General features: G+C 37.7%; 4 long non-coding RNA genes across 5 annotated transcripts; all 4 read right to left on the bottom strand.

The window, feature by feature from the left end:
• Nucleotides 1-55515: 55515 nt before the first annotated feature.
• LOC116787054 lies at nt 55516-77744 on the bottom strand. The gene is made up of 5 exons (XR_004357146.1): nt 77687-77744; nt 76166-76349; nt 59096-59193; nt 55920-56075; nt 55516-55833 (listed from the first exon to the last, which is right to left on the bottom strand). It is a non-coding gene; the product is annotated as an uncharacterized LOC116787054 (long non-coding RNA).
• Nucleotides 77745-104310: 26566 nt separating this feature from the next.
• LOC116787586 lies at nt 104311-130796 on the bottom strand. Its single transcript, XR_004357339.1, has 4 exons — nt 130467-130796; nt 129411-129546; nt 106006-106149; nt 104311-104330 (listed from the first exon to the last, which is right to left on the bottom strand). It is a non-coding gene; the product is annotated as an uncharacterized LOC116787586 (long non-coding RNA).
• Nucleotides 130797-143744: 12948 nt separating this feature from the next.
• Nucleotides 143745-148015, bottom strand: LOC116787754. Its single transcript, XR_004357439.1, has 3 exons — nt 147849-148015; nt 146017-146118; nt 143745-144104 (listed from the first exon to the last, which is right to left on the bottom strand). It is a non-coding gene; the product is annotated as an uncharacterized LOC116787754 (long non-coding RNA).
• A 2606-nt stretch (nt 148016-150621) lies between these two features.
• On the bottom strand, nt 150622-287562 carry LOC116787753. 2 transcript variants are annotated; one of them, XR_004357437.1, is made up of 7 exons: nt 287472-287562; nt 208022-208082; nt 161251-161333; nt 154653-156640; nt 154253-154538; nt 152256-152334; nt 150622-150655 (listed from the first exon to the last, which is right to left on the bottom strand). It is a non-coding gene; the product is annotated as an uncharacterized LOC116787753 (long non-coding RNA). The 2 variants fall into 2 exon arrangements; XR_004357438.1 differs by having other exon boundaries at nt 154443-154538.
• Nucleotides 287563-288358: the final 796 nt, after the last annotated feature.

Genomic DNA, 288358 nt, shown 5'->3' with positions numbered 1-288358 from the left:
TTTCAAAATAGCCTTCACTGATTTTAGCTTTGATTTCTGCTACTCTAAAAGCAGTGTGAGACATGAATGTTTTCCAGACTAGTCATGCAGCCTCCAAGGTCTCTTATTTTCCTTTTGTGAGAAAAAATGTTAGCAACATCTTAGCACAGTCCTAAGTGTGATGACTTTCAGATCAGTAAGCACAGTACTGAACCAGCAGAGTCTCCAGGCTGTGGCCTGCAAAACAGGAGTGGTGCAGACACTAGCTATAGTGCAGCTGCTTGGTAGAAATGCCTAACTCCTCCATAGGAGGTTATAAAATCTTTCGAAAATAAGGGTTCCTAGGATTCTGTGGTGAATTGTAGCGAATGGCAATGGACTGTGAGCCAATAGTATCCCCCAGGGCATTCATCTCTGTGGTATTTAAAACAGTTGCACTTCTGACAGGCTTGGACCGATCATCTTTGCAGCATGGCATCAACATAACAATTGCACCTTCTTTACCATTCACAGCTGACCTGTGTTTCAGCCTTAGCACTAGGCTCAGGCTGGAAACAGCATCCTCAGCAGATATCACCCATCCCTTGTGCCAGTGTAAGGGACTGGCCTTACTGCCATAAATAGTTAATGCATTTTCCCAGCAATGTGAGGGAACCTGACAGTCATTTGGGGATAAAAGGGTAAAGTCCTGGAACGTGTGTGGTCTAAATACTCCAGGGCAAAAAATGGACATGAACACAGATGCACCCACAGAAAATGCTGTTATCAGCACGAGTTTTCTGCTTTTAGTTCCCACAAGGTACTAAACTGTAATAAACTGTACTGGCAGAAGGTACTGTAGTGTTGGTCTAATGGTATCTCTGCTCAGAGTTACACTTTGGGAGACAAAAACTTATACTCCTCTCAGATAGAGTTAAAGCAATTAAAAAAACTGCAGCCAAGTGGAAGCCTAGAAAAACATAAGCTATACACACGCAAAAAACCTGATGATGTTTTGCTTTTGTGGACCTCAGACCAGCTGGGAGTGCACAAGGGAGGATGACTGGTGCCAACACCCTGAAACAGAGTCACAGCTCTCCTGGCCACCTCCCAACCTAATCACACACACACATTCCAGCATTATCAGCACAGCTGCTTCTGCACCACACAGCAAACCAACCCGGGGGTTAATTGGCTGAAAAATTAACCCAGAAAGTAAAGAGAGAGAGAGAAAGCTGGGGGGTCTTCTGTCTCAGCTCACAGAGCTGTCACAGGCGAGTGTTTGAGCTGGTGCTTCTGGACAGGAGGATGCTCCCTTAGTGGGGCATTATCCTGTTTTGTTAGCAATGGCTTTGCACCATGATGTCACAAGCTGTTACACTGCCTTGTCCCCATCACCACTTTGATGCATCATACAGATGCATTGCTAGTCTCTCCAGTCAGACATGGACCTACTTCCATTTCCACACTAAGCGCCCCACCCTCATCAAAACAGAACATATATTTCAAGCTCTTTAGCACCATAGAAACAGGTTTTCATCACCACATCCTATTTCACTGCTGTCTACCTGTTTTAGAAATAGGAAAACACTTGTATATCCCTTTTTACACATATTTCCTTTAGTTGACTGGGTACAGCCTCAGGTATCTGGATGTGTATCGTAACACTCTTGAAACATCTGTCAGCAAAACTCATATAATTTCAGGCAGTATCTGTTCTTCTTCTACCTTTGCAGTCTAACCACAGTTTCACTTATCAAAATCACTTCTGCTACAGAAACACAAGACACCAGTAATATCCTTGATTTCTCCTGCTTTCTTCTTGTGTGCTACATAGGTAAATGAAAGATGGACTTTATTATCTTGTTGAGGTACATCATTTTCAGTGCACTTCTCCCTCATAACAGGGTTTGGCTGAAAAGCTCTCCTTGCAGATTGCAGACATCACCTTCAAATTGCTAACTATGGGAACATGGATATCAGAATTGACCTGGATAGGATTTAGAAACCATTCAAACAGTGACAAGCTGCAATGACAAAACCATAAGGCTTCCAGAGCAAGTGATGTGGAAATGCAGAAAAACAGGCTGGTCTTAGCTGCACTGGGAGTTCTTTCAGAAACTCTGTTAAGAACAACCAATGAATCTGAATCTCAGTCTCAGTCACCACATCCATCAAGCCAGTGTTGCATCCTCCTGCTCTGGACGACAGCCGTATCTCAAATATTTGCTAACAATTCAGACAGAATCACCTTGGAATTCCTTTATACATCACACTGTTGTTCTAGTTTTGATATAATTTACCTGATTGGTAATTAAAACAATAAACCTCTGAAATTCAATGAAATATGAGATAATACTTGATAAATAGGGGCAAAATCCCACTTGAACAGCTCCCTGCCTTCTGGGTGGAAGTCTCCAAATTCTGCAGTTAAGTTCTGGAGAGAAAAATTAAAAAGGTGATAGGATTATATGTCCTGTCTCCCCTTAGCAGACAGTAAATTGTTGTCTATACAAGACAAGTGGTACTGGTTATGTGGCCAGCTCTCATGCTTGGGACTTTTGCAGATTTTTGTCTGTAAGTTAAAAGATTAAAGTCTTAAATAAACCAAAGAACAGCAGATGACCCCAGTGTATTAGCTAATATTAATGGAAGGATAACATAAGTCTTTCTACCCCTTGAGTACCAGAAATTTCATAGTTTAAAGTACAATTTTCTCATACCTTTCATTAACTTTAGTGATAACTGCAGAGTCTTAAAACTTCCTGTTTTAGAGACTTGAGTTAGAAGCTTTCTGTAGTACTGAAAATATCACATCATATTAGCAGATTTGCAGATGACACCAAGTTGGGGGGGCATGTTGATCTGCTGGAAGTTAGGAGGGCTCTTCAGAGGGACCTGGACAAGCTGGAGAGGTGGTCTGATTCCAACGGGATGAGGTTCAACAAGGCCAAGTGCTGGGTCCTGCACTTTGGCCACAACAACCCCCTGCAGTGCTACAGGCTGGGCACAGAGGGGCTGGAGAGCAGCCAGGCAAAAAAGGGACCTGGGAGTTTGGATTGACAAGAAGCTGAGCATGAGCCAGCAGTGTGCCCAGGTCGCCAAGAAGGCCAATGGCATCTTGGCCTGTATGAGGAACAGTGTGGCCAGCAGGACTAGGGAAGTGATTCTTCCCCTGTACTCAGTGCTGGTGAGGTACTCCAGTACCTGGAGTACTGTGTCCAGTTCAGGAAGGACATTGAGGTGCTGGAGCAGGTCCAGAGAAGAGCAACAAGGCTGGTGAAAGGACTCGAGCACGAGTCCTGTGAGGAGAGGCTGAAGGAGCTGGGGTTGTTTAGCCTGGAGAAGAGGAGGCTCAGGGGAGACCTCATCACTCTCTACAACTCCCTGAAAGGAGGTTGGAGCCAGGTGGGGGTCAGTCTCTTCTCCCAGGCAACCAACAGTAGGACAAGAAGGCATGATCTTAAGCTTTGCCAGGGGAGGTTTAGTTTGGATATTAGGAAGAAATTTTTTACAGAGAGAGTAATCAGACATTGGAATGTGCTGCCCAGGGAGTTGGTGGATTCTCCATCCCTGGAGGCTCTTAAGATGAAACTGAATGTGACACTTAGTGCCATGGTCTAGTAACAGTGGCAGTGTTGGATCAAGGGTTGGACTTGATCTCGGAGGTCTTTTCCAACCCGGTTGATTCTATGATTCTAAATGTGAAAAGTACAGGCAAAATGTTGTATGACTCAGAAGGCAACATGTTCAGATGTTACTTACCAAACACAGATGATGTCTATTTGCAACATAGTCCACTAACGTCTTCAGTCCTTGGGCACCAGCTGTGCCAGAAAGGAACTCCTCTGTTTGCTGAGGAATCTCTCAGTCTAGATACTAAATTCTTGCTGGGTTCAGAAAAGCACTCTTATTGGGAGTATTTCAGGATTATAAAAGCACCAGACACTGTAGACACTCAATGAGTTTTGTAGTGACCACAAGTGAAGTTGGGAGCCATGGGGACAAATTAGGTGCTCCCATTTTTCTTTTCCCTGAAGTTATGAGACAAGGAGTAAGACTTTCCCCTTTGTGGAATGAGTAAGTACCTGTTCTGAAAATCTTGGTGAAGACCTTTGTTAACCTTGCTTCTCCTTGCCATAAACTTTGGCCCACTGAGAAGGATGAGCAATATTACAAAAAAAAATTAATTCAGAATCATTCCTTTTGCCTCCCACTGTAGCTTGAAAGACTAGTCATATTGCAGGCTTTTCTATTGAATCTTAAGGCATTTAAAGAAAGATGCAGGTGTCACTCTTTAAAAGGGATATTGGACTGTGAAGAGCACACAATTATAATGTACATACACAGATGTTTACCCAAGTGTTTGTATTTGATATTTGTGCAGGATATGACCTGGCTGGTTCCTGTCTAGTCCTGAGTAAAAGCTATTGAATGAATATCCAATACAACAAAAATAACAAAACAACAAAGTCAAACCAAACCAAACCAAACTAAACTAAACTAAATCAAATCAAACTGAACTAAATGAAAGCAACAAAAAAGTGCTCTACAATTTAAGTAGGCACTGAAAATATTGGGTAAAACCTGATAATGGAGCTTTTTCTTTCATACACTGTTTTCTCTTACTGTGGTGAAGAAATACTACATGTAAGCATTCAACACAGACTCATTTTTTCAATTAAGTAAGAACTAGCATGTCAGCTTGGCATGTTCAGTGAATGGTTCAGCAAGGGGAAAGGAAATCTAGAAATATGGAATCTTCTAATTCTTAATAGGACAACTGTTTGACAGGACTTGAACCCATAAACTGGGTATAGTTATAGTCTCCTATTCCTTCCAGCACAGCCTTCTGCTAAGGGCTTGGGCTGTAACTGGCTTTAGAGCAGACACTGGAGAGGTGCTTGAAGCATCCCACCAAGGCAGTACCACACAGCCAGGATTAGCATGCTATCAGCAATGATATAACTTTGGGACACATTACCCTTAAATGAAAACGGGTGCTCCTCCTACTGTTGGCAACAGAGGACCTGAACAATCACAATTTTAATTTGAATACAAAGAGACAAATTTCCAATCTGTCTTTTCTGACCCCGAGACCCTTCCTATTCCAGGTTCACTTTCATGCATCTGCCATAGGTCAGATGAATACAGAAGTCTCTACCTTTCTGTAACCTAACTGCTCACACAATTTAATTTGTGGATTTGTACTGGCAGAATAAGAGGTCAGCTCCTGGAAACCCAGCCTTAATGTGTCCTGTTGACAGCTTCTCAGATATTGCCTATCTGCTACCCATATCACAGTGCCTGTATTCTCTCCTCGTAACAGTAACAAACCTCCCTTCATTCTCCAACCTGTCATCTTTTCACCCTGTGAATTTCCAATAACATCCTCGAAAAACAGCAGAGGCTGAATGAAAGAGCTGAGAAAATACTGCAACCAGTGCTATGCTCCTGCATAATCTTCTAAACCATGGCATATATTAATACAAATCTATATTAAGACTAAAGCCCTGGAACAAAACAGCACAGTTTTCCCTTGTCTATTTGTTTGGGTTTCTCTTTTTCACTCCATGTATGTTAATATAAAAGACTGTAAGCAGCGGTACACGTCCGGTGCATTACTCTCAGCTAATGCATGCCTATGAGGCATTCCAGCTGCTCCTTCAACATGAGCCGTTTTGTAATGCATGTGAACCTTGTTTGAGCTGGCATGATATAGTATCTGGGAGAGCAATTTAATGCAATCTCTCATCTATTTCACTGATTGCAACCATTTAGTGCAATCTTAAAGAAAGGTGATTAGAACTCTCTGGTTCTTAATGCTTAATTTATTTACATTCATGTCAGCTAGAGAGCCGTTTCATTCATCTCCTAAATGATAGCATAAAATCATTGAAAAATGATGTGCAATAAACATTATTATTATACTGCTGTCCTCACTAGCAGATAACAACTGCTGTCATTTGTAACACTGATTGACCTATATGGCACAGGTCCTTAAATTCTAGCCATAAGAAAACACGTAACATGCATAACCATTCTGTATTGATGCCTGGCCCAATAACAGGTTTTTAGCTAAAATAAAATTCAAGCACAATTGGCATTTCTGTACAAGTAGGTTGAAGCACAGCCACTCTTTGAAAGAAAAAGACACGACATGTAAATGTCATATTAGCTGAAAAGAAAGGGTGAATTTTTGGAACCATGACTGCATCCTAATTGGCACTTCTGGTGTTGTTGCCTGGTGCAGAGGCATTCGTATTAGGCTGAACAAATGCCACATTTGCATTTCCGGTAAGTGATAACATTTTTCTCATTTCTCATGCATCTCTTGTTTAAAAAAGCATACCTGAGAAGTTATCTAAATTAGCCTGCCAAGACAACTGACTATCTCAATCTCATTGGCAAAATTGTGAATTTTTTATAATAATAGCCTTGATTGAAGGTAAAGAACCCTGCCAACAACATTTGGGTATTTAAAATAAGAGCAACATCAAAAGTTAAAATGGCTGCAAAGGATATCTTCTAACAAAGCAGCAAACAACAGTCTGTGCCAACAAACAGTAAGTATTTAACTAAGTTTCCAGTAAATGAATGCATTCATGAGTATTAAATGTTTTTTAAATAACCTAATACAGATTTTTCTGATTGTAATGTTATAAAATTCTCTTTCTTCTATTTGGCAAAAACCAATATTTCTCTTATTATTACTTCTTTCAAAGGTAATGTACTATTATGAAAGAAGGTATACATTTTTCTTGATGGAATCAAGGTACTGAATAATTGAAAGATACTCTCCATTCCAGCTGTGCAATGTGGCTTCTAAGTTTCCAGTAAAAGAAAATTGGAAGTAAAAAATAAGTTACTCCTATATAACGCATGGATACATGTAATAAACAAACAAACAAATAAATTAAGTATCACGCTTTAATTACACTCTCCCCCAAACACAACACTGAGGACCTATCAAGTTCCTCTAACAAGGAACCTGGCATCAAAATGCAGCTCTCATGCAGGAAGAGACTACAGCAAGTGGGCGTTTTCCTCTCACACAAACTAAAAAATTTGTTACTTTCCTTTTCAAATTTACAACATTGAAAGAGACAGACATACAGATGGATGGATTGATGGATGGACTGTTTCTCTCCACATTATACCACATTGCCACCTGAATGCCAGCCAAATTCCAGCCTTCACACGTGAGCAAACCTGGATGGTCAGTGAGGTTGCCCAGGCATTGCTGGGCAACTGATATTACTTGGGAAAACTGATATTACTTGGGATATTGCTTGCCAACTGATACTACTTGGGAAAACTGAACCTAAATCTGACTTTAGGCTTCGCTTTCACAGCTGAAAGCAAAGGAAGAACCCATTTTATTTGATGGAGGCTGAAAATACTGCACACAAAATTAGTCAAGTGTCCAGAATCTGTACTTTAAGTCCTTTATCAGAGAACAAGCTAATGCTAGTATAATATGGATACTTGGGAATTCATAAAGAACTAACTAAATGAGGGTTAGTAAGTAGTTCCCACCACTATTTTTAACTGTTGCTATCTTTAATTATTTTATCTTTATGTTTGATGATATTACTTCTGTATATACCTACACACATACACACATTTTTATGGCAGAAGGGGGTAAGGGAAGAGTTCAGAGAAAAATCTGATGAGCTTGCAGATCAAGAAGGTGGTGACATGGGAGCACAACCATAGGGATCTCTCAGCACCAGTTTTAGATCTGTGGAGTGATGGCTTTTTGGGGGTATAGACCCTGTGAGAGCCTAAATGGCCACTCCCATGCAGGAAGGGGAATGAACTTATGAAGTTCTACTCTCTGCTCTTCCGTAATCAAAATCCTATACTCCTGCTATAAGTGCCATTTCCATGACACAACTCTTGAACCATCAGCATCTGCAAATGGAAACACAGCTACTTATACAACTGTAAGAAAACAACTCAAAACTACAACAACTTACTCCAGGCAACGGAGTTTCAGTCCAGATTCAATGTTGCATAAACGGTATTGACTTTTCCTTATAACTTTTGCGGTTTCTCTTACCAAATTTGATGGCTTCCTCTTGAAATGATGGGTCTTCTCTCCTCTAGGAAGCCCTTCTTGGAGTTACTAGAGTCAGAGATTTGGAAAAAAGGTAGTTCAGGGCATGGTGCAGCCACTTCTCTTTGCACAGAGCTGAAAAAGAACAAAACAAGAAGTGTTCCTCTGATGTCCTCCTAGCATACCTAACTGATCTATGCTAGCCTGAGGTGTCTGAGGGTATCAGCTCTGGGGGTATCATAGAGTTTTAGGTCTCTCAGTGTGTTGTTTTGGACCTGGCTCCCCACCAAGTCCCTGAATCCCAACGAAAGCTCCCTCCTCCCCCTGCCCCTTCTTTGGCAAAAGAGAGAGAGGAAAAAAACTATATGTAAAAAAAAAAAAAAAAAGAAAGAAATAGCAGAACATATATCACAGTATATATAGTGACAATACTATGTACATATAAAAAAAGAACCCCGAACACCCCCTCCTTCCCCAAAGGAAAGGAGGGGAAAAAGGAAAAAAAAACCCTCAAATATACACCGCTAATAGAGAGCTAACAAACAAAAAGAACCTTAATACTTCCCTTGAGAAAACAGGACCATGCCACGCTACCGGACCGCCTCCTGGATCGGCAGGAACAACAGGCCCTGCAGATCCTCAACTCCCAGATGAGAGAGACCAGCACAGGGACCCTGCCGTTCTCAAGTCCACCAGAAGAGAATAGGGGAGAACATCCCCTCTCTTTCCTATTTCTACTCTTACTTATGTAAAAAATAGGAGGGAATACCGAGAGAGAGGCACTTCCTTCGTTTCGATCTGGTCACCAAGGAAGGCCTAAAAACCAAGGCATTACACTCAGGATTCTTTAAAACCAGTAAAACTTGCTCAAAGTGCCCAGGCCTACAATGACTTGCTTTGTTAAGAACAGTAGAACCACTCCGTCACTGCACAAGGAGCATTTTCTTTCTATTGAAAGTAAAGGTTCACCTGTTTAAAGTGAATTTTGAACTGTCATTGTCTTGGCATGAGATTTAGAGTCCTTTTCACACTTTCTTCCATTTTGCCAGCAGAAAGGAGAGAGAACAGCTACTCCAGCTGTGCTGTCTCTCCAGCATGGTGTACACATGGTCACCAAGAACAGCTTTCAACAGCTGGATAGCAGGCCTAACCTGGAGAAATGAAATCAGGAGTAGATAATGTTTGGTATGTAAAAAAATCAATTTCCCTGGTTTCCAATGACCATTGCTGCCTTCATCCAGCTAGACTAAAACAGCCTGATGGCTCCAGCTGTGCTTATTCCTACATCACACTTGAACAGTGCAATAGAGTGGATTCAAAAGCACTGGGACCAGCACTGTGCAGATCAGCAAGACTTTCCATTAATGCTGTGTGATTGCTACTACCCTGAGTAGTAACTACCCTGATTGCTACAATTGTGAAGGGGGCTTACTGATAAAAGTAGGTTTTGGTGCCAGGTTAATAGGTTCAAAGTATGTACCAGAGGTGGAGGAGCAGTGGAGGCAGCCATTAGGCAACCAAGTTGCTCTGAAGTGGTAAACTCCAAACCAGGTAACATGCAAGCGTACCAGCCAAGCGGGGAGCCCCTCTGCCTCCATTCTCCCACAAATGGCATTCATCCCTTTAGCTGCTATTCCACCCTTCCTGACTATTTAGGCTATGGGCACATGAACGTACTGACTTTTGCAAGCTATCTTGATTTTAAAAAGCTGTAAATGACAACACACCTCTTAAAAGAATTGCAGGCTTACATGGAGAGCAGCAAAACCACCAGCGGATGAGTCAGGGCAAATCATGTCACACTTCCAATCACTTACTTACACAGTGTAATTTGCTTCAGGTTTATGACTTCAGTGTCAGCTCCTTGCTCAGGGGTATCCAGTCTTACAAAGTCTGAGCTAGTCACACAGCAAGATTTAATGCCGATAACTCTACCTCCAAAATCCTTGTTATGTGTGTGCTGTGGATAGCAAAGGATGGAGCAGAGAAAAGGCAGCAGCTACTCTCTTAAGCTCCTTTTGAAGCTTCTAGTATTTCATGGCTATCCGAGTGCCAATTAGGACTCTGATTTAAAGTTTCAGCAGTCCCCAAGGACAATAGCAGTCACAGCAGAAAAGTAAATACTTGAGTTTTCCTTTGCCTTACACTGATCAAGAGAACACTGACACCAATACATTTTCCTATTTCTCTGTGACTATTGCTAGCAACCAAAAATAACTTCTAGAGAGAATTAGGCAGAATGGTGAATTGGGCCCAGTGCATATCATTCTTAGGAAACGAATGAACTTATTATATTGTGCCAACCAGAACAAAGGTGCAAGAGTCAACCTACATGGATAATTCCTTTTATCCTGTACAATAATTCCTCTTACACTGTACACATAAGCGGAGTAGTCCCTCTTCTTACTGAATTGGCACATTTATTCTCCATGTGTTTTTATAAATTTTTGAAAAAATAGTCAAATTATGAGCCTGGAAATGTACATGGTTCTGTTTTGTACAAAGCGTTGTGACCTTTTTCTGCTCTCCAATAACTAAAAAGTGTCTTGCTTTTAAAAGTTCAAATTTGTCATGTTGTTAATCCCGGATGATGACAAGCGCATATCATATATTTGAAAGATAATGGTTGGAAAATAAGAATGATATTAACATTCAAACTGATTAACCTTTGCAGGGATGTCATATTATACTGGCAGAAGATAGGCTGGATATCAACAATACTATTTAAGGTGTCTGATTGAAGCTCTCTGATTCATCACCCCTACAGACATCCATTTCCTCCCTCTGGTTCAGGGGTAAAGTTGACCTCCTCATGGCACCTCCTGCCTCCTCCACTGTTTCTTTAACATGCTTTAAGACATGACACACCTTCAAGACACCACTGTCCAAGCAATGGTGCCAAGGATGGAAGGTCAGGGTAGTAGAAAACTTTTGACAATCTGTCTAGGTACTTAACAGTTTTCACTCCTGGTCGGCATTCACTGGAGCATCCTGCAGGTACGGTCCCACCTCAGGTGTCAGGGCTCAGTCCAGTGACCTTCCTAATGCACCTTTGCTGTGGTGTCAGCCACCACGGAGCACAACTGGCACGTGATACGACTGGTGACTGCTTCCCATGGAAGATCCAAATTCAGCTTTTTGAATAGTCATTTTGTGTTTTAGCGTAAAGTTAGAAAGCTCAGCTTCGAGGCAATTGTGTCAGTCTCACTTCTCTAGTAAGCGAAGGAAGGACTAACCTGCTTGAAGCTATTCCCCAGACAGGCACAGAGTCCAGCTGAAAGGAGCAAAGCTTTCCTTATGCAGAACTAGAGGGTCAAAATTATTAAAATTGCTAGTGAAGATATTTTTAAAGCCTCTAATATTTCCAAAATTCATCACGAAAAATAATAACAGTATTGTCATATCTGCCATTCAGTTTGGGTATCAGAATTAGGGTTGTTATGGGGTTTTATTTTTATTTTTTTTTAAGAAAAAGCTCTTTATTTGCTTCTTTTAGAGACAATTCTGTCTCCTTTCTTTTTAAATCAGTGACCAAGAGTGTAAAATGAAGAATGAGAAACTTCAGGTGCTTGAGAAAGGCAATGAAAGCAGCTACACACAGTAGCTTTTCCTCATTTCCTATTCTGAGTCCATGTGTAAGATGGGGCTCACATAGCAGCATGCAACAGCATGAAACAAAGGAGCAAATGGCAACAATGAACACACCTTGGAAAGAGAAATAGGGAATGGGAGCTGCCCTGCAAAAAAAGTGAAAACTGTACCAATTTTATTGGTTTTGTATGTCCTGAGAAGGGGACACTCCAGTGTAGTTAGGTAGGCAATGATAGGATACATCATTTCAAATTCAAAACCAATCAACTTCACGTAGTCTTCACATAAAAAGACAATCTCTACTTACTTAAATCAGACAATCTCTACTTACTTAAATCCAAAAATGTTTTGCATCTAGGCTTCTGCTACTTACATTAACCTCGAAAAGTAGAAAAATTATACCATTCTTTTCATCACCTAGAAAATAGCATTCAAGGCAGTAAAGCCCTGGCTAATGCCTATACCAAAAAAAAAAAAAAAAAAAAAAAAAAAAAGGAAGTAATATGCAGGAGAAACCTGGCTAAACTTAAAGGGTATTTTGCTTCTTATCCAACCTAAAAGGCAATTGCTTTCTCAGGCCATAAATTGTGAGAATGGGAGCAACTGGAATCCGAAAGTGCTTTTACAATTGCTACTTACTGTTTGTGGAGCTGGTACATTTTCAAAGGTATCACCATTACATGTCAAACTCTGACTAAAAAGATGAAACGTAAGAGTTTTATTTATAAGTAGTACTAAAAATCTCTAGCTACTTTTTATTGCACACTAAAGCTAGATTAGAATTTAGAAGTTCTATTGCTAAAGCTAAAGCCAGGTAGAAATATTAAAAGAATGTTAACCAAGCCATATATAAGGCACTAAAAGTGAGTAGAGTTCAGATCATGTTTCTATTGAAATGAATAAACACTTTGCCCCTGACTTCTAGAGATATAGTTGAATGTGGGAACTATGTAGGCAGCAACTCATCCAGTACAGGTCATCTTTCTTTTGTATAGGTTCACTGCCAATCTCCACCCCATCATTCTTTAATTTCAGCCCTCTAATGGGTTCCAACAACTAATCAAAAAGGTTAGAGGATGAAGAGTACTTTATTTCCTCACTGTGCTAAAACCAGGGTGAGAAACAGAAAGCCTAAGAAACACCATTACCAATCCACAGCATTATCAGAAGACCACAGAATCATAGAATATGCTGAGTTGGAAGGGACCCATCAGGATCATCAAGTTCAACTCCTGGCCCTGCGCAGGACATCACAAGAGTCACACCATGCACCTGACAACATTGTCCAAACACTTCTTGAACTCAGACAGGCTTGGTGCTGTGACTACTTCCCTGAGGAGCCTGTTTCAGTGCTCAACCACCCTCTGGGTGAAAAACTTTTTCCCGATATCTTATCCGAGCCTCCCCTAACTCAGCTTCATGCCATTTCCTTGAGTCCTGTCACTGGTCACTGGAGAGTGAAGAGATCGGTATTCTCCTCTCTTATTCTACTTTTGGGGTAGCAGGCAACAAAAATCAGGTCCTGAACTATAACTAGCACTACACTCCAGCTGCTAAACATACTACCTTGGTTTCCTTTGATAATTCTTCGGGTACTTCCATATTGTCAACTCTTCTCAAATTGTAACAGTGGTAACTGTCTCCTGTGGTATTAGTATACCAGTGTATTTGCAACTCTTTAATAATTTAGACACCATCTGACAGAAAGACCATCTTCTGTGAAGGTCATCAATGCTGCTTTCATTTAATGAAGTTGCAGTAGATTTACCCTTGGGCTACTCTTTGTTTTCTTGTACCTTCCTCTGTCCTTAATTCTCACTCTATTTTTCACCCCTCCTCACTTCCCAGTGATCACATGTAATGTCCCCTTATAAATATAAGAATACCCATAGATTCCAGTGCAGTGCCCTTTCATCTGATAGCAACTTAAAGGGGCTAAGGGCTGATAGGCATTTAAACAAACTGCACAATGCTGCACCTAGACATCCTGTGACCTGGTGGTCTCTGGTCCCTAAAGAAAGGGAGAATAAGAAAAAAAATAACATATTTACATCAATGCCTCCAAATCCCCTTCAGTCTTTCATTGGGCAGTGAAAATAAAACGGCTGCTGTTCCAAAGCAAGTGGTGGAAGTTACCACACTCTTCATATTCATCAATATCATCATGAACTGAAACTTTCTTATTGCAGTTATTTCTCTTCCTCCTCTTCCTGTTCTTCTTCCTCCTTCCTATTCTCCTTCCTTTTCTTTCCTACGTTTTGAACATTCTCTGAGCCAGGGTATCATATCTCTTCTCCCTTCCTCTACCAAGATTGCAAAGCCCCATCCAAACCTAGCTGAAACATAATCAGGCCACACCGAGGCCGCCATTTATGTGCTGCTGAAATAACTACGAGCCATTTAGTAATGAAAGTATCTTTCTACACTGTGTGTTGTATAATAAACAGCTCTAAACAGTATAAAACTGCAGCCCATAATGTACTCCTCACATCTCACACTGGTAACATTCAGTGAGCAAACAGGTCTAATTGGGTCTATCTCTTCCACCTGATTGCAACTTTGTCACTGAACACCCATCCAGTATTGCTGTGAACTGCAGGACTTCAGTAGCTTGGCACTAGCGGCAAGGTTGGGCAGAAACTACTTGCTGCTCCCTTCCTGCTCCCTTTGTGCCCAGCATCAGCATACAAACAGCTGGCAATGCATACAGATAGTTGTCAATGCATACAAATAGCTGGTTTCTAGTATAAAATCATCCACTGTTCTTCTGAAAGTATAATTGAAAGTAAAAGTACTGTGAGTGAATTCCTGCCTTCTATGCATTATATACGAATGCAGGATATTGTTACTATTCCCCTGCACATGGTTTGTTACAGGGAAAATGTAGTAAGAAAGGGGTGTGTAAGTCCTCCCTTTCATATCTATAAGGCAACAGATTTTACTGCAGCTTTCTGACCCAGTGAAAGAGGCAGTCACAGCACGTTCCCTGCCATGAAGAACAAGCCTAATGCTCGCCAGAATGACAGTATCTGTGCAATTCCCAAGGCACAAGAATTTATCATCCTCCTTTGTCACTACTGAGCTGGAAGAAGACAGTTCTTGTTTTCAGTGGATGGGAAACAAAACCTCGTTTCTTAGACCTGTGTTAACACAGCATATTAAAATCTCTCCGAAGTCGGCAGAGCTTCTGTGGTTGTATATCAGCAAGGTTGTAAAATATTTTTAACTTCTCTGACAAACTTCTTTCTGGAATGAAAGTTACGTAGAAGTTATTTTATAATCTGTAGTGACTTCCTGGATATTTTTTATTTATGTAGTTATATATATATGAAACTACAGATATTTCTATGTAGCAACAAATACAGCTCACAAATTTCTAACTAATGAGACTGTGTTACTGTATGTATACTCTGAATTGCCTGGTGGTACTACCACAGAGCTGTACGTTTTATCATGCAAGTTGAAAACTAAATTGTTTTGTTCCATTGTTAACTGCAATACACAGAAGAAACTCTGTAAACTCCCAATTACAGCTGCCAAACTTTTGCACATTCCCGAGTCAATTCAACAAAAAAAAATGGATTTTGGAAACCATTGTAATCTGAAGCAACTGGAAAATATGTGAAACTGATGCAAAGATGGGGGAAGAAAGAAAAATGCACCAGGATACATATAACAAAAACACATCTTCCTTGAAGTTTACTGCTTATGTGCCTACTGAGGAAAAGGGATGCAGCAGCTGAGACGAATGATACAATGTAAATCTGCAATCAGTTATGCTTGCTATGCCATGTAACACCAAGGTTTCAAAACTCCATTAATGGCCCCCGCACATCAGTTTTGATGCTAGCTGTTCAAAAGCAATGGAATCACTAGTGTCCCAAATGTCAAAACACAGTCAAAATTACAAATGACAATTGCAAGGCTGTCTTAAGAAATTAAAATAAAAGGCTAAGGAGCTTAGCAAAGTAGCCAGACCATATAGCCAAAAAGCCTTTTTCCCAGTCAAAAGAGAAAGAGACTCTAGTCTCTGTATCAGTGAAAGAGAAGGCATCACCTTTTGCAACAGCTACCCAAAACCAATATAAAATGAGACCAGTATAGAGAATTTAAGTGCAGTATCTGCAGTTATCATATTTTCCTACATTCCATTATGGAGGGCGAGTTCTTTTTTCAGATGGCTGAATATATGAAGGAAACATTTAAAAGAAAGTATGGACGTATCCTCTCCAAGCACTCTAAAGCCACACAAAAATGCATGACTTTCAGGAGTCATAAACTCATCTTAAACATCTGAGTTGAAGACTTATTCTTGGAGAAGTAGATGGTAGATTTGATTTCAACAGAGTATGGATTTCACTTTGTCAGATTTTCTAAAAAAGCTTCAAGTTGATTTTATTTGCAGGTAAGGTTTCTAAGCCTGCAAGGTGCATTCAAATTACGTTTCATTTTTTCCTGTAGAAGAGTTAAAAAAAAATTACTTAGATTTTGGAAGAACTGAGATTTTAAATTAAAAATTAAAGAGACACAGATCTAGAACTTCAAAATATGCCCTATTTGAGACACAAAATGAGGCAACACCTGTGCAGTTCAGGGTGTTAAAGTCCACCTAGCTACTCAACTTTAGCAGGAAAGAAGGGACCAGCATTTCCAACTCTGCTGAAACTTAGGCTGGGTTTTGTTTGTTTTTTCTTTGTTGTTGTTGTGTTGTTTTTTTTGTTTTTGTTTTAACAATGGGTTCTAAAATAAGCTGGTAAAGTAAAAAGCTTTAGTTTAATTTTAAGAAAACTAATTTTGGGGTATGGTATAGGAGTCTTGCTCCATACATGCTACGCACTAGGGTCTGGAGTCTTAAAAATAATCAGCAACACAATCTAGTACCCATCTTATTGAGACAGGATTTTCCATGGGGATGGATTCTCTTCTACCCAGGCAGGTAATTTTTTGCCAGCAACTATTCCGATTAAAAGTTGTGCAATGCTAAAAATAACAACACAACCTATTACATTTAAAAATGATCAGTAACATTTCGTATAGAGTTGTCAAATTTAGAGAACAGAGGAGGGCAACAGGCTCTAATATTTTTGTTAGGAATATAAATTCTATTCAGAAATACACAAGTTTAAGTCATTACAACCTACCAAAATGGAGGTTTTGTAAGCTATTAAGAACCAACCAAACAGCTTGTCTTCAAAAAATGCTGGAAAGACAATGCAAACATTAACAAAAACAAAACAAAACACAAAACAAAGCAACAAACAAACAAACAAAAACTACCCACCCAAACAAAAAAACAAACCAAAAAAAAAAAAAAAAAGAAGAAGGGAAATATTTTAATCAGTCCACCCAAAACAGTATTTGACTTAGCAATTTAGAATGGCTTACAGGACTACATGAGGGTAAACAAGTCTGCTAAAACATGCTCACATTGGCTGTGAGATGTGCTAGTAACTTGTAACCATGCTGAATTGCTTCTCTTATCTGTTTCTCAATTTCTGCTTTCTATCTCTCAATAAATCTATTAAATTGTGCTTGCTTAGTGAAGGGCAAACGAAAGAGGAGATGGAACTGGCTAGGATTGAGAAGCAAGGAAATGAAAAAGGCAAGAAATAGAAGTTAGGTTATTTTATTTTAAACCTTCTGTACCCTATGAGACTTAACACCATGCAACTGAAAACAAAAAGGGTTTGGAAAAGCTCAGAACAAATACTGTAAACAAAGGAAAAAAATCAGCTTCAGATAAAATATTTTTCTAAGCATCATGCCCACATTATATTGTATTAACATAAGCAGAGGCAGGGGTTGATTTTTAAATTACCTGTTAGACTCCTGTCTAATCAGCTGTATAACTAGCTTAAAAACTTGGAAGTTTTTCTTTGTTTTGAAGGGTTACAGAGCTAGACACCAGTTCTTCATACTGTTGTATAAGCCTTTATGTCACGACCTCTGAAAGAGTTCTTCTGAATACACTTCAGTCACAGGCACGGAAACCAAACACAGAAAGAAGGGGGTTTTTTCAGCGTTATTGTTAATTGTGTTAGTGGCTGCCCTGTAAAGGAATTTGTGAAGGCTTTTCTTTAAGAAAAACAAAAAAACCACAAAGCAAAACAAAAAACAAAGGAAAAGAAAAAAAACAAACACAAAAACCAAACCAACCAAAAAACTAATAAAAAAATCCATGCCACTTGATCATGTTCACCACCACACTTTTTAGATGACTACTCCATATGATCTTTTGTCTGTCTCCACTCCTCCCCATCTGTTCAGATGGACTAGTGCCCACCTGCAAATTGGACAGTCCCTGTTGCAGAGATGGCAGATGCAGAATGAATACTTGAACAACAGGAAAAAAAAAGTAGCTTACAGACACTTCTGCCTGCCAGCGAGACACAGCTGCATTGCAGAAAGCACATTAAAAGAAAAAAACAACCTACACAAAACCCCCAAGAAACTACTGTGGCTAACTTTGAAAAGATGTAGCTGAATTTCATTTGCAAAGTAGGCAATTGCCCCCTCGGTAATGAGTGTGAGTGCATTTACAGGCCAGCAGGTACCAGCAGCAGAAAGAGTTAAGATTTGCTAGATGAATTAATCAAAGAAAACTTGTAAGCAAGTCAGCTAAGAGGCTGCATTATTTTCAGTGTGCATCTAAATGTCTGAGGAAGTCCTGGCCAACAATGCTTTAGCCTGCTAATGTTCCTCATGCTTCTGCTCATATGTAGTGAGTGATAGGCTGTAAACATCACTAGATCTGAGAAGTAACATTTTTTACTTCACTAGAGCCCAAAGAAATGTCACTTGCCTGAAGATTTACTTCTTTAAATATTGAGATTGATGTTTTATTCAAATCTAACATATTTGTTTGTCAATAACTGCAAAATAGTATATTCTATTGTACAATAGGAAAATGAGGGAAAAAAACAGGGACATGAGAGAAAATTCAGGCACTGAAAAGTGCAACCAACTAATCACCAGACACAGTGATGCTTACCCCTAACACCATCCAAGAGTCTGCACCTTTAAAAAAATACCTGTTTTCATATTTCTTCCAGTCTCTGTGAAAACGGACTCTGGGAAATACGAAAAGCTGCCAGTCAGATATATATCCAAGGTCAAGTCTTGTTAGAAGTTCGGGAAAGATGTCTAAAAGAAGAAAGCAACTTTTGCTGATGGCTGAAGAGGTGGCAATGACCTATGGAACTGCTACTCTGCCAGAATGGGAGGTGAACCTGGAGGCACTATTTGACTGTTTTATGATCACAGTGTAACTTTGTGTAAATACCTGAGATAGATACTGCTTAAATTCTAGGCTAGGTGGTGAAACTTGTAGGCTCAATCTTACAAGGCCACAGTACCAATGAATTTCTGTGGCCTGTTGAAAAGCCCAGCAGCTGTCATTGCTGGGGCTCTACAGCTCAACTCTATGCCCTTTTGCCTTAAACTGCTATGAACAACTGGATATAGAATACAGTTGTAATGGAGAAGAGTTACTAAATGTTAAATTTCTACCAGTATAAGTCATTTGGTATTCATAATTTACTTTGCATAACAATAGGAGCCAGATATGCTCCTGCTGTGATAAGCAACAGGCTCTTTTTGCCCTAGAGACTATAAAATCAAAACAGACAAAAGAGGAAAAAAAAAGGATAATGTACGGAGAGATGTCCTGGATTACACAAAACCTCTGATATCCACTTTTCTTTTTTCCAAATATGCCTTTTTGGCTTTTTGGTGTTTTGCCTTCTTTAGAGAGACTGAACTGCTAGTGATTTATGACTCAAATAAAAGACCACACTCAGACTTCACTCAGTACTGAGTTTTCTTCCCTCACCATGCAGGACATTCCTTAACCATCTGGGGCTTCCACCCCCACCCCCACCTCCTCCACGGATTGGGACTACAACCATCACTTCAACCAATGTACATCAAAACTGCAACTACCAAGACTCATTGCTGGAGCCAAGTGACTTGCGGGTCCTTCCAGTCACCTTGGGGGGCCACAGCCCTGCTCTGACTGACCATACCTGCACCGCGCCTCACTCCAGCAAGTGTCTGCCGGTAGCAAATCCCGGCTATCCGCTGTTTCCTACCAACACTGACTCTCCAACCATTCCTGCCAGGTTTTCTGGGTGTGGGAGAGGTGAACCACATGGAGGAGTGGCCATCTTGTCTCCATCCTGTGGCCACAAGTGTTTTCTCTGGGTGGGGAAGGCCAGCTGCCAACCCAATTTGGTCCAGTGGGCAAGGCTTGGGCAAGGCTCCTCATCAGTTGGTTTAACTCAGTTTTATCAGTTACTTTGTTATTACCATTCTTCTTGGAAACAAGTAATTTTTTTCACATTACCTCTGAGTGCATTTGGTCTCTCTCTCTTTATTGGAGAAACCAGGGGGATGAATCCGAGGGAGGAGAATTCTGTCTGAGGTCTCCACCTCTCCAAATTATCTCAAACCAAGACAAGAGATTAAGTCCAAGTTCACATAGATCAGCCAAAGAAGCTGAAGCTGAACCCAAAGATCTGGAGTAACACTGGAACTGCTATTATTTTAATGTTCCTGAAGCAAACAGCCCTAAGGTTAGCACGGCAAAAGAAAGGTGCATTATGGATCTAACTTCCATCTGAGGTTAAACCAAATCAACCAGCAGAGGGGGGTCTGACTCATCTGCATTGTAGAAGGCAGTTCATCATCCATCAAAACTCTACAGTGAAGGCTGATAAAGTGTTAACAGACACCTTTGGTGACTTCCTTTACTTGATCTTTTAAGCTGACTCTACTATGAATGCTACCAAGACAATGTGAAAGTAGATGGATGTCACAGCAATATTAACCTGGAGTGATGTTAACTTTTATTAACCTAAAAGGTTTGGGGGCATTGAGGAAAAAACAGCTGTGTCCTGCAAAATCTTTTTTTCCTGCCAAAGCTCTGTCTCGGTTGGCTGTTTGCCACCATGATTGTCACCTAAATCATTGTTTCTGTTTTTGTCACTGAATGTCTAAGCACTTAATATCCGGTGGAGATAAGGACACTACTTACTGATGACAAAGAAAAGACAGGAAGGAGTGGCGCTGCTTATCTGCTTTTTATTGTTGGAGATTAGCAGGTTATCTGTATCTCTAACCCACTATAGCAATTTGATTTTGAAATTGGTTTCATTGATGCCCTTTCACCTCATTTTTCAGAAGATATTGGAGTCCCATTCTCCATTGATTCTCTTCCTCTGACCCTGGGGAGATTGAAGAGATATTTAGGTTCAGATGTAATGTTCACTAAAAAGTCAAGAAATCTCCACACACACACACTTTCTGTGTTTTGCTCAGTCTTCTGGCTCATTTATCATCTTCTCAACAAGCTACATACCTAAATGTGATAGTGATCTTTAGTATATTTACCAAACTATCTAAAGGCTGATTATTAAATTATGTGCAACAATCACCTGCTACTGAAATTCAGTCACAAATGCAAATAGAACTCGCAGACAACAAATTCAACATGTTCCCTCTCCCATGTTGCGAGCAATTGTATGTAATTTTTTTCTTGTATTGACTGAATTTTCAGTACATAGATACATCCAACTTTGAGCACTATCTTCTAGATCTGAATACACTAGTGATTTTCTGTGTTGCCTTCCACATTTGATCATGCAGAGCAGAGGGTATTTACCTGAAAAAACTGTATTTAGAACACGAAGATACTGAAGTGTATACTGTGTACTCGTTCTGTAAGGGACAAGGACTGAGCATATCCCTGCAGTAGTCTAAATAGCTGTGCCTAAACAAGAAATCTTAGAGTTGACCCAGTCTTGGTAAGCCAATCACGATTTTGGCCTAAAAAATCTGGGATGTCTATAGTATAAATGAAAATAAAATCCTGCCTTTTATTTAAAGCACAGTTTCTGATCGTGTCCCTGGCTTTGGATAGGACTTTCAACAGTTTTCTGTGCTTCTGAAAGAGGAACGGCTTGTAGAAAATAAGTCACTTTTTTGCATACCACAGAAGGGCATTAATTCTGGTGAGCTCTGTGTCCTTGTATTGAAGCGCTTGCCTACTTCTTTTTTTCCAGAAACACATCTGTAAATGAATCTCTTTGTTAGTGTACCAGAAACATCTCTGAAACGTTTCTACCTTATTTCATATTCCTCACTTATCCATACAAATCATGGCTTCACCTGTCACTGTATTTCTACCATTGAAATAAATGTTTGATTCAAGGGTGATAGGAAAAGGTTCTTCACCTAGAGAGGGCTGGGCACTGAAGCAGGCTCCCTGGGGAAATGGTCACAGGATCAATCCTGCCAGAGTTCAAGAAGCATTTGCATAATGCTTTCAGGCACATGGTGTGATTCTCTGGCTGTCCTGTGCAGGGTCAGGAGCTGGACTTAAGTGATCTTTGTAGGTCCCTTCCAACTCAGGATATTACATGATTCTATGATCTTAACTTAACTGGTGTCTTCTGAAACCTACCTTTAGAGAGACTGCTATAAGTTTACAACCAATGCTATAATAATGTTATTTTATATCACATAATTATGAATCACCTTAAAACAAAAGAAAAAAACCCTCCCATTCTTCTTCAGCCCAGACAGGCATTAATGACACAAAACACATAGCAGTTTACTTCACTGACATTTTCTTTTCCTTGGTAGCAGATTATATTTAATCTACAACACTCACATAAATAAATAAAAAATAGTAGACTAGGGAAGATTCTGATTTGTGCAAATTTAAAAGCCACTGCTTTTATCACCAGGTCAATCAGAGCCAAGGTTTTTCAACTCAAATTGCCTGATTTGAGTTCCTCTTTTTAATGAGACTTTTACCAAATTCTGCATATATAGAGAAAGTTAATTTACTTCTTGAGAGATCAGTCATGTTATCATCTCAATCTAATTAGAGCAAATTGTCTTTAAAACAATATTGATTTTAGACTAAAGCTTTGCATTGTATTACCAGTAGGCAGTGTTTCCCTTATTTAACCTTGGTGACAGATAATGTCAAATTCAACAAAAAAACTATTAAAGAGCATAGTCAAAGTGATTTTGATTCTAAAAAGAGAAAATTAATTAAAGTGTGTTAATTGTTCTATCAAATAAATATATATATTCTAAGAGGGAAAGCTGAATACTTTTTTTTTCATTCATAATATTTCAGAATCATTAGAAAATGTTCTGATGCGTAGATAAAATTTATTTAGTCTTTACTGTACCTTCAGATCATAGTTTGACTCTCGTGCTCTATTATGTCTTAAGCTCTGCCAGGGGAAGAAATTTTTTACAGAGAGAGTAATCAGACATTGGAATGTGCTGCCCAGGGAGGTGGTGGCTTCACCGGTCCCTGGAGTTTTTAAGATGAGACTGGATGTGGCACTTAGTGCCATGGCAGTGTAAGATCAAGGGTTGGACTTCTCCAACCCAGTTGATTCTATGATTCTGTTTCCCTGTTAAGTCTCATAATTGTTCTCAAAGGTAGGTGAAAACTAGTATTTACTCATCTGGCGCTATGTCCAGTTAAGAATCTATTTTCTTTTTCCTAAAGGGTACTTTTTCTGAAAGAAATAGCTTTTCTGAAGGAGACAGGCTAACCAGCTTATCTTAGAGAAATGGAACCCTTCAGTCAGGCAGAGTACATGAAATTTGGAAAATTAAATTTGGCATATTTATGAACAGAAGCTCAAGTGCCTCTTCTGCAGTAGTTTGAGGCAATGAGTGAAGCTGCTTCAGTGCAACAGCAGAAGGGCCATGGGGCTAATTTCACTTCGTCTTCAAAACTACAGCAGACAAGTGCCAACTGAAAACTGAAGACTGGCACTGAGAGCAGTTATTACCCATGTCAGCCAAAAATTGCAGGTAGTCAGCATAGACTTGTCCACATTGTAAATAAGCCTTGATTTGAAGCAATAGAGGGGAAAAAAAAGAAAACTCTACTGGTCCACTTGCAGATTCAGTAGCCAACAGCCTAAGCTGTGAATGCATTTTAAAAGATGATGACATTATGACCAAGTGGTATGTCATCTTCACTAGCCCCAAGACAAGCATGAGGAAGCACAAAAAACCCCACACAAGTTTCCAAGAAATATAGCCCTGGATATAGGGCTAGGAGCAAGAAGGAGTAACATTTGTCTGATTCCAATAAAGGTTTAAGTGTTACTACAGAAATTAAGACAGAGAGAAGCTGTTTCAGAAGTATGTTTGCAAGATGCCCATCTTGAGGCTGTTTTTATACACTCAAAACATGACTACACCTTCAGCTACACTCATCATACTAGACTATAACAGCTGCACTCTTGCAGGTAATAGGTAAATTCTAGTTATTTTGGTAATGTTGGTTTTCAGTTTATCATCATAATAATCCATGTTTCTTGCCACAGCCTGTATGAATGATGGTGAACATTGACAATTTTACATTTACTATCATTTTAGATGTTGTTTTCTTGGCAATATAGAAACTTACCATAATAAAAGCAACTAATATGTATTGGATGTTTTTATTCAGTACAGTTAGTGGGCATCTGGCTCCCCAGAGAGGATCTGGAAAGCTATACCTGCCTCCAATGAACAAGTGTATATTACCTCTTCTTGCTGAGACTTTACATTTTTCATGTATATAAAAAAAAATTTATGAAGAGAATGTTTTTATATTTTTCCATGCCTGGGTCACCTCTAGGAGTTACATGAAAACAGCTCATGGGACCAGACCACATGCTACCACAGCGCAAATAAGTGCATGACCACAGCCATGCTGCTGTCATCAGTGCTCAGGACTAAGGACAGAGAATTTCACAGTTAGCACAGCAGTGCTGCACCTGGGGGCAGGGACAAGAATGCTCATCTTCACAGACCTTCCCGTAAAACAGTGGCTGATTATTGTTAGTCCTCATTTTCAGTGGTTGCATCTTCTCCTCCATGCACATGGAAGGGTTCTCACTGAGATAAGACAATTCTGAAGGCCCGTTTATCCTCTGACGTTTGCTTTCTCATCCACTAACAAAAAAAAAAAAAAAAGAAAAAAATCCAGAGATGTATTTCTCTAATGAAATTCTTGTCAGAAAACAACATTTGATTTTGGCCCTGCTATTTAATTAAGATGGTTTATTATTAATTTATATTTAAAGGGAAAAAAATCCCTGTAAGTCAACATGATTCATGTTATTAAAATCATATTATGCAAAAAATGGAAAGGAACGAAGATCCTCTAAAGGCAGAAACCCTTGCCGGACCTCTATTTATGTGTTTATCATCAACAGCACTTACACTCTGAATGACTGGCTGAACCCCCAAGTTCCTAGTCTTGCAATACTAAGTAAAAACTAAGATTTAAAATCTAGCCCTTCAATGCTAAGTCTATCATAGGCTGTAACTTCTCCCATGCCCAGCATATTTTGCAGAATTTACATAACTTGTTGCAGTCATTGATTATCAGCAACAGGCCTAATTAATTCCTATGAGTTTTCGCTAAATGGTAGCTGAGTCACCATGCAAAAATCCAGAAAAACACAGTAAATGGACTGGATCCTCAGTGAGCTCTATTTCTGTTTATCATTTCCAAATCATAACGAGGCAGGCTTAAGCAGGCAATCCTTTCTTGAGGAAAGGATTGCAGGAGGAAAACACCATCTGCAACATGTTCAAACCAACTACTCTCCTGTGCCAAGAGTAACCACTGGGACCACAGACCGCAGCCCCTAAGTCACCTCATTCTTCCACTTCTCACTGTGTAGGCTGGGTAAGTAGGCATCACTGCAACAGAGATGAATCTGTGACAGGACTGCTGGTGGCTCATGCCTGTTGCTTATTCTGGTGAAGCTAAAGGCACTTAGCTCTGGACCGGTTGCCCACCCCCACAAACAGAAGAGCTTCTGGCCCACTGGACTGCTGTGCTTTCAGCATTTCAGGTGAGAAACCACACATTGGTCCTAAAAAAAAATGCATGTATGTGGGAAATTAACTGGCCATTGAACTTGGATTGGGATATCCATGGAAAGTGACATAAAGAAACATAAATTCCAAAAAATATAAAACACATCAGCTTACAAGCCACTAATACTTGACATTTTTTAAAGGACCTTCAAAAGACTTCAGGGCAAATGAGTGAAAAGTCACCAGTGTCTCACTAAACAATAATGGGTGAGGAAGTAACATAGATTTCTAGATGCTATTTTATTATAGCATTTAAAGTTTGAATATACTGTTACATTTAGCTAGAAAAGTAATCTTGTAGAGCCAAGAATCTTCCCTGTTGATGGACAGCAGATCAGACATAATAGGATTACATTATGTTAATTCTTTCAAGAGTTCCCCTATCTACTCATTCCTCAGTCCATTTTCTCTATCGGAAATAATTGCAAATGTTCTAGTGCCAAAACAGTTACTTTTAAATTATCAAAAGATACGAAAATTTTGTGCTGAAGCTCATTTCTTTCAAAGATACTTTAAAGTTCTATGGAGTCATTCCTTCAGTTTTTCACTTCTTTACTTCCTGCCAAAATCTTCCAAAACGTTTTGCAACAAAATATAAGAATCTTTCAGATTTTAATATGGAAGTTTACTTTCATACACGTCTAGATTTCTAAGAAGAACATTGACCGATTAAACATGAAAAAAATAAGAAACCTTAATTTCAGTTTTAGCATCAATCTTTTCCATTTCAGTAGCTGCTGCTGTTCTTTCTACCTTAAATATACTCCTGAGTGAACTTCTAGACCAGTGGTTGCTGGATATTGTTTTCAAAATGACTGAAGTACATGAAATCTCATTGACTTTCAGTTTTCCTCAACATGGCATGCCCTCTGAACAGTAAGTGACAGATGTGTCTATTGTCCACAGTAGGACTTAAAAGGCATCAGTGCTTTTTTGACAGGATTCATTTTCCCACCTAAAATGTTCTGTCAGACAGAAGTTGGCAGAATTGCTATAAAAATTCCTTCTTCTTGGATCACAACCATTAAAACAGAGCTTTTAGAAAGGTGTCTGGAGGGCTTCCGGACCTGGTATGCTATCCCACATCCAAGAAAACTGATGCATATTGCTTGCTGATGGATTCAGGAAGAATCCAAAGTTTTGAACTCCTTTCTGTGAAAAAGAGAACTAACCTATTGTTGTTTGTACTTATTTTGAACATATAAGTCTACTTTGGATTTTTTGCATGATATTATTTGAATTTATTCTGAAATAATGACTGATTCTGGAATAATGTACATTCCCATGCCTATTGCCTACATAGCAAAGGGTTTGGCCTTTTTCACCAGCCAAGAGCAAAAGAAACATGAGAAGGGATTTTGTAAATTTTCTTGGGCTAAACAACCATTGGCATCATTGTATAGGCACAGCAACGAGAGGCCACAGGAAGCAGCCAGGTGTGGTAGCTCCCCAAAATGGCCTAGGCAGAAGGTTGCAGCATGGCTGCTCTTCTTTCCAGTGCTGACAGCAGAGCAAAGTGTGCCCCACCAAAACTTCTGGTGTTCCCTGGTACAAGCAGTAACTTGGTTGTCATCAGTACCTTTATGTCCATATTGAGATGTCCTATAAAGGCAGAAACCTGCTCAGGAAATCTCTGGCCAGTTTAATGCTCCTTAGCACACAGTAATCAATATAAAAGAGTGAAGTTAATGAATTTAGGTTTAAAAGGTAAATTTGTGCAACCATGTCATTTTTCATTGCAAGTACCCTCTATTGTAACCATCAAATCTTGTGCACTAGCCTCTCTATGTAAAAGAGCCTGATCTCCAAGGAAAACGTTCCATCCTGTGCAAAGATTTTAACAGCTGAGGCACAAAAGAACCTAATGGTACCTGGCAACTGCTCTCTCTATAAATGTCTTCTTTGAAGTTGGATCTGCTAGTAAAGCTCCCTTTTAAGTTTGATGAGCAAATGCTGATTGCACCATGGAGACAGTTTCTACAAGTAACCACAAAGTAGTGAGAAAGTAGACAAAAGTCCGTAATATTCAGGGAACGCCTCCCCTGCTAATCAGAGAAAGCTGAAAGATCAAATACTTGCTCAGTGGGCAGCTGTTACCGGGTTTGCTTTTTAGTTCAGTTCAATAAATTGACTACCTCATTACTAAAGCAGATTATTGTTAATGGTCTTCTTGGTCAGCAGCACCTCTTGGTAACATTTTAATTAAAATGAATATGTGTCTCATTTACTTTTTAGGGTCTAATATGTTACACTTCAGAACACTGACAGTGTCAGATGTCATTTTCCTCAATTAATCGGGATATAATTATTCTCAAATGGCTGGAAAGAGTACAGCTTTTTCCTTTATGCCACATTTACCACTTCCATAATCAGTCCACCAGCAGTGCCCAGTACAAAAGTCATGCCTTCCTTCTGAAAGAAGACACTAAGTTGAATTTGGAGATTTGAATTTGCAGATCAGACTGCTGTTGCTGACACTCACTCTCATCTCAGCATCAGTACCTTGTGCGCTGGCTATGCCAGGTAGGTAGCTGTTGCTGGCTCCAGATGGTGGAGGGGCAACACCTGGCACCAAAGAACACATCCCAGCTCCTGGCTCCCCTGGAGGAGACTCACAGCCCCAGCTCAGACAGAGATATTTCTGGCCAAGGTTGTGCCAGCAGGTTGGGAATAGCATCACCACACTGCGCAGGATCAACACGTATTTGTGAGAAAGAAAAGAAATAAAAATACTAATGCAAAGCAAATCCAGCCAGGCTAACTAAACTTTTCTATCCTGAGAGAGGTCTAACAGGAGCTCTGTCTGCCGAGCTGGAGGTTCTGTTGGGGCTGTCACTCTGAGGAGTAGTACACAGACCTGAATATATTTAACTCACGCTACTGCATTTAGGAACAGGAGTGATACCCTTCTTCTACACTTAGAAAACCAAAGTACAGAGATTAGTTCAAAGACACACAAAAAGATTCTGTGGGCAAAAGCAGCAAAAGGACATAGGACTCCCATGTTTCAGGCTACCACATGAATCACCGCATCAAGTTTCCCCCAGCATCAATGATAAGTAGCCAGAATCACAGGTTTAGACCTTGTACCATGTATCCTTCTAGTTAATATACACTTAATTCCAATCAATAATAACATGTCCCCTTTGGCCCTATCTTCAGAATGGGGATTATTTTTTTCCCTTTTGTACCAGGTACACCATGCAAAGGAATAATAATTAAAAAAACATGGAAATCATCCTGCTACTTTAGTCTTGGCATCCCTATCATTATAAATGTTTTCCTACACTGTTACCATTACATGAGTTCTGTAATGAACTATTTGTTCATCAGGGAGCTAACTTGTAAGCTGTAAAGATCAGAGATTTATTTCAAAGGGAGGGAAAACATTATAGCATTTCATCTTATGCACATTTGTCATGGTTTAACTCCAGACAGCAACGAAGCACCACACAGCTATTCACTCACTCCTCACCCCCGCCATGGGTTAGGGAAGAGAATCAGTTTAATAACAGTAATAGGTAAAGGAAAAGCTGCGCATGCAGACAAAGTAAAACAAGGAATTCATACACCACTTCCCATGGACAGGTAAGTGTTTAGCTATCTCCAGGAAAGCAGGGCTCATCACATGCAAGGATTACTTGGGAAGACAAATGTCATTAATCCAAATATCCCCTGTCTTCCTTCTTCTTCCCCCAGATTTATATACTGAACATGATGCCATATGGCATGAAATATCCCTTCCGTCAATGGGGTCAGCTGTCCTGGCTTTTTCCTCCCCAGCGTCTTGTGCACCACCAGCCTCTTCACTAGCAGGCTGGTGTGAGAAGCAGAAAAGGCCTTGAAACTGTGAGCACTGCTTAGCAGTAATCACAGAATCACAGAATATGTGTGGTTGGAAAAGACTTTTAAGGCCATCAAGTCCACCCAGATGATGCAATGCAACACCAGGAGGCAGTGCACCATAGACTTTTGGCCATATACCAAAGTTATAACTACAATCAGTAACTATCTCCCAACACTTCACATTCAGCTAAGATTTTGACCACATAGTCAAATCTTTAAAGTCAGCTGCATTTGCCTGTCCAGATCTTCCAATTGCTTTGGAGCAGATACATCTTGAATGTGGCTAGGTAAAACCGCTATCCAACAGTGAAAACATCTATTAACACTGTTATCAGCACAAATACAAAACATATTCCCATATTAGCTACTATGAAGAAAATTAATTCTATCCCAGCCACAACCAGTATAACATTTAGGTGAATTTATAACTCATAGAATAGAATCATAGAATCATTAAAACTGGAAAATATCTCTAAGATCATCAAGTCCAACTGTTAATCCAGCACAGCTATGTTTACCCCTAAACCATTTCCCTGAGTGTCACATGCACATTTTTTTTTAACACTTCCAGAGGTGGTGTGTTGGAATCTAGGGATTTCAACACCCCCCTGGGCAGCCTGTTCCAATGCCTGAGAAGCCCTTTAATTGAAGGAATTTCCCCTAATATCCAACCTAAACCTCCCCTGGTGCAACTTGAGGCCATTTCCTCTTGTTTTGTCATTTGTTACTTGGGAGAAGAGACCGACCCCACCTGGCTACAACCTCCTTTCAGGTGGTTGTAGAGAGTGCACCTCCTTTTCTCCAGACTAAACACTCCAACTCTCTCAGGTGCTCCTCATAAGACTTGTGCTCCAGACCCTTTCCTTGCCCTTCTCTGGGCAGTCCAGCACATCTTGTATTTCTTGTAGTGAGGGACTCAAAACTGAACGCAGGATTCTAGGTAGGGCTGCACCAGTGCCAAGCACATGGCGACAATCACTTCCCTAGTCCTACTGGCCACACTATTCCTGATACAGGCCAGGATGCCATTGGCCTTCTTGGCCACCTGGGTACATGGCTGGCTCATGTTCAGCTGGCTGTCAACCAGCACTTCATGAAAGATGTTACTGACAGGTAACATCACAAAAGGAGCTTACTGACAGGTACTGATGCACTGAAGGGATGTAGAAGAATTTAGACATTTTAGGTATTTCTAGAAAGAGCTGTAGACTCCATTTTGCAACACACCTAATCCAGCAGTCAGAGAAGTTAGTCTGTTTTCAGTGCCCATAAACTCTCCTATGTCGCAACCTCTATTTGTGCAGGTGATTTTTAATTTCTTTTTTTTTTTTTCTATGGTGGACACCTGTGCACTTGGAAACATCTAAGCCACAAAACAGCTGTCAGACAGTATCAACTTTTGGTTACTCTGAACCAAAGCTGGATTCAAACCAACAATGACTGAGAGGTGAGAGATTTGGTATCATCTTATCAATTTTCTGAGCCATCTGGTTCAAAATGTGCAACTTAACAGTGAAACATTACCAGGAAGAGTCTGGCAGCATTTATGAAGTTTAAGATTAGAATGATCCTCTGAAAGACAAATTAAATTATTTCAACTTCTTCATATACGTTTAAAACACATCTACCATTCACAGTGAAGCAAAGAGCTGTATATCAATAAATCTAGTGTAACATAAAAGGATGTTCATATAGAAGTGAAATCTCCCAAATATTTGATCTGATGTCAAAGTAACACATGTTAATCAAGATAAAGATATCAACACAAGGTCAAGAATTTAGTATGAAAAACTGTACAAATCTTCATCAGAGTACTTAATACACAAGGTAGAAAACAGCTTCTTGTGTATTGCACTAGCTGTGTGCAGTGCCACGAACTGCAGTGTCCCACAAACTTCAGTTTAGACAGAGCAATTCCTGGGTTATTCCTTTCAACCTTCCCTCCTTTTCCTTTACTCCTTCTTATGCCTATTTTCCAGATGGGGACATGAAGCCCAGGCACCCACCAAGACCTGTTGAAAATTACAAAAAAGTCTCTAGCAGAGGACTAAGATGACAGACTTCCTGCAGCTCCAGGTTTGCATCCTTGCTGAATGACTGTGTGACTTCTTATACTCCTTCTCTAATGTACACATTATTTTTATGATACAGACCTCCTAACGAGTTTGGAAGCATGCATGTCAGCCTGGGTGGACAGTCCTTGCAGTCATTAGGATGCTTTATTAAAGTTAATACACATCTAGAAAGGGAGGTCTATGATCCCTACTACTGAATTAGTACTTCAATACTATTTAGGATTTTATTTGAACTTTTAGTAAAATATTCATTCCTATCCTGGTCCTAATATAAAATTCTTTATTATGTACTGGTACTGATTTTCAGACTCCTACAGTTTTAAAGTAGGCCAAATGTTAAGTTTAAATATTTTGAAAATGTCTTTCTAGAAGATAATAATCAGTCAAATGCAAAATCGAACTCGAAAGGTAATGTCTGTATGGATCAGTGCAAGTTTGAAGACTATCATGTCTAATTAACTTGGTTGAGATAGTAGTTTTTTTCCCACCTCAAATTAAAGTTCGTTGTTAAAAGTCATAGTCTACAATAACCAGCTCTCTACCTGACATGTGGGGAAGTGCTGCTTGCAGAAGTGTCTAAAACCAGATATAAGACATCAGGCTGTGCAGTTCCTTGCGGCTAAGAAATATGTCAAATGCTGCTATCTGTTGTATCACATCCCTGACATTGGCTTTTAAAGAAGGATTCAGCCTGAAAACCCCTTTGAAGTGGAACAGAAACTTTGAAGGTAGCATCAGAACAAATCACGTTACACTCTTCACATCTATCTGTGCACTTGGCAGATCCCACACACCAATAATTTAAATTAAGGCATTTTTCATTCTCAGGCATTGTGATAATTCCAAGGCATTTCCTCCATCATATTTGTAACCTATTCATTATACCATTTTACTGCATAATGAAGACAAATGACAACAGTTTAGCAACAGATTTGGGTAATGACAAGATGTACAGTAACACAGAGTAATGTGACCAGGTCTGCAAGTTCTAATTGAATATTTTTCTGATCCTGCTTCCATTAATCTTTCCTCCTGTTTCACTTTTCTAGACATTTCACGTCTCCTGCCCCCTTTCTCTTTTCTCCTCAAACCGCTTTCTGAAAGCATTTCCAAGAAATAGATTCTGCCTCCATTGTAGGTCCAGGCTTTTTCCTTATCAATATACACAGCCCACTTGCTGATGAACCATTGAGCTTCTGACGGAGGAAGCAGCGTGCATCCTAGGCACAGTACTTAATTGGTATGCTGGCCCATGCAAAGCTATCTGATTGCATTCGGTAACTGGCAGGGACAGAAAGCATTTCCAAGGGAAATAACATCTAGCTGTGAATGTGCAATAGATGTGTAAGAGCTGAACAGTAAACACCAGCCTTAATTTTAATATTTCACATTATGCAAAACTTAAAAAAGATGAGTACTCCGATATTCAAGCAGACCCCTGCAGGATAGGAATGTTATCATAAGAATAATATAGACACCAATGTAAAATATCCAGCTGCTGTGAGAGTTTAAGGGGCATCAAACGATTTTGAATCACCATTTTCTTTCCACAAATGGAAGTATTTACCTATTAACAGTAGCAAAACTATATTATTTTGCTGGGCAATACGACCGCAAGCAACATTGCCTTTCAGTTTAAGCTTTGATATGTTAGCGCTTAATGTCCCAAATAGCCCTTAAAAGCTCCAAGGTGAAAATGTAAAACCATAATCCAGTCCTAAATGGTCATTTAAAAAATGATCATCCCAAAGCTCAGGAGTGCCTTTATCTGTTTATGAGGCATTCCAGTTAAAATAGTTACACTAAGAATGCAGGGAGGATGATACCTATTTAATTTTACGGTTTTTCCTCTCTCTCCAATGAAAAAAGGTGGCTGGAACTGCAGCAAAAGCCAAATCCTGTTTGCCTTGTTCAACAACTAGTCACAGTGACTACAGTGGGGCTGTGGAAGGGATTTGGCCTGACCTCTTACTATGTCAATTATCTTTCTTTACAAGCCAGTTTCTGTTTTTGTCCTACACTCTAGCTAAACTGTTACTTACATGCTTCCAGATGAAAGGTGTGACAGACGACAGCAAAGATGTGAAAGCAGCAAAAAGAAACATCAGTTCAGATCAGTGGGTTCATATCAAAAACAAAACTTTGAGAAAACAAACCATCTTGCTGATACAATTTATAGGGAACTGGTTAAGGAATATTTACACAGATCTACTTACAGAGAACTGTTGAGACAATACCTATATTGTTCATCCCTAGACTTACATCTGCTTTCCCAGAAATGAGAAGGCAGGAAAGAATTAGTGATACTCAGAGAAAATTTGTGTGCAACATATACATCATAAAGAAGTAGAAATGTTGTCAAGTTACTTTTTTCCTTTCTCTCTTTCTTTCTTTCTTTCTTTTTTTCAAAGTACTGTGTGACATAAAGAGAATTAAGTGCCTATCTCACTGGGCAGTCATTTAAGCCAGGGTGATAAGTAAATACAACTTGCCAGCACAGTACAGCTCTGTGTTTGAATCCTGTCCAAAGAGCAACCTGATGAGCTTATGCTGATCGATTTTCACACCTTAAAGATAAATCTCAGCAATCTTGGTCAATTCCTGGGTCAGACACACCCAGAAGCATCTTGGGAGCCTGCTGCTGAGAGATGGTGATTGCCCTGGTTTTGCTGGTACTGCTGCTGCTATTGAGAAGGACCTTGGCTACTTCAGACACGTGTCCCCACTTTCTTAGCCTGCTTCCAGCTCTACTTGCCAATTTTTTTCAGAGTTGCTCCTGAAAACAAAGAAAATCAGTTCTCCGATGCTGTCCCTTCAGGGAGAGGAAGAGGAACTGGCATTTCCTGGCTAACTTTCCAGGATCCTCTTGAACTCTCTGCACTTGAGGGATAGGGAGAGAGCTGTTCTGTAAACCTTTTTATTCTGCAGGTGGCAGAGCAGAAGAAACCTCAGCAACTTGGGCAGACTAGCTCCTTGCAGAACACCAGTCCTGTGAGAGGGAGGGATCTTGACATCATCACTCTCTGGGATATGCTTCAGGAAGGAAGAAGAAAAATTTTTCTGCAAAAGCCCAGACATTCATCCTGAGAGACTGAAAAGCATGGAATGATTCTCCATCCTTTTTTGCAAGACTGGAAAAAGCACAAGGAGGTCTTGGGAAACTAGCAGACATAGTGAACAGCAAAATTTGCTCTGCTTAAAATCAGAAATTTTAAAAAATGCCTCCTCCCTTCCACTTGCCCAAAATGAAATAAATTCTAGACAGGAAAATACCTCCTTTATTATTTCCAGTGCATAAATATAATATTTTAAACACTTGCCATTACTCATTGTTCCAGAAAAGATGTGCATTGTGTATTTAGTTGAGACCAAGTCACAGTCATCCTCAGACATTGCAGATCTCTTCCTTCTTGTGGAATAATAACACAGAAAGGCACAAACTTTAAATAATATTTTAGCATTGGAGATAAGAGCAACAAATCCCCACAGTGGCATAAATCTATATTTTCCCATATTTAGTCATTTTTTGTTCAATTAATGGACACCAGGACAAAAGATGTGATCAGGACAAAACAGTTCTGCACGCTTTCTGCCCTATTCTGGATGTAAGTATCTCCTACACCACAGCAATTGGAGATGTCAAGTCTAGCTGTCAAGGCCAAAAAGAACAGAGATAAATGGTCACCCTGCCACACAGCTGTGCTTACTGCAAACTAAGCACAAACACCATATTTAGAGCTCTAACATTTGAATAGGTTGCAATACACCTCCATATGAAAGTTTTCATAATTAAAAGATAAAGAAGGTGACAGAATTTCTTAGCCTCGTTGTGTAACACTTTTTTAAAACACAGAATTTGAGTGAGATTGGATTTGCCTCAGCATGACATGCTGCACAGTGAATTGTCTGATTCTTCCCCAGTACATTTTGCCAATTTGATCACCAGCAGTAAATTGGGTGAACTTTTGGATTTCAATGCATGAGACTCCTCATGCGTCAGGATGAGATAATTCTGTGACTTGGATGATTACTTCTGAAGGCAAAAGGCCAAAGTTTTCTCCTTGAACTTTACATATGAATTGATCAACTCAGTGCCTTTTACATAGTTTTAGGTACCTCCCAGCTTTGCCTAGCCACATCAAGGGAATACAGTAGTAAAAAGCCATTTTCTTTCTACTAGCAGAACATATTAGCATTTGAGAGGGAAAATTCTATTAAAGACCTTATAAAAGTATTCAGAAAATCCATTAATCCCAGATATTTTGTTCATGGTTCCTTGCAGAGCTATCAGAGTGTCTAGGCTATTGACCTATAATCCATTAATAGGATTTTTTAGAGTTCTGTTATGGTTACTCTTCAGGAGACAAGTGAACAGATGGATAGGATGGTCATCCCTTGCTATAACCTTTGCCTAACAAAGCTGATTAGTTGAGTCTTTTTAGTTGATAAGACATCAAGTGCAGCTTTGTCTACAGATAATTAACTAAGATACAAGGCAGAGGAGTCAGAGGAGGTGAATAGCAAAGTGAACTCCCCATGCTAAATCCAAGAGACTGGGGACTACAAGCAGAGGTGAGGTAAATGATGCTGTAAAGTATATGTCAGTAACCACCACTATGTTAACCCAAGCATTTGTGAGCAGAGGCAAGATAGAACCTAGCAAATGAGCAAGTAGCAAGCAGACACTACGTGCACTAGCTGGGGCTCTGACACGGTATCATATATGCAGACCAGCACCTCATTCACCATGTATTACACTTACCTATCCAAAACCTTGAAGCCACCTGAAGAAAGTCCACCTGCATTAGGTGTCACTGAACACATGGCATAGAGCAACACACCTGCCCTGACAGCACAGGGACATTTCCAGGGCAAGAAGAGAGGCAGAGTGAACACTGTTATAGCTGCAAATGCCCTGCAAACCCATGCAGACATGGTTCCCTCCCTTTCTGTTCATTTTTATTTCACTCTCTGGAGCATTTCTGTGGGCCCACGCCAGACCAGAGGCTTGCAGCTCTGTGCCTTGCCTCATTAGACGTGAGCAGTAGGGGTTGCAGCCATCTACCGCACTTAAGACATTCAAAAGCACCCAGACACATAATTGACTCTTCAGCTCCTTTCAACCCCAAAGCAAGCTAGCTACAGTCAACAATGACGAATAAAGAAAGAATTCAGGCCTGGTAAATAACCTGAAGTAGAGCAGCTGCAATGGGAAGGGAGGCAGCCAAGTGAATGAAGCCTCCCATGTTCCTTGCTTAGCCTTGCTTTTCTCTTTTTGACCTACGACTAAATACAGCCTTTTACCACTGCTCTTCATGGTTTGCAGCTGCACTGCTCTGAGGCTGCCAGTAGTCTTTTAACATTCCTCTGGCCAGTAGTAGGGAATTTGCAGTACCAAGGCAGGTAGATCATGGTACTGCCCCTTTTTCCTGCTCCTCCAAAGACACATCTGCCTTCCTTGGCATCCTTCCCAGCTTACCTCTGAGGCCACTCCAGCACACACCACTGACTTCTTGCTCCTAAAGCAGGTGTCCTGATAAAGTATGTTAAGAGTCAGCCTCAACCATCGATTTACAGCAAGGGGGTTGACATACCAGTAGGTTAGCTGGTTCACTGCTTCACCTGGCAGTGGGGAGCAGAAGGAACACGCAATCTGTGCATTGTCAGAAAATGGCAGACAAACTGTTTTTCACATCTTCACTTTAGAACTAACACTTTCAAGTCTTGTGCCTTATGAGCAGCTATGCAGAGGTTTTCATTCTGTTTTTGAATGGAGAAAAAAAAATTAAAATTTGCTGCGCCAAACCCTAGGGGTTTTTTTAAAGAACATGGACTGAAATATTATCAGCACTGAAATACAAGGTTGTGCAAAAGCTTTGGGCTGCAAATCACAGAGATTTTCCCACTTAAACACCAAATTCTGATTTATAAACTGTTGATTCAGCTGTGAAATAGTACCACAGCTACCCAAACATCTGCTTTGGCATTGCAGAATTTTGTATCAGGCAACTCCCAGAAATATCTGAGTATTGCTAAGACAGTCCAGCTATAACTCCATCTCACGCTCATGCCTCATCAGAGGGCACAAATACGCAGCCCTCTTCTCACATGCTAATCGCCCAGCTGAAGGCTCCTCACTTGAAGCTGGCTCACAGAACACAGTGAATTATGGTTCAGTTTCTGCCCCAAGATCTATTTAATGTATTTTATTCTCTTCCTATCTAAGGTAAACTACATAAGGAGCCCGCAATAGAGACCAGAAACCAAATAGATGCTTTGGGCCCCTGGTCAAGCAAAACATCATCCCTCCCACAAGGAGCTATGATTTTTACCTCTTTTTAGAGCGCTTTCTTAGAAGCTGTAAGATTTAGCTTTCGTGCCATGCAGGCCAAGAAGAAACTGAACTCAGGTCTACCTTGTCCTAGATGGTGCTTTGAACACCTAAGAAATGCATAAAAAGGTGATAGTGACACTGGTATATGCACAGTGTTTTACAGTTAGGTATAGACAGAAATAGAATCCCTTCTTAGCCACATTTTGAAATTCTATATACCTACATATGAACTTATATGTAGAATTGTATACAGACCAAATTTCATGAGAGAGAATTTCAAGGAACGTGCACAGTTAAGCAATTTTGACCAGTCATTTATGAATGTTTAATGCCTTTTCTGTCCAGCAAGGGTGTATTTGCTCTCCTTACTCAAATGAGCAGTGCCACCAGAGAGGCTATTCATATGAGCACAACAGCATGATTTAGTTCTGTCTGATTTCTAAACCTTATAGTAATCATGATACGAGCTTGAAAATCAGAGCTGATTTGGATATTTATTAGCATAGTTATGCCTGCAAACCCTCCTAGACCAAACACAATTTTAGTAATAATTTTCAAATAATTAGCACACTGTTTTGATAACATCTTATCTCACCTATTAGACAGGCTGTCCTTAAACTGAAGCCATTAGCAAACACTCCATTATTGTATTGTTTTGCATATACATTTAGTGTATTGGATTACTTTGTAAAGTAAATAGCCTCTGCATATGAAACAAATCAACATGTATCTATAAAACATAATTATAAGGCTCCTTAATTTTGCATTGTATAATAAGTATTTCCAACTTTTATGTGGAGTATCTTCTAAATAATAGAATTTATGGTACATGATTAATTATAGCAATCATGGCCATCTATCTGTGCTAAAATATGACAGTTTAATCTTCTAAATCACATCAGGAATGAAACAATTCTGAATCCGAGACATCCCTTCATGGGTTCTAAGTACAGCTCATAAATTACAGTGGCTTTTAAATCTCATCTATATTTATGCAGCAGAGAGGCAAACCAGTACTTTGTTCAACTCTGCAGCCTTCTTCAAGAAAAATTCCTGTTCAATAAAATATTTTGGAGGTGTTTTCATAATAACAATGTCATATAGTTAACTTCCTCTGTAAGAACAACTTCAAATTCAGAATTTGCTAGGGTAGGTAATTTTTACCATTGGGGATTTTTTACTGAAGACCAACACAGTGCTTTCATCACACTCATATCCTGTCTTTCCTGGAAGGATCAGTCCCTGCATCATGGCTGTGAAATCCCACTACTTCAATTTTTTCCCCACTTCAAACTAAAAAATCTCTAAACATGTTAGTATCTCTCTTCACCTCTTTCACAACCTAATAAATTCAGAAAATATGAAGATTTTTTTTTTGTGAAAGCACAGAAGCCTGGCTGGAAGGGCCTCAATACCTGACTCTGGGGTTATTCTGTTCATAAGTTACTGGGTACTTTACAAAGAGAAATACCAAAATTAAACAATATTGTCACCAGTAAGCTGGGGAAGAGAATGATTCGCATATATGTGGGAAGGGCTTTACTTCCTTCTCCCCAGGCTCTGACACAAAACATGTGGACCAGTCTTGTTTCACAGCACTATCTAAGGGCAGCAGACAGAGCAAGAGGTCACCTTTCCTTTGATTTCCATTTGAAACTTCATTCAAAAACACCTTAGTCTTTTTTCTTTGTGTTCAGTGTGTCAGTACCAGGCAGGTTTGTAATGCACCCCCAAACAATTGCCACAGGTCTTGAGGCATGATGCCATGCCACTGTGCACCTGAGATGGATGCTAATGCAGTTTAAGCCACCTGAGTACTATCCTAAAGAAGGACTGGATTTGGAGCCTGAAGCAACCTGAACAGCCAAAAGGTGTGATGTGTGCTAAAGTTTTGCCTCAGTTTGCTCCTCTGTCCAGCACAGTCCCTCCTCCAGGCTTCCTCCTCCTGACAGGTATTGAGAAAGATCCCTTAGGTGGCAGCTTTTCTGCATGGCACAGGTGAAATCTTTACTGAGAAATCCCGGGAAGATAAACCTCAGGTGTTTAGTTCCTGCCTTTTTAGCAGCATAAAAAGCCAATATAAGAAGCAAGGGTCTCTTGCCTCATAAATGGAAAACCTACTTTCCTTTTGTTAACATTTTCCTAGGACTTGACTGCAATGGTCACCAAAACAGCCACACTACCCCATGGTGGTGGGACCAAGCAGGGGGAAAAGTCATAGTAAAAAACCCAGCAACTGAAGTTCCAAAAAAAAATAGCAGAAAGAGCAAAAGTTATGGACAAGTTCTAATAAAATTTGCAGAAGGTGTTAAACCAAGTGCGCCACTGGCTTTTTTCTCTATCCCTACTATAAATATATAAGACCCATGGGAAAAATAATATTCACCACACAAATATTTGGCTATAAAAGTGACCAAGAAACATGTTGTCGTAGCAGAAATCTTATCAGGATGATGCAAAGGAACTGCTCTGTAAGAACTTGTTTTGTAGCTCTTGGAGCCCTGAGAGCGCTACTGTGCCTCATGCAATGTAGACAAGGAGTGACTCTGCAGCTGCCTATCAGGAGAACATCCTCCTATTACATTGATTCATTTTCAGAATATTTTAATGCACATGTCACACTCAGTAAGACACTGGGCTGAAAGTTGTGGTTGGATGTCAATTTTCACAATATGAAATAAAATTTCCTTTCAACTTTCCAAGCTGAAATGGTGTTTAGATGTCATACATCTATTTCCAGTTTTCTTCTCCAAGGTCAGAAGAATTAATAGCTTTATGGGTAAATTGGCCAACAAGCAACTCCTCTCCTGAGTTTTCAGTAAAAAATTCTTCCATTTATTAGACTGCCTGAAGGCAATTTGCCAAACACAAGAGAAAAAGGTGATATTTTTTGTGTGTGTTCAAAAATGTTTTTAAAAGAAATCTAATTTTGCATCCTGAGAGGCTTTCAAGGAGAATAACATATTCGAAAACAACACTTGCTTTAGAGTTTTCATTTGGCTGTGTACTTTTACTGCTTTCAGCAATCTCCTTCAAGTTATTCCTGATTTGAAAGAAAACTCAGGGGAAGAGGAGACTGTAAAAAATGGGAGAGACAAAGTGAGGCCTTGAGGTGAAAAATAGCCGCAAGAAGCTTTTCTTTTCTTTTCTTTTTTTTTTTTTTTAAATCCAACTACATTACTATTGCCTAAGAGTTTCATGAGAAAATAGCATAGTTCAGTAATGCAATACACTGTAATGTTCGGTGCCCAAACACATAATCCAGTATGCTACACCTATGGATATCCTCCTAGAAGGTGTTGGCTATTTTGCATTCCAAGTTACTCCTCAGACTTTTTTTCTCTGTACTTCTATACATCAGCTTTCAATTAGTTTCACCTTTCATGTTGTTATCTGCTTTGACATAAGTTCATGGCAATCCTTATTCCTCACTTATTCTTTATTTCAATGCTCAGTATACATTCCCCATGCCGAGGGAATCCTCATGAACTCCCCACAGCAGCAGGGGAAAAACAGCAAGTGAATCACAGGGAAACATAGTCTAGGAGTAGTTTGTCCTCTGGGCAACCTCTGCTGCTCACTCTCTATTGGTAGCTCCAAGCATATTCCTGCGAGCAAAGCCTTGTACTGAAACACATTAAAAATTATATTTTACTTCTTTCTTCAGTCAGTTTTAGGCATATCCTTTCACAAACCAACTGAAAGTTGATGGATTTGATTCAAGAATTTGCACTGTGCCAATTAATACCACATTTCTACCCTCTTTTAGCAGCTGTAGCCAATAGATTTGGGGAATATCTGCAAGCAAGATCTGGAAAACTGCCACAATTCCCATCCCTTTGGATATGTCCTGCTTTGCCATACCTGTTCCCACTTGGCATCAGTTTGAGTGATCAATATTTTTATTGCACGTTATAATGTCTGAAATTTTATGCTTGGCTAGAGAGGCTCCCTTTACATATTGTCCTAAAGACAAAATATCAGCTATTAAAGTTTTTTCCTAACTTAATGAGATATACATCTCTTTAGTGTATTATATGCAGTAATATCATGATAAATATCCACATTTATATGGATATTCTATATGGATAAACCATATGCCTGGTTTAATCCTGAATGAACCATCACATACAAATTTACTAAGGTTTTCTAATAACATAAGTACTACATTCATTCTCATTTTAGTACATTTTGACTGAATGGTGACCTACATATTTACTAAATAAATGTCACGTTATATATTCCTCATGCTGCTACTTCATGGAACTTCATTTTTCTTGCTGTACTTTTGAAATATCTTCTAACGCCACTTTCTCTTCTGCTTTATCTGGAATCCCTCATCTTTGCTACACAATGCTAAATATTGTTTAGAATTGTGTAAAGAGCAAAACATACAATTGGACTTCTTAGAAGTTACAAAATATACATCATATTTAAGAACTGCATATTTTATCCAGAGGAGCTGGAATTTCTACCAAAGTGAAACCTGGGATCAGACAATCCCATATTATGATAATTTGACAAGGAAAAAAGCACATTTTCTCAAGTGGCTTGAATGTTTCTGAACATCAGTGTCTTTTGGATAGCTATATGATAGGTCTAAACATAGTGAACGAAAAGAAGAATTTATGTGTAAAAGGAAGAGGATGCCTCCTCTACTCATATGCATCTATGTTCCTATCAATTTTAATGTCATGTGGGGATTCTGAGTAATAAACTATTTAAACAACAACTTGCTACCTATAACTGAAAAGAGATCAGTGGGATTTGCAGATATGACAGGACTGAGGTGGCAATCTTACCAGCTGAATTTCTTTTGTGCATGACTACGGTTTCAATATCTGTTACTGATAAATCATTGCAGTTTTCCCTCCATCTGCCTCCATTCAAACTTACACAGTTCACGTGTGTGGAATGTGACATGGCGGGACATACTACTGTTGACAAATAACTCCTTGGGAGAATTGTCTGAATCACAGGTTGCACAGATGATGAATAGCAACCATGACTGTTTTGGTATTATTCAGTTTCACATTTATATGGAATAGAACCACAACTGAGAGTCTTAATTCACACAGGCTTCAAGACTTATTCCTGCCCAGTAGCAACTTGGCAGCAAGTCCCCAGCAAGGTCTCTGACATGTCTATCACAACAATGCCCATGAAGCCACGGTCCCAGCCACACAGCAAAGATGTGGGAGTTCTGAGATCCTGGGGTGACATGGGGCTCCCAGCTGCCCAGTATGAAGCTTGTATTCCAACCACCACATGAAAACAAGGACGGTAACAGCTCCAGCACACTCAAATTGCCCAGAGATGACAAACCTTTTGACTGTGCCATCTCTTACAAGCCATCACGAATGAGTCAGGTTTTCAGGAAGTTCTGCCTTGAACTAATCAGAGATTTGTCAAAAACACAAAACAAAAAGAAGCAAACAAAACAAAACCAAAAGCAAAAAAACCCCACTCAAATCCAACAAAAGAAGCAACAAAACCCAACCAACCAACCAACCAAAAAAAAATCCAAAAGAAACCAAAAAGTAAAAAAACTACCAAACCTCTTCATTCAAAAAAATGGATGTTTTTGTCAGACAGCAAGAGTTCTAATGTCACAGGGGATGATGTTCTCACACCTGAGGATCAGATGCACGATATTACTCTCAGTGAACAAGTGCTTGCAAGGCTCTCGTGTTCTGCATTTGCAAAAGACATAGCTGAGATATGAAGATTAGCAACTTACACGGAAAAATAGGATAAAATGATGGGGTGTGTTTTCGTATCAGGACTACTATGTCTTGACAAGTGCTCTAGAAAGACACTTGTCTACCTTGATTACAGGTAGAGTATCACTGTCAAGAGAACACAAGTGGCCTTAACACTACAAGGAAAAAAAGAAAAAACAAACCAACCAAACAAAAAAACAATCACCTTGAAGATTAGGTTTTGCTTTATTGGTTTTTTTAATCTTTAAATGCCAATATTGTATTTTGGCTTGAGGTTTGTATCTTTCTGTTGGTGCTGTTCCAAAAAGCAGTGTCCCTGGAGAATATGATCACTAGAATAACTTTTCACCAGTCCCTTGAGTCTGTAATTAGCATGTAAAGCTGCACTTAAACAGAGTAAAGTATCATTCTACACAGAATAAATCGTTTCAAATTACTGAATTATTTGCCTTTACAATTACCCAGATAATTATCTAAACTTTATTAATAAAAGGTTTCATTAACTACCACTTACTCTGGATAGAACTAACCCGTTGAGTTTTCACTCTGAAATATATCCACAATGCAAAATACAACACAAACATTACAGCCATTTTAAAATAAAACCTAAATTATATGCCGAGTGGAGTTCTTTTTGAGACTGTATTTTTGTTACATAGGGTGCTTTTCTACACTGAGCTAATTAGAGACAGATACTGCAATATAAAGCATAAGAAAGGAATTGAAATTTTACCAAACCCTAATCAGCCAGGGTGAACCCTAAAGGCTTAAGATACAGGGTTGCAATTGAAGAAAATTGATCTGTGGCACATTCAAGCAAAATTTCATATCAGCATGCCTATATTGGTTTCAAATCAGAGCCTTTCTTCAGCAACTTTACAGCCTATTATAAGCTACTTGCATGGTGGTAAACGGTTTTATCCTAATACAGGGATAAAAGGGCAAGATGGAAACTAAAACTTGACAACAAGGTGGCATTACCCAAAGGACTAGGACCAGTGCTTAAACAAGGGCTTTCTAAATAGCACAGCAGATCACACACATGCCACTGCTCTGAGGGAAATGAAACCTGATGGTATTGCTCTTTCTAGAGCTGAGGAGTATCACATGCAGATATGTGACCCAAAGGGGATGAATTTATCTCTGGAGCCATGGCTTAAATAGTCTTACACCAAACACAACTGCTGTATGATCTCATTATAGGTAAGATGTCAAACCGTTGGGAATTTGGTTTCTTTCATTTTAAATCAAGTCAGTAATGACTTTGTTACTGCTAGAACAGGCTGCACATGCAGGATTCATGCACGCATTTGATATTCTGCTGTGGCCCTGGGTTCAGCCCCGTAATCCAGCCGCCACACATCACCTGAACTACTGCCAGCCCTCAGCAAATGCACATTGAAATGACTGAGGTGCACAGTCATATTTCCTCCCATTTGCAGCAGACTAAAAGCAAGTTCATGGACATTTATAATGCTATAAACATCCATTCTGCAGCTATCTCAGCCATAATTCAAGCGCATGTTTAAAACCTTAACCACTAAACCACATGAAGAGACATGCCATTTTTTATGCATAGACTCCCTTGCCATTTATAAGTTGCACAATCACATTCCCCCCCCCCCCCCCAAATCTCACTTCTGATTGCATGGCTTGCCAGGAATTAGGAACAGTGGACTTGTGAGCCTACCAATTCCTAAACTTCACATATTAATGGTTTACTTCTGATATGTCCCAACCTCAGCTGCACAACTGGTAAATGTACTCTAGATATACTAAACCCTTTGACTTCTAAAAACCCTATGCCAGATCTGATACTGATGGTGTTCACACTTTCTTATCCAGGTGGTGAGTTATCATGGTGCTCTAGGCTTTGCCTAAAACTTGAACTCACATAAGATATCTGAGGTGGGATATCTAGAGTGGGAACTTCTCAGCCTTTCCAACTGAAGTTGTTCCACTTCAGATGAAACACCTACCTGTCTTTGTAGCCATGAAGAAGGCTAAAAACTGAGTAGCCATTTCCACTGGGTTTATTATGCAGACTGGGACATACTATTAATGTGTAACAGAAGACTTTGTCAAAAATGCATGTAAAATTGCATCTCCCTTCTTTTGAGATTAGAAAGTTTCTATGTTCCTAAACACAGAACTGGGCATCTTCTCGTTCTTCACTGATTTTGTGATGTTGTTTCCTGAGTTCTTAAACCACAAATTCTATCATATGAACATAGATACTACTGATGAACTAATGTACTAACATAGTTCATTAACAGTGGTGGAAAGATTATATTCAGTTATTCAGTGCATATAGCCTCACCTCAAACTACCACAGTAATGCTGAAACTGTTTTTTCTAAGTGGATTGGGGTTCTAGAGTTTTGGTTTGCTGCTTTTTGTTTGGTTGGTTGTGGTTTTTTTGTTTGTTTGTTTGTTTTTTGTAATCTGCTTGAAGAAACTTCAGGCATAGAAAATTTTACTATCATCAAAGTATTGATAATTGAAAGCAACATATTGTAACATAAAGCACTGCACAACTTTGACTTCAAGAATCACTACTTCAGATTAATAAAATTATAATCATATATAAACACAGTGTTTTTCACCCTTAGATTTAAAACTACCTTATAGTAGAGAATTATCAGAAACACTGGTTTTATCTCAGCTAGAAAAATTGTCAAAGTCGGGACAGATGGCTACCATACAAATTCCAATTCAAGCTATAGCCTCTGAAAAAGATAGTTAATTACTGTGATCCTGATTTTACTCTCAGGAAGGGAAGCATGGAAGGTAAGAACATAATCTCTGAACCAGTCATAATGACTGGAAGCAAATGTGGATTCTTAGACATGCAAGCAGAACTTCGTATCTTGCAGACATATCTGTAAGTGCCTGGGGACCGAACGGGACACTGGCATTTGTTCTTCTTATTAAATGGGAAAAGGAAAAAAAGTCACACCTTCACTGAGATGTTTTTTGATACAGCGAACTGTGCGGTTATGTTAATAGTTGCTCATTAATGACATTAACTACATGACTACTAGGCACTGCATTTCTCACTGGTGTCAAGGTGATGATGATAAACGACCTCCGATCTACCTGGTTATCTTTGAACTGTCCCCCAGAGTTGCTGCAAGACATTATCTACTTCCACCCAGGGCAGCAGAAAACTGAGCATTGTCACAATCTGAACACAGACACTCACCACTTTGCCCAGCTTCCCGCACTCCAGAAAATGCCAGTGGTGGAAGAGCCTCTCTGATAGCTGACTAGTCATGCTGAATTCTTCAGTCCCACGTTGTGCAGTATATAAAATTGTTTTTCAGATTACATATCTCCATAGGTTATATTGTCATTATAAGGAACTGTATTTAACAGTAGGAATTCAAATGGAAATGGACACTCCTAGCAAAAACATGAACTGGAACAAAAATTACCCAGGAAAGAAAGCACCTTAAACCTTTCATTTCAAAGAATCTGCACTAGCCTGAAGAGAGCAAATAACGAGGCAAATGAAAGGATCATTGTTATGCCGTGATTTCAAAGCTCTGCCAAAATGTCAATAATCCATTTAATCAATCAGAAAATTAAAGAATGTGGGTAGATTCCCAAGGTAGTTTGACGTTTTAGTTCTGCCAGTAATTCAGCTACTGCATAGTTTTTGTCACAATAGCAATTACTTAATAAGTCATTTTTGTCTAACCATGTTGATATAAAAATACAATTTAGTTTTCAAATTATTTGCAGCTGTGTTCTTACTTGGATCAAGCATGCAATACCTCAGATGGTTACATTTGTTGCTTCAAGCACTGCTTTAATTCAATTTTTATCACAACATATCCTTCAAAAGTTCTTATTATCTCAACACAGTAAGAAATTGATTTCTTAAAATGGGTGTACATAAGATCATGTTAGAAAAGGGAGACACTATCTGTTGTTTCACCATGCAAGACTCACTACATGCCTCTGACACCACTAGAAAAACTCCTATAATTTCAAATACAGATTCTTTATGATATTTACATTTCAGACTTGGTTATTTATTTCAGGACAAAGTTTAACATCTTGGGAATATTGATTATCACAAATTAAAGTCTGGAAATGTAAATCAGGCTACAGTGAACATTTTTTATTACAGACTATTTATTTTTCTATTTCTCTCAAATTCGACAGACTGGTCACAAATGTAGATTTTTGCTTCTAACAAACCTAATAAATTTATGGATCCATTTTGTTAATATGAAATTAAATACAAATTTCAATAAGAACTTAGAGACAATAAGTTAGTTTAGAAAAATTGAGCATATTGATATGTCTGCCAAAATAATACTGCTCAAAAAAAATGAAGTTCACCTCAAATTTAATAAGTCTTAATTTTAAATCAAACTACTTTAGATTTGGGTTTATTATCTACATATTTGCATATTCCAATTTTTTTTCTGAACTCTACCTTCTGTCAGTGGCAAGAGAAACATCCTATGTCTACCTGTAACAGTATGGACAGTATCTGTTTTTCTTTCTTATCTTTTAAAATTTTAAATGCTGACATGAAAGAATCATAAACTCTGTCAAATATATACCTACACTTCAGTTTATAAAGAAAAAAAGCATTCAACACAGCAAACAAAGCCTGACCTGCGCTCATGACAGCAGGTGGTGAGTGTCTTTGTGATCCTGGAGCCTATTAGCATGATCTCCTTCAGTGGCTGGATGAATAAGGACCTTCCTTTCAGAGGCCACAGTGAGTTTCACAAAAGCTTCTCTGCAGAAGAGGGTTGGAATGAATCCAGAGCCAAGCAGCTTTCGCTAACCCACTGATCCTTTCTTTGGCTCCCCATCTCCACTGCCTATCTACCTTCTCTCTGTCCCCCTACAGCTGGTTTCCTGGTCTGGTCTTATTGCCTGTGGAGAAAGACTGCAACGAAGACAGTAAAAATATCCTACAGAAATGTATTGAAATGGGCCATAAGTGAAGAGCTCCTCAGCATGACCAGACTTGCACTCACAGAAAATTCTGCAAGAACTTTGGCCAAAGTTTAAGCACCAAATTTGTATCACCTCTGAGCATTGTTAGTCTCCAGATTTTATCAGGTCAGGGCATCTCCTCCCACCTCCCCTTCCAATGTTCTTCAGATGCACAAGTGCTTCCAGGGCTGAAGCACCAAGGAGACACCCTCCACGTTGTATTTTCTTGTGGGGGGTAGGAATAATTAACCTAAGCACAAGGAAGCATAAGTGATATAACAATAAAAGCCTATTTGTCCCAAATAGGTTTATGGGTTAGCTTATTTTTCTATAATGATTCTTGGAATTTCCCTACTTGCGAGGTTCTAAAAGTAACCAAGTTAATTCATTCGAAATGACATTTCGGGTTCACCAAATCTATTGAAAACTTATGTCCAGCCAAAATGTTTGATTTCAAAGTTGAAAAAAATAACCCTCTCAAAACATTCAGCTGCCCAAGCAGATAATTAGGACAAGGACTCTGAGTTCTACTCAGAAAAATGAGTAATGACATAATGATAGGCAAATTTGTAAGGATACGTAATATCCTTAAGTAATCAGATTGAGCTGGAAAAAAAATGGGCACAATTCTGGTCCTATGTGTCTTTTTCCTCAGAAAGAAAATGCTAGTTTTATTTTAGCAATAACTGTTGAAGAGTAGAAAACCATAAGCAAACTCATATAATGTTTGCCAGATAGCCAAGTTCTGGGTCATAGTTTGTAATTAAAAAGCTTGTATGAAAGAGGAATGAAAAGTAACAAATTGTGTATAATATTTTTTAAGAAATTAAGAAAAACAAAGACAATTAGAAAAGACAATAATGTAAAGGGTAGTAAAGCAGCAGGTTGACAAGGCACTTTTCAAGCTAATCCTAGGAATTCAAATAACACAGAAAATTTGATCAGAAAAACTTATTTTCTCTCTCTCTCTCTGTAAATCTTTCCACCCCCTGACCCCACAAAATGAAATAGCACCTCAACTCTTTGTCTCATAATGTCATACCCCATTTTTGCAAAGCCCAACATGGGGTTGTGGATGAACAGTGAACTGATGCTGGCATCAGCAAGACAATAATAGTGCTAGGAGAATAGGTAAGTGGTAGTCTCCAGAAATAGCCCTTCCAATTTTATATTAATACAGCAATTCCAATCCTCTCTTCTCCCTCCAGTGGCACAGCCCTCCTAACAATTAACAAAGCCTTTCTTACATCCAGACCAAATTGCTGTAATTTATTCTCCATGATGCTACCCTTGACGACTGCTTTAAAGCACTAGCTCCAGTAGAAAATGGTAAGTGCCCTTGTTTTTATATTCCAGGCCATGGAAAACACATCACACTTGCTTTCAGAGACTTGCCCCTTTTGCAGGTGACACTCAAGCTGTTTGCATTGTCCTAGAAAGACTTAGGAAATCCTGCTTGAATCTCAGGTTGCCAAGACGCTGAAAGCTGGTATGTACACTACCTCAGACAGTATTTTGAAGGTATAAGTAGAATATTGTCTTGGCTCTTTACTAAGGCCATTAATAAATTAAGAACACATGCAATATGAAACATTACAATATATTAAAAAAGTGGTAACTTTAACATTTCATCTCTGTGACAAGATCTTGCTTCTTTTCTGACAAGTGACTACATTTTAAACATACACTACATTTTAAACAAACACTTCTTACTCAATTTGACACTGACAAGAAAATACTCTTTTTGCCATCACGGCAAGGTGTCACTTAAAACTTGATTGTCAAGTTCTTACAACTCATAATTCAAAAAGGTATATCTGAAGTCATGGTGCAGGATTTATAAGAGAGCTTTTTCTTGCTCAGAAAAAAAAAAAGGGAATAAACATATCAGCCCCACCCTGGAGGTAGAGGGAAAAGAAAATAATTAGGAAAGAAATAATAACATTTTTTCAGGAAAGAATAGACTGAGGGAGGTATCTGCAACATCTATGGACGAACTACTATGAGAAAAAAAAAAAACCAAACACAGCAACACTATCTGCTCCACTAAAAAAAGAAACACACACTCTCATCCTGTATTTCACTAGGTAAATGGATAAATAAAGTTGGCAAGCCAAAAGCTCCTACTGGTATGCTGACAGGCCTTGTTATGGCATACATGAACTGGTTCTGCTCTCACTCCAAGGAAAACATTTACTCTCAGTGGACACAAGGACGTGAAGCTGTATTTGCATGACACAGAGTCAAATCTAATATTTTTAGCACCTCACCATAGAAACATAGTCACAGTAAGCCCATGTCAGGCATGGACTCCATATAATTTACTGGAGGTGGGAATAAACTTTCTTTACTGGCCAAATCACCTTCATATCATAGAATGCAAGTATATAATTCTTGGAGTGAATGTGTCACATCAGTTTGTAATACTAGATGCCCCCCACAAAAAATGCAGGTATGACAGTGGCACCAGTGACAAAACCTGCTTTTTGAAATTAAATCTGAGTCCCCTTCCTAAATCTTTAGCTAAGGTGTAAGCAATCATTTGCACAGTGAAGTTATGCTGTTCTAGCAAAGGAAAGTGCCCCAGCCTATTTATACCAGGTTACCTGAGGGTTTTAAAACAGCATTATATAATCAGAAAATTTACATTGAATTTTCATAGTAGATTCTACTAAAACACACAGTATTCCTTGACCACTGCAGCAACAGAACTACTATAGGACAACAAGCTGGATTCTCCTCAACTGTTTAAAAAAATAATACATTATTTAGTAAGTTCCAGTTACATCTATGTAAATTTATTGAATATAACAGCATTGCAAAGGAAGCAATCTAGATTAATAGGTGCTACTGCTTAAACTGAGAACTTAATTTTTGGTCAGTAGGGCCCTTCCAAACATACAGGAAAAGAGCTCCACTTTCCTATAAGATCCACATTCAAGCATTTGGCTTGGCATTTAAAAGAAGTACTTCAACTTTGAGAACATTTCAGTCTTGAAGTAATTTGGAGACAAAATACAGTACAGAAAATATGTTCTACAGGTGGGACTGTAGACTAATTTTAAAAGTATAGCCTGCAGTAAAGATGAATTGTATATAATTTATCAACAAAATAGTTTAACTGCATTCAACATTAAACTGGGAGAAAACGGAGAGAAGTACAGGAGCCCATGTAAAAGAGTACAGGAGCTCACGTAAATCTATTTAAAAGACTTCATTTCAGGTCTCTGTAAACTAACCACCAAAGCAGATTTGAAAACATGACAATAGAAACTATCTTAGCCAAATAAAAAGTTGAAAAATAAGCCCAGTCATTCTCTCGGCTGTACACCCTGGACACTCTTGAAAACAATTTTTCTAATATGTAAGAAGGAAAATACTTTTTCTTTTAATGGGAGTCTGAAGGTAACGTTTTCTACGTTTTTATAAGCTTTTTCACATGGCAACACTGCAGCAAACATATGTCTACCATCTTTTTCAGCCCAAGTAAGACTGAAATAATTGCCACACAACATCTGTGAATTTAATCATGGTTAAATTCTCTGTGTGTTATTTGATCTAAAGAAGAAATTTAAATCTATAATAAAATGGGAAATACATATCCTGCCTACTTATCTCTGGGGCTTTTGACCAGAAGATGTCCTTAGTTACATTAATGAGAAAATATCTTTAGCAGAGAGAAAAATTCACACCTGAGAGGAATAAAAAAGGAGTCAAAGTAGCAAAAAATCCATAATGTTTATTAACATAGCTTCAGAGAAATAATACAACAGGAAAATTGTAAATAGTTGCATCAGAATAAATAACATTCTCCAAAATATTCACAAAGGAATTGGTATTCAAAAGACAAGAAGACAAAGCAGTAAGGCAGTAGCACTGTAAAGAAATTGTCAGAAATTGTTTTCTGACCCCCAACATTGTCAGCCTTTATCTCAGCTCCAGAGAGGCAAAGAACATGCATTTTCAGGACATGCAAGCAGAGAATGGAGAAAAGTACAGGAGCCCATGTAAAAGAGTACAGGGATTAAATCCCTGAATCATCTCTCAGATTGCTCTCAACATGAAAATAAAGAAGCTGGACCAGCTGCTAACAGGGTAGAACTTGCTTAGTCTCCAAGCATTTAGAAATTCATTGACTCTTCTTCGTATTCATTTTGGCATGTGTTTATTAGCTATATTAAATTCTTAGCTTAGGGTTTCATATACAGTGTTATCTTTGGCAGAAAATGAAAGATGTATGAACAATTCAAACACTGAACATTGATGTAAAATTGGATCGGCTTGTTACAAACTGATTTCCTCTCATCAAACTACGTGGGTGAAGGATGAAGAAACAAAATGCAAAAACATGGTCAAAGTGGTGACATACTAAATCGTCTTCCAATCATTCTCAATAACTCTACAACTACAGCATGCTATCCTGATGGCCCCATCTGAGTTGATGATTTTTCACAATGTATTTCATGGCTTCCATCCCTACATGAGACTTTATTACTATCACATAGGAATAAAAAGCCATAAAACACTAGAGTGAATTTATCTTGATCAGATGCAATACTTATTTTCTTCACATGATTTCACCACCATTCCAAAACTACCAATGATTTCATGCTACATTACTGAGCATTTTAAACTACATTTCAATGACAAGAAAGACACCAAAATGGTTACACTACAAATTAAAAGAACTTTAGCCTTTAAACACATTCCTACCTACGAGAATCAAGAAACGATCACAAGACACAACCATTTAATTCACTGATAAAAGACAGGACACCACAGAAAAATATCACTTCCACATACATCTTTCAAGACATAAGGAAAGACAAGAGACACGAAAGAAACTGGCATTGATAAATGCTATGAAAGCACCACTACCAGCATCTTTTGAAACTATTTTCCATAGTAGCTTCCTGGTATGCATTATAAAAAAATCAGACACCATCACTAAGACATCTTTAAGACATCTGAGCTTAACTGCAGAAACAAAGCGAGATTCCATGCTTATGGCACTGAAACAGCCACTACCACAGAGCTGCTATCTCATATGACCTATTCATCCCTAGGACTTTTACCTTCTTGGCTGTGATAAATTTACTATAACTCCAAAGTCCATATTTCTCCAGATGAAAGACCAAATGAGACAAATTATAATATACCCTTATTTTCTAAGCCAGAGCACAATACCAAGGTCCTGGTCTGAACACAGTTATTTATTAATGTAATTACTATTCATCTTCTTATTACTACTAATTGGCCAAGTAGAAACACAAGTCTCTAGGGTCATTGAAAAGTCAATACAATAATTTAACTGCCATTCAAAAATAATTTTGCTTGTACACTTGCAAGCAAACTAGGCTGCATCAGAAATGTTTCGTTAGGCTAAGAGTCTATGCTTTACCAAAAATATTTAACATTTTCCCAGCCATATAACCCCATTGACATGGGACCAATATTAATTCTGATCTAATGTTGACACTAGAACTAAAAATTAACTCAGATTTGATTTATATACTATATCCTTTCTTCCCTACCAAATCCTATGTCTTGCATAATATAATGTTGATAGCATAGAAAAGAGTGAGAAATCATTAAATGAAAGGAAGTGCATAAATAAATTCAATTATCATGCATAAAACATGCAAATGACTTAAAGACTGCATATGAAACTCTGGTTTACATTAATTAATCTCAGGTTGCACTTTTGAGGGAGAAAGAGACACTAATAAGATCCAGATTAATGCACTCCCAAACCATCCAATTTGGTTTTAGGTGCGGGTTAAAATAGATGTATTAAAATAAACACAGCTGCTCACCTCCCCCAGCCCTGTTTCATTTGTGGAAGAAGGTGAAAACTAAAAAGTATATTGCAGGTTTAAGAATCTGGGCTTTTCCTGTGCTCCTCAAGACTAATGCTTACCCACCATCACTCTTTTTTTTTTTTAGGGAGATAACTTCGTGCTGGAAACTATTCCAAAAACCAACTTAGTGACTTGACATGGAGAACAGGATGGGAAGTGTTTGGGCTTGCCTAATTCTGCCCTCTTCTTCTTTCTTCCCTACCCTGAATGATGCTGAAGATGGACCATTTTAAACTGTGTGCAGTCACACTTCTAAAAGGGGCTCAGTCCAAGACTGGTACATTGTTTCCATGCAGCTCCATTAGGTGGGAAACAGGATTCACAAGCAGACTTAAGCAGTCCAGCAGAAACACAATACATAAGAGGGGCAAATGTCCTTGACCTGCCACTGCTCTGGGTTTCACTGCCCAGGGATTCCGCCACAGCCTTTGCCAAATTATCCAGATATAAAAGTAGCAGGCCCGCAGCCTCCCCTTCCCTTTCCCACTGGAGCTGGGTGATGCTCCCTGCCACTGGTACCCAGGAACAAGCCACCAAGGACAAGATCAAGGAACAAGCCACCAAGGACAAGATCAGTACCCACAACAGTGAACAAAGGGGAAGTGGCATTCCTAGGGGTGATCCTACCCCAGGAGAAAGGTAAGCGCATGGAAGAAAAATGCCTAGAAACAAAAAAGAAGGGAAAGTCCCATTCCCATCCACTGGGAGAGGAAGGTTAAATAAATCAAACAAAAAGGTCACCAAACTAATTTCGTACTGAAACCAATGAATTTGGATGAGAGGCCCAAAGGGAAAAGGTTAGGATGTTATCAGTGACATAATTTCTTTTTCCTTTTGTTATAATGATCGGGTATTAAACCCCTCCAACACAATGGGACACACTTTCTGAAGGGTGGGGGTAGTATTCAAAATCTTACATTTATCTGGTTATTTTTACGTGTTATCCTCCTGAACTACAGACATTAAACCATGAAAGCACGAAAACACATACAGGTAGACTCAAACATATATTGACACATATGATTTCAGACACAGACTGACTTCTACTGACAGCCTGACTCAGAGAGCTTTTTATTAGAATTGATTTCTGTAGGTCTGCAGGTGCTAAATTCATTGCAATAAATAACAACAATAAGACTGAAATCTGTCAACATCTTGACAAATATTCAGAGAGCTATTTAGTTAGGAAATACGCTTATGATACTCATTGCTCCTAAAAGAGAAAATGATCATACAGTAACTAAACCCTAAGTAAGAGCTAAAGATATTCACCTCATGAAGTTATTTCTCAACTAGCCCCTTGGCACTTGCTGGAATTATTCGCAGCACGAGCTCTACTTTTTCATTTTCTGCTGACTCCATGTGGGTAGTTTCTCTCTTGCGATTAAAAGTGAGCTGCTCAATTCCTTCAAAGCATTTCCTTAGGTGTGGTTGGATGGGGAGTGATCCTTTGTCTCAAAAAGGATTCCTGAAAGATCATTGCTGCATCGAGAGGAAAAAAAACCCTGAAAAATGATAAAAAATGAACTTTAGAGGTGTTTATATAAACATATTTTACACCAACACCATACAGACAAAATGGACTGTTTACCTTGGAAAGAATAGTCTTTTTTTCACAAGATAATCATTCAAGGCCTTCCTGAATGTCATCCAAAAGCGATTCTGCTTCAACTTATCCAGCATCTGGGGCTGTGAGATAACCCTTGTGGCATCGGTCTCCTTCACTGACTCCTTCGTTATTAGCCTCCTGGTGGGTGAGATAGAATACAGTGAATGTAATAACCATGCTTCACACAACAGGCTCACTCTCTCTTTTAAATTGAAAATCCCCTTATTACAAAACAAGGGGTGTTCTTTTTCTTCTACCTTTAAGTAGGACTGCCACATTCATTGCTTTTTACAAAAACGCAGCTGCTTTTTAAGCTACAGATAAATAGAATCTGCTAGGCGGTAATTCTGCTCAGTCTGAATGCATTATTTTCTAAGTCACTTTGGTGAGGGACTTTTTATTATGAACTGGAATGAACAAGGAAAGTCCTTTTCTCCACTAATTATGACTACACTTTGTTCTATACTATTAACTTACAATGCCAGAATGGTCAGCTCTTTTTTTTTTTTCTTCAACCAGTTCAAAAAATTAGCATGATTTCTGGGAAATTAGAGAGCTAATTATTAAGACTTTATAGACTAATGATGAAAATATAAATAACACAGAACAATGGTGTATCAATAACATTCACATAATCCCTTTGATATGTACAATGCAATCTACCATTTTAACCCCACTGATGCATGGGTGGGAGTTACTTTGACTCAATCTACAGAATTTTCTTCTCATAAAGATTTGTTAAACTAGATATTTTCAAAGAACTGAGGAAAAAGAGCAGAGTTGAAACACCATTTTTCATAATCCTATATATGGCACCCATTTTGTTTTCCTGTTATTGGACTCCCAGATTATGAAAACCAGGAATGATGGAAATGAAGGCAAAGTTATAAAGATATCAAAGAAATAAATCAGGACTTCTGTTGTTTCCCACCATAAGACATAATGTAGTGTTTGATTTGAAAAATACTTGTGTTCTCTTTTTTTTTTTTCCAATTAGCTACTTTAAAGAATGGATTAATTTGCAAAGAATGTGATATTCTAGATATTACCAAAAACTAGAATATACTTCTGAGATGTCAGAGCCTTCAGTGATCCATAATGCTTGGCTCTGACAATGTAAAACATACTTGACTACTTTCCAAGTGAACAACAACACATTTAGTTCAGCTGTTGTCCACAGCTCATAACTACTGGTAGACAAACACTCCACTAAATGGAAGGCAAGCATTTAGATATCGCTACATAGTTCCTTTTATGTAACATATACTGGGCTGAATGGAATTCCAATAAATGAAAAAATAAATAAATAAGAAAAATCTTTTGTCCTTAAAATTCATTTTCAATACTTATTTCTACCATCAGTATGGCAGAAAGACCTGCCAGCAGAACTGCTTCTGCCCAGCTTATGAATTAGAAAGAATCCTGGAGATAAGAACTTGCTCAGTGGAAAAAAAACCCTCACACTGCCATCATCCTAATATCCTACTTGCATTCAAAATAACCCCATTCCTATGTATTTCTGCCTGAAATATTATAGGGGATATTTATTGTACATTTTTCAAGCACCTACTGTAAGAAGATATATACATACAGCCAACAACAGTGTCATTGCTTTTGAGATGCTAAAACTTGCTACTTCCACGAGGCGTTTCTCAGTCCTCCAATGCCCTTGGCAAACCGTGAACACTTTTGGGTTGCTTGTCTCCATATCTAGAGACCAACCTTAATCGTGGAGAATCAGGAAAAGCCTAATCCATGTAGACTGAAGAACAGTTGGTTCTACAAAGAAATAACTCTACATGTATCTGTGGAGCATTCAGGACAGGAGAGTAAATGAATGCATCCACATGAACATTAATTTAACTTTATTTTAGTACCATGCTCAGTGTTCGTGTACACTCAAGTATGGCCTTTCATATTATCTCTGAAACAAAGATCTCACATACTGCCAATTTAGGTATGTTACTTTTTGTATTAAAATAATAAAGGAATTTTGAAATGCTTATTACTGCTTGATTAAAAATTTATCTGAATCTGTCCATTTAGCAATATTTCTTTTCATGATATGATAGTAAGGACACTAAAGAAATAACTGTGAATGCAAGAAGGCTTACTGGTTTTCCTAAATTAATTTCAAAGATATCCTTAATAATGTTGTTGAGAATGCCATTCTTCCAGGCACACAACAGGCCTTCAGATTACTGAGTATCCCGCTATCAACATCACTAGTATCAATGGTGCACAATACCTTTTAATTAAAAATGAACTTTTTTAATTTTGGCTGAATCAATTAAAGACAATGTAATAGCCAGATTCCACCCTGTGCTCATCCTCTGCTGAGCACTCACTGACAGCTTTTCACAGAAGCCAAGGTTATGGTGCAAAATTATTGAGTGACTTGACAAACATTACAGCCTTAGTAGAGGCCCATTTACATACAGGACAAGATCTGTAATCTCCCAGTTTTGTACTTTATCTATCTGACCATGTTTCCCTACACTTCAGAAGGGAGAATCAAAACAAAAATTAATTCAGAAAAAAAAAATCAGCTTCACATCTTCACCAACCATTTTGCAGCTACTCCTTTCCCTTATAACTATATGTAGGTTGGGTGCATATGTCTTCCAGTGTATTTCTTCCATGATTAAAAGCAAGCGTTTTACAGGTGCTTTTAGATATGCATGTACTTTGAATATTCCACAGGTCATTCAATAGCACATCAGATATAACTAAACACGGACTTCATATTTCAGGGAAGTGTCAGTAGCAAAGCCCAGTTTTTATGACTTTCAAAATAATCTGAGAAATATTTTGCTTAAAGTGTTCTTTACCTGGTACTTATGTAGTACAATGAGAAACAAGACATATAGAAATGCCTGTTTATAACTTCAATGATTCACTAACTTACTGGGAGGCTGTGTCTCTATTGTTTCTGAGCTCACGTCATAAAAACTAAGTAGAAATCAATTTAAGAAAATGAAGTTTAAACTTTACTTTCCCCCTCGGTATTCTAAAGTGGCAGTCAAGTTGGGAAAAGTTTCAAATAATGAAAGTCACTGAAGCCTAAATCACGCACAATAGTGAAAGCTGAGATGTGAGATGGAGATGAAATCTAAAAGCTAATTAAATTCAACAAGAGTCTCTCAAAGGCAACATACCAGCTTACCCTCCCATGCTAACATTTCGTTTTGAAGGGTGCAGTAAATGGAGGGCCTTTCATGGCTGCAGATTTCACAATATGATCCACCAGCTAAACCTGAGAGAGGAGAGAAAAAAAAGATTAGATGCATGGATTACTGTACTGAATAGGTGCCAAGGCCAAGATAAAAAGAAAAGATAAGTTAGGGCTTCTGAGGAGCTGAATTTGAAGCCAACCAGCAAAACGGATTGAACTTTATTACCTCTAGTCACTGAGAAATTCCCTAGACAGTTGGATGTAATTTGAAAAGGTCAGAAAAAAATTTCCTTCACAGTATTATTGCTTCATGGTTTAAGGGTGTACCTTTGTGAGATGCCAGCTCTAATCATTTTTATTGACTTGCTCTAGAGGGACAGACAGATGCACAGGGAGTCAAGACGGACGGATAAGACATATCCTACCTTTGTTTCCACTTCTAAAACATATCACAATATTAAGTATGTTTTAATGTTAATCATTTCAGTTTATCCTTTGCCATCTCTGAGAAGAATGTGCCTTGTTTCTCTAAGACAGCCACAAAAGGGGGAAGGGAGAGGAAGTCTGTGCATAATATTGGAAACTTGCTACAATTTTTCATATTTGATCAGAGCATTCATTGAATTCCACATGAATCTGAAATATATAACTGAAATTCAGTAAGGGTAATGGGATTTTCTAGACATTTTTAGATATGTTCTGTTGATTTTTTTTCACCCAAAGGGGAGCAGATCTCACTGAACAGGTTATAGGAATGACCTTCAGCATACTGACAGTACAAGCTTTACTATCAATGTGGCTGTCTTGGGGGAGAGAAACCCAACATACAAAAGGAAAAACCAATTAAAAAAACAAAAAAAAAACCAAATCCACCCACATTAAAAGCATTTGATTCTTTGACTTAGCATTCACAGATACTTGCAATCAAATATGAATATTTGCTAACATTACACTTACAGTCAATTTTTTTGTCATGCAACTAAAATCAAAAGAGATTTAACATCACAAAAGCAGAACTATCTACCCCAAACTCTGGAAAAGTTTAATTAACATTAGATTTTCTTCTGCTCAGAAGACATTTGTCTTCTATTCATAATATAAGCATATGTATTCCCTGTATTCTGACTGAATGCACTGCAGAGGCAATTTTAATGGCCATTAAAGCACAGCTCTGTGAGCTTCTCTACTGTGTTATGTTTATGGAGCCTGCCTGCAAGCTGACTAAACCTTTTCCACTTGGATAAGAAAGCCATTTCCATCTGGTTATGTTCCCTCCCCTCAAGCCCCATACATCAGAGAGTAACATGAAATTGCAGCAAAAGAGTTGCATATATATTCATTCCTCCAGAACTTTACACCTCTGAAAGGAAATCAGAAAGGCTTAGCTGCAGTGAGGAACAAAAAGCACTGGGAATTGTTCCACTAATGGAAGCTGATACTTTCCATTGAAATGGACTGCTCCAGACAGAAAAGATGAATGGACAATTTAAGATAACACTTCTTCAACAATTTAAGAAGCTCTTGAAAGAAAACATGTGCACCTGTACATATAGAAAGGAGGCTGGGGAGAGGTAATCACTTACTAGATTTACAACAATTGATTTAGACTCTACTACTCTTATTTTTTTTAATCAGACTCCCACTGTTAACTTCAGGATGATGCTGAAACTGAAACAGGAATTTAGTTTTGTAAGATCACAGATGTGTAACTACAGAGGTACCCTCCAGTTTCTGTCGTAACATGACAACATTATGATTTCTACTTTTTTTTTTTCCAACAGGAGGAGTGACAGAGAAATTAAGTTCTATCGTCCTCCTGATCTAAGCTCAAAGATGAATCCCCCCCCACTTATTCGTCATGGAAAAAGGGAATGTTTAAGACACAAATATTTAACACCAGAGACTCAATTTTCAAAAATATTCCTCCATCAACGTATTGTGATGCTATTTGCAATACAGTAACGCGATGCCACACCATTCCATCTTTGCAAGACCCTCACTCCTTTTGTTTCTGTTCTTTTTTTTTCCCCTGTCTCCTCAAGAGCAGCACATGTTAACAGACAAGTAATTTAAACCCTGATTCATCATCCCAGATGTAGAAAGTATAAATCTTTTAAGATGTTCCATATGACATCCTTCTCACTCTATTTCAGCCAAAAAACATGTGGGAGAAGTTGATCCTGTCCAACCCCCACACAGAGGTGACAACACTCTCTCCCTTTTTGTAACACTCTTTATGATATTGTTTGCTTCCCATCTGATTACTTATCATGCTGAAGGTAAAATTGCACAAAATTCAAATTATTGCTAACTTGCACTGTAACAATAAGGTTAGTTAACCAATGAAACAGATTGCTCAGAAAGGCAAGAAGTTTTCAGTTTCTTCTAATCAGGATTTAATTTTAAACAATATTCTCACAGTTCAATCACAAGCTGTTTGGTTAGGTGCAGAAATCCACTTCTGTTCTTTCCAACCTTTAAATCTATAGGGTTGTGACCCAAGTGGAATGACAGTTGGTGTAACAGGATTTCACCCCAGAAAACAGTAGGATTTCTTTATTTTTGTCTTTCTGTGTTTGACCAGGAGAATGCAACTTTTATATATAATAAATTTGAAAATAAAGACCTCGAAATTCTTTGTTGTAACAATGACAGAAATTGTAGCCGCCTTTGTCTTGTGAACACTGGATTACTGAAAGTCATTCAGCATATGACTTTAGCCAACTAAAAAAGCATGAATCCACAGTAATTTCTTTTTCTGTTGGAAGTGCATACCCTGGAGAGCTACAAGACAGGTATTCCATGTATGTCTTTCATTAGCTGACTTGAATGTATCATCCCCTTCATTTCTGATAAAAGCCCCTCCTCCCCACACATCTGACAGCAAAGTGAAATGCCATTTGTCTGTCTTGACCAAAAAAATGTTCCCTTACAACCTGAGGGAGGGTAGGATTCTCATACTTGTTTACCATGTCTAGATGTTGCCCATCTACACTTCAATTTTGTTCTGATCAACAGATATGCCTAACTGTATCACTCTTCCTAAGAGGAAAAAATCCCAATCAACCAAAAAAAAACCCAGAAAACCCAGAACAACAAAAAGCTGACTACAGAGCATGTCCCAGACACAATCCTAGTTTTAAATGAGCTCCAGTGTCACTTCAGCCTGCAGCAGGTCATGTTGTTCTCATACTTAGCTCACACAAAACAATTAGATTACTATTTTACAGACAAAGAAGAAAGGTTTGAGAGATGGATATGAGTATCATTACTAAGATTAACTCCAATATGCAAAGTTAGGTGGCAGCTACCAGTTTTACTGCTTCCAAGTACTCCAACAGGTCTTCTCCTTCATGAATGGAAAAGGTTGGTGAGCTTGTTTGTTTGTTTGGGTTCTTTTGGTTTTGCCTTTTTTTGTTCTTCATTCTTTGGAATATGTCCAAATATGGATGGTATTAAAGGTCTTTTCCAAACTAAGTGATTCTAGGATTCTCTGTCAGTTAAACATTTAGTAACTATTTTCTTGGTCTTAAAACCACTCTGTGATGTGTGTAATTTGAATTTTTTGTTATGCAGAAGAATTACAGCACTCTCAAAAAAGGCTGCAGTACACCTATTAGATGTAATGTTTATGTCTTGAATACCCACTCATTCTTAAAATAAATTGGACCTTCTTAAAGACAAAAAGAAAATAAAAGGGACTTGTGGATTTATGATGCATAATAGTCCATCTTGACAAATTCTTTCATCTGAACGCTGATTCAGCTCCCAGCTCTAATATCATTAAACTTAACTTCCAACAAATTAGGTTCGGGAACAATGCAATGCAATTAAAATACTGTATGTACTGCAACAGAAAGAGATAACAATTTATGTATGTTTAGTGGGAAGAAAGAAAGAGAAAATCCTTCCTTATTATTAAGGTCTTAATTAAAGGATCTCGAAAAAATATACATAGGTACAGAAGAAATTTATAACCAATTTTTTTCTCTCATCATTTCAATAAGAAATTCAATGTTGGTTGATCACAGGGAGAATGCAAACCTGAACATTTGCATAATCAACAGTTGCTATCACTTGAATTCTTCTGTCTTTCTAAGATGAAAAGTGAATATATCTTTCCAGTCAGTGCTTGTTCTAAAAGAATTCTCTAAAATGCAGTCCTTAATGATTTGGGCATTACACTTTGACCTTTAAGCCTTTTACTTATTTTTCAAGACTAAAATTTCAATCAAAAGTCAAAAAGCATCTCTAATCAGTGTATTATTGAATCCTCTCCAAGCTGTAGTCAGTATAAATAATTATTTAACAAAACTGAATCTTGATTTTTGTACATTTGTTTTTTGTTATTAGAACTGATTTTGGGACCTAGAACATATGGGAGAGTAAACTGCTTGGCTGTCCTACAAAAATATAATGAAGATGCAGCCAAGGTTCTCCACATGCTGTTCATCATCAAGTGGAGTTGATATAATGCAATACAAACACCACAGGTTTCTTTTTCAAATTTTATATTTGTAAAAGATTAGCGTCTTTTTTTAGGCCTCAGACTTCACTCAGAGTGAAGTTCACTCTCTGCAGATTCTACTCCAAAAATTTAACTCTAAAATCATTTAAAACTAGTAGTTCTGGTAAGAAAAATTTTTAAGGCCAGGCTTTCTTTAACATCTACCATTAGTTTAGGGGGTTGATAATTTATTTAACACAGTTTAGGAGGACTGCTTTTGGCTTTCTGTGCTGATGGAGCACTGACCCCTCTCCAGCCACATGAAAGCTAGACAGCAGTAATATGCACTTTCTTTTTGCTGAATTCCCTTTTTTGTCAAGTGAAACCAACCTTTCATTTCATTATATGTATATATATATATATATATATATACACACACACACACACATATATAAACATGTATACATGTATATCTGCCCAAGAGTCTTCCATTGAGTTAAAAACTATGGTGTTTTGATGATTTTGTAGCTGTCCATGAGAGCCTTGCAACATTTCAATATTTGTTCACTTATAGTATATTTGGCTTTGACAAACAAGCACAACAGTTAAAATGATACTGTTCATATTTATGCCTCCCCTCTATGTCATGCTATTTATGTGAATGTATTCTTTTTGCTTTCTTTGTATCAAAGTAGTACCTGGAGCCCCAGCTCATTGTAGCCCAGACTACAATCCACCACATTCTTCACTTTCCTCCCTCAGAGGTGTTATAGTCAATCCAGATGAAACAGAAGATGGAAATGAAAGAGAAACAGTGACTTGCCTAAAAACTTCCTCTTATCCCTCCTCTACACATGCATAGACATATAGTTTTTTTAAAGATATTAAAGACAGCTTACAGAGAAATAAATTGTAAAAGTAAAGAAATCGAAGTTCATACTATAATGAGAAAATGGGGAAAGAGTTCAGATTGTCACTAAGATTTTGTGTAACATTTAGAGCATGCTCACATTGTTGAAGGCAGACTCAAGTTGTGCAGGTACAAATCGAAAATGACAATCAAAGCAAAAGCATTTTAAAGTTATATGATCTAACTGGGGAAAAAAAAAAGAAAATAAAAAGGCTAGGTAATGATAATACCAAGATTTGATTTTACACATCTGAGAGCTCATGTGCTTGGAAGGAAATATTTGGTTCCACTGCGAATTTGTTTGAGTCTTCTTCCTTCTTTCCAAAAACACAATTTCTATTCTCATACCCAGAGAGAAAATTAACATAAAAATAGTCTCTGATTTAAGCACGGTCTGATACTACTCTGGAGACTAATAAGCATACAGATAATCTGCATCTAAGAGAAAGCGAACTTTTTTTTAGGCTATTTGCAAAAGGACACTGGTAGTTGTTGGAATATGCTCCAAATGCCCCAACAATGGTCAACCAAAGCGGAATTGTCAAGAAAAAGAAGAAAGAGATTGTGAGAGTTTTGATAAATTTCCTGTGTGATATTTGCAGCCATTTTGATGGGCTATGTTTTTGTACACGCATAGACATGAGTATGCCAAATATAGATAGAAACACACTTGCTATACTATGCAAGCCACAACATTCAGAGAGGCCTTTTCACTAGTTTAAATGCACTTAGGCGTATTTTATGTGGTCATGCAATTTTCCTCCTGAGAATCTGTAGGCTTGGAAAAGCTATTATTCAAAAATCATGTCTCTTATAGTAGATATTCACCCAACTGAAATGTTCTATGTTTATGGCAACATAAAAATGCCACATACAGATTGGTTCATAGCTACCACAAAGGCACAAAATATGTATATCATAGGTTCACACACGTGTACACTCACACAAACACACATACACAATATCTACTAGAAGAGAGAGTTGGAGCATTACCACCATCAGTGGCCAGTGTAGATGGAGGAAATAAATGAGGGGCTATGGGAGGAGATGCAGTAAGAATGAAGCTATGCAAGGACTAAAAGAAGACAAGAACTCTCTATGTAATTTGATTGACAAAGGAGCTAATACAGTAATCTAAGAAAAGAATTTATCTACATAGCTTGAGTCTTCCTTTCTGGGCATTTTTCTGCATGGATATGGACAACTACACAAAAAGCAGAGTACCTCTGATTTGACAGAGAAGATGGTACTGGCCTTCTCTAGTTTTCCTTCTCTTACTATCTTATGTAGTTTTATATAGTTGAAAATAATTTTAGACTAAAAGCAGATTGTTTGTAATTTGTGTACAGAAATACAACAGGACCAATTTAGTCTGTCTTGAAGAACAGGGAAAAATTTAAGAAATTTAATTTAAAAGTAGAATTAGCAAAGACCAGTGATGAGAAAAAGAAGACATTTTTGGTTATCAGTCTTGATTTGATAAAAATTTGCAGACAACACACAGTTATTGCTGTTGCCTTTTTGACATACCTACCGGTGGCTTGTAATATAGACATGAAGTAAATTAATGAATGAAAAACTGTAGGTTGAAGCTGCATCTGAGCAGAAGAGGGATGACAGTATCTAGCAGAGAAAAGCATATGGAAAACTTCACATACACAGTGAGTATGATTCTGTGACAGCACAGAAATAGCTGATCCAGTAGGAGTCTGCAAGTCTTTTTGAAATCCATACCGACACAAGACAGCAAAAATATTCACCACTGGTGATAGTACTTCTAGATGTCTAGAGTAGCCTACTAGATTAAAACATTTTGGTTTTGCCTTTAAAAGGTAAAAGAACTTTCTTTTTAGGTGCATAGCCTTACTCATACTCTATTAGAAAGAAACAACAACTGTAATATAATAAAGACCAGAAAAAACCTCATGGCCAGCCTAAAGATCTTTAAGTAGAAGGGACATATGATCAATAAGAAAAATCAAAATTATCCAAATTGTGTACCAAGCATAAGGAAAAAGGGACAGAGATGAAAGAGGAGCAGGGTAAATGCTGATGTAAGATACTGTCACAGTACAGAAACAGAAGTCAGAGTGAAAGTAAAAATAGCAACTGGACTATAAGAGAAAATGAGCCTGGAGAAGGGGGACACACGGAGCCTGGAAGAGACAGAGGATTTCACTTCTGGCAGGGTCCTGAAGGACCCTTCACACGAATGGATACTTTGAGCTGGAACATGAAAGAGAATGAACATGTTACATATCTTCCATTTTTGGGAGGAATGTTAATTGCATAAAGTTATACAATTAACTTCAAAAATAGAAAACATTCAATTTTGCAATAGATTTCAACTGACTTTAAAAAAGTTCAGGTGAGTAACTGAGCTGTAAGTTTTTTTCTGTAAGTAAACTCTAAGGTGTTCCTGAAAATTTATAACAAAAAGACTAGCTTAGAACACACTAGATCTTGAAAATTTAACATTGCAAATTGGAATAGATATGGAAAATGTAAAAAATTATCAATAAAAGCAGAAGATGCTTTTTCGCTTGTACTCTATAAAGATTTCCCAATACAGCAATAGCATTCTCCTTGTTTTGAGAAGTACATTGACAAGTCAAAGAGGTAGCCCACAGAGCCAATACTGACACATTAACTGCTTGGAAGACCAAAAACATTGCACTGATTTTGCAAGACAAAAGAGCTGGAATCAAGTGGAAATATCAGAACAGAGGGGATGACTATATATAGTCACTCAACTCATTCACAGAGAAGAAACCAAGACAACACAGCGTCTCATCTTTCCTCCCAAGTCAACCCTGTATGACAAGAATTACAATAATGCAGGCTGCACACAGCAAAATAAAAGCCCATAAGCATTTAAGAAAGGGATGAAGAGAGACTTTCTGCATTAACAACAGGTTGGTCTTTCTGTTGCAGGAAAATGAAGGGAAATTCAACATGAATGGTCAAGTAAAGAGTGAGACAGTTGAATTCAAATCAAAGATACATATAAACAGTGCTAGAAACCATTTCTATTCTTAGATGGGCTTTCCCCTTACCAGAGATGTAATGTCACTAAATTATGAATGGATGTAAAACCTGCAAAGCTGGTGCTGAGTGAAGAGGAAGATCCTTCCCTTCCCTTCCCTTCCCTTCCCTTCCCTTCCCTTCCCTTCCCTTCCCTTCCCTTCCCTTCCCTTCCCTTCCCTTCCCTTCCCTTCCCTTCCCTTCCCTTCCCTTCCCTTCCCTTCCCAAACCTTCCCAAACCTTCCCAAACCTTCCCTTCCCTTCCCTTCCCTTCCCTTCCCTTCCCTTCCCTTCCCTTCCCTTCCCAAACCTTCCCTTCCCAAACCTTCCCTTCCCTTCCCAAACCTTCCCTTCCCAAACCTTCCCTTCCCTTCCCTTCCCAAACCTTCCCTTCCCAAACCTTCCCTTCCCTTCCCTTCCCAAACCTTCCCTTCCCTTCCCAAACCTTCCCTTCCCAAACCTTCCCTTCCCAAACCTTCCCTTCCCTTCCCAAACCTTCCCTTCCCAAACCTTCCCTTCCCTTCCCAAACCTTCCCTTCCCAAACCTTCCCTTCCCAAACCTTCCCTTCCCAAACCTTCCCAAACCTTCCCTTCCCAAACCTTCCCAAACCTTCCCTTCCCAAACCTTCCCAAACCTTCCCTTCCCTTCCCAAACCTTCCCTTCCCTTCCCTTCCCTTCCCAAACCTTCCCTTCCCTTCCCTTCCCTTCCCTTCCCTTCCCTTCCCTTCCCTTCCCTTCCCTTCCCTTCCCTTCCCTTCCCTTCCCTTCCCAAACCTTCCCTTCCCTTCCCTTCCCAAACCTTCCCTTCCCTTCCCTTCCCTTCCCTTCCCTTCCCTTCCCTTCCCTTCCCAAACCTTCCCAAACCTTCCCAAACCTTCCCAAACCTTCCCAAACCTTCCCAAACCTTCCCAAACCTTCCCAAACCTTCCCTTCCCAAACCTTCCCTTCCCTTCCCAAACCTTCCCTTCCCAAACCTTCCCTTCCCAAACCTTCCCTTCCCAAACCTTCCCAAACCTTCCCAAACCTTCCCTTCCCTTCCCTTCCCTTCCCTTCCCTTCCCTTCCCTTCCCTTCCCTTCCCTTCCCTTCCCTTCCCAAACCTTCCCAAACCTTCCCAAACCTTCCCTTCCCTTCCCAAACCTTCCCAAACCTTCCCTTCCCTTCCCTTCCCTTCCCTTCCCAAACCTTCCCTTCCCAAACCTTCCCTTCCCAAACCTTCCCTTCCCAAACCTTCCCTTCCCAAACCTTCCCAAACCTTCCCAAACCTTCCCAAACCTTCCCTTCCCAAACCTTCCCTTCCCAAACCTTCCCAAACCTTCCCAAACCTTCCCTTCCCAAACCTTCCCTTCCCAAACCTTCCCTTCCCATCTTCCCAAACTTTCCCTTTCCTTCCCTTCCCATCTTCCCAAACTTTCCCTTTCCTTTTCTCTTTCCTTTTTCCTCTCCTCCCCTTCCCTCTCCTCTCCTTCACTTCATGTCTGCAGTTCATTTTAGGTACATTCCATCAGAACCAAATCTCCTGGATAATTCAGATCTTTTCATGATGGTGCTTACATCCATAGCTTTCACATGTCTCCTGCTTTAAAGTATTTCAGTTCCAATTGACCGAAAGCAATTTATTTTCCACAGGAATTTGTTGACCATTCACTTTTATTGACACGGATTCTCTTTGAGGCATAACAACAAAACAGGCAATTAGTCATGACACTACTTTACTTTTTCCTGCATGATTTTTTGTGTCTTTCTTATCTGAGGGTTGACTGCACACCTCATAAGTATTAATTTATGGTTAGTTGGTTAATTTATGGTTAAACTGGCTAATTTTGGAATCAGAGACAAAGCCTAAAGAAAGATATAATCTTATTAATGTTATTGTATCTCTTTACTAAGCAGTTTTGTGCATATATGATAGAATGCATAGTTTTGACATAGCAGGTGACAGCTGTTCCATGTCAGAAGACACCAAACACATGTTTAGTTTGTTGGATGGAAACAAAAACCTGTTGTAATGCTAAGTTAATTTTTGCAGCTGTATCTTGTAGACTCCCTGAGTAGCAGTTGATCAACCAATTGAATTAAAGGTTACAGAGAGGTAGGAATATCATTTAGGTTCTGTATGGTCTCACAAATAATTCACCTGCTATTGCTGTCACAGATTCTGGCCTGAACTCCTATTCTGAAGGCCAAAAGCAAATACTGCAGACTCCTTTCTCACTCATTTTGCTCTCAAATGATGATTGAGTAAAGGTCAAAGTTTGGAGAGATTTTCTGCATCAGGTGCTGGCTTTCTTAAAACCTTTATGTGGAAGTTGGTACCTCATTTTCTTTGAAAAAAAAGGCCTTGACAGATTATTTTGAACTATGGGTTAATCTGTCCTTTCTTTCATCTACCAGTCTAGAAGAGCTTGTCTCTGAAACATTTATTTCAGAAATTTGCTAGTGAGAAAAATAATTGGATGCAATTTTTCATTATTTTTTAAAACTCCATCTTAAAACTGGTTTGGATTTGTGTGTCTGCCTCTTGCCCTTTCTGTGCTCTGTCTGGAAGGCAATGCTTCTCTCTCTTTCAGCTACACCTCGCATAAGGAAGCCAAGCTCTATTGACGGTGGTGAAGTACTTGACATTAATGGGCTAGTATAACATTTTATGACTCAGAGCACCTGATAAATGTGATTTATTAGGGATAAAAGCTCTTTACTAGGTCAGATGTCTGAACTGAAGAGACATTTCATTATAGAGGATCACTCATATTTAGCAACTGTAATAGGAATGAAGCGATTCTTTTATCATAGTGGTCCAAATCTGACTTGCACCACTACTGTTCTCTTCAGCCTGAGCTAATTGTCAGCTGAACAATGAAGGTACCTGGGACTAATTTATTTAGGAATATGTTCCATCTGTAAAGCCTACACTAATGGAGTACAAGAGAGCATGACTAAAGGATTCAGGTATAAAGTTTAGGAGCTTAGATAATTACTTGCAGAAAATATTATCAGCTCAATATGTCAACTTACAGAAAAACAGAACCATTGAACCTTTTGAAAAAGGAGTATTGTGTTCACAAAACTAAAGTAACCAGGCCAAATTCTGTTCACCATAACTGTGGAATAACAGAGTCAAAGGAGTTCTCTCTCCCATTGCAACGCACAGAAGAAAATAGATTCTTACCAATTTAGATAAAAAATCTGACACTTTTTATAACTATAACCATAGCTATCTACATTGAACCAGGTCCATTACAGATACCTTGAGAACATTTATGCAAAAACTGGCCAAACAAGAAAATGAGAACATCACAATTCTAATTATTATTTTGGTACAAATAGTTAGGCACAGTACTTACAACCCTTGCTTTTCATTTTGACAAGACATTGTGAGAAAAGCTTCTGATGGAATTACTGAGTTTCACATGGGAGCTGACCTCTGAATATTTAAGCTCTGAAGAAAAAGAATAAATGGTTTGGAGACTGGGCATATGCTGTATGGCTGCTGATCTATATTAAGAACACTTATGCTCTAGATATTCTTTTGTACTATAAAACTTATTTACAGTTTTGCATCCAACTGAACTATTAAGAGGGATTAATTGCATTAATAGAATACCTAAATCTGTGCTGTTCTAAACAAAATTAAGAAAATACATTGTGTTTGTATTTCACTCCACAGATTAATGTAATTAAAATCCTTTCCATGACAACTTGAAACACGTAGCCCAACTGTCCTCTCATATAAAAAACACTGATATATTTTTGTTATTGTTGCAAAAGGAGAAATCTCTGCTGTGGTAATAGATCTGTTACTGAGATCTACTTAACCTTTCCGTTATTTGGCTTTATTGCATTTACAGTTTAGCTTTATTAAATTTGCAAAATAGTTTGTTTATCTTCATTCTGCGAAACAAGGTGCCTACAATTTGCAAATATGTTGATCCAAAATAGACCAGCTAGCTGTTCTTGGCTGATACATTGTCAAAGCACACAATGAATTCCTCCCTCCTCTCTCTCTCACACACACACGCACATGCACACATACATTTCTTTCTCTCTCACATACACACACTCAGAAATGTATCCAGTAGAGTAAAATATTCACATTAATACTGGAAGCGATGGAGAAGAACTGCGGTCGACATCCCATCTGTTCGCTTGAATTAAATTTAGAATTCATATGTAATATAGACATTTCTGTCTGAATATCATAAAGCCCTGACACATTCAGGCTTTCATTAAAAAGCTCTGAGATGTGACTTGAATAACAATCTGTCTTAGCTAATTAGTATTTTCAGTTTAGCATATTCACTTTCAGACATATTGCTGTTTGCACATGGTAATTTAGGTAAACAGAGCCCATCCACAGCTGCATCAATTAACACTGCTAATCAAAACTGAATTCAGGTAATTAGGCACATTTATGCAAAAAGTGTGTAATTTGTGGGGAAAGCTAGATTCTTCAGTAATATTTCAATAAGTAGGAGTCTCTTTTTGCAAATAAGGCAAGGAAATAATGGTAAATCAGCTCTAACATATACGTGATGCATACTCAGTGACAAATATCTAAATTAAATCTCACTAATTGGTCTGTATTTTCAGCAATTGGACAATAACTTTTTCATATAAATGTTTTCCTCAGTGTTTCTACATGGAAGACTGGATTAATTTCTGATGAAAGTTTTAAAGTATTTAAAAGTTAATGTTTCCTCAAGCAGTTTTTGAACTGTGAACATGATGGTCCAACTTGTTCTCATTTTCAGTCGGACAAATTTTCATGAAAATGCCCTCAATTTACAATTTAATTTCTTCAAAGAAGACATATTTTCATTTGCTTTAAAGAAAAGCTTCTAGACATTTCTACCACCGTGCATTTCAAGAATGAAAAGTAGGAAATATTTCAAAAATATTCTGCCTTGACCTACAAAGTTTCATACCCTTCTCTTTCCCTCACCCAAACCAAAATTTGAAACCCACAAAACACTGCTAAAAAAAACCCCAAACCCCAACATTTAAGCAGCATAAGAAACTGTATATTCATAAGAGAATTTTCATTTCTATTGAAACGGAAATAAGGAATGTTCATTGTAACATTATGTTCCAAGAGTTTTCATATGCAGCTATTCAAGTTATTCAAATTCAATTCTCTGTAGTTTCTTTCAGAAAACTACACAAGTCTGATGGACAAAAAAATGCAATTATCAACTTGCAGCTAATTTTCCATGATAAAAAGAAACACCTAGGCAATTATTGATTTTTAGCAGAAGTTTAAAATCAATCTACTATTTTTGTATCTTCTCCCTGATTTGAGGCTAACTTTGTGTGAGGGATATATAACAAATTTTCATTATGTGCAGATTTGCAATATGGAATATGTAGCTTTTGCTAAAAACATCATTGTAAAGGAAAAAAATCCTTTACCCTATATAGCTATTGAAATTGCAGTGTGTTTTGCAATCATACATAATACAGTGCATATATCACTATTCAGAAAGTTTTCTCTCTATATAAAACTGTTTTGTTCCATTATAAAAATGCTTGACATATGCTGCAGTTAAAATGGTCTTAAACCTTCAATTTTCATTTAGTTATTGGTAGAGTAGCATATTGGAAGAACATTGACAAAACAGTTCAGAAGGAAAATAAAGCTGCTGAAGGAGTAAAATTTTGAAGTATTTCCTATTCAAATACTCACAATGCCTACTGCTAATGTTAGAATGCTGAACAAGATAATTTCTAAACAATTATCAGACCAACTTAAAAATATATGGGGTTCCCTATGCCATTGTCACTAGGGGCACTGGTGAAGGGAAACAACATTATAACTTCACCTCTTTTCCATTCTTCCCTTGTAAGAGAGAAACACTCACCTATATGTATATCACACGCTAAGCAGCTGTCCAATCTCTCATGAGATACAGTGAAAATCATCGAAACAGTCTTATGTGACCTGTCTCTGAAAGAACTTGCCCTGCTTGATAAATGCTTTTTCAAAAGAGCAAAACAGAAGGTGTAATGACTAACACTGTTTATTTTAAATGTTATAGTCTGTAGGAAGGGAGTACAGTGACAACATCCTAGCCTCCCCCCTCCTCCACCTCCCACATTGCTAGTACCTTTTTTTGCCTGAAGTAGTCAGATATAGTAAGTATTCCAATAGACTTTCCAGAAATATTTTACTATGCTGCCCTGTCTGTTCTGCCTGACCACATTGGTAAATACAAGCAGACACAGTTAGGGGCATCTCTTCACCGACCCCATGTATGTGTATAGCATACATCATACTTCATCATGAATTTTCCTGATGCATCACCCATTTGAAAATTTTATATCATGCTAGAGTATCATTATTTCACACAGTTTGAAAGGGATTTTTGATGCTGAGGTTTAATAAATGTATGGTAGTATTAGCTGATAAGGGCATAATGGCTATCTCAAAAAAGAAAATGCTATATACAAAAGTTGGCTGGTAAAATATGTAAAAGGATGGAGACACCTTGCTACTAAAAAAAGAAAAAACATTGGATTCTACATACCTACGATTGTTAACTAAAGTAAGATGGATATGTATGACTACAAAGAACCTATAAATATTGTTTTCCTCAATTTAAAGAAAAGTTTCATCCTACTCCAAGCACTCAAAAGCATTCCAGAATTATAAGCAAAGCAATACATATTTAAAGTTCACATTTATTTTCTCCATAGAGCATGCAACTCATTATTCATAACGGAAACACTGTTGAAATGTTTCCTGTCGGTGGTATTCATAGGGTTAATTCAAGGACAGGCAAAAATGTTTAGTTTGAGAAAAGAAAAAACAAGAGCCAAAAGCCAACAATTAGTACTCTACAACTTTACATGAGGAAAAAACCCTCAGTAATTTACAAATGTTGAAGGAGGTGCTAGTTCCATAATTAAAAAACAGGCAGAGATCCTTTTGGCAAATGGATCTCTTTGTTAAACATCCCACTAACCCAAGCCTGAAGGTATAATTCAGTACCCTGGAGTATCCCCTCTATACTTTTGCCAGCTGTTCCATCTAGGTCATTCCACCACAAGTTTAGCTTTTATCTATTCCTCACTTTCTTCACTGGGTCCCAGAAGCAGCAACCCATCTCTCTGAAGGCTGTTTAAAGTGTAAATGAAAAGACGAGACAGAAGTGAGCTGCTACCTCAGGGTCCTTAATTTCTGAACTGCAATTCCTTGGACTTCCCTACCTTGACAGATGCAATACAAAATCTTCCATGATGAAAAGTGAGGAGAAAAACTGAATACAGAATACACACAGTACGTTCATTATCATTTTAATGCCTTACAGCTGCATGAAAGGATAGGAAATTTTCCTAGGCAGGAAGTCCACTCGAGACCAAACAGTTGCAGTAGCCCTTCTGCCCTTCAGCCCAATTCCCAGTACTACTGCTGCTGGCATGCAAGGAAAAGCCTTCAAAGAGCCATTTTATCTCTTCTCAGGTGGGCAGGAAGAGGTAGACTCAGGGAGAGGAAGGAAAAAGAAAGAAAAAAAAAAGTAAAAAGAAAAAAAATCTATGGTAGATCCAGTAAAGTGTGTGCCAAGGACCATGAAGAGTTCTGGGTGCAGACCTGACCCACTTGTCTCCCTCCCCTGGACCAGCAGGTGGAGGAAGGAGACAGTAATGATTCAAGGGCTTCTTTATGCAAACTAAACCAACCTCAAGTAACTAAACTGCTTCTAATTTACCACTATTTCTGTGCTTTTAGCAAACACACAAATTTCTTTAAAAAAGTAACAAAAATATATGAACTGGATCCATTTAAAATGGTTCCAGTCAGTGTAAATTTAAGCCCTCAGAGAGTTGTTATAGTCCTCCAGAACTACTTTCAGACAGTACGCTGTTTTGTAGCAACACACTGATCTCTTATTCTGGGAAAATTAAGAGTAATTCATTATAAAACAAATCACTGCTCCAACATTCATTTGTCTGCTAAAAAAAAAACAAACGAGCAAGGCAGATACTCTGGGAGGAATTTATAAGTGTTCAACTTTAAATGAAAGATCTATAAAAAATGCAACAAGCGTATTGCTGGGGTCTTTCCAATTTAATATTAAGTAGTAAAGTTTGTACACAAACATACCAACTGTGATGTGAATCAGAATTATAAAATCTATCAGAAATTTACTTTCTAGATGTTTAAATGTTGTTCAGTAGCACAGCCACTGTGACTCTGATGACCATCTGCGTGACTTTACACATGCAAGTGTAATCCCACAGGCTTTAGAGAGCTGCTAAGATAGTGTCCTGATCCTACACATCCAGCATGATATACTGGCTCCAATCTGAAAAAACCACTTGTTCACATTTGTGGGAAGGATGGGAATCACAACCCTGTACAGCACAGCAATTCACACATTTGCACTCAGTCTGCACTTGTGGAATTGCTCTGTCAGTCAAAAAGTGCGTTTTGCAAGCTCGTCCATCTGACTTTTAAGGATTAGGGAAAAGGAAAAAAAACTCAAACAATATACACACACTTTATTTCTAATTCTGCGATGGATCTCATCTAAGCAGCCCAGCTCCGACAAGCTGCCTTGCGAGGCCGGGCAGGGACCCTCACCTGTGTTACGCTGCCTGCCTGTGTGTGCGTCAGCTGGTTCGAGGTCTACACGAGCAGATAAAACATATCTACAGTGATTTGTACTGCTTACCTTGCTGATGTGCTTCCACGCACTCCTGCCAACATTCCTGCATGTGAAGGTTCATTGCAGGCAGCTGCTCCGAAGTTCAGCGTCCCCGTGGCACAGCTGCTCCGGTGGGAATGAGCAGAGTAAAGGCAAGGTGCCACTGGTCAGTTCTACCACAGCCCAGTGTGCTGTCTGCAATCACATCTCACTGAGTGCAAAAGGAAAATTAAAACATTTTTTTCTCTTACACTTAGAACAGTATGCTGTGTCATTCGTGTTTGCATTTAAATTGGACAGAATAATTTACTGCCGGCTTTTAATTTCAGAAGGGTTAATCACCTCAGCAAAGGTCAATCAAACTTTAATCCCCAATAAAATTGCAGTAGCTTCAGTCACCTGCAGGACATTTATTATATTCTTATTTCCATGCAAAAGAATGCATCGCTAATCCTCTAATTCTTTACATTAGCACATTTGCCATTAACATTTTACTAAAATTATTAATTCCTATGAAACTATTACAAGAGCTCATTTCTACACATCTCAGAAGATAATCCTGTTAAAAACCAGCCACATCTACTGTGACATTGCTTTAGTTGTCTGCTCTAATCCTCACAACCGTTTGATATTCCAACCGAGTTCTAACAATGCACAAAGTCTCAATTACACAAAATATTACAGGGTTTAGTTTAGAACAACAATATACTGTTTTAGTAACTTAATCTTCCCTATTGTCTGCAATCATAATACTAATCTATTTTCTATTCAAAACAAAATATAGATTTTTAATTTTGCTTAGTAAATCTTTGAAAAGCAGTAGATTGAAAAGGATAAGTTAAAATCTAGAATCCATTACCAAGGGTAGGAATAATAATGATAGGATTATGTTTCTGGCCTGCAAAGAAGTATTTCCTCACAAAATATAAGTCTCTTTTGGGGAATAGCCCATTAACAAATAAAGACATTTTTAAAAAATTATATATATTTGATCCTTTCAGTTTGGTCTAATAATTAAAAACAATTTATCTGCTATTAAATTGACTGAGAACTCAAAAATCTCTCTCTGAAAAATTCAAGTCAGAATTAGTTTTAAATTATCATTGCAATAATATCAGCTCAAAACTTGAAAATTATTTAACTTGAAACAGAAAGTTATCAAATGGAAATGAGCACATCTCAACAAAAAGTTGGTTTTAGGTAAACATCAGCTATTTCAGCTATACAACAATACATTCCTTCAAAATTCTACTGTAACAATCCCATCTGAATGCTCAGAACTAGTTTACCTGTAAAGATACAGAGAAAAGCAACAGAAAACTCAGGAAGAGCTTCATTACAGTACTGAAATACAATGCAAACAATTCATTTCCCAAATTTTAGATACTGGTACCAAAAAGTCAAAATTACTTGGCAGAAAAATACTAATATCACCAAAACAAATGGGTCTCCCTTATCCTCCTACCATGGCCATATCTGCTGCTGTGAGGAAGAAATCTCACGTCTATTTAAAATGGATCTTTTAGCCATAATAACATTTTGACATACCGTAATGTAAATAAACTGCTCTTTCCCATCCCAATATTTCCTTCTGTGTCTCTCTGTGTCTCTCTGTCTCCGTCTCTCTCCTCTTTTTGTTTTAATATATGGCACACAGACAGACACACGCCCCCGTCACTGTCAATATGCACACTCATTAGCAATATGTCAGGCTGGCATTTTCAACACACTCCAGAGCATAACTGAACTACCACACAGAGCACACACACACATGTAAAAATACAATTGCACAGAAAAAGAGCTCAGTGGAATAATTTTTAACTTGGAAAACTAAGTAAATATAAAAAAGGAGGGAGATTCTCAGCCAATATTTTACAAAGGTGCTGTGTGTGAAGTGAATCTCCAGCTACCAGCACCGATGCTGCTCTCCTTTTACATGCACAAACACACAGACAAATACACATATACAAAAGAGAGCATTTTACCGAGACATTCTAACACTGAATTATGGACACAAGAATATGGGATTTTCCCTGTTGTTGGGTGTTTTTTATACCTTTTAAATTACATTCTAACTTGAAGTAATAATTGAAAATAAATATTGCAAAACGCAACCCCAAACAACTACAAGTTCCTAGAACATAGATTGTCAACAGCATTTGTAGTCCTTCCAACTGAGAAAATTAGCTATGAAAACACCTCCATCCATATTTTTTGCAAAAAGCATCTGGCAAGACACTGAAGACCACTTAGAAAGGGTGAGTAGCACTGAACTACAGTTTTGACTATTCACCTTTTGACGCATTGATAAAACATATTCTAGATTGCCATTGCAACAGCTTTAAAATACAACAGAATAGCTTCACATGGCACCTTGAAATGAAAGGTATCATCAAAGGACCATGTATTTCATTTTTCAAGAGAACTAACAGTGAAGAAATGTATAGGGAAAGAAACATACCTTTAGTTATCCTAGCGAAAGACTTTTCAGCACATCTACATAGTCCTGCGGCTCCACCAGTACAAAAGTCAACACTGCAGCGCTTCTGATCTCTGTGACAATGGCATCATACTGCCGGCAATTTTTTCGATTAAACTTCTCAGACATGGTAGCAACTTTGTTAATTATGATATTAGCCAGCTGGCGGGTACAATCAATCATCCACTGTAAGAAAGCCAGACAAAGAGACATCTAATCATTGCGACCAGAGGAGATAAATTTTGTTCCTTTCTTATACGTGTCACAGATTCTATCCCTCCTGACCCTCTACACAGCCATCGACTGTCAAATTTAGATTCAGCAAGCTCCCAGCTTTTCTTTATCCCTGCCTTAGATCTGAAACTCCTGGTTATCAGGAAGACAAGCGTCACCAGCTGTCTCAGAACAGGAAGGCAATCAGGTGAATAGTACTTATTATCTCTCATTGCATTCTGAGGAGCAACAAGATTGATTCTGGACCAACAACGCACCCAGATCTCAGGCACAGCTACTACAGTATCAAGTCTACAATGCAGTGCATACGTAAAGCTGACCTCAACCTTTGTTAATACTGCATACCAAAAGTTTGAGGGCTGCTCTTTTGTTTGTTTTGTTTTGGATTGGGTTTGTTGGGCTTTTTACTTTTGTTTGGGGGTTTTTTGCGGTTTTTTGTTTGTTTTGTTTTGGTTTTTTTCTCTAAGAAAACTCTTAAAATATTTTTTTCTTCACAGCTGCACTGGATATTCTCTTATTCTAGGCCTCCTTCCCCCCACCTCAGAAAATCCAGGCAAGCAGACCACACCGTTTCTCAGGGGACTCTGTATCACAGTTGGATAGTCTTAATTGGGCCCACAGAAGCAGTTAGCTCCCATTAAAGGCTTCTCTGTATACATCTTCCTCTCAACTAGTCTGATCATACATAAAACCCCACTAGTGAAGACTACACTTTGAGAAGGTTAAACACAAATATATTATAAGCCCAAAATATAAAAGAATCCTAACAGAATTTGAGCTGATAGTGAATTTCAGCATTGCTCTAGAAAATAAGAATATATTTGGACTTTTCATTTACAGCATTGGCCAATCGTGCTCTTATTTGAAGACCTTTTTTTACAACCCAAATATGTTGCAAAGTATAGTAGTTCATATGAAGTAGAAACAAGGGTTACAATAGAATAAAAGCTATCAAAGTAATACATTCTGGTACAAAAACCCCCATCAACTAACTTGATGCATTTCAAAATGCCTGATGACCCTTTCATTTAACTAAATAGAGTATTTATCAATTAATAAAAATTTATAAGGACATGCAAAATTTTTTATGACCAGTTTTGGATTCATGGTATATTGGCTGCCCTGGCACTTCAACCAAAGCCGGTTTTTCCAAAACAATATATTTTCAAAAAATGCGGTCTTATTTTTATTTCACCTTAACTGAAAGCTAGTTTAATATTTAAGGTAGTATCCAGCAATACTATCTCAATTGTGAAGAAGGTGCTCTGGACTTAACAGCATAAAATTATCTTTGTTTTTAGTAAATCCATTGAAACCAATATTTTTTTCCTGAAAGTTTTCACATGTAATTCAGCTAAAATTTGCACATTTTCTTGAAATCCAAACAGAAAATATTGACAATTAGAAAATAGTAGCTTGAGGGAGTAACAATTGCACCCTGACCTCGCCACCTTGAAATTACAGTTTGGCCTTTGCCTGCTTTGCCTTTCAGAAGTCAAATTTTCTTTTATATATCTTTCTCATTTGGAAAGTTTGTGATTTTATACAGGAATGGTTATGGCACTCATAATTCATTATTAAACACAACTAATTGCTTTCTGATATTTATCGGAAAGGATGAGGACAAGAAAATAAATCTCATCCTCAAATGTAATGTCATAATTTCATTCATTGTGGATGACTGATGAAATATTCACCAAGCTTCTCAGGTAGATATTGAAGACTACACCAGTTCCACTCTGCAAACTATATCCAAATCATTAACAAATTGAGATCTAGCTCAAGTGCCTCCACAACACATTGTCACCAACACATTGTCAGACGCACTGTTAAAAACCTCGGTCCTAGCCCAACTCAAATGATCAAGTCACATTATTAAAATATCTACCGCCAAGAGGATTTTAGTCAGAAGTTAAGGAAGCCCTTTGTGAACTATTCAGTCTCAATTCTATTGCTGTACTCAAATCAGATCTTGCTTTTGTTAAACAGCTGTTAAATATGAAGAAGTAGTCTTGATCCTAGCACAGAGCTTTAAGGCAAGAGGAAATAACAGAGCACAGCAGATAAGTGAGAGACTTAGGAAAGACACAAAAATAGGAGGCTGCCATAGCTACTGATTCATTTTTCGGGAAGGTGAACCAAAATCATCAGATACATAAGGCTATCCACAGAGGTATCTCCAGTCAGCCACCAGCATACACCTGACTAGGTTTCTAATCTCTCAGAAGAGATCTGAGCCGGTCAAACTGGAAAACAAGAAGAATGGTCTCTGACAGATACAGACTGACCTGACTGATTATTTAAGAGAAGCATGAAAGGAGGATCAAACTTGGTACCTCAGCAGCACTTACTTTTGTCCATTTTCAATAATTACATCAGGTTTTTCTCTTATTTACACTTTTTTCTTTTTCATTACTTCGGAGTTCACTGTGTACAGATATAGAATTAACTTCATCTACCCTTGCCAAACAAGGCAACTGGGCTGATCACTATGTTCTCCTCTGTCATGACTAGGATGAAGGGCAGTATGACAGGAATCTGCTAAGCATGAATTCTTATACCTATTTCCATACTTGGATGCTGGTGGAACGACTCGTATACTGGATGTACTGTCTCTCCACTAGCTGATCTGAATTCAGTTTTAATCCTGCTTGGAGCAGGAGGCTGGACTAGTCGACCTCTGGAGGTCTCTTCCAAGCTGAATTATTCTATTCATTCACGAACTGTCTAAGACAAAAGCAGCATAAATAGTAACATTTATGAGATGATCCATATTACAGGAATTAGATATGTAATTTTTTCAGCAGGGCAGGGCGCCTCCTCTGAGTATTTTGGCCTCCACCTTCCTCAAACCTTTTGAAAAAGCAGCCTTTTTCAGTAGTCTTTTTTCTCCTGTCCGTTGAGACAAAAATATTAGAATTACCAAATCCTCTACACAACAAGAGGTTCAGAGAAAAGGAAACATATCAAGGGGAATACACAAAGAAAGTGCACAAAGACCTCCATGGAAGCAACTAGACAACGTACTTGATACAGGATGAGAAAAGGAAAGCAAGTGGTAAAGGAAGAGTAAACTCAGGGTCAGGTAAAAGAAAAATTTCCTTAGAAAGGAGAAAGATGAAACAAAGGATAGTCCCTGCTTAACTAAGAGTATAACCAGTTTAAAAAAAAAACAAACCACAAGCCATGACCCTAATAATGGTGGTACAGGCTCAAAGTAGAGATTTATTCTGGTAAAGACAAGATTACTCCAGGATTTCTGCATTATTTGCTACACTCCTAGAACATAAAAAATTGCAAAGAAAAGCAAAAAACAAAAATCACACACACACACAAAAGCAAGTATAGAAAAGACTAAGATCCATTATCTAAGAAAAAAAAAAGAAAAAAGAAAAATATTTTTAAACATTTTGATCAATAGTCACAATAGTATTTCACAATCCCAGATGGACATAAACACATTTAGTTTCAGTAATGTATACCTATTCATAAACTTATCCTTAAAAATGCCCATCTAATAAATCTTCCATTTCTACTCATAAATACTGTAAATCTTCCATTTAGTACCCTGTAACTAAAAATTGGGTGAAATTAAACAATAATATATGTAAATTATACATTTAAAATAATGAACAATGTAATGAAAGGAACACTCTTCACATTGCAATCCAGTGGGTTTTAAATTAACTTTTAATGCTCAGCAGCTGCTAATTAATAAGGAGCCTATATGGTCAACTGTACTACAACACACAAACTAGGAGAAGGAAAGGTGCAACACAAGGGCAAAAAGCCAGTGCTAGATGGTGCACAGATGCCAGTCCTCAGGGGGACTGTTAGGGGAACACATAGCAGAGCCCAGGTCCAAGGAGCGACATCTGTCTGCAGTGAATCTCTTCCTGAAATCAGGAGCTTTGAAGGCTTAGTGACACACTGACCCTCTCACTCACTAATTCCTCCCTCGCTCCAAGAAAGAGCATATGTAACTACAGACAGAGAGCTTATGGTATAGTTTCTCATTTTGGCACATCGTATGCATTCTAAAATAGTCATGGATATTTTTTCTTTTTAATTTTATTTTTAGCAGCGCAAATCAAGACAGCCTGCATAATAAACTGCATGTGTATTCCACTGAAAAGAATGAAATAATAAAATTTCACAGTGTAGAACAATGTCTGCAAAGGTCACACATAGCTTCTCGAGGGGGAAGCGCCATGAGGCAGATGTGAAGAGGCCACATGTTGTGTCAGTCCTTAGCACAGAATGAACAGAGGTGAAATATTAATGCATTGCAAGAAAAAAAATTCTTGCCTATATTCTAGGAACCAACAAAGAAAGAAGAAGGGGAAACATGACATTTCTCCACCCAGATCATGATAAACCGGTCCAGTTCTATCCCACTTTAATATTGTCAGTAGACATGAACTAAAGGACTGCTATGACCAGATGCAGATGAGCCTGAAAGCTGTGAATTGTTTTTCCTTGCTACTCCTTTTTTCTTGCACCAAAGCTCTACTATTCTGCTACCCACACTAGCAGTCAGACATACCTCTTCTTAAACTGACCAGTAAGAATATATACACTGGCTCAGACACCAGCATCCTGCCTTTGACAATGGCCAGTAGCAGGTGTCCAGGAAGAATGCAAGGGCAAGCAAGGAGCAATTTCTTTCCTGATGTACACTCCCAACTTCTGCCCACACATGGCACGGAAGTTAACAAACATGACAAGAATTTCAATACAGTTATCCTGTGTAACAGAATGACAAAAATCAGTACCAAGGGTGCACAGTTAAATAACTGACAATATATCAGTAAAACAGGAAGGCTCGTGTGAATAAAAAACTAAGACTGAGTTGAAATCTACAAAAAATAATTCTATCTTAATTTTTTGTTTTGTTTGCCTATTTTTTAAAAAGGCAAGTAATTCATTAACATTCAGACTAACAATTCTGGACTGGGGGGGTGGGGCGCAAGATTTGTATCATTCTGTAAACATAAGACAATAAAAAAACCTGCATTGTCTTAATGGAAAGATATTTTTGATATATAAAGCACCTTCCTAAAGAGCCCCTCAGTAGGTCAAGTGAGACATCTGAGCATCATGGCTCCAGGAGTTAGCAATAGTTCTTCTCTGAAGACAAGCTTTGCACTATTTTACAGTAAAGTTCTTCCCAATTTTGTGATTAAAAAGCCTTTTCTGCAGCCTGAAGGCATCTCCCATGCAAAAGTTCTCACCTGCAGTAAACTGAAACTGAGATGGCAGACAGACACACACATAGAACACAAATAACAACTGAATTAAACAAATGCTTGTTCTGGAGACAACAGACACAAAATACATTGGAGAAAACATACTGCCATGTTACAGCAACACAATCTCTTTAGATTATATGGCACTTATGTTTAATGTGTCATTTTATATTTTTTCCCAAAATAAAAATTGCACTTACACCTGAAGCAGTCTCATAAAATTATCCATTTTGTCTGAATAAAATTGAAACGTAAAACACCAATAATGTGGCAGAAACAAACTCTGGTACGTGATCAATTAGAAAGGTTGTAACTTCAGTGATCCAATCAAAGTGACATAAGCCAAAACACCCAACTGACAGCAAAAAAATCCAGCAACATTGAACACTAAAATTGTCTGTTTATAATTCATTTGAAAAGAAAAAAAAAGTATAGTGTTAATGTAGTTACATTTTCGGTCTGGATTCTATGAAGATAGGTCTCAAATTGTGAAACCGCCCAACACAGGCATCCAGGATTTTAATAATTTTATACATTCACTTAATGAGCTTCTTTCAATACAATTAGTTAATTTCCTGGCAGGTAATATTTTACACCTGATTCATTTCAGAGCAGTAAAAAGGCAATAGCTCCAAAGGCAAATTAAAAAACAAAAAGAGGATAACAAGGAGGCCAAGGAAACCAGGTCAGAAATCATTTTTTTTTTCAAATTCTAAATTTATCTTATATCAAGCAGTACCTAAAAGAAGAAATCTAACAGTAAGTAAACCATAGCTTGGGGTTTGGGGTTTTTGTTTGTTTGTATGTTCGGGGGAAGATATTTATTATACCATGCAAAAATTATCAAATTATTTTTTTTTTGCAGCAGATGTAACTGTATCACATCAGTTTGAGGTCCTTTTCCTTTTTCATCACAGAAATTATCAATACGAACAGTGTTATCTACCTATGCCACAGTGAAATCAAGCCTAACATAAGTAATTTTCTGAGGCAATGGTGCTGTGTTCCTTTGAAATCAAGCCTAACAAGTTCAAAAGTAAAAATGTTGCTGTTTCCCAAAAATTAGTCGTTTATACTTTTTTTTTTTCACTTATAAAGATGGTATTTGCAAAAAGCTGTTAAAAGATTCCCCTGTAATGTGACTGAATGGGTCATATGTAGTTGACCAGTGAAGCACCACCAGAGGATGTGTCTCCATTTTTAAGTGGAGGTTTCCCCATTACATAAGAATCAACTACCCCAGGCTTTACCTCACCAAACAGGGAGGTGGAAGTTCTGCATAAGGAGCCCTATCCAAAGAAAGAATTTTTTTTAAAAATGCTCTATGTCCAAATGTTGGGTACCCCTAAAGGGTTTCTAAGATAAAAATATGACCGGTATGTGCAGCAAAATAGTGTATAGCTTTGAGTATGCCACACATGTAAGGTGCCAGACTGCACTGAAATCTATCAAACCTCTTATGAGCAAAGACTCAAGACTTTAGCTGTTGCAGACCTCTTTGCTCCCTTGAAAATGGTCTTGCCACTCTAGCATTATTGATCATGAGAAAAATTAAACTGCTACTCTCACTCAAAACTGAACACTGACTTAAATCTTTTTGAGGACAGAATTTAAACTCTATTGTATAGGTACAGGAATCAATTGTACCACCAGAAAATGCTGTTTTGATAGTTTCAACTAAAAAGTATAGCCAAAATTGTTCACTCACTGGTTTTGTTTGAAAAGGAGTAATCCCTTGCTAGTTGTCATACTAAAGCTTAGGGGTGGTAAAACAAAAAAAAAACCCAAAACAAACCAACCAACCAAACAAACAAAAATCGAAACAAACAAAAGGAAAAAACCAAAACAAACAAACAAACAAAAGATAACACAAAATGTAACTGTAACTCAGCATTTAACTGAGTTAGAACATGGAATTTTGAACATTTTTAAATCAAAACTGCCTAGAGCAGAATAAACTCACAGTTAAGGAAAAGCATTACTGCTTAAGAGTTCCTAAGGAGCTGCTTAATTTTTAACAAGAATTTAGAAGAGATGAACTTAAATATGTGTTCATGTGTCAGGTTGTCAGTGTGATATACCTCAAGAAAATTCTGCATTATACCAGCTCTGCAAACTACTGCTCAATGCCACTGTAGTTCAGGTGTCAATACCCAGTAGCAGACCACTCCAAATCTATGTGCTGTCATATCCTATGATTCTTTGGCATTTCTACTATTTATCTAACAAATACTAAGTGTAGTAATCCATAAGTTTGCAAGAAATCACATTAATTGCTTTTATGGATTCTGATCAAGCCCCTAAAACTCAAAGTGCCAACCGAAAAAAACAACATGGCTCCCTGAGTCTTTGCCTGTGTTTTAAATATCCATATCAACTTAATTATCATAATATTAAAGCTGTGTGATCAAGTTCATTGAAAATAAAAAGGCATGCCAAAAAGAACAAAATAAAATTGATGGACTCAAGTGGAAAAGAGTAAAATAAACAAAATAAAGTGCTAGCTAGGAGTTAGGAAGATCACGCATTAAGATGAAAGATGAAACAGATGCAATACACAGCAAAGATCAAAGAGCTCCATCAATTCGTTCTGAGAGTCAAAATCCAGCTGAGCATGGGAGCCCTGTCCGCATAATAAGAAAGGTTGACTAAAACATAAGGATTAAACAGATGAGCTGTCTCCAGTGAATGTATGGCACAGGAAGCCCTGCTGAGCCACTTGTAAAGACACTTTGGAATTGTACACCTGCTACTCCACAGTGAAATCTACAGGAAGCCAGCCTGGAAGGGGAAAGAAACCCACTAATGGACTAAATAGCTATCTTTAAGAGGAAAAAAAAAAGAGTCAATACAAGAAAACAGCAAACAGATTTGCTCTTTTCCCTCCATTTCTTTTATTTACCAAATATTTCCATCACAAATGACTATAAATAAATTGTTATCACCATCCTTTCCCTTGAAATAAAAGAAAAAGCTTAGCATTTAGACTATGAACACAATCATCCACATATACTGGTGTCAGTCTAGTATTCTCAGTGAAATTATCTGTCACAATATTACTGGTTTGGAAGCTCTTTTGGTATTCCAGCATTTACGTTAAACGGCCAAATCCCTAATAACTTCAGTGCTGTGGGAATAAGTGTAATGGTCACTAAAAGTTGCATTATTCCTAATACTGATGGCATTTAAACTAATGTTACATAAAAATCTTCATTTTTCTCATCTACTTAACAGATACTGATGGAGATATTTCAATCAAAATTTTTAGGTAATGATTAGTTTCTTTTCTCTTATCATTGGTAACAAGAAACAAAACTAGAAAAAAAGTTGTTAATAACAGTATTATATTTAATTAATTCATTAATTCTCATATTAAAGAAAAATCCCTATGACATGCATTTAGCCATAAACACAACCCTTTCAAAAGAAAGAAAAATATAGGGCTAGCAGTCATTTCATTACTCAAAGAAGCCAAACTGCAAAGGTTTTCAACACCACTGAAAGGAAGGATCAGATGGAGAAAGCCCTCACAATCAGGAAGCAAAGCCCATTGACCATATACGTACTCACAAGTTTCTTAAGGCTTTGCTTTCTGCAAGATGTACACCTAATGTCAACTGCCTGCTACAGGTGGTTCTTTATTTATTTTTCAAATTAATGTTACTAACCTGTTTGTCCCACAAATGTTGTTTACAATCACATCTTTTATACTTGTTTTACTTGACAGGACAATCTCCTCAAGGATCTGGGCAGAGCTGATCTATTTGATTTTCAGGTTATCTACTGCCTGCAGATACAAGCACTTTGATTGTTTACAATGCAGGAGTAATTGGTAACCGTTAAATAACTCCAGAGACTGATTTAAGAGTCCTTCGCTGACTGCATGAAAGTAGGTATTCCCACAGTCCCTAATCTGGCTATATACTTAAAGATTTCACTACAAAAACAGGATATTAAAAAAAATTAGCAAATGCAATGATAATTTAATCATCAATCACATTCAAGCGTTATATTCAGTTTTAATGAATTCAGATCAATTTATACTTCAAAGTGGAAATTAAAATAAGAAACATGCATGTTCTCTCATTACATTTCCAAAATTAGTTTACAAATATGAATTTGCGTAGCAGAGTCTTAAGCAGAAAGTTTACAGTGCTGCTTTCAGAACACCAAGCCAAAACGAGAACACTATAACAAAATTCAGCCAGTATTCCTATGAGGAATTTCATGAGTTGTTTCATTGGTAATACATTACTTCTGATTGCATATGTTCAAGCTGTGGATAATATTTAAACAACTTTTCTAAGCATTTGCCTAGCCTTGCGCAGTCAACAGAATTACTTTGCTATAAACAAATCAGGCTAATTTTCTGTTCCAGCAAAAAGTCACAGAGCACATTTTAACTATTTTCTGATGCCATTTTATGGCTACTGAACTTTACTGCTTCACAAAATGGTGCGGAAGCACAACACTGTTATGAGCACACCGTTTGTTGCCAGAACTCCTCTGAACTCAGCATTTCGTACCAGAAAACAGCAGTGAGATACATCACTGAAGACATTATACAGTACCAGACAGCCTCATCGTGGATGTAGTCTAAATCAGATGCTAAAGCACACTGCGAGAGGCCAGCCAGGTAGTACCACAGCGAGCTCACCATGCCCATGTTTACCACAGAGCCCACATTCACCATGCTTTAAGGAGCAATGCTGAAGTATACAGCAGGAAATGGGGGTATCCCTGATCATTCTCTGCTCCAAGGCTACTCTGGGGGGCTGCTGCACCAAGACTTCTCCACTGCTTCCATATAAAAGTAATGTGGGTGCTTAAGGGCTGAACAGCAGCAGCTTCCCACAAATGCAGTTCCACCTGTTTAGAACCAAAGGAGTCACTAGTGACAGAGCATCCACACCTGTGCAGCACTGTGGCTGCTCTAAGGAATCATAGGATCCTCATCAGCTCCACATAAGTCTAACTGCAACCCCTCAATCCCACTCGGACAGAGCTTTCTTTCCAAGAAGAAATCCTAGGGAAAAGTGAGACTGCTCCTAAATCACTAACAATGTCAACTGCCTGAATTCTCGGGGCATAAATATGCTTGTTAGCACATTGTAAAAAAGGCAAGAGGAAGCCCAATGTTTTACAATTCACAGTCAACAGTGAATACCAGGACTCCTGCAAATCTCAGGTGCACATCCTGAAAAAATAGCGTAAGATGTGTAAGCAGAGACTGAGCCAACTGCTCTTCTGAGTAACCTGGTGGACATACTACCACTGAAATTTTACCGCCTGTGGGCAAACCACAGTACCTTCAGACCAAATCACAACTGTTTCACAGAGACATTTCAAAGACTTGTCTCCTGAGAGAGAACTGCCACCTTGAAAAATTTCAACCTGTTTATCCAGCTGTTTGGTCCTACAGCTGTCATTTAAAAGGTCATAGACATTCTTTTTTATAATGAGGGCATCATTTTACTTTCTCCTGCTGGGACAGTTTTACATACATTCTTGAAATAAGTTTTACACTGAAAGTTTACAGTTGAAAATTTTAGAGAAGTATGTGAACAGTACGGAAGCTCATGATAAGTCAAATGCAGAAACTGTCTCTATTGTTACTTTAACCACTAAGCTCCTATGCAAAGTTTCACAGTGGGATGTAGGTACTCATTTATTTGTTTTGCTTTTTTATTTGAACACTATATCCCCAGCTCTATTGCTCTGCATTCTTTCCAACATATGTGTATACAGAATTAGCAGAAGGCAAACAATACATCGTTTCACTCTTTAAATTAAAAAAAAAAAAAAAAAACCAAGAAAAATTCATTTTCAGCTTTATAGTTAACCTGGAATTTTAAGAAACAAAAAAACAACTGAAGTTTTTGTAAGTATGCTAAACAAAGCAAAAAGAATGCCCTCATACCTAATTCTGAAACACTTTGTTGTGTCTGGCCTCAAACCAGGCTCAACACTAAATAAGAACTGTGATTATTTATAACTTTTTTTATGGAGGAAGGACTAAAATTTTCCAAGTCATACTGACATGTTACATGTACAGGAGCCACAGAATTAGCTAGTTTTGCATACTACTCTGGTTTATCTCTGTAAGCTAACTTTGCTGAATATCTCTTCCTAGACTAAAAATGTAGTTCTTCATATTTCTTGATGAGAAAATCATAAAATAAACTAAACACAAAATCAAGTGTCATTTCAGGGGCTATAATTATCAGTATGATGGGGTTTTTTCTCTGTCCTACCTTCCAGTTTGTTTGAAAGTCTACACATCCATCATACTATAACCTAGTTTTTCAATTATAAATCAATCAGGAAAATATATATTCTGAAGTAAAAAAAAAAGTATTAAAATTGATATATGGTTGTTGAATGTAAGGTGAGTTTTACAGTCATATCACACATAGAAAACCCTGCCTATAAGAAAGTGTCCATTAAGAGGTTTTGTTTTGTTTAATTATAAACAATATATAAAAGAAAATGCAAATTGTATATGTTGTTTTACCCTGCATAAATTCCATTGTTATAATTTGTTTTGATACAATGTCATGAATAAACAAACTCTGTGGCAAATTCAAATATTCGAGTCTTATCCTGAAACCTCACTGTCTCTCCATCCAGCTGCATTTAAAGAGTGGATAAGGTGCGAGAGCAAGAGTAAAGGAGCTCGACCTGCAGTTTATATCTCCAGCAAAAGAGATAATCTGAGATGCAAATGAAAATGAACCAAAAAAGAACCTAAAGAACGAACTACATGAACCCCTACAATATTTCCTCAGTCTTCCAGGTTCAGCTTCCACTGATCAAGATAGCACAGCATGATCACGCATATGTGATCATGCATACCTAAATGCATTGAAAAAATTATTGAAATCTTATAGATTTCATAGTCAAAGCTCTTCAAATTGGATTACTAGTATTTCTGCAAGTGATTTCAGGCACCAGATGTTATAAATGCATTTAAATTTGCCTCACTGCAGCAATGATCATGCATTTACTGTACTTTGCATCATATAAAAAATGCTTCGGCTTTATCAGTAACAGATAAAATAATTAATTTCTTTATTAATTCAATGATTTTTTTCCCCAATTTTTATAAGCCCCAGGGTTCTCTCAGCAATATCAGCTCCTTCTCTGTTCCATAAAATTGTAATCAATCTCTATTATTGTCATGAAAATGGTATTTGTCACTTTGCTAAGAAAAAAATAATCAATACGTCTTGCAGGATAGAATAGGAATTTAATGCAGCGAATTGATGTCTGTTAGAGAAATTTAGCTTGCCAGCAGTTTGGGACAAGCTAATAGAAAACCAGAAATTCACTGAAGGTTGACAGATGAATATACAGACATGTCACAAAAATTAATATTAGGGCACTTTGTATAGCCTGTCATTTCATATGCTGGAGAGAAAAGAGATTTAGACAAGCAAATCCCTAAGGAAATCCTTTGGTTTTTAAAGGCAAAAGCCAAAAGCATGTAAAAAATAAATCCTTCACTGTAATATTTTTATGTTATATAACTTTCTGAAAAATAAGTATTTTGAAACAATCTATTTAGATATTTTGCTTCAGAGATGATACTGAATATGAAAACACTGCTGAGTGATAAAATAGTGCAAAGTCTCTGAGGTAATACTGAATTCCTGATCCTTCTGGAGACCACTGCATTGCAAAAACAAATCAGAGCATTGCTTCAAAATTACCACATAAACTGCACAATAGTACTGCTCAGAAAACATTCTGTATCATGAATAAAAAAAAAAAAAAAAAAGCCCAAGTAAGACTTTCATAATCAATGCCTAGAAAGCAATCCAGTGATACTTTTCAGGACGAATACAATACCCTCAAAGAGCTGCTAGAATTATTTGAGTCTTATAATAAAAAGTTACACTTTAGGAACGCAATCCTCCCTTCTGTCTACTGCCATCTGCAGAAGCTGTCAAAACACTCCACCTTCCAATTACACGCTTTCTGTCTTTTACTTGCTCTACAATAAGCCTATAATCTGTTTAATTCCCTTGTTTGGTTGGTTTAATAAACAATGCTTTTAAGTAGCAGGGCTTGATAAACCCAGCATCCAAAACAAGCAAGCTGTAGTTATCCATCCCTCCAGGAGAGCATCAGCACCACTGACTGCAGAGACAACACGCTGGCCACAGCAGGAAGCAGCACAGGGCACCCAGCTTTGGACTTCTGTTGCACCACTTTCTGAATTCCATTCTTCCTAAGAAATCCTCATAATTCTGGGTTGGACATAAACGGGACACCCTCTTCAGCAACCTGCCTGCAGTTCCCAGCAAGCTCTAAGAGCATGAATTTTAAAACCTCAGGTACCCATCAGGCCAAGGAGAAGCAAACGTGTGTAAATACCTCAGAAGGCAACCAGCTGATTGCTTGTGGTGATATGTTCATGCTCTAATTCCAGAGACTGCAAGCAAGCCTTGCATATGAGCCTCGGTAAGAGGAACAGTTTTTTATCATGTACAAAATAGCATTCTTGGGCAAAAGAACGAGATGCTAAAGATGTCAGTAATTTTACATAGACAGACTCTTATTCAAACACAGGAGAACAGAAGTGCAAAATTTAACACCTCCTTGCCCGTAAAACTGAAATAAGACCAGGCAATAGAGGTCTACAATAAGGAGGACATTGGGGAAAATCTGTGTCTCCTACTGTCTTCATCATTCTGTTATGGATTTAAAAGCACCCTTGTGAATTAAAAGTCTCCTGTGTGACTATTGCACTCCTTTCTGATGGCAATGGTGCTAGCACTCCTTTCTGATGGCATCAGAAATTTAAGATAGGAAAGGAATAATTGTTAACACTATTGATGTTCTCCAAAAATAGGGAACTTAATCTAATTTTGTCCTCATTTGTAAAAGAATTTGACCTTCAACCTGAGAATCAGGTCAAGTTTCCGCCACAGAAAAAATTAAGTTAAACCAGAAAAGGAAAATAAACTTCTATTGAGACATTATTACTCACAATTTTGCAAGTCTAGTGGAAGGCAAACAGCAACACTGAAAGAAGGTTTTGGATTCTTAAAAAAAAGCAATAATAAAAAAGGGATATCATACTCCATAGGAATTTTGCAACACTAACATAGGATATCCCAAAAGCCAACTGTATGGGTTCCAGCTGCTATTGTACATTATAGGATCATGCAGCTGGTGGAATGACAAGAAATCAGTGTGCATGACACTGTCGACATTTATACTTATGCTCTGCATGACTGCAAACATTTGTGATTCACCCTAGGAAAGGTAAAGGGTTATCACAGAAGATGACAGAGTGTTAGTAGAGCTAGTTCAAAATGGGAGATGTTCTGTTATACACCATCAAGTCTGATACGTCAGATTTGCACATGCGGTGAAAAAATAAATGCATGTTATGCCCTGGAAGTTATATATGTATTTTTGTCAGAAGTGCAAAGCACAGTTTGATGTAAATGCAAGCCATTACAAAATTTATCAGCACTGTAAGCACTTGCAATATCATTCGCTCTACATTAATGTATACAGTGAATCTGTTTCATGATCAGTTGTGAAGATATAAGCATAAACTCAGTATTAAGCATGGATATTTTTGTAATCAGTATGGTGGACCCTGAGGGAAATAATCCTATTGATTTCTTCTTGGGCTTCCTAAGATAACTTGTACAAGACTGATGATAAATTTGAATAGGTTTGAAAGCTCAGTCCCACTGAGGAAAAGGGTAATAGGTATTTCCCAATTAAACTCTTTCAGATTAGCTTACTGACAAAGGGACATAAATTTGAACCCACAGCATACATTAAAATTAGATGAGCTTTTATTGAACATGGCAAATTTTCAGATTTTTTTCCTAATTTCACAGACATTTTTCAATCATTTCCATATGACCAGCCACAAATTCTGCTGTACTCATAGAATGGATTAACAAGTAACAGTGATGGCTAGGAACACTTTCCATTTTACTATTTTCCCCAGTCATCAAGAGAGAATTATATTATGTAAACATTTCTAGCACTTGTATTAATGCAAATACCATCTGTAGGAATTATGATCCACTTTAAAACCTTCTTCCTTATTCTCTAAACACAATCTTAATGTAATGTGTTTCCCTCTGACATATGAATATTTTCAGGGTCTATTGTCTTTTTCCAATAAGACTCATAAAATTAAGATGCAAGGTCATGATCCTAAATCCACTGAAGTATAAAAAGAGTACACTGGCATAACAATACAGGAAGAAAGGTTAAAAATAAAAATTAAATGCAGCCTGAACAGGGGACTTTCTAATCTAGCATTTACCACATTTACCACAAGTGCCAGTCATGACCATTAAATAGAGACAAATCAAATGCCTTACAAAAATGCCTTCAGCTTCACTTCCTTTGCAACTCAATGTTCATTAGCAACAGCAAATATATTTTGCTTCAGGTGGAAAAGAGTTTTTCAAAAATACCAAATAGGTATCATCTTGATTTTTCATTTTGCTATTGACCCAAAAAAGTGTTAACTACTGAATCACTACTAGTTGAGTTTGGATCTGGTTTCTAGTATGAAATAGAAGGCTTTATACCATACAACTTTTCTTCTGAATCATCTTGTTCCCCTACCTTCATATTTGCAAACGAACCCAACTGATCAGCAAACAAGGGTTCATACAGTTTTGAAGAAAAACTCATCACCAATATAAACAATCTTCTAATTTCTTCTCAAAATCTTACCTTCATTTCCAAAAACAATTATGATAGCCACTTGCATAACATGCCCTTTAAAAAACTAGATGATTTAGTTTTGAGAGAAATCTTTGGATAGATCCTCATTCAGGATTTATTTCTATTCTGGTTTTTGTGAGGGACATTACCTTAACCTGCTTACAGAATAACAGCAAAGAAAAGGTGATTCCCAAGTACCCACAGCTATGAGTGATTAAGGCAGCAGTGATGACCTCTAGCAAAGAATAAGTTGTCCTAGTTCTGTTTTCCTTCCTGCTATGAAGTGTGCTAGCACTTCTCATTTGGTTAAGAGATATGAAGTCAAAAGGTCATGAAAGTTGTCTGTCTGCTGCATATTCTATGATGTACACCAGAATGTTACCCATTTTAAGGAAACTACCTGCACTGACTAGCTAGAAATGCAGGAAGGCATTTGTCAGCAGACAAAATGGGCTAGACAACACTCCCATCTCCTCCCTAAGCTTCTCTTTTTGACTTCACATAAAACCTTCAAACTATCGTTGCTGCCAAGTCCAGGCCTGCTTTTCACCGTGCTCTGCCCTGCTCTGCTCCGCCAGCCTCCACAGAGGTGAGCTGCAGATAACCACCATGACTGAACAAGAGGGACAAACTTCATAGGGCTCATCTGCTGCTGCCTTGTGTCCATCCAGAGGGATCTGTCAGTACGACCTCAGCTCCTCCTAGAGAACAGAGAGGTGGAAGAAGTGGCCACTGGTGGTTGGAGATAATACTTTGCACTTTGTCACCTCTCTCACTTTCTGAAGAAAGTGATTTCAGATCTTAACTCTTTAAACACAGGGATGCTAAATAAACCCACAACTTAGTAAACTTTGACAAAATATTGAGAGAATTATGAAGTTACTTTTGGTGTTGTAAGCTGCTACAAGCCATTTAGTCAACTGAAATACGTGAAAAATACACCGTATCCTTTAATTGCAGATTCACATTAATTAAAAAAATAGTTCTGTACAGGTATAATTAGTAATTAAAATATTTTAAAATAGCTAAGAAATTTAGCACCTGTAGACTTAATCCTTAGTGGCCATAATTAAAATTCAATTGTGCACACTTTCCAAATTTTTCAACCTAAATCTTTTTCAAAGTTAAATTTGAAAAAGCTGCAATTAAACCAAGTTATCGATGAACTTTAATCTACGTACCTTGGGATTTTTTTTTTTATCTGTATGTAACATACACATGCAAGCTACCTGAAGTCAGGTCAAAAAGGATTAAATGAAACCTCTATTAATGATTTCCATTGATTTTTATAAGTCTGTAGGATAAGGGAGAACAGATTCAAGAGTCAAAAATTAAAGTTAACTGAGTATTTAGCCTGAAGGCCAACAACCTTGGTGGCCATCTACCACAGTGGCTCGTGGTGTTTGACACACTGTGCAGCTGCAGCGGCTGGACTACCTACTGTGTACATAAAAGAAGCTGATATACGAGGAAAAAACTTAATATCTAGGGATGCTGACACAGATTTTACTAAGCAAATCCTCCAACAAGTCAGTTGCAGAACCTGTAGTAGCTCGAGGTTGGTTTATTCTACACTTGGACAACTGTGCCACTCTAACAGAGGTGTCTGGGATACTACGAATGTTACCCTGGTGTAAACTGAAGTTTGAGTTAACCTAGGATGGAAAGTTATAGTTCATACAAGATTTAATTTTTAATGATAGTACTCACCTTCAGATCATCAGGAATGCACAGTAGCAAAGAGTAATCTAATCCTAAAATGATCAAAATACTTTGCCATGGAATTAAGGCTGACTTTATATCAGAAATAAAAATATATACATAGGTTTTAATTGACTACTATTGACTACTATTAGACCAGAACCATAGACCTAAGATGTTCAGAAAAAAGGCAAGACAAAGATCTGTGAGCAGGTTAAACGGGGAAATATGCAATTAAGATGCCCCCAAAACTTTAACTTTTTATCTATTTTAAAGAAAAAGAAAATATATGGAAAACGAGAAATGAATTTGCTGTTCATTTCTTCACATCAAGAATACTGAATTTTTTTAAACAAAATCATATTACACTTACAGGGCATTTTGATTTGACAGAATCATGACAGTTTAGATGCTGTAATTGTAAACTCCTGTATTCTGCTCAGTACACTTTTTAAAAGTAGAACTTTAAACATATGAATGTTCATATGTTTAAATTCCCAACTTGAATCCACATTAAAAAGTTGCCTGTTCTACTCTATGATGGCATCAGTTTACTAGAAAATGTTAAAATGATGTCATGAAACACCATGAATAGAAAGCTTCTCTATAACTTTCAAACTGAATTAAAATTCTAGTGAAGCAGATAAATATAATATTCAATCACAGCATTAACTTCCTTCATTATTCTGAACACTGGTAAAGCTATCCATTTCTGTATGGACTCATTCAATTTGAAGAGCAGAAGGATGCTCAAAGCTTATATATAGTGTGTTAGAATGGAGTTCTGTACTTACACTATACTTACCTTGTGATTCAGTTCTTAAATCTATTACCCTACTAAATGTGACATGATATGATTACTTCTTCTTCTGAGAGGAATAAACATGAACATAGTATCAAAAACTTGCAGTCTCTTAGGTATTCTGAAAAAGCCTACCGATCTGTGCCTCAAACATCACTCGTACGTTTCTTTCCTAGCTGCAATGTAGGCAAAATAGGTTTAATTCACAGTTTGATTCCTCGCTACTTGCAAGAAGCCGACATTAGGACTTTTGCTTTTGTTTTGCTAGTAACAGCTTGAGGTAACAGATGAGGTGGTTGTCAGAAGCTCATGGGCTGTTCTCAGTGAGGCTCTGCTCTAACTGGGTAAAGGAGAGAAAAAGATAGAGAAAATGGTAGAGACCAATTAGGCAACACAGCCTGTCACAGCAACCCAGCAATGGGAAGCAAGAAGCTGCCTCTTCGCACACCAAGCCACAGAAAGAGCAGGTGACAAAAATGTATATTTGTGCCAAGTAAAGTAAAACCTAAGTGGTATTTCTCACATAAAGAAAATAGAGGTAAGGAAACTTTTTTTGTATGTTGTTAAAAAAACAAACCAACAAACAAACATATAAAAAGAGAAGCGCTAATTACGAAGTTGGGATCTGATTAAGACCCTGAAACTGTGATACTGACACTGTGGGGAATATGAAAAAGACAACTAAGAAAACGGGTATTTGGAAAACTATCAGTGCTGAGGACAGCACTGATGTATTTGTCTAAATTTTCTATGCCAGTGATCTTATCACCTTTCAATCTGCCAAAATAAGCTGAAAAGGAGTACTCTCAATGGGAAAAGTGGCAGTAAAATACTGCACATAATGCCTTCTCACAATAAACTACCAATAGCAAGGAAAAACATTTTAAGATTGGAAAAATTATGACAGGAGGTAGTGGTTGGGAAACAATCAAAAAAAAAAAAACCAAAACATAACAGTGTGTGTGAGTCTACCAGAGAAACAGTTTTGAAAAGGAAGAGAGAAAAATCCAAATTTCCCTTTGAACCAATGCTCCAGGGCCAGCAACCCAGTGAATCTAGGGTGAAGACATACTCAGGTATTTAAGAACTTTTCAAGGGGAGACTTTACTTCTGTGTGTAACATTCACTCAGGTAAATAATAAAATGAGGCAAATATGCTTGATTTGTTTTTTTATTTCACTGGTAGTAAATACTTTCATTTAAAGAACTAACTTCCATGAAACAGTTCTTGGAACAGGAGTAATTAATTTCAAAGAGAAAAAACATACACTTCTTTTCTATGCCAAATCAGATCAAATGTTGCCTTTCTCTGAAAAGTTATTAGAACTTACTGGACTTAAAACATTCTACCTTGATCTCTTTACAAAGCCAGTCATAATTCTGCTTTGACTGCATGAAACAACAGTTTACTGTTGTTACAGTGCATATAGCAATGGCACACGACTGAAAAGGCACAATGCTGTTCTTCTGCTATTTGTCTGGTTTTGATCTGCAAATTAACACTGTGGAAGGGCGATAAAAGCTGAACTTAAGCTTGTTTCTGAAGAAGCTATAAAAATAGAATATAAATGTAGAACACACAAATATCAGTTATAAATAAAACCCTCCTTAAAATGCTCCCTCTATGTATTCCCCTGCCTACATATTCCCTATTCCCCACAGTGACATTCTCCATTTCCAATTCCGCTCAATGGAAATAATTTGCATAGGGACTGACTTTGAGGTCTTCCAGATTTAGCATACGATAGTAAAACAGATTCCAAGTATTTTGACTCATTCGACCATCAATAACAGTTGCAGGTGATGGGTGAAGGAAAATTATAACAAAGGTGGGGGAAAAAAAAATCAACTTCAGACACTTGAAGTTGTCGTTCAAGTATGTAATGACAGTAACTCGTTTTATACGGTTTCAAAGGCTTTGTTTTATTTGGTACTTTAGTGATTAAAAATGAGCCTTTTAGGGCCCTAAATGGTTTGAAAAATATGCTATATTATTTCACAAAAGTACAGACTGCAGCAGTAAAAAGAAAAAGAGCATCTTATATCATGACTGCCTCTAAAATGAATTTAAACATCAAATAGATGCAAAAAACCATACATATACATATTTAAACTAGTCTTTCAAAATATCAGGACATCTGTCTTGTAGGAGTTATTGCTCTTGGTGAAAATACTCACAGTAGAACAGGGACTTCTGATAATTAGTTGAGTCAAAACAGGCCTACTTATTACAAACAACAGAAACTAAGATTATTTCTTACTTCTGCCTTCTATATTCTGCTTTTTTTGTTTTGTTCTCAAAGAACAAGGCATTCCCATGGTGGTACCCTGAAAAGCTGAAATCTCTCCTGTGACTTTCAATCATATTATCCCAAGCGCATTAATAATTATATTTCTGACTCAAATATTTACCTTAGTTAAGTATAGAAATGGTATCTCTCTTGATTACTATAAAACTAAAAGACAAAAGCAGGCTACAAGTATGCAACAGAAGTGCTACTACCCATGATTAACCTAGTAGAAATTAGTATTCTCACATGGTGCTTCATTGCGCACTTGCAAGAAATAATACCAAATAATTCAATAAAGCAGTAATTAAAAACCTGTCTCAATTCTCCTGATACTGTGGCAATCATGCTCCCACAACCTCACAGCTGAGCACGGGAGCACTCAGCTGCCTGCACTGCACTGCAAAGAAACAATCCACCCACCACTGACTCCTGTTGTTTCATAGGGGATCCAATTACTGATATCGTTCTGACACTAGAGATTAGCTGATTGCCAGTTCAGTGTGCTTACAAAATCTTATGTGTCACAGGAGGCCCTTTACTTGTTTCTGTAAGACAAACAGTGTTTTTTTTAAATCTATTAAAAACCCACTAGAATATATTCTCTCTCATGTGTAGCACTTCAGCCCCATCCTGTTGGACTCAAAGCAAATTCCCCCTTTAAAACTGTCGTAGAACTACAGTGTTGTGACAGTAGCAGCAAAAATGCAGTTTTAATTGTTCTTTTCAAAGAAGAGACTGAAGAGAAGCAGAAGCCATATATGCCACTATTTTAGCTCTCAGTAAGATCATGGACCTTTTTGAAGTCCGAGATCACAATTAAAATTTTTCCTAATTAAAAAATGGTGATAGAACTTCGCACTGGTCTTTTTCCAAATCTAAGAACACATTGGAACAAGTACTCGTGAAAAACAATTTGATTTTTGTTAGAAAGTGCTCTTCTAATCTCCAATACTGTAAACAAAATTCATTAGGACTATAATATCAGTCAGTTAAACTCTATTATCATTCAGTGAAAATACATCACTGGGGCTCCAATACTATTTGTCTGTTCCTGCTGTTGAACTGAAACAAAAAGAAGAAATGGAAAGGTAAACTACAAGTCAAGCGAATTAGTATTTAACCATGAAAGGTCAGATACTAAGAAAAATAGGGAAGAAAGACAATGATGAGCAAGAAATACTTCTATTTTCTCACCACCAAGACTAGTATTCTTACAGGCAGACATTCTAATGACTCTGCTGATTATTCAAGCGCCTAGACTGTATCTATATGTGAGATACCAAGAACACCCTCTTTAATGCTTCGATGAACTTTACCATCCATTCTACAAAACAATGTCTTCATCAGCTGTGACCATTATATTACTTTGAATATCATAGGATTTTACTGTAAATAACACCTTCCCTAGAGATCAGAAGTTTATATTGACGTGGCAAATTACGTAATGCCGCGTAGACTCAGAATAAAAGAGACTTTATTTGTTTATGCTCCTATATCCAAAAAACCCAGAAGGGCATTTTGCAAACCTCTGTTCAATTAATTTCCACAAATCTTCCTTAAATAAAAATGGAAGTTAAGCCACAAATTTCTGGCATACGATTTTACTCAGTGGCAATATGCAAATTTTATTTCAAAGTATTAGAAAAATACCTCATTCACAACATATGAACAAAGAACACCGCCAAATAACACAAAACCAGAGTTTATATAGTATTAAATAGACATGCTGCATTTTCTTTTAACACCCTCCTCAGGAAAAGAAAGCTGTGGAAACTTGCTGATCAAAAGTATATTTAAGATTTATCTTATACCCGGATAAGAGTAAAATGAGACATACAATCATAAAACAGATTAGGGTAAAGAAGCCACTGCAGTTCAAAGTTTTTAACCTTACTGCATCCCAAGCACAGTATAAAAATGGAGCTGGCCTAGGCAGGGTGGGTGGGCGTGCCACAAACCGTCTTCGCCACCCCGCTGTTCCCAACAAGGATCATTAACCTGCCTCTGACAGAATTTTGCCTAACTCATTCCCAGAATCACCAACAGGGATGCTGCAGCATCTCTAATCAATCAGCTGCTGTCCTTCACTAACCTTACATTTATAATGCTTTCCCTAATGTCTAATTTAAATCTCCCTCACTAGCATTAAAAAGCATTATTATTCTTTTCCTGTTCCCCACAGACAAAGAGGACAGTTTATTACTTTCCTCTTCACATCAACCTCTCATGTGTTTGAATCTCAAATCTTTTTTTCAACAGACTAATTCTTTAAAATTGTGGGTTTGGGTAAAGTTTTCTAAGATGATGGTCCTCCTGGCTGATCTTACTTCAGTCTTGCATGAAAGTCATGGATCATCTAAAGTATAATAAGGAACTACAAACACACTGTTAACTTCCACAGAGCTATCCTCTCCACTGCCAACATATACAAATGGTACTTGCTTACTGCACTTAACACTGGTTGAGTGCTGCTGTTCTTCAATTAAAAATGTCCCTCAGCACTTTTTTCTAATAAAACTACTGAATGGGCAATAAAGACAAACATCTGTCTAATTTAAAATCATTTGAACCAAAAAAAGCCCAAAACCCAAATCTCATTAATTTAAATTTTGCACTCTATTTTGCAGTATGACTTACCCTTGCACCATTACATCACCTATCCAAGGCATAAAAGGTATTATTTCATTAACTAAGTACTTAGTAGGTTGTCAGACATTTCACATACACCCATTCTGAGTTGCTATGCAAAATCAGGGGCACAAAACTAAACATTATGTGTTCATACACCCAAAAAAAGGTAAATCCACTAAGCAAGAAATTAATGCAATATATTATGAAGATAACTAGCTCCTTTTCAAAGAGGTGACTATCAGTGAGCTATAAGCAACAGGGGTGTTCTAGACTGGAGGAATTCTCTTGCTTCTCATATCTCACACAGGTTAGGTGTCATTGCTCCCCTGGCTCTTGTTAAACATTACCAGGTAAACTTGACAGTCAGTGTTCCTAAGGCAGGGCTGCTGGAGCACTGAATCTAAATCACCAAAATAAAAGTGATTACACATTAAACATAGGTGAGTCCTTAGTGTTAATTTTGAAATACATTTTTTAATTATGTCATCCATCATTAAATGAAACACTGAGCCTCTGACTGCGTACCCTTCACCTATGTGATTAGCAACAGTGGGTTTTTTTCCTCACTGAAGCAATACTACTCTATTTTGATACTTCTCCCAAGTATTTTACCATACCATATTGCCATCACTGTGACATTAGCAGAGCACAAGCACTCTTACTAGTCAAAGGTACCCAGGAAGCCTTAGCAGATGTACTACAAAATAGAAATGTACATATGAGACAACACATTCCAAGTAGGTTTGCCATTCTGTGGCACTAAACATTTCCAACCACTTATCAACTGTAGAGTTGCTATTTGCATTTTGTACTCTATACCCGAAAGCCTTACAGCTGCCTGTGGCAACAAAGGAAATGCAAAACTTGTTGGAAGAAAATAAATAAAATAAAACCATTTCCTACGGGACAATTCAAAGTCTCACCTCATCATCCTGAGACATCAGGGATTCTGTATTGCCTCTGTTTTTTATTAATAATGCAGCAACAGTCTTTCAACCACTCTTTCAGAAGAGGAGCTTTTCCTTCTGAGGCAATATGAGTCATGTGATTACCTCTCTCATCTGGAGTCAAAGGCTAAAAACTGATGGAGGTTCTCACTATCAACTATCCTATAATTTGGCACCCAGAGAAGCAGTAATAAATGAGTGTTTATCTACTCAATGGGGAATTTAATTTCACTCTCTGCCCCCAAAATCATTACCTGCACAAGAGGAATGAGCAATGGAAATTCACAACATAATAAACTATTACAGGCTTACTGCTTAAACGGCATCTCAAAATCATTTTCTGCACCGGAAGCCATAAACAAACTATACTTCACAACATGAGAAGAGAAATTTGTTGATATGATGAAACAAAAGGCATTTACATCTCCTAAGAGCAGAGAAGCATTTTATACTCCAGATAAACAATTTCTGCTGTTCTCAGTATTGTTTTCCTTGGTGAAAAAAAAAAAACAAAACCAAAAAAAACCATTAAATAGTCCTCATTTTTTTTCTTAGAAACCATTTTAATGAAAGAGTATCACTAAACAAAATTGTATGAGGTTTACTGTCTAAATGAAAGTTGAAAGACATTTTCTATCTTGTTGAACAAGCTTATGTACTCAAAAGGGTAAGTAATATGAAAATATTGTTTAATTAACTTGGTATACCATTACTACCAGTAAGCAAAAGAAATAATACTTTTAGGCATAACATGCCATTAAAGCAAGGCAGAAACTTACTCTGAATAACAATTTATTTTTTTCTAGAATTGGCAGCTTACTAGGAAGAAATGAAAATATTTGTAATCAATAGCACTGAAAATGGTATCCGATCAGAAAGTCATTTTGTATTAATCTTTTGTTAACTGTAGTATGGTACCATTGTTAAAACTAAGGACATGAAAAGCTATCACGGTTCCAAGCAATACTTACTCCACTGCCTTAATCTTACCAACTAGTTTCTCATCAGTGTTATCTTGTTGAACCATGAAAAGCATAATATTTTTTCCCTTTTTCACATTCGGTGGAGAGATTTCAGTATAGAAATCTAGCATTATCTACTCCATTACTGATATCACTGAGTAACTGTGTAGTCATCCTGTGATCCTATGCAAGAAAAACACGCAAGAACATTAGGTAGTCATTAAGGTAGCAACAGAAGCCCTTAACATAAATTACGGTACAGTAATTTAAAAGAATATAAGGACAAGAGATGTTTGAAGCTTAAGCTTCTTTATTCTTTAAGCCTTGAAAGTATTACCTGCCCAAAACTTGGGAAAAAGACCACAGGTAACTCCTTTTTAAGCTTAAGTGAACGAGTCAGTGTTTCTGTGTTTTCTAAAAAAAATTAATTTTTTTAAGCAGCTAAAATGGTATCTACTATTTTCTTACTACTTTATAGTGACTGGACTAAGTAACTCCTTTATGTTAAAACAGGCAAACATTACCACATGCTTTTTTTTAAGGCATAGAGGAAACTCAAAGTGAGAAGTACACAACCTTTCTCCAACCAAAGGAAAGGAATTCTTCTGAGAAAGTCTGGTTTAATGAAATACTGTGTTTCCTTTCCTGAAACCTACCAACATGATAATTGACACGTTGAATTTTTCTCCACCTATAAGAAGTTAAAGTCCACTGAAGGAACAGGCAGCTCCAGAAAATTTACAATGGGAATCAAGTCCTCATCCCAGAGTTAGATGCAAGAGTCCCATAGGTTCCACCAATATGGCTGCTTTCAGTTACTGTGGAAGACTCACACGCTGGACTTTTACAGTCTTGTCTTCAGTTCAGAATAGCGACAATCAAATTATTGACATTATTGAAATTATTTCTCAGGCAATAAAATAAGTTAATTAGATGTTTCTCTCCATGCATCAGTGGATAGTTTTCTCCACTGTGATGTTTACAGCTGACATTCTCAGCAGAGGACTGAAAAAAATGAACAACCTTTCTGTGCAAAGCTCAGGGTGTTCCCACAACATCAGCCTTTGTTTTCTGACTGTATAATGTGGAAATCTTTTTTTTTTTTCATTTTTTGTGCATATTTGTTTGACTAAAAGACTAGCGGATTTCAGTCTCTAGCTCCAAACTATGCACTTTTCACTGACAATAAAATCTTAAAAGCTTCAGTTTGCACCTGAGCATAATTGTAATAGCTTAGAAACTATAAAAGAGCATAGTCAAGAAAAATATCAGGAGTGCTTATGAAGCCTGGCTTATATTTTATCAGAACTTGACTAATTGTTTACTAAAGTTTTATATTTACCAATCACTGATGTGTGATTTATCAGAGTATATTTATGCTTAACATCAGCATTCTCTGTAGTATTGACTATCTGAAATGGGACATTCATTAAGAAGTCATCAGAAAGGCTGATCCTGGGAGATACAGGAAGACGCAGTAGAAAGCAGGATAGATCAGACCTTTATCTTTGTTGCTGGAGCCTGAAGATTTACCTCTTGCTTTAAGACTCCAAAGAAGAGCAAAGGAGTAGAAAAAAATCCCCAAACTCTGATGTTATTTTCTTAATAATTATTTCAGGACACACTAATTAATCGTGCTCTGCCGAGAGAGAAGCAGACAACCTAAAATTCCAAAATCTTCAAATCACTACAGGAATCAGAAGGCTGCATGCAATTACAGAGGGCAAGCATTGACATTATTTTGTATAATGTGCATGTCCTGAGAATAATTGCCACTAGGAATATTATCCCCACTCAACATGTCAAACATTAACACAAAATCAATATGGAGCCACATTCCCAACGTTTTTTCACGCACCTGTGGTTACGCCTCCCTGAAGGGTTTTGCCACACTCAGCACTGGGCTCCCCCTGAGACACGGGAAGAGGTTCACTGCAGTCCTCCTGCTCTGCACAACCTTGCTGCCCAGGGGGTCAACAATGGCTCAGCAAGACCCTGACATCTGTGGAGGGAAAGTGCAGGTGAGACAAGATTGATTGCTGGTAACTTGCTGCTCTGTCCAGCAAGTCTGAGAAATAGGAAGCATAAAGGTTGTTTTCCACATATAGATGACATCCTTGTTTGAAGGATACAGTTGGAGTTGCTTTGTGACAAGCCTCAGTCTTAAGACATGACAGAAATAAATCGACAAGAACAGCCATCCTGCCAAATACACTTAGATTCACACAAAAGCTGGATTTGATAGATCCCAAATTTTATTTTTTCCCAAAAAACATAGTTCTCTTTTGAGCTCATTATAAATTAAGTTTCTCTTCATTTTAGAGCTAAACTAGGTCTTTAACAGGCTCTGCACTTCAGTTTATCTCATAACGAGACATCGCAAAAAACCAGAGTTAATCAAAAGTATCAAAATATGAGGGAAGAAAACCCCAGAAAACCAATCACACTACTGTTTTTCTTCAAACAGGCTGTAGCAGATCTCCCTCCTTGTTACACTCTCATGGAACACTGCTCAGGCAGCTGTTTCTCAGCTAAACATCCCAAACTTGCCAGTCTCAGAGGAGCTTCATTTCCCCAGCCAATGTGCATCCCTGTGAGTCATTGGCATCTTTCAAACCCAGATTTGAGAAGATTCCTATATACATTAAAAGCTACTTGAGTTACAAGGGTGCAGTTCTAACACAATTCTTCTGGATCAGGTATTTGTACATAAACCTGTATATAGCCAGTATATATATATATATATATATATATATATAGTCAGAAAACTACAAGAGTTGATCATCCACAACTGAATTACCCACTAAGGCCACTGTCTACTCCTTGTTGCGAAGTGTAACAAATCAGTTTCTCCCAATATGGTGATGCTAGTGCTCAGAAATCACTAGAAATCTGTGTCCTGGATATTTTGCTTTATGGAATGGAGCTCAGTTATTCCTTTCCTTTTTCTCCCCTCAGGATTCCAAAGCTCAAGGTGAGCATTTTGCTGAGGACCATGGAGGAAAACCACTGCTAATTTCCATGACACAGATGGGAAAAAGATCATAACCACAGCTCCTCACCATCACTGTCTGGAAATATACTACACTCAGTTATCAATGTCAGGATATAGACATTATCTAGTCAAATAAGATCAGGAGGGGACTATTCAGAAAAGCAGTTCCTGCACACCTCGTTACCGAAGATGAGGAGGCAAACACGACCCCAATATCATAGGAAACACATGTGGCAATTTCTACTGCTTCGTCAAGAAATCCACATCACTTTACTGCTAAAACTCAAAGCCAAAAAAAGTTATTATCCTGGACCAACATATTTGTCTATCTTTTATAACAAGATTTTCAGAAGAAAAGGTATCTCTGTGGAGAGATTTGGTCTCATGTGAGTGCATACTGGCAGCAGATCCTCTATGGGGTTGCCAAATGAACTCACAAACTTGTGAGAGCCCATGTAGCTTCTTGCCTTCGTTTCGTAATACAACAGCTTTTACAATCAAGAACCTTACAGACGAACTAAGAAAGCCTAAGGCAAGTTTTGAACCTACTGATTTTGTGTTGTTGAGTCATAATACATGATGCAAAGTCATCTAAAATATGATATCACGCATCCACTTCCTTACCACACGAGATCTTTTCTGGTTTAACCAATGCTTGCGATGTTTCTGAAACCAGACTGCAACTTTTCAAAGATTTGAGAGTATCTTATGAATCAGTGCACAGACAAGTCTTTCCACCAACCACTGACATGCAGTTTTGCTCAGGATGGCTTGTAGAAGAGGGTGGGTGCAAGTTACGGACCTACGACTAAACAGGAGTTTGGCCAAAACCCCTTGCTATTACAAAAAGAGCCCCGATGTCTTTTGTAATCAAGAGGATCCTGGATTACAGGTGCTTATGATAACAACCTCCACAGAAAAAAATCTCACCAGAGCCCATGTTATAAGCTTTATAATGGTGAAAGACCAAACAATCCCATCTTGGAATCAAACCCACCGGTTGAAGACTATACAAACATATCAAAAATCAATGCTTGGATGCAATTCTCCTTCAAGGTCAACTTGTGAATGTAGCCTGCTGAAACACAGGCTTCCACACAGTGCTTTAAAAAAACATGGTCAGAAAATGGAATATCTCAAGCAAAAAGTACTCTATAATGAAAACAGGACATTTATATAGATACATGTAACGTTTAATTAAGAGAAATAATCGCCACATCTTTATATCAGCCAAGGGTTTCAAAGTGATCAAAACTCCCCATCTAAACCCTATTTATCCTGAGCTGAGAAGTTAGCTCTTTCTTACTCCTGAGTAAGAGGCATGGGAATTCCTCTGCAGTCTATCGAAAATATCATTTGTCTATGTACTGGTACCTATGTGAGTAAAAGAAAGCTATTGAAACAATTCAGCTAGTGTTAACTGGCTACAACATAAAATTTTTTTGTCATGCATGAACAACAAATTATTCTTCTATCCCAATAAACAAGAAATACAAACTGTGGAAACAATTCCTCCAGTCTCATGGAATATGCATTAAAAGGTTCAACAAAAGTTATTATCTCAGATTGTGCTTCTACTATTGCATTATTGATGAGCTACTTCTACTGGCATTTGTACTTCAGTTACCAGAAATTAAAGCAAATACTAAATGTCTAAATACAGCATGCCTAGAAAAAATACAAGTGTTCATAGGCTCCAGGATTCCCTGCAGTCCCAAAGGGATTTTCAGAACCTCACAGGTATCTTCAGGTCCTATAATTTGCATTCTGCTTCTCAGCTCAGCTTGCAGATGTTTAAAAATACATGCAACAAGACAATTCACTTTGGCTACACATCTGAGAGGTTCAAACATCTGAATTATTCTGTCTGAGGTCAACTACAATTTATGTGCCAAATTAGGTTGAAATCGAGCTGGGAAGAGCTATGAAATACTAAGATCTCTGGTGCTTGGGAACTTGTGGCTATTTATGAGCAATGCACATCCTCTCTGATCTTCTTCCAGGAAAAGGAGATACTTTCAGGAAACAAATATGAAATTTAAGCTTTCAACTTATGAATCTGTAGTTTCAATCATTTAAATTTTGCTGTGCAAACGGATATAAAATGTGGATTAAAATAGCAAAATTTCGTAAGTGTTCATTGCTTTTTGGAATTCTAGAAGACAAACAGATGCACATGGCATCATATGCATTTGCATGCCAACAAGACTTGAAATAAAGATAAAATCTATATCACTATACCCTTTAATATAATCAGAAAATATTTTCCAGATATATATCTAAGAGATATATATCTAAGTGGTATAATTCCACCAAAATGTTCTTATACTGCATAGATACAGCATTAATTTTATACATATATATATATATGTTTTAATATAATCCAGTTAGTTACCGAGAGAATGTTCATCCCAAAATGTATAGACTACTTTTTGCACAATTCAAAATTGTGAGCTAGTAACTCAAGTGACTCTTACTATTCGTTCTCTAAAATCATTTCCTACAAATTTCTGAATGATGGATGATATTTCCTATAACTATCTCCTGCAACATTTCAACACAATTAAGGTATAACTAAACAGAACTCAAGTGATTCACTTCTTCAGGGATTCATGTTTAAGTTAATTCCCAACCCCCAGTCTAAAAGTAATCTTTGCTTTCTCTTCTCTTGGAACAGATAACACCAATATTTAAACTACTCTTGGGAAAGGACAACTTAAAACAGAATTATCCACAAAAATGCTAATGACATTAGCATTTTTTTCTTTACTACATATGCTAAATTTCAAAGCCCGAGTAGGGATTTTAAGAATCTAAAGTAGTTAACAGCCTTTAGCACTGTTAATCTCTCTCCCACTCACCTCAGCCCATTCCCATCAGCCTCCCAGTCTTATCTCTACTTTTTCCAGGAACAGAGAATAGAAAAATGAAAGAACAGTGGGGAATGGGCCAAGATGCACTTGTAGATATTTCTTTTAGTACTGAAGAACTCAATAGCACAATTCGCTAGATGTCAGCCACATTTTTCAGGAATAATCAGCATACTACCATAAATCTGGAACAAAAGCCTCAAATATGCTTTAACGAACTGATTCCAAAAGTTTTCAAGATTTCCATCTATCAAGAAGCTACAGAAAAAAATAATTACTGTAAGAAGTGATTTCTGGTATTTTTTTATTCCCTATTTATCTGAAATCAAACTTTAAAAAGATTTTATTCAACCAAAGTCCTCTATTTGCACCAATATATGAAATTGAAAACAGAAAAAAAATCCTTTGCAGGGAGAGAAAGAGAGTCAGAATCTACTAAATCTATCTTATCTGACACAAAATTATGTGTGTAAAAAATATGTGTAAAAATCTAGCTTGTCTTAGCGCAAAATTAAGCTGCTTATGGTAAGGTTTTAAGGAACACAAATGATCACAATAGAAATAGAGAACACTACAGCATGCAGTTTCTAGAAATATGAATGTGAAACCTCAGTTGGATCCATTCTGTAAGCTCAGAGTGCAATGATAACTATGTAATTCAATTCCTACACAAGACTTAGAGCTGCACAAAATGTAGAATACACTATAAAAGATCCAACTTCCCTGATCACTACAGGTTCCTAATGACCACCTGTGCATTGCCTCCTTATGCAAATCAGAGCAAAGCCTGGATAATATAGTTTGAGAATTTATTTTCAGTGCAACCTTTAAAAAATGCAGAACTATACATTGAAATAAGTATCTCCTATTTCAGGAGGAAAAGCAACCTTGCAGGCCCCTAACCTGCAAGAATAGTCATGCCAGTACCCTGAATGCTGTCCTTGGCCATGTCTAAAAGCAGACAGTTAAGGAAGAGTATAACTCTACGACATATTCCTCCTACTTTCTGGTTAAATTGGAGATTTAAACTTAACTTGAATTAGCAGAGTACATCAGGACAGTTAGATTTTATAGTCACCGTGACATGTACCCTCCATGAATCTCCCTAATTCCATTTTTAACTTATTTATACCTTTGTTCTCCTTAATTTCCTCTGGCACTGAGTTCCACAACCCAACCAGCTTCACACTGCCAGGAAGGGTTTTAAAACTTGTTTTTCCTGGGCAGCATAAGAAACATTATCAAGCTGTTCTCTGGTTGCCTTCTCTGCACATGTCCTGCTGTAAGGAGAGCCAACTCTGAACTAATCATACCGTAAGAGAGAGAGACTAATCTTCTTTTTCCCCCAAATTCTTATTTCAACCACTTCACCTTGTTGGGAACACAGCAGTAAGGAGGCTTATGGCTGCTCTAGCAATCAATCCTGACACGTTATTTTGCTCCAGGAGTGTTTCTTGAGCTCACATCTATATCTAGTTATGTCTGTATTTAAATTAGCCATAATGTTTGTGAGCATTAAAATCACCATGCAGGAAAGCCCTCTTATCTTAACAAAGCTGCCCAAAACAGTCACTTTATATACAATCCCAAGAAAGTTGGAGGCTCAGGGACCTGCTCAGAAGTGGTAAAAAAACTCCTCTGAGGCACAGTGCATTTACCCTGAGCCCTACCAAAAAGAATAAAATGGAGGGAAAGGAAACTGATGGGGGATGATAAAGTTCAAAAATAAGACACAATTTCTTTCAATTAGAGAGAATTGATGCTAACTGAACTTCTCTGACTGAACCAATGACCAAGGGAACACATTCGTCTGCATTTCACCAGATTCAGTAAATCACTTAGTGTAACATGGAAGATATGATAGTTATAATGTGATGACATTAAGAAGGGAAAAAAATAAGACTGAACAGCAGAAAACACCATCAGTTAGTGAGATTTGTTAAGCTAAGAGGTGGTCCCCTCTGTTAGTGCAATTTAAACATTTCTGAGAATATTTAAAGCTAAAAGATACAAAGAAAAACATTTGAGGAGATAATTCCACATGGAGAGGAAAAATAAAAAATTAAACAGATTTCTAGCACATTGCTCTCCCCCTTTATTATCAGGAATTCTTTAATAAAAGCTGTACAAATTTGACCTCAGCCTGAAACAACCTCTACAGAGTTGCAAATGCTGATGGATGGCTATCATATACTCAACAAGCAGACAGCCCTGTGGAGAAGGGATAATTTGAGGGATGAATGGGATTAGTTGAAGTTACTTCAAAGCTGCTTTCTCTCTCCCCCCCTCCAAAGGCACTATCTCACATGAGTACGACATTCCAGAAGAACAATGAAATTGGTAAAGCAACAGAAGGAAAACATATAAGGATGGATTAGAAAAACCCTAAGCCCTGAACAGAAGCAGAACCAAGTGTGTAAAATTTCTTCCTCTCTCTTCCAAAAGAAGAGAAAATGCTAATAGTTGCTCCCCACACCTTGAAAGTGCCCTGCAATAGCACCATCATAAGGTAACACTGTTCCATTTCTACAGATGTGTTAGGACCTGTGGTATGAGTATCTAAGCAAATTATACCAAAACTGTTATCTTTTTTTTCCTTAGTGTTACTCATGCCAGATGGACTAGTCTAAATATTATTAAACATCATTAAATATATTATATTTAAGCTTAACTTCTGCCAGCATGGCTAGTTAACAAGAAGAAAAAATAATATTTCAATAAATTATGTTCACAGGCTGTGGTGACAGGTGCTACCCTAAGAACACCAGTACTTACACACAGTCTCAATTATTTTCCACAAATGGATAGGTACACTTATCAATCCTTCTGGCAAGATTTCCACTGCTGTCAATTGGTGGAAGATTTAAAAGGCAAGCTAGGAAAGTCTATGATTTGCTATAAAAATTAGGAAGTGCTTAAGTGCCTAGATCACAGTCCAAGGGGAACTTCCACACTTACAAGACTAAATTTCATTAACTGTCTCTGGAAAGTGACCTGCTTTCTGTACTGCCACCAATATAACCCTACTTTTACCCTGACATCTCTAAGAGATACTCAAAATAACAAGTCCTTGTCAGCACAGTGTCAACACACTTCTAGGAACAGAGTGATTACTTTACAGTAGCAAAAACCTACTGAAAATTGCTTTTACATATTATGGTATCTACACCATATCAACACTCAATACTTTTATGAGTATTCTAAACTTATGCCTGTGTATATGTACAAACACAGTAAGCCATAGCAATTGATGTGTTTTGCAGGTTTTTTATTTGCTTGGTTGGTTTTTTCAGGTTTTTTTCGTTGTTATTGTTGTTGGGTTTTTTTATGAGCTAATGATGTTTATAGTCTAAGAAGCTTTTCAACGGTGACAAATACAGTATTTCAAAAAGTGCATGTCAAATCTAGCATGCCTCTTGGAAGACAAATCAGCATGTGTTATATTTTCAAGTCTGCAAGCACAACTGTTAAGTATATTATGATCAACAGGAGGAATGCAGAGTATATCAAAAGGGAAAAATAAAATACTAAGATGCTGATAATTGTTTATATTTAAATCACTATTAACTAAAATAAGCCTTAGCCACTTCTTATTCATCTCCCTACTCCTTTTCCTCTCTCTGCTCCCAAAATAAGACTGAGAAAAATTGAAATCTCTGTGTAATGAAAACTTACTCAACCTCCAACAATTTGCATTTAAAGGTGAATTATAATTTCATTGGTTTATCCTGTAGTGGTTCTTCAGCTTTAGAAACTTTTTGTAAAGGCTGAACTTTTGTATGACAGTTTAGAATAAATGTTCACTAAATGCACAGTGTTTAGATGCCATCCTTGTGTATATGGCCTTTTCCAGCAAAATAACTTTACTCACTCAACTTAATCAGACACTTTTATCTCTGCTCCCAGTTGTCCACACAAACAGATTTTTTTCTTTAAAATTCTGGAAGTGCCTCTCAACTGAGGTATAAAGTGCAGGAGTTTATTCTAACTGAACTTTACCTAGATCACCCAACAGAGCTCCCAGTTTCCACAAATTGCTGATTTCTGATCTTTGCCACCACTTCATTTCTCTGGAGTGTTTTCTCACCAGCATCATGCTATCACAGACATGCCCATCAGATACACAAGTGGCCTTGGGGAGCAAATCAGATTCTGGGTACAATGTGAAAAGTGGTAATATTCCTGCACACATGTGACAGGACTGAGAAGGCAGAGTCCCACTACCTCTGCCCTGGGCTTCCTAGGATGCCTAAGACATCATTCAGAGGGACAGGACAGGATGTTTCAGTCTGAGAAGAGGCATACAGATGCGCAAGGGTATTAACTGACTGGCTTTCTCATTCTGGTTTAGTGTCTGTATGGATGGGAACTGCCATATAATACTGAGTTGTGGAGCTCCCACCTCTCTTGACTGTCCTTTTATTATTTATTTTTTAATTTCTCAACAGACTTTTAAAAATGGATTAAGGAGTTGAGACTCAATCTGATCTAGTTCCTGTATTCTAAAGGTTCATACAAACATCTAAGCATCATATTAACATAACAGCAGCAACAATCAATCCAGCATTAGACTGAAAGCACTAAATTCAGCCATAACACCAACTTTGGCCTATTGTATCACTTTTCGATTTTATGTAAGAAATTCATAAATCATAATTTCCCACCTCTTAAACCCTTTGAGGAGAAAAAAAATAATCTAAGCAATTTAAGTGAAACAGAAGCTTGGTAAAGAATTCCCTTTTTCACTGATACATAATAACCTTCTTCTAAGATCCTTCTTGGAAAAAACTTCGTAAAATTTTTCTTGAAATGCTGTGGGTCTACATTACAAGTAAGTTGTCAGTGTAGGGACAATTCTGAGAAGTATAAAAAGAAACAAAACAGATTAAAAGGAAATACAGACCTGGATCTCATTTGCAATATGGGTACAACACAGCAAAGAGTATTTTTCATGCAGTAAAATACACATATATTCTGCCACAGTTAATATCTAGTGCAAGTTCATGGCTTAGAAAGTGCCTTTGTGCCATTCTTGAAGTCACTGCATTCAAAAGAATGAAAACAGGAGTGAAAGAACACCTTTAAAATGCATTTCACGTTTTCTTCTAGTCCAGAATTACAATTACTACACACTTTATAAGCCTGCAACCAGTTTTAGTAAACTGCTACTTATAGCTCTTGCATGACAGCCAGCAGATGAAAGTGGTGAGTAAGAGCTCTCATTCACTGCTGCTACAAAGCCACTACCTTTCTGATTTCTTTCTTCAGAAACAAAGACTAAGTGGGGGGATATAAGGTAAAGGGCTATTTTTAAGAATCCGTATTTTTAAATCACTATCCGGAAGCTGGCTCAGTTGAGTTCTTACTAGTTGTCTCTCACCTTCCGCTTCTGTCTCCATAGAAACCTTGCAGCAGCATCACTTGGCTCACTAACCTGAAGTCTTCAGATTTGGCTGGTGCCAAACCTGGCTGGACAAGCTGGTGGAGGATAACGGCAGCACCACTTCAGTGCTGAGGTTCCCATTGCTGGCCTCCTGTTGCATGGAGATCACATGTATAAAACAGAGAAGCCACATCTAAAATGTTGCACAGACTGAGGGAGAAGGTTCATCTATATCCCAGCTGCTTCCCTTTACTCCATCACCCTTGGACAGATGCATACATGGACTGGGAAGAAGGACACACCTCAGTTTTCATAAACTAAATCCCACAAAGGCTAGAAAACAAGTGAAATGGAGGGACAGTCAGCTGACTGCTAAGCAGGGGACTACTCCAACTCTTTTTCCTATTTCCCTGCTTCTAGAAAAGTGTAGTGGATAGCATCAGGAAATGGATTTTTAAAAAGAAGGTCAGTCAGAACATTCCGAGGCACATTGTAACACCACCTATGCTGTGGAAAAACACAGTTGGAAAATCTTTTGTCCATGGTATTTGTCTACTTCAATTAGTTTATCTAGGAACAAAACTGCTTTTTTTTCTAGTGTCAATCACTTCTTTTAGAGAGAGAGAGGGTACTGAAAAGTAATTTGTATTTATTGATTTATTGATTTATTTGAATGGTCTGCACATGAATAATGCGCTATTATTTTTTCCACCTGCTGCAACTTTTCTACCACCATTATCCCAACTGGAATATACCAAAAAAGTGACATTTTGAGCTATGAGTCACCAGGTGACCAAAACTGGGTAATCCAATGCACGAGAAGTTACTACTGACTAAAGACTGCCCAAGGGGACTACTAAAACCCAAATATGGGGAATTGCTCTCATCAAAAGGAGAGGGCACGTTCAGGCAGACAGTCTCTCAGAATGGCTTCCCCTGCCAAGCCCAGCTAATCTCATTTCAGCTTGAGTAAATTGATCTTAAAATACATCTCCTCTTCTCTCAGGCACACATGAACAGGTAGAAGTGGGTTATGAAAGCAAAAGCACAATAAAGACTTCTAGAAACTTGCTAACAATAAGGGAGCCTAGGGAAACGCTCAGAGCTGAGTAAGAGGTGGTAAAATGTATCCTGTGAAAATCCAGAGAAAGAAGAGGCTATCCTCACATATGTAAGAACTACTGCAGTAATATATGAACACAATCCTCCTCTTTGTAGCTATTAGGCCCTGCAGACTGTTTCTGTCCAAGAGATGTTTGCACAGTGCGCCAGATCGCCTAACGATCTAGAAGCAACAGAACTGATTTTTTGTTTTATTTTTCCAATGTATTAAAGCCTTAGCCTCTATATGAAATATGCACTTGCTGAAAAAATCAAACCATGCATTATGGAACAGATTTGGAGCTTTGGTGGGTGTGGGTAGATCTAGAGGTTACACAGTTAACATGACTAATGTGAACATACATGAATATATTAGCACAATGAGTAAGTAATAGATACTCCTTACCTGTTGTGTTTGATCAAATGCTAAAGCATACTGACAATCCAAATGTGTATCATGATGCAAGAATGCATTTGCATAATTGGCTTTTATTATATCTAGAGTTGTGAAGAATTTCTAAATATAAAGAATGTATAATGACAAATCTTAGTTTTTAAGTCAATTTCATGGACATGAAAGGTGATGAACTAAAAGGAAAAATCTCAGTTTTGTGCAATAACAGTTTTGAACCAATGTGCTGCACACAGATAGCAGTAATCACAAGTTACTTGTCATGAAGATCGTTATTTCTGCAATATCAGTACACATATACTTACACTGGCAAAATTCTGTGCACAAACCACTTAATAGTTCCTTCTTCCAGAAAGTAGTTTTCTAAAACCATGCATTGCAATCTACTAACAAATAATTTGTTTTCCAATAAAACTTTTCAAAGATACAATTTATGGAGGAATAATACTCATTATTATGGATTTGTTTTAATACCTGTTGCATTTCACTGAATGTTCTCATCACAGAAAGAAGAGCAGTCCTATCAAATCAGTGTTCCTGGTGTGGGACAGTACAATTGCCATCTGTGTCAATGCAACAACCCTACCAAGATGTGCCAAGTGCATATTTTTATTTGACAGAGAATCTTACAGTGCCCCAATCACACACACTCTCTTTCAGTTTGCCATACTTCATCAGTGACATAAACCAAATGTTAAACAGCAAAATTAAGGCTGGTTCAGTTTCCAACAATGAGATCATTTTTCAAATCTAAAGTTTCCAGCTGATGGTCAAGTGAAAGTCTTGGAGGCCTTAGTTCTCCACTCTTAGATGCAAAGGCCCTGTCACAATAACAGGAAGTCAGATTTTTAAGACAGTAAGAAGATATTAAACAGTAGTGAAAATAAGCTAGACAAGCTATTTGTAGAGATCATGTTGTTGCCTATATAGTATAGTCGCTGTAGCAAAATTGAAAAATTTAATGCTGAAAGCTAAGAATAACACTACAAAAATTAATTTCTTCATTCAAGTCAATGCCATCAGCAATGAGTGCACTGCCACCATTTTCTGATGCCACAGGTCCAGAGGAAGATGACAGCTGTTATTGAAGATAAAGATGATTTTGCACAAGTGCTTGAGGAATTACTAGCAAGAAATGAAAGCGCAAACTTCTCCTACCTCTCTAAAGCAGAGGACTGGAACCCACATAATTAATAACAGTGGACTGAACAAAAGCAGGAGAAGCTAAAGGAAATACCTTGATGGGCTAGCGAAAAACCCACAGAGGTAACAGACTCCTCTGGAAAATGTAACCTAGCAATTTTAGTAATGCACTTGTGATTTAATCACAGGATTGTACATTTACAGCATTGTAACTAGAATTGAAACTAGAATTCAAGGGGGTCTTCATTCCCATTCAGGTTTAAGAGTATAAAATCTTTGCCTAACAGATAGACCAACAGACTAATCCAAAGGTTTTTTTGCAAGAAATGATGCTAACAGTGTGGAGCAAGAAACACCATATCAGATCCCTTTCAAGATGCCAAGTGCAGAGAAGAAAAGCGTCCTAATCACATTATTTGACACTCAAAATTACTAAGGCAGGTGGTTTTTGCTTCAGAAGGTGCAGGAGTGAGAGGGACAGGGTCATGTGCCAGAGCTGCTTGTCCACAAACACTGCTTTAGCTCCTGCTGGAGCCCCAGGACAGACCCAAAGAGCTGACATGTCCCCTCCAGCTTCGTGCCGCATCACAGCTGCCTCTCCAGTGTGGACACCAGAGTGTGAGCAGCCATGCAGTCAGCTGGGTCAGGTGACTGATCTGTCTGAAAACCAACCCTACCAGGGAAAAAAAAGAAAGGTTATTTTTCAGTTGATCACAAAAGTTTTATAAATCCTTTCTACAACAAAGAGGAGGCAGGACCGGTGCTTTCTCTGGAATTGCTAGCCCAGGTCAGCAAAGCTGCTGCAATCAGAGGCTCCTGCTCACTCCTTCATGGGCAGAATCACCACACTACTAAGCAGGTGACGGTTCGTCAGGTGATTCCCATCAGAGAGATATATAGTTTAGTGGAGAACAGCTTAGCCCTTAGTTTGAGTAAACTCAAATTACTGACCAACTGGCCCAAAAGATCTCCAGAAAATGGTAACTACTTCTTCCTTGCATTATTCAGAGAGAACGCGATGTTACTCTGTATTTGGAGCCTGAAAATATTTGATATAATTGGTCAATAGTATCATCAAGATGATTGAGGATGATGAAATTGATAGAGAGAGACAAAGAGAACTGCTCTTGCTCACCCAGGCTCTGGTAGAATCTATTGATTTACAGCAAACAAAACAACGCAGTAAACAATATTTAGACAACCTCATAGTTTTATTCTTGTTGCTGTTTCATTTCAAAAAAATGAATGCTATTTAAAGCTCATGAACTTTAAATTGACCACACACACACTCTTTATAAACAAACACACAGAAATCAATATTAAAGGTTATGATAGCAGGTACAAAATTATCAAACAAACAATAGGAGAGGTAGCAAAATTAAGGCTGGTGCTCAATTCAGAACTGAAAGTCACGATACCGTGATTAATTACACAACCATCTTTTTTCTCTTTTTGATAGGACCCCTATCTCATTAAGTGTACAGAAAGACTGAGTCATGGCTTATTTAATCCAAATTTCTCTGTTCTCAAGCATCTTTGGTCTGCAGAGCAATATACAGACAATAGCCAAGATGGGAAAGATGTCCAACGGGGAGGAGGAATGGCACACTGATGATACCTGGGTCAATCACCAGATGTTAAAAGGGTTTGTGCTATCATTGCTCATCATCACATTTAAAAGTCCTCCTCTGCAATCAAAATAACATGAGCCACCCAGACACTGCTTCCATCCTCTACAAGTCTTTAGTCAATAAGGTATCTCAAGAGAGAGACAAGACCGTAATGTCTTGTGGAGAGTCAGATACTGAGGTGTGGCAAATTACGCCAGGAAATTAAGAATAAGAATACATTAGTGGCCTTAGATCAATTAGGTAAATACAAATGCATGTGTGACAACAAACACTAACAGTGATAGAGACAAATACAAGCTTCCTTGTGTAAGAGCAAGAGGGTTTCCCCCAGTCTGTGCTCAGGTGGGTGACTCAGTTGTCCCAAGTGAAGGGAATAGGAGCCAAGGGCTTTTACACCAATAAACCACTGATACTGGGCTCATCACTTGTGGCCAGGGGCAAGAGCAGGCTGGATAAGCCAGACCTTATCTGGAAGCTACCTCATTTGGCATCCCCAACATGTGAAGTGTGCCAAAGCTGCCAGAAAATTCGAAGGAAACCCCCCCCCCATATTTAGTTGTAATTCCTCTGCATTGTTTTACTAGCCTATGACCTACTGTCACCCAGTATGGTGTAAAAAACACCTTAGTAAAAACTAAGTGCACCTTTAAGAAATTTATTCTTATACAGCTTTGGCTTCATCCAAAATGCAAAAAATCATGGAAATCAATTTTACATGTCACAGCTTGTTCACTCTGGGTACATGTGAGAGAATATGCAAACATCTCATGGAAAACATGAGGGAGAGAAAGAAACCCAGCAAGATTTATGCACTTATTTATACACAACATTATGATATATTCTTCTGCCTCTCTTTCAAAACAGGCTATTAGTTAATGGAGTTCACAGTGAATATATCCAAATTATGCACCTGTTTTTGGCAAGATTACATGCAAAATCACACATTTTAGAGAGCAAAAATACAGGTTTTTCCACTGTTGTACCTTTATTTCAAAACCTGGACTATAAATTAGCCAATAAGGTGGCTGTTGACAAGAAAGAATAATGACTTCATTCACAGGTGACCACTAATAAAATAAGCTTATAAATTTTCCTGTTTTCTTGCAATTATTTGCTGGATCTTATTTATATTTTTTTCATAAATGGAAAGTCTGCCACAAAAATTAAAACTGTACTACCAGTAAAGGAAACTTGTTTCATAAGCTGAAGGAACTCCACAAAAAAGTAATGATTTTTTTTTTCTCTCACTTTTGTACTACACCAGAGTGGTGGTGAGATTTTTGCCAGTTAATGCACACCATTGTATTATGCACTACTGAAATAAAAGATAGAATGTCTGCATTCTCTTCCTTTAAGAAGAATTCTGTAGCTCTGAAGAGAGTATTTCATATTATACTTGCATTTTAGAAGACCAAACAGTAATAAGAACAGGAATAAGGACATACGGTGTGTCCTGATCCTACAAACCCTTACTCCAAAAGCAATTTCTGCCTATGTATGATGAAATCAGTTAACTTAAATACAAATGTGCAAAAGACAAAAGATATAAACCTTTCAAAAAAGCTTAATTGCTGTGCTATCAAATGAAAAATTTTCGTAAGATTAACGAACTAGCTTTTTTTCCTTACATTTGTAGAAACAAACAGCAAACATGAAATACATCATGGTCACAAAAAATTACTTCTGATTAGTATTTTTAAATGTTTTTCTAAGATATTTCTCATTCAAAAGCATTTAAAAAAACATGGTCTTTTTGTTTGGTAGTGCTTACATTAAACCCCATAAATCTACTTCCAAGTGTGCAGGACTGATTTAGGAGATTCTTATTGTATAAAGTAGACAGTAGCTGAACAGTGGACTATTACAAAGCATGCTTACAAAAAGAAAATCCAGGTTAGTTCTGTAACTAGCATCTCAGACCATTTTTAGCAATAGCTGCTAATAACTGTTACTCTTAAAAGCCCTGAAGCAGTAGCACTATTGTGAACTAACCCCAAGGAACTGCCTCTGCAAATTCTGCTATCAATCTGATGCTGAAAAGAAGCTCAGTAGTTCCAGAAACCTTCGTAAATTCCATTTCTTTGAGAATTGATTCCAGGAGAAGCTATCATGTACTCAGCATACTGGGAAAATCTGTTACCACTGTAGATTCAAATTTTAAAAATTCACCTCAGGAAGACTAAAAACTGGCTCAATTAAAATACTAACACTTGACATAACCTGGTATTAAAAATAATCTAAGAAAAGAAATTGGGCTTCAGAAAATGCTACTTTTACTTCTAGTACAGTAGTTTAAAAATGCATACAATTGAAGAATTATTTTTTTCTCCGCATGTGCTAAGCTATACTGAACTCTATTATATAAAGCTATTCCTTATATTTTAAAAAGCAAAAGTTTTGCGTTTTTTGCGCAATACATTTATAATACTGTCAAGTACTGAGACCAACAATTGTTCTCATTTTTCACTCTGTGGACTAGTAAAGGTAGAGTAGCAAATTTTGCATGAGCTGTATTAACATCCAGCTCCACACAGTTTTATTTATTTATTATTACTCTACCTAAAAATACCCCAAACCCCACAAATTAAAAAAAAACCCAAACAAACTAGCATAATATTTTGCTTCTGTTATGTATTCTGTATCACGTTTGCCCATTGTATATACAACCTGAATGACTACCAGCAATTTCAATGCAACAAAATTATTACTACTCATATATAAACCCCACTCTATAGTCTCAATTACCACTTAGGACAGCTCCTACTGAAAGGATTTCTAATATAGATGAAAGATTAAGAACCACACAAGTAGTACATGTCTGGAAGTAGCATATATCTGGTATTACTTTAATACAAGGAATTTGCCTATGAAACTTGAAATTTCCTACAGCCAAAACACAGTTTATTTGAATGCAAATACTTTTAGAGTTAGCAATAAGAAAGTGGCAGCAAACAGCATAAGAAATCGTACTCCTGACTTTTTAATATCCTTTCAGAATAAATAAATTCATAATTGATCAATTATATATTCAAGCAGGGAAACACAATGCTAGCATTTCATTGTCCATTGACACACAGTCTCATCACCAGAGAGCACAAATGAAATGCTAATGGCAGAGAAGATGAATGCCAATTTCCTTCACTTTGCTCCAAGTTTCAGTGGCTCTCTACAATAAAAGATAGCTGTTTGTGGAGACTGGCTTGTTCCATACCATTAACTCAGAACAAAACATATTTTTAGTGGGACAGCAGTGTTTACTTGTAAGAACTGATGAATTGTACACCACCATTTATCACTTGTAGACAAAGACATTCAGGCACAATTTTGGACATAAATCAAGGTACATGCTCCTAAATAAAAAAGGGATTGCTTAAGTCCCTAAAACTGCATAGATTGAGGTCAGATTGGCCATAGCAACCAAGAATGGTACTTAGGCCTCCAGTAAGACTTAGCAACCAATAAATGAGCTCAGATGTCTTTTCATCTCCACTGGTGTGAAAGCCAAAATTAAAAAGATTAGATCACGCTGCACCCATCACAATAGACTTCACAGTGAAAAAGTCATTTCTAGCCTTTGATTCACATCCAATAAATAACATTCATCCCTTCCATAATGAACAACTTTCAAAGTAAATTGAATCTCCATAGTGCTGCTTTCCCTTGCTGCACCGTATTTACATAACAATATATCACAGGAAGCTCAGAGTGGGTCTTGCAAATGGAAGACGTGTCTTTAGCGCTGATTACACTATACTCAGCTTTAAAATGCTTACCACTTAAACATAATGCATTGCAGATTATAATAAATAATAAACAACACCTTAAATCTTGTGATATGAAACTTTGTCATTATTTCAATATGGAAATTTCATCATAAATAACTCCCTCCCCCTTTCCTTTCCAGTCCTTCTATTTGAGGATATTCAGCAAATTCTACTTTCCAGGAGCACTGATGACACTATCTGTACGGCATTTCTAGGAAAAGGGATAGTACGCTATTTCATTTTTACTGCCTCTTTTCACACTGTTCTTCTTCTCTTTTATATATCTTTTCAAGTACTCCAACGATTCTTTTTAAGGTTCCAAACACATCAGTAACCTATTACTCCAATCTCACACAAAGCACTAAGTATTGTTCATTTTGCTCTCCCTGGAGCAGTAGTTATTTGTAAATAGGTGAAACTGATCACAGCTGCAGGAATATAACACGGATCTAACATAAGAAATCAGAAAACACAACCAGCAAATTTTCGGTGTATGTCATGTATTTCCCACACTCAGTTTGTCATTATTAAAAATGGATTGTCCTTCCCTTCTTACTGCAGGTTGCATAAACTGATGTTTAAAGGAAAATGTTTGAAAGAAATATATCGAAACAAAAATTCTACCCTAATTAAAAACATGCAGAAATAATTTCAGCCCTCTGCAGCAACAACTCATGTAGATTATACTATGTGAACTCAGCAGGGAACCTCATTAATTTTTAAAACTCTCTGACCCCACTGCAGTTAAGGGTGTAAAAATAATTACAAATTAGGGTTGAGGGAGCACTGTTTTAATATTGCATGTGTGCTATCAGCTACACAACATTTTATCAGATATGGATATTTATGATAGCTAAGCATAATTTTAACATAGCCAAAATGAGGCTTCATGGTTAATTTTAAAAAGGCAAATATTAGAGATCTTATATTTTCAAGAACGTAACTATACTAGCCCCGACTTCCACAAAAAAACCCTGCCTGCTTTCTGCAAACGTTCTCATAACACAAAGCACGGCAATTACAGGTTAAACGCTAGTAACACCCTGGATACGGCAGTAAACTAGAATATTTCTATAACAAGGCACATTTGCAATCTAACAAATTCTAACTTATTTAGAAGGCTATAAAATAGTTGGCAGAGGGTATAAATATTCTCTCTTACCTAAAACTTGTCAGAAGAAAGATCCTTCTCCATTGTTGTCACCTCCAGTGCCCCCTCTTGCCACCATGGAGATTGGTTCTGCTATGTTTATTGCTCTGTGCCTCAGTTACAGCCGTGACACTAATCTGCCTGCACAGACCAGCGAAGGGGTCTGTGTGAGTGTGCGAGTGTGTGTGTGTGTGAGAAAAGAGAGCCTGCTGACTTCACAACTGGGATCCTAAACCTCAGGCCAAGTCAAGGCTGAATGAAAATGATCAAAGCTCTGTCCCTCATCAACAGAGTAGACAAGATTTCTCTACCCCCTCCCAATGAGAAGTAGGGCTGTCATTAGGGATTCCCACTAAAAAGCCTCTAACAGAGGCAGACCTTCTCCAGACTGCTAGTGCCTGCCCAGCAGCCCGTGCAGAATACAGGTAGCTATTGTTCCTGAGACAGATATGTAACCAGCCACTCAGACTCTGACAGATCTCAACAAACCAGTGAGCCTGCCTTCAATTTAACTCTTTATTTACTAGCGCTTCACTTTTTACAAAGATCTCCTTTTGCCCTGGAGAGAGAGGGAAAGGGAAGGGGAAAAAAAATCAGTAAATTGTTCTGGTTTTATTAAGAAAAATGTTTCACGTACATAGGCAGTAATCCTATGCAAATTTAGGAGTATTGACTTTCATTTTGAAATCTTGTCTAGTCTGGTGTTGGACAACACAGAAATAGCACACTTCAGCAGTAAAACAGGATTCTAATCCTGAAAGGGAAATAATTCCTGCTCGGCCTTCCTCTGAATTCTCATAATTCATAGGGAAATAAAACAGTTTGAATAGATAACATGTATCTTTGCTCAAATATTCTAGGTATTAAGACACAGAGAAGTTTAGTACAAAGGCTTCAGCAGTTTTTCCACCAGACATCAGTTTTAAGCATTGACGGAAAATGAAGGCAGCACCTCCAGCAGAAAACTGTGCTAGAGCAAGTACATAGTTGGCCGGTTAGTTGGCATAAGAAGGAGAGATACTCATTTAAGTCTCATAGCAGTTTTATATTTTGATATAGAGATTTTACTTGCACAAAAAGTTGTGGGTTTTTCTTAATTTTATATGACACAGAGCTTAAGTATTTATTTGCAAAGACAGAGCCAGTGAAGCTGTTAGACAAAATATCCTGACATTTACACTCTGTGCTTGACTTTTAGGAAGTCTAGCATTATTATATGAAAAGCTAATGACTATGCATTCTGTATAACTATTATATAAGTTCAGCTCAGGTGCAGACTTCAGCTTTAAAACACTTTTTTCCCTTCTTCTTTCCCTTCTTCTTTCTAAGTCAGTCTTGACTTCATTTCAATCAGGCTGCAGTAGGATATGTGTATGTATGGGTATACTTGCCTTAAGGTGTGTGGGTTGTATTGTTTTAAGGTAATTTTAAGGTGTAAATGTTGAAGATTACCAGCAAAATTTTCACATGGCAATAAAATCAGATTTATAAAAAGCACAGTTAAAAAAAAAAAAAGAATTGAGACTGCTAACACAAGTGCAAATTACAGACATGATGTCAAAACCAGTATTTTAATGTGGTAGACCCTATCAACTCAGAGAAGCCTCCTCACTCATTACAAATAAACAATCATTTTATCAGCAACTTTCAACTGACACGCTAAAGAAACTACATGTCATTTAATCTGAAAGTTGACAATTGTCACTTCAAAGCATTTCAAAGCAATCTTTTCTGTATGTATGGGAATTTAAGTACATTCCTACAAAAGTACCAGGCATCCAGTGCCTTTCAAAATTCTTCCAGTGCAGCGAGGAAACAGGTAGACAAACAGGAAAGCAAATCAGTGTTACTCAGTGTAACACACCCTGTGTGGCAGAATACCTCTAGACTACCAAAGCCGTTTTAAAGAACCAGGACTTTACATTCAGAAACTTCATTGCTGTTTAATTCCAGAGTATCTCTTTCATATCAACTGTAATATCAGTCTTTAACGTTGGACTCATCAGTTTATGTAAATGCCTGGCATTAGGTAGGAAAAAAAAAGCTTTCAGTTATAAGTATGTTTACAAATTAATAGTGTTCTTAGAGAAAAAGATTAATTTATTATGAATTCTGAAGCATTGCGCACCAGTTTCCCTTCTATTTGAGCAAACTGGTAACAAAGTATTGCCACTGAATGGAATTAAAGATTGATGGGAAAATATATACCAGGAAGGTCCTCTGCTGCTAATGTACAGCACAAAAAAGCTGTGCCAGCCCTTGCAGGTGAGAATGTGGTCATGAAGCTGCAATAACGAAAGACTGTGGAGTACACGTTACTGCTGGAGAACATCTACCCTACCAGCATGCACATACCGCTGAAAAACGGAGAGTACCGATAACACTCCCATGGAAAGCCTGGTCTGAAGCCCCACCAAGGACCATGTGACAAGTTCATGGTCATATTTGATTTAAACCTCTGGTTAGGCCTTGCTAAGTGTAATAACTTTGGGATATTTCTCCTTGAATCAAGGATCCCACGTGTCTTCCAGCGCCACGTTATCCTGGTACGTCCTCATCTGCTGCAAGCTTGGTATCTATATGAATTTGCACACCATTCAAAAATGACACAGCATTAGTAAATACCACTTTATGGGAGGATGATAAGGAAAACTTTCTGAAAGGAGCCCATGTCAGAGCTGGGCACTTCTTGGGAAGTTTGAGAAGTTGGCGCTTGCTATGAAGGCTTGACCTGCTCCTCCTCCTCAGAAACCCTCTCTGCTTTCATTGAAGCAACCCCCAGGCTGCATCCATGAGGGAAACAATTTTTTTCAGGTTTTGAGGCAAGACTAGAGAGAAGTATTCTGCCCAACGGCTTTCACAATCTCTAGAGGTCACTTTTGAGTAGGACAATGGCCACTCTTCCCAGTCAAGTCACTAGTAACAGATATCTTGCTATAAAGTATATATTTATGGGATTTATGTAAAGGGTGATGTTTGTTTACACTGACTGGCACTATTTTTTTCTCTCTCTTTTTTTTTTTTTTTTTTTAAACAACAAAACCCACACAAGAACAGAGGAAAATGGAAAAGTGGGCTCCTTAAGGGGGAGGAAAAGCAAGGCTTTTTTTCCTTTTTTTTTTTTTATTGTACTGCTCATCTATAAGAAGCAGGCATTATGGGCACAACATTGGACAAGTAATCTCATGTACTATAGGATATTTGAACAGTTTAATGGATTTCCCAAAAGGAGAGCACAAAGAAAGCCAGGTAACAATCCTGCGTCTGAGAAATTTGCTTGAGAACAGACTGCTGGAGTCACTTCTTTCAGCTAACCCACACAGCCCCACTTTGTGAACAAAGCCTCATACCAGTATCCCATATCCATTTTCCTTTGGAGATTCCATTTTAATGGTTCTGAAGTAAATACCTTTGTATTTAGAAATTATTCATACCAGATATTCAGTAACTAACTGTCTAATAGAGGTGAAATGCACATAATGTATTCAAATATGCAACCTCAATTAACCTTTTGCCTCAGTGTGTGGACAAACCTATCTATAAAAAGTGAGCTCCCCCAAGATCAAAAGTCAGTTTTACGACTTCACATTGTTTATGGCTAGTTCCCTATATAAAAGAACATAACATGAGGTGATCTTCATGAGCTGCAATTCAAATTTAACTCATTGTTATTCTTGATCTTCATTTCTTAATATAAAAGCTACAGTAAAACATCATATGAGAAAGCACTGATTTTTTAACGTTTTTTTAACCATGATAGTTTATTTAAAATGTGGTAACTAGATTTCATTTATCTCAGAAAATACTGGAAAATGTAAGAGAGAAAACATAAAGATATAAAAATATTTAGACTGGAGACAGTGCCTGTTTTGCTTTGGATGTGGGCAAGTACAGCACACAGTTCAGAAAAGAACTTACAATTAACATATGTTCAACTATATTTGTACACTGCAATATAAAACAACCTGGAACTACAGTTGATTAAGTATCCTTAGTCTTCCCCAAAATTTTGTATGTATATTATTAAAATGCTGGGCTAAAGAGCACAACTTTTTTTCCTCTCAACTCTTTCACAGAAACATAATTAGGGTATTGCATTCTCCCCAAGATGCTTTGTGAAAGCAAATGTCAGGGATTACAATTCAGCAAGATGATTACAAACATTCTGCATAAAAGCATAGGAAACCAACATCAGAGGTACATTTCACCAGTTCACGTTCCTCCTACAGATTACACTTTTGATATGTGTTCTGTTGGGAAAAATGAGTAGATGGCAGTATCTTTTTTTTCCTCCCCGATTACTGTAGAGCTAATATCAACAGACCAAAACACTGTTCAAACAAATGCTTTTCTTTTCGTAAAGTTTCAGATTCTGAGTCCCAAATACATACTTTATAAAACCTCACTCCATTCAACATTGAGCCCAAACGCTTGCCTAGCTAACTAGTAGTACATGAATTGCAGTAACAGGACATATACACACACTGTAGAGTGAATTAAACCATCTCTTTTGAAAAAGTTTACTTTTTAGATCAATCATGTACCCAGTTCCATATTAAGACCAGAGATAAACAGAATAGAACAAGATATTTTCTTTATAAAAAAAGAAACAAAAAATCCACAAAACATATCCCAAACCCACAAAACAACACCAGCACCACCCCAAATGTGATGAGCATGAATAGAATTTTTCCTTAAGAACACTGATTTAAATAACCAGAGTACATTACAGATATTCCAGTTTGACAATTCACTTGTTAGCAGGAATTAATATTTATCAATTGTTTTAATTGTTTTGATGGATTTGGACCTACCATTTTAAGCACTGATCCATGGGAATTGCTGTTTTTGAAGGTCCACTTTTTGAAGTAAAGTAGCTTGATGGAGAAAAACAATTCAGGACTGCCCCTGTAGCTTCAACCTGCTGTGGATAGTTTTCTTCCTTGGAATCTTTTGATAAAAGTCAGAACACAACCTGATTTATTAATGTAGCAAAGTCATTACAATTCAGAGCTAAAAATGTTATTGGACTTCCCTCCAGCTAGTGCTGCTTAAGGAAGCCTTTAAAAAGCAATTTAATTACACTCCACAAAGTCAAATTTCCCCCCCAGATAACTGGTTTTCATTGTACACATAAAAAGCTGCAATGAAGCCAATAAGTCAAAATACATCTTTTTTTAGATTTATATTTATTACTGAAAGACTGACCTGCTTTAGACAGAATTGTATTGTCTGTGTTTTTCTACTGTTAACCTGAAATCTTTCTGTTCATAGTATAAGCACACACTACAGTAGCATTCACCAATGTACTATGACATCAGAATATAATCAAGAATTCTTCTGGCCTCTTACATTTATAGACAAATAACTTTATACTGTCATCTGTCATCGATTAAATTTTCATATATAAACTTACTGAACAAGAGTTAAAATATTCACACTGTTTAGAGAGCTTGAAACAGTCGGAAAGTACTTGCCTGGCTTCAGTCATTATCAGTATATTTTAAAACTGCCATACTAAAACAAATACTAAAACCTGTTATTGTGTGTATATATATAAAATACAATAATATATATTACCAATGGGTATATTTATATTCCAAGAGCCTGGGAACAATAGTGCTCTTTAGAACATCTTGAAATATCAAACTTGTAAAGCTTGCACACTAATTACAGCACAACAACAAAAAAAAGAAATCCAAAAGCTATCAAAGTTGTAAAGGCAAAAATAGGCATGAAATTTTTCCATAATTAAAAAACTTCACAAAAACCTCACAATCAAACAAGCCCTAATATTGTTTACAGCCGATACATATGACTAAAAGAAAAATCTTCCATCTAAAGAAACCAAATGGAATAAAAATACTTACCAGATATCTTATCTTGCTTTGAATTCATGTATCTTTTTTCTTTTTTCTTTTTTTTTTTCTTATTAAAACAAGGAGATTCAAATTTAAAAGCTGTATTAGTTACTGTCCTCCTGCTCCTGCAGCTCTTCAGTTTTAGGTACAGAGGAGCTTGACTGGTATTGTTTTGAGATAAAGAGAATGGCCTGTGTGAGCCAAGATATTCTGCACTGTCTGATGATCTCTGCAGTGCTCTTAAACTCCTCCACCGAGACAGGTATTTTTTTGCTGTCTGTTGTCCAAACAGGTTCATCAGAGCTCTTACACCCACCTTCATTTTTCAGTATTAAAGGCCCTATGTGCTGAGAGGAGAGAGGTTTTTTTCTCTCAGTATTTATTTGCTTTTGGATTGGAGGAAGAGGCTCAGAGATTTTCAATTTGAGATCAAAGACAAGTGCATGCAATGGGACGAAACATAGTTTTCTCAATTGTGCTCCGAATAGTAGTCCCTGAGTTCCCACATTCAGCCCTCCCAACTCTATAAGCTTCACGGGGTAAAAAAGATTGATAGCTATATATATACACATACACAGACACACACAGACACACAGACACACACACATTTTAAATATATTAGTTTTCCCCCTCGCAGCACTGCAGTCTCTCTATTGTCAAATAATAACTGTATCTGAAAAGAAAGCACTTAATAAGGCTAAGGTCAGACTGCTTAGACTTGGCATTTGCTGCGATAACAAATCAGAGATGATAGCATCGTACAGATTTATGAATTTTTTGCCCCCGCAGTCACAAACATCAGACGTTTACTTTATAAAGAAAGCTTTTAGATTCTTCCTGCAGTTTCCATAGTGATTTCATTTTTTCCCTTTTATCACAGATTGGCTGAAGTACTGCTACCCTTTGTGCTTTAAAAGGCTTGTGCTACCAACTGTCGATATAAAAGCACTGTAGCTAAAGCACACATGCAACACAAACTGTCAAAAAGAATTGAAATAGATAAATACTGGCTAAAAAAGGTTTCAGTATTTTCTCTGCTTGTCCTGAAGAGTACAGTAGAACAGCATTTCATCTGAATAAATGTAATTAACTTGAGCCAACCATACTACTGTTCTGCTTCCCATAACTTATGATACTTCTATATTAAAGCAGTTGTCACACACAAAAAATAATCTCTTCACAAAAAGCTGTAATACAGCCTACATCACACAAAATGCCTATGTTTGTTAGATATAAATGAAAGCATTTTTTATTAGTTTTTGGAATCTTCTAAAGACGTTGCTTATGCCAATTATATTCTTCCTCTTTCTAAGAAGTTTATCTATTTAGAGAGCATGATGGTTTAAGGAACAATTACACTGTTTCTGGCAAAGCAAACAATGCTTTCTCTTGCTAGAAAGATAACCACCTTTCAAAGTAAGCCTAAAGGATTAGTTTCTGTTTAACCCCTTGCTAAACAAATGAGACCATCATCTTCTCAAAAAAACAGAACTCAGCTAAGTAAACACCTCTATTCAGTTATCATGCCTTTAAAAATGTAGTCTTTAGATTGGAGAATGCAAGCATAGTATTTCCCTATCCCTTTTTCAACCAGCTTAACAGGAACTGGGTGTGTGGTTTAACCCTAGCCATTTGCTTCACTCTCATGAGATTTTCTATATCGTGAGTCAGAAACGGTCTAACTTATTCAAAATACTGAATTCCTATCATGTAGAGATAAATATATTAAAAAACACTTTGGGCTGAAAATTTTCCAGGTGACTATAAAAATAATGAGTTTCCTTACTTTCATACAAAATTGGCAAAGTTAATGCAAAACTTATAGGGACAAATATTTTAAAAACCTACAGAAAACCTACAGAGTTTAGCAGATATTTTGATTTAGAGGGGAAATAATGGGAGAAAAATCAAGCAACTTACTTTTGGATGTATTTATGGCAATTAATCATTTATTTCCAAACAGATTATCTACAGAAAACTATTTTATTGTCATCTATTTATATGGGGAATTATACAACTGACTTTTGTTGTTGGGATATTAAAATCCACCATTAGGCATTTGCATCCACTAAACAGGCACTAACTGTGAGCATAAAGTATGTTAATACTTTCAGTAAAGTTTACTGGAAGAAAGAGTTTGCAGCATGGTGGAAGTGGAGCACTAAATGTAAATTGATTACCAATAGGAATTTAAACTAAAAAGCTGACAGTTACTAAGATTATGTGGATTACTGACATACTGCACAAGTGGTCCCGGCCAAAATTGATACGGACAGATGCAGCAGTTTTTGGAAAGATGCAGAGACAGCTGTTGCTGCCCTGGGACAAGATGATGGGCTAGCTGAGCTCCTGAAGGTCCTGTTACCCCTTGGCAAGCAGCCGCCAAACTGTCACTTGTAGCAAATCCACAAGAATCTGAACCTATGCTTCAAACTTATTTTCCATCAGAACCATCTCAAGGGCCACCTAATGGGTGAATTAGGCACTGTGTTCAAGTAATCAACATTATATGACTTATGATTAGAAATACTGTCTTGGTGCAGATTTTTCATGCATTGAAAAAAAAATAACACATTCTAAACATTAGTGACTAGAACCCTGACTTTCCAATAGGAGTACGACTTTTCACACTCCCTTTAAACACTGTAGTTATTTTAAAAACCTGCATGCACACATACCTCAACACAAACCTTGAATCATCTAGAAGAATTTCTGTGTAACAAAGGGGAAATGCTGTTCCTTAAAAATAACTCATCAATAAAAAAAATATAAAAAGGTTTTTTTCCTTTTTGGAGGAGTAAGGATGAGAAATCTGTCTTTTGCAAAACAAAAATCATCGAAGTCAAGTTTCATCCTACCTAGAACACTCAATCATGTTCTCACAGTACTTTATTTTCAAACTTTACATATATAAGATGTTCAAATGGTTCCTGCAAGATTCACAAGGCAACTGACTTTACGGGGATTGTATAAAACTACTGAATTTATCCACAGTCTTTCCCTGAGCCAAGGAACCCTTATGAAATTATTTTTTTAGAAGTAAGACACAAACTAAGTATTTTTTTTAAACTGTTTGGGACTAAACAGGACATTTGAAATGAAGAGTTGACTAACAGTTTACATAAAAAAAAAAGAATTTCATGGTTCTTTGCACACATCTCTGGATATTCTCCTTTGAGAAAACTCTTAAATACAGCAGGAATCTGCTACCTAAGTAAGTAAATATTTGTTGTTGTACACTTTCAGTTAAATCTCTTTTAATATAAATGATTCTTCATCATGCAGCTGATGGGCATCCTGGACATTCACTCATTCTCTTCATCAAACAAGAAGAATAAGTCAAGCTCAGAGTGTGACGATTCTTCCTCCTGTCACACACCTCAGGTAGACATCATGCAGACATTATTTGTCTTTTAGTTTAGGCAGTAGATGCCAATACTTTTAGATCTCACATTTATTTATTAAAATACACAGGGAAAAAAAATCTAAAGAGAATTCTTCCTCAACTGTTCTTCATCAATGAGACCCTTTTTCTCATCCTCCAGATCAGAATGGCAAGGGGCTGGGGAGCAGACCAGGTGGCCAAAGAAACAGACTGTGTAATTACTAGTTTCCACGTATCAGCGTGCAAACTACACCCCAAAAGAAATAAAAAATATTTTTCCTGGACACATAGGGAGGGATCATATTCTCCTATAAAAGATAAAAGAAAAGTCCCTTGTTTCACTCATGTATATTTTCTTAATTTTTTTCTTCTGGGGAAAACAATTTGCTACTTTCTTTAATTTTCCAAGACTATCCTCCACACAAAGCGTGTTTAATTGAAGACTGAAAATCTGCAACCTACCATTATACACGAACTATAAAATGTTTTAAAATGTACAGTCTTAGTTCAGTCAGTCAAAAACTCTGCAGTCTTAAATCACAGAATATCTCAAGTTGGAAGGGACCCATGAGGATCACTGAGTCCAACTCACTGCTCCTCACAGGACTACCTATAACTAAATCAGATGACTAAGAGCTTCATCAAGATGTTCCTTCAACTCTGACAGGCTTGGTGCTGTGACAACTTCCCAGGGAAGCCTATTTCCGTGATCAAACACCTTCTTGGTGAAGAACCTTTTCCTAATGGTCAATCTGAACTTCCCCTGATGCATCTTCATTCCATTTTCTCATGTCTAAATGGGCTCCTGATTTATTTACCCACCAGCTCTGGAAGACAGTAGGGTATTTTCTATCCACCAGCATCAAATCAGTAGCATCATGAATTCCCCGTTTAAGGTATCCATCATTTCTTGATAAAGAACAACCAAAACCCTCCACTGAGATCTTTAAATATATATTTGGAAAGAAAAATAAAGCATGCTTTTAGATTATGTTTAAGATCACAAAGTTGTTTCTCTTGTACAGTAAGTGAAGTCAAAGAAGTCATTTGCTTCCCCTGAAGAAAATAAATTACCAAAGTACAGGAGGTGCAGCATGAAGTGTCAGACTAATCATTCAGAGCTAGTTTGAAGCTCCTAGATTTAAACACTCACTTTATTTGGGTCAGTGTCAGAGAATATGGAAGTCCTTCACCGCTTTGTTTTCAGTGACATCTCAACTTGCTAAAATATGTGGATATAAAACTGTTTGCTGAAAATCCTCCTTAATGAATGTAAGCATCAGATGCATCTAGAAGAGTGCCAGCTCAGAATCAAGGACACAACTAACTGCCTAAGCCAGTTCAGGAGAAAATTTGCACACAGATTTCCCCCTTCAAATAGATGGAGAGACAGAACTGTGCTACACAGAAAATCCTCAAACATGTTTTTCATTTTAAAAAGACTATTTTCAGACATTGCAAATTTTTGCTAGAAGACAACTAACCTTAATCCCATTACTGTTGTACCTAACAACTGCACCAAGGTACAAGGACACCTTCTTATTGTTGGAAATCAACAACTAACTACCAAGAGATAAATCCTTTTTAAACCATGTCTCTTTGAACATTACATGAGCGTGTGCTTATGCATGACTACTTCTGTACTTGCATCTACAACAGCTGTGAATGCAACTATCTGAAGTTACTACAGTGCATGCATTAAAAACAATGACCACTACCACCAATTTTGGCACAAGTATTCACACGTTAAATTCTTGACTTAAAAACATCTGAGCATTTTCTAAAAGGGCATCCAGAAACATGATTCAAACATTTCATGTTCTTTGGTCCTCTGCCCTTTTTCATGCCTGAGAAGAGTGTTTGAAGGATTAAGATGAAGGTTGCTGTGGTGGGTTTTATTTTACTATCTTCTATATATGGTTGTGTATTTACACAGGCAAGGTCAAAAATGTTCCTAACAATGAAAGCAGACATTAAAACAAGATTAGTGATGACTCTTAGCTCCTGGGAGAATTCCAGAACATTGACATGAACCCCAAGATTGTTCTATGTCTTACAGAGATGATTTTTAACACTACCAAAGAAGCTTATATTGTAGCAGATGACAGAATGACACTTTCAAACACATTTTCATATTGGAGCTTTAGACAACCTTTAGATTGGAAGAATTCATGGGATGAACTTTCTCAGAATCCCCGACTGAAGTAAGGTTAATTTTAATTAGATATCACAATAGCAAGAAGTGGCCTTAAGAAAAAGTAGAAGAACAGTATTTAGAGAAAAAGGAAAATCATATTCAAAATACACACACACAAACATGGCTAACTTTACAAATATGCAGATATATTAAGTATCTGCATAAAGATCCTCCTAAAGTCCTCTAAACTTTGCAGAACACATATTGTTCCTTGGTTTTATGCTCCATGTTTTAATTTTATTGATAGAGTTTTCCAGTAATACCTCTGATTTTTAAAAAAATGTGATCGCTTTGCAGCAGATTTGAAACAAAAAAAGAAAGAAATGCAATGCTTATCTTCCAAGGAATGCTGAGAAATGGATTAAATACAATCTAACATGACGAGGGGCAAAGCCAGGCACCCCAAAACCCCAACATTTTACTTTTTGCACTCCCAACCTAAAAAAAATAGAATCCATTTCAACTGTGTAATTTATTCTTACTTATGAAATGTTGAAAGAATGCCACATGAGTGTAATTTTAAATGATGTTCTTTCTTTATGCTGGAGTCTGAAGAAAATAATTTAAGAAAATACCTGCAGAAAAACATTTTACATATGGTAATAAAATAACAACCATATATTCTTTGGATGAGGAAGACCTGTACAACATTTGCATTTCAAAGACTATGTCATTGAAGAAAACTCTGATAATGCGCACAGCTCTATGAGTTTTATGCAAGTACAAGTTATTTTTTTATTAAGACAAATCCGAAGTATTTTCAAGAGTTATTTTGTTAAATCCCTTATTAAATTCAGGAGAGGCTTCGTGAAAATCTAAAGTAGTCAATACTGAACCTCAGCGCATAAAGCTGAGAATTAAGATCCAAACTTCATCATTTTAGAAAACAATTGATCTCTTAAAATAATACTTAGCATTTATTACCTAAAATAATTAAGCTTCAACATGACTGGGAGGGAAGCAAGTAAAACCTCATTTTACAGACAAGAACATTTAGAACAGACAGAGGGTTATGTACATTGTCATTGATTAGAAAGAAAAGTCTCTGATCCATAGTTGGAATTCTTTGAGCAAATTGTGAGCACATATCCACACCATCAAGTTCCTCCTTCAACAACTTACACAGTTTGTATTAAACTCGAACAAGGAAAAGTTAGACAAATACAGAAATGCAAACATATTCTCAAAACAAAAAAACGATCCAGACAAACAATATTAGAAACAGTCAACAGCATGCCTGTCTTATTTCCACTTCCTCAGAGTTAAAAGAAATACAGAGGTGGAAGGGAAATGAAGAGACAGATGTAAGTATTGATAATCATAAAAATGCTGAATCCTGTCTAGATCCATTCAAGGACTTGAGGATAATTTTTATTATTAGAGTTCTGTGATTACCTGTGGGTCAGGGAGAGCAGAGAAGTGCCCATGGAGGCGATGCTGGATTCTACTGAGTAGAAAAATATCCCTCAGGGAACTAGTTTGCTCTTTTCTGAAGCAAAGCGGAAAGCACTTGGTGTTCTCTTGGACAGAAAGAACGATCTATTTGTGGTGTTTGCTCACATCTGAAAGAGTGACTTGATTACTAAGTCTTTCCAAAGTCAGCCGTATGAAGAGCTGTTCCTGTTGTTAACTTCATGGGGATGTACCCTGTCTAGCACACATGCTGCTGCAGAAGTGATGGGCAGGTGAATGTGTCACTTGCAATGACAGATGGCCTCTGAGATGAAGGATCTGAAATACACTCCATTGTCGCAATTTATATAACACACCCACAGTGGTGCTGTGCAGGAAAGAAAAGATTTAAATGTCAGTATGGCAACTCTGTTTGAATTCTTTTATGTACAACCAGATCTTCCCTTGCATGTAAAGCTAAACATAGTAATATTATCTTAATTCTTCAATGTGTTTTGGAGGCATCATTGTGTAAAAAAATTGCAAGAATCAGTGTTTAAGAAAACACGGACAATCACTTATAACTCTACCTACAGTCACCCCAATCTTCCAAAGCAGCCTTATACTCAGCAGGGCAAAACAGGACTACAGAATCGGAAACAAACAAATAAAAAAACTCATAAGGTATCTCAGGTCTTACATGTCCAAGACTGTGTATCCAAATATCCCAAACAGTGCCTTGAAAGTTGATATTGCAGTACCTAAGCAGTGCAGAGACCTGAAAAAGTCTTGTGGTATTCTTAAAATGAGAGATACTCAACCTGCAAAGAATCTGGAGACATTCTGTTGGTCTTCTCATCTGAAGTAAAGTGGTATTTCTTTCAATGTATTCACACATACTTAGGATTTAGGATCATGTAAGGAGGAGTCTGGGTTTTTTCTAAGGAAAGTTGGATCTTCTAATAATCTACGACACTTTCTTCTCCTAAAGATATGGACTCATTTATGGCCACATCCATTAAATATGTCAGGCAAAGCAAAGAGATGAAATGGCAAAGTTTTGCATGGGCTAATAATGTCCAAAGCAGAAACAGGGATTTCCTTACTGATTTTGATTAAACTAAATCACGGAAAGCAAGCCTCATGATAAAATATACTTGTCACCTCCTCAGGCCTGCTGTCACTGCCTCTCTTGCCTCTCTCTTACACTTGTCAGGAGAAGAAAATAACCACATAAGTGAATGTATAAAGGCCACACTGAACCAAGAGAACTTGAAAGTTTACAATTTCAGCATGCTAAAATGCAAATTAACATAATTTAAGACCAAGATAATTTTACTTTTCTCATATACTTTTTTGTTTGTTTGTTTGTTTGGGTTGAGGGTTTTTTTGCTTATATGACACCTGCTCCATTTCCTCATTTGGTGGAAGGACTATCAAAAAAGGCAGCAATGTACTGAGAACATAATCAAAGCCTTGAGGGAATTTGAAGTAACTGGCCTGCCCAGGCACCGTGCATACAGCTTGTAAAATAAACACCAAGCAGTTTGCTGATTTCAGGAGATAGAGAGTTCTTTCATAGCTACAGAGAGATTGCTCCCTTAATTTGGTTAATACAGAATAACAGCAAGCAACACTGACCACCTGAAGGAGTGAAGGAATAGCATGACACACAGCAGAGTCCCTGTCTAGGTCATACTAAGACAGCGCTCTCTTAATACAGGGAAGATTTCTTTGTCATATTTCGAGGCTGGGATTTGAAACACGGTTCAAGCATAGCCCAAATCTGATAGAAGCTGACTCTCAAACTGTTGCTCATGCCTCTAAACCAGTAATGATTCAAAATCTTCTCTCAACATTATTTGAAGAAAGTCTAATGAGATTACTGCACTTCTGTGTTGATACTTGTGTATTCTGAAGAAGATTAATGTCTCAGCTTTATATTACACTTGCATTCCACGTACTCATTCCATGGAAATAATACATTAAATAGTTAGCATATAATTTGGGTGCATATCAGCAAAGCATGCATCCTACTCTTAATATCGGTTTCCGACATTAACATTATTGCTAGATACTCGAAACATTATCTACATAAGTGAAATATTCTCAGTAGCCTTAAAATGAGTAGCCTTAAAAAAAAAAACGGATCTACATCGCATCTTCAAGTTGCTTTTCAAAGCCTAGTTTCTATTATTATAATCAGTTTCCTAACTAAACTACATTTGTCATTATGAAAACAAATCTAGTCATACACACATTTTTGTCTCCTTGTGACAGACACTGCTTGAGAAAGGAACAACTAGTTTCAACCTCCAGTAAACAGCTGGTATCCTCAGATAAGAAAATCTCTGCACATGGCCAAGCTTCCAATATTGTGAAAAATGATACAGTAGAAAGAAAAAGACAACAGAAGCCCCAAGTGCTTACATGAGACAACATAATTTATAACCAATATTCATAACATAACTTAATTATCGCCTTTTTTTTTGTATTCTGTCACTAAACCGCAACCACAGCTTCCTTTGGCATCCTTGGATTTGTTCCTGGGAAAATAAAAGGCATCACAACAGGAAATATCTGACTTTTAGTATGAGAAGATCAGAGGAGAACGATTGAAGGATAAACTTATGCAATAATTAAGCTTTGATATGTGACAGTTCACCCTTCATGACTCAGTCATAAGATCTGCATGTTCTGAAAAGTCAGAGCCAAGCTCAATTCCACTAACAATTTAGCAAGTATCTTATGGTAGAACTAGAGTGTCTGATTGTCATTTTAGCATAAATACTGTAAGAATAATTCAAATATGTTTCTCTCCTTAGAAATCTTATCACTGTATTTAATGGTTTTATTTAAAGACATGCCTTTTATAAAACAATGACTCAGATATCAAATTGGGCAAATATCCTAAACAAAGGCAAATAAATAACATAACTTGAATAGAGGTAACTGTTGTTCAAAGTCATATTCTGGCTGATTCATAGGGATGGCATATAAAAGGCCAAACAACCAGCCTGCAGTGACCACACACACCCTGCTTTCAAAATAAATTAATGAGAAAAATATCACTTAGTGATGAAAGAGTAGAAAGTTGGGAAATTCTTTATGAATAAAACCTCTTTCCCCTTTTGGTATGGGAGAGACAGACACAGGAGATGTTAAATGAACTTCTTTAAAAAAAAAATACTTTCCCTATCTTCTGCAAATGTAAAAGAAAAACTGAAAAATGTTCTTCATATACTTAACCTAGACTAGGCCATCACAGTCCTTCCTAAATAAGGGACAGAGTACTATAATCTCCTTATTGGCTCTCTCTTTACTCCAGGATGCTAGTTAAAAAGAAATCACCAAAGAAGCTGTTGTCCCTTCTATGCAGTGCACCATACTCTTGGCAGGCTAGTCAGGAACAAAAAAGCATGCATGGTCCTCCTTCAATTAAGCACTCAGGGCAGACAAAGTGGCCTTCAGCTTCCATAATTAAAGAAGAAAAAGGCAGTTGGCTCACAGGCCATAAACTCTTGCTGAAAGAGCATCTAAGATATGAAAGGAGCAGGAAGAACTAAAGATCCAGATAACAAAGCTTCTAAGTAGAAAGAAAAAGGAACAAAAAAAAGGGAAACAAAGAAAAATCATGCATATAGAGAATTACCAAGAAGGGCATTTTTAAACTCTTTTTTGTTGTTGTTGTTTTTGTTTTTTAACTCCTTGATCCTTTCCATCAAATTCAATTTATTCTGATTTTTAAGCAAGCATAATCACTTCTCAGGGATTGTAAATTATTTTCTGGTTTAAAGTAAAAATTTAAGCTTTTGAATTATTCCCATCAACAATAATGAATTGCACCTCTAATATTTTAAGTCAATGACACCCAGCAATAATTACAAACATATTTTGTTTATACTGTGTCTCATGTCATTCTGTAGGCACTTGTTTATTGTTATCTATTGAAGCATGATAGATGCCAATTCATACTAGAGGGTTGCAAAACACATTTTCTATACTTTTGAGGAAAAGGTCATTATAGTCAGGGCTTCCTTGAGGAATAGAAACAGGGATCTGAGACTTCATGAGTCTGATTATTGATAAATTTCTTAACACTAGAACTGTCCAGGAACACCCACGCATATAAGACAGCAGGAGGTGAAAGTAGGTCACTACTTCTTCTAAGTCCAAAGAAAAAAAAACACCAAACCACAATCTCCTCTTTTTTTGGATTACTCATGAAATAAGGTGTTGATTTCACATACTGTAAATCCTCAAAGGACCAGATGTTGTACTGACTGCATGAAAAAACAACAAGAATTCTCTAAACATATTTTAAGGGGCCATGAGGAAATGGAAAGAAGGAGAAAGATATTAAAGTCATATGAATTCATAATTGTCCTTTACCTATACAGTAAGCAGAGACGTTTAAACAGAAGCTGCCTTTACAGACTCCCTATGATGACACACCAGTAGACTTATTTGGTCCAATGCTTCCTCTGGAAAACACCTAAAGCTCACTGCTGCTGTCATCCTGCACAAAGATTCAAAAGATTTTATCAGACCAAAAAGCCAGCACAAAGAATTTTATCCTGATCCAACCAGAAGCATCTGCTCGCACTGCCTGCCAGTCTGTTCTGCAGACTAGTAAAAATGTACAGATGAAGAGACAGACTTAATTTCAAATGCATTAAATCATAGCCAGACTGCTATTTGGCATAATGAGAAAGACCTTCCCCACTCCTTTTCTGTTTATGTATAAAAATGCATTTGTATTGCCTGTCATTATTTGGTCTGTCTGACCTTGAGTGTTGTGGTTTTTTTGGTTTTTGTTGTTTTTTTTTTTCCTTTTAATGTGTATGCTGAATAAAAAAAATACTGCACAGTGTGACACATGCAAAGACTTGGATCGTTCTCTAGTCTGGTAAAACAGTACATCACTGTTGTGCTGTCCATGATGGGGTGAATTGCTGTTTTAGCCTGCTCCTTTTCAATATACGTAAATAGAACTGATTCATTTCTTTCAGTTAGTGACACTTATACATCCTTCTCATAAGCATTTTAACATGTGCTCCCCATAGTATTCCATTTCTTGAAGGTATTATGTGCCTGCTGTGGCACTGCAGCTGGAACTCTGAGCAAAGCTTCTTTCAGAACATTAGCTTTCTGACAAAGAGAAGAACATCACCTGAGAAGGCCATCTTCTGCTTGATATCTAACACCAGCCAGTGCTACAGAAGTCCTTATACTGAGATGAACACAACGTATGCACAACAGAGTTGAAACCAAAATGATAATAAATGCCTACAGGGACATTTGGTTAGCATTCCTTGATGTATAATGATATTTATGAACAACCACGGTTCCAGAAACCTCTTGTGCAGGCAAAAAGTTGCACTTCATGAATTAGAAAGGTCCCCACAGAGAAGAACGTGTGTGTATGCACACACTCACACACAAGCCATAACCAGGACTCTATACATAGATCTATATTATACAGAGATATACACACACATACAACCCTAATGTTACAGCTCCTCAGCATACTCACAGCCAACTAAAGTGTCATGCAGCATCAATTTGTGGTGACCTGCCCATGTTTTCAGAGACCTCCTCTTCCGAAACAGAAAAATACTTTAAGAATTCTAAACCAAACCACCCAAAGCAAAAGAAGCAAAGTGGTAGCTAAAGTTTTGTTTACCATGAAACCAAGACAGACAGCTATGAGTAACTCAGTTTACAAGAGAGGTGAAAACAAACACCAGTTGCCAAAGACATGCAGAACTGATGTAGGGTGAAAAACAAGAATCAGTGCAAGGGAATGCTGTAAATTTCTGTCTGGAGTACTGAGGTCTTCAGAAGTACTGAGGTTTCTTCTTTCACCTTACTCAAGTGTGTGTGTGGTGGTGGATCAGGCAAAGCTGGCTCTGAAAAGAATTTCTAAACTATATTATATTACCTGCAAAATCTGTTGGGCAGAAAGTAGTCTGATTTGCGTTTATAATCCCTGGAGATATGCATTTAAATTCAAGCCAAAGGTTATTCCCCTGGCTTTAAAGTCTTCTGTTGCTATATCTAAAAGGAGAAAGTTTTGACAACTGAAATTTAGATCTTAGAGACAGTGAAAAAATGTCTCTGAATACAACACCACAGGGGTCCTCCTCACAGACTGAAAGATGCCCAAATAACAGTTCTAGACCTGTCCTTTTCTAATATTTTTTCTGCTTTCTTGCTTTAAAAAGAGAAAATCATCACCTTTAACTCATTTTTAGGAAACGAAATGGATCACCTTCTCACAATATTGAGAAGAAACAAAACTTACCAGTCCACATGATGAACTACAGTGACAAAAAGAGTCCTGAGGGCACATTTTTTCGCAACTGGATCTTCAATTAGCCAATCTTCATTGAACATCTGGAATTATGTTGTTTTAATATATCCTCTTCTATGACTGATATTAATGATGTTACATCACAGTTTATTTGCTGTTCCTTTTTCCAATGAAAACCAAGGAGAAAACCACTTTTTTCTCTTTTCTTTCTTCCATTGCTTAACAAAAATCAACAGATGCAGGTCTCCTGGTCTCCTCATTGATTAGCTACTGTTGGCATTCACATCCATGAGCAAAGGAAGCAAGGTTTCTCAATTACTCACTTTTCCTCTGTTAAACAACACAGTTTCCCAACTCCTACAGAAAACAGATGACAAAAGAAAGGTGAAATATTTAGGCTGTTTATTGCAGTTCATTAAGCTTAAGACAGGAAGGGAAAATTTACAATTTCAGGGAGCAGCAAAAGTGTCAAATACTGGATGGTAGGTTATTTTTTGAAATCTATGCAGAATTTCCAGAGTTATAATAAGTAAATTACAAGAGTTGAGAATGTTAAAGTATTGTCAAAGTTGACTTTTCTCCAGCTCAGTTTCCTTTCACCTCTGTTTTCTAGTGCTCTGCACAAGACATCACCTCCTCCCTTTCCCCTGACAACATTGGTCACTAAGATCAGAAATGTCATCAAATCTGCAATGTTCAGACCCATGTTTGCTCTTCTGATGACAGGAAATCTCACTGGATAGGTTGCAAAAGTGACCAATAAGACTTAAATGCTATTTGGGAGAATTTCCCACTGGTGCTGATTCCATGCGTCCTGGTTCAGTTCTCTCACCATTTCTCAGCAGGGAAGGAAGAGACAGTCATTAAACTCTATTTACATCAATACACTCCTCTGCAGAGATAGGTTATGTCAGAGCCCTGAGTGAGGCAGAGAGGCATCCTGCAGCCTTTCCCCCAACTCGTCCTGGGTTGTAGCTACCTGTGCTTAAGGCTAGCTCCAGTAACACCACCGGACTGGCTGCTGGAAAAAGAGCTGCAAGAAACCTGCCTCTGCCCTCAGCTCAGGAGCTGTATTTAACCTCCAGCCCTTGGCCTGTTCCTATGCTATGCTTTAGGTACATCTGGGCCTTGCTGATCTTCACCCGCTGGTCCTGGCTTGACCTCATTTCCATCAGCCCGGGTCTTGCAAAGAGGTTCCTGGCCCGAATGAGGAATGCTTCCCATGAGAAGAGGTTACAACAACCAGAGATGCAGCAGCAGAGGGCAGCACACTCAATGCTGAGGACAAATCTTCAGTCCTCAAAGTGCAGAAAAACACCGAGAGGAACTTTAGAAAGCCCTGCTACGTGATCTCGTTGTCTAGTTTCCACTAGCCAGCACAACGCATGAGCAGAACTACACAGAATGTAGCTGAACTCTGTGACAGTTTTAATTTATAAACTTCAGTTCTATAATTTCTATTCAGTATGTAGACAAATAATAATTGCAGGTGATTACAAAAGTACTTGCATGGGGGAGGAGGGTAATGATATGTGAGCTCTGCATGATGGAAAGGAGGAAGACAAAGCTGGGATGCAAACCTGAGTGAAGCACAGGGTATCAAATAACTTAGCTGCTTATTTCCTTGATTTTTGTTTTTGCATTGGAGGGATACACAGTCTAGCACATTTCACTCACGCTTGATAACATTTTCTGGATGTGTTGTTTTATATTTACATTTCAAAAAATATACACAGTTAAAATTAAGATTACATCAATATAATCCACAATCAAGACTCAGGAAATGAAAACCTACTTCTACTAATTGAACTTAGCCAAGCTGTACATCTGATCCTTTAATCATTGCTATTAGTACTGTTTAGCTGTTGACAGTGTACAGAAGGCAATGTATACCTTGCAAAAAGGAAAATTCTTCCATGTAGAGTGAAACAAATGGTAATATAATAAGCATTAGAAATCTACCAGAAAAAAAATCTATTTGTGTAAAGAATCTGAGCTAGTGTTACAGTCTAGCTAGAGACTGAATCTGAGCTAGAGAACAGTCACTTTTCCATTTCCTGACTTGAGTTTCACAAAAATGTACTTTTATTAGAAAAATTAAACCAAAAGTTATGAGTTCTTCCAAGATACAGACAAGTACCATCATAGATGAGGCAGCTAATCTCCAACTTCTGGCTCAAACAACATTCAAACCCAGATAGTTCCCCAGTTTTTCTAATTAATTAAGATGGTGATCGCAACCAGAGAGGCAACATCTGCCTCATCATACCTTTATAAAATGAGAGAGTCAAAAGTGTTCTTTCCAAAAGGATTTCAAGGAGAAAAGGAGGAGACTTCTGCTCTTGCTTTAGTTTCAGCTTCTACCGTTTTACTAAAAGAAAGAAACAAGTGTTTTAAAAACACACTATACTATTTCTGAGCGATTTTGCTCATTCGTGACTCACTACGGTACAGCCAATCTGGGGCTGGACAATGACTTAGTAATAGGCAGCATTGAAAGCCAGCCTATCTACCTATTTATATCACATTTATCATAATGGCATACATTTTCCTTAGAACTATAATTTACTGTGAATGATTCCCACTTCCTATACCACATGGCAAAGAAGCATTAGAGGTTACATTTAATTTTTATTGGTTTTCTTGACCCAATTTTCGAGCTAAACAGGTTAACGCAGTCAATACTATCTGGTCTTTTAGCCTGCTCTCATTAATCACTTTCTGAACTGTTAGTTTTGCAGAAATTTAACTTTGGGGTGGAGAGGTTAAACACACTGTTTCCATAGGTATTGTCAAAAGAGACTTCTGGTGAAAGGGAGAGACCTCAAGCACACATCCCTAAAGAGGGACAGGCTGTGGCATGAATATATGCACCAGAGAAGCCAACATGAGGAAGGAGCTCAGGCACAAAACCTGTGAAAACTTTATGTCTTTCCAAGGCTCCAAAGTAAAATTAACCACAAGAGGAAATCAGTAGAAGCTCATTAGTACCAGTGGAACTAATGGCTGTTATTACTTTACAGGATGTATGAAGAAGAGAAATTGTCTTCTTACACAAGAAAAACTGTGTTTATCATGTAGAGAAAAAAGGGAAGTAAATGGTAAAATGGTGGTATTGTAAACAACTTTGTGTTTCTTTTGTAGGTGCTGGAAGAAAATAAATTCTGTCATGCTGGGGACTTTTAACAGCTTTTCATTAAACATCAAGAAAGGATATTGTCGGCCTATTCTCTCTCTCTCTTTCCAATTCCTGTTTGCCAAAAAAAAAGGAGAATAAAAAAGCAAAGGCACCACTCATACCCTTAAACTTAAGAATAGCCTGCCCCCTATGCACTCACTGAATGGGGATTGCTGCTTGTATTAGTACACACAACTAAGGAGAATCCATAGCTCAATGAAAATAAAATGTAAAAGAAGTTGTTGCAAAGTATAGAGCTAGAACTATTTTAAAAACATAAGAATCCCATGTTCTGCATAAGAAGATACATATTTTTTTATTATTATTATTTTAGTCCCTTCTCTTTCTTAACAATTTTGTTAATTTTTTTAAAAAGTGCTGTTGCTTCAACACTCGTGGTAGCATGTGGACCATGCAGATATTTAAGGTTATCACAGAGGCAATGAAACAGTCAAGGTGGGATTTTTCAAGCTGAAGTTATAACTACACTTTCACTATATATCAAGAAATCTCATAGGAAACTAATCAGACTTTCAAATGAAGACAATATTGCCTGTCAACAAAAATAGACTTGGCAAAATTTATAGATGCACAAAACTGCAGAAAACAGAGGATAGAACTAAACTAAAAAACAACCTTCAAAAAATTATTGTTAATTCCATTTGGTTAAACGGTTTTAAATGATTCTGTGGAATACTATTTCTCTCCATTTAACAACTAGCATTATTGCTGTTTTAAGTCATTGAAGGAAATTTAGTTAACATATGATCCCAACAGAATATACCCACAGCACTGTTTCATTCTCAGATAACAAGAGAATAAATGGAGCAGGCAGGCTACAGAGCAGACACTATGATTCCTTCGAGTTTATTAAACTTCTACAGTGAAGAACAGCTCTAAAGCACACAGCAGAGCAATCTTACCAAGCATCTCTTCTGAGGTGTGCTATTTCTTTGCAAAACTGTGACCATTCTCCTGGAAGCTCCATACCAGGCTGCTCATGTTGCTGACTGCCCATGGCCAGCTCCTGCTCGGGCAGTAGTTCCTCTGTTAAGGTCCATGTGCTGTAAGATGGGGTGTATTTACAAATGTGGTCACTAACACATGGAATGTCTGGACTGTTGCAAGTGAATCAAAATTCAAATACGTGTCATAAGCCCCTGGGAGAGAAACTTTGGGAACTGATGCTTGGATCATAAAAATGATAGTAGCAGGAGGGATGAGGGCACAATGCAGGTGGTGTGCAGTTCCTTGACTACGAAAGGCAAAGACAATGAAGGGGGAAAAAACCCCATGTCTCATTTCCTCAGAAAGTTTGCTTTTTTTTTTTTTTTCCTTAAAACATGTGTCAAAAAATTAAAGTATTTATGTTTGCAGCAATTCTGCCATAATAGGCTTTAAAATATGAGATGAAATGAAGTTTTCTCCTCTCCACTTTCTTCAGGAAGACTTATTTGCCTTACTCATATGGGACTGCCATGGTGCAAACCTTGTCTTCCCTGGGAAGGAACATCAAATGCATCAACAGTGATACAGTTCAAAAGGTGATTTAAAGTATTGAGCAAAAGCACCTCCAAACCACAACCCCTCAAAACCCCACACCATCACTTAGGACATCCTAACACTGGGCTTTTTCATTAGAAAAAGAATTAGAAAAGAATCCAAAACCTATCTGTCATAGAGGTCTCCATATCTGTCAACCTGGTCTCCAGGCTGCTGCCTAGAAAAAAAAAAGGAGGCTGCAGAACCTGTCCCTTGCAGTGCTAGGCACAACCATGCTACAAACAGTCAAGGGCAGCTCTTCAGGTGCCTAGGAACAGCCATAACTTGACTTTAAAGGCTGCTGAGATGACAGTAGCAGCAAAAGAGAAGGAAAGTCCTCCCAAAACTTATCTCACTGACTTTGGAAGCAAAATTGAAACAATCTTCAGATTGTTTCAAAACTGAGTCACTCAAAACAGAAGGATGCAGTAGGAGTGCAATATGCTAATAGAGCATCCCTTTTATTTGTATGCAGATGCACAGAATTACAGGCATAAAGATGTTGGGAAGTACCTGAAATAATATATTTTCTCCATATAAAATATTATGACTGATCTAATTGTACATTAAATGTTTCTTAATAATGGCAAACATTTGAGGCATTATGATTGGTGAATTGCTAGGAAATCTCATGAAACTAATTGCTTAAAATGTAGAAATTACCTTCAAGTCATGTCATTTGAATGACATTATAAAAAATTATGTTCTATTCATTATTTTATATATGGTTTATTATAATAATATGGTTTAGTTTATGTAACAAAAGTATCCAATTAGATCTTTCTTAAATAGATACAAGTTTATCAGTTAACATATCCTGGGTAAACTATTCCAGCTAATGCAGCTATTGCTGCTAATGCCATGTTTTAATTCTTTCCAGTTGCTAGAGAAGTTATTTATACGCACAGCATGGAAGGTTATACTCATGCTTCTTTGACTGCACATGAAGATAAAGGACATTCAAGTGAAGAGAGAGAGAGTAGAAAATTAACAATTTTAAATCTCAAATCAACCCACATTTTCAATAAAAGAAAAGACAAATAGATGGACATACCATGATAAATAAAATATGTGCTTTGGCAGCTCCTGGATTTAGTAGACCAATTGATTTATATCTTTCAAGTAAGAGACAACAAGGAATACTTGGTTTTTGAAAACTGGTACACTACTTAGAAACCAGAATGTTTTCACTGAATTATGATAATTGTCTATTAACATTCTAATGCATGCTAAAACATTAGAAGTTCTTCCTTGCCTTTCTTCTCCCATTATGACAGAGATTAATTTGTCCAAATTCCCTTCCTTTCAACTCCTTTCTGTCAACACAGCTGAAGTTAAACAAAATCAGTGAGAAAAAGAAGAGGAGGAGAAGCATTTTGTTTTAAAGTGTCATTGCCTATGTTACAAATTCACAAGTATCAAAATAAATGAAGACAACTGACAAATTATAGATGAGATCCACCAGCAATCAATCCTCACCCAAGAAAAATCCTTAGTTCTTTTTGAAAACACTGATCTAAATGCTAAACATTTGACTACATTTCCTTCTTAAAAGCACCATATTTTTTGTCTTATACTAACACTGTGGCCTGATTTCTGAGGAAACTAGGCTTAATGAGATCATGGGTTTTTTTCTAGGTACAGTGACTTTTTTAACTCGTTGACCAAATTCAGCCAAATCTGAGAGTGGGATAATTATCTCATGTCTAAACAGTATTAGAAGCACTTTTTGATTTCAATAGTTTACTATGGTAAGCAGCGAGAGCACACTTTGGAATACAAACCAACATCTCAAACGCACGTGCCTGCTGAAATCTAACCATAAGCCCTGTCAAAAAAATCCCACATAGAAGGGTTTGTCTTCAATTACTTTTATTTCCTCCTTATTCTTTCTTTTAATGAAAAACAGCTCTACTGAATCTGTAACAGTAAATAAAATGGTAAAATAGTAGCTTTTCCACCAGAATTTTAAGGACAAAAAGTTACCTGGTTATTCTGGAATCTCCATTCCGGTTTTAGCACATTTTTATCATCACAGTTCATTATATAAGTATTATTATTTATCAGTTATTCATGATATAAGTATTATTATATACATAAAACTGTGTTTTATATGAATACTTATACATGTATATATATACACACACATTTGCACATCTTTTCTTACACAAAAGATCTTCTGTTTATGCTGTAATGTAAGAGTTTAGCATTTCTAGAAACAATCAGATTTTTTAAATCATTGTGAAAGAAAGCTAAAATGTAACCAAAAATGTAGCACTTTTTACAAGCAGTCACATGGAAAAGACAAGGGGTAATGCATACAACTTACTCTTGAGGAGATTCTGATTGGGCACAAGAGCAAAATTTTCCATGATGAGAACAATAAGCCATTGGAATACCCTCCCCAGGGAAGTGGTGGATTTCCCAGCACTGGACACTGTGACTGGACAGGGTGCTGGGCCATCTTGTCTATACAGTGCTTTTGGTAAGAAAGTTTGGAGCAGGTGATTCTTGAGATCCCTTCCAACCTGGTATTCTATGACTCAGTGATTAGGAGAAAGTTCTTTACTGAAGAAGTGACTAAGCACTGAAACAAGATCCCCAGTGAAGCCATGGCCCCAAGCCTGATGGTGTTCAAGAAGTGTTTGGACAAAACTCTTAGATATATGGTTTAACTTTGAGGTTGGCCCATGTGGAGGCAGGAGTTGGAGTCTTATGATCCTTGAGTCCCTTCAAACTCTGAATAGTCTATGATTCTATGATTCACTATCAGGGGTTCTTGGAAAAACAGCAAACAAAAGCACGTGCCAAATGGATTTTCCTCGTAAAAATAAACATGCACAGGTTTGATACACACAAAAAGCAGGAACTTGAATAATTCACAACATAAAATACACAAAAAGAAACATAATACACATAAGTCACAGACTCAAATAAGGGGGAAAAAATTAGTCCTATTCTTCATCACACCATCACACTGTGCCTTTAAATTGTCACTCACCAGTTTCAGAAACAAGCGCTTTACTACCAGTTTAAGGATCAGTTACTTTTTTGCATTGCCTTCAGATATAATATAATATAATACTGTTCAGCTCACTCAAGTTATTCATTGGCCACAGGTAGGCAACTCCCTTCTTTATCCTCTTGACATACTATAATCCTACTCTGTGTCCTCTATTTAATTGCAGTCTATATAAAAGGTGGACTCTCACAGCTATTACATAGGAAAATCTAAGAATATTTTCCACCAATTTGAAGAAAACACAGATGAAAAAATTCTACATGATCTTAAGGACTGAGATTAGGATTATCTTACATATATAAAATATAAATTTCTGTAGAATTAGGCAAACAATGTGACTAACGCTTTGGATTCAGGGTCCATTTACAAGGAAATGTGGTTTGATGTAAATAAAGAATAATAGAGAACATGCTAAAACAGAAGCATTTTCTCAGTGCTTAATCTCTTCTTCAGCTTCCTCCTCCTTATAATTGCATTGTACAACATACTTAAATAATGATATGAGGTATTATTACTTTTAGTACAGGAGGTTATAATTTAGCAATACTACTATTCTGTGGAAATTTTATTTATGCCTAAATAAAAGATCTCTACTTATGAAAACAGCATTAAGCAAGCATACTACCTAATTATGAATCATGGGTTGCACATTTTAAACAGATTTACAAGAGTAGCAATGTTGGTTCTCTAAAAAAAAAATAAAGTCAGAAAACTATAACATTAATTCTTTTAAAGCAAGATGAATAGACAATATAAGTACATTTACCCTTCCTTGGACAGTCCATCTCTTCATATGGACAAGTCTAAAGCACCTTGATCCCTCTGTCTCTTTTAATCACTTTTTCCTAGACAGAAAAATAGCAGAAGTAATGAACTGCAAAAAAAATTACAGATCTCAAATTAAACAACAGAGACCTATTTAAAAAAAAAATTATCCATTTATCACTACAAATATGACACTACTGTGCCCATATGAACCAAATTTCAAACCTTGTGGTCAGTGAAGCATATAATAGATTGTCAGAAATACTGTCTGTAATATGAATCCACTTAAAAAAATGGTGAGATAATTCAAAAGTATCAAAATCAGCTGAATATACCTCTAAAAAGCCTCCACCTTCCTTTCTCAATTCATAAATGGTCTTCTCCTATGTGACAGTTCGATAGAAGTAGTAAAAATAAGCTTCTGATTTCTACATTTGAAAATGTTGTGCATTACTGTGGTAAGCTAAATCATTCTTATCTGGAAATTATTTACTCTGTAATAGAAACTAATAGCAAAATAGTAATCTTTCCCTCATACTGAAGCAATCTTCTTGGAAAATTCAGGAGGCTCACTGTTATGAAGCCCATGGTGTACTAACCATGATGTTGTATGAAGTAGAATATTACAACAGAAAACACAAATGAAGAGGCACACTGAAATTAATTTTTTGTGACTGTGACTCAATCAAAACATAAGTTAAAATAAAAGACTTTAGAAAAAAATCATACTCGTTAAACTCCAGTCAAAAACAGTCATCCCTCAACACAGGTCTGAATTTTGGTCAGCATGAATTCTACTGTTCTATGTTAAAGCTCATTAAGGAAAAGGATGGCTGCATCAAGTTGCAATGATTCTCTTAGCAGCTTGGTTGATTGGGCTATATTACTTCTGTAGGTCTACTTTCCAGGGCACCTGGACACAAACAGGTTAATGAAGTGTTGTGTCCCCCTCTTAGCTGACATTTTGACCAAAATGGTTTTGGCTCTTCTGATACTGTTTCCTGGATGGGCTACTCTTCTGTTCGTGACCATTCTTTTGTTATTAAGTGAGGATGCTACACACCTAAAATAATCCAACCTTAAAATTAGAGCAATTATGTCAAGGAGGTAAAGGATAACAAATATCCCTTTATAGATTCCCTAATACCAACAATAATTAAAACCAAAGAGTATTCAGCAAGCTTTGAGTTTTTCCTTATCTTCATAGTTCAGTAAAAAATATCCCAAGGTAATCTGTTGATATACTAAATAAGGAGGAGGGAGGGGGGAAATGTATATTCTAACTATATTTTCCCCTATGAGATAAACAGAATGGAATATAAAAAAAAAAAAAAAGAATCCTGTCTGGAATTATTTATAAATAAGCCAAAATTAATAAGGAATTAAAAAGCAGGTGCACTCATTGAAAAAGATCAGAATCATCTAAGAACACACAACTGTGGCTTCTTTCAAAACACCGACAGTCTCCAACACAGAGTTCCTGAATTTGTAAACAATATCTCACCTTTGTTTTGGCCAGTGGAGAAGAGTGGCTGGTGAGGGAAGCATTCGAACACACTGCAAAGAAACTGGACTCGCTGCCTTGGAATGACGGCAACAATTCAGGGTTAAACCAACCCTGCTTTTTGATGCTGGCACATGGAGGGATGTATTATTTGCAGCTGGAATTCAGGAATGTCTGACTGCTGACAGAAAAAGAGCTGATGGCTGGGTAGAAGAAAGGGGAATAAAATATCTGTGCTTTCATTGTGCAGCTACTAGAAGGCACTCCAACACTTCAGGGGATTTTTTACCTTTTTTTTTAACTCCTTCTCCCTCAGTGCATTTAGCCCCTGTAATCACACAATACACAGAACACTTTGGTCCAAAACATTTGCCAGATATGTAATCAGGAAAGGAGGAGTCTGGAGTTTTGTTTCCTTACTGATTCCAACTGGCAAAGATTGGAATCTTTTTGCAACATTTACAGTAATTTAGAGGTAGGATTGTATGACTAACCTTGATTTGAAAATCTGAGAGGCAAGCTAGAAATGAGTATCCCAGCACAGCTTTCAGCCCGTATTCAGAGGCAAAAACATCCAATAGCTCTCAGCAGTAAGCCCCAGGACTGTAAATATAATGGCAATCTGAAATCTTCGTGAGTTTCCATTTAGTATTCTTACATCGTAAGTAGTAACACGGTATTTACCAGTGATTGATATCCAAGGAACATAATCTGTCTTACAGCAGGTTATTTATTTATACATGAAGAGTCCTGCAGCTGTGCCTGGAGACAGTGGATGCCCTGTGAAATGGAATGGATGCATATAAATGCCCTGTACTTGGTGTCAAGCTGTGACCTTTTATCTAAAATTCCTGAGGTGGTGCATCTTCACTCAATCCTATGGCAGTGGTTTACTGATGTTAACAAAAGAGTGTGGCCAGAAACTCCTGTCTCCTCCTCCTAGTTCAGATTCCTTCATGGCTGGGATTCTTGTACATAAAAAAAACCTGCAGTATTTTAAATGTATCTTCTCAATTTGCCATATCTGCAAATAAATCAAGCAGTGAACTCAGGAACATCACACACAAGAGCAGGCTAAAAGTCAACTCTTACTCTTTTGCTTGAGCAAAAGACAAAAGCATATTTGCAATTTAGTGCAATGCTCATTATTTGTATGAAAGGAAAGTGAGGGAAAGTAGTGCATGGGTATCTGTGGCCAACAGCATTCAAAATTATCAGCTGCTTATAGGGCAATTGGGTCCATTCTCAATATTAAAAGTTTTTTTATTTAAATTTTATGACTTTCAGATTAAGAGATGATTCCTCAGTAAATTAATAAGTAAATTGCACTAGTGGCAAGGATTCATTATCAGTTTTCCATTTCTTTGATGAAAGCACCTAACATAGAATTCCCACACAACCCTACTCAACATATAAAAGGACAATATTCAAAGTTCGGAAATTTGCAGATCTAAAAGTCAGGCAAGTCTTTTGTTTCTGCATTACAGTTATTCCTGTGAGAATCACAGTAATAATTTAAATAAATAAATAAATAGAAGGTTTTGTCTTGAAATAGCTGAGACTTCAGAAACGTGCCAGTCTACCTGAACTCACATTAATATATTTGGCATCTGTGAAATTACCATCAAGCTCCTTCAAGGCATGCTGCTGTATGGAGTATCTTTATATGCACATCTTCAGGCAAGGACTTGATCTCTCTGTGATTGATAGAGGCACTTACCACAACGGAATCATAATCAAGACCCAGATCCTCTGGAGAAATAAGAACAAATAATAATGACAGTAATGCTTTAATCTCCTACTAAGCAAGAATCATCTCTGCTTTCTTGAACTGGACATTTTCTCCCCTATCATTTACATAAATAAAATGTTGAGGCTAACTGATATCACTATGACCACACTCTGGTCTTCTGCAGAATACCAGCCAGAACTAAACAACAGTGTGATGAAATAGCATACATATTAACAAGTCTGGTTTTTTTTCATATTTCATTTTTTCAGTTAAAGAACTTATCTACAGAGCAGAGAGGAAAAGCTTGAAAAAGCAAAGGACAATTTTATCATTCCAAGAAATCAAGTACTCCAGCATTTCAGACCACAGTTGTATGTGCTTCCTGAAAAAGGATGCATCTGTAAATTCCAGGGGGACAAGGGACTATAAAAACCTGAAAAGATTTTTATGTTTGGAGGTATATGAAATATATTGTTTTGGGCCAGTAGGGAATGTCAGATAAAAAGCTAGTGCAAAAAGGCTGGGTAATGGGCTGGATTTAAAATAACAATCCTACCAAACACATGAGATTATTTGTTGCCCCACTCCTCCTCTGAGGTCCATAAAACATCCACATTCCCTGTTAACCCCTGCAAAATGTAGTTAAGACACAATGTTAGATGAAGATAAACTCCAGATCTTTCAAAATAAAAAACATAACAACTAAAATGATAAATATTATATGGCAAGGAATATACCTACAGTAAATAATTCTTTTGATGGAATGTAATTTGTAATCTTATGTGTTGATTTTGGAAAAACATGTTTATTTAGAGCCTGCAATAAACAACCAAATGTTCTTTCATCAGAAAGCGAAAATCAACCAACTTAGTTAAGAATTATTCTAAGAACACTTAATAGCATCCAGGTTCAGTGACTGATTTTCTATTTTAAGCAGGAAGAGAGGTACAGCACAAACAATCTGGAGGATAAAAGCCTGACAGCGAAATCTCCACACATACCAAAGAAAATAACATGCCTATGACAGCTACAACAGCAGCAATTTTCAGCTTCTTACTCTACTCATGCAATGCACTTTGCAGTCATCCCTCTCGCATAAATCTGTACGTTAAAATTTTGTGTTCCAATGGATCGCTGGAATGTTCCATATCTGCAAATGAGCCAGATAATACAGAGTGTGAGAAGTGATTTGTGCTATCACTGACATCAGGAGTTTTGCAGCTGTAGTTATTAACAGATATTTTTTCACCCGCAGCATTGACTAAAATCAATCACTCTGATAACCAGGCATGGCATGAGCTGTCCGCCCTGTCATTTCAGTCTGATTAATCACACATACACAGACCTTTACCTTAAAGAAGCAATTGTTCACATTTAATCACAAAGATACATTCAAGCATACTATCATAGATTACTAAATTTAAGTGCAATTTATGTCTTATAGTTTGGCAAATACGTTTATGATAATATGGCTTTGGCATATAGATGTATTGTTTCATTCATTTTACAAACATTAAAATCTAAGCTAATGTGTTGTACTTTGAATCATTTATCACATCAGATTTGTAGCTTTTGAAGCTTCCATTATACACATATCCTCATCTGCAGATTTATCCTAATAACCCAGGGAGAGATAAGTTATTACGTCTTCTTCAGACTGTGCTTGCTTGATAGCAGACATCATCTTCATCATGGATGAAATGACTTTATTTTACCTAAACATCCTACATTCTATTAACTGGCCCTTCTTTTGTTTCAGTTTTCCTTTTGACCTCGAAGCAAAGCACAGTTCTTCCGTTAGGAGTTGTGCAAGAGTTATTCTTTCTCTTTTGTGTTTTGGGGCAGGTTTTTTGATTTTTTTTTTGTTTTTCTTTTTAAAAGGAAAGACATCTAAGAGAGTTCTTACACAAGCACAATGCTCTGCAACTAAAAGTAGACCACTCTGGTGAAAGCACACTGCTATGCTAAAAAAATATTGAATTTGAGATCTATCAAACCAGTAACATATTTGACTCTGTGAGAAACATCCTACATTCCAGACACACTTCTTGATTAGGCCTAAGCACACAAAAACATTCAAGTGTCCTGGGGTCCACCACACTTCAGCAAATCACATGGGCATATGTTTCAGTTCAGAAGCCAACGAAATATAAGAATATGCTGAAAATTGAGCATAAGCCTGAAAGTTGTGCTGATAGAATTGCACAAAACCGCAATTTTTGGCTCCGTTGCTAAAGAGAAGTTGTATGTAGGAGACAGGTTATTATTTGTTATGCATATTAAGTAAGTGATTCCTTAAGCTTTTAGTTGCTTCCAAAGTATTCATTCACCAACATTTCACAATTGGGTATATTTTCTGAAGGGCCAGACCCATAATGTAAGAATTATTTTTTATTTACTATTTCTATACTAGATAATACTTATGCTATAAAATACATACTTTTTCAAAGACTGTTGCACCTCGATCTATATATTTATTGCCTGATTAACATTTTTATATTTTACTTTTAAAGAAATGTATTTTTAAATAATTTAAAAAATATTTTATTTAAATATGGCAAAAAACCTATTAGTTAAAAATAGGTTATAAAGTGGATATAAAGTGGACCTTTTTTTCATTTGTAGCCCAGTGTGCAGGAAGCTCCCATCAACAGGTTTCTGCTCTGACTGCTCCCATCTGTGCTCTCAGGAAATGACAGGTTGGATAGGTTGACAAGCAACTAAACTCTTGAAAGAGGGGAGAAAGCATTCTTCTGCCAAAGAATTTTGAAAAGAAAAGCCAAAGTGTTGGAGACATCCAGAGAGTTGTTTATGTTTAAATAAATGGCAGAGACACAGATTCATGATCAGAATGCAAGTAATTACTCAAAACTGCACAGTGCATTTAGTTGCTCAGTCCTGAACTGGGATACTGAAAAATATTGCTTTTTCTACCACATCATGCACCAACAGTATGTACATTATAAAACTTCCAGAGGTTCAATAGTCATTCTGTAATGTAATCAACAGGAACCAGTCAGAACGTAACAGGGGTGTAATCACCACTAGAAAATTTAATAAAAGTGTCCCTTAAAATAGACAATGCTGACTTTTCAAAACATTCCTACTCATAATATCCTAGAGTATTTTTCAGAGCAAGAACAACTGTTAATATTATTGTGTCCACCCAGTTTAGCAAAACACTATTGCCTTTGGTCTTGATGTTGTAATGAACCTTCATCAAATAGAAAACAGACAACAAAGAACCACATAGCAACCCATACCTTATGGAGAGTGTTTTACAGGGATACACTACAGCATACAGATCTTATAATCTTTCTTAGGTTCTGAAAAAATATTAAAGCAAGGATTTTTGTACATATAGTCATATACAAATTGGAAATCCAGAAAAATGCAACAGCAGATCAGAACATTAGTCCATCTCCATAGCTGTTACCATCAAGGAATGCACAAAATGCCCGTCATTAATCAATGAGGATAGAATTTCACAAGTCACAGATTCTGTCCACACAATTGTCTTCAATAGCTATTCATTATCCAGTTCTCTGTTGATTTTCCAGTCTCTTTTTAAATCAGTTTGTACTTCAGACCTTCCAAAAAAAGTAGAGAGACGCGTTCTGCAGTTTAAATTCTGTGGTTCAGAGGGAAAAAAAAAAAACCGCTTTCTTTTTTTTTTCCCTTGTCTAAACCTATCAGGTCATAAGTCCCCACTTATCCCCTCTGCAGCAATCATCTTTGTATCCACCTCTACCAGAGCACTTCCTCCATACATACCTCTTCTGTGCTTAAAAGCTCCAGCATGTTCTGCCTACCCTTTTATAGAAAGTCATCTAGGTACACTACACTGTCTTTGTTTTTTTCTGAAGACTGTTTGGTAAAGAACTGGACAGATAAATAGTTCAAAATCCAGAGTAAATTACAACTCTACTTCCTTCTTCAGAAGCTGAAGAACTGTTAACTATGTCCTACTGTACCACATTTTATTAATTCAATTTCTTATATCACAACAGCCTTCTGGAAGAACTCTTTAAAACATTTGGAATTTATCACCTCACCTTCCTGTTTTACTGAATAATGTTTTATTAATAAAAAAGGTTAACAATGACTACCAAAATCATCTATTTGGGGATAAGAAATTTCAGCCTTTTTTGAGTTTGCCTTTTAAAAATGCTTTTCGTGCTCAGATTTTTCTGTATTTTCTCCAACATTTTTGTGATGTTGATACAATATTGCACTGAGCATTTCAAAAGCAATTCCTATCACTGACTTAGAAAGGCATACTAACTGTTTTCATTTCTTTATTCCCATTCCTTATGTCTTATGCTCTAAGACATTTCAACCTGTAATTAGAAAACTGACCTGCTCTGACTAATGACAAAAAGAAAACAACACAGAATACAGGACAGGATAGGTTTCCTACTCCTGAGGAGTAAACATGAGTGGCTAATTCTTCTCACCACACACATAAAAAGTAATTTTTGAATGTAGTAATGCATTTTTAGCCCCTTGAAAAGAAGCACTTGCTTTTACAATACAAATTTAAAGACTTGACTATCACAAGATATCACAAAAGCCATGAATTTCACCAATCCTTTTCTTTTCTCCCCAGATCCTGATGAGTATCCTTCAAGAGAGGAACAAGGTAGTTATCCATTAACTGGGTAGGAAGAATTTCTCTCAACAGACATACTACTTCATTGTCATATACTCTTACAAATGTGCCCAATGTCAAATTTTTACCTTATCTGTAACTGTTATATTTATTTTTAACTCACTTCCTAAATGGAAATACATTTAGGAAACAAGGAAAGCTGAATTTATCAGAACTGAATATGATATATTAATATGGTGTAAGTAATTAATTGAGGAATATTAAATAGAATCTATTGCTACCATCCTACTCCAATCCAATGCAGCTCACAGACAGAACATGCATTTCTTAGAGTGTAAAAACGTTTTTTTCCTATTTAGCATATATGAGGAAGTCAACATTGTAGCCATCTTCTAAAAAAAAAAATCCTTGGGGTGGGGGGGAGAGGCCTAATTTATTTTTTTTTTCAAATATACTGATTTTCTCTAGAGTCTGTTAAAGACTTGTCAGAAGAAAAACAATAAAGAAAGATGATGCTCTGAATTTTGTCATGATGCCCTCATGTGCCAAGTCCCCAGACAGAAAGACATCAGAAAGGAAGGTTCTTACTGATTTAATACAATGACTAGGTGGAGAAAAAAATAGAACAGAAAAACATTCTCAGAATCTGTAATCAATACTAATATTAGGGGGGAAAGGGTAAAGGACCACATCCAAACCAGTATTATAAAATAAGGTCACTAAGATACTTTTTGTGTATATTGTATCATTAATTGATGTAAATATACATTAAAAAAATCCTTCTAATAATGTAGTAAAAATTACTCTAAAAACTGCATGGTATGTTCTAACTGCTTTCAACTGTCAAGTGAGATGTCCATGATGAGATATGTGTGAAAGCATGTATAAACTTTTTATTTTTTCTTTCTTTGTAATATATTTGTAATTATGACATTACCTAAATTCAGCTTCAATAACATAACCAAAATCAGGGTATTGGCATACAATATATTGCTATATATCAAGAGTTGAGCAGGCCTTTCCTTTTAGTTATATAGCAGTGATATGGTCATAATTGACATTTTTGTCACGTCATTGTGTTAAGTCCCAGTTTGTGCTGCATAAATGCACAGAAATTCAGCTGCATTTCACTGCTCTCTTTACGTTACCTGCCATTTTACTTTCTGCTCTCTTCCTCCCTGTTTCTTTCTTCCAGGCTTTTATCACACATGAGAATTCAGTGTTTATTCTTCTGCTTGTTGATAGGAGAAAAAAACCAAACTATAGTGTCTGCACACTACATGGTCCTGAACAAAAATCAGCAAAACTGCAATCAACATCCAGATAAGGTCCTCTAATTTCATTCTGAATATGAAGCATAATTTAAATCACAACACTGCTAATGCCGAAGTTAAAAAGAAACAACACACATCCCTCAAAAAAAACCTCAAACCCAAAAAAGCCCAGAACGTTTTATGAAATGACAGAATGAGATGTGATTTATGCTGTACGCCTAATTCTAATTTTTCTAGAGTAGATTTAAGATAGGACACATCAACCATATTAATATTCAAATCTATCCCTTTAAGTATCACGCAGTCACTAATCAGAGCTGAAGGGGACTGAGCTTTTCTCACAGTATTCATTCTCATTTTAAAATGACTTAATTCTGAGCTATTTTGTATTCAAAACACTTTTCTTTATCTGGCATGTAACACCTACAGTTCAAGTAGTTAAACAAACAGCACCTAATTTGATATTCTACAAAATTAATTTCAATAGAGCAGTTGATGAAGAACAAAGGATTTAGTATTTTATAGGTATTTCTAAAGCTTGTCCCTCCAGAATTAAATCTTCACAGCAGTCACTTCATAAACAAGATTCAGGGGTTTTCAAGGCATTACTTACATATGCGGTAGAATATATTTCACAAAACACTTTGTTGTGCTGTGGACATATAAGCATATCTTAAAGGAACTAAACTAAGTTATTGAAAAGCAAAGATTTCATCAGAGAATTATAGAGCAATTGTGGTACACAAAACCAAATGGAGCTCCCATCCCCACATCATTCATACACTGGTTCTATTTAGTGGCAATGTTTGCTTCACAGAGTTATCACCTCTCACCCATCTGAAACTATCAGCTAAGCTTTTGCTTTTATAACAGGCCCATTGAAGCTGTATCTACTGGTTTTTCAAATTACCACCATTTACTGATTTCCTGTATTTCAGTCTTTTTTTTTTTTTTATTTCTGATAATAAGATTCAGCTCGCCTTGTCACACTTGAATTGCCCAAGATAACCCTTGCTTTCCCAGGACGACATTGGTTACGAACCAGAATTATCAGAATGCAAAGGGAGATTTTTTCCAAGTCCCATTCAAAAATCTGGACTAGCAAGATTTTTGCTTTTGAATGTAGAAATTTAAAGCACCTACAAAGACAGACAGAACTTACTGTAGTAACATGGAAAAACCCAGTATTAATATTCTAGTTATTTCTAGCATTTGAAAAACCATTATTTAGTCTTTTTTGTACACTGGGCCCAGCTTGAAGACACATCTTCCCATTAGCTTCAGACAGCTTTGTACAGAGCTCCCAGGAGCGATGCAAGGTCCTCCCTCTTTCTCAGCCACAGCAGCACTCTGAAAATGAGGTTGCACATCTGTGGAAGAGAGTTCTTATTCGTCAGCATTTGTGTTAGTCACTCAAGTCACTAGTAATGCCCTAATGTATTCAAAACAGCATGAGGGCACAGAATAAGAGAAGCCTGGGCTTGGCACTACCAGAGAACAGAGCCTCTGAGGATGGCCATGACAGCAGTTCAGGACAAACCTTTCCCCACTCCAGCAGTGTCTAAGCAAAATTCTTCTACCCATCCAGTTCAGAAAAAGGAGCATAAACTCACAAAGCTGAGCTAGGAGGAGACTGAGGGAAGTATTTTTACAGACAATTTATGCATACAACACTTACAGTAAGGTCACTAATAGATCCTTGGAGCAGGTATCAATGCACACAGAAGCAGAAGGGCCAGCTTGTCTCTGAACTACATTTTCAGACACATTAAAATCTAACTGAATATATCAGTCTCACCACTCCATATTTATTTCTGATTCCACTTATACAAAAAGATGAGTCTTTCTGGCAGGAGTTTCTCCCTCTCTGCTTTTCCACATTGTTTATCAAATCACAACAGGTTTCACTACTGCAGAAGAAAATCGGTAGTGAGCTCCTTCCAAATCTGAACAAGACAAACAGACCCTTCTAGAACTTCCTAATTTCTCAGTATGATCTACAGTATTGGCATTTTTATATCAGTCTCTGACATCTTCTCTCTTGAAACCCACACATTTCACCCACTTTCTCTCCCTTTTTGCCACGTGTACTTGGCCGGAGAGCACAGCATTCCGTAAAGTTCTTTACATTGTAGGAGGGCAGCAGCAAGCACAGAACATATGGCAGAAGTTAAATGAAACTTGAATAAATCTTTTGTCTCTGAGCTTTTAGAAGAAGAAAGAATTCAGACGAGAGGAAAACAGCAGTATGAATAAAAACACTTATTACTTTTTGAGCATGTCTTCTACCACATTTCCACCTTAGAGTAATCCAGCCATTATACTTCTACTTTTCACTGAAGTTACATAATCCTCACACTCCTGTTCCCTGATCAAAGATGTGGGCCTGCATGGATACACTGGCTGTACTCACTTTGTCCTATGAACTTGGACACTGGTAACTCTCCCTTCAAAACCCTGCTATCAGCACTATGCAAAGCCTTTCATACAGCAACGGCAATAAATTGGTTTAGGAGCTATAAACCACTTGAAGGAGAAAGAGACTTTCCTAACAGCCCATACTGATACCCATCTTCAGTATATTCCTGTGATTCCACCCACAAAAACAGGCCAGATTTTCCATCAACACCTTGTTTCTTTCACAGGGAAGCCCTCTCTTTTGTTGAGGAAACCCTGCTTTGTTGAGAAACAGCTTCTTCAACCTTCAGTTCCTCATGTAAGAAGTGTCTCCCTTTGAGTTCCTTTCCCATGTTATTTTTTTCCCTTATAGATTGTATATTAAATCGTCAGCTCAGTCACAGAGAAGCAACTTTGTATACAGATGTTAATAGCAAAATCACTCCAATGGCAGTGTCCCTTCCATATGCATACCAGTGCTCATAAAAATTGCTGGAGCTATCTTACATATTTTCCACAGAAACTGGGAAAAGATACACATCATCTAATACAATGATAGAAAAAAAAAATCCTCCAAAGAACATCTCTTAACCTATTTTATGATTTGACTGCTCTGTTATTGATGCTGCTTTATACTTACCATCAGGGTGGTCAAACCCTGTCTGTGCCACTGGTCTGGTGCCAGATACCTCTACAAGCCACACACAGAGGCACATAACTGCAACCTCCCCTCAACTGTGTGCTGCACTGAGTAACAGGGATCAGTGCCCAAACATGGGTTAAGAGGATTGACAAGCATCTGACAGCTGTTAGATTTCACAGAGTTTAGGTGACAATGCCTCCCACCCACCTTCCTCACCTGTGTGAGACCAGAGCAGAGAAGTGAGGCTGGTTGGTTAGACCACACTGACAAGATAAATGCATGCCCTTGAAAAAGCCCCAATCCTACCGACGTCAAAAACCAATGGATTGGGTCCCCTGTCAGACACAGAAAGCAGACATCTGCTTCACTACAAATGCAGAGAGGAATTCATTAAGTCAAGCATAGTCTTATTCCAAACTAAACACTATTAACATTTGAAGTGCTTAAAATTTTTACTAATGTAAATTCCCTTCAAATTCCCTTGATTTCCTGTGTTAAATAATGATAAATGTCCAAATCATGAATTTTATTATTTCTTGTTCTTTTATTGTTAAATTTTGTTGAGGCTTCTTGATACTTTCCCTGCGCTGCTTCCCCCTCCCCACTCTATGCATTTCTCCCCCCTGCTGTGTGCATCTGCTGTGTCTCTCTCTCACTTGCTCTCTCCCCGCTGTGTACATCAACTATTTCTCCCCACCACTCCTATATGCATGTTTGCAATCTATCTCTCTCCCCCTCCTGCTGAGTGTATTCACTGCCTCTCCCCCTCCCCCAGTACGTGCATCCATCCTGTATCTTCCTCTGCCACTGCAGTGCACACAAGCCTTTTTTCAGCAACTCCTACTGGCATTCATGCACACCTTCCTCTGCCTGTCTTCCCTCATGCCCTCTCCTCTTTTTTCATCCCTCTCTTTGAGTATCCCTTATCCCTGCTCATCTTTATACTTTTCTCCCTTCCATCTCTTTGATATTCTGGTTTCTTCACTCCCCTTATCTGCATCACCCTTCTCTCGGTCTCCTCTTTGTACCATTTCTCTCCACTTCTCTCTGATCTGTTCTCACAAATTGATTCCACAGGAAAAATGTTCTGCTCTTGCTTGTGTGCAAGCTCGCATTGCAAGCCATTCAGCACTGTGTCAAATCTTAATAGTAGTCAGCTTTATTTGCAAAAGAATTCTTGTTTCCTACGATCAGGCATAGAGGGTAAAGTCTCCCAAAACACTTTCCTGTCCTTTTTTCCTCATATTACTGCACTACAGGGTTCACTTGCACGTAAAGATTAAGTTAAGATATGCCTGTGCGTACCTGCCAGGTTCTTACTGGCAAAAGAAAAGGATCTATTATGACACTGAGCCCAACTGCAGTTAAGGTCATGACAAACTAAACATGTGCATTATTTGGTACAAAACAGCTAGACAGAAACAAATTCAAATGCATCATATGATTTTCATTTCTCTTTCCAACTGATGTATAATAACAGTGCCTTATTTAATGATCAGCTAATTGACTCAACTCTTTTCATCAGCAAATTTCATCAACCTTCTCTTACTTTCAGTGTCCAAGTAAGTCACTTGAGGAAAAACTTAAGATTGATCACAAAACTCATCCTTAAGGAACTCCAGTAGTGACACCTACACAGCTCTGCACTTTCTCACTCAGCACTGTCATTTAGCTAATCACTTATATTACTTACTTATACAGATATACATATTACTTATACAGATCCCCAGTTTTCCAGTTTTGACTATTAATATTCAGATATCCAGTACAGACAGATGATGTCAACCACACCTCCTTGGTCTAGAAATACATTAATTTTAGCAAAGATATCCTTTCCACCTGGCACAATGTACCATTAGTAAACCCCTGTAGCATTTATACCACTTTGCATTATTTTCAAGCCTTAAACAATTATCTTTTCTGTAAAATGCCTCCTATTGGCTTGCTAAGGCTTTGTTTAGATTTTTCTTTTTGGAACATACATAATAGACTTGCTATATGCCCAAATCTACTTATTTTATTGGTCTTACAATAACATGTTCTTCAATAACATGTTCTACAATAACTAGTTCTTTTACAAAGTCCAGGATGAAAATTCTGCAGTGTTTGGGGAAAAAACCAGGTAATTTTCACTTTGGTTCTGCTGACTTCTACTTACATGTCTAGCCTCCTGACTTCTACTTATTTAAATGGAAGTCTAGTCTAGTCACATTTCCTTTATCACTTTTGTTCATCATGGCCACCTCTGCAGTTACCTGGTTTTTTTGTGATTACAGTCCTAGGCAGTTTGCTAATTGTCCTAGACCTCCTCCAGAGCATCTTCTTCCACTCTCTGGGAGCCAGGCACAAGCTCTGAGGAGCACCCAGGCACAAGCAAAGTTACTGGGGCTCCTGAACAGTCTGCCCGTTCAATCTCCTGTTGAAGCATTACAGAGTTATTTCACAGGCAAGGTGTTCTTGGTTATGTTACTCCCACGTATCTGTAGTATGTCAAACCCAAACACTACCAGAGTCTTTAGAGAAGGAGTATATTCATGTTACTGGCACCCACATATATTCCCCCACCTAAGTCTTGCTCAGGTTTTCTAGATCATCAGCTACTTTAAAACAGATTGGAACTACAAAGCTCTCACCTGTCAGTTCTAACCCTGAACTTGGCTAGATAGTTTCTGCTTCGATTTTTGTCAAAGTCTTCTATAATTGTGGTACTTTACCAGACCAATTGGAAGGAGCTCCCACAGCTCCTGACAAATTACATTGAACTGTATGTGAGTTGGCAAGACAGTAAAATATTCCCTGATATTAAATTCGATTTGCTTTTCTTCCATCACAGAGGGCACTGCTAATCTCCTTCTTTTCTTTTTAAATGAGGCAGAACTTCATATTCAAATGCATAAACACACCTGCTTAACATTTTGTTGTAAATAAGTAAATTTAGTTTTAAGAATGCATGATCAATGTCATTGTAGCAAGAGGAAATTTTGGCAGTTGCACAGAAAAAAAGGGATGAACAATTCAGTGCTTCATATATGACCTGGGATTGAGAAACAGGCTCAGTTGATGAATACTTCTGTGAACGCGATCAACACAAAAATGAATAACATTGCCACTGACATTTTTATCACACAGTTTGAGTGTTGACACTCCAAAGAAATAATAAGAATGGTCCAAAAGATCAAAGTTCCTGTCTCGGGCTTTCAGCACTTTCAAGGAGATTATGGTACATCAATTCATACCTGGTTCAATATTTGGAAATGTTCTTTTTCTTTCTTTATCCAAAGAACTTTAAGATTCATCTACATGACACTGTGCTAATGAATAGATTCTACAGAGAATGACAAAATAGGCAGGTCCATACCTATAAATAAAAGCTTAAAAGGAAAACTAGGATATTTCTAATGAAAAGCACCTTAGAAACATGAAAGAACAGTGAAAAATATTATGTATATTCTTTTCCACATAAAAATATCTGCAATAGTTTTGTTACCTTACTAAAGTAAAAAATTCCATTTGTATTTCAAAGAATAAGTCACCACCATATCCCAACTAGAATAAAAGTAATTTTACATTGGTCATCTAGAAACAGGTCAAACCAGTTTGAATTTCCTGCTTCTTTTGCCAAACAAATGTTCTTCATTTGAGAATAAATTTCCATGCCCTGACGGAATAAGCAGCTCACAGGAGAGTGATCTGACAAAAAAGACTGAGGCTCAGGATATGAATGTAAAACTGATTGCTTGACCTGCTCTGCAACACAGCTTGTATCATGCATATGCACCTGAGAAGCTATAATTATTTGCACATCTTCTGCCTGAATGACTGCCATCCTATCTGTAATAACTTTACCAGTTAAATCACCATCTGTTTCACAGGCTTTCTAATGTTTATATCTCCCTTCTCTGTCCTAGAAAAAGAACAAAATTGTTTTCCTGTGCTGTATGAGAAGAAGTATACCTTCACTCAGCTGGGAAGCTGAGCTAACATATCTTAACTATCTCTATCAAACGAAGACACAGATTTTAGCATTCAGATGAAACTAAATGAAACCCACCGTCTACTTCCCCTATAGAAACAAGATAGAGCTAGGAACCCGTTACATATTTTTCTTCCTCCTTCCATCCCATTTGGTAAAGTTTCTTAATCAATTATGTAACAGGTGATAATGGATGTAAAAAACCAGAACCCTGACATGTACCAATAGAAATGATACAGCATTTACAAGGACCCCAAGTAGGTCCTAGGTCAATATAAACAGAGGAAATTTGGATGTTCCTAGATAAGTTATAAGCTTTGGAAACTATACGATCTTCACAGAATTATTAACTTCCATACTGCTATTCAATTCTTCATTATTAAAAAAAAAAAATTTTAAAAAAATACAGCAAACCAAACACCCCTTCCAAACCAAATCAAACACCAAACAAAACCAAAAAATCTAAAATCCAACAAAGCCACATTGACCAAGCCTTGCCTGTAAAACTCAGTGAAACAGGAAACATGCCCTCACCATCAGGAAAGTCTGTAATCACATTTCTTACATTTTTACTACACAATTATAAACGCATACAATGCTGGCATCTGCTACAGGTAGCTCAGAGATTATATCTGTGCAAGTCAGAGACTTATAGAAGTCTGGCAGGAGGGGGATCTAAGGGAACCTTTGCAAAAGATGTATCAATATGGATTTGCAGAAGAATTCTGGAACAATCAGCTCCCAGGACCCTGGATTAAAAAGTCAGAGTAGAGATCATAGCGACTATATATAAAGTCCTTCACACTGAACAAGATTAGGATTAATCAATTTGTCTCTCTTTATGCCTCTCCTGGCCATAGTCAGAATCTTTTGGGTTTTGTTAATGCTGAAAATAGTGTTACTCAATTAAAATAAAAAAACCTCATTAGAAATCAACAACTTACAAAAGGAGCTTCTGTTATGCTTCTGTGTGCTTCTCTGTTATTCAGTTTTACTGACACAAAGAAAAATTACTTTTGTTTGTTATAGTTGTTTGTCATAGCCTGCTCCCTTCCCTTTCCATGACAAGCAGTTCAGAGAGTTAGCAGTATGGTGCCATCTATCAGGAAGCACAGAGGCAAAACAATTGTGAAATCATTTTCCCAATGCACATACACCCTTAGTCATCCCCTCTTTCCCTGCCTCTCACATACAGGCCTCTTTTGTTGGAGAGATTTAGTTTGTTGGGAACTGCACCCATATCCAGGGTGGATAAAATTTTCAAGTAAAGCAACAACTGAGCAATAAGCCTTTCTTATCCGCACCAGAGTTCTACCCTCTTGAAACTGATAAAGAGCCTTCAAGGCATTTAGTTGTCAACCTACTTTAGGCTTGACATTCATTGCTGCAATACTGAACTATGCTGGCAGAAAAGCCAACAGCCCAGGAAAGCCTTCCCTGACCCCAAGCAACACAGGGCAAAATCGCAGAACGTCATGGCAATCTCAGAAAGGGGCCCTGGGAGCTCACATGGTCCTTCTCTTGCCCCAATGCATGCTTACCTACACCTGAAGTTGCAAAAGTTACCTGCACTAAAGGGAGGGAATAATACAGAAAGTAGTTCAGAAGAGATTTTGACCACAATGATTGAGAAAAGAAAATCTACTCAATAAATTAAAAGAAAAATCTAACTGAAAATGAAGAGGGAAATTACTACAGTTCTGAAGTTTCTTGACCTATTGCCATAAGATAACGGGAGTTGTTATGCTACTTAAAAAAAATCACAGAGCATTCTCAGTGGAGAGTCCCCTGGGACTCTGAAACCAAAGCAAGGCTCCCACACTAGTATTCTAGGATCAAAAGCAGGGCTCTGCAACCTTTGAGATGTTAACCTCTCTTTTTATTTTCAACTTCTTTTTTAATTGCAAGACCAGCAGCAGGGATAGTATCTTGGGCATACAGACTTTTATCCTCTCCAAAGAATAGAATTTCCAAACATTCAAGAGGAAGCTGGAAGCTGGCAATGCTTCTCATCTGCCAGGAAAGAATTTACGTACAAAGTCAGCATCTTCTTGCTGTTAAAGCAAGCAACAGCTGAAAAATTCAGCTGCATGAAGCAACTCTGTTCATCTTCCTTCTAGTCACCTTCAAAAGTCACCTAAGATTTTGAAGAACAGGGCACTGAAACAAATGTTCAGTGTCTTTTAAAGTGTCCAGGAATGAATGAGCTGCCAGACTCATCAATTTTTAGAAAACAAGGTGACAGAACTATCAAAGACCTAGAGAAGTAACCACTGTGTTTCCTTGCCTGACCCTCTGTGATGATGTGCAGAGGAATGAAGGAGCCAAAGGCCTTATTACAGGGAAAGCACACTTTGTTCTTGTAGCTTCCAAAACAAAGTAGAATGATCTTTTCCAATGCCGCGGAAGCAATTCTACCACCAGTGTCATTTTTTCTGATGTTTGAGCTGCCTCCTTCAGAAACATTTCTCTGCCTAAACACAAGTAGCTGGTAAAAAGACAGAATACGGGTAGCTGGGCTTTGATCCACAAACCCAACAGACATTCTTGTTAAAGGAAAGACGCACAATGAAAATAATAGTGATGGTCTGCATATGCTCATGTTTATTTGCTGTTGGATGCAAGTCCAAATAGGGAGGCAGCTAAGCACACCATCCATCTTGCAATGATAAGAAGCTCACTGCTTGGAAGGAGACGATGTGATGAACAGACACTTTGAAAATCTGACTCCCTGAAATCTGGATACCACTTTTTTTGGCACTCAAGTGCCCTGAATGATTATTCCAGCTCGTTTTCACAGTCGCATAGGACAAAGTCTGTCTGAAACCTGCTCTGCCATTCCCACTGCCCTTCCACCCACTCCCTCACGGCAGTCTTGGCCTTCTTTCTCCTCTTTTGTTTCGAGGGTTTTCTCCCCTCCTTCTTTTGTTTCTCAGACATAAAAAGAGGGAAAGAAAGATGATGGTTGACCTGAGGAAAGGATCAATCTAGTCACTGAGAGAAAAGAGGCCTGAAGTGGTCGTCAGTAGATGACACAAACAGGATGATCTATAGTGTTAACTGCCCTGACTACCTGTACTGCAACAAAAGAACTGTTTAAAAATAATTATTCCGAAAGAGTGAAATTAAAATATGACATCCGAGCACAAATATGTAGGGAATAATACAAGTACAAGTTATCTGATAGCAAATTCACCAGCTTTACCTATTTAAAACCAATTTGAGCTCCTTAATAAACCTTCTACTTCATATGAAAATTTTAGAAAATGTGGATCAATTCTTATACCAGTCACATCCAGCTACAATACCAAAATAATATAATGATGAATCTATTATCAGAATGCTGGTAAGCTTTTGCTTTAAATGTGTGCTATAGAAAGCCTAATTTAAGCTAGTTTAAATTTGAAACAAGAAACAGGTGGCTGTGGAATTAGTGTTGACACGTTTTGCTTCCTGAGATAGTAAACTAAACATAACAACCAGAAGGAAATTAAAAAAAAAATTTTTTTAATACGAAAAGATTTTATAAAATAGACATGTAATATAAAGACAAGAATAGTTATAGTTACAAGTGCAACATAAAAATCTGATACAGCAAAGAAAATGAAAGCTAAGATTTCAGCTGTCATTTTAATTAAAGTATTTTACCTCTTAACAGACATATCAGTGGCATAAAAGAACTCGAACTGCATTCTGTTCTCAATTGCCTGTCATAACCTGTCAGTTCACAGTGAGATAAAATGAAATGGTATGCATAAATGCTGAAACAATAGACCATTTATTAATCAGTCTGCTTTTTGAACACTTTTCTATTGATGTATTAGGAAATCTAATTTTGTTTTACATACAGAAGCATGTATAAAGTCAATAGCAAACACTATAAGAGCAAAAGCATTTCGTGCTTTCATATACGGTATAAACTGCTGCTGCAATTAAGGTAGCAGATCTACAGAGAAACAACAGTAAAACAGTGCCAGGTATTAAAAATACTAGGGAAAAAAACTATTACAGATGGCATAAGATCCAAAACATTGAACTCTAATTTTCTCTCTTGTATATACCTCACCATCTTAACCCTATAATGTAAATCACAACTTCCTAAATAATATTACACATATACTATGCCTACTCCTCTTCACCTACACCTAGATTTGTATAGGTACAGCTCTGTCTATTTTGACAATTATAGGTCATGTTCATTTGCTACTGTTTTTGTATACTTATGTTACTTTGTTTTTATTCATTAGGAGGTTCATTTTACTTTTTTGATGAAGTAGCAGAACTTTGAAGAAACCACTGGAAGCATGAGAGCTGTTATGCAGAGTAAGATGGCATTTCACTGTGCATGTGCCCACTTGCATCTGTCCCCTACCCCTGTACTGACAGGACAACCACCTACTTCTCCCTTGGCTTTATTTGACTTGCTATAGAAGTTCCCTTCCAGCTACTGTTGAGACAATCCTGTTTCTGCGGAGGTCACCTGGTAAAATGGGAGGCAATGAACTGGTTTATGTGCTTACTTGCTTAGTTTCTTAAAGATCAGTCACCTTTACAGGATGCTGGGCTATTTTTGGCCTTCCAAACTAGAAGTAAGGCATGACCATAGGCAACATTGAAGCCAAGGATCTCACCGAATTCCGAGTTAGCCAGCAGCCCTCTATAAACCTCTTTCCCAAAATATCATATGACTCCCAGGTCCTGGGTCTGAACTGACCCTGCGGTCAAAACACCCCAGAACACTCCCTTTAACAGCAGTGCTGCGGGGAGTTTCTCCCAGCCTGACACACAGCGTTTGTGAGGTATCCAGGCAGCAACTTCAATTAAATATCATTTCAGCAGGAAAGACCTCTCAAGTGTAACAAAGAAGATATTACAATACCTAAACTTAATCCTTTTTACCAGATTGCCCTACCTTGCTTTGGGTCCATGACTTAGAGTAAGAAGTGACTGCATGCAATTTTCTGAGGAAGAAAATGACTGATGACAGCATATAATACCTTAAGTAAAACTGAAGGAGATAGTCCACTATCACTTTGTTAAGACAAACAGTAATAATCTTTCCTTAAGAGGAAAGAAACCCCTTTGGTAAGCAATCCTCTCACTTCAGATACCCCCAACCCAGTGAGGATCTTTATATCCCTCCCTTCCTTTTGGGACTGAGTTTTCCCTCATGAGCAAACACCTCCTGCCACCACCTTCCTGTTAGATGCTTTTTTGGCTGAGACATGCAGACGGCACCCTCAGAGCTGAGATGCCCCAGGATGCTCTCCTTGTGATTGCCATGGCTTGTTAAAGCAGGCAACAGCAATGCCAGTGCTCAAGGACTGCCTGTGTCCCTGACTTTTTTTTCTTCAGTAGAAGCAAAGACATTTCAAGGGAACAGCCATTAATAGCAGATTCCTTGATTCACCCTGACTGGCTGTTAGGGGCCCTGAAGAATTGATACCACAGCCATGGAGACAGATCCAGAGACCATCACATCCCCAGTCACTGACAGTCAGTGGCCTTTCCAGAAATGTCATTGCTCACAACATCTGAGAATCAAGAAAGAAAATGTAGAAAATCCTAACATATAAATAAAGGGAAGAAGCTTTCCTTCCCTGCTTTTACACCAGATAAATACTTAAGTGCATAAAATTGAGGTCATGTAGAACACGACACTATTATATCAGACATTTTAAACATTAGTTGATGCATCTTTTAAACAAACAAATAAAAAACAACAGCAAAATTCCTTTGCATATCTTATTTTGAATACAGCTCAGTTTCTGCAGTGTATATACATATGTAACTCAACATAATAAGCATGAAAACAGCAGTATGTTTAAAACTGTATTCACCACATGCCCCTGACTTCATTAGTTATTATTAACATGCTGGTTTATATTGATTCATACTAGTTCTGTCATGGTAAGCTTCAAAGTTTCAAACATCTGTCTCTAGGGGGGAAAAAGCCCCCCAAAGTAAAAACAAAACTTAAAACATTCAGAAAGAATTTTTCCTTTTATCCTCAAATACTGAAATTACCCTTCAAATTGTACTGCCTCTAGACTTGGATGGTCAATATTGATTCAAAGTTTTATACTGCATCACAGACAAACAAGGGATCTTTCATTCCTTCCCCTGATTTTCCTGCTATTAGATCTAACAGACTACAAAATCCCAGATCTCAAACTCTTCAACATTGCATGCCTGTAGTTTTGCACTGCCTCTTAAGCAAGCCCTTGGTTATACAGCTCTTTTCCTAGTTCCTAACTTCATCAAACAGCAGTAAACCTAAATAATTCTATTGACTTCAGAAGTCAATTTGGGGATTCAATGCAATTCTGGATGAGGGTCAGAGAGGGTAGAAGGGCTACAAGGGGACCTGGGAACCACAGTGCTCAATACGGCATACTGCACTAGAAAGCATTCCATGATTAGGAATTATAAAGCTCTGGGGAGCTTTTTTGCACACATACAAGGTACGTGCTTTAAATAAAAGAAAAGCTGAATGCCAAAATGCCTAGAGGGTCAGACAGGCTCATTGTGAACTACCAGACAGAACCAAGACACTGGAAGAACAGTCAAGTGCCACTGTGAATGCTGCTGTCAGTTATTAAGCAAAGAAATAACACAACCTGCGCAGCAGAAAAGGCCTTGCTTCAAAATGGATATAGCAGCTCTGAGTATTTACGGGTATCCCTAGACAAACCACCTCTCAGCTTGTTAACGGAGGGTTATATGTCTTGGCAGGTCTCTGGAGACTGTGTTGCACAGACTGAAAACATCTTCATAGCAGTTTCAGCTAATAGGCCTTTCTGGTTCCTAATGGCCCCAAATAGATCTTTTCTGATACAAGCATTTTGCTTTCAGCTATCCGAAGCTTGGCGAGTGACCTATCTCCAAAACATCAGCACAGATTATTTACATGTGCCTAGTTTGGATAAACCGGTCAATACAGGGTTTCTTAAATCAAAATAGGTCTGGCAAGAAATCACATCAAACTACAGAACTTCAATACAAAACTACAGAACAGATAAATGGATCCAGTTATCATCTGAATGGCCCAATTCTCAGTGGCAATTACCAAGGTTGTTTGAGCAGGCTTGGCATCCTTCATACCTGGTTCACAAATGACAAAAGCAGCCAGCATTATTCTAAGAAACATTATTTCACAGTCTCTCTGTAACCAAAAGGATAACCACCATAGTTTAAAAAAAAATAATTAATCATAATTTAGAAAAAAATAAAGAAAAACCAAAACTGCACCCCAAACCAGCTTATTTATACATAGGTCTCTATGGGAAATGATTGAGGGAAAAAAAAATCTGCACTTTAACTAACTTATTCTGTAATAAATAATGGGAGCATAAGTACGTTTCTGTTCACAATTAAAAAGCCCCAAGAAATACTTCTCTGCTGGCATTTTGGGTAAAATTTTAGCAGAGTCTCCAGTCTGTCTAATTGCTATGATAGCATACACAGCCTGCCTCAAAGCATGCAACATATGGCATCCTCAAAGGATTTGATATCATTTTTTCTTTAGAACGTGCAAGTCAGTTGGTCATTGTTATCCCTCTGTGGAATTACTCAAACAGCTGCTACCTTCCAACTAAGAGGTAAGAAAATCTTTGTCTTTTTTGTTGCTGCTAATTTCACTGACACACTTCTGTCATATAATGAGAGTGGGTAATATGCTTATAATGCATTTTAATGTTGCATATTTGATCCACGGTGTAAACAACACTTTCCTGAAGACTGGCACCTACAAAAGGATGCATTTCATGTTGCTTGCAAAGCAATCTGAATCATAAGACCCAAATTTAAAATTGCAAGAAACTAGTTTAATATGTAAACCTATATGAATAATGATACATTGTTGATATTCCCTCCTACAGAATCAAAAATGTGACACTTGAACCCACTTATAATGCATAAAATGTGTTGTCTTTAGAAATATTTTAAACTCTTTATCACCAAATAGATTATTTCTTTTAAGATGGTTCTTTACTTACCAAATAATGATTTGCTAAAATGTATTTTCAGGTTATGATTGGAAAGTAGACATGTCTAGCAATACCTTATTTATTCTACATACAGCAGGGTTACGAATTTCATAGTTTTCTGAGTTCTTATCTTCCACGGTTCACAGATCCCATCTCTCCTTGATCATCAGGGTATCTCCCCAAATTGAACTTTTTTTTTTCTTTCTATTCTTTCAAACTGACAAATTTTTCATTCTCTTTCAGAAGACTAATGAAATAATAAGTGAGAAACAGAACACATCACCAGAAGATACAATGATAAATGACTAAAAACCCAAATCTCACAAAGTAGAGAAAAAAATGGTAATGAGAAAAGGAGATAATAAAATCATGATCATGCATCACATGTGAACCATATATGAACATCACAACCTCACGCATGTGATGGGAGGGAGGAGGGAAAAAAAAAAGGCAAAATCAAAATAGATGCCCAAATTTAAAAATTAAGTCATAGGAATGTTCTTGAAGTAATCATCCTGAATCTAGCAAGACAATTGCCCAAGTTTTGTTTTCCCTACTTTTTCCTTCTTTTGAGTCTTAATTATAGCTCACTTTCTTCATTACACGTATGACCTTTTCCGGTCATATGGAGGAACACTAATGAAAAAGTGTGGAAGAACATTAATGAAAAACAGTTAACAGTTTAAAGTTTCCAGACTGCATGACAACCATTATTTTTATAGGCTAAAGACTGCAGCCTTATTACAGTTTACTAATAAATAATCTATACTATTATAGAAGAAGTGCATAAAGTTCCTCCCGATACCTCAAAGGCTCACATTAAATCATATTTTCAAAAATGTTATGAATTCCAACACCCTTATATCAAAGAACAACCTGTTCTGAAAAAAAGAAAATAATTTTACTAGATGTTAAATGCCAACAGTACATTCTTGGCCCTGAAACAGATGCAGCAAGCAGGCAATACATTACTGAAAAACACTAACTACAGTAAATTGTACAAAATGACTCAATAAGGAAAGAATTCACAAAGCATCCCATCCACAATATACAGCCAGTGAGAATCTTTCCATTAACTTCAAAGACTTTTAGATAGCTGCTAACAGACACAGATCAGCAACAGTGTTGGTTTAATATGATTACCTACCACCTCCTGCCCCCTTCCGCTCTCCCATCCCCCCGGCCCGTTTCAGATGTAATGGGAAAGGCAGAGACCATACAAGTTAAACGTATGTTAACCTCAGCAAATATAACTTTCAACTATTTCAGAAGTACCAATAATTCAAAGAATTTATTAGAATTCATAATACTCTGGGATACACCCTTTCATGGTTAGATCCTGGGCAAAATTCACAAACATAAAACACCTTAAAAAAATTAATGAGTGTGATGTGATGCACCATTCTTCCTAGCCTTTTATAGTTTCTCCCATTCCTATAATCTTATAGAAAGACATTCATCACAATTTTTATGAAAAATATCTTTTTTTATCAGGGCTCCTTCCCACAAAAAAAACCCAGAAACTATTAAGTTTTTCTTTTCCACTTACGAACGTAGACCATTCTTAAGAACATCAAAATCTTTTCACTGGGATCTAAGTTACCTTGAGAACAGACACACATTATTGGCCAAGACATGAAACAGACATTTTTCAATTATTTCAAATTTCGGAAGTTATAAGAGATAACTGCGTACATAAACATGCACATTTACCTTACACACGTTGTATGGTAAGGATATATTCTTGTCTATAAGCCCATCATCAGCTTGAAAATAAAATTACTAGTGAGGTGACACTATCATTCTCTTATGGCAGAGCCAAAAAGTTCCAGATAATTATCATCATTTTACAATTTTCACTGATGGAAGTCAAGAGTTTCCATGGTACAGAGGGAGAGATTTTCTTGTCAAATCATCTGTAAGATCTATTTGAAAGAAGCTTTACTACATACTTTTCCAACCATTATTTGCACTTAAGCCTAGTAGTGTAGGGAAACCAAAGACATTTAAACAATAATACTTCAGGCAGTTTGCCTGCTTATTAGGTCGTGCAAGTTTAGTTAACTTTGAAAAATAAGTAACCACAATGCACCTATGCATCTTCTGAAATTAAGAGCTTTATAACAAAGTTTATCAATCATTTACTCTAATGCCTTAGTAGGCTATGTGAGCTCTAAACAAAAAACATGTTACACGTAACACATGGTTACACCTCAAAGCCTGCATAAAAAACAAAACAAAGAAATGAGCAGACATGCACAGAGGTGACAGCCCCGTCCCCTAAGTGTCCTTCTTCTGCCCTATAAGGACACGTTAGGTTTTGGTCTCCCCTGCCAGAAGCCACGATTTTCATTTTTCACCTGCTTCTAAGCAGGGGAAGGAATCCCTACTCAGAAGTGTGCCTTCTAAGAAATAAAACGAAATCAAACAAGCGTTTTGACAATTCATGAAACAAAAAGTCAAAGCTAAAAAGCCGCAGGCTCCTCCAGTAGTGTCAGCAGGCTGGGATGGGGTGAGAAGAATTTCAGGACTTCAAAAGACAGTTCAAAAGCCGAATCTCTTGTTCCCCAAGTGAGTGAGTGATGGTCTTTCATTGCTGATGACATTGTAATGGCCCGTTCACACCTTTGTGAACTTTCTTCACTAAGTGCCAGCAACCTGCTAAGCAAATTGATGATCTACTTCAGTGAATCTCAGAGCAGGGGACAAATATTTCTTTCAGCAATGTATGTTTCAGCAGCTTCATCCCCTTCACCATCCTTCTTCAGCTCCCACCTCCAAAACTCATTCCTTCTTCTCTATTGCCATCTCCCAAACTACCCTTGAATGTATGAATGATTTTAAACCACAACATTCAGCAAGCAAGAAGACAGTAGGATAGGACTGTTAACTACCCATCTAAAGGGCTGTGAGATTGCAGCACAGAGCTTCAGCCTGCTCTGATCACATACGGATTGCAGTCGGTACTTCTCTCATGCATGCAAGACATCACCCGTAACTTCCCAGGTTACGCACAGAGAGAAGGAAAAAGCTAACACCTCCCTTTCTTGCATATGGCTCTAGCATATGCTAAACAGACAGCAGAATTGTAGAGCGGCAGACGAGGAAGTAAAAACCTCTGTTTCAATCTATGGAGTGAACAGGATCTATTCCAGCAGTTTAATATCAGCCGTTCGTCAAAATATGGTAGACTGAGCTCCTGTGGTAAAACGAGGTAAAGATTTAAGGGATGATCATCTGGTTGACAGCCTGCAAGTCACACTGTTAGTGCAGTTACTGGCAGGATTACACAGGGGAGTCAGATAGAAGGAACGCTATTCTCAGTTAAAATAAAAACATAAAATTCTTAAACCTCTATTATTACTCTGCAGTATCAGAAAACAAGGAAGTGTTTCTGATCTGTGTTTCCGAGAAACAAAATGACAAAGTTGAGAGAGAGAGAGATCTAGGCTAGATCATGGCAATGGTACCTAATATTAAAAGGTAAAATACTTCCAATTTTAAATTTTTTTGGCTTAAAAATTTCAACTGTTGGCTTTTTTCCTGAGTTGGAAGAAGTAATCCACTGTTCCCATAGTGAAATGGCAAATGATATTGTACTGATGTTTACTCATGTTACTGAACTCTGGATTTTTACCATGGGGGGTTAAAACCAGTTAAAAACATGCCTAATGAAGTTTAGACTTCTGACAGTTTTTGTTTGCCACAAAGAGAGGGAATGTTTGCAACTAAAGAATTTATTCTCACTTTACAGGCATAACACAGAGTTCTGGCCTCAACCCCCTGTGTGAAGAGATACTGATTTTGTGTTATGAGAAATAAATAATCTGGTTTTACTATAAGCAAATTGAATGTAGTGGAAAAATGGAGGATGGTGGGATATTTTTCTCTTCTTTCATTTAATTCCAAGAGTTTTAGGCGCCTCATGGAGACTGTAAGGTGAAAGGCCCTGTCTGGGCCCGACACCAGGAAAACATCGCGATTGGGACAGGGAAGAAAATATATGAAAATGGAAAATATACTCTGGCCACATGGCTGGCCTTTGTGTGCAGACAGACCTCCCCGTTCATGTACAGAGGGGTACGTCATCAATCAATCAGGAGGGAGGGTGACACCCCCTCCCGAATTCGAAAAACTACCTTTTAAGGTAAAATACCTGTTACCTGTTGAATATTTAACATCTTAAGTGGCCAAGAGGGTACAAAAAGGGTGCGTTTTTCAAACTGCATGTGCTTTTCCATACCATGGGACTTGGGATTGCACCCAGCACTGCAATAAAGGATTTCTTGCTGCAATTTTCCTTGTCCTGCAAGTATTTTTTGCCGTTTCATAAATTGAAAGCAAGGATTTTTCTTACAGTGTGCTCAAATCACAGCTCTATGTCTGGTTACCTGCAATCAGAGAAAATCAGGCAGGTAGCAAAGTACTACAAGCACTGTGCCAAACCTAGAGTACCTGATAGACATACTTAGCATCATCCCAGCCCATACTGGCATATCAGCTGTTTTAAGAATCTGTTGAGGAAGAGTAAGGTTTTTCTACAATGCTGATCAAATAGTCACTGACAGGGATGGTCCATCCTTCATTGGAGCTCCTCAGATCCCAGAAATGCAGTCAGGATCTCTTCTTGGCTCAATTCTCTCAAATAAACTGATCCAGACTGTTAAAATGAGAGAAAGAAATCTACTTCCCCACCCCACCGCCCTTTTTTCCATTGGTTAATTTTCTAACAGTGTAGTGAACTGTAGTGATTCATCAAGCATCAGATTCGAAAACCAGTGCCTGGAAGGACAAAATTCCCAGTAAGACACCCAGGAGGCATGAAAGCCGTCCCCAGCAGCAGCAAGCCATTAGAACACTCTGGTCCTTTTGTATAATCTCAGCCAATGTCCAAAAGGTCAGCAATTATGTTGTTAGCAGTAAGCAGAGAAGAGAGGAAATGGCAAGGAAGACAACTACTAGAAGGTTTTTATACAGCCTTTCACAACAACCAGTGAAGTATTAATTCTGCCCATATTTTGCATAAGCAGGCATAAAAGTGATTTTTATAGTTACAGATTAACAATTAAATTTAAAAGCACTACAGAGACACTTTAGTACAGAGCACTAATTTGACAACTTTAGAAGCAGCAAGTGGGTTCAGATGAGGAGAAAGATTTGAGGTTTTATTACTAACTTGGGTGGGAAGCTAAAAAAAAATTGAAAGCAGTCTGACAGATGCCAGAGAAGCAATTGGACTAAGGTAAACTTGGAAGTCCATAAGAGTTGTACAGAAAGCTAAAAATAATTTTATCCCAATCCACTGCTAGCCTGTTCACCCAGAGGGAAGCAGAAAGTTTTGAAGCCCTGAGTCAGGGAAACCAGGTGTCCATCCACAGAGCAACTTAAAAACCAAAAGGCTTAAACAAAATAACTGTACACCTTGCTTCAAAAACCATAAACTGCATATTCCAGGCCTCAGAAATATTATGGTCCTTACATTAGAAGCAGTGCAACTTATGGAAATCACTAGGCTACCTAGCTCAAAGCTTCAAGTAAAATAAATAAATAAATGCCTTAACTTTTAAAAACAAAGAGAACGATTGCAATGTAAGATCTCACAGAGTTAAGAAACCTGTCGAAGATCAGCTTTCAGGGTTTAAACAACAATTCAGGGAATACACACCACTACAGATCTCTACAGGATACACAGTTTTGTTAGTGGTACCATGTCTTGAAGTGCATTTCCCATATGAATTCTAAAAAATAGCACCAGGGTGGGATTCTGTGTTTACTGCTTCCTAGGGGTCCATAATTTATAAATGAAAATATAGTATTTGTTAAAAATGAAGAACCAGATCCTTCAACTTGTCTCAGGATCTTAGGCAGAATGACAGTTCCTTCCCTGCATCATTAATTAAAAGGAAACACATCTCCTAAGATGATACTCTGGTTCAGCTATCTAGTAATTTCATCATATTCCAACTGCATTCTCCGTTTCATCAGCACAAAGAGCCTCCAAAGAGTTTGCACAGGGATAACTTGCAGCTATGTATATAATGTCAATAAATGCTATACCAAAAATGGACTAAATCCAGCTTGCTTGTTTTCAGTTACCTCTCATTCTTCTTAGCTTTTGACAGCAAACAGTAGGACAAACTTTGATTTTTGTCTTTGTAGGGCCATTTTGTTTTCTTTGGTTTTTCTAATAAACTAAAGCATCCAGATACAGACATGATATCACAAAATGAACACATTTAAGGGGAATAAAGTATTTTGTAGAATCACCTATCAGCCTAGAATTGCAATTATAAAATCAAAGTTACGTGATAACTATTTTCTGTAAATATATAAAACTACCTGGAAACCATACTTAATTGAGCAGAAATGTAAAGCAGTTCACTTTACTGTACTCTAGTGATGGCAGATAACGAAGATTAAAAAAACATAAAAAAGTGCATAAAGGGAATACTGGGAACAGTCTGGCAGAAAAGGTGGAGATAACTGATGGAGACAGAGAGAAAAGGAAAATATACTAACTTAATTTTCCCCTTTGACTCAAAATCTATACTAGTAGTTATAAAGACAGACACAACTGAGTGTATTTAAACACCTTAAATAATAATATACTAAATAACAAAATAGTAAATAAAACTTATTTGTGATGTCAATATCAGAAACTGAACTGGAACTGTAATAAACTGGAACAGTGATAGATTCAGCCAACACAAAAGTGTGCATATATCTCTTCTTACTGTTTCCATCACTAAACAAATTCATGCCCAGTTATATGTAGTCACTAGTCCCAGTTGCTGTTAAAAATCCACACATCATCAATCAAGCTCAACTGCTCACACAGAATGTATTATTGGAAGGTCAGTATAACACTGGACAGCCAAGGTAATGTTGATGAGAGAAAGATTATAAAATAAGTTTGACATTTTTATGCTAAATCAATACTGAGTGATGTGTGGATAAAAAAATTAATTTATCCCAAAGTGATAAACTACCACTGCTTCAATCATCGCACAAAACAGCCTGGGCAGTTATCCTCACATTTTCCACAACAAATCCGTGTCCCTCCATAGGCTACACATAACCTATTCTGTGCAGAAAAGAACTTCCCATACACTGCAGTTTGCAAGTGGAATAAATCAATCTCAAGTTTAAGCTGATAACTGCTACATAAATTAAGAATGGATTACCATAGCATTCAGACAGTCATTACTAGCTTTCCTTAAAAAAAAAAAAAAGGCAGTAATCCTACTACAAGACTTTTCAAATACAAAACCACTAAAATCCATAAAAGAAATGTATTACCTCTTTACTAGACAAATTACCAAACAACATAAAAATCTCTCTGTAGGACTACTCAAATACATATTTTACCTAAGTCTTCTCCATGGAAAACTTCAATTGCATCAGTCTTATGTTCACACTTGACTTGCTTTGTGTACCATGGGTCTATACTACCTCTCAGCTGGAAGGTCAACAAACAGTTGAGAAATTATCAAGAGCAGCTTTTTTAATCATCTTCCAGCACAAAGAGTCTAGCGTTTTCAGTCTGATTCAGAATTTTGACAGACTTCCTAAGAGCCCAACTGTGGTTAGGGTTGGTTTCACCTTGTCCTCATACAGACCACAGAAACTTCACTATCAGGTGCTACACCTCAGCTGAGATGCCATAGCTGAGGAATAAGCACTGGACATTATAACTACATGACACACAGAGTATGTTCAGCCAGGAGATCAGGTCCTTGGTCCATTATGTTCACGTTATTGCTCCATGCTCCATATAAGCATATAGTGGATGACATCCAGGTCAATACAAGGCATGCCAGAGTCCATAATAAAGGCACAGCCAAAGACTGCTCACACTCCTTCTTTCACATGCAGTGTACTAAATCAGTCTGTAGATGCACTAGATTAGAGAGAAGAAAAACTATTATGTTGAAGAAAATTTTTTTTCATATTGCATACCAATTTTCAAATTATGATCTGTCAAATGTAGTTGTAGTTATCCATGTACAATATGAAATAATTTAAAAAAAAATCCCACAATGTAGGTGTAGGAATATCACAGAAACTTATAAATTACCTTCTGAGAGAAAAAACATTTATGTTGAACATACATTGTACAGAGAGTAAGGCATGTCAATATCAACTAAAGGAAAGGAAGAACTCTGATGGTGACCTGAAAGAACTATAATTCACAGGCTGAAGAAAGTGAGTTACTCAAATATATCTTACAGAACATGTCTTAAGACATTCTCCAGGTAAGGCTGCTAAAAGTAAACAAATAAAACAACACAAACAAACAAAAAGCATACTTAAACCAGACAGTTGCCTCAAGTAAAAGCATAAAATCAGGATGATCAAAACATAAGAGTTTCTGTTACTAGACTTCAAATCTTTTCAAAAATATATCTTCTCTAGTCAGCTAAATATAAGAAACATCTGATTGAAGGAAAAAACCACTCTGACTGCCAGACAACCACACTGCCTTGATTCCCATGAATATAACTTGTTCTCCATGATGAGAAAGGGGAATGGTACAGAATTTCTGAAAACCTTCTGATAAAATTGGGATTCACGGGCTTCTCAGGCTGCTTGCTGCATCACAGGGAGATGCAACTTTGGGAGACTGTAATTAAGACCAAGGGCTGATGATCTTTAAGGTCCCTTCCAACCCAGACTATTCTATGATTCTATGACTTTCAGGCACTGAGCAAAGTCAAGGAAGATCATGGTCCTCATGTAGCTCACCATATACTGAGCAAAGCACATGCTCTGGCAAAAGCCTGTGTAAAATTGAAATATTTGTACTTCTCTGACCTAGCATCTTCCAATAAAAAATTGTTTCCTTCAGTCAGTAGAGTTTTAAAACAATTACAAACAACAGGAAAATGATAAATGCAAAGTCACTCAACTATTAAGTGGAAGAGTTAGAAATAATGCTCTGCAGTCTCTGCCATCTGTAGTTGTGGTCTGTTACCACAAAATCCTTCTACTAAAATTTCCACCTGCTGCTTTTTCCAGACTCTCATGATTTCTTAGCTTCCATGAGGATACACAAGACTTGGGAGCTGATCTTGTTGGGTATAAAAAATGGTAAAAAATGGAGAACACTTTGTTTCATTTTACTGGGTTGTTTTTCAGATGGATAAGTCTCTTAATTTGGTCACTGCACTGACCACACCACACTTCTGTCAATAAAGATGAATGGTTGACAGTGGGAAGGGGCATCAGGGAGCAGCAACATCAATCTGATCCTGCCAGAACATTTTACAACAGCAAATCACAGACTTTTCATTAAATTAATTAACCTTGATTTAATTAACAAGTGAATTAAATCAGTTCTCTTTTAGAAATGAAAACCCATGTTGTCGATAAGATCCTAGACTCATGCCAAGCTCACATCTTAAAGTGCTACATCTGCTTTTGAGCAGACACTTTAGGCAAAGGCTAGTAATATTTAACAAGGTCAGAATCTCTCAGTGTCACGAGGGCTTATAAAATCATACATCTCTGCATCTGAAGCCCTCTGAATTCCTGACGTGAAGAAAAAAAACCCATGTGCTACATCTTCCTGCTGTACATCCTCCTGTACTGCCTTTTAGGCATAGAACTAAGTGATTACTGCTAGCTCAGGAGAGATCTGCACATGTTCTCTTGTGGAGGGCGAATACGCAGGGCAAACATGCAGTGACAGAACAAGGAGTAAAAAGAGAGCAGGTTTAGATTATATATTAGAAAGAAATTTTTTACTACAAGAGGAGTTAGGCACGGGCACATGTTGTCCAGAAAACTTGTGAATGCCCCATCCCTGGAAGTACTCAAGGCCAGGTTAGATGGGGCTCGGAGCAACCTGGTCTGGTGGAAGGTGTCCCTGCCCACAGCATGGGGGTTGGAACTAGACGGGCTTTAAGGTCCCTTCCAATCCAAACCATTCTATGATTCTATAACATGTCACTGCAGTCCCCAACAGCCTCACATCTGCTTTCCATAGTTATTCAAGAGGTGGAAATATGGTTTTGAAATTTAAGCTGATTATTAATATAATCTTTTCTGAGAACAGAAATAATATGATTACTCAATGTTACACTTAGTAGGTTGCCTCAGGTGAGAGGAAGTGTATATCCATATATCAAGTCTGTGGATTCTCTTCACCATCTTTTACGTTTATCTTTTACATTATGAATCCCTTTTATTTCATAATTCCCTTTTACTTCTTAGCAATGCTTTGCTTGGGGAATGTTATAATACATCATTAAGTATCTTTTATGCTTGTGCAAGTGCTCATATCCTTAGTCTTAATTCTTCATTAAGACAACTATCATCTGTTGTTCTGCAGGATGGAGTTTTTAAACCAGAAATAAAAATGCATCAAAATGACCTCATATTTTAAAACTACAAGAATGGTGTAACTAAGGTAATCGCTTCTCTAGTATTCTGCATTCAATCCTACACAAAATCAATAGTGAGAAATATCACTAGACAAAATGATACAATGCTGATAGATTATGTGTTGATTTACATGAATGTCAACATATTGGGAAACATTACAAACCATTTAATCTACCACCAGAGTAGAGAACATTTAGGAATGAAAAAAATACCAACAGTGCTTCATACATACAATTTGGCTTTAGGGACCAGATGTATTATAGCTTCCATATGTCTCAGCCAACTAAATGCATTTTTAATGGCAAGTTCTTGCAGAGCAAAATCTGCACAGTTGCTTGGGTAGTCTGTCAAAAGGTGAAATTTGCCCTGAACTTTATTTCAATGATGCTTCTCTATGTTCTGGGAGCCCCACAGAGGTCAAAAAAGGGACAGAAGCATGTGAGTGTTATTTCCTAACACAAACCGTAATAAGCCTTTTTGGATATTCCACAAATGTCAAGGGCATTAAATATAGATTACTGTTCTTATGACTCAGTATTTCAGGTCATACTGATTAAGCATGTTGAAACTTCCCCCAGATAGCGGTAGATCATTAGTACTGGAGCACTACCACACCAATTACACATTTGTTTATCAGAACAAAACTGTTGCAAGAAATTGTCCCTCAATCAACAACACTCTGGGTGCTGCAGTTCCTCAGGCCTTTCAAATTCAGAACATTTTTTCTTCTTGTGTACTGGCTCTAAAGGGCCCAAAGACCTCCAGTGAAATGAAACCTAGCAGAGTCCTAAGTTTCACTGTAAAAGCAGAAGTTCAGAACAAACAAGGCACAGAATATTCATACATGAAAATTATTTTTTTCCAAGAGGAATAAAGGGCAAAGCAAGTGTTACTTGGGGCAACTTAACATGCCTTTTGGCACACACTGCTACTGAGATCTCTTCTTTAAGTTCCCTGACATGTATTGTTCATCAAGTCAACATAAAAAACCCCATGTTTTGTAAAATAATTAGCATTCCTTCAAGGCCAACGATGCTTCAATGATGTAAAGGTCAAACTTCCATTTTTATAAAAATTATCTGGATGTAAAGGATCTAAACTCTAATTGAAATCTGATAGGATTTAGAGTGGCTCAGCTGTTTGATGATAACCTATTCAGGTGTTCTGTTTGGCAATGTTTCTTAACTCTAAGTTTTTACAGGCACTTCACTGAATGACAGAATAATTAGGGCTGAAAGGGACCTCTGGAGATCATCTAGTCCAACCCTCCTGCCAAGGCAGGGTCATGTAGGGCAGGTTACACAGGAATGCATCCAGATGGCTTTTGCATGTCTCCAGAGAGGGAGACTCCACAAGCTCCCGGAGCAGCCCGTTCCAGTGCTCTGCCACCTTCAATGTAAAGAAGTTCTTCTTCATGTTGAGGTGGAATTTCTTATGTTTTAGTTTATGGCCATTATTCCTTATCTAGTCTCTGGGCACCACTGAAAAGAGTCTGGCACCATCCTTTGAGATATTTATATGTTTTGATGAGATCCCCTCTCAGTCTTCTCTTCTCTAGATTAAACAGGCTCAGCTCCCTCAGTCTCTCCTCATAAGAGAGAGATGCCAGACCCCTAATTATTTTTGTGGCCTCCACTGGACCCTCTCCAGTAGCTCCTTGTCTTTCTTTAACTATGGAGACCAGAACTGAACACAGTACTCCAGTTATGGCCTCACTAGGGCCAAGTAGAGGGGGAGGATCACCTCTCTCGACCTGCTGGCCATGCTCTCCCTGATGCACTCCAGGATAACACTGGCCCTCCTGGGTGCAAGGGCACACTGCTGGCTCATGGTCAACTTATCATCCATCATCCAGGTCCTTCTCTGCAGAGCTGCTCTCTAGTAGGCCAGACCCCAACCTGTACTGGTACTTGGGGTTATTCCTCCCTAGGTGCAGGACCCTACACTCGCCCTTGTTGAACCTCATTAGGTTTCTCTCTGCCCGATTCTCCAGCCTATCAAGATCCCACTAAATGGCAGCACAACCATCAGGTGTATCAGCCACTCCCCCCAGGTTAGTATCACCAGCAAACTTGCTGAGAGTGCATTCGATCTCTTCATCCAGATCACTGACAAACAAGTTGAATAAGACCGGACCCAGTGTTGATCCCTGGGGAACACCACTGGCTACAGGCCTCCAACTGAGTTCTACTCCACTGATCACTGCCCTCTTGAGCTCTGTCATTCAGCCAGTTCTTGTTCCACCTCATTGTCCATTCATCTAACACACATTTCCTGAGCTTATTTATGAGAATGTTATGGGAGACAGTGTCAAAAGCCTTTCTGAAGGAACGTAGATACCATCCACTGCTCTCCCCTCATTGACCCATCCTGCCATGTGATCATAGAAGGCTATCAGATTGGTCAAGCATAATTTCCCCTTGGTGAATCCATGCTGACTACTCCTGAGGAGTAGTCTATACTTAGCCAAGTTTCTAGTGCAAAGGCAATGTGGTCAAACAAATTACCTCAGATCTGCTGCATGTTATTAGTGCATGCACAGGCTGTTCACTGTGGTGACTTTAAGCAACTGTAACTTGATTGCATACTTGATACCACAGAGTAATATTTCTACTTGTATAAAAACATGGATTCAAGATGTAAGACCAATTTTAAACATGGAAAAATGTTGAGACAGAAGTTTCAGTGAACTGCTTTTCCTACTATGAAAAAAGATTAAATTAGGATACATGAAGGGGTAATTCTGTTGTAACTTCTCAAAACAAACAGATCCTTAAACTCATGTGCATGTAATCGCTAATACAGTTAAGTGCATGGACAAGTTTCCAAACTTCCAAGGCAAGCTGGAGATTCCTAAAGCGACAGTCTGTAAAGGCAGTTTCAGGTAGGAAACAGATTTTCACCGTAATGCATTGTCATGGCTTATCAAATAGATCAGATACCACTGCAAGTGAAAGAAAACCTTTCTTATTTTTTGAGTGCCAAAGATGGCTTTTCCCTACATACCACCTGCAAGAAAACTCGATATGAAGTACCTTAGAGAATATTCAGCCTCTAATTGTTATTTTCCAGCTTTTAGAATCCTTGAAGTAAAAAATCATATTACTGTCAATGACGCTAAGTTTTCAAACAACTACCCTCTAAAAAAACCCTGCATGCACATTTCACACTCAGAAAAATAAATCTCCTTCAAACTCATGAGGAAAACAAAATAGTTCCAGACACAATGTTTAAATTATTCACTAGATTTATAAGATGCCTCACACAGACTTACAAGTTTTACTGCAAGTGATTTAACATTATTATGATGCCTTGCTATTCTGCAATTTGCTCTATGCTGGAGAAATGTCAACATTTTGGACCTGCAAAGTTCTGTATTCATACAAAGATGTGCTTGCATAGATCAGTCTGAGTGGTGGGGATGTCAGTTAGCCAACAATTAGTAAAAAAAAAAAATAATGTTATGTATATATATGTATATATATCTTTACATACATACATACATACATATACACACACACTTTACCATAGTTGCCAATTAGTTACCCCGAAATTACAATTCAATACCCAGACATTCAGTCTAAACAGCATAAGGGACATACATGGAAAGAGAGATCATTTTGAGGGGTTTGGCTGTTGGGGTTTTTTTTTCTTGTTCACTGCAACGGAGATATGATCCTCTTTTTATATTGGCTTAAAAAAAAAAAAGTTGTTATATACATTTTATTCTGGAGCAAAAGAATAGGAAAAACTCCCATCACATCTGCTTTGCTAGTCGGTGAGGGCCGTTTCTAAACTGAATATTGCAAGTGGAAAGTTTCATGTTAAAGTCTCATTACTCTTAAGTTCTTCTCATATTAACCAAAAACTCCTGTTTCCTGTCATGAGTATGCTTATCAGAAATTAGAAAAAGTACAAATATTATGAATGACAGACTTTGCACCTGGCACACTCTTCTAAAGTATCACATCTGTCTTATTACAGTGTTATTACTTATTACAGTGTTAAACCGCATGTCTTATCACAGTAACTAGTTATTGCCTTTCTCCCCTCTGTCAATTCTTGCACATTAGTTAATTTATTAAAACCTTCACACATACCAGATCTTAAACCTTTAAATATGTCAAAGACCACTCTTCAGCATGCATTTTGTTTCTTAAGGAAACTAAGAACAGTGAGATAATTTTGCAGTAGCTTGGGCTTGCGTCAAGCACTGAAACAGATCAGAGTTGCACTAGCATAATTACAAATCAAACACTCTGTAACAGTATCTTTAAAACTGGATGTAAGATATTTTCACTTAATACTCTTGAAGTAGTATGACACAGTACCTCCGTTGATAAAGGCCAAGGCCCTATGCCAATACATGGCATATGTATTATACTTAATTTTGCTGTCTCTGAAACTAAGTATACAGGTCTCCACCATCTATAGAAAAAACGCTTATGAAATGAGATATGGCTTCTAGATAAGTAATTAATATTTGCAATCAGCAAAATTTCTTTAGAGTCATGGAAGAAGAATTAAAACAATTAAGAATTAAAACATGACTGCTCAGTAAACAGGCCATATTTCTAGTGATGTGCATCATCTAAACCATAAGAATATGCCAGGTTTTGTTCTGGAGCAGGCTTTTCTGTTTTACCAAAGAACATGCAAACAACCTCACTCAGAAGTAAGACTCAAACAGGTCAGACTGAATTGAAATATGTCCTCTCATTCAAGAAGTTCTGTGAATTTAAGAGACTGCCAGTACTTAGTTTGAACATTTTGAAAACCTTCTGTTCATTCCCTTCCATCTACTTCAATCTGGATAGGAGACATGAGACTTAGTGACAAGACTTCTCAGCCTTGTCTTTGATTTAAGATGATATATGTGGTGTTATTTTCAGAACTCTAGATTCCTACACACTTCTATATTAAAAACAGGTTATTGTGTTTTAAGTTATAGTCATTAGATTTGCTTGTTTATTCAGAAGGTATGCTCCCTGTGAGCAAATTAACTGGAGTGAAAGAAAATTGTTTTCTTGTTCACTTACCCAGACAACTCTTCAAAATTTTATTGAATGTATAACATTTTGTATTTATATAAATACCATCATTAAATTACTTTACTTTTATAGAAAAGCTTGTACCATTTTGCTTATACAAACTGCAAGTGATAGTCTTGCCCTCAGCGTTTACCCTTCAAACTGTTCCGGCCAACTGGAAAAGGAAGTGTGGTGCAGAGAGAAAATACAATACAGAAGATATCCTTTTCATGCACGTAAATTCTGCTTTCTTCTCCCACTTGAAAACAATGTCTCTAAAGATAAATTGTTCAGAGTACACATGCAAAACAGGGAAACTTATCTGAACTTCCTCAATAAACTGATAAAAGGTCTGTTATTAAAGCAGTCAAATAGATTTACACAGTGTAGGAAAATGCTTAAGCAAGAAGGATTAATTACTACTAAAGTGACTCCCAAACCATTAAATTTTATCAAATGCACTTTCTTTGATCAGATGGTTCTTGACAGCTGTCAAAATGTTAAGCTTTAAAAATATCACCAAGCTTAGAACTACCTCCAGAGGATTTTGATTTTCGTATTAACATCCTTGTAAGGTTGGCACTATCAGCTTTGCACCGATTATTTTCTTATTTTCAACAAATTATTAGTGAATAAAGGTCTAAGATATAATGAAAGAAAACTTGAATTAAGAGTTTTGGAGTTAACAAAATGATCTGGCAAACATTAAAATGCAATTCATTAGATTATCACAAGTCTCACACAGTTCCCACAGCTTCTTCCTGCTGAGTAATGACGACTGTCTGAAAGGTAACAAGAGTACAACAGTTTGATAATGTTACAGCATGATCACTGTGACAATGCTCATGCGATTGCATTTTGCTCAGCTATTCAGTCATTCAGGTGGGGTGCTTAAGTAGACTGCTGACATGTGAAAACAATGCTTCTTTGAACATTTTAGTGAAGCACTTATCCTGCAAATGTCATTGTTGTTTTGATCATGGTATTCATAAAACGGTTAAGGGCTAATGGAAGCTCCAAGTGAACTCTATGCAATCCAAAACAAACAAAAAAAAGTCTCTGAAATATTATCAGCTTTCTACTGCACTACATTATAGTGTTGCAGAACAGCACAATATCCTGTGCCTTACCCAAAGCATCTTGCTAAAATAACAAGTTACTCTGACTTCCCTCCAGTTTTATTCAGCACACATGATACTTCTACTAAAATACAGAGCACTACCGCTTTATACAGAATTTTTAGCAAGAGTCTGTCCCCATTCATGGGAGAAACAATTTTAAATCACCTTCTCAAGAGAGAAATCTAGGAGGAAAATGTTCTATTAAAAACGTTTCTATACAAACTGTTGCATCTAACATGTTCAAGCTTTATTCTGTATAACAGTATTTTTCCTTGATGCACGTACACATTGATAAATCAAGTTTCTCCTAGGTTAAACCCTGTGAGAGACAGATTCATTTGTATTCCCTCATCTTCACAAAATCCATTTGGCCCAAGATGCAGGACCAGTAGTAGCCAGATTTAATAGACCAAAGACCACTCTACAATACAAAGGAAAACTACATACTACAGGAAAAGACAAATATCAATGGAATTAAGGCCCATTGTTGAACTTGCTGAGTGAAACATAAAGACTATTTGAAAATTATATTATCTGACTATAAATAAAACATAGGATTTTTGAGTTTACTTACAATGAGAAAGAAGTATGAATGCTTGCCTAGGACCTAACACTAAAATCAGTAGATCAAGCTGAAAGAGAGGTAATTTTTAGAAAGTCATTGTAAAATGGCTTGGGAAAAAATTCAGAATTGTTCTGCTGAAGACTACTGTCACAGTCATTTACAAGACCTGTGATAGAGTTGCCTTGTGATTCCATGCTGTAGGATCCTAAGCAGGACTCAGTGTCCCCAGCCGAGGTACCACGCAGCCTTCTCATTCCTCCACACCCCACCAGCCCCTCAGGTACAGGCTGGTCAGAGTCCCAGTCCCAGAAGAGTGGGAAGTTTCCAAGTGCTGCCATCCCTGAGTGCTCCTTCCACAACCAGAAGCTCAGTCCTCATCTTGCTTATTATGAAGACTGCAGAACAGCCCACAGGAAGCATTGAAAACAACTAAATAACAACCAGCATTGCTCACATGTAATCCAGCAAGCTGTCAGTGATGGGAATTTCACTGATTAAAAAAAACAAACTTGTAACTTTAATTTGGTGAAGTGACCCAAGTAAGTGTTAGAGACCTTTTTGCTTGCTTTGCCTGAAAGTTTTCCACTGAAACTCTGGATGAGGATATTTTTCAGGCAGCTGTAGTGCCTGGGTATACACCTCTACTGTCTTGCAGCTGCTGCCTTGAGAGCTGGTGGCAAATTTTGCTTAAGAGTCCATTGGCTTACTGAAGTTGCATTAGGAGGCTAAAACTTGCGCACAACAAGATCTAGCTCAGTTTCCAATTTCTTTCGAAAGTGCAAAAGAAAGCATTCATCTCAATGAATGTTTGGAATCTGGCTTCCTTTAAGGTACTACACTGACTTTGCAAGATCAACAACCAAACAAATAAGGCAAATGATTACCACATCTCTGATTTAGATAAACTGGAAGCAGTGACTGGATGCTTTCCACAAGAAGACCTCTATGACATACTAGTTTTCCTCTGGAAAAGTAAGACTTTTCAGTCCTACATTAATAAAGTATTTGTTTTGGGGTTTTTTTGAGTTACAACAGACTGCCAACACAAAATTGGTGTTTTATCAGTAAAGAAATCCATTGCAGTACTGAATAAAAAAAACCACAAAACAAAACAGTACACTTTAGATAGAAATTTAAAAAGAATGAAACTACCAGTTATGAATTCTTCTTGTAAAATAGAAGAGTGTTTACATCAGTAAAAGAGGGGTGGTGGAGATTAGAATTCAGATTAAGACATGACCAGATGCATGGATGTAAGCAGGTGAGAAGTAAAAGTAGACCACATAGCAAGAAATAACACAGAAACAAATCATTAAAAGCCAGTTAGCATCCCAAAGAGGAAAGACAGGCAATGCAGGAACAGATTGATAATTATAAACTGTGAAAAGAACATTATGATTACAAGATGATAATGCTGCATAGATGAAAACTGTTAAAAAACAGCAAGTCAACAAAATACAGAGAAAACCAAGATAAGTTAAAAACATCTTCAGTATGTGAAAAATCTCCTGTCTGCAGAAGATTTAGCATTTACTTTCTTCATTTCTAGCTTTACACTTTCTCTGGCTCACAGTATCACATACATAGAATCCTTTGCTCCAGTGAAGAAGACAACGATCACACTTTGTATAACAACCTTTACAGTAGAATTTGGTGTTGATCTCCTACTTAACAACTCTCTTCACTGACAAAAAGGCAGCTATGCAAGCAGCTTCACCATTCAGCCAGGTAAGTTTGACTGCCGTGGCTAAGTGTGCACTCAGCACAGGCATATTTATCTATTCATGGCATGGCAAATTAAGCAGTTTAAAAAAACCCAAACAAACAAACAAACAAAACCAAAATAATATCTGCACTTCCATCTCTCAAAAGTTTAGCTCCCCCAAACAGCAAATTATATCAGACAAGCAAAAACACTCATCTAGAATAGGAGGCCAGACAACAGGATAGGAACAGGACTAACACTCTGCCTCAGTGGCAGGTAAGTAAATCGTATTAATTTAGCTGAGTCATGAAAGCACATTTGAAAATCCAAAGCATTTTCCATGCCAGCTGAAGATCTATCAATGAAACAGTCATAGATAGGAATATAATTAGAAGTTGAGTAGCTTTCTGTAAGAGCTTTGTCAAAACACACCTCTCTGCCATTATCCGTTTCTGTGTAATACAATGCCACTGGACTAAGCTCTATGTATTTTTGATGAGTTTGTCACAAATTAAGTTAAACTGGGCTGTCTACATCTCATCTCTGGTCTCATTTTTACCACTACGAGCCTTCCCCAGCCTTCCCCATCACCTGCTACATCCTGCAGCAAGCCCAAGGTCACTAACACTCACCTGGAACTCTTGGCAGCTGGCATCTCTGGAAACACTGGACCCTTAAAGGAGCTGAATCAGTACTTCCGGATTTTAACAGTCTTCAAAAACTTAGTATCCAGTAGGTCACACTTGAAATTTGGCCAACTTCACAGCCTCCATAGGAAGAGGATGAAGTAATTACATTTAAAGTGGTGAATAGACTTTTTCTTAGCTGCTTTCTCCCCTGGCCAGGAGCTGTTAACAACAAAATCTCTTCCAACTTTCAAAAGCAAGTTTATCCTCAGGCTGCTGAGGATATCAGCATAAAGAGTCACATAGAGAGTCATTGAGGGATCGAGTATTCGACAGCCCCTTGTAACAAGCAGGTGTCGTTTGCTTCTTTTATAGCTTCCTTTACAGCTTTGGGCTATAAGTATTTCCCGAGAACTCGGATAATGCCAGGCACACTGTCAGCAGTGGGTTACAGGTATCCACCTGGGTGACAAACAGGATGCGACAAAAATTTGTGTTCTCTTCCATAGTAGCCCATCTAATACCAAAATCTCACACAATTCCTATCTGCACAAGCTAGGCAAGCAATGAAAATGAAAGAATCCAGAGTCCTAAAGAGGCTTTTGAGAGACAGTGTATTTCTGGCAAATGAACATCTGAAGAACAGTACAAACATTTTGATACTACTCCAAAATAGCTCAAAGTCTGTCTTGAGAAGTATCAATAACAAAGAGCAAAAGCCTCCAGAACATAAAAGCTGTTGACAAAACTGTCAGTGCTGTACAGCATTTGACAAGAAATACAAGAGCCAACATGGAGCTTAGAGGAAAGAAAACAAAATCCACCACCCAACCTGCAGCCACCCAGCGCTCACCCCTTAACCCAGAACCAAGCCTGACCCTCACCACTGCTTTGCCCATGCACAGACAGTAAAAACCAGTAGACACATTACACAGACAAAACTGTCCTCATAACTAGACTTGGATACAAAACCTTAATAAAAAACCTTAATAAAAGACTTTGCATTCACTTTATACTAACATTACTAGATGGGAAAACAAAAGCCTAGTATCCTTTAAAAACAAAGCACATTTTCTTCTTGAATTTGAGACTGAAAGACACATAGAAAGGAACACTATAGAAGAAATAACACACTTCTTTGAAAACCATTTCTGGTTTGAATACACTTTCATTTCAGAAACATAAAGGAAAAGTTCATTTCATCTTTCTGGTCAATGAGAAAAGAGAGAACTGACTAATTGAAACCTTACAACTGTTAACAAAAAATTCTTTTTCCCCCTATTGTTAATAAGCAAGGAGTCCCAATTATTTCTTTGTAGGTCATTCTTTTCTTTTCTCTCTTTTTATTAGAAAAGTGAAAAGAAATTGGAGTGGAAAACAGAAATAGGGTAAACAAAAAAGAAAAGGTAGTTTTCTGCTATTATCATAAAATGGTAAAGATTAGTTTGAAGAGAAACTTTGTTGTTAAAGACCATAAGGAAATTAAAAATTGCAACCAATTGTATTATGATATCCACTAATCTCCTAAGATTCATAAATTAATTCAATACATTCATCCTCTCAGTATGAACCTATTCTGTTGCTGCTTCTTAATAACTACTAGAATAAATATAATAAATTTACTTAAAATTTCAGTTATAAATCATAGTCTACTATTTCTTCATTTTACATTTTCACCCTTCTAGAACATTCAAACTATTTCTTAACATTTCTCTATACGGCTTTTATAAGGACTTAAAAGTCCTGAATGAAACAGGTACTAAGGGGGGAGGAAACCTTTCACATTCTCCTTTCATAAATTAAAGCTCTCAGTCATTTATGTGGTTTTTTTTTAATCTCCTCCCTTTTTTCTTTCCCCAGGGAGGCCTACAAGAGATAAAGCTTCTATTGCTCTGTATGGAAATGGAATATATTGAAAAGCAGATTGAAAATTATTTCTATGCTATAGGATGTGGTTTATTTTTAGATGGTAATAGAGCTTAGCCCTAGCATTTCATTAACATAGGGTTTTGTCTGCTTTCATTTCTAAAGTTAGATCTTATTTTGGTTTGTCATTAAAATGAAGCACAGTCCTTGCTTCTCTAGCCTAAATAACATACAGATGAGTCACAAAATGAGCTTCTGTTTGACTTGCTAGTCGTAAGAAGCTTTGGGAATCTAACATTAGCCTTTTTTGGAGGTGGAGAGACAGGAGAAGAGAAGAGGTTGATTTTGTTTGTCATTCATGTGACAGACTACACTCTCAAATAATTTCAATTTTTTGTGTGCCTCCAATATAAAGTTGCAGTATTATACTTTACAACTTTATCGTGTTCATGGCTCAGTATGGAAATCTAATAGAAATAGAGCCTTTCAAAAAACAAAACCTGTGATTTATCAGTGTTCAGCAATGCTGAAGCACAAAGGGACATGAAGATTTTACCCGAACAATAACATTGACTCTACTAAAAAAATAAGAGTAATCTTGAACACAAACTAAAATTTCAGCCAAGTTTCTTGTCACAATTCCGAGCAATTGAGAAGAGAGCACCACAGGAAAAACTTGCCATAAACCTTGAAAGATGTATTAACATCGCTAATTTACAGAAGGAACTTATGTCGCTAATTTAAGGAACTTATGCACAGATGTTATAACCAGAGAGGAACATGTACCTAATTGAGAATTAACATCCAGAATTAGCATGCTCACCTCTGAATAGATATATTGCAGAGCAGCACTCAACCCACACCTGTATAATTGCATCAAGCGGTAATCTTAGGTAACAGGGTTGTTGCTAGGATTCCTAGGGATCTCTCTCAATCTGCTCCTCACTAATTCAAGACAATGATTTGACTTTGGATGCTTTCAGAGGGAACTTGCTTGCCCTTTTTGAGTGGAGAGGTTTTTAGCTCACAGACATGTTTTGAGTGGGCTTTTTTGCCTACATAGATTCCTTCTGTCTATTTGTTTCTGCTGAACCCATATTAAGACTCTAGTGCATAAATGTTTGTGTTATTGCAGCTCAGGGAAAGATGATGATGGAGGGCAATAGAGATGTTTTACAGCATTTAATCCAGGCAGATTGTAATTTTCTGGCCCTGGCAGTAGTGACATTACAAACACTGACAAGGCAAAGTGAAACACCTACCACATGATTCAGCTTTTCAAGGCTCTTGGTTCTACCAAAACTTGCAAACCTGGTGCAAGAAGATAGCTAGTGTGCTGGAAGCACACCATTGTTCACAAACAGTAACAGGATCACGTAAGAAAAATTCCTGTTGGAACTACGTGAAGAACTTGCCATGACCCATGTTAACAGAGACATGTAACACATGTCACCTAAGGAGTCTTTCTGCTGTGCCTTTTGCAATCGGACATGTCTATCTCGTATTGGCCTTATTAGCCACCAGCGTGCTTGTAACAAATGTGGATAGAGCCTTTCCCAAATCTTCCTTCACGAAGCCTAGCCATGATGATAACACATGTCCAAGGCTAGCCTGCTAACTCTTAGTAAATCAAGTGAGGAGATCTTTGGTTTATTCTAAAGATATGTCAAAGATACTGCTAGTGTGAATGGAATTATATTGGCTGCTAAGTGGCCTTCTGCACCTCTCTGAAGCCATCAGTTCCACAGGAATGTCTGCTGTTCACTAAAGACAAAAAGTAGTAACACTCCAATAGGATACACAAACATGGTGAGAAAGGAAGGGATGCAAACATCAAAATGTGCCACTCAAAGTCCTCGGCAATACCAGTTTACAGAGGAAACCTAGTATTTACCTGCTTTGATATTTTTAGGCAGTGTGTTTGCCCAAACATTACAAGGGACTCTATCTTGACATATAAACATGTACTCCAACATCCAACCACAACTGCTGTTCTCCCTGTCTTTTCTGTATTAACAATACAGCATCTTCCATTCTGTGGAGTGCTGGAGGTCTGTGAAAGGTCCTATGTACACTAAATCCCTGTTTATTACCCTGCTGTTCTATATGCAATTTTCTTTCTACATTAGTAATATCCAGAGACTTCCAAGTTCCATCTTAACAATAATTTATCACATTTCTAACAATACAGTGAACTTTTCCAGAAGTATCCTGTCAAACATACTGAGGAAACTTCTTAGAAGTCCATATGCATGTGCAAAGGACTTAAAAATTATGATACTCGAATTTATTATTATTTGATTCCAGATTAGTCTTAATCTTTCTTTATGTGGAAGATTTAAAAATGTAGGAAACAAATTTATTAGTCTACGCTTCCACATTGCTCTGGATTAACAAGAGACTTTCTCAACTCTGCCATTTTTTTCTTTTCTGCTGTAATTTCCTTTATATACCATATTACAGTTCTTTCTTTTTCAGGTTGGATCTTTATAAATTTTTGATTTTAGTGTGCTTTTTATCTGCCATAAGAATGGCTCCAACATTTCTAATCATGCTTTTCTTCTTCTGATCTCTCTGATTTCCTGACTTGACATCCTAACAAGTGTTTTGCAAGTGACGTCCTTTTTTCTCCATTAGCTAAGTATGGATAAATTCTATTATTAATCTCCTAATGGTGTACATAGTAAGCACATAACAGTTGTTTTATCTGTTTAAAATCCAAACTCTATCTGAAAACTACATCAGAAGATGAGAGTAAGGTCAGTAAATAATAACTTTTCCCCCTCAGCAGCATATCCTTTCTGCTACCTAGAAACAATTAGCACAACACAATCAAATATTTTCTGTATAATAAACAAGCAAGTTTTATAGGTGAAATAAATTACGTCATGAAGCATCAGCTACTGCATAATCATATTTTTTATGTAATGAAGTGCTTTAGGATGACCTCTGATCCGCTACTCCTTCTCTGAAGCAGTAAAATCACACTGGTTATAAAAACACCTGAGACAGTTCAAATTACTAATCTAGGTTGTTGGAGCTTTGGGCTGTTTTTTGCACACACTTTTAAAGTATAACTTTGGTAAATGATCATCTAAAAGAATTTTTTTCTCAGAAAGATATACAAAAGAATAAAACACTTATAAAAATAAACTCATTGGTATTGTCTAGCTACTATGTTAAAAATTCAATGCACAACATGAATTTAATATTTAAGTATTAAATACATATAAAATATTTGTAAAAGGTGCTTTACTTCAGGTAAGTCAACACACTTGGTTTTTTATGCTGACATTTTGCATATGTGTTTTTGAAAACATTATATTTACCAGCAACATGAATTCAGACAGTCCATGAAATATGGTATCCTGACTCCAAAACTAGTTTTTAAACAAGGGCTGATTAAGTGGTTATCACTGAATGTTGAGACTCTGTGCCAAAATGCACTGCAAAAGTTGACAGCAAAGCTCACAGCAAAGTAGCCTGGGAATAAAACCTGATATTCCACTTCACAGTTCCCTGCTAATAAAGGCATTAACTTAAGAGCACATATAAAGGGAAGTGAGGACCTCCTGCTGCCTCTCTGATATGGTGTTGGTGGCAAATGGGCAATTTCCATACATGTGGTAATTTACTAGTGTTACAACCCATACCCAAATGCCTGGGGGCACTGAAGTGCCAGTCAGGAGAACAGGATCAGCATTAACATATAATTACAAAAGAAGCAGAAAAAAAGAAAACTGCAAAAAAAAACCAACAACAAACTCTGAATTAATGCTTCAGTTAAAGTTTTTTTGTGGATGTGTTTTTAGAGGCACAATCTGAACTTCCATTTTCTCAGAGGCACAATACTATTCACTCTTTTATGAAATATTAAGCCAAGGTGGTAACCCTTCTTTTCCCTATGACCATTCCTCTAAGTTTGCAAATAGTCAGATTCATCCAGAATTAAGCAAGTTGTGGTAAAAGTAAATAATCTTGTTATGAAAGGAGATGCACATTGTAATAGAAACCAAAAAAGTTTGCAAGACAGTTGGACTCAATCAATATCACGTAGGGCTTCATGAATAATTAAAAATATCCTGTGCTTGCCTTACTGAGGAAAATACCACAGGAAAGAGAGATCAGTTGTCCCCTCTGTTCATTATTTATCACACCATAATGTCTGGGAACTGTTTACCTTTCTCTTTATAATGAACATCTCCAGCTGATATTAATAACACAGCAAATTATCTATCTCACTTAAATACAGACTTGAATTTCAAGAAACACTGTCAAGGTCAAGTTCCTTTTGTTTACAAGGCTAGATTTTTTATATATATATGTAGCCAAGTAGCTGTGTTAAAAGCAGCATCTAATATTACTGTAGGTAAGAGGAGGTACACTGTTAAAACTTTCAGTAGATTTTCTAGACTTTTCAGTTTGTTCACTTCATATAATTGGTAACTTGACTATAAATAAGTGGATTTTTTCCATGAAAAACACCTAATCAAGTTCCAAACTGTCCCCCAACCCAGAAAGTAATTGGGGAGAAAAAAAAAAAAAAACCAAACAAAAACTCAACAACCAGAAAAAAATTAAATATAGATTTCAAGTTCATGAAACATTTCTTCTGCTCAGGAGCCAAGCAAACTACAAGCTTTGGACAAAATATTTTTGTCCCTTAAATTTCATACATTAATTTTATTCTGTGGCAAGAAGAAAAAAAGGCACATGCTTAGAGTTACTGGTCTTTAATGAACAAATACATTCTCTTCTAAATTCATTAATTCTAGGCCACATATCTCTTAAACCTACTTTTTCTTTATAGGACATGTTATCTGCAGCTGTGCTGTGCCATAGCCCAAAGCACAGTCCTTGTCACTTCCTGAAAGGCTAACACCTTTTACTGGTTAACAACGCTCCATCACATTTTCCTAGAACAGATACAACCATATACCCAACGGCTGATGAATGATTCAAAAAGTAAATGTCTTTGCTCTGCACTTTCTAAAGCAAATGTCAGGTGGCTTTCACTGCAGTATGATGCCTACATCATCAGTACACAAATCCAACTGCGTGTCACTTCCTACCCCTTCCTAAATACTGAGCCTGTTGGATGAAGCTGTGCTAAACAGAACTGTAACAAGCATGGTCACAGGTACACCCCAAACAGCCCCCTGTTCACTCAAGTCTTGGTGCATTTTCAAGGGAGACGGATTTTATGTTCAACATACAGAGTATACAGCCCTGTAATGTTCTCCAAAATTTCGCATACATTTTTCATATGCAAGAGGAGTATCTAGTATGTATAGGCTTGCTTCCACCCCCTCTACTTCCTACAGTGCAATTTTTAAGGAATGAGTTTTTATCCATTAAGTATTAGGACACAGAAAAACCAAAAATTTTTGCTCTAAGGAATTTGGCAAATGAGCAGTAAATATTTACCAGCTGCTAAGATCAGCTGGCTGTTTTGAATTTAATCTAAGTATAATTAAACAAACAAACAATCAAGATATTGGGATTGGCTTTAACAGTGTGGAATAATACCATCAAACATTCTTCTATTTTAAAGTTATACCAGCATTAATGGCAACCAATGCAAATTCTTTCTTTTACTGCTAGACAAGTAGTAGTTTTTGGTTAACTCACAACACCACAAGAGCTTCATAAGTCACTGTGAGATATTTGTAAGTATTGCTATCTGAGAAGCATTTCATTTTTAAAAAGTTCACTGTCATATCATTAAAATGTTTTGCCAAAGCAAGATTGTCTCCAAAGAAATCACGGTTTTGTCTAAATGAATATCAATTCTTCATCTAGCAAACATTTCCTAAATGAGAACTGTTGACTTTTGGCTTGCTTGCTTAACATGGACTTTTGCCTAAGGCACTTTCTTTATTTATTTAGGAAAAACTATTAAAGTTTTTCTTATTCCTTTTTTTTTAACTATTTTTTCAAGCATTTGAAATTTCAAGGTCAAATCTCAATATGAAGGTTTTCAAACTGCAAGTCATACATTACTGGAAGGTACAGATGAGGGTTTTGAGCTTTTAACAAAGCACAAGTTCTTTTCAAATTTATATAGGAGTTAAATAGATGCTAGTAAAAGCATCTATCTATAAGGTGTCTTAATCCTTCCAACCATTAAATTCTAGTAGAATGCCAGGCTTCCTCTAGATATGAACAGCTTGTAAAACAAACAAAAAAACCTCCAATTCTCACCCACTCTAGGTTAGCCTTATAAGAGATATAATCATTATTTTTATGGAAATCTGAGACTATTGAAATAATAAAGATTAAAATATCTTTTCACAGCTGTGGAAGACCTGAACTTTTCTAGCATATTTCTTAAGTAAAACTGGTATATATGTATGCCTAGGATTACAACTATAAAATATTACAGTACAGAACAATAAATGGCACTAAAATTCCACAGCAGCTAAATTCCCAGTGCAATAATCCACAACCTCTACAAGCCCACAGCACAGAACTACTGAGGTTTGTCCTCCACAAAGTTCAGGAAAACAGCTTTTTAACGTGGAAAATTCTGAACCAGCATGATTTTCTAGCATTTAGCTTGCATATTGTTTCTTATTTGTTTCCTTAGGACTTTTTTTGGTGACTCGTTGCCTTTACTTACAGATTTCCTGATTAAAAGTAAAAAGACAAAAAAACTCACTAAGTATTTTTAAAATCTTCCTCTCAAAAATATATGCAAATTCATTCTCTCCTTCTAATTCCTGCTGTTATTATTTTTAAGTCAATTAATTCCATATGTAAGATTGGATGAAGGCTAGAAAGGAAAAGAGAAACATGCTCAAGTCAGTGCCTGTAACCATACTCAGTGGCTTTGTTTTAGTGTTTAATTTTTGTCACTTACTGGGTATTCACTTTAAGTCTTCAAGAAAAAGATAATTCAATGATGAAAGTAAATTAAAAAGCAAGTTTGACAGTGACATAAAGACCCATCTATTCAGTTAAAAAGGTAAATCTAAGATGCCTTCAACCACTCAAATAAAATATATGGGTTAAGAGACTGATGTGTTGAATGTAAGAGGGGCAGTAAGCAGAAATAAAACAGCACGAAGAACAGACTGCACATGATCAGAAAAAACATGATACAGATCAAACAGGATCTGTCTTAACAGACAATTAACCAAATATTTCTTTTCAGTTTTTAAAGAGCAAAACTGAAAACACTAGAAACATGCAGCTGACTGCAGGGTAGCATAGTGTCCTAATAATTAAGAAGCTGTTAATTCAATGCTCAAGATTAGTCATACTATAAAGTTGACATTTGATATTTTTCTTGAACAGATGAGCTTCTGAGCTCAGCCAAGAAGAAAAGAGATGCACAGATAACTCATCACTGCACATATAACCTCACATTAGTGGTCCCTAACAGAGGATGGGAGATGGAAGCGACTCAGATATTACCTGTTTGAATCCCAACACTAAGAGAGGGAAGAAACAACACAAAAAATAAATTTGGCTGAGAAAGAGAAAATACAGTGTTGTCTACTGCATATCTTGCTGAGCATTTCCAGCTGTGGTTAGGGGCTGGGGACTATTGCCCCATACTGAATACAGAAAACTACATAGATGCAGCTCTTACAAGCAGTCTGATAGCTAGAAGTGAGCTAATTAGCTCCTGAGTGCAAATGATTTGGAATCCAATACAGCTTTTAATTGCATTTTATCTCCACCCTTGGAGACACTCCAAAACCATCTGTATGTATTCCTGGGCAGCCTGCTCTAGGTAGCCCTGCTTGAGCAGGAGGATTGGACCACATGACCTCCAGAGGTCCTTTCCAACCTCAGCCCATCCGTGATTCTGTGATGAAGAAGTCACACTAATGAGAAGGGCCCTGAAGATACCTTGCTTCAGAGCTTTAAGCAAAGTCCAGCTGAGTGGTTGAGTCCAAACTCAACTATGCTGCTGAGAAGCATTTTTGTGAAGTAGAAGGGAGGTTCTAGCCCACCTTTTCCTTGGGAGCTGCTTTGGCTGTGGCTGTACCACTGGCTCCCCTCACTGTTTCACTATAGGCTATGACTGTGTCTGCTCTTCCACCACCCTGATTGTCACCCTGGCCCAGATTTGCTGGCTCAAATGTGCCCCAGCTTACTGTGGGCTTTCTGGGAAATCACTGGTCAGACTCTGCCCCTGACTGCTGTCTCCAGACCTAATCCCAGCCCTGACTCACCACTCAGGACCCTGTCTCCCTGTTGGCATGATCACCCACCTTGTTACAATGCAGGGTTCCCAACCAACCCCTGCTGGTGGAGTAGTCAGATCTTTCTGGCCCCCAAAAGCATAAAGACAAATTAATTCAATCAATAAAAAAAAAAATGAAGAAAATTCAGTGGTATATTGGCACTAAATGTCAAAAGTCCAGGAATCAAGAGGATAAACAAGCCAGTATTTTTATTTTTTTACACTAAACCAATCTGAGATAGGTACAACCATATCTGCAAATACAGCAGGAATTCCCAGTGCATGGTAATATGTAATAAGCATAATACAAGTTACAATATAATACAATCTAAACACACAGAGGACAAAAGAACACTAGATTTATCTGGTAATACTACAAGGAATGCAAGATAATAGCAAATACTATATTTAAATAAATACTATATTTGGAGTCTGAAGGAGTCTAAAATACTCCAAAGACTATAAACACATTATAGCAAGAGTATAAAACTGGCATTTCTTAGCTAGGGATATCACTAGGTATAGTCAGCCAACATCACAGTAAGTAGCAGGGGAGTAGAAAAAAGATCTAGTTAACACATCAGGACAACCTCCTATTTTAACAAAAGGCTCCCTTTGATCCTTAGTGTCTCTGAACAAAAAAATAGCAAGCATTTCTTTCATTAGAGAAAGAAAAAAAGGGAAGACTTGTTCTGAAGTTCTTCCAGAGTAAACTCCAGTTCTCAGCAAATTTAATTCCTTGGGAAAACATATCAAGTTCACTCTGATGGAACTGGTAGACAGAAAAGGAAAAAGAGATATTTCTAAAAGCTTAAAAAAGAAAGTGTTTCTTTTTACCTGCACTGTCCTGAGATGTGCTCAAAAGAAGCAACCATGAGGAAAATTATAGTACTATTGAGCTTCAGACCAGCCTTTTTTTTTTTTAATGCAATGTAAATTAAACTGAAAAGCCAATTAGGAAAAATGGTAAGCTCTTACTTTTATTAGAGATAGCTTTTGTTTCATTTTCTAAGAGCCTGGAAAACTTGTCCATTGGTAAATTTCTAAGGGATAACATGGTTTGTGAGTTTTCTGCCCTCATAACCTGCTGTAGGCATGCACTCTTTATGCCTTCCAGAATCAACACCTAGGAAAGGATTATTCTGGTCTTGTCCCAAACGTTATTTACAACTTTCACACGAACTTGATTTTACATGTTGTATTTTAAAGGCAGGTGTTTAAAATTGGGTATTTAAACACATGGTTGAGCTTCTGAGCAACAAGATAGGCAAGTTTTAGAGCTGCTTTTAAATGCTCATACAAAGCCAATCTGGAAAGGGAAGGGGAGGGCTCTGTTTAGAAGGAGATCTGACATTTCAGTTGACCAGAAGATGACACACAAAAAGTGACTCTTTCTTGGCCCACACCTGTTACCATGAATTTGCCTGATGACTAGGGCTCTGGGCTGACCCCACTGCCATCCCCTGCTGGCCCATAAGTAACTGTCTTCAAATTCTTCTCATATCAAGAGCATATTTCAGTAAAGGGGGAACCATTATTTTTTGTGGCTTTACATGCCATTTCTGGGTTTTGGCAGAATTTCTCTGAACTCATCAAAACTCCAAACCAAATTTTTCTGAGTCAAGAAAAACAGTGAGAATGAGAACAAAACTACTTCTTTCCCTGCAGCTGTTCCAGGCATTTTTCAGTAGACCTTTAGTAAAAGATCTCCGTGACACATTTTCAGTGGCGCATCACCTCCTGACATTTGACTAGACACGGTGTGAAATTCTTTACTGGTGAAGGAAGGACGAATGCATGATGAGGAATGCAGGAACAATTATGATGCCAAGGTACAGAAAACAGGTGCATTATAAAAAAGACATATAAATATCTTCAACCTCAAAGATATGTTTGTAATTCACTTTTGAAAACCTGAAGTGTCCTAGAGTTCGTATGCAGTAGACATCTGCAATGCATATGGAAGAGATTCAACACCTTTATTTTTACTAAATAATCAGACTAGTTCTTCCCTTTGTGGGGAAGGCTCCTTTCTAATTCAATTCAAACAGGACCACATTGGGGAAAACAACACAAGCAGAGCTTCATATGGTCCCACTCACAAGCTAAATACAACCTGCTTAGATCACAAAGTAAGAAGCTACTTACAAGACTTGAGGCTCCAGTGCTTGGGCCATCTCCAGTGGTATCTCAATGAAGAAGCAAAACACTAAAAACAAACAAACATATAAACATCATCATTAGCAGACAGCTAAAATCCACCTCACAGTCTCAGTACTAGTGGGGCTTATGCTAGAAGTAAGAAAGACTGGAAAAGGAAACTCTTGCCACACATGCAGTTTCTCTCACCTCACTTGTAAACAGCCTTGTAGAAAAAGAAACAGCAAACACCCCAGAGAGACACCAAACAGGAATGCGTAGATGGCCATTTTGAAGCCAAAACAGCTTGATTAGTTTTTGGTTTTGTTGTGTGGGGTTTTGGAGTCTTTTTTGTTTGGTTGGGGGTTTTTTTTGGGGGGGGGAGGTGTTGTTTTGATGTTTGGGGTTTTTTTTTAATCACTAAACATCAGTGTATGTGTTGGTCAAAACTACTGATTCAATCTTCTTAAGGAATTAAATGGGTATCATTGTATTTCTTGTTCATGGATCCAAATTCATAGATGATTCTGAACTACAAATATCCCAGAGACAAGGAGCCTCCCTAAAAAAAAAAACAAACCAAAAAACAAACCAACAACCAAAACCAAAACAAAAACCAGGTCTAGTGGCAGTGCTACACTGTGTAAACAAAAACATTTGCTTATCTCAGCTTTTCTAAACATGCATGTCCCAGCTGCCACATGCTCTCAAGTCTTCTGATCTGTGTCTGTAAGGGGTATCTTTAATATCACTGAATAATAAAGATTGCCATTTCCCAGCTAAATGGACTGGAAGACTTTTAAAGTTTCTGGACAGAATAGTGGTAAATTTTAAAAGGCCAAACTATTGCATCCCTTACCAGCCATTTCAATTTGCTGACAAACATGCAAGTAAAACCCATTCCATCACTTGCAATAACATGAATCATTCCCACACAACACCTCTAAGCAATATTACTCCCCAAAATTCATGACAATAGAAAATTTTCAAATGAGAGATAACCTTACATATTCCATAAAATATACATTATATGAAATTCACTCATGTTTAGGTTTGATCACACTGACATTAATGAAGACTAAATATGGCCTTCAGTTTTTAAAATAAAAGTGACTTCCTAAAATGTTACCCATTCAAGAGATTTTTTTTCCTGCACCTTCCTTGGTTAGTCTGCTAAAGAAAAATCACTTCCTCTAGACTTACTGTTTCAATTTACACAGTCATCCCAGATGCCCCAAGGTGATGCTGCTAGATGCTGGGAAAGAAAAACTGCTGAATTAAAAGTTTTGGCAGAGAAAACTTCTCTGACTTTTTTGGGAAAATGATACTAAAGAGTACAGAGTTTAATAAAAAGGAATGGCTCTTCTGAAATCTCATTAGAATCTATGTATGATTTATAAATTAGATGTAGAACATGCACTACCTCTAAATAATAGTTAATATGCCTGTATTCAAATTTATTGTTAAATGGTTAACAAAGACTGGCTTTATCTTCAGTTTGGTAAACCTATGATATTTTCTAATTGTCACAATCTAGTAGAAAGCATTTATTCAACTCTAAGCAGTGCTAATAAACAATATTTGCTGCCATTTTCTGACAAGAAGTGATACTAGCTGTCACCTGTATAATGTAAATAGATGCATGCAACTTAGACACACAGGGACAGAAAAGGAAAGGAGTCTACGTTTTTATAATTAATATTGTTGGGGGTTTTAAAATATTTCTTTATTAAATATTTCTTTATTATGTTCCTTGCCTTCTGCTTCACATAGTTAAATATGCTCTCTGGGATAATCTTTCATTTTTAAACATTGACAAAAATCTAAGAATCCTGACAAAAAACATTCAGTTGAAGAATGACTTTTCACTGCCACCTTCTCAGCTCATAGAGCTTCCTGTCTGCAACCTTTTTCCCTTTCCATAATTTCACAAAATCCACTTAACTACAGATTCCTTTATGGGATAATTAGACTTTAAAATCTTAAACCAGATGCATCTTTTATATTTTATTATTTCACATATATACAGAGAGCAGCAGTGACCTTCAGAGTTGAATGCATGAGGAACGTGCAGCCTCTAAAGTATCTTAAAAGTATACTAGCACTAGTATCTCAGACACACATAACATGCATATGCAGATTGATACTAAAAGGAAAATCTACCTTTAAGATTGAGTAATGAAAAACTTCAAAGTATCTTATGTTGTCTGATCTTCTAGCATACAATTTAGCAGTAGAACAACATATTAAAGAATTCCCGTTAGACAAATAGAGCAATAAACCAACAAATTATTTTATATCAAAGCCAGCTCATTATTTTATTACTACTCAGGACTTAAAGAGAGAAATCTTACATGATCACTTAATACACCTACAGATTTGTATTAGCTTTCCTGGTCCTTGAGCATAACAATACACCTACCTGCAAGAGATTAAAAATTACTGTCAAAACATTTGATATCCCACAGTATCACACAGTGCTTAAATGGGTTTTCCTCCAGAAGTATTTCCTGAGCATATGTCATGAACTTTTCCAAAGTTTGCCTCAAAATTTGTCATTACTTTCTCTACCTAAAGTCCTTTAGGCATAAAATAAAATTGCATTTATTTTACATTTTTAAAACCAAATTTATAGAACACAAGTATCACATTTTTCTTAATCATCAATATTTGTCTATAATTATGTGGAAAAATATTCACAATATTTGTCACCACTTTTAACAAAAAACATGTAAAAACATTAAAATACAGTGGTTAAGAATGAAACTGAATATTACCCATGCTGCTGAGGTGTGGATTGCTAATAATTACTGATTTTTTTTAAAGAGTGTGATCTATAGCAGCATTTTAATTTCCATTTAAAATATAAATGCATGCATGTTACTGTATTAGAACATAGAAATTAAATAGAGATAACATACGAAAAGCCTCTTGCCTAGAGACTGACCTTTTCAAGCTTATTCCAGTACTTTACTTGCTCCTAGTTATTGTTCAATATTCCTTTCCCAAAAGCACATTAATAATAATAATAAAAGAAGTCTAACAGCTATGATAGCTGATTTAGAGGTTCAAATTCTTTACTGCAGCAATGAGATGGTTTTTAAAAAGGCAAAACGCCAGTCATGAGATTCTACCAGACTATTGGTAAACTACTGACAGCAGCACTACAGCAAATCAATCAACAATGCAAAAAGCTGACAAAGAAAGAAGAAAATAAAGGCTTGAACAACTTTGCAGTTTACACGCTTTTGTTGACAAATTGTGCTGCCTAATGGCATTTCATACTGTATTACAGGAAAATTCTAGATTTTGGTGCTAGAACAGGTCAACAAAATCCAAATAAACTTCAAATTTTGGACTACATACAAAAAAACAAACTATGAAGAAGGCATAAAGATGGCCATGTTCCAAAACAGAAATAACTATTAAAAGGGGCTTTGGAAACAAAAGAACTTTGCTAATATTTTTTTCCATATTTTTTCAGGTTGCTATTTCTAACTAAATTATTTGCATTAAACTCGAAATCTAGCTGGGAGTTAGAATTCTCTCAGTTGACTAATTGACTTTGCCTCACATGCATAAAAACTCACTAGATTAAATTACAGGCAATCAGTGGTATTTTTCATTTGAAATAGCCTTCAGTGAGCCTCATTTATAAACAAACAAGACATAGCATTATTAATTTATTAATGGACTCAGTGTAGTATATAATGGCATCATTAATACCAAAGTCACTTCTGTTCATGTAAATAATCGGACTTCCAGGAGGGGGAAAATTAACATGACAAATAGGAGAAAATGTGGAAACCTTAAGTGTGCAAAACAATTTTTTAAAATGCCTGTTGAGGCCAGTGGCTGACCAGGTCCTGATGAGAAATGGCTGCATGTAGCTGTCAAAAGGAAAAAGTGGAATTGGCCTACCCCTCTGAACTGCCCCTATATCATACCAGTTTAAATCAACTCTCTAAAACACTGGCAATAATTAGCTTTAGAAAACATCAGTACTAAGTATGGTTGCTGATTTTTGTCAGGACCCTTGGGACTGTGCTCCATGGGTGAAGGTCACCCTTGGCTCCCCATCTCTTGGGACCTGCCAGCTCTCACTGCTCCATGATAATTTTAACTGAAACAGACAAGAACATCAAAGCGAAAGACAGATGGTGGAGTACTGAAACAATGGATTTATGTTCACAGAATAAACAGAATTTCCAGCTACATCTGCCTATTCACACATTTAAATACTTTAGCTTAGGATGCAGGGTTTTTTAACTATATCGTTAGATTTTATTCCTTACTTGCAGTACATAATTTTACAAGATTCTACAGAAACTTCACAAACCTTTTGAGCCCACAGTCAACACTGTCTTTAGCGCCTTCATTTTAATTCATGTGCTTTTTTAATATCTATTCGCCACTGGCTTTAGGAGAGCACTTGACGACCTGAGCCACACTTCTCTTGGGCAGACATAAACCAAAAACCTAGCAGTTTTTTTAAGACCTTGCAGACTTTTTCTGTGGCAAAAAAGAACAAGTGAAAGAAGCAGAGGTGTGCAAATTAAAAAAATAATTTATAAAAAAAAAAACCTAGTCAACCCAACAGCTTTCTAAGTCGTATCTTGTCTCGTGGCTTAACAGGGTCCGTGCTACAGGCACCAAGTCACAGACAACCATGAGAGAATGTGCAGGGCAGGGAGAGAGTGAGCAGTGTAGGAGCTAAAAGAGGCTGCAATTAGATGGTGAAAGAAAATTTATGAGAGACATGAGAAGGAGGAGAAGCCGAGCACTGAAGGGTTAACAGCACAGGTAAACCAGAGAAGCTGTCCACATTCCAACAGTTTGATAAATTAAGCATTTTCAGCTGTTAAAAGTCAATTGACAGCTCAGCCACATCCTCTACCTTTGGTGCATTTAGAAAGGAAAATGATTCCTCTCTGTCTTTCCCAGGCACATTCCCACTTTTACAGTCAATTTCAGACCCCAGAAACTATTAATGTCTCTGTTACAGAACGCACAGCCCCACCAGCTCCACTGACTAAGGTCTGCCCACCTGCCCCCATATTACCCTCACGATTCTCCTTCAACTGCCTCAATAGCCCTGCCCCATTCAAACATCTACTGGTACTTGTGCCATTGTTGAGGTTGAGGCAGGAGAGACAAAGGCTCATGAGCCCACTTCTCAGTTTTTACTAGAAATGCCTCCAAATGCGGCAGCCTTTAAACTCTTCAAAATAAAATTTCTCATGTTATAGCAAAGATTTCAAACTCCCACTGATTCTGTACAAAGTAAGGACAAGGCAGAAAAACAGGGATGTGCATAAAGGTAGCAAATGTCTGATGTCACATATCAGGTTCCTGATTTTTCCAAGAACTGGGATAATACTGTATGCACTTATCTCCATTACTGAGGGCACACATTAGGTCTTTCCCAATAAGCACAGGTTGCTTTCCTCCATTAAACCAATTCTGCAAACTTTGTAGGAACTCACAGACATCCTCATGTATGAATCCACAGACCACTATCAGCTTTCCCAGAAGGAAAAAAAAAGGAAAATTAAGAAAAATTAATCAAGGCAGCTGGGAATATATATATTTTTTTTTTTCCACCCTGAAAGAAGGACAGGAGCAGAGAAAGGAGAAATACCACTGTTTATTTTTAAAAAGTCATTCTAAATTGATTTAGCCCAGAAAGTTCAAACCTACTTTCATACATTGGATTACTGTGAGGGTTTGTCTCTCTGATTAGCACTGGGATACTAAAAGAATTGATTAACATTTATTCCTGTATAAATTATAACAGCAATTGATTCTTCTCTGCTATCTGCAATTGATCTGAAAGCAGATACAACAGAATCAATCCAAAGAAGAGGAAAAAGTAGTGTCCCTAAAAAGAACGGGAAAGTCACTGAACTAAGCTAAAGGTGACTATCAAGGAATCAACCAATTAATGTTTCCTGTGCATATCCATATATCTTTCATGTTTTGGAAGAAGACAGGTAAGGAAATGCCAAAATGAAGAGCATGAGCTGTACGTGATGAGCCAAAAGAAGGGCTTCCCATAGCAAGAAATAAGATGAATTCACTCCTATGTCACTAAAACTGAAAAGCGTCTGGCATACAATATTCTATACATAACTTTTATAGAAATTTTGCAGTTTACAAATTTACCTCCCAATGATAAATATTAAGTCTGAAATGCTATACATTGAATAAAGGACAAGAAGCACTGAATCACAACCAAAAATATTTTGCTTCTTATTTACTGTAGTGAGAACATGCAGCCTATCTGTTAATACCCCAGCAGCCACTGACAGGAAGGAGCTTGAAATGTATCCAGAATGTGTGACAATGTCTGGGATAGTGAAATGTTTCTTGGTTAATTCCATAAGAACAATCCCTGATGTTGGTGGCCTAGATGGTTGGTGGAATTGCAAAATAATTTAGACTGGAATGTCATTTGGCCCCAAGTCCTCCTTCAAATTTGTTGCTGAATCTGATTTCAAAGTTAAATCACGTCATTAGGGATGAACAATATTCAGTTAAAGCTTTTGGCATTTCCACTGATGGATATGCCCTTGATGGGCACTTTTCCTAGTACTTAATCATTACCATATGTGAAAAATTATTCTCTTCTAATATCTAACCAGATTTGTCTTGTAACTTGTGCTGTTGCTTCTCGCTCATTGACTGCACAATCCTAAGAGAGGTCATATCTACAATCTCCCATTAGATAACTGAAGATACCACTAAGATCACACACAAACCTTCTTTTCTCCAGACTGAATAACCCAGAGACTTTAGTCCCTCCTCATGTATCATTTCTCCAGCACTCATCTTGGTGACCCCACACTGGACTCTCTACAGACATCTTTCTTGTGCCCCATCTTTCATGAGCCCAAAGTTGCACATGGTAATTCAGCTGCAAACTCACAAATGGCAACAAAAGATGTAAAAAGGAAAAAAAAAAAAGAAAAAACCAAATCAAACTAAAACAAAAAATTAATAATTTCTACCTTTTTTCCACATCCTTCTTATTACGACGCAAAATGTGGCTTATTTTCATGACACAGATGCACTGCTGACTTGTGTTCAGCCTTTCCAACACAATGACCAGGTCTTTTTCTACAGAACTGTGTTCCATACTGCCCTTACACAGCCTATGCTCTTGCACAGAATAACTGTCCAGAACTGTAAAACCACCACAAGCTTACCAATGGCTTTCCCTCTGCCAAAGACCTGAAAGAGAAAGCCATCTGCTTCAGGATAAACTGGCATATGAAGGTTAAGAGCTCTGCCACAGAAAGATGGATGTATGCTCTACCCCAGCAGTTGTAGTCTTTTCTTTCACATGTGTATCACTGTCCATAACTAAACAAGCTAAATCCAGAATCTAACCTGAAGTATATCTAATCTGCTCTCTATAATTCTGCAGCGAGTTGTTCCATTTCAATGCAAAATGCCAACAGAAGCAGATTTATCAGCTTTTGTCACTGTCAAATACTCAAAAGGTATTCAGCATTTCAAATTTTAAAACTTTATAAGGACTGAACACAAACTAAGATACAGAGTAAGGAAGTGTAAAAGGCCAAAGCAAAATATTTATAATATGTGTATGCCACAGAGCAGGGTATCAAGATGGGAATTTGAGGATGCAAAACCCAGCCATACAATTTCTCCCCTGTAAAAATGCAATAGATGTGATAATAAGGCTAAGGATAGGAACTTTACAGGCCTTATCCTCACATCCCTTCGAAGCGCAATACAAAGCAGAAGGTATACATATTCTATATGTATATTCACCACATTACATTTATCTCCCTCAAATATCTGATGTATGTAAAAAACTGACCTAACACTTGTTACTTCAGTTCTGATTCAGTGAGGTATTTTACCTAGTAAGCTCTTATCATTTCAAAGTCCTCCTAACTTTTTGAGGCTTCGCTATGATCATAATAGACTCTATTTTAAATATTTTCAGATGATACAGCATTGCCCAGAGAATACACCAACCCTTTACAATAAACACTAATGAATCCTACTATTTAAGCAGCAGTTTCTTTTTGCACAATACTTAACATCAATTGCATCAGTTTGGTACAGCTTATTATCCTAATAATAATGAGTCTCTCTTTCCCCATGCCAAAAATTAATGAGGTGCCATCATTTTTTGATAATGGATACACTGAACAGTGTAGTTGTACTGTCCTTAAGGATGGCTAAACTACAGACTCTCTGGAAAGGAGTTTAGACCCTGTCAATGTGAATACACTCTTTAGCCGAGCAAATAGTCCAGCCTTATAAATTCTATTGCCAGCTGGCAGATTGAAAACAATTCAGCAAACCCTTTATAGAGAAAAAATATGATCTGTACAAAATGTTAACATGAAAGCTTAGCCATGCTTGTAGCATAACATATAAAATTGACGGCTGAATAGTTAGTTATGACTCCCAAGCTTCCAAAACTTGCAGTTAAATCCCTATATGTATTTTGCTGCTACACTATACTTCTCAATTAATGGCAACTTTTAACTACTCTATATGAAATAAGCAGTGTTAAGCCCCTCAACAACAAAGCTTTTCGGTATGCATTGAAATTTCTCTTGAGTCTGTCTGAAAAGACAGTGTAGAAACATGGGAATCAAGAGAGGAAATGCAACCAAAATGTTGTTTGAAATAAAATGAAAATGGTACACAGAATATCTGAAGTTGGAAGGGATGCTGGCAGGTCACCTAGTCCAACCCCCTGCTCAAAGCAGGGCCAACTACAACATGTTGACCATGGATGTGTCCAGTTGGGTTTTAAATCTCTCCAAAGATGGAGATGTCATAGGGTTTCTGGGCAGACCAATCTGGAAGTCTTTGACCACTCTCACAGTAGTAAAACTTCTTACATTTAAATTGAATATCCTGTATTTGAATTTGTACTCGTTGCCCCTTGTCCTGTCACTGGGCACCACCGAGAAGAGCCTATCTCAGTCTTTTTTTACCCCTGCCCCAACACATGGGGTAGGGGGAATAAAAGGATCTGGAAATAACACTCACTGGTTGTGAACTATAACTTAACTATCTGCATCAGACTTACAAAAAGTATGGACAACATTCAGACAAAGGCCTTTCTCCACATACTTGTGTTTAGATACCACTTCTCAACATCCAGGAAAATATATTGTATATGTATGTATAAAAATAATCTATATTATATACACCATAGAATATAAATAGAAAGCTTGCGGACTTCCTAGGTAAGAAGAAAGGTGCCATGTGTATGACAGAAATAGGCAGTACTCATTTACAGAATTTCACTCTTTTCAGTAACTGAAAAGGATATTTCAATAATTAAAAAGATACTCTAAGTAAAACTAACTTTCATATTTTATTGAAAATCTCTTTTGATTCTATTCTAGAAAACATGTCAGCCTCTTTGTGACTCTTATTGTTTGTGTCTATCCAGTAATGTTCATATTTACATTTTCCAGTAAAAAAATAAATTATCTTGAGAATATATAATTACTAAAAATTACTAATTTTGACCAATAAAAACACTCCAAATACAGCATTGAACTAAGCATTTTTTCAATGTTTTAGATTTTAGTGAGGTTTTTTGTTTGTTTTTCAGCAGGGTGTTTGTTTGGTTGGAGGGTAAAGGAGAGGGCTGTTTTGGTTTTTAGATAGAAACTCTATTCCTAATGTAATGCACTTCCTTTATCCTGTCACAGTATCTATATTAATGAAAAAAGCATGGCAAAAGTAGTCCACCACACTTTGTGTTAAGGTTTGATATACTGTACACAATTTCCGGTATTTTAAAATACATTAGGATATTACAGAAAGAAGGGGGTTATATAAAATAAAGGAAAAGACATTTTGGGTTTCCACAAGAGCTCTACACTCCTGACAGATGCAGCTTTCCTTGTGCCATGACATTTGTTTATGAATCTGTAGAGACTGAGGAGCCATGGAACTGTTCTGGTTAATACATATGTCATAACTACATCCAGCTAAGAAAGAGGACTGCACCCATAAATGAAGAGAGAGAGTAGTGTGATAATTCACATTGCATTTAGAACAAAGGGAACCATACTAATACTATCAAATAACACTGCATAGAAACTTAAACTACATTGATTTCTTCAAGAAATTCCTGAAGATTTGCAGGAATGTGGTTAGCAATACAATTAGCTGGCTCTGTTCGATACAAGATTTTTTTTCAGTTCAGTTGTTAAAAAAGTGAAATTCCTTTAACAAAATCCTCCAGAGGTCAGCTTTGCTAAGAAGTGAAACTGTCAGGCTTCTCATCCTTGCTTAGTAATTGCACACTTGATGCAACTGTAAAATGTGTCCGTTGCTGCAAGCTGTTCTTTTCAGTGAAGTAAAAGAGAAAATTTTCCAACTATTTGCAACCTACAGATCATTAAAAACAATCCCATACACACAGCCACCAGAAGCATCTAGAGTTACACTGTTTTCCTGACTCCTTTCTGCAAGCTTCAATTATTCTTTTTAACTTTCAAGTAAAAAGATGTTCTACACACAAATTTTAGGTTACATAATAATGCTTTGGAAGAGCCTGCACACATTTCTGCAAAGTTTGCCAAGTCTTTAAAATTTCACTGACACAATTTTAACACCAAAAGTATCAAATATTTCTATACTCATTACACTTGCCATACATTCATTGCATCCTGTACAGGCTAATGCAGCTTCTAAAAAGAAAAAAAAAAAAGTAGAAAAATAGAAATCTGTGGGGACCACCTAAAGGTATAGGAAATCAATAAAAAGTAACTGTCTGGCTTCAGACAGTTTTCAGATGGGAGAAAATGCAAACCCGTACTTTATAATAAAATATAACTATAAAGCTCTAACACAGAACAAAAAGTCAAAATACCTGTTTCCTCACAGACAAACACTGTGGTTCACGAACTCTGTGGGCCTCAAATATCAGGCAGAGTCATAAGACTTCTTTAAAAGCTGAAACAGGTAAAAAATGTCCAGCTTAAAACAGGACTACAAAACATTTTGGACTTGAGCAATGTCGTCAAATCGTAAGGGAAGAATTGGAACAAACTAACTTACATCCATTTGCACAAAAATCTTCTAGTCTTCTTGACAAGTCTTTTGGGAAAAAAAGGACAAATAATGAGCAGTTCAGCAGCAGTGTCTACTCACCGTCACTGCCACTGCTGTATCTCAGCAGCATCATCTGTTTTTACACAACAAGTAAGAGACTTCCAGATCCATGCTTTTAAGAAGTGGCCCAAACTCATTTACTTCAACCATCTGAAAGTCTCAAAAGCTGATAAATTGTTTTTGAGAAGTATTACAGTTTGAAATCTGCTATCTTCTACCAGCCTTTGTTATATCATGCTCCTTGTTTAAAATAAAACTGGATGATGACATTTTACATGCCCAAGGATTTCTCTGCTTTCTTGGCCTCTGCAGGACACACCCTCTCTCTTCTACCCAAAGACCACTGAGTAACCTTCATTCTCTCAGCTGCACATGCCATCGCTTTTCCCTCACCATACTGAGGAGGGTTCAAAATCCCCATCCCCCATTTCCTCCTCCTTCTGCTTCATACTAAGTTCATCCAGTCTTCCATCCCATCTGTCATGCCAGAACCCTGGCCACCTTTTTTGTCCCCTGTGTGGGCTTATGCACACCTGAGTCATCTCCCCATACTGCCAAATCATTCTTTTCTTGCAGACTTAGAAACAAATCACTATGTGAGTTAACATTTTAGAACCAAAAAGGAGATGGTGAGGCTTTTAATATGAAAGGTAGCCGTTCATTCAAGGTAATCACTGACTGGTTTATCTTCTATAGCCACAAAGAAACAATGAAGTTGATGGTGCAACTATTCCTCTGCTCTTCCCCTCATCATCAAAGTGACTCAAATTCCACCCAGAGATGCCTAAAAGAACTCTTAAAATTGCCAGATTGATTAGTACTTCTAGAGTTACTATACCATAGACTTCCACAGAAATGCCATTCAAAGTAAACGACCATTTCAATCAGCCAAAACATGAAAAAGACAATCAAATGTCAAAATATTTCTGGCTTACATTGCTGTCAGTTCAAGCTTAAATATAAAATAATGGTAATATGCAAAACTTCCATTCTAACAGTCATCAGTCGTTGTCCAATAATTCTCTACAATTTTAAATCACATGTTTAATAATCATGTGGGAGCATGGGCAGTATCATAGAAAAAGTATCAAATAAATGTGAGTTAGAATTACACAACTGAACAACCAGCAATAACACCTTATTTAAATTTAAATAGGCAGTTCTAAAAAAGACTGGAGGAGAAAAAGATCTAACTCTTCAATGGGAAAATTAACTAACAAAACATACACATTTAAAGTTTCTTGCTCTCACCTTTATTGTAGTTAGTATATTAATCAAACTACAACTGCAAAATAAGATTAAATTATGGAAAACTCTGCCTCAAAGAACTGATGACTCAATTATCAGGGTAGCATTTGAGGAAGTTAAATATAAAATATAAAATAGATAAATAAGAGCCTCCACTGCCACCTTCCTTCTCTTCTGAAGAGAACACCATTCTGAAGATATCCATCTGTAAAATATGTGAAACCTATCAAATTACTGGGGAAAGGAAGGATAAAAAAAATGGAATGCACAGTAAGTTTTTTCTGCTGATTTTTTCTATCTAAGCATCTGCTATTGGCCTCTCCTGCAGATGGGATACAGCATAAACCTCACAGCTATTCTGACCCCCCTAGTACAGACATTCTCATGTCACATCAGGGTGAAAGAGTTTGCTTTCTCTGAGCCAAGTTCCTTGACTAAAAAGAGGAAAGAGAAAGGTAACAGTATACCAAAGAAAATTTGTTTGTAATTCCTATTCTGTGCAGATCATGGCTTGCACCCAGCTGCCTGTAGAAGCTCCCAGCAAAAGCTGACACCTGCACTACCAGGGCTGTCCTATTGTCTGCTCATACTCCAACTTATGGAAAAAAGGGTGGATGTAGCCACATGGAACCTTGGAACCTAAGCTACCTTGTTGTCCTACAGCAACTTCAGCACCAGCAACACCCAGAGGCCTGACAAGAGCTCCATACCATGCTGCCAATCCAAACACAGAGGGTAGGACAGCAACAGGATTCACATCCCTGTCTGGTCTAGTTCCCACCTTCTTCCCCAAGACCCCATGTCTCAGTTTAACAAGATTACAACTTTGAAATTAGGTAGCTTCAAGAGAAAAGTGTGGAAAAGAACAGCTCTTCATTAACAAAATCTGAATAAACAACAAATGGTGCAATCAAAATTTTCAAAAGAAACAAAACAAAGTCCCAATTCCCCAGGTGGGGGGAGGGAGGAGAAGGGCTGAAGACAAAAGCTGTCCCCGGCAGCTCAAGAGCTGCTCGCAGCCACCTGAGCGGCCGGTGGCTTCGCAGCCAACAATGAAAGAGTCCTTTTTCCCACAGGCAGTCCCGGGTCAGGCAGCTCTGATAATGCAGCCTCACGCCTCGAGGGCAGAATACCTCGCTCCGAGATGGGTCGGTCGCTCTCTCTCTCAGTCATCCTCCACGAGGTGTCCGGTGGGGAAAAACTTCCCCTCAGGAAAACAGAAAAGGAGGCGACCAAAAAAAAAACAAAAAAACAACAACAAAAACAAAAACAAAACCAAAAAAACCCCACAAAACAAAACAAACAAACAAACAAAAAAAACCCCAAAAAACACGAAAAGCAGCTCCCTCTTTTTCCGTCAGTGGAAAACCCAGTCCTCCGGACAAAGGACTCCCGAGGCGTGGCCCCCGCCCGATCATTTTCGGGAACCTCCCCGTCCCCCCCGCTCCCGCGCTGCCCAGCGCAAGTGTGCTTTGCCATCCTGTAAATCTATACAGTGACTTAAATAACAAGAAAAGTCCTATTTTTCCTAATTCGTCCTTTGATAATGTTAATGTCACCTGTGTTTTTAGGGTGAAAAAATAAATATGGTAGACTTTTCCAAGGATTTTACTTTTTAAAAAGTCCCAAGAAAGTCAGGAAAACATATGGGGTTACAAATTTGTATCAGCATTTATTTGGGAGGAAAAAAATAGCCACTTATAATGATGGCTTAATTCTGCCTGTTTAATTGATGAGGCAAATCTATTATGTTAAATTTTATATAAAAAATCAAACACTGATTTATAGCAGGCATGCACTTCTGTGTATTGCTATATACACATAGCACAAATCTTTCATTTTTAAAACCAGGTAGACCAAAAGATACAAACCAGAAATCCATCATGCACTCAGAACAAAATATTATCCTAGATTTGACAACGAGTGGGAGTAACAGCATACTTGTGTTTGTCTGGCTGTGCATGCACAGCAACACAATACAATACACAGACTAATGAAAATTCATCCTTGGTTGTTAAAAAAAAAAAAAAAAATTATTCATATGACAAGTTAATTTTTATAGAGAAAATAAGATAATTATTTGGGTTTTTTAGAAACGTGTCTAAGTGGTAAAGTCCATGACAGATTAATGGGCAAAATACAGGCAGGACAGCTGGGAGTTTACAGTAAATGAAGTATATAACACATCTGACAATTTTTCTACTGCACGTAGCACATATATACATATATGCTCATTTACAAAGCCCTAGTGGTTGAATTAAATTAAACCATTTTCTAACTCATAAATTGGCCAATTGTAAGAAGCTTGGCTGTCAGGTCTATTTTAAACAAAGATTCATTAAGCTGTAGCCTCCATTTCTTTCTTTGCAAGACAACATGAGATGCAGTTAATGATTTGAAAAAGAATCTGTAGGCTGCAACTAATGATCCATTTGGGTCAAAGTTTCTATTGAACCTGTTTATTTCCACTTACAAGACATTTCCATGTCTTGTACAAAAGACATTTCCATTTCTTGGTGGATGTCCTTTCAACTAACAGCCCACTGGATCACAGCTGAGAGTCCATATCATATGAAACTTGCATATCCCAAGAAATATACATATTTTTGAGTGTCCTAATCAAAGACTCAGATAGTAAAATTGTTTTAATTTGATGATATACATGACAGTGCAATCTAGTACTTCACTGCTTGGAAAGCACTTATTTTTCCGAAGTTACTTTCTCTTTTGTATACACATGGGATAAGTGTGGGAAACCTGTTAGATACCTAGTGGTTTTGAATATGTTAACTGCTTCAAGGCAGAATAATACGAAGCTGGCTACATAATAACCAAGGAAGATAGTTATGATGAGGAGAAAAGTGTTGATTAAGCTGGCATAAGCAGCCCAATTATTAAATGCAGATCCACAACAGAAACAGTTTCCTACAACTCCAACTAGAGAACAGACATTGAGGTGATCCTGAACTTGCATGGGTGGAGAGGGGAGGGTAAGGAGAGCTGTAACACAGCAAAAGATCAGATGAAGCAGAAGGGTTGCTACTATTTTTACTAAGTAGATTACAGCAGGTAAACATTTTCCCATTCATTTCCAAAGTCATATGTTCATAGACACACCTGCTCTGAGGAAAGGCTTTTGTTTTAAGAAGCCACTAAATTTACCATATCTAAATGCTATCACATTGCTCATTATGTCTAACATCACATTTTTGACAGATTTCTTTAACTGGAAGCCTGGCTGGCAAAGCAGCATTTTATTCTGTCACCTTTTCCAATATTCTTCAAAGCTATTTGATGAAATAACACCAAAATTCCTTAAAAATCAAGTTTTTATACTCCTTCATTCATTGATGTTGCCATCAGCTATCACATATGTACACACACACAGTCTCGATAAATTTCACACCAATTTCAATGTCAACATTTCAGCCCAGAAACCCCACAAACTTTGCTGCAACACTGCTAACCTTTTTACCTTAGTGTAACCAGAAGCATAAAAAGCAACAATTTTAAAAACAAAAATGAGTCTTGAAGCCACTTGTTAAAAGACAGCATTTGTTTTGATAGGTAGATTTCCTACCAGATTTCCTATGAAAAACTTTCTGCAAATAGTTTTGGGGGTTTTTTCACAGGACATAGCTCTGTTATTTTCATTTGTTCTCTCTTGCCAAAATATGTCCTTTTAAATTTTCAAAGCCTTCCTCAACTGATAACTCTTCAACCCAAAACAGCAGCTTGTTCTGCTCTAGAAAAATAGATTGCATGTCCCTGTGAAGCGTAGTTATTTACAGTATCAGATCAAATGCATATACGAATCGGTTCCAATCTAAGGAATCTGTTCCAAGTAGGCAGTTTTCTTTCCTGAGGATGAAATAACTGATGCAAAAGAAGCAGTGGCAGTGGTAGAGCCTCTTGTTTACTGAATAAACAGTTGAGTTAAAGGATGGCAACTCTGTCAAATCACAATAGGACAGCCTAACTAGAAGGAAAAATTAGATAGAAGTTAAATGTTTACTTTCCATTTTTCTTCATTTTGTTATATGTCAGCTGGAAAAGAAATTCTGGCTGTAACACATGGCCTCATTACCAGTTAGAATTACTATCTTCTTTCCCACATTTTTTCTACATTATCGCCCTTTCAGTTTCTGATAACTACCAAATATACAGTTCTTCTACAAAATAGTCAGGTCAGACCACTCGCAATTTCAATAAATTGAAGGATTATGGACTGAGCTCCTGACAAAATTGTTGATTGCCCTCCTATTAAGATTCTCATCTGATATAAATGATCCTGAACTTTATATCTCAACTTTCATTGGGTTTGAGCATACTTACAGTCTGCTTCCTCTTATGGGATGCTATTAACAATCATTACAAACAACTTCTCAAAAGGAACATAACATATCCTAATACTCTGGAGCATTGTATCTGCATGTTGCAGGTACCTCTATTCTAAATTATCCTCCCACTCCACTATTACCTCACCTCCCACTCTCTGCAATAAAAACAAGATTTGCTTGATTTATAAAGGAAGTAAACATTTCAGTAGTTTATAATAGCATAAAATGGACTGATTATGGTTCAGTGATACATCTGCACAATTGCTTGATCTATAATTTAACCACATTGTATTATTTCAGCTTTACACTTTAATTGGCTTTGAAAGAAAGGCAGGGAAACTACATTTTTATGCCATTTATGCAAGATGGAGTCCTGATATTTTGTAACACACAAAATGACATTTGAAATACTGAAAAAAAGTAAGTCTCAGAAGACACCAAATGACTGAAGACTGCCATTATTCAGGCTCAACAGGAATCTCATTCTCTTCTTTAGATTTGTATGAATAAATGAAGATCTCCAAGACTACCATTCACCTTGTATAACTTATTTTATTATACATATAGTAAAAAACCCAAAATATTACAAATTTCCCAGACCAGTTTGTTTCCACTATAGCAGAAGGAGTTCCACCTGAAAGCCAATGTGGTTTCAGAGCCAACAGGAGTACCACAGACATGGTATTTGTTCTCAGACAACTGCAAGAGAAGTGTAGGGAACAGAACAAAGGTCTCTATGTAATCTTTGTTGATCTCACCAAGGCTTTCGATACTGTGAGCAGGAAAGGTCTATGGCAGATTTTGGAATGCTTAGGTTGTCCCCCCAAGTTCCTTAAAATGATCATCTCACTCCATGAGGATCAGTCAGATATGGCAATGCACTTCCTGAGCCCTTTCTAATAACTAATGGTGTGAAACAAGGCTGTGTTCTCGCACCAACCCTATTCACACTCTTTTTCAGCATGATGCTCCAAAGGGCCACGGCAGACCTCGATGATCAGGACGGTATCTACATTCAATACCGTACTGATGGAAGCCTTTTCAACCTAAGGCGACTGAAGGCCCACACTAAGACCTTAAACCATCTTGTCCAGGAGCTGCTTTATGCTGATGATGCCGCCCTTGTTGCCCACACAGAAGTGGCCTCCAATCGGGAGGTCTGGAGACACACCATCTATAACGCTGCTGATGCTTTTGAGAAAGCACACAGGATCACTCTAGAGGAGAAAAGACAACGCAGAAAGAATCGTGCCTTGCAGAATATACCACCTAAGGAGTCTTTCTGCTGTGCCTTTTGCAACCGGTCGTGCCTATCTCGTATTGGCCTTTTTAGCCACCAGCGTGTTTGTAACAAATGTGGATAGAGCCCTCCCCAAATCTTTGTTCGCAAAGCCTAGCCATGGTGATGATTGTTTCCAAGACATCCATGCTCTCACACATTTTTACAAGTTTTCTCAGAATTAAAAATAAGAAAATCCAACTAAAACTCAGTCCATTAAAATAGATTTTTCAGCTAGATCAGTCCCTCGTTCTGTTCACAATGAAGCTACACAGCGGTGGGTGCATTAACCAAGTAGGGTGGGTGCATTAACCAAGTAGGGATATGGGCTGTCTGCAGAGAAAAGCAAAAGAGCAGGAGAAAGAAATGAGGAAGGGTAGCGGGGGGGAGGAGGGTGTGAGAGAGTGGAGAGAAAAAGGAATAGCACACTGCTGTGCTTTTGGTGGCAGTGCCAGCTTACAGCCATGAGGAGTTCACAGAATCAGTTTCAGGTCAGTGCTTATTTGTGGCCCTGCTTCACACAGCTGTTTAAAGCAAGTTTTGGTGAATAATTATGCTTCCAGTAAAACTATTCTCTGGGACTAGATGTCCAGGATCTGCTAGTCCTTCCCTAGTAGACTTTGAATCATAGCACAGACCCATGGAGTTCATCCTCACTCAAAGCCAGGCCAAATTCTGTGCTGCTCAGGTCACTCAGGGCCATGTTCAGCCAAGTTTTGAATGTCTCTAAAGAATCAAAGAGAGACTGATACTGTGCACCTGTAATTTAAGAGAATACCTGCTGCATGCCAAATGCAGGTTAACCATTTGCACCAATCTTCCATTTTAACAGTTTTATTTATGCTCACTTATTTAAAGATTCCAGACTCTACTTCATATCACATTGCTAAGAGACAAAAAAATGGAGAAAAATTATGAAATCACCCCTTGAGCTCTCAATAATATAAGGATTCAGGGTTTCAGGAAGGAAAAAAACCACCTTTGAAGAACTGAAGTGCAATCATTTTAAGGGAAACAGAATGTTCTCACAGCCTTTTGCATCACTTCACCTTGGTTAAACAAACAAACAAACAAAGACAGCTCACATTCTGACTATGGAAAATTCTGTAGCTTCACTGGAAAAGCAAGCTACAGGAGAAACAAATTATTATTGCCATGAAACACCACCCACTTCTAAAGCAAGCTAGACAGCTACTTCTCTGAAAAATGACTCGGCTATTTAAGCTGGATGCAGGCACCTCTCACCAGTCTAAATAAATCTTCAGGCAGGGAATTTGAGGAAGCTAATGGGGTAGCTCCAGTGACAGTAGAGGAAAGATGAAGAGTAGTGGAACGAGGTTGCCTCTGCCTCATTCACTGCTATTTCCTTCCAACTCCTGTCTATAAGGGCAAGAAAAAATGGAGCAGTGGTGACAGTGCCAGCACCAGCAGCAAGAAAGAAGAATTTGGCACCTGAGACCAGAAAAGCCTCAGGTGCACCACTGATACTGATTACCTTTCTTCTACTGCAGGTCCTGAGAGACATAAGAAAAAAAGTTTGATTTATTTATAATGCTATGTATACTGAAAACACCTTTGTTGACTTGAGCTCAACATATTTATAGCTTATTAAGTAAATCAGATCATTCTAACAAAGAACAAGCCATTGGGACATATTCCAAGGGAGAAAAATACATAAAAACAGATGCTTACAATCAATTTAGTTTGTTTTCAGAACTATATAGTAACTGCACAGTTATAGCAGTCTCCTTTTATTGATTTATTTCATCTTTAAGAAACATTTCAAGAAGGCTAAAGCATTTCACATACAGTTAATGGGATAAACAGCTATTTCACTTGCTCTTCAAGGCATCCAATACCTAGCCTGCATTGCTAGAGACTAAAAGAGATTCTCATCTGACAGCTCTTCAGTGACTTACACAGTAGAGTACAGCAGAGTGTTGCGAGTAAAATTATATTAAAAACTCTTCCAGATACCTCTCCATCCCAAAAGGTACATTTCACTCTCACACCCTAGTCAGAAAAAGGTAGAAAACACTAAATAGTTTGAGATTGACTTGGGTGAAAAACTGAGAAAAACTGATGGAGACTCTACACTACTCACACATTTAAACCTGCATTATTTCCAAATTGCATACCTAAGACTATTTTGTTAAGATGCATTTTATCATTATTTTCAGGAGGCTCATATTACTTTGATCAAAATGTGCTCAGACAATAAATATAGAATCATTAAGGCTGGAAAAAACCTTCAATATTGAGTCCAACCATTTAACTAGGACCACCATGTTTACCACTAAACCATATCCCCAAGTGCCACATCCACATGCCTTTTGAATACCTTCAGGGATTGTACCATCCAGGGATGGTACATATGGCACAGCTCACACGTGCAATAAGATTTCACATTTGCCTCTCCCACAACTCCCTACTGGTATGTCTGGCAATATTGCTTGATCAGCTCTCCACACATATACACTGAGCATGTTTGCATACCCACGATACTTAGCATACATATGTATCCTCCTCTCCACTAACTACTCTGCCTATACTTTTGACTCAAGTTAAAATTGTGAAATGTTAAAATAAAGCAATCTTATGTAGAGTATTTGATCCCAAGACCTTGGATTTGTTGGATCTTTCTGTGGATCATGTCCTACGCTACCACTGCTTTAATGAAAGTAAAGCATACTATAAGACTATTGTAACCACTTAGTTCTTCTTTTTCCATTGGGAAGCCTCAAAACTCAGAAGGGTAGTTAAATATTATGAAAACTTAAAAACTCAGCATGACACCAGTCCTTCTAGGCGCCCTACTTTATGACAGACCAAATTCTTTACATAACATACTCAGGAGCAAATTAGCAAATTTGCATATTTTTCTATTTTGGTTATTCATTCTTCACTATTGTTTGCAAATACTTAAACTCTGGACTGACTAAATGGTCTCTGTTGCCTCTCTCCTTCCTCTTCAGTAAACACCTTTAGACAACATAGATTTTTGTCAGCATTTCTATTTCACTTCTCTTCCTATAACACAATATGGGAAAGTAGTTGTCCTCTTTCCTTCTTCCCATTTTAGAAAAGCATAAACAGTTTCTCAATGTAGATACAGAAGATATATCTGTAACTAGTTCAGAATCCTTGGCAGGGTTTTCCTGCACAACTTTCAACCAAAATTCTTACCTTTTAGTGAAATCCTAGGAAAGCACTGCTCATTTGTATTGATCCATGAAAGATTTTAATATTCGTATAAGAGAAATTGTATTTTAGAACATAACAAATGTAAGAGTATCTTAAGTACCTGGAAGAAAACTGCAGATTTGACTGTCCCTTTTACATGGGTGTCAGCACAGCAAATACCGGTCAATGCTCAGATGTTCAACAAAAGAAAATGACCTAAAATGGAGTCCAGAAATGCGTTAATTTTAATAATAAATAAACGGCATATTTAAATGACACATTCCTTTATGAAACAGTCTCTGCAAATAGGTCTTAAAACAAATTTTTACTGAGATGAAGAACAAAAAGCCTGCACACTAGGGCAGCTGATATACTTGTGGAATTTATTAAGTTCAGCATAAATACTAAGACTAAATGAGCTTCTTTAATTTCCGTAATGAAATTGTTTTTGTAAAGTTAAAAATACTGTAATGAGGCCAAAACGGTGTGCTTTCAGAGACTCCCATGGTGAAACAAATGAGATTTTAGCTCCTCTAATTGGGCATACTGCAAGCTGGGCCTGATGCTGTCCTCAGCACAGGATGTTTGTTATCCCTAACAAAAAGAGGTCTACAGCTGTCAGCATAATATCATATAGCTTCTCTGAAGCCAAGCCATCAGAAGGAAGGCTGCTGCTCTCTGACTGGGACCACCCAAAGGGAGAGATCAAGTAGAGAACAGCTCTACTCTTCCCTGATTAAGAAGTTATTCTTAAGGTAATTTGTTTACAGCTATCACAGAGAAGCTTTTGAAGCAAAGATTGAGTATGCCCAAAATCCTCCAAGAGAATTTTATTTGATTAAATAATGAATATGGATATTCCTTTACTCTTTCATTCCCACCTCCCTCTTTTCCCCTTGCTTATTAGATCTCATTACCTGTCAACACAGGCCTTTGGAGCCTGTCTGTTCCAGAGGAAAAAGAAAACTGTTAGAGGCATTGTGTTGCAGATTTTGGCAATACAGATGCTGGTTTGCTGCCATGTGCAATGTCGCAGTGCCAACCTCCAAGCCTTTAAGAATGTAAGGCTCATTTTGAATAAATATTATTTTCATTTTTCCCGTACACTAGCTCTCAGATATAAGTAGTAGGAAAAAAAATACCCAGCTTAACTCAGCAGCAGTAAAAACCAGCCAGTTAATTCTTTCACAACTAAATCATGATTCCATATTTGAAGTAAGAACAATAATTCTATAGAGGAAGAAAACTGATTATTCAGGGCTGAAACAAAGGGAATATCACTCTACATACTTTTAGAAACCCCATACAAGGATATTTAATTCCAATTAGTTACATGAAGCAGAGAGATTTCCCTATAAATGCACACTGATGGAGATTTCTACTCCTTTGCTCTAGACCTAAGCCTTCATTCGAAGATCAAGCTGTTAAACCCACACCATAACATTTTACTGGACTAAAAATGTCATGCCATAATTTTAAAGTGACTTTCTTACTATTTTAAATTTTCTGTAATGATTCTATTCATTGTTTTGTCACACTTGGAATGTTAACATATTTTTATATCTAGCCTTTCACTCCTTTCCTGATTTTCTGCTCTGCTCTAACTCCTCGAGATTTCAATTGTCAATCTGCTACAAACAAAAAATGGAAATTTTTACAGCAAGACTTTCAGAAGCTTGATACTTACCACGTGTTCTACAATTCACCCCTCTGCTGACTCACAAAAAGATAGGGAATTGTGGTGGTTTGGGCTAGGCCTTCCTTGGTGACCAGTTTGTAACCAAGGAAGGGTCCAGATTTACCCAGTATTCCCTACGATTTTTACGTAAGCCAGATTATAAGAAGAAAGGAGGAGAGGCCTTCGCTCTTTTTCCTTCCGGCGGCTTGGAGGTGCAGGTTCCCTGCTGTTGAGTCTGCCGTGTTGGGGAGCGAGGCCTGGTAGGGCCTTGTCGACCTTGGGAGGCGGAGGTTGCCGGCGATCGTACCGGAGCGACTCTCGGTTGTCCCAAGGAGAGTGGTGGGATATTTTCTTTGCTAACTCTTAGTTACTAGATCTCGGGCTACTGATTGGGATATATATATATATATATATATATATATATATATATATATATATATTATTTTGGTTTTGTTCCCTTTCCCTTCCCCCTTCCCCTTCCCTTGTGAAATTCTATATATTTTTAAATTGTGTATATATTTCAATTGTAACATAAGTGTAAATATATTTATATATATCACTTTAGCTGTCTCTCTCTCTCGTTTCGGGTTTTCTTAGTTGGTTGGTTTTTTTTTCCTCTCCCTCTTCTCCCTGAGGTTTTTTTTGGGGGGGGGGGGGGCTTATGGTGGTAAGGTTTGGAGACTTGGCAGGGAGCCAGCTTCAAACCATATCAGGAATATAGTCTTTATAATGAGAGAGCAAAACACATCAAACTTCTAATTTACTTTTATTTATTGTTCATCAAAAGAGGTTAAAAAAAGTAAAATAAAAAAATGAAGGCACAGGAGAAACAACAGGCCAAATTTTAAATTATCAAAATCAATGCATTTTTTGTAAATGGCTTTTGCCTCTGTGCTTAGGCTTTGGAGAGTGCAAAAGCGTGCAGCAAAACTGCACAGAAGGAAGGAGAAATAAGATTCTCCCACAGCAACCTGAATGTTGCCAGAATTGTATAAGACATCCATTTTAAAATATAGCATAGTGGGTAAATATTTAGAAACTCTTGTGATATTATGCTCTATGACTTATTTCCTAGACTGCATTAATGTTTTGTAAGGGAATGTGGGGAAATATTAGCAGGAAATAAGAAAATCATTAAGTTTTTTCATTTTAATTCAAACTTTATTCATTAAAGCCACCCAAAAAACCTCTACAGTACATGAATCAGATTCAAATAATGAGATATTTTAATTAATTTGAACTTGGGACTTCACTTTGGATCTCAGAAATCTTCTTAAAGGATGCTCAGAAGACCAGTATGGGGTAAAAGTAAAATATCACATTACTAGAAGTTCAAAGAAAAAATATCTTGAGAGCCTCCTACAAAGACAAGAATGATTCCAAGGAAAAAAAATAATGGAAAATTTATTACAAGTTTTTGCAAAACTGTTTTAAGAGTATTCAAGAGTACTCATCTTTGTGTCTGCTATGACACAGTAGGCTAAATAAGAATTCTATGCCTAGTGCATACAGTTTATTATTATGTGTAGTGAATTACTCAAAGTATACTATTTTAGGTTTTGAGAAAGCATAGAAAGTCTGAGCGCCTTGTGCCTGTATACTTACACTGTGAAACATGTTATTAAGCTGTGTATCTACATTAGCTGGAACAAGGGTCTAGATTATACCGCCTAAGGGACAAATTTAAAGATTAAAAAGCTAACAGCCTCCTGAAATAGGCATAAGACAGATTGTAACTGGCAACTGGCTGTCAGTTTTCAGAAACACCACCACTAGATGACGATGTATTGAAAAAAAATTTAAAACATTAACATATAAAAATATGCATCATCTCAGTGTTAACAATAGCGGCAGAAGGTTTTTTAATAGACCATTTGTGTCTTACTATTTAATTTGGATCTAACAAATCTACTGATTTATTTTGGTTTACCCTTTAAAAAATAGGATATCTTCTAAAATTTTTCTCTTATGCTTGGGTTGTAAAAGGGAAAAATGTTTACCATACAAAATATCTTTGTCTCACTGTTTTCCTTTTACCTACTGTTAAGAGGATGAACAAATTACATTGTCCCATCAGTCGGCACATCTGAGCAAGATCTATTCTGACACAAAGCAAATAATAAATCTCTCCCTGTAATGAGTTCTGCTTTCTAATAAATTTACCCATTATTTTAGTCTACAAGATTAAATGTTATAAAAATCTATAATATGAAGCACACACAAAATGTACATACATATATACACACAAACTTTGGGGTTAAACCCCATTTTGGTATTTGCATTATTTCACAAATAACATGTCACCTTTATTTAAGCTGATAGGGCCAGTATTTCTTTTCTATCAACTGAAGCAACTAATTTACTTTCATTGTTCATCCAGCAGTACAATGTACCACCCGCTTATTGTGATTCTCTCTGGCTAGACATTAAAAAACAAACAAACAAACAAACAAACAAACAACCCAACACTTTTCCCCTCCCCCATTCTGTAATTTAAATTTGTACAAATGTAATCTTAAATTCTTCAATTCTCTTGGGCATTCTGTGAGTGGCAATGCTGGGATTTTTACAGCACCACACCTGTGCATGCACATTGTGATTAATATAAGACAAATCCTTCAGGCATATTGTAACTGATGCAGCAAAGCTGAACTTATTTGAAGCACTGCAAAATTATCTGCTTCTTCAACTGATAATTTATTTCTTCATGACCAGACAGGTATAGAAGATTAAGCACTTCTTTTTTTCATTGTTGTACAAAAGTAGAAGATGACATATGCTGGTAAAAGGGCAGAAACTAGTGTTATAATTGGTTCTAATAACTTGGAAATAATTTGCTTTTCAGTTCAGATTAATATTTTAAAGAATTTCATAAGTTTTATAAAGTCTAAGTCACAATGGGATGAGGAATCCTATCTAGTCAAGTTTTCTTTGCTCTTTTTGTCACCAAGACAATTTCTATTGCCTGTAAACATTCACAACCCCACCAAATGCTAGTTCACACTTACTGCTGAAAATCAGAAAAAGGAACCAGAAACATGTTATGTTCAGTCTGCTACTTCGTTTTGGGTTAAGAGACTACAGTTTTGACAGTAGGGCCATCTGCTGTTAACTTTCTGTCTCATCATAATACCAGTCCAGTCAAAAGCAATTAAGTGTGTTTTGCCATTATGGTATGCAGATAATTATGATAAATTACAGTTTTTAAATCAGCCTCAAATTATGCATATGGTAGGTATTTTCCTTGCAGTTACTGATGTAAAAATATTCCTACATTTGCAAAATATTTCAGCTATTTTATTGATGATGTTAGTTCTGTAATGAGATATCTACAAGAAAATTTCTTGGGCACAGAGCCTGACAGTCATTAGAAATCTATTTATATCTCAGCAAGACATTTTGCCAAGTAGATAGAGTTGTAACATTTTGCACTGACATTACACAAAATGCTCTGAAAATGGTCTATTTCATTGCGTCACAAAAAAATAAAAAACATATGCAAACACATATATAAGTAGCCAGAAGAATATTTTACTTTTGGTTACAATGCAGAATTATTCAAAAGTTTAACATACATTGAAAAACCTGATAAAAATATAATTTTAAGGAACTACATGCCGATGCTCTTTTGTGTCGAGCTCCCTTTGGCATTGCTCAAGTGATACCCAGGATTAGCCAGGCATAAATAAGCAACAATTCAAAGTGGAGCCAATAAAAATCTGTCCTCTACTCTAACATTGGATTTGTCTTGAGGGTATTTTTCTGATATGGATTGGGGCATACTGTCATACTGTCTCAAAAGTTTAACTGAAAAAGCACCACTGTTAATATTTTAACTTCTTTTTATAATGTTTCCTCAGTATTTCTTTCATAGTGAGTGGACTTCCTGAGAAATAATCAGGTCGTACAATGCAACCACATGTTCTTTGTGGCCACACCAGCATTGAGTGATAATTCAGGACCCTTCATACATCTAGTTCTCACCGGGAATGTGAGACCCACTATGAAAGATGGCTCATAAATCCTGGACACTAACAGCAACCAGCAGCACCTGAGTCATGGCAAGCCAGAGAGGAATGATGAGGAAGAGGGGAAAGGAAAAAAAAAAAAAATACACAGTAAGGCCAGCAGGAGCAGAATCAAATCTCAGCTCTGTTAAACACACAGTGTCTGTCTGTCAATGGCCTTATCACCTACTTATCAGCATGGCCATGCAGTGTTCAAATACAAATCAGAGAGTTAGTTACCAAAAACAACTATCAATTGAATTTCAAGTTCCAAAACTTTTAGTCAAAGACATGAGTGGTATGAATTGATATTTAAATCTTTTCCCTCACACAATGCAGCTGAGCAATACTTCCATTTAGCAGCAGCAACAGAAGGAAATCCAGTGCTCAACATTGGCTCTGTTTAAATTTCAGCTAGCTCGCTCTTCAGCTGTGACTGCAATAACAATGTAGACTCAGAAACAGGAGATACCAACAAAACAATAGCAGAATATCCCTATATGTGTCTTCTGATTCTGAGCACTTTGAGACAGGAAAGGATAAGATATTTGGTTAAAACAAATGGAGCCTTTATATAATTCTGCTTGTAGAAGTGATACATGTTTTCTCCATATCCCCTTTAACAGCTGCCAGTGTGTTACCATACTTTTTTCTCCTTGGCAGGACAGGCAAATTGGTCCCCACAGAACAGATGCCAGTCAACATGGCAAAAGGAACTGTGTTGAACATAATTTCTCCTCCTGTAACACTAAGTTGTTTTTAAAATGTTTGGTTGCATCAGACCACTGCTTGGGGTGAGTTGTTGCTTCTAGATTTGTTTTCTTTTGAGCACAACATTAAGTTGTACTCAATTTCCATAATCAATTAAGAAAATGCAATGGATATTTTTATTTCAGAATTGCAACAAAATTTAACAAACCATTCAACTGAAAAAGGTCTTGTTAAAAAAGCTATTGAAAACTTAATGTTCAGCTAATTTATGTCTTAAAGATTAGTTTTGCACAGTATCGCAACAGCTAAATTTTACTACTTAATATAGTTCTCTACCAAGTTTTTCAGAAGAGGATATTTGCTTTGCAAGGCTTCATGTGTAACACAACAAGATACTGTAATTTTGAATGGGGAGAGTTGCGTGTAGCCTATAAACTACAGTGTGTAAATCTACAAACATATAAAATATATCCACATCTTGGCTGCTGCTTCAGAATAATTTTTTTTGCCCTTTGTAAAAAAGTCCTCTTTCCAAATAAAAACAAGAACTGCTCTCTCTACTTGACTAATTAGCTTGAATTCATGCACGAGCCAGCGTACTCACAGTATTAATGCAGGTGGCTACTCAGATGAGAAGAACATTCACTTAATCTTTTTGGAAACAGTAATGCTGACTTCTACCTTCTTAAAAACATATGTCAAAATCCAGAACAACTAAACAGAAATGCAAATCCAATTCAGCAAGATAAGTCTTCCCTTAAAGCAGAGAAGTTCTCAGAATAGTTTTACTACAAATCTGCTTTCAAAAAACAAATCTTATTACAAAACATAATTAGCACCATAGCTAGAATTAATAATGCATTAAAGGGAAATGGACTTAGTTGGACAACAAATTAACCAGATTTGGGGAGGCCATCTCAGTGGAGATGTTTCTGTTTGGTTACAGTATTGTATGTGCATTTTCAGTGTTGCATGAATAATAATTAGCATGTCCGTATTCCAACTAAGAAGCACTACCCCCAAACTAAAGTTTATACAAATCTTATATCTCCAGTTTACAGATAAAAATTTTCCTTGTCTATCGCTTGATATTCCAGTTGTGGGTCAAAAGAATGTCACCATAGGAAGCCCATCCACAAGAAGGAACACAATTTGAGGGGACCATGGCACTTGAGTAATTCTCCGGTATAATTACAACTACCAACAAATAAAAATCTGGGGAGAAAAAGGGGAGAGAAAAACCAAACCAAAACTCTTTCACTTTTGTCCTCTAAAATACTTCCATTTGAGAAGTGAGAATGTGTATTATTAAACCAGGTAAGGTACATAGGACAACATCTACAAAACATTAGCCATCATTAATGACTACATGACCACTTTTGGCAGATCCAGTATAGTGAAGATGTGCTCCCTAGAAAGCAATGCCTTGGTGCTCTATGTCAGTTGAACAAGAGTCCGGATCTTGGTGGATGCATCAAGCTCCTATTTGGTCTTCAGCCACCAATTTGGGAGTGATTTTTTTTTTTTTTTGTAAGATGGAAAGCAGATTGGTCATTTGAGCCCTGTTTCAAATTAATCTCTTCTTAAATCTAAATAGTGAAAGGCAAAGAAAGTGAAACACTTGAATTCTCTGAGACTAAATTTAAGAAACACCAGCCTTCACCATCCTCACTTGCATCAACTGTATCTTCAAATTTAATCTCACTTCCGTGGCATTTCAAACATTTTCTGCAAAGATCTATTGCAAGTTTTAATGTTTAGTAATGACTGAAAAACCTTGATATTTTTCATTCAAAAATCAACATCCCCATTTCATGCAACACTGAGGACTTCTGTATCAACTAAGCTGTGGTACAACTCTCTATGGGCACTCAGAAGGAACTATTAGCATTTAATAACTATCTTTAGAACTCTCTTCTATAACTGCTCCCTCCCTTTTGGTCCATTATCTCTCAAGAGTGGCTTCATCTGCCTGAAAGCATCCTTCTGCCACGAGCCTAGCAGCCAAAACCCTTGCAGTACTTTGAGGGAAGTACAGAGTGGGCTGGAAAAACCTATGGCACAACCTTTCAAAAACATATCACATCAATCTTCCCAGGAATGTCAAAGACACCAATTCAGACGCGAGAGCAATATCCAAGCACACAGGACAATGGTAGGGAAATGGAAGGTGAAAAAAAAGGTCCCTAAATTCATCTGTTTAGTGTACATAAAAAGGAGATAAACTTTAAACATTTAAATGCCACTGGACTTGCTTTGTTATCATCCATTTTCACCCTCCACTGAACCAGTTATCTGTGTTCCCAGGCAGGCTCAATGACCTTGAAGCGCTCAGTAGTATTAACAGTGCAGGCTCCCCTCTTTACCAATGGGCATCTGTGATCACTAGAGCTAAAACACGCAAAGCGCACTTATTGAGTTGCATGATTTAGCACAAGACCTGTTGTTTTTGCCCTCAAAGTACTGTGTATGCCTGAAGTGGTTTGAGATAGAGCAGGAATCACTGCACCCCCAGCAAAAATAACTGTAGCTGTGTTATTGTCCCAAATCTATCAACTAACAGGATTTACCAAAAGAAAAAAATCTACCTAAAAGCACAACGTGTTCAGTATATCTTAGCATAGGCAACAGTGAAAGTAAAGTCTCTACCTTTTTCAGTTTTCAAACCTGCCCAAGTAACAGATCAAGGAACAAGATAGTCGTCTTTGGACATACAGACATACAATGCAGCATCTCAGATATCTTCAAAATGCAGACTCTGCCTGAGTACCCTTTTTCTGAAATAGAATGTCTGCTAGAAGAGGATATCATCATTACTTTTGTTATCCAAAGTCAGAAAATCATAAGTCTTTAAGCAATGCAGGAATGAGCAATAAATTGGCTGACAATGCTGTCCTTTAACTCAGATTCAACACTAGCCCTGGCTGTGCCCACTTCCAGTACATGGTAATATGCTAGCACAAGGGCAATTGAAATCTTCTATATTCTTTTTCCTATTTTTATAACATTGATTCGGATCCTTAGCAAAAGAAGCAGAAGCAGTAAAAGTAGAAATATTCACCCAGAGTATCTGAAAAGTATAGATAAATTTCAAGACACCTCAGTCATAGTTTGAAATAGAAATCTGCTGATTTCTCGTATGGATCAGCTGGCTGAATTGCTTTGATTACTAATCCACAGCCAAGCTCTTTTTATTTATTCATTTACTCATTTGTTTCAGGGTTATAAAAATGTGTTTCATAATAAATATGGAGAGTGACAACACTGTGCTGATTAACAAATACGGTGTTCCCAATTTCTTTAACAGATTTCATTTTTTTGTGTCTGCAAAATTGTCAGTCCTAAACTTTATCCACGCCTTTGCTGTCACAACTTGGGGTTGGCTTTCTTTGGATATGCTAAATTAATAGATGATGACAAAGCTTTAAGAACTACAAGAAAGAGTCTATGTAGAGCACTTCAGCACTTGTCAGATCACACCTGTGTTCAGTTTTGATCCCCACTATACAAAATAGATGCAGACAGGTTGGAGAGGGTCCAGAGAAGGGTTGCAAAGGTTATCAGAGGGCTGGGAAGCCTGCCATGTCTGAAAGGACAGGGTTTGTTCACCTTGAGAAGGCGAGGCATTATCACCATGTTCCAGTAGTTAAAGTGGTTAAAGTGTGAATATAAAGAAGAGGAAGACTCCCTTTTTACAAGGAATCACGTGGAAAAGACAAGGTGTTCTGGGTACAAGTCACTCCTGGGGAGATTCTGATTGGACATAGGAATAAAGTTTTTCACAATGAGAGCAACCAGCCATTGGAATAACCTCCCCAGGGAAGTGGTGGATTCCCCAATGTTGGACACGTCCAAGATTCAGCTGGACAGGTACTGGGCAACCTTGTTTAGACCTTGATTTTGCCATGAAAGTTTGGACCAGATGATCCTTGAGATCCCTTCCTACCATGGTTCTGTGATTCTGTGGAATTGTGTTATAAAGACACATTCTCCTCTAGCACGGGATAACTGTGAGCTGCAAACCACAGAAGGCTAAGAGACTATCCTGGGGAAACAGAAATACAGGTATGTGGATATTCGCTCTGCTCTATGCACCTCCTATAGGCCATTGACAGACTGAGCTTTTCACATCTCTGGTCTGGCCTAATGCAGAATATCTGCATGAACTAATTTCCCAAAAGAAACAGAAAAGACAAAAAAACCCTCAAACCCAAACCCCAAATAACTAGTTCTTTGTTAGAGAAGACTCAGTTGATGAACTGAAAAATTTGGGTTGTAGGGGACTTCATGAAGGTACAACTCCTCACTCTAAAAAGAGGCAGCTCAGATGCTTGATCAGCTTGTTCACGGACTGAGTTCTTAACAACTCAAGAGTAGAGTTGTTATAACAGCCTTTTCTGATGTTAACCCTCATCATTTGTCCTTTTCTTCCTCATCTTCCTGAACTTCTCTTGCAGCAGCTTTTTGTTGCCTTCTCTTCTCATTTTAGTAAGGACCTCCAAGAAAAGTCTTGCTCCAAATTCTCTATAATCTCCTTTTAGACAACTGAAGACAGCAACTCAAACTTCCCCTTTGGTCTTCTATTCTCTATACTCAGCCAATCCAGCCCTCAACTTTTTATGTTCCCTTTTTATCTTGGTGTTCTTCACAGCTTTCTAGCCAGGCAGCCCTCACCGTATAGTGTTGCATACAGTTGTTCCATTCTAACTGCAGCAATTTGCATTTGTCTTTGCTGTAAGCAACGTTTCTACAAGCCCATTTCTTCAGACTGTTGAGAGCACTCTAAAGAGCAGCCCTGTGCTCCTAAAAATCAAACCCTTTCCTCCAAAAGAGCAACACTGGGCAAAGTTAATGAGATTGCATACAACAGAATCATACAGGTTATTATAAAGAAGCTGAGTAGTACTGGCTCCAGCGCTGAGCCCTGTGAAACTTCTAGGTCACCAGCAACTGGTGACAAGCTGAACTTCAGACCACTGACCCTAAGTCTTTGAGTCTAGCAGTCAAGGCTGTTTTACAGCTACCTTAGTCTGCCTAATTAGCATCTCATCAGTTTAGCCACAAAGATATTACTGAACCCTGAACTCCAGGGTTCTAATCTTGCTATTCACCTTCCTTACTTCCCTCATGATCTTAAACTCCACCACAGTTATGGTTGTATAGCTGAAGCTACCATAGACCTTCATACTCTTCACCAGGTCCTTGTTACTCATGAACAGCAGATCACCATCTTTGACTGATGGGGCAGCATTTACATCAAAAAACATCCTCAATACATCCCGAAGATCTCCTCGGTTGCATGCACCGCAAAATGTTACCCATTCAGCAGATGCTGGCAGGTCAAAGTTGGTCACAAGAAACAGTGTTTTCAATCAAGCTTCCTCCAGTTCTCTAAGGAAGGTCTCAGACAATTCCTTTTTTTGATCAGGCAGTCTGAAGTAGATGCTCACTGAGAGGCATTCATGTTGGACTCTCCTTTGTTCTTGACCAGCTTGTCACTCCTTCCAAAGCAAATCTGGATCTGCAAATTCAAGTCTTTCTTTCAGCTCACCAGTTGGTACTTCCAAAAGAGTCCGTATTCATCCACTGCAGCACACCACTTGCGTGAGCTATCCCACACCACATTTTTGTGACCCTAAAGAGGTATTGTGATGGTACACAGACTTCGTATTCCTCCTTCTTGCTTCATATGTACTACGTGTTTCTGTACAGGTACTTCAGATAAGCCACCAGGAAAAGCGTGAAAGGCTTGCTTATAATTCTGCAATGTAAGTACATCTCTGGCTCTCATTCCTCCACTTCTCTCCTTCATTTCCTGAAAGAAGACTTACTGAAGGTAGAGATTCATTGAAAGTGGTAATATCTTAGCCAAGGCTCAAACCCTTCTCCCTAGATTAACAAAAGCAGTTGTGTGTGCTAGAGAGCAACAACCCTATTACTTTCCAGCCAGGCTGCTCACTTTCCCTCACTCCTGAAGTCAGGAAGAACACCTTGGACAATGTGAATCTAACACATGTTGACATAATGCTTGCTTGAAACTGTAAATTACCTGAAAGGACAGTTCTAAAAACTACTAGAACCCATGCAGCTTAATCAAAGCTTTTTAGACAGCTGTTCAGATTTAAGATCATATGTGAATCCTTCTTCCCTGAGGATGATCCTCACATTAGAAGGACATTAATTTATGTTCATATTGTTGAAGAACAGATCAGTAGAAACCACAGAACTCCAAAGGTGTACAAGATACATGGCTGCTCTTGTGATGAGCTACTGAAATTACAGGAAGACAACAACTATAGGCAGTTTGGTTATGCAATGAGATATAGACATTACCCTTTCACCACATGTTCCAGCAATGCTTCTTTTTCTACTACTTCATATCTCTGTGAAGCAGAATTTTCTGGAAAATCTGTTGTTAAAAACAAGTACAGTAACCTGCTGAGTACTGAGAATGAGCTACTTTTATGTCTGAAACTTCCCACTGTTCCTAAACAGATTTGTGACTCCATGCAGACTCATCTATCTCATTAATAAGAAATACTATTAGGAAAAAGACAGAAACCTTTGAATTTAATTAAAATTCAAGTACATTTTGTCTGAATGCACATTTTTATATATGTTGTTACATACAAAAGGAAGAACATTATAAAATTGTATCTACGCACTTGTTTACAGAGAAAGAATAATCAGCCAATATTTTGAGAGAGTGCTATGAAAATATTCGAACAGCAGGGAAAAAGATACCAACTACTAAAGTTTGTCAACTCCTGCTTATACCTTATCTTTCTATGCTGTGTCCTACTCCAAAAGTTACCCAGAGAAAAAGGATGCATCTTGCTACCATAATTTCAAAGTAAAATTCAAATGTATTCCAGTGTAAATAAAAACAGTTGAAATGCAAAAGAGCATGGAAATCCACTGACCAATTATTGAATGGTTTGGGTTGGAAGGGACCTTTAAAGGTCATCTAGTCCTGCTATGACCAGGGACATCTTCAACCAGATCAGGTTGATTAGAACCCCACCTAACCTGACCCTGAATCCCAACTCCCGTTAACATTATAATGTGACTAGGAGGATGCACCAATATAAAAGTCTTGATCATACAAACATATTTTTAAGTAACTTTGTAATTTCAGAGGACTACTTCACAGTTGCTTTAGATAACTGGCAATCTTTGTAGACTGCCTGCATAGTGTGAAACAAAGCCTAGCCACTGTAGTTTTTTTTTAATTACGTAGTCAGTGAATATCACAAAACCTATAATCCCCTTTCAAAAGCTAAAACTAACAAAAAATATGTATTACCAAGAAAATATCCCGAAGAAGAGAGGAGTGGGGGGAAAGCTTAAAGATTCCTTTAGTTACAGAAGACAAAGCAGAAATAAGCATAGAGCTAAACCAGAATGAGTTTCAACTGTTCTTCATCTGAATTCTAAAACTTTTCTACTGATATCACTGAAAGCACACTTATTTTACTTTTTCTTCCCCAGAAACTCAGGAAGGATTACCCGAGGAGGTTCACTGGACTTAAGACAGTTAATGAAAAATTCTGCCCTCATGCTCAGCATCGTACATTCTGTTTTGCACAACAACTGACAAATACAATAAGATTCAAATAAATATCCACTTTGTTATAAGTGCTCTGCCCCGAGGGAAAAAAAAATAAAAGCTGAAGGCCAATAAAAAAAGCAATCAAACTGAACCCAACAATAACAACTTCAGTGTCATAAAGGACCCTCTGCTTCAGAAGCAAAACACATCTGAGGAAGCCCATGCACATGGTGGGTCTCTCCTGCAGCCTGAATATTACATATTACACTTGAAGATTGGCATTTGGAACCAATTTCCTGAGGTAAAGTCTCACTGACTTTTACTACTCCTTTGATGAAAAGGTATCAAAGGGGAGACATTTGTCATGCTCCTGTTTCAAATTCAATTTCTTCAGATACGTTCTGTGGTATCCAATCTCCAACACGAGAACTTACTGATAAGATCCTCTGGTCACCCCTGCACATATGAGGTAGAGCAATAGTGAATTCCAAGAGGCACAGCTACTGAGTACACCCCCAGACAGCTTCTGGAAGCACAGCTTCTGCAGCCTAAGCACAGTCACCAGACTGCAATAAAGGTAACCCTACTTGAGGCTCAGAGAACATTTCTCCCTGACTCAGAGCTTCATCCTTAGCAAGTAGAGAAATAACACGAATTTCATTTGAGCAGGTTGCTACTGTGGCAGAATGGGAAAGAAAGGTAGAGCAATATGACAGCCCCACACTTCATGACATGCTGCTGGACTGAGCAACATGCACACAACAGACCCACCTGGCGTACCTCTGGAAGCATACACTGCCAGTCCAGAGCACTCCATCAGTTTACCTACCCAATATATGTGAGGTGACTTCAGTCTGACAACAAGCTCCCGGTCTACAGTCACACTGTAGCTTAAAAGCGGTGATATCCTAAAGTCAGATCAACAAGGTCCCAGTGGTAGTTCAGAAATGAGTGTTACAGAGATGAATATCCAGCTCAGAGGTCATACTCCTGGAGACCGAGATGATAAGGGCTGGAAGCTCAACCTCATAAGAGGTTATAGCCTGACCAGGAAAAGCAGCAGCAATTATGTCCCTGTAATCTATCAGGGTCCTACACCTGTGAGATCCAGCACTCCAGATCAGGTTCTGGCCAAGACAGAAGACCCAGCGTAAGTGATGAACCTCCCAAACATCATCCAGGCAACTTTCTTTTCTGGGTCAGATCAAGAGGCCATCTAAACCAGCAGAAAACAGCTCATACTTGGATAAGAAATGGCAAGTATGGAATGGTCATTCTCAAATTTTACCTCCTGGCTTCCAGTAAAGCTGAAAGCTTTTTTTTCTTTTCACTGTAGGCACTCTTTCCATTTAATTCTACCCCAACAGAGTACACTGAAAGCTATAAATATCAAAGCAGATCCACAGTCTCCCACCAGTTCCATGGCTACAAACACCTGACATGTATAGGAGTAACAACCTTTTAGCTCTTGAGGTGCAATACTGAGGCTCCCCTGTGATGACAACACCCATTCACTACCACACATTCAGTATCACACTTGCAAGAGCTATTGATTTGACAACTTAGTGGCATTAACATATTTGACAAAGGCTGACATTGACCTGTGATACCTAGTATTCCATACAGAACACCTTATTTCTGGGAAGTCATGAGTCTTTTTTCTAATGAAGAAAATTGGCATGGAAGTTTCTCTCATAAACAAAAATATTGTATGCCAAGGAAAATACTATTCATTTTCAGAAGCAGCAGGTTCCTGAGGAAAGGGGAAAAAAAATCCAAACCAAAGCAAAACAAATCAGACCAAAACCCAACATACAGCACACAAAACCAAACACAACAACAAGAAAACTTGGTCCCTCAAGTCAGGCTCCCAGAAACTTGTTCAACTTTTGCTTGACAAACTTCAGAATTCGGAAACTGAAAGTTTTCCACTGCAGTGAAAGGCAGAACTTTAAAAAAACAACAAGACTTTAATTAGACATTAAGTAAGATAGCCCTTTCCCAGCTCCATCCCCTAGGGTATGTTCAAAGGAAGCTGCATTTGAACAATTTTCAGCACTGGTAAACAGCAGTTTGGGGAAAGAGCATTAACTTTCAAGGCTTTGCTTCTGCAATCTGACAGAATCATGCAGGTTGGAAAACTCTACCAACCTATCTCTGAAATACACCACAACACTTTAATGAAAACAGTTTTGTGCTTGTATCTTTGATCTAGGATCAAAGATTATCACTCCAGATGAAGCTGCACCAAGTATCCAGGTATTTCAAATACTGAATGACAGGTCAACTGAGGATTAAAGGTCAGGCCAACAGCTTGAAAAGTAGTAAAAACAGACAATATTGAAGAACATTTAGAAATGCATATAACCTTCAGGCTTGCTGTAAGTTTACTCAAAGTGAGACAGTATGATCTATTCAAGTTAGGCTCCAAGCTGGATGCCTTAAGACAGGGTTGTGCTCATGACTGTGGTATCAATTTGCTGCATGATCTTTTGGATTCATGATTCTTCCATGATTCTTTTGGATTCACTACTGACAGGGCAGATTTATTCTGCAGTTTTACATGAGTACCATGGGACTAAAACCCTATGCGATTTATATAATTTTACTTTGGGCTTCTTGCTGTCTGTCCAAAATGCTTTTGCATGCTGGTTTTTCATGCAGTTGAAAATGAGGCTGAGGCCTCCTCAACAATTGTGGTTTCTCAGGGACTATATATGAAATTATTACTACTCACAGAATAAATTCCCTGATATAGCATATTGATGAGGGCAAGAATGCTCTTTCCAATGGTTTACTTAGCCGCTGACTTTAAGTTTCACTTCCATGTAATAGCTTTTTGGGTCTTTTCATCAGAGATAAAAAAGTCCCTGAAAAGTTCTTCTAGTTTAATACTGGCTATCAGATAATCAAAGCGTTACCAATAATTCATTAATGGTCACTCATGGTCTTGATGTTTTGATCGAGATTTGCAAAACCACCACAGATTTTATTACAGGTCCATTGGAGCAACTAAATCCAAGCAGTAACTTTGCCAATTGCCCCCGAACTCTCTTTTACAAATGCTTTTTGGATTATCTCCTGCCTGCAATCACCTGTCTGCAGCAAACCTTATTCAGCTACGTGTTGACTGGTATGGTATCACAGGAAACAATAATAACTTCTACTCCTTGCATCAGCTTGACACTATAGTACTACTGTAGAGATACTACTTCAAAATATGAACATATTAACAAAAATCACATACCACACACACACACAAAAAGGTAAAAAAGGTGATTTTTGTAACAATCTCGTCTTGCAAAACTAAGTTTTGCCAGGTTTCCAGAAAAGGTGGATATTCACACCACCGAAGCTTAGCAGGCACTAATATCCTGCGGCTCTTCAATACACAACAGAGAAAAAAAGGCTTCTCCAGGAATAAATTCAGAGCAGAGACCCAGTATAAGCACTTTGCAGAAAAAATTTTTTCTAGAAGTGAAGAAAACATAAAAGGAACACAAGAGAAACTATCTGACTGAGGCTTAGTGGTTCACACTAGAACACAGAGAAAGAGAAAAAATCCTCATTATATCATACCGTTTCTTCAGGCTGGCAGAGTTCAATGAATCAGAATTCTGATATGACTGGATTACTGCCTTCTCATATTCTTTGAGGAGTCTTGCTTTCGGCAATTCTGAATGATGGCCACAGGAAATAGATTTCATGGATATTCTGATAAGAAGATAAACAGAGGTCATATCCTCCCACTATAGAGATGATAATGTTTATCTAGTTTTGGTTTCTATGGCTATACAATTTAATTAACCTCATGGCAATGTCAGCATAATCTGTGGTAGAATAAAAGATGTCTCACTGATTTCAGTTTTAATGTGAAGTTTCAAAGCAGTGTTTGAGAAAGTTGAACAGAAAAATTCCTATCATATCCTACAAGATTCCTGAGCAGAACAAAAAAGTACTGTAAATTACCTTCAATATGCAAACTAATGACCAACTATTTTATTTGGTTTTATGCCAGTGTGATTAGCATCTTTTAATGTTACCAACATATAGAGCTACATGGGGAAAAGTTGGTAATGTGGGTTTATGTCATCCACAGCTCAAGGGTTTCAAGGACTCAAAGATTCATGGGTGCTCATCACCTGGATAGTTAATAATCTCACTGATGGTCCCGTATTTGTTTATAGAGCAGATATCTTTAAGATAAAGGACTCAGGTCCTTGAGTCAATTTTATGTAAATCATGAGATCATAAGCACAAATTATGCATTTTGCAGGAGGGATGTATTTTTGACAGTTTGCACTATGAAGAGCAATGGTAACACAATTCACCTTGAGAACACCTGAAAGTTAGTCAGAGCATATGGCAAATAATTCACAGTAAGTGGTAGATGGAACAGAGATCTTCCTGTGGAATGAAGATCAGATCTCGAGCCCTGTAGACTTTCAGAGCTTTCTGAAACAAAATATTTTATGATTTTCCGGTATTATTGAGAGGGTTTAACACTTCCTAGATGAGTTACATTATTCAGGAATTTCTTACAGTAGCATTTTGATCTTAGTCTTACCTCTTGTCTTTTATTCTTAAAGAAAAAAAAAAAAGGGAAAATCTTTTCATTAGAGGAAACAAAAACATAAACTTTGTCATGGTTAGATTTTTTCAGTTTCAGACTAAGCCAGATGATAATCATTTGGTCAATTCTTGCTCAAAACATTTCTGCACCCAGCTATAATAAACACTTAAGAGTCATAGGAGTTGCAGAGCATGTAAGAATCCATAATCCAGGCTATAGCAGCCACAGCCAGCAGAGTTTCATGAAGGGAAAGTCCTGCTTGTCACACCTGATTTTCTTCTATGACAGGGTAACCCACCTACTTGATCTAGGAAAACAAGCAGGTGTAATCCTTTTAGACTTCAGCAAAGCTTTTGATATCATCTCTCACAGTATCCTTCTGGACAAAATGTCCAGCATACAGCTGGATAACTGTGTTACACAACGGGTGAGCAACTGGCTCATAGGTTGGGCATAAAGAGTTACAGTGAATGGAGTAACATCAGGCATCCTTTCAGTAGTGGGGTTCCATAGGGCTCCATCCTCGGCCCAGTTCTCTTCAACATCTTCATTAACAACATGGACACAGGACTGGAAGGAATAATAAGTTTGCCAACTACACTAAATTAGGAGAAGCTGTCAACTCCCTTGAGGGCAGAAAGGCCCTGCAGGGAGACCTCAACAAATTAGAGGACTGGGCAATCACCAACCATATGAAGTTTAACAAGGGCAGGTGCCAGATTCTGCACCTGGAACAGGAGGCTGGAGAGCAGTGCTGTGGAAAAGGACCTGGGGGTCATGGTCAATGGCAAGTTGAATATGAGTCAGCAGAGTGCCTTGGAGGGCCAACTCTGTCCTGTGTCCTGTTAAGCACAGCATCACCAGCTGGTCAAAGGAGGTGATTGTCTTGCTCTGTTCTGCACTAGTGCAGCCTCACCTTGAGCACTCTGTGCAGTTTTAGGCTCCACAAAAGAAAAAAGACATAAAGCCACTAGAGAGCATCCAAGGCAGGGCCACGAGGGTGGTGATGGGTCTGGAGGGGAAGCCTTAAGAAGAGCGGTTGAGGCTGCTTGTTTTGTTCAGCCTGGAGAAGAAGAAACTGAGGACAGACCTCATTGTGGTCTACAGCTTCCTTGTAAGAGGAACAGGAGGGGCAAGTACTGATCTCTTCACTCTCATGACCAGTGACAGTACTTGAGAAAACAGAATGAAGCTGAGTGAGGGCAGGTTTAGTTTAGAAGTCAGGAAAAGGCTTTTCACCCAAGGAGTGGTTGAGCACTAGAACAGGCTTGCCAGGTAAGTAATCACCAAAGCTTGTAGTAATTTAGTACCCAAGTACTCAGCTGTCTGAGTTCAAGAAGCATTTAGACTATGCTCTCAGGCACACAGTGTTATTCTTGGAGTGTCCTGCACAGGGCCAGGAGCTGGACTTGATCCTGATGGGTCCTTTCCAACACAGCATATTCTGTGATTCTATGATATCTGTTCCTCCATCCGGAATACGGGTAGAATTGTATCAAATCTTGGAGAAAGATGAAGAAACCCATGCAATGTTGTTCCCCTATGTCATACACAAAACAAAGAAGTCTGAACACTCCACATACTGATATATGATACCTTAAGTACACTTGTTAGTACTTTTAGAATATCTCGGCTGATACTTCAAACGTAGAAAGGAAAGATCTATGCCAGACATAGATCTCAGATCTCCTCTTTCACCCAAGACTTCTTCCTTCCTCCAGGTAATTTTTGTGAAAATAGTTATTTTCACTAAGAATATTCTTAGGGATATAAATTGCTGTAATATAAAGGTTGCTAGCCGGTGAGATCAGATGTGCAATCTGCCTAATACCACGTGTTGGATACAGATAATAACATGTTATGCCTTATTTCTTGTTTTAATTTTGCCTGTGGATTTGTAAGGCTGGACTCTTCTATGAGTGATGTGATTGCAAACATATGCCTTAACTTTCCATTCCAGCCCGTGCCACCCAGGTGTTCTTCAATGCTTGTTATGGAAGACAGGGTGATTACTGACATTTCTCAAAGGAAAGCATAAAAAAAGTGGTAAATGCAACAAAGAAGTGCCATAGTGGCCTGGAATAATTTCAGAAGGGAAACTGAATGCAGGGCACAAAAATTTTTATACTGTATTATAAAAGTGTCATCAATGCAACCAAAGAATAATTAGAAGCTCATAAACAATCTTTTTGGATTAATTTGCAGTCCATGTCTGGTCATCTGTGACTGAATTTCAGTCAACAGAAGGAACAGAAGAGCAAGTACAGGACCTTAAACTAACTGTTCTTTGAGCAGCTAAACTAATTTGCCTGGCGTCTCCCATGTCCCTCACAAATCCCAATTTTCCTTCATATTCTTAACACGTGTCATTGTAACAGCCCATATCCTCTCAACATGCCTAGAGCCACACTAAGTTCATATAGATTTCTTCAGTTTCAGACTAAGCCAGTTGATATGTTTTTGTTCAATTTAAAACACTTCTGCACACAGCACCACGTATGCAGGTTGATTCCTAGACTCCTCAACACAGTACTCTTGCTTCCTTTTCTCCCAAACAATGATGCATCTAACAATACATACTGAAAACAAAGGTGATAAGAGCAGAACTCCGCTTTCCTTCTTCACAATGGGGACATTAACATGGGTGTGGTGGTTTGAGACACCCAAAAATCCAAATCACGAGTCCAAGCCCCCCTCCCACAACTCACCCCAGTGTGAGAGGGGTTTTCCAGACACAACACAAGACTCAATATGGGGGGAAGGGGATTATATTACAGTCACTACACAAATAAATATTATAATACATTATATACACAATCTTAACTATCTCTCCTATGGAAAAGCAGCAGTATTTACATTGGATCAAATCTCTTTTCCCTCCAACAAAAGTCCAGAAGGGAAGAAGGAAAGTTCCTTTCCACTTTCAGAGCAGCAGCGTCTCTCTTCTTCCATGCAGCAGTCATAGTTGGATTGTTGTAGCTGGAATCTCTATTACACACAAGGGGGTCTCCTCTCAGCCCTTCAACTCCAAGCAAAGGTTTCTCTCCTGTGGACTGCGATGCAGGGACAAGGCTCGCTTCACCACATCATATCACGAAGTGCAGGGCATCTTCGTGAAGGTCCCTTCCTCAGGGGATTCAAGCTCCCCTGAGTCAGAACGTTTAGGGCAGCTTTCAGTTGAAAGTCTTTGCCGCAAGCGTTCTATCAGAGCTCCTGTGCTCTGTCTCAGTCTGCCAGCCTGGCAGCAGCGGGGGGGCAAGGCCACTTCCCCCGCATTCCTTCTGCCCATCCTGATCCAGCTTCATCTCTGAGCTTCTTAGCTCCTCTCTCCGGTGCTGCTGCATTTCGGGATTCTCTGAGAGTTTGGAAGTCCACCCCTCCTCTCTAGGAGGTCTCAGAGGGGTTTTGGGGAACTTTGATTCAGTTCTTACCCTAAAACTGTCTCTGTAGAGCTTAGTCCTCTCTCTCTCTCTCTCCATTAGACATCTCTGTGTCTTCCTGCTTGCCTGCATGCTGCCTTTGCTGCTTCTTATCTCTTTCTGGCTCTCTGCCACAGTTCTCCGTTCACTGCTGCTCTGCCGCCACTTTCAGTGTCTCCTGCTGCTGCTCACAGTGGAGAAACTCCTCCAGCCTTTGACCACGGCACCCGATCCAGTTTTAACACTGTTCCAGGCTTCTGCAGCCCCAGCCGGGGGCTGGGGGGGGGCCTAGTCCCCAGTGGGGCTCCTGGACCCCTCTCTCCTCCTGGTCTAAAACATGGCCACTTCTCTTCCAACTACCTCATCATCCTTCTTTTCTGGTCTGGTGTGATATGTTTTAATTTTGCAGGGGCGCTGATTGGGTCAACCCCAAGAGGCACCACCCCCTGGGGGGTTACCATTTTTTTTTAACTCCAGGGGGTAAAACACTTTTTTTCCCCACCACAGTGGGTTTCTACTCTGTGTCAACACCAATTTCATACAACCTCTAAGTCCTCAAAAATTTTAAGATCTTGCTTTAAATTGGCCAGAAGATCCATTTGTTATTAGAGCACAGACAGACATGGAGTAACGGCATATGCCTCATTTCCTTAAGCAGGAAGGCAACAAAATAGGTAGAAGGATGCATTTTAGAGAAAAACGTTCATGTCACTCTGAGAGCCATCTAAAATTTTCAAATTTTTAACTTATGTCACCTAGTGCACATCCATTTGAAAATGGCAGAATGTCAAATATAAAAAATACTCAAAAACATGTCTTAAGCCTAGTGATACGCATCCCAACATTATGCAGCTAGTTTAAATAAATAAATAAAATCTGTAACATTTAGCTAGATAAATACAATAGATAAGTACTAGCAATAAAATTACTAGTGCTTTGCTGCCTTGACAGTAACTCAACATAAAAGATTTTTAAAAATGTTTCCTGTCACGTAAATGACCTAAAATGCTGCTTCCTGAATAATAAATATTTAGACCATGCTGTGCTACAGCAAGTCCTTATAAACAGAATATGCAGTTAACAATAGAGATAATGGAAAAACTGACACCTTAAACATTGTTATTTTGCATTTTTTTCTGAAATACAGCAGTAAAACACTGTATGACACACTGCAGAGAAGTCCAAGAAAAGGACTCGGCAATTAAATTTCCTGAATTAATGACATTTTTGACATTTCTCTTCCATTAAGAAACTTCATGACATATGGTGGGTTTTTTGTTCTGCTTTTTGCTAGAAAAAACCAATCAGAATAATGATAGTAATTGGTAAACAGATGAGTGAGTGAGAAATCCCAGAAGCAATCTCATATTAAAAGGCCACACTACGTATTACTGAGGAATACTGCTCTATAACATTTTTGGTTGACTCATAGATGATTTATTTTGCTCTGGGTTGTTTGGGTTTTTTTTTTTTCTTCAAACAAAACTTTCCAGAAAACAAGATAACACATTAAGAAGGTCTCAGCAGGTCACATAATCCAGCTCCTGCCCCTGGTAGGATCAATCACTTCTGCTACAGACATCAACATAACTTCTCCAACTTCTGGTAGCAGAGACCTCCACAACTCTCCCCAGATGTTAGAGGAGGTTACTTCCCTCACTCACTTTCACAAAAGTAATTTTCTAACATCTAACCTGAATCACTCTCATTGCAAAATAATTCACTGCTTCTCCTGTTCTCAGTAGGCCTTGTAATTGCTCATTCTCATTATTCATACCTCCTTGATTCTGCTGTTTACCTCATTTTTCTTTAATTTTAGTGTCCCAAATGTGATACATCACTTTTGACAATATCCTATTATACACAACAAAATATACTGCTATTTATAAATTATTTTTAAATAGCAGAACAGTGTTGATTCACATTTAGTACAGTATCCAGTACAGCTATCATAACCTTTTCTTTGGTTTTGTCTAAGCAGGTGTTCCTTCACCTTGTATTTGTGCAACTAATTATTCCAAAGTGTAGCGCATTACAAAAGTCCTTACTAAATTTCACCCGTTTATGAACTATTGCTTCGGCATGTTTATCTTAATCCTGTCCTCCAAACTTCCTGCTTCTTCCTCCTCATGAGCACCTGCAAAGTAAATCAGTATGCTGAGCAGACCCAAACCAAACCCTCCAGAAACACATTCATTCCCCTATTCAATAGCAGATGCTTCACACAATTAGTATGCACAGTTTCTTAACTACTGGTTGATGCAGCTGTTTCATCTACCACTATTTCTTTTGCTTGCTTCTAAGTGCAGCATGCAAAAAACCTGTGTCCAGGTGTTTACTGCAAGATGTATTTCTCATCCATAGCCTCTCTGACTCTAAGAGGCCTGCCACTTTTATTATATTAAAATTAAATTAGACTGGTTTGAAGAGCATTGTTCTCATTTAAGATGCCCTGTTTGGTTTTTTTTTTTCCAAAATATTTGCCAAAGATTGTAAGCTCTAGCACTTTTCTTGAACTTAAGTTAGGTACATTGTTTGCAATTCTCTGAACCTCTTCTTTCACTTCCATTCTCTTTTTCCCCATCTTTCTGAAAACTCATTCTCTGCCACTGTTTTGTTGAACATAAATATTTTACCCATTTGTCTAAATGGGATGACATTCATCATGATTAGCCAATACAATAACAATCTTTTTCTTCCGCTTTCTACCCCTATATCATTTAGTTATCATGCTAGCTACATGAGATCACCATTAAATCCCTTTTCTCCCTTTAATGATTACCCATAAACTTTCATGCCCATATTCCACCACAGTTTGAACCTCAGAACAAGCATGTACAACCTTGAAAAGCCAATGTCACTCCTGTTAATAAGGCAATATAAATATTCAAGTCTCTTCACCAAATTTGTTATAGCATGTAACTTTGACAGTTCTCCCTCTTTATTTCTTGCATATCTTGTATGGCATTTAGAAATTTAAAATGGACAGCAGACTGCTGGGTTTTTTTGTCCTTTCCCCCATAAGCCCATCAATCATGAAGTAGATATCAATATGTCCTGAGGTTACCAATTATATATACTTTAACATCACTATGCCATTTTTACACTTCATTGACTCTCATATCAAGTTTTCCAGAAGAGATAAAAGCCACATTCCCATCCCAGCAACCACTAACTCAAAGTGTCATAACCAGTGTCATTCTTGCTCACCTACCAAACCAGATTTTAACAACAGGAACCCCAGAAACAAAAAGCCCAGCTGGACAATGCAAGTGTGAATCTTGGCTATAACAGAAATGTCTCCCCCCTCAAGCTGGACCTGTCTGTGATAAAACAAAGCAGTTTATCATCTCCAAGAAAGGATACACACAAACCATATCTGTGACTCTTTCACCCCATCTCACCTCCCCCACATACAAGAACTCCACTTTTAAGTCTCCCAGACAAACAAACTACATGCAGTGCACTCTCTCAAATAGAGGTAAATAAAAAATATTTTTAATTGAAATTGGAACAGATTAGCAGTAGCCATTTTGAAAAGAGTATTGAGACTTCCAAAACTGAAAACATAACTTTAAAGTAAATATCTCTCAAGAATATATTCGACTGCATTTTAATTTTAAGTGCTATGAAAGTAGGTTGGAAAAACTGAACCATCTGTCTTTTATTCTTGCTGTTAGAAAAAGATAAAAGGAAAGAAAATTAGACCTTTGTTGTTTTGGTTTGTGCTTAACCTCAACACTTCCAGGAAGTGAGATTCCAAGAAGTTTTGCTCAAATTACTTTAAATCTGTCAAAAGAAAAGGAAAAAGGGAAAAGGGAAAAAAAGAGAAAAGGGAAAAGGGAAAAGGGAAAAGGGAAAAGGGAAAAGGGAAAAGGGAAAAGGGAAAAGACAACAGTCTTAGACTTTACCACTACAATTTGAATTTTAGAAATATGTAGATTTTATTGAGGTTGTAGGTTGTAGTTTATCAGGACGTAGTGGGAATTTTTTCTACACTCCTTCACACTTTCCTAAGGTCAGAAACCAATGACTATACAGACAGTGACAAGAGCCTGTAAGCAGTGAGAGATAGCAAACAAACATTTTTCTAACAAAAAAAACATATATTTTTTTTTACAAGTATCTATAAACTCCACACTAACTACACAGATTAAGAGCATGCATATGGACATGCACACAGAGATCCCCATCTCATTTTATTAGTAATGAACTAAATCATTGGGAATTCGTAATAAATGTTATTAATTGTTCTCTCCTGTGAGTTGCTGGACAGCTTTGGTGTGTGTCCAAGCTCACTAGATCAAGGTCCAGCCTGGAAAGTAGGAAAAAAACCTCTGCACTGATTGCAGTCTCTGGTCTCAGGGTATCACAAGCCCATAAACTCTGCATATGACCTAAGTTTAGCTATTATCTTTATCTCAATTTCCAGAGGTGCTGTGCTATACAAAAACAACTGGCTTCATTGGAATTTGGGGTGGTGAGTATAACTAGCAGGGTTAAAACATGGATCTTCAGAAGCCATATTAAATTTGAATATCTAGTACTAGCAGGGTTTAGAAGACTTGTTAGCTGACAGGCACAGGAAATGCTATACAACCCCAAATTTCTTCTTGTCTTTCCCTTCCTTTCTCTCCTCTCCCAGTAGTAGATATTGTATTAAGTTTACATATGAAGATTCTGATTTCAACAGTGCTTTGGGAGAGGAAGAAGGATTCCCCATTGTTTTCATTCAAATTATGATATTGTAATTTAGAAAAAAGGCATCACACCTCACATAATGGATGCCAAAAAAGGAATGGCAATAACTCTCAGGAATTACTTATTGCCAAACTCTTCTTACCAGCAAGAGCAGGGCATATGTGAATTGCTAGTAGCAGTACTATCTCAGCCGTATTCTTTCCTGTGTTTCTTCACCCACCAAGATGTACCTGTCATCTTAAACATGTGACCAGCCGAACCTTAGCCCCATAGGTGGGAAGCAACCTGAACTGATTAATTTGTTTACCAAGAAGTGAAACGCCATTGGATTGCCTCTAGCCCACTGGTAGTAATTAATTATACAAACATGCCCTATATAAACCTTCCAAGGGGATTCTAACACCCACAGCCCCACAATCCATTCTCAAATGCCGTTTTATGTTAACTCCACAAAATATGCAAAACTTCATCAGAACTGAAAAAGGAAAATGCAATTGCTAGTAAGAAATTAACTCCACTGTTAATACTCTCTTCCTTTTCCTGAATCACAAAGCCAGGTAAAAGATGCATATTTTGCAGATTTCTACTCTTTCGGCTTTTATTCTTTTGTCACTACCTTAGTATTGCCTCAATGTAACTACAGTATTTGGGGTTTTGTTTGGTTGTTTTTTTATAAAAGCTACTTGGTAAAGTCCAATATCACTCACAGTATACCAAAAGCATAAATATTAAAAATAAAAAACAAATTATATTGAAGCAGCTATAATATCAGCAAGCCTCTCTCTTCTTACTACGTAACCTTTTATTAAAATCTAATACTAACACCAGATTAATGTGACAGCCGTGAGTATACAAACCAAGTTACAAAGGAAATAAGCTTTTATTACTTTTTCAAAGATACAGCTAGCTTAAAAGTAACAGAGGGATGATGAAAATCGCTAAGGGGAGAAAAAAACCCAGAGTATTTCTGGAAAAAAATATTCAAATTGCTAAGCAATTAATTGGATTGCCAGGCCACATTTAATACAGCAATTCTCCTTACACAAAGTCTTTACTTGTCCTATGTATTTCACCATGTATAAGACAAGTACAAGAGAATTTAAATAAAACTTTAGCATTTGAGGCATTTCAGTACTTATGATGGAGTCATAAACTAGTACACAGCACCAGTATAGACAATAACCAGGAACAGTAACAAAAAATAGAACTGGATTAGTCAGATGCCAAAAATATGCATAATAAACTACCTCAAAATAGTTTTTGTCCTGCTGGAATTCTCCAGGAGTGATATGACTTCAAATGCAACAGTTGCAGAGCTCCAGCTGGAAGAGTCCTTCTCAAAAAGTCATCAGACATCAGTGAGTCATTCTTTAGTGAACATTAATGATAGAAAGCTTCAGTGCCATTAGTGAAGTTGAATGTTAAACTTTTTCTAAACCACTGAACAGATGTTTCAGCCTTTATGTTAACATGACTTTTTTTCTAATTGCCTCTATTACATCCTACCAGAAACCTGTTGTTCTGGCAACTCTGCACAGGACTTGAACTTCAGGCGAAACTTTTCTCATCTCCTTCCACCTCTGCAGTTCCTTTTGCCAATTCCCTTGCAGAGGAAACAGCAGCTAACACTTATGCTCCTAACAGAGCCAGGTCTTACAAGCAGATAAAGAGACAAGGCTACAGAAGTAACAACGGCAGAGGAAGGAGGAATATTTGTCACAGGTGTGTCTGAGCACCAGAAAAGCACAGTGGTGGGACAGGAAGGAGCACTGAGCAGAAAGGGACCAGACACCAATCTAACTATCCTGTTTACCTTAGTCCCTCAGCAAAAATTCATTGTCATAGGTTAACGGCCTGTTAATCACAGAACAGGTCTTCAGAATGAGCTGTAATTAAGCCTTTTCTCTTCTTTACTCCTCCTTGCCCTTAAAGGCCATTTACTGCACATCCTTCTGCCCCATAAGAGTCCCAAGAGGCTGGAAATGAAACCAACACAGTTTTTTATTTTCAGAGGACATAACTGCAAATGGCTTCCAGCTGAAATACTAGAAATCTTTTCAAGTAAAGCGACTTGCTATGACTCATTGGCTAATGTCATAAGCCTGTGGCACAAAGCATCTTAAAGAAGATAGTTTTGTCTAACTGCTTATTAAATAGAGTCAGTTTTTATATTACTATGTTTTTGTTTTCCATCTACATCTCAAATAATCTAATTTCTCGACAATTAAGGAGTTTGCTTTAATATACTCCTGCTGATTTAAACAGGAAACAATATAATTAAAAGGATATAACCTTTATTAGGTCAGTGGTAGTTTCAACAGGTTGCAGTAAATTAAAAATTTCATTATATGCAATTAACCAACTTCATCAATATAATTGTCATTTTCTTCCCTCTTTTGGCTTAGTATATTCAGTATATGCTAATAATTATATTGAGATATACACTCATACATGTGCATACCTATAATGTCCACCTACTACACCTCTATATTACTTGCAGGTAAAAGTCAGTAATGTGCTTCTGAAAACCAGTTAAGAAACTACACCTAAAAACCAGCTTCCCATCATGGATAGTACTGTAAGAATCACCTTTACAGTGGTGTAAGTAAAACACAGGCAGGCATATCTGTTCCATATTGGCTCATTATTTAATCATTCTCTAATAAAGCAGAGCCTATTTGTTTTCCAATTACAGAGCCATGACAAGAGTCAGAACCTGGACTGAAATCTAAAATGCCATGGCACAATGCAACACTGCTCCACTAGCTGATAGAATATAGGTCTAAAACTTCATGTTTACAACTTTGCAAAAAAGGTAGTTATGTTATGCAACTAGTATAAAAAAAAAAGTCCAAAAATGTTATGATTGTCTATCTTGCAGAAGGGAAGCAATTTTCAGCCGAGTAATTGGTACATTTTCTTAGTGCATTATGTTTCTCAAAACATGTTACTGTAGGTGGAGATTAGCATCCCTTTTCTTCAAGAGGAAAATTACTTGTCTTCTATAGTGACTGGAGCTGTCATTCCAAGAGCTGGCAAATGTTAACAATCTCTGGAGGTGTTCTTTACAAACATCTCAAAAATAAATAAATAAATTCAGATAAAGAATCCAATGACCAAAGAAACATTATAAATAGAAGGAAAATACCACAGTTTGAATATTCAAATGCATTGTCCATTCCAACATAAGGACAACTATTTTAAACTATTTTAAAATAGCTTAATCGTCACCCTAGCAACTAATATGGAACTTTGACAGAGAAAGAACACAGAAATATTATTTATTAACAAAACAAAAACTTTGCTGTACCTCCCATTTTGCAGATAACATCAAAGAGGAAATGAAAGTAGACAACAGGTCCTTTCCAGCCATCCCATCTAGTCATCGGTGCAGATAAATTAGCAAAACCCTTACATCTGTGTTTAGAAAACTGTACAGATATTTTTGTTTAAATCGTATGTTTGTTGTTCCTCATCATATTCTCACTGCATTTTGTTGAAGCTGTTTCCAGTGCTTTCAACAACAAAACATGAAGCTGTACTGCATTATCTTACATGCTGAAAGCAGGTCCACAAAATCCAAACAAACTAATTAGTTCATATCAAATTATTAAACCACAATAACTACCATAATTTGTTTAAATTATTATGCCAATGCCCCAAGACATAACACACTTAAATATTTAAAATTTCAACAGTAAAACTCATCTCTGTTTAAAAAATGTATAGCAATAAACTAATATACACAAAACGAAAAGACGCACAAACACTTTTCCTGCTTTGCAAGCAATTGTCAACCGCACAACAAGGTGCTTTACTGAGATACTTTCTCTTACCCTTTCTGTAATACTTTAAAAAAGCAGCTATTAAAATCACAACCCAGTGGTGAAGCCTCTTTTCCCAAGGTGAGACTTTTCCTGGGAGCCACCTACCAACATGTCAGAAAACCTTAGCTAAAATTACAACTATGCATGATGTAGGACAACCTTCAGAGAACTATAGTCTGAACAACAATCAAAATAATAGGAAAAAAATTAGCAGTCAATACAGCTCACTAATGTAATATCCAAGAAAAGCAGGAAAGAAAGAACAGACTAGGAGATTCTCATTATACTTTCAACTTTTCATTTCTCAATCTCTCAATGTAAACCAAGGATTTAATTTTAATATAAAATTTGTGCTCTATCAGATGAATAACAGAAATATAAATAAATCAGCCTAGCAACTAGTTTAGCCCAGGGTTGTAAGTAACTCTTTCAAATGAACCAAGAAGCATGAATTCTCAATGCGTTTAAAGAATCTCCTTCTTGGAAGAGATGGACCTTCTTCATTGTGCTCAGAGTTAGAATTGAGCACATTACCTTTGAGCACATGATCATCATGAGATGGGTTCTGGCCAAGACACAACTCCATGTAAATTCATAGACTCTAAACAATGCAATTTAGAAATTGCGGACAAAAAGTTTGCTGTGGGGAGGAGGGGACAGAAAGCTTAAGATATGGATGACTTCAATCTTACTACAGAATTAGATCTCAAGAATAAAGAAGGTAAAGCAATACAGATTGAGGGCATTCAAGCAGGCAATGTTTTTTAGGATCAGACTATACCTGCTTTGTGTAGTAAAACAAGAACTGACAGCTTCAAATCAAGAACTGCAAAATACCCCACTGGATACAAGGCAGAGCTTCGTGTTTTCTTAGCCCTCCACCTTCTCCATTAGGAGATCTGAACTTTGCCAGATGTAGTGCCTGGTTTCAGAATTTTTTTTTCAGTTACTGTGGAAACAGATTACATCCCCTCATTCCGCAGGTGGAAGGGACACAAGGCAGCCCACTATGAATGAGCTACACCTGCCCCAGCTAAGAAACATGTTTCATGTATCCTCTCACACTTAGCCAATTATTTACATCCTACAAAGTTTAGGAAACAGAATTATTCAGCAGGATCAGATTTGCAGCAGAAAGGCAGACATCAAAATTTTCTTCTGCTGATTAGATGAAAAAGAGAACAACCTAGACATTTAAGCCTCTGAAAGGCTTAAATGAAAGACTCATTGTCATTTACTTCATTCAGTTCATTACATGAAAGTTCATAGAGTGGAGAAAGGAAGGAAGTTGTGTATTGTAGAAAATAACTGTGCAATATGCATTATTATATATAGAATACATTCTGCCATTATGCAGGTTAAGAGCCTAAGAAAAATACTGACTGTTTCTCCTAAAGACAGAATGTCACATCCATACTTTTTACATCTTTAAGAAGGACTGGGATTATTCCTTAGGTGACTGAAGCCTGCACTACAGTTCATACACTGACTTGGTGCAACGCCTATTATTAGTGACTTATTGGATCATACAACTTCCTTTTTTGCAAATAGGAACTGCTTTTTTGTCATTAGCCATGGTGAGATGCCAGTTTAACTTATACTGGAACAAGGAAGATGTGGGAGTAAGCCAAACTTAAAACTTTCTGATACTAAACAGCAGGTTGCCTGATGTCTTCAGCATTAGCATTGAAGTTCACTGCAGCTCAACTCATTTTGTATCAGCAGAGATTTATATCAAGCAGTGGGAAAGCATGTCAGCTTCTGGTTCTGTCTTACAGAATTACCATCAAGAACACAGATAAAATAAAAGCAAAGTTAGGGGAACATTTCATGTACTATCAAAACTTGCAAAGGTTACTCTGGTGCTAGAAGTATTTTCTAAACATCTTGCCCTTTGAGATACTCTCGAAATGAAAGATTTTCTTTTCTCTTCTAACTGACTTGTATTGTGAAGTGGAATTCTATATACATGCTAGCCAGTATCAAACTACATCATTTTCTTTGTCTTACACCATTCTGAAGAAAATTTACTGTTCGTTCATCCTTTTTTTGTATTCGTAGGCTGAATTTCCCAAAGGTGTAAAACAGTGCCAACTGCAAACATTGACAAGGGCCTTTTGATGATCTCACATTTAAGCTGAAACTTGGTATGTACCATGCCCTTACTTACATTTTAGCTTAGATTGGTTTGGGTTGGAGGGGACCTTTAAAGGTCATTTAGTCCAAGCCCCTTGCCATGGGCAGGGACATCTTTGGTATTATGAAGAAGGCACCATTTTTTCTTCATAATCCTTTCTCCTGAAAATAGATACTTTTGCTACACAGAAATTGAAATTTGCGTTTGAAAGACCAAACTTCCTTCCTCCTTTTATAAACCACGAAAATAATTATCCCACCACAAACTCATCAAACAATAACAATTTACTTTTTTTTAAACACAGGTTAAAAACTGCCTATCTTATTAGCATGACAGAAACAAGGATTTCATCATCAAAAATCAGCAAAGTCTTCTACAGAATATCAATTTAACTAACAGTATATCAACCCTGCAGCTCTGACAGCTTACGTTAATTTAACAACGAAGAAATAATTAGGGTTTCTTCACTTAACCAGTTAATAAAAAAAATGTAGGACTAGCTACTGAAGTCTGGAACAGTTTGTTGCATGTAAGACCTGCATAAGCATTCCTTAGAAACTACTACATGTCCTAGTCTTGCTTTGCAATTTTTGCTTTATGGTATTTACATCCTTTACAATTTTTTCAAAAATTATTCCTGTTATGAGCATTTTCTGGCTTTGAAAATTATAGTATTAGACTATTTAAATTGAGGAAAAAAGCACCTTAAGAGTGATACATGGGTAATTTACATCCTGAAAAAGAAAATCACATTTTCTATCTGGGAAACAGCAACAGAAAACCTAAGTAACTGTGATATCTCCTCTCTGATTCGTAAGCAAAAATATTTTCAATAGCAATCTCAAATTTTCTCTTTGTTCAATTATACAGCTGTGAACATACTTTTTCAAACACAGCACAATTACTCAAAACCAAGGAAATTTCACTGCCTTAAGATAGAACTTCTTTATTGGAAAATGTTTGACACCACCAAGTCAAAGAGAGCCCACATCCAAAAAATCCCTATTGTTCTACAGCATTCCATTTCTGTTACATCAGCCCAATATTTGTGACAAATTAACTCTACCCTGCAGCCAAGTGAATTTATATCAACGACTTCTTCTGGAGGAAAGTAAAAACAGCACAGTCAAGATCTCTGCTCATCAGACAAAGAAAGCTGTCATTCTGCTTAACTTCTACAATGAATGTCCTCAGACCCACGGGAGAGAAAAGAAACACTATTTGGCATTTAAACTTGAGGTGCCAGGATGCATTAAAGCGGAAAACAAGCCTGGATTGATTACTCCGATTTAAAAGGTCACGAATTGCTAAGGTTTTTTTGTTTGTTTTAATGCATATTTAGTTGATTTACAAGGCAATTGTTTTAAATTGTAAATTATAACCCTGTATAATGGGTACTGCCTTAATTAGATTTTAACTATATGCTAATCTGAAAGGGAGGGGGTTGTTTCATGCGTTCTCAAGGTCTGCTGATAAAGACTGCATAGCCCATAAAAATACTGATTCAGAACAATATAACTAACTTTTATAATCGAGTATATTCTTGTGGTTTAAAGTGCAGGGCTTTCACAAATGATAGCCTTTTTAAAACATTAAATTTTATTTGAAAGTACCATTTTTGTTTCCCTCATATGACCAGCGATTTACAACAACCCTTTTCCAAACAGATATGGAGAGGAAAGCAGTGCAGAGTAGAACAGCGTTACAGTAAAATAAGTAGACCAACTCATAAAGGCTTCATCTGTGCTGTGTGGTTTCAAGATACATCATTAAAATCAAAGTTTAGCTCAGTCTCAAAATCAAACCAAAGACTTTCTAGAATAAGCAGTATAAAAACTTTTTCACCTTCAGCATTTCACTCAGGCTTTACTCATGGACTCACACAAACCCATAGCTATCTTTTTTCTTTTACAGATTGTACTGATCATTTCATTTTTAATCCTAACAAATTTACCACAGGGATGACCAAAGAAAAGATAGAAAGCTTATCAGAACAATCAGCAGTAAAATAGCTGAAGTGCTATTTTCACTCATGACCTCATCTTTGAAAAACAAACTTTTTCAAAAGCATTTCTACTTAAAGAAAATAAACATTCTTCAGGCAGCAATGTCAAATTTAAGTCACTGAAAATAGAGAAGAAATAAGGCCAGGATGCCTGTTGCATCCATTAGACTAGGAAATGAATATCAACCAAACCAGGCTCACCCTTGAATGTCTGGATTTGGGCTTGCAGATCCCAAAATTAGAGGAGAAGTCAGAAGGGAGCAGAGGATGGCTGCACAGCTAACAGGATTTTTCAATCCAATACAGCCGCCACTGAAAAATTGCTTTAATTTGGTGGTTACCACCTATCGCTCTAATATCTTGGTAACAGGAAGAAACATAAATATGTGCTTAAATATGCTGCTGACATCACACAAAAGTTAAAGGCTAATCTTACTTCCTTTACATCAATTACTCCAATGGAAAATTGGTATGGAGGCAGTTCTGTTGAATCTGACCTTTGCAGCTGCATCGCTGTCTGAAACCACTGACCAAAAGACTGGTCCACCCCTTCCCATATCTTAATTTTCCACACACAGCCACCAAATTTCATCTTCAGAGTTTTGATTAATACACGTATTATCACATGGTTTAAAATGTATTTAAGGAAACTAGTTTAGACTTAACTGTTTCAGAAAGGCTCTATGTTAGAGCATGGTTAGCAATTTCTTTACAGGTAAGCTGTCCCTACACAGCATATACAAAACCTATGAAAAGTCACTAGTACCTTCTCATGCTTCTGAAATAGCTAAAGACCAAAGATTTAATGAGATGCAAAAATAATGCTCATACATTTTTCTCCATTATGCATCACTTCCAAAGTTCTCTTCTGGACTAAAGTGCATCTTAAGTTACTTCTAGAGCTTACATGCATAGAAGTCCAGAAATGGATCCATCCAAATGCTCAAATAATGTGCACTAATGTGCACATCCAAATGCTCAAATGTGCACTAAAATCTGAGCAAAGCTGCACAGAAAGTCATACCCAGCAATGCAATGAGATGTGGGAAGCAAATTAATTTTGATTTGTCAAAGCTGCCCATCTGGAGCTGTTAGTCACTTCTACGTTTACACTGGAACTTCAGAGCACACCTTAGTGAAAATACACACTCCTCCTGAAGCTGCAGAGCTAACATCCATCTTAGCACAAACTTAATTTCTGTCCTGAGCAGCATTCCAGACACTATATACCATATCTATGACTTTTGTTATGGCTTTTGTTTTGTCATTTGGGGGTTTTGTTGTTGTTTTTAACTTGGGGGTACTTTACTAAAGCAAATTGCTTCTTTCCATAGTGCATTGTCAATGACAATTCTGCACACTAAAATGGTATTAAGTCTTCATAATGAGATTTTCTGTTGGTGCCCAGAAACACATCTGCAAGAAAGGGTTTATTCAGAACTAGGTTTTTACACTAAAATATTATTGTTCGTGTTCCCTCTTCCTCACAGCTGCTGATGATTATAGGTTCAAGATGAAACACAGGCAGAGGTTGGTTCTGAAATACAGACCTTAAATATTGCCCTTTTATTTCACTGTTTATCTTCTGATCTGACTCTTGGCATCCACAGTTTATAATCAACAAACATTTTTAAAAGCGTTCATATTTTAATTACAGATACAGGTAGAAATAATTCAAAAGAACACAGGAAAAAAGACCTTCACACTCAAAGGGCTGGCTGCCTCCAAAATCCTGCCTGCCTATTTCACCCAGCAGATAGAGTGCTGTTGGAAGGGAATTTAAAATGTCCTCTGGTGATAATAACTAGAATTTCCCAATGTCAGACGCACATCTGTGCCCAAAGTCACCCCATGCAACATTGCCGTGTTTCTGCATGCTGCTGGTGTGCCTATGAAGGAATTCACTTCAGTGTGCTGAACAGCCTGATTTCTGAAGCTCTCACCTAGCAATGAAGCAAGTATGTACTCAGCTTCTAGGAATGAAAGGACCCTAGGGTTTAAGTGCATCATCCACACACATTTTGGAAACAGGCATTTGTTTAATGCACGTGTTTGTCTTTAAGCATAACCTCTGGACACCAATATTACATTAACAGTAACCACCATTAGTCAGGATGCAAGAGTAAACAGAACTGATACAAACAATTAAGAACTTCTTTCTGACTAATTGAACAAAATTATTCATGTTGGAAGGGACCCCTGGAAGTCATCTGGTCGAATTGCCTACTTAAAGCAGGGCCAATTACAGCAGGTTGCTCAGACCTGCATCCAATCAGGATTTGAATATCTCCAAGGATGGAGATGCCACAAACTCTCTGGGCAGCCTGGTCCATTGTTCAGGTGCCCTGAAAGAATAAATCTTTACTGCATCCAACAGATTTTCCCGTATTTCAGCTAGTGCCCACTGCCTCTCATGCTGCCACTACAGACCAGTGAAGAGCCTGACTCCATCTTCTTTACTCTCCCCCCTCAGTCAGGTCATTACACACATGGATAAGATCCCCCCGAGCTTACCTTCTCCAGGCTGAACACTCCCAGCTCTCTCAGGCTCTCTGTGCATGTCAGATGCTCCAAGGCCTTTGATCCTCTCCACGGCACTTTGCTGGACACACTCCAGCATCTTGTAGTGAGATAGACAGCACCAGACACAACCCTACAGCTGTGTCTCACCAAGGCTGAGTAAAGGGGAGTAGGATAAGTGAGGGTGCAATTTTAACTAGATTCAGGGTTCATACACTCTTCCCACATGGTTGAGAAGGAATAACCACTCTAAAAGATAGAGCAATCCTTTCTCATACTTCTGAACTACAGAATTTGAATTTTTACTTCAAAAGTTCACACTCCTGTGAAAGTAAAACCACTTTCATCCTGATGTGTAAATCTGAGTTAATAAAATCTTTGGGCTTGTTACCACATAACCCATAAAGTAAAATACAATCACAACTGTCCTTCTGCTTGTCCAAGCTTATCATTCTGATACCAAAAGCAGTATACCTGAACAAGTATATTTCTCCAGTATCAGAGAATTACCAAATAAAAGAAAATCATAATTCATATAAAACCATTATGACCTCCATCCTTCAGAACTTCCAGTAAAATAACATCAAATTAGAGACTTATAGCTAACAATAATAATAGCTAATGCAAAATCTACAGGACTCCATTTTTGTATTTGTGTACGTATATAAATCACAAAAATACCCATACACACGATTCTAAAAAAGGACCCAGATCATCTTAGATCTTAGAAGTTCTGAGCAAACACAGGAGTAAACATAGCTAAAGTTTAAAACTCTTTCTGTGATGATTCATTTGTTTTTGCCATGTGTCTTGTGCAATGGGATCTATATATTAGGACAATGAAACTGCCTTCCTCTGCGTGGGCAGTACCTAGCGTGCTGTCAAGGCTACTGAAACACAAGCAGAAACAATAAGATTAAAACAGCTTTTGAATGCAGGATATTTAAACAAAATTTAGAAAATAGATTTCCTGCCCCTTTTTTTTTTTTTTGAAGCTGAATTCCACCTTACCAGATCACATAGTTCAGCTCTTTGTACCAGAAATTTAGGTAAGACATTGCATTACAAAAACAACTGATGTGAAGGGCATTTTTAAAAGAGCATCAGTGTAGTTATTAGAACCAGCCACTTGCTCCTTAATGTGAATACACGTTCCAGTTGCTTTTTTAAAAAGGTGGTCTAACTACTCCACACAACTTTTCACTTCCTAATGTTTACTATTTTAGAAAAGAACTGAAAAAAATTAACAAAGGCATGAACACATCCCATTTTTGTACTACTGAGAGAAATCCTTCTAAAGTAATGTGGTCCTGTGATTCAAAATCTTGCACAGGCCCCCCTCTATACCTTCAGGACTGTATATAATACCATACAAGTGGATGCCTAGAATATCCTTGACCTAAGAAATGCTGGAGTGACAAACATTATCATATCCTGAAGACAGTCTCTAAATAAGTGTCTGGTTAACTTCAAGTAATTGCCCTTTTCAGGATTATAACTTTTTCTTTGTCATCTGTGAGTATACATATAGATATATATTTATCAGCAAAGGTTTAAAACTACAGCAGTAGGTAAGTGCAAGTTCACTCTGTCCATGGATTAGGAAGACATTTCTTAGTAGGATACAATCAGACTGTATGTAGCATCGTACATACCCAAATCCCATAGCTTTTCTGGTTTTTTTCTGGCTGCTGTTGTGTACCAGGCACCTTTGTGCAAAAGAACTGTTTGGGTACCTATTCTCACCTGTTTAGGTATTTTACTGCCTTTCTGCTTTCTTTAGATTTTTTCAGATATAGTTATGAAGTACTACTAGTCAGTCAAAAATCCCATTTTTCTAGTAGGTATTCATAAAATTGGAGTTTAGAGAACAAAAATCCCATACAAGCCATTATGCCTTCTTTACCACCTCTTAAAGTCCCAGTGTTAAACTCTTGCCATTCAGCAAAAGATTGTATTTATAATTCAGGAGAAATTATTTCAAGTTAAGGTAAAACTCTGCCAATGAAGTTCAGCCAAAGCAGAAGGTATTTTCAGGTCCAGTCCTAACAGCATTTTATCTCTCTGCCCCCTTCCCTCCAGTCCCCCTGCCATCAATTCTGGTTCTCAGGTCCATGTACCTGTATCAAACTGACAGTTTAGTTCAGTGACAAACAGGAACTGTTTTGAAAAGTGATTAATTCCACAACAGTTATGAAGTACTCCAAAACAGTCACTCAACAGACTGTCACTAGCATAATATGGTATTATTTTAATCTAAACACTGCAGATATTCTTCCTTTATGTTATAGGATCTTTAGGTATGAATTTGAATTTGACTTCTCCCTGCTTTGCAGAAAGAACAAAAATTATGTCAAATCTCTTTTTGTTCGGGTATAAAACTTGCTGCTAGAGACTAAATACTGAAATTTGAAGGCACAGCCTTATTAAATATTAATATTCAGCTGGATTTTTATATTCTATTTCAATATATTTGTGACCAATAACCATCCATTTTCCCTCACTTGCAGAAGCCGAGCAGGTGTGCAGGTAACCGGTTACCAAGACAACATACTGGCAAGGGATTAGAGCAGACACTTGTATGTGTATAACTCTGAATAATGCAAACACTGTTAAGTGATACATTTTTCATTATTTGAATATCACATGATGTTTTATGCCATTTAATTTTTTTTTTTTGCCTGTTGAACATGCTTCTGTTAAGGACCCAATTCAAACCTCACAAGCAAATGTAATTATAGTTTCATTATAAGAATGAAAATACCACTTTATGCATTTCTTCCATGAGCTCAATAAGTACTTATACAAACATCTGTTCCATTTCCTACATCTCACATTTATAAAAACAAAAGTAAGATGAAGAAACATATCAGAACTTTATCAAATATACCTGCACTTCACCAAGAAGGCTGGGTACTTTGACAAGGCATATCTTTGCAGTAATTCTCACCTCATTGCTCTAGAGACAGATACGAGTCCTTTAACAATATCTTAAATTTTGTTTTGTTAAACTGTGGAAAGCACTGCAGAACATTTGTAAGTGTTATATCAACAAACTGTGAATTCAAATGTTAAGCAACAACCTTTAATAAAATAAATGAGCACAGGTAAATAGAAGCTACATATTAAAAAGCCTTTCTGTTCCTAGGGATGACTTGAAATGCTCCTATTCAAAACAAAACCTTTATGGAGATTTGAATATATACCACCACATACTAATTTTAATGGTTCATTTTTATTTTACACGTACTGCCAGACAACAGAAAACCTATGGCCCTCTCCATATGTCTCATAATAATAGCACACTTTAACTACCAAAATATGTCATCTAGGAATGTGCAAAATAATGAGAGGTGGCCCTTTCTTGATACAAGATCAAACAGCTATGTTTTATAATTCAGCGAACCCCAATCCCCACTTTATTCATGACAGTGGTCTATAATATGCGAGAGACAAATGCTTAAGTTTCTTCATGTGGGTGGAAAATGTGAAGTGCTACTGCCATTCTGCTTTCAGCAACATGAGGGACAGAGGTCCAAGTATACAGTCCTTCAAACATGTATTTCTAGAACTGGAACTAGAAGCAAAACTTTAAGTGCTGCCACTTTAAATCTGTAAATTTCAAAATGAAAAAGGTAAAACCTGATGTATATTAATGGATTCTCCTAGGCTTTTCAAAGGCAAAGAAGGACAGAAAAGACAAGTTCATGTGCTTTTCATCTTCCTGTACTGTAACTGCTTTCTGCTATGAGCAAACCACCTTCCCTTTCCCAGAAGTGTAGCAACACTTGTTCTGCCTCAACAAACATTTTCAGATATATTTCAAAATCTTTATCAAAGTTAAATCTCCCCAAAATGCTTAAAGTTACCTGGGTTTAAATCTCACTTCCAACTTTTCACTGAGCTCAGAAGACATAGAGGCATCTGGTGGATGTTATAAGCGCTTCTAGTAATTGAAACTATCTTTTCAAATACTTGGTGGCTAAATAACTCACTCACCTGTCCCCGTGCCTCTGAAACTCCCACTAAAATCAAAAATACCTTTGAAAAATCTGCACATTCAGGAACTAAGGGTAGACAAGAATTAAGGGTAGAGCCTCAACAGCTGAGTAGCAGAAAACAAGCTTAGACTGCTGAAGTTCGTGGGGGTGCAGTAAGTGGTTTTGTATTTCTTAGTACTGTGACTTTAGGGCCTTCAATATCACAGAAAGCCAGCAGAAATTAGACTCCCTGAGCTTGAAAACCCTTACTCTAGATCTTTACATATTAAAGATGCAAAACCTGGAAACACTTCAGCACACATGACTGACCACTGGAGAAATTGCATTCAGTTCAATGAAGCAACTTGCATGGCCAAAATTATGCTTTTAATTAACTACCTCCTGGGTTAGCGTTTTTATTTTTCCTTCAGATTGCTCAGAAAAGATGAGAGACTTAACCTGTCAGCTGTCAATTAGACTGGGTTGCAGTTCTCAGACTATCTTCCTCCAAAGAAACAGCCATCTGTTTCACATTGCAGACATCACTAATGTCTCATCCTGCTTTATACTGAATTTAAGATAAATACCTCTTAAAATCAAAGATCAAATCATGCAAAGAGACACTTGTAGGGTTAATACCTCCATAAGCTCGCTGAAGTCAGTGAAACTTTACAATAGAATTAAGTTTTCTAACTTCCATAAGTGTTTTGTCACAAATGTCAACAATGGCTTTCTCAGGATGCCAAGGACACCCCAACTCCACTGTCCCTGCCCAGCCCCCTGAGCCATCAGTCCCTGCCCCAGCAACTCAGCAGGAGTGCCAGTCTCCAGCTCCCCACAGCCCTGCCCTGCCTGGCCACTGGACTGCATTCTCAACTACCCACAGTAATGAAGGATGATAAGAGATAATACACATTAATCAAAATTCCAGATAAAACAAGATGTATTGAAATTAAAAATGGCACAAGTATATTTCAAACTGTAATTTTTAAATAATTCAACTAGATCTCTGCTTCTATTGCTTTTCACAGAATATTTGTGCCTAACATGCAAAAGTGGTATAAAACACAGCTAAAGTTTCTTGCCATTAGAAGGCAGACCAGTATCTGCCTTTAACCTATCACAAGCACAAAGTGCTGGAGAAACCTTGGCAAACACCAAATGCCCACCCAGCCACTTGCTCACTCATCTTCAGCAGGACAGGGGAAGAAAACAGGATGACAAAGCTTGTTGGCAGAGATAAAGGCAGAAATATTGCTTATCAATTACCTTCACATGCAAGACAGATTTGACATGAGGAAAATTCCTTCAATTTGTTGCCAAGAGAAACACAGAAACATTAAACCCTTTCTCCTTTCCCTCCCAGACTCAACTTCACTCCTTCAGACTTCTCCACTCTCCAACTCCTGAGCAGCACAGGGGGAACAAGGGGACAGAGGCATTACAGTCAGTACGCAGTGCTTCCTCTCCGCCACCTCTTCCCTCTCAATCTTTTGCCCTGCTCCAGCAGGTTCTTCCCAAAGGCTGTAGTCCTTAAGGAAAAATTTTGGCTCCAGTAGGGGCTCCTCCTCAGGCTGCAGTATCTGCTCAGGCACTGTGAAGCATCTCCTGCTGATGCTCCTCCTCCTCCTCCTTCTCTGACCTCTGTTTCCCTCTGCTGTTTGTCACACTTTACCCCCTTCTTTCTCTGTCCAGCCTTTTTTGCCCCCTTGTCAGTTGTGGCTGATGGGCTCTACTGTGTCCTGTGGTGGGTCCATCCACTGGAGCTGCCATGTCCAGCATGGGGAAGACCCTGGGCTCTTCTCATAGAGACCACCACTGCAGCTCATCACCTTCAAAACCCTCCAGGGACACCCATTTCAATGCCCAACAGAATCCAGGTGCAACACCTAAAAGTTCTTGGAAAGAGATAGGGACTGAACAGTATATCAAAATCTCAAATCTCAGACAATCTAAACATCATGGCATCACCCATAAGGAATTACAGATTAGAATGGGCCAAAAGATGAAAACAACCCTTATGATACAGCATAAAGCTCTGGGGATGTTAAGGAACAGCAGGAAAGAATTCATTCTCTCAAAATAGAACCATAAAGAAAACCACTTCATTTCAGCTCTTAGGGATGGGGAGAGATGGTTTCCTGAACTTAAAATCTGGTCATCTTCACAATATAAGCAAAATTTCTCAACAGCATTTACAGCAGTAGGACTGCAAAAGCCTAAGCAATGCTGACCTCAGTGGCAGCACAGAACAGTTTGTGTCAGAGACATCACAGGCAGGTGAATAACTATCCACTCTGCTCCAGCCATTTGAGAGCTATTGGTTTTTGAGATTTTGTGATTCTTAATCTTTGTTTTATTGTGCTCATATCATGATCAATTATATAGGGTTTAAGTTGGTGCATTTGCCCAAGTGTTTGTCATTTCAGTTATCTCTGCTGTTGTCAAACTTTGGTCTCTAAGCTTTATTCATTAAAAAACATATGCTTGTATCCATACACACTACATTTGCTTTACAGCATTTCCCTTGCTGAAGGGGGCTCTCTTACTTGCCTTCAAAGAGGGGTTTTCAAAGATCTAACGTGAACGTGACCCTGTTCAATTTAATTACAATGGAAAGAGAGAATTCCTGTGGTCTCTGGCACTCCAAACATTACAAAACAGAGACTTCAACTAAGAGCTAATCAGATGTTAAAAAACTTGTTTGCAAACACAGGTTTAGTTTAAGCATCCATAAGATTCTAATATGTTATATTTTATTTTCTTGAGGTTATGTATGCTATCTATTTAAGTGAGAATCTAATTCTACATTTTTAATAATAAACCTAAAGCATTTAAACTAATAGCTTTAAAAGATTCAATACCAATAACAGCCACCCTATTAGTCATTATCACACACACATAGCTGCCTGTACAAACTGTGATGGCCTCCAGTAAACAAAACTGGAATAGAAATTAAATTTTCACACTAATATAAATACAACTCAGCAACTACTCTTTCATAAGTGATACTGTTTATATATCAAAGTAATATTTTTCAGGCAAAATAAATTATAATATCCAATAGTACTATCTTTCCATATGTTTTGAGTGGGATTTTTTGTTTCGTTTTTTAAAATCAAAGCACTGCTGTAATTTGATCTTCTAATTCGTTACCATAGCCTGAAACTTCTGAATTGCAAAACACCAATTTCTGCATCCTGCTGTTGATTCTTCTTTAATGAAAGAGAGCAAACATTGCTGGTCATCCTCTCCAGCCTTTCAAATACCTTTTACACAATCAACCTTATAGTTCTACTGAATCCTGTAGAGTTAAACGGAAGGATTTCTGATAAGGTTTTCTATCAAATCCAGTGCCACTCCAGAAAATGAGCATTAACAGTGTTTACAAAACTGCTCCACCATTTCCTCCCACTAACAAGGAAAAAAATAAGCCAACTATACAGATTATAAAATCCTGTTATCTTTCATACTTTCAGTGTCTAAAACTGGCAGAACTGCAGTTGCTTCAAACATCTTTCTTCATAGCAAGAGACAGTTACAGGCACCTGTAAAGGTAACATTTTCAGCTGAGAACTCTTACAGGAATTGCTTTCCCTGGACATCCAATTCTGTCAATGCATACACCAAGATGATGAGTGCTACAACACCCACAGTGGCAATTTCTCATCATGTTTCTCTAACGTGTCTGACCTAATCATCCAGAGACACAGCTAATTGATTTTATAGTCGTGGCTAAAAATTAGTCCACTTGAATCTGAGGCAATATGGCCAGAAGAAAACAAATGTAAAAATCTAGCAAGGATGTCAACTCATGCTTAAAGGGGTGTGGTACGCCTCCAGTGTGCATTACATGCTGAGACTGTGTTTTGATACTCATACAGAAAACAAGTAATTGCATTCTTTCTGCATACACAATCATCTATTCTTCATGCTCAGATGAAAAAAAGGTAAAATCCCTGTTGGTTCCCAATAAGCAAGTAGCAGAATTCTTGAAGCCTACCTAGCATTTTTAGATCATCATGGTCCAGACACACATAACCAAACATTTATTCCTTTCCCAAATACTAAGTAAAGAGATAGCTAAAAACATGTGTCTTAAAGCTCTTGCTATAGGCTCACCTCTACCTGTCAGAAAAAGCATGGTCAGGCCATGTCCAGACACAGCAGTATTACTGAGATGAACTTTGTAACAGCACAGTTCAGCATGAATCTCACAGTACTAGAGCTACCAAACCCTGCCAGAACTGAACAGGTTCTTCACGAGGTCAGTTTTCCCATAGTCTTTCATTTCCTGATCACACACTGACAGCTGGAACCCCACTTTGCACCTGGACAAAAGATGTGGACATCTTCCTCCCACCACTCAGCGCTGTCTCCTCAGGTCACAAACTGCTTCAGCTTCCAGACTGCTACAATTTGTCAGGTGGATGGATCACGGTGGACAAGGCAGCAGACATGGATATTCAAGTAAAGATAACAATGGCAGCATACCACTAATAATTTTTTCTGTGCCCTTTTAAGCCCGGTACCCTTACTTAATTTCTGTGTTTTCACAGAAGCACCAGATGAAAACTAAAAACACCCCTGTGCTGCTTTTCGGTTTCAATTTGCTTTCAGAAGGTAACAAAGAGTCCATGAGTTGTCCACACAGAATTAGACTAGTACAGTTTAGATTAATTCAGAACTCACTGCATAGTTATGTCCTTATCATAGAGCAATTAGAGGTGGCTAAAATGTTTCAAAAGCCAGGTTGCTTTTGCACCACTCGGATCATTCTTTGTTTTGTGAACTTTCTTCAGAAAGAAAAAGCTAGCATCAGAAGTCTGCAAAGCCCCTAATTGCTAGACTTCTAAAAAAACCCAGAAAGATAGATCAATGCATTCAAATTCTTCCACAGAAACACTTTAAAATTCTGTGGCTTATTTTGTGATCTGCTCCACTGGCAACAGAGCTGCTCTGGAGTATTTCAGAAATATTGAGCCTCTCCCTCAGTAGGTCACGGAAGGCCCAATGCTAAAAAGAAGCGTCTAGCTTCAGATTAATTAAAAGATTTACCTGCAGCCTGCAGTACTTTTTACCGAACATGCATGCACTGGCTCTCATTGTCTTCTCTTTGTTATTTGAAAGACAACTCATATCATCCTTCTGCTCTCCCACAATAATTTTCTTTATTTCCAAAAAATCATTAAAAAAACAAAAAACAAACCAGAGACCTTTCATGACACGTGTGCAGCAAGTTGAATTTCTTAAAGTAAGCAGTGACAGAGCTATTAAATCAGCCTCTACCCAAGGGAAGAAAGTCTTCTAAGAGAAGGGTCCAGCCCCAAATAGTTACTAACTTCAAGTGAAGGAGAAACAGTAAAAGGAGATCTTACACATGGAAAAGGATAACTGCTGAATGTGTTCTGCTATGCTAAAACTCACAAGCACATGTGTCCTCAGAAAGATAAAGGCCCCGTTGCTGGGAAAGAAAAAAAAAAACAAACCACAACAAAAAGCCCCACATACCCAGCACATGAAAGAAGCGTGAAGTTCTTCATTGAAGTATAGTAGATCTCATGTGAAATGTACACATAGCTTCCAAAAGAAATTACTATCTCCACTCATTAAACAAACAAACAAACAAAAAACCGCAAGACCTGATGCTGAACAGTGGAGCAGACACACGACAGCTAATAAGAATGAGTTTTCAGGGATAGAAATTACTGAGATGGAAGCAAAATCCAAAAAACTTATTGCTGTCAAGTCTGGGCAGCAGAACAATCTTAATCACAGAACACCAAAAGAACTGGTACATGAAATTGCAAGTCTGATAGCACAGATATTAAATAAATCCATCAAATGAGGGAGTACCACATGACTGAAGAAAGCCAAATATGGTACCTACACTTGGGAGGAAAGATAGAGGGGAAAAAAGTCGTTTTGGTAATACAGACACATCAGTCATCTACAGATAGCACACAAATCTTGAAGAAAGAACAGAAAACAAAAGCATATAAAATGAATTACAGAAGACCAATCATGGCATACTAGTCCAAAATGTCTCTTTTCTATTTTATTCCCTCAAAAAATGTTGTGAATATAATATGTTTGGATTTTAATAAATCAATTGGCAAAGCACTATATAGGCTAAGCTGGGAAAAGTGGGAAAAGTCTGCAAAAGTATAAGATGTATAAGTCACATAAACTAAACAAGAGCAAGGGAAAAGTACCAGAAAGAAAGCTCCTTAGTAAGGAATGACAATGGCCTCCAAAGACATAGAGTTGATCATCAGAAGGGAAAAATCATGACAATGAACAATTTAAGATGCAGCACATGTAACAACTGTGAGTGCAAGTGCAGGATGATTCCAAACCATCAGCACAGTACCATCATGAGACCAGGAACGTGCAGCCAAGAGAACAGGCAAATGCAATTGATGTTGCTTTCACAAGTGTTTTGAAGAAGGGCCCTGAGGCTGGCCAGAGGCTTGAGGTGGATCACGCTACTGAGATACTGGATCTCAATACTGAGATTTCTAAAGACAAGCACAAGTTTTCTCCAGCAGACTTGAGTCTTCAATCTCAAAAGCTAGATTCTATTAAAAAACCCCAAAACCAGAATACTCAAATTGAGCTTGAACCTGGTCACCTGGCACTGAACTTTACACTGTGGCAACTGTGCTGCTATCAGTAAGCTCAAAGGTATTTCAGGTGTGTCTACAGGGGCTCACTTGCAGCAACAACTCTAAAGCATGCTCATGAGGTAAAAGCCACGTTTCTTCATGTAAAAACCACTGTGATTTATCTAAGCCAAAATGAAGGAAAAAAAAAAAAAAACCAACCAAAAAACCAGTCCTTCACACCAGAGGAATATATAGGCATTTGTAATATGGGTACAAATAAATTTAAACTCAAAATTACACAGGTTTGACTGCTAAAGAGTTTGGTTCTAGAGCAGCTTTTCAGTAAAACAAACAGTGGGGAGTTATTTGACTGATGTGAGGATGAGTTTTGAGGAGAAGCTTCACCTGCAGAGGACTACATGGTGCACCTGACAGTGTTAGCAGAGAATGAACCCCATGACTGTGTAGCACTGCCCACCAATCAACACCAAACCAAGCCACATCTACCCATGCCATCCCATTCTCTCCGTGTGTCACTCACTTGCTATGTCTTTTCTCAATTCAGATGGCAAACCCTCCAGGGCTGTAACTTGTTAGTTATACATAGGGTTCCTGACAGAAGCCCTAGTAAAGCCTCAAGGCTTTAGCAAACATATTTAGAAATTATGCAGGCATGGATAAAGCAGTGGAGCTTAACAGGTGGGCAGGATCCATGAGCACGGTCAGTGAAACTGATGTCGAATGTGGCAGTGCAGTGGGAATTTAGACTGGTTGAGCTGTTAGATCAGATAATTTTTATTTGCTTCCTCCTGTATGGAACTGGTAAAATTCATACTATAAACTCAATCACAAAATATTGTACACATAAGAAAAAAAAACCCTCAAGACAAATCCTGTTTTGGATAACTTTCATCCTATTTAAATCACGTCTCAGGTTAGGTTACATCTATAAATAACAATATGTTTTGCCAAAACAACGCGAGAATGATGTAAATATATAGATAAATATATATATATAATATTAATATATTTTATATATATAAACATATATATATAATCGAAGCTCAAATGAGATACACATGAACATTTTACAAAACAAAAAGTATAAATACTCTCTGAATCTCAGTGGCAAAAGACACTTATCTCTGCATGAGAAAACTCAAAGTGCAAATGCAGTGGCAGCACTTTTGTCATACAAACAGACAGAAATCGATGTGCAAAACCTGTTACCCAATCCCGGATCCAAAGACAGAATTTAGGCTCTCACAGGGATCCCTTCCTCAGGCTTGTGTAGCTCTTTATAGAAACAAGAGAGAGATGAGGTTTGAGGACCAAAAAAGACATTCAGAGACATCCCTGAGCAGACACAGAATATTCCAGTAGAACTCCTGTCTTCCAAGGCAACCTCCCTCCCTTTCCCACCTTGAGTCACCAGGGCCCATGTCCAAACCCCTCCTGTCTCATTCCTTCCCTCCTTCCACCTTCTGACACAGCCTGGGTTACATTTCATCTGCATTTAAATAACCTGCTGATCACCTGGTGCTTTGGATACAGAAGCTCTTTTTCTGTTTCAGATTGCAATTTAACCTCAGCCTGAAGCAACAAGGAACTTCTTAGGAAGATGTGCTTAAACATACAGTAAACCCTGGGCTGCAACATTCTTGCTTGCTCAGCAAGGATGGAACATGCACTGCTTAATTGCACAGAGGTGACAGGTAAGCTTTCAGAATGTTATTACTGACACATATTTTTCAGAGACTTCTAAACTTGGCAAGAATTAAATAGAAGCAGCAGAGTATTTTCCTCTAAAAATGCAGACTTCTGCCAAACCTACTCTGCAAAGCCCCTTCAACTGTGGTTGAAGGGGCTTTTGCAAGTGACAAAACATTTCCCCACCACCACATTCATTCTCAAAAATAACCATAAACATTTTGATGAGGCAACAAACAAAAAAGACAGACGGCGTGAAAACTTTCAATACCAATATTTAAGTTTATTACAGTTTACCGTGAGGGAGCTAGCAGGCCTGATAGAAAAGAGTATTCCCATCTTACAGTTCAGTAAGATAAATGGTTTTGAGTTCCATATTAAACTCACTCCAAAGAACAGACTACATGTAGAGCAAAGGGTATTTACTGTAGCAGAAATACCAGAAACCATTTAGAAATAAGAAAAAAAGAAAGTCTTCTCTATGAAGTTTAATTTTGAAAAAGACTCGATAATTTAAGTTGGGTAATCTGGTACAGATGAAATTGGGATGAAATTTTAGGCCAGAAAAAAAACATAACCAGCACCAAGAACTACTTTCAATTTCATGGAAACCACAAACAGGAGGCTTAGAGAACAGAAATATCAGCTCAATCTGCTCCAGTGGGAACTGCAGTCAGCAGAAATACTAATTCCATTGTATTAAGCAGGGAAAAAAAAAAAGAAAAAAAAAGAAAAAAAAAAGAGGCACATTGACTAACATCTGAAAACACTGTTTACAAAACTGACTAACAGTATATGCCGGTCTGGTAAACAGCAGACTGGTTCTCTCTGTATACTTCAAGTCACCACAGCATGCTGAACAGACTGCTTTAACCAAACTGCAGCACTGTAAAGCCTATACATTAGAGAAGGACCAAGGCAAGCCATTCCAGATTATGCTAAGGTTCCATTTATGAAGGGACAAATTTCTCTCATTTGACCAGGGTTAGGCAGTTTAACAGTAAATATAATGATAACCAGCCTATGCAAGTGCTTCCATTTTTGATGGCAAGGCTAGAGGTAAAGAAGCACTAGAGGAAACAGCTTAACAAATCCTAACAATGACAGCAACACCTGCACTGTACAGAGAGGGAACCGGACAAGTCTTTATTGCTGCTGTTGATTGCACAGAAAGAGGAGCTTATCCACAATGTACCAAGTTAGCCAAAACTGTCTTCCTCCCAAACTAATGTAAGATGGCTGAAAAACCTACCATGCAGTCTGACAGTGCTCCTCTAGTAAATTCTGAGCCTGACAGTTTCAACATCTACAGCACAAAGCTCAAAGAATGCAATGGGGAAGAGCTGGAATACTGCACATTGGTTTCAGGGGTGCATGGGGAGGCTGCAAGTAATGGTGAGCAACCAGATAAAAATGAGAGGTACTGATGGGACATCATCCCCCCACTGGGGATTCGGGGATGCTGGATATCAACTTGAGTGGATAGGTGAAGAGTGAACAACACTACAGGGAACCAGACTTCATTGATGCAAATATTCACAAATTATTGTTTCTTCATTTGTTGTGGTTATGTCCCATCCAATCCAAACTTGCCGTGGTGAAAGGTACAGATAGAGGGAAAGAAGAAGTATAATACAACATTCCCTCTGATTCCATTCCAAATGCCTCTGCATCCAGCCCCTGTTGCTCATGCATGCATCCTTTCTCACCTTCACTCCTCTGCGTAGTGCAGTTTTATATGAGTGTGAGAAAAACAAGGCTGCTGGAGCACACAGGTGGGATTCTCACATCTAATAACTTCTCAAATATTACTGCAAATCCCTTGCAATTCTCTCCAGAGACATCTTACTCCACTTATTATTTCATTTCCTGTTTGTTCCATTGTAAGTTTCCTTTTATTTAATTTCATGCAGCTTGGCAGAATAACATCAAGCAATTAAAATGAGGCACATATAACACTCACAAAACTACTGCAGAAGTCTCCAATGTTCTCTATATCGTTTGAATTAATTCACATTTCACAGATACCGGCCTACGATGTCTCTTTTACTCTGCACTTCATTCCCATTAGCAGATATTATAGTTAAATTACATAATTGAATCATTATTCATCAGCAAAACATCTAACTATCCACCTTCAATGTCTCTCATGCTAGAGTCGGCCCAGAGATGACGAGTCCCAAGGCAGGAAAGTTTCAGCAGCAGGAATGCAACCATTGATCTTGGCACACAACCACGCAGTAGGTGTTCACTCACTGCAGAAATTGCTCCTTGAGTGTGGGACCTCACCATACCAAAAACATAAGCTTTAATTTAAGAACAAAACACATTCTCCATTCTCACAGTCATGAAATCATTGACATGGACCAAATGAAATCCAATGCAATATCATCTTCCTTACTCTGGAGAGAGCCTGAGCAAATCTGAAAAATTAAAAACAGAGTCGTTCAGCTAATCCAGTTGATTCTGAAACCTAAATAGGGGAGGGGGACAGGAGGGGAGGGAGGAAGGTCTTAATCAATTTTGTGTCCCTGATGAGCTTCTCAGGAACATCTAGTTAAAACTGTCAATCTAAATTCAAAACTGTTGAAGTGTTCATCATCCTTTACTAAGCTATAAAAAGTCAAAACTCTTTCCAGCTCCTCTTTTAAAACTCTACAATGCAGTGAAGCAGTGTCAATATAAAAGTATAGCATCTTAGCACAGAACATACAGAACAATTATGTAAAATGTAACTCAATTCATAAGTTTCAGGTACCTGTTTATATGCTGCACTCCTCTAAGTATCCATCTTGCTTTTCCATTAGAAGTTGCTAAATTGTTTCTAGTTTACTGCAAAATTAGACCAGGATATATGTCCTACCTTCTATCGCATCTTTGCAACTCTATGCTGGTGTGCCAAAAACTTCAGCTCAGGAGCTGCAAGGAAATCTTCACTGCAAGTCTAATTTGCCCAGCAATCACATAATGCAGAGCAATCTCTCTGAACACCGTGTTTCAAAATATCATGCATTTATTCACTCAGTCCTTACAGAAGCACAGTTAAAACATGCATGAGAGGTTTAATTTTTGAAACCACTAATAAATAGATCATCCACAACTTCGAATCACAAGGGGGCACCACATTCACTGCACTATTTCAGGCCAATTAGCACATTGTTTGGGAATGAGCTCTTAAAACAACCAGTGAATTACAACATGAAAATAACAGTTTCCCAGTTGTTCTAATTAAGACAGAACAGGAAACTTAAGCAAATCCTCTGCTGGTATAGATCCATCTAATTCAGCTGAGCTCTGTTACAAATAATTTCAGCTTTATTACTTAGAAAGTACTCAAGTAACAATTAATTTGAAATAAAAAATCTCTGGCACTTTCTGTGGATCACCACATGCCTATTAAGATAAAATTAATCACAGATTTTCTATCTCAGCTTTGGTGGTTTTCATAGTTTCTTACTGTTGTAGCAGTGAATCTATACTTCCTCCCTGTAAGTAAACAGTAAAACACTGTCTAGAAGTTAAAGAAGTTTCCTGCGTCTTTCCATTGTCACGTTTATTCCCAGAGTATGAAACTCCTACGCTCTGTACTCGTTGGTTATGTCTTTCCCCCAGTTTCAGGATAACCACCTCTTCACATAATGCAGCTTTACAATCTCAGAAAGCAAAGTCACAGAATCACTGAATCAACCAGGTTGGAAAAGACCTCTGAGATCACTGAGTCCAACCCATGACCCAACACCACCCTGTCAACCAGACCATGGAACTAAGTGCCACATGCAGTCTTTTCTTAAATACCTCCGGGGACTGTGACTCCACCACCTCCCTGGGCAGCCCATTCCAATGTCTGATCACACTCTCTGTAAAGAATTTCTTTCTAATGTCTAACCTAAACCTCCCCTGGTAGAGCTTAAGACCATGCCCTCTTGTCCTGCTGCTGGTTGCCTGGGAGAAGAGATCAATGCTCACCTGGCTACAACCTCCTGTCAGGGAGTTGTAGAGTGATGAGGTCTCCCCTGAGCCTCCTCTTCTCAAGGCTGAACAACCCCAGCTCCCTCAGCCTCTCCTCATAGGGCCTGCGCTCCGGTCCCTTCACCAGCCTTGTTGCCCTTCTTTGGACACTCTCCAGCACCTCAGTGTCCTTCCTAAACTGAGAGGCCCAGAACTGGACACAGCACTCCAGGTGTGGCCTCACCAGTGCTGAGTACAGGGGCAGAATCACTGCCCTGGTTCTGCTGGCCACACTGTTCCTGATCCAGGCCAGGATGCCATTGGCCTTCTTGGCCACCTGGGCACACTGCTGGCTCATGTTCAGCTTCCTGTCAATCCAAACCCCCAGGTCCCTTTCTGCCTGGCTGCTCTCCAGCCACTCTGTCCCCAGCCTGTAGCGCTGCCAGGGGTTGTTGTGGCCAAAGTGCAGGACCCGGCACTTGGCCTTGTTAAACATCATACCATTAGATTCAGCCTATTTATCCAGCCTGTCTAGGGTTCTCTGCAGAGCCCTCCTACCCTCCAGCAGATTGACACTCCCTCCCAACTTAGTGTCATTTGCAAATTTGCTGAAGGTGCTCTCAATGCTCTTGTTCAGATCACTAATAAAGATATTAAAATCCAGCCATTTATCTTCAGCCAAGCAATCAAGAAATACAGTGACCATTGTAAGTTTCACTTTTAAAAGCTACTGTTCCTTAAAATGGGATAATACTTGTTTCAAATTTATTTACAAGTTGTTTATCCAACTCATGCAGCTCAATAAAATTAGAGGTTCATTATTCTACCCTGCCTTAGCCACATTTTAGATGCTTTATTTTCAGCAAAACCACAAGTTAATCTCTGCTTGCTTTCCCAATACATTTCAAACCAAATAACCATCAACCTTCACATATGGTCGCAAGCAGACATTTGACTTTGTTTTTGTTTTCCTCTGCTTCAACACCTCCTCAGATTACTCAGCTTAATTCTCTCATACCAAACACCCATTAGCATCCAGTCCTGTTTTATTTACTACCTCCTCCTGGGCTTCACCCACTCAAGATCTCCCTTATGGTTCTTCAGATCTGAAGCTGTATAGTGCCAAGCACACGGTGCTTGTTTTCCCTGTACTACAGATTCATGCTACAAGCATCAGTGTGACTCAACTCCAAATGAGCATTAGAACAGTACTTGCATTAATTGTTAGTTATTTCCGACAGCCCTGGAGAGTCTTCACATTAAGAAGTAGTCTCTTGAAACCATTTTAAGCTTGTTCCCCCATTACATGGCAACCAAAGACCAAAATGAACAGAAAAAAATAAGAGGGTAGACACTAGAAATACCCATTAAGAAAAGCTACATGGAAGGCAAAGAAGGTGATACTCTGCTGTTTTAACATAAAATGTACACAATGAAACTACTATAAACTGAGAAGATCTTGTTTTAAGGAAAAACAAAAACACTGAACTCCAAATTAATTGGCACAAAACATGATGTTCCTACAGACCCCAGGAGAAAGTCATGTACATTGAATGTGAAATATTCCCCATTACACTGCATTAAAGTAGAAAAACAAAAAAAAAAAAAAAAAAAGAAGAAAAAAAAAGCAGATCTTTGTCCAACAGACCCAAGGAAAACCTTCTTTCTGGTCTTGTTATTCAGTAATTACTCACCACACCATGTTGCACACCTTCCTGAGGCACCAGATTCAACCTAATATCAGAAACAGAGTATCAATCCAAACTACAGTGCTTAAGCTAGGACGTAACCCTAACATTTCAGAAACATGGAGTAAAGTAGAAGTACCTCTTTCCCAACTTGGCAAACTTCTCTTTTATGCAGATTTGTGATGCTGTTCTTTATTGCTTTATTTCAGCCTATTTGTCAGGAATATACTGCTTTTCTTCAAGTAAACAGAATAGCACTCTACTACATTTTCTAATAATAAAAGCAGAAGCACAACATCAGTGCAGTGATAGATGAAGAATAAATAAAAGCCATCATAAAGTAGCTAGAATGAAGAAAAATGTTTTAAGAATAAATATTTAAAATAGCTCATAAAGAACTATGCAGACACTGCTTTAACTAACATTATTAAAGTCTTTGAACCCTGAACCATTGCTTTTGCTTAATGTCATACCCCCAAAATGTGGGTGTTCCCTTGTTTCTGATGTAAATGCCAATGGTCATTACCATTAGTAAACAAGTGAAAGATAAAAACAGTCAACAGACTCTAGGGAAAAATAAGAAAAAGGGAGGAAAAGGTGTTTCAGTCATGTGAAAATGACTCCATGACTTCACAAGCACCTTGCTCTTCCTTGTCCTCGCTCCTTTAAGCACACTACAGCAATGTTCAGCACAGGTAGCAAAGCTGAAGTGAACCTGGACATGCCTGCAGACTGATGAAGGGCAGGATGTACACATACTACCCAACATTGAGCTCTTAAATTATCTACTTGGGCTTCAATGGAGGGAAATGTTTCCCCAGAGACTTACGCTCCTATGTGCCCTCACAGAAGTGGTGTCTTCACTGGGTGGAGAGGGGACCCAGCAAGGCTAGCCAGACAAGTTTAGCATCCATCCTCTTCTCCAAATGCCAGGGACATTTTTAAGCCAGACCCACTAGGAAGACAGCCAAATAAAGTCTTAAATGATACATTCAGTGTCCAAGGTCCCCCTCCAGACACAGCATGTGAGAAAGCATGCATCACCAGATCTCCGACCAGTGAACCCTTCTGCAGATGGATGACATACGCCCACACATACTTCTCCTGGCCTCTTCCATAGCAACTAGAAGCACCAACCACCAAAAGTCTCCTTGTTGCGCCTGTGGTGGCATCATAGGTGTAACACATCTCCAAACGCCTTCTCCTACCCAGAGTGCTATTATAGGACAGCAACCTGAAGGCTCATTAGTGAAGATGTTACCCAGGGATGTTGCTCTCTGCTCCACCTCTCAGCTCTGCACTGAACATAACATTTAGTTTGAAGTCTCTCTCTCAATGAAAAACTGAGGAACAAAGGCATCTGTAGTGCCTATACCACCTACTGAGAACTTTTTTTACCCTAGGACCAGAGTTGTATGCTACCAAAACTAATAGATTACCCCAGGAGAAGGCAGTGTCCTCAATGGCACAACAGGAAAAAACCATTCTCTCAGACAAACTTGATCAGCTTCTTGCCGTAAGTCCATTTAAAACTCTGAGCAAACATCTTCATTAAACAACTAATAAATAAGACTAAAGCTAAAACAAAGCCATGTAACTCAATCCTAAGAAATGTGATAAAAGAATCCACAGAAATTAACAAAAAATTCTTCTCCTTCCTGAACTACAGCCCTTTCACACATAAACACAGTCTCAGAACTCTTGTCAAGTTGAAATGGCTACAAAGGAAGAAAAAGGTGTCTCTGAGGACATGCTCTGCTGTGCACTGAAGCCTAAAAGAGTGGAAACTATTGAGACAGAGGCTTTAAAACCTCATTGTTGCCTTTAGTTCTTATTTCCTCTCCAACTGACCAGAGTCTGATAGGAAATTTTCTTATTGTTAAAGAGATACAAACACGATAGTCAGAGTAGCTCAGAACCCAATCAACACCTTACACAGTGGCCACAAATAACTATTCTGATCACAATTCCTCACCCTGTTGAATTAGCTTTAAGGTCATCTGGCCTTATTCTTGGTATTTTTTTCCTATCACATTGCTAACTCCTTTAATCCATAAATAGCCTGACCTGAATTTCCAAAAAGTGAAAACAAGTGTATGAATCCATGCTAAAATGTCCCTTTAAGCATCTAAGTATAAAAACCAAATGCTAAAGTTGCCACCTGGCCCCTGTAAGCACCTGGAGGACCCACATTCTCTGCTGCAAGGTACATGAAAAACCACTAAAATCCTCTCCCTCTCTCTCTCTCTCTCTCTCTGAGATGGTATCTTCAAATTCCTCCAAAACCCATGTCAAAGGGAACAGGAAGATGAAACCGCATGCAGCCTAGCCACCCTGGAGTCATGTCTGGCACTTTCTCTTAGTTATCTCACACAGATGAGACATTAGCAAGGATGGCTGTTCTCCAACAGCTGTCAGACCTTGTGTTAAGGTGACTATTTCAAAATTTAAGATAACTTTTCTGGCAAATGAGAGTGAATTTGGTGATCAGTAAAAGGTAACTAAAAGATGACAAGTTCATAGGACACTTACCATGAATGAGGAGAATTTTACCTCTAGTCCCTGCTCTACCTGAATTGAAACAGAAATACTGAGTAATCCTTCTGTTTGGCCGTCTTGAGCTCCACTACATAATCTTTCCTTGCAGCCAAGAGGTGCAGCAGGGCACCGCAAAATGTCAAAAAACACTTGGACCTTTGACTAGAGGGTCATATGCAGTCTACTATTAGAGGTGCAGAATTACAACAACACTGGATTAAAGAAGGTCTGGTCCTTTATGAAAGAGATTATAAATACTGACTAAAATAGTTTAAACTACTTTTCTCCTTGTTCTTAGCTTTAGGAAGTTTACTTTTTTCACAGTGGAAGGAAATGGGCCAATACAAAAGAGGTCATCTGGTACCATCCTATTTCTTCTTTAACTCTGCCTTCTATCCCTAGAAAGTAATGTAAGTCCTGGTGAATATGTCATACCTTAATTACCAAGAACAATAATCAATTAAGAAAAATCATTAAGGGCATATTGCTTTCATGTAGCTCTAAAATGAAATTTAAATCACTTTGCACCTCTTCAGCGTATATTTAAGAGGCTTCTTCAAACCGGACCTAACCTGGTACACCAAACCACTGCCGTGCCGCGTCCATCTCCGGAGGATGGGCACGGGCAGAGGGAAGCCCGTTTCGGCCGCGGGGGTCACGGCTCCCGCTGATGGGTAACTTACCGGCTGCGGCCGCCCCCGCCACGCCTGCCCCGCCCGGCTCTCAGCTCGGCACAGCCGCTCCCCCGCAGTCGCAGCCCGGTTTGGGGCCGGGATTCACCCACGAGCCCGGCGCGGAGCTGGGAGGGGGCGCCGAGCCCGCATCCAGCGCAGGGCGGCCCTGCCCTCTGCGGGGGCCGGGAGGTACTGCGGGGGCGAACAGCGCGGCGGGGCCGGCACACGGATATTGCACCAGGGCGGGTCTAATAGGAAGGTATAACCGCGGGGTAAAGCGCGGCGCTAGGGACCCACGGGAGTCTTTTCAGCAGTCACGGGCAGAACCCCTACGGAGCAGGAGCCCACAGGTACCGCACCTGCCGCTCTCGGTCCGCAGGGCACAGCAGCGGGTGAGGCGGGGAGCAGCGGCGCTCCTCCTGGCGCCGCCGCCCTCCCGGCCCCCCATCGCCTGCCCGCGGGCGGTCCTGCAGCCGGGACGGCGCCCGCAGGGAAAAGGCTGTGCCCGAGCGGCCTGGGGAGCTGCGCGGCGGGGAAAGATCTCGCCCGTCCGAACACGTGGGCTGCGGGCACAGAGCAGCGGGTCTGCTGCCGCCCCCACGGCGACTGTCTCATGCCCCCCAAGCTGAGCGAGGTCTCACTCATTGCCCCTTAGCTCCATCCTTCCCTCCACCTCTTCCATGTGTGTTCATCTCACAACCCCACAGGTACCAATTTATTGTCACGTTTTTAAAAAAGCCCTCAGACGAGCTCTCTAAAGTCTGATCATTTAACATATCCCACCCTCGGGGACGTTAATTTGATCCCTGATGCTGAAATAGCAGAAGGAGTAGCTGTACTGCTTTCTCCTCCAGAGAAGCCAAGGCATTATCAGGAAAACCCAATATGTGGCCGAG

The sequence above is a fragment of the Chiroxiphia lanceolata genome, chromosome 5 (genome assembly GCF_009829145.1).
Source record: "Chiroxiphia lanceolata isolate bChiLan1 chromosome 5, bChiLan1.pri, whole genome shotgun sequence".
NCBI classification, from domain to species: Eukaryota; Metazoa; Chordata; class Aves; order Passeriformes; family Pipridae; genus Chiroxiphia; species Chiroxiphia lanceolata.
This window is presented reverse-complemented; position numbering and strand designations above follow the sequence as displayed.